The sequence below is a fragment of the Drosophila elegans genome, unplaced genomic scaffold (genome assembly GCF_018152505.1).
Source record: "Drosophila elegans isolate 14027-0461.03 unplaced genomic scaffold, ASM1815250v1 contig_814, whole genome shotgun sequence".
NCBI lineage: Eukaryota > Metazoa > Arthropoda > Insecta > Diptera > Drosophilidae > Drosophila > Drosophila elegans.
In genome coordinates, this window is record NW_024546167.1 from 18,454,938 (window position 1) to 18,743,295 (window position 288,358).

General features: G+C 36.1%; 20 protein-coding genes across 36 annotated transcripts; 10 read left to right on the top strand and 10 right to left on the bottom strand.

Moving 5' to 3' along the window:
* The first annotated feature begins 5,822 nt into the window (after positions 1-5,822).
* Positions 5,823-7,107, top strand: LOC108147897. 2 transcript variants are annotated; one of them, XM_017274658.1, is made up of 3 exons: positions 5,823-5,988; positions 6,607-6,911; positions 6,965-7,107. In XM_017274658.1, the coding sequence occupies exons 1-2, from the start codon at positions 5,881-5,883 to the stop codon at positions 6,886-6,888; spliced, it is 390 nt and encodes a 129-aa protein (XP_017130147.1). In that variant the 5' UTR covers positions 5,823-5,880; the 3' UTR covers positions 6,889-6,911; positions 6,965-7,107. The 2 variants fall into 2 exon arrangements, with proteins under 2 accessions (XP_017130147.1, XP_017130148.1); XM_017274659.1 differs by having other exon boundaries at positions 6,968-7,107.
* A 7,420-nt stretch (positions 7,108-14,527) lies between these two features.
* LOC108147978 lies at positions 14,528-15,024 on the bottom strand. Its single transcript, XM_017274785.2, has one exon. The coding sequence runs from the start codon at positions 14,960-14,962 to the stop codon at positions 14,576-14,578; it is 387 nt and encodes a 128-aa protein (XP_017130274.1). The 5' UTR covers positions 14,963-15,024; the 3' UTR covers positions 14,528-14,575.
* Positions 15,025-15,417: 393 nt separating this feature from the next.
* LOC108147977 (glucose-fructose oxidoreductase domain-containing protein 1) lies at positions 15,418-16,873 on the top strand. The gene has a single exon (XM_017274784.2). It carries the CDS (start codon positions 15,524-15,526, stop codon positions 16,676-16,678), a length of 1,155 nt encoding a protein of 384 aa, XP_017130273.1. The 5' UTR covers positions 15,418-15,523; the 3' UTR covers positions 16,679-16,873.
* Positions 16,874-17,053: 180 nt separating this feature from the next.
* Positions 17,054-38,732, bottom strand: LOC108147975 (ATP-binding cassette sub-family G member 1). 3 transcript variants are annotated; one of them, XM_017274782.2, is made up of 12 exons: positions 38,670-38,732; positions 27,542-27,961; positions 27,360-27,477; positions 25,888-26,083; positions 25,427-25,572; positions 23,973-24,211; positions 23,774-23,914; positions 23,057-23,370; positions 20,304-20,472; positions 19,191-19,291; positions 18,028-18,186; positions 17,054-17,956 (listed from the first exon to the last, which is right to left on the bottom strand). In XM_017274782.2, the coding sequence occupies exons 2-12, from the start codon at positions 27,918-27,920 to the stop codon at positions 17,612-17,614; spliced, it is 2,307 nt and encodes a 768-aa protein (XP_017130271.1). In that variant the 5' UTR covers positions 27,921-27,961; positions 38,670-38,732; the 3' UTR covers positions 17,054-17,611. The 3 variants fall into 3 exon arrangements, with proteins under 3 accessions (XP_017130271.1, XP_017130272.1, XP_017130270.1); XM_017274783.2 differs by lacking the exon at positions 38,670-38,732 and adding an exon at positions 32,323-32,923 and having other exon boundaries at positions 23,057-23,367; XM_017274781.1 differs by lacking the exon at positions 38,670-38,732 and adding an exon at positions 32,323-32,923.
* A 184-nt stretch (positions 38,733-38,916) lies between these two features.
* Positions 38,917-39,905, top strand: LOC108147943 (rRNA-processing protein UTP23 homolog). The gene is made up of 3 exons (XM_017274728.2): positions 38,917-39,113; positions 39,171-39,371; positions 39,452-39,905. The coding sequence occupies exons 1-3, from the start codon at positions 38,994-38,996 to the stop codon at positions 39,863-39,865; spliced, it is 735 nt and encodes a 244-aa protein (XP_017130217.1). The 5' UTR covers positions 38,917-38,993; the 3' UTR covers positions 39,866-39,905.
* A 334-nt stretch (positions 39,906-40,239) lies between these two features.
* LOC108147942 (dehydrogenase/reductase SDR family member 7) lies at positions 40,240-41,427 on the bottom strand. The gene has a single exon (XM_017274727.2). The coding sequence runs from the start codon at positions 41,327-41,329 to the stop codon at positions 40,364-40,366; it is 966 nt and encodes a 321-aa protein (XP_017130216.1). The 5' UTR covers positions 41,330-41,427; the 3' UTR covers positions 40,240-40,363.
* Positions 41,428-41,802: 375 nt separating this feature from the next.
* On the bottom strand, positions 41,803-42,915 carry LOC108147945 (exosome complex component RRP40). Its single transcript, XM_017274729.2, has one exon. It carries the CDS (start codon positions 42,807-42,809, stop codon positions 42,111-42,113), a length of 699 nt encoding a protein of 232 aa, XP_017130218.1. The 5' UTR covers positions 42,810-42,915; the 3' UTR covers positions 41,803-42,110.
* A 1,404-nt stretch (positions 42,916-44,319) lies between these two features.
* On the top strand, positions 44,320-47,846 carry LOC108147941 (enolase). Its single transcript, XM_017274726.2, has 2 exons — positions 44,320-44,449; positions 45,893-47,846. The coding sequence occupies exon 2, from the start codon at positions 45,906-45,908 to the stop codon at positions 47,205-47,207; it is 1,302 nt and encodes a 433-aa protein (XP_017130215.1). The 5' UTR covers positions 44,320-44,449; positions 45,893-45,905; the 3' UTR covers positions 47,208-47,846.
* A 547-nt stretch (positions 47,847-48,393) lies between these two features.
* Positions 48,394-58,880, top strand: LOC108147986 (mitochondrial carrier protein Rim2). Of its 3 annotated transcripts, none has more exons than XM_017274796.2 (7): positions 48,394-49,138; positions 55,474-55,699; positions 55,918-55,988; positions 56,051-56,182; positions 56,513-56,786; positions 56,854-57,071; positions 57,780-58,880. In XM_017274796.2, exons 1-7 carry the CDS (start codon positions 49,092-49,094, stop codon positions 57,904-57,906), a joined length of 1,095 nt encoding a protein of 364 aa, XP_017130285.1. In that variant the 5' UTR covers positions 48,394-49,091; the 3' UTR covers positions 57,907-58,880. The 3 variants fall into 3 exon arrangements, with proteins under 3 accessions (XP_017130285.1, XP_017130286.1, XP_017130287.1); XM_017274797.2 differs by having other exon boundaries at positions 55,474-55,678; XM_017274798.2 differs by lacking the exon at positions 48,394-49,138 and having other exon boundaries at positions 55,479-55,634.
* Positions 58,881-59,887: 1,007 nt separating this feature from the next.
* Positions 59,888-65,311, top strand: LOC108147967 (WD repeat-containing and planar cell polarity effector protein fritz). Of its 2 annotated transcripts, none has more exons than XM_017274765.2 (7): positions 59,888-60,648; positions 61,774-62,074; positions 62,675-63,625; positions 63,685-64,193; positions 64,310-64,734; positions 64,793-64,952; positions 65,008-65,311. In XM_017274765.2, exons 1-7 carry the CDS (start codon positions 60,234-60,236, stop codon positions 65,112-65,114), a joined length of 2,868 nt encoding a protein of 955 aa, XP_017130254.1. In that variant the 5' UTR covers positions 59,888-60,233; the 3' UTR covers positions 65,115-65,311. The 2 variants fall into 2 exon arrangements, with proteins under 2 accessions (XP_017130254.1, XP_017130255.1); XM_017274766.2 differs by having other exon boundaries at positions 60,537-60,648; positions 61,842-62,074.
* Positions 65,214-66,360, bottom strand: LOC108147970 (39S ribosomal protein L48, mitochondrial). Its single transcript, XM_017274770.2, has 3 exons — positions 66,261-66,360; positions 66,100-66,198; positions 65,214-65,752 (listed from the first exon to the last, which is right to left on the bottom strand). The coding sequence occupies exons 1-3, from the start codon at positions 66,270-66,272 to the stop codon at positions 65,318-65,320; spliced, it is 546 nt and encodes a 181-aa protein (XP_017130259.1). The 5' UTR covers positions 66,273-66,360; the 3' UTR covers positions 65,214-65,317.
* Positions 66,361-66,389: 29 nt separating this feature from the next.
* Positions 66,390-70,138, top strand: LOC108147968 (transmembrane protein 87A). The gene is made up of 10 exons (XM_017274767.2): positions 66,390-66,615; positions 66,687-66,747; positions 66,846-66,931; positions 67,006-67,203; positions 67,647-67,805; positions 67,875-68,158; positions 68,499-68,714; positions 68,776-68,896; positions 68,962-69,115; positions 69,175-70,138. The coding sequence occupies exons 1-10, from the start codon at positions 66,508-66,510 to the stop codon at positions 69,399-69,401; spliced, it is 1,614 nt and encodes a 537-aa protein (XP_017130256.1). The 5' UTR covers positions 66,390-66,507; the 3' UTR covers positions 69,402-70,138.
* Positions 70,139-70,265: 127 nt separating this feature from the next.
* LOC108147969 (F-actin-capping protein subunit beta) lies at positions 70,266-72,364 on the bottom strand. The gene is made up of 2 exons (XM_017274768.2): positions 72,154-72,364; positions 70,266-71,863 (listed from the first exon to the last, which is right to left on the bottom strand). Exons 1-2 carry the CDS (start codon positions 72,154-72,156, stop codon positions 71,036-71,038), a joined length of 831 nt encoding a protein of 276 aa, XP_017130257.1. The 5' UTR covers positions 72,157-72,364; the 3' UTR covers positions 70,266-71,035.
* An 8,248-nt stretch (positions 72,365-80,612) lies between these two features.
* On the bottom strand, positions 80,613-88,693 carry LOC108147938 (zinc finger protein chinmo). The gene is given in 5 exon segments (XM_017274722.1): positions 80,613-82,461; positions 82,531-82,678; positions 83,184-84,040; positions 84,266-84,483; positions 88,462-88,693. Coding segments are annotated over 5 exon segments (2,592 nt in total). The 5' UTR covers positions 88,580-88,693; the 3' UTR covers positions 80,613-81,210.
* A 373-nt stretch (positions 88,694-89,066) lies between these two features.
* LOC108147939 lies at positions 89,067-178,780 on the bottom strand. Of its 8 annotated transcripts, XM_041710540.1 has the most exons (9): positions 178,368-178,780; positions 177,854-178,309; positions 161,452-161,637; positions 148,673-148,791; positions 124,041-125,154; positions 116,695-116,745; positions 104,556-104,601; positions 93,676-93,738; positions 89,067-89,129 (listed from the first exon to the last, which is right to left on the bottom strand). In XM_041710540.1, exons 1-2 carry the CDS (start codon positions 178,723-178,725, stop codon positions 177,891-177,893), a joined length of 777 nt encoding a protein of 258 aa, XP_041566474.1. In that variant the 5' UTR covers positions 178,726-178,780; the 3' UTR covers positions 89,067-89,129; positions 93,676-93,738; positions 104,556-104,601; positions 116,695-116,745; positions 124,041-125,154; positions 148,673-148,791; positions 161,452-161,637; positions 177,854-177,890. The 8 variants fall into 8 exon arrangements, 5 of the variants coding, with proteins under 5 accessions (XP_041566474.1, XP_041566475.1, XP_041566473.1 ...); XM_041710541.1 differs by lacking the exon at positions 116,695-116,745; XM_041710539.1 differs by lacking the exons at positions 104,556-104,601; positions 116,695-116,745.
* LOC108147940 (cytochrome b-c1 complex subunit Rieske, mitochondrial) lies at positions 174,817-177,243 on the top strand. The gene is made up of 3 exons (XM_017274725.2): positions 174,817-175,012; positions 175,808-176,187; positions 176,933-177,243. The coding sequence occupies exons 1-3, from the start codon at positions 174,919-174,921 to the stop codon at positions 177,149-177,151; spliced, it is 693 nt and encodes a 230-aa protein (XP_017130214.1). The 5' UTR covers positions 174,817-174,918; the 3' UTR covers positions 177,152-177,243.
* Positions 178,781-178,968: 188 nt separating the features above from the next.
* On the top strand, positions 178,969-198,863 carry LOC108147934 (rab3 GTPase-activating protein catalytic subunit). The gene is made up of 5 exons (XM_017274719.2): positions 178,969-180,364; positions 180,822-180,994; positions 196,954-197,498; positions 197,553-197,782; positions 197,844-198,863. The coding sequence occupies exons 1-5, from the start codon at positions 179,039-179,041 to the stop codon at positions 198,342-198,344; spliced, it is 2,775 nt and encodes a 924-aa protein (XP_017130208.1). The 5' UTR covers positions 178,969-179,038; the 3' UTR covers positions 198,345-198,863.
* LOC108147933 lies at positions 183,924-240,500 on the bottom strand. Of its 4 annotated transcripts, none has more exons than XM_041710392.1 (9): positions 239,698-240,500; positions 191,374-191,583; positions 189,977-190,927; positions 188,877-189,239; positions 187,605-188,311; positions 186,852-186,990; positions 186,102-186,226; positions 185,447-185,779; positions 183,924-184,056 (listed from the first exon to the last, which is right to left on the bottom strand). In XM_041710392.1, exons 2-9 carry the CDS (start codon positions 191,563-191,565, stop codon positions 183,927-183,929), a joined length of 2,940 nt encoding a protein of 979 aa, XP_041566326.1. In that variant the 5' UTR covers positions 191,566-191,583; positions 239,698-240,500; the 3' UTR covers positions 183,924-183,926. The 4 variants fall into 4 exon arrangements, with proteins under 4 accessions (XP_041566326.1, XP_017130206.1, XP_017130205.1 ...); XM_017274717.2 differs by having other exon boundaries at positions 185,447-185,845; XM_017274716.2 differs by having other exon boundaries at positions 185,447-185,848; positions 239,698-240,499.
* LOC108147935 (transcription activator BRG1) lies at positions 207,814-210,720 on the top strand. Its single transcript, XM_017274720.2, has 2 exons — positions 207,814-208,197; positions 208,637-210,720. Exons 1-2 carry the CDS (start codon positions 208,017-208,019, stop codon positions 210,403-210,405), a joined length of 1,950 nt encoding a protein of 649 aa, XP_017130209.1. The 5' UTR covers positions 207,814-208,016; the 3' UTR covers positions 210,406-210,720.
* Positions 240,501-285,753: 45,253 nt separating the features above from the next.
* LOC108147936 (odorant receptor 22a-like) lies at positions 285,754-287,604 on the bottom strand. Its single transcript, XM_017274721.1, has 4 exons — positions 287,477-287,604; positions 286,350-286,988; positions 285,879-286,236; positions 285,754-285,822 (listed from the first exon to the last, which is right to left on the bottom strand). Exons 1-4 carry the CDS (start codon positions 287,602-287,604, stop codon positions 285,754-285,756), a joined length of 1,194 nt encoding a protein of 397 aa, XP_017130210.1.
* Between the last annotated feature and the right edge of the window lie 754 nt (positions 287,605-288,358).

Genomic DNA, 288,358 nt, shown 5'->3' on the forward strand with positions numbered 1-288,358 from the left:
TTTCCTGGCTTGTTGCTTCTTTGTGCGGTTTTCTAATAACTGATGAAAATAATTGTCTACTACTATGTAAGCACTATCCACATGTGGTTGACACATCAAAAAGAACTATTTAATTTAGTTAAACGAGGCACAAAATTAGTAAGTTTAATATAAGCATGGTCGTAAATTTCCTGTTGGGCAACTTATTTAAACTTATCACTGATTTCCTTATCTTGTTTACTTTTGATAGACACAAATACAAATTATAGAAAGTCCATATTTTAATTTGAATGTGATTCATCTTGTTATCCTTACCTTAAATGGAGGGGGATGCTTAAATAAAAAAAAAAAAAAAAAAAAAACAATTTAAAAATAAAAATAAAGGTAGAAAGTCATGCCATTTTGGTTCCGCATTTTATTTTTCTTTTTAAATTTGTTGTGTTATTAAATAGAAAGTACCTTAACTTTAACTTGCAAATTTATTCATACATACATTTGTCCTTAATTTTTTTTATATACCTAAGTTTAAACTTGTACATTTATTCATACATAAAAATTAACAGGTCCCGTTTCTGAAACTGAAGGCCAGAAAAGCTAATTTCCCTGGAATGACATTTATTACTTTTTAATGAGTAATTTTCATCCTAGAAATTTGCCCCACGTGGCTGTCATTAAGTTGTCCCCAAAAAACCTGGCCCACGACTCAGTAAAACTTGCAACACTTGCACAAACTTTTCAGCAACTTCGAAATGAACTCGATAAAATGGCCAAATCATGGTGGAATTTGAGGACATCCTTGGCAGGATTACCGCAGCAGTCATAAAGGCAAATGATGGCTAAATAAAAATGCTAAACTACAGTTGCCAACTCATGCAAACGTCTTGTCCTCTGTCTGCGTTTAAATTACTCCTCCACTTCTGCCCGAGGTCAGAGGTCCTTTGGATCGCAGGACTTTCGCCGGATGAGCAAGTGCCACATGGCCACAGAGTGGGCTCTAAGTCTAGCTGTGGTCAGAATGGCCCCTTCAGCAACTTGAGCACCAGACCCAAGACAAACTTAAACTTCAGGAAAACTTCGGCTTGCGCTAACATGTTGCGGCTGGGAAAATGTCGCCACAAGGAAAACTTAGCGAAAATGTTGAACTTCATTTGGCCTAAATGCTGGACAAAATGACGGAATCTAACGAAGATTTAAATACCTTTCTCAAAGTTGTCAACATTAAGTTTTAAAAGTTAGTTTACATTACTTGGTATTTCTTTTATTAACAAATAATTTTCAGGCAAAAAATGGCATTTTAATGTAATTTAAATTATGAGTTCTTAAAGTAATCCAATTTATACTATAAAAACATATTTAATTTGGTTTAATTTGAGAAAATGTTTGCATTTAAATTTAAGTTACAAGTTACCAACCTATTTAAACAAATTTATTTTTTTTTAATATAAGAATTTAGTATTCATATTTTCTAAAATCTTTAAACCAAATCTCAAAGAACAATAAAAATCGATTTCAATAACTGAAATCCGTTTGGATAACAATTTTGCCATTCATTAAATCTCAATGCTTTTCGGATATGCAACCAAACCAAAAAACTTTTGCGAGCTGCCAATTGAAAAATATTTACCAATAAAAACACAAATTTTATGGTTCGTTTTTTTTTCACTTCAGCTGAAAATGGTTCCTAATCCTTTGTGCATACTCAAAGCAATCAAAACTAATTTCTTGTATGCTTTTAAAGCTTTTACTTGCGAGCAGGGATTTTACCGCTGCACAAGTTAAGTCGCTAAATAAATCAGTTTATGCAACTGCAAATGGAGTTTGTAATGCAAATCCTTTTGCTAAGTCAAAAAGATTTTCCTGCAGCATTTTTTAGCGTGTTTATCCTTCAGTTTCCTTTCGATTCAAACAGTTTGAAGCGCTAAGAAGACCGCGGGGAGAAATTAAGACAATTGTCGATCCGCTTCAACACTTAGAGCACTTGAGAAAGCTGCTTGTCGACGCAGCCGGAAAAATCTTTTCCCATTTTCCCAGCCAAGACCCTGTGACATCTTTACTTGCATGCGAAATGAAAATCCAGCTTTTAGCTAATTGGCGGATAGACAAATTTAAGTTTCAACAATGAGATTAGCCGGGATGGGAGTTTTAAGTTGCTTTTTAAGTTGCAGCAACTTTTAAGCCAACCTTTGAGCTTAATCTAGAAGTTTACATTTTTTATAAAGCATAAAAAGTTTAAAAAAAGTTATTACTTGTTCGAGAGGGTAGAAAACAAATTTTAGTTGCAAAAGTGTTCAAGTGGAAATTTTCGAAAACAAATAAATAACAAAAAAGGTATTCTTGAAAAAATTAACCTTTTCCAAAAATTCGTCAAAATTATTCAAAGTCTGCTTCATATTGTTCTCAACAATCTATACAATTATTTTTAACATTTTTTATTTAGTTTTAGAATATGCAAATTGCACCTTAAGAAATTTAATTTTAAAAATGCATTTTTTTTATTTAGTAAGCTAAAATAAAAAATATTACAATATTACATTTAAGACTTTACATTTGGACAATATTAGTTTTTTAATAACAAACCATTTCCAATGATGGACAAATACAAAGAGTATGTTAAACACTTTCGTTCTTGAGAAAAGCTTTATTATAATTTTATAAACTAACACCGATGGATAACTTTGAGGCCACATTTATGAATGCAATAGGACCTCCCAATCTAACAAGGCCGCATGTCTCCATTTTTTCCCCTTCTAGAGCTCAGTTTTTTGTTGCCTTTATAAATCTCCGGGGATATGCCATTAGTTCCCCAGCCATTTAAATGCACAGCGAATGGCATCCCGTGACAGCATCATCTTTCAGCCCCAAGGCAGTCTACTAATCCAATAAGTTCCACTAGCACTATCCTAATGAGCCATTCTAGTTGCTCTGCCCCCAGTTGGTTTTGAACCTCCAGATAGTTCCTCCAGCTCCACATCCTGTTGCTGGAGGATAAACTTTCCTACGCCGCCTCTTCCGACGGAGGCAAAAGTTACATTTAATAAACCATCAGGACTCACCACTCCGGGCATCCTGCTGATCCTGAAGGAAAAATAGGAGGGAAAAAAGGGGCAAGACAATCCCCAGAAGTTAACTTGCAATTTTGCATGTCGCGCAATTAGGCAAAAGTTAAATTGCTTGTCATAAATGTTAAATTTGCAACACAAAAATTGACTTAAGTGAGTGCAGGCAGGAGCTCGAGAGCTCGAAATAAATTTAAGCGGCTTTTGAATTTAAATTGCACTCATAAGCGTCGTAACTCCTTGAGCTGTAAAATGCGCTGAGCCACGCCCCCCTCCGGCAACCCTCGCCCATAAAGATTATGAAAAGTCGTAAAAGGCCAAAAATATGAATGCGATAGTCATAGTCTGAGCGGGCTTCCCGAAAATGCCTCAAATAAAATAAAACAGCAGACTCATGCAGAAAAGTCAGCGCCGCCAACATTTTGTGACATTTTCCGCTGTCAGCACGCGGAAAATTCTGGAGTGGCGAACGGGGTTTTTGATGGGTGTTACACTCGACGAATAAATGTGATTGCACTGAAAAAACAATAAGATTTATTTGAATTTTAAGACAAAAATTACAAAAGCTTGAGATCATTTATAAAAAAAAATATTTGTTTTAAAATTTTAAATAGATTAGCAACTGCAATGTTTTCAAAATATATTTATTATTATTTATAATTATGTTTGTTGTTGTTGTTTTTAAAAAGCATACATACCAATTTTATACTTTTAGTACGAAAATTTAGTTTTATATTATTTATACAAGTTTGTGGTTATCCTTTTTGTTTTTGGTCTGCGACTTTTTTAAGTGTCCTTGTGGAAGTTGCCAAGCTCTAGAGGAAGGCCTAAATATGCGCCGCTGGCTCAACATTTTGTCATAATTTCCAGCTTAGCCGCTACAAGAAGCTGGCTTCATTATAGAACAGCTTGAATCTCCCTACATAAAGTATGAAATTAAAATGCTAGCTAAAAAACCACAAAAAAATGTCAACAAGAAGTGACAGCAAAAGTTGGAAAGCGTCGACAAAAGCGGAAAATAGAAACCAGCAGTGAGCAACAATTTTTGTAGACTTGTTGGTGACTCTGGTTTGGTGTATGTTTTTTGGTGTGCATTAGGGTTTTTGGGGGTTGAGGGGGGTAATGGGTGCAGTGGGGGGAAAGCTTAGGTCACACCTGTGTCAGTGTCAGTGTGTTTGTGTTGTGTTAAAGTTGAAACTTAATGTGTACAGCTTGTCCGGGGCATTTTGCAGCCCCAAAGTCATGGTTAGTTGAACTTTTCATTGTTGGCAGGAACAGTGGCTTTGCTGTGGGAATTGTAGGTTCTAAACTTTTGGAACAGGTACAAAAGGCATACTTAATGAGTTAAAAATAATAGGATTTCAAGATGACAATGCTCTATCTAGTAAATCAACGCTGTATTCTATCAAATTTTAAATGGCAAAATATTTAGTGCTATTTAATTTTATATTTGTTGTATTGATTAAAATCTTTTAGAATATGAATTTATCCAAAAATATAAATATGACTAGATTTAAATGACTTGGAAACAAAAAAATGTCACTTGTTATAAAAATGTATCAAATAAAATAGCTGTGACTTGATGTTTACAATCAATCAGCCAAAATAAAGCATATTTAAATATATTTTGTATTTACATTAATAATTATTATTGTTAAACAAGAAATCAATAAATCAAGGTTAATAACAAACCATTATAATATTTTTTTGACTAAATTATATAGTTTTAAATATTGAACTTTTTATATGAGCCAACTTAATCTTTTCCCACCTCTCCAAACCAGTTTTATTTAAAAAATTTAAAAGTCCAACCATAAAAGTTTCCGTCCTCGGCGACCATAATAAAGTTTCTTGTTTTATACCTTCTTTTTGCTGACCGTTATTTAATTTGACATATCTGAACACCGAAACATTCCGGTGTTATTTCCTTAAGACAAATAAACTTACGCACGGAATATCCAAGAGACACAAACCAGAGGCGGCAATAAAATTCGAAAAGGTAAAAACACACGGAGAAACATCAACAAACTGGGTCGGCTCGAATATCAGATGGTTTACAGCCTTTTGTTTATTTATGATGGAACCAGGAGAACCTACCATTTCGGGGGCACCATTGCCACTCAAATTACAGGACCCACAGAAAAAATGAGATTTTCGTAACGAAATTCCCGGGCTCTGACAGGAAAAGCTTTCACCTGCAATTTACCTGGTTGCACTTGCCATAAAACGAAAATTTCATTAGGCCTACTACGCCCAAAAAAATAAGAGCATGGAAAATAATAGAGCAAAGAGTCTTTCACTACGATTAGGGCTTCCCGCCCATTTCACTTCTTTTTTTTTTTTAGTACTATACACTTGCTGTTGGCGAGTATTTGCCGTAAATTCCGAACCATTTCCATTTTGCACAAAACGTGACTGAGTTTTCCCCAAACTCGGCCCCTTTTGGCTTCCGTTTTTCCGGAACCTCCGGGCAGGGGAAACTGTAAATAAATTTTATTTTTCGGTCCGCCAGCAAAGTGCATGGAAAGGTCCGGAATCCGGATTCCCGGATACAAAAAGTGCGGGCCCGAAGCCTTAAAAACGAAACTTTATCTGCATTTAGTACATAAATAATCGAGGTCCTCGCTGCGAGGATGTTTTTTTTGGGGGGCTTTTAGCTGCACTCGGGATGAGTGGACCTTGCTAATTTGTTTTGGATTGATGGACATGCATTTTGCATAGAAGAGTTCGCCCCCCTATTAATCTAAATCTCTCAGCAGGCTTTTCATTTAAAATCCTGTGTTCTGACGTGCCTAGAATAGAATTCAATGAGAAAAAGTCTGTAAGAAATTTACTCGGGACAAAAATGAAGCGCTATGTGGATATCCATTTTAAAGAAGACTTAATGGTTATAAAGAAGAACTTTAAAATGCTTCTGGGGGCATCTGATCCTGGAAATTTAAAGAGCCTTCGGGTGTGTATACATATTTTTAACATTTTCACATGGAATTTGTGAATTTTTAGTTCTCAATTTCCATATTAATTATTATTATTTAATTTAAAGACCGTTAAATCCATAAGCCTTTGCTATACATTGTTTAATGCATATACATCATGTATTTAAGTATCTCAATCAAACAAAACAATACTCATAAAGCCTTTTTCCTACATCTTTTTTGTTTTTATAATAAATTTAATTAATATTCATGGGCTTGTATTTTCATGATTTTCATACAGACTTATTAAATACTTATAAATAATTAAATATGTAAATTGTACATGGTTTGAACAATGAATTTGTTTTTTATTAGACTTTGTTTCTGGTTAAGCAAAAACCTGCATACAAATTTCATTGAAAATTAGGAAGCTGAAAGCGGTTAATATGGCCTGAAAAGGTTTTTGTTAAGCAGAACAATTGAGAAAATATATGACTAATTTAATTTCAGAGTTGTTTTAAAAACGAACACAATTATAAAACACTTGCGGTATTTTGCATAATATTTTAAATATTGCCGGCTAATTTGTTTATGGTTTGTTTTTTTTTATCATTTTTTTTTAACACAAAACAAATCATTTGTTTATTATATTACAGGAACTAAATGACTCCGAAATGGAAGAAATAAAAGAGAACGGTAACAGAGATCCTACTTTGAACCCTTTAAACTTCAACGGCCTGTATGAAATATCTTCTGGCGCTGATTTTAATGGAAATTTTTTGGATTTTCCCGACCTGAGTCAACCGCTGCCAAATGTCTCCATTCGCGAGCAATTGCGTCTGGCGTCAGCGAACCGCGGAAAAGTCCTCGATTGGCAGCGCAATCATCAGAAACGTCTCGAGGAAATTTGGCACTCTCAATCTTGTTGGAATACATAACAAGTGAAAAACCAGGGAAAAACGTAAGTCTAGTCGAGATTAAGTGAGTTATTCTCCTGCAAATATATTTTCACAGCAGGAAGTTGCCATTTTCCCACATTGCAGACGTTGATTGATAACCTTGGATTAACCTCCTCCTCCGGTTTCAACTTATGACTAATATTGCCCTGTGTTGTGTGCCACATTGAATAAAACTTATACAACATTAGACAACTAAAAGAATTTTTTGTTTTTACTAACTTCATAAAAATTAAAGAAAACAATTTTATCTAGCTAAGTTAATCGCAGCAAATAAAATAAAAGCATACACTCTAAAATAAAATAATTTCTAAAAAGTAGGAATAAGGTTATTTAATGTTTCATTATTTTATATGATCACTTGGTCATTTTTCCAGAAATTACTCAATTTTAATATTTTGCTTAAAATAAAACAAAAATTTTAAATTTTGTATTCATAAAATGCATTTGAATCAAATATGAACTATTTTAGTCAGATAATTGTTTTAACTAATCCAGTTTCTAATCAGTAATCATTGAATTGAATTTATGGCAACCTTAATAAGTATTATAGACAAAATACAATGCCCAACTTAGTGTTATACCGAAGTTGGTTAATTGTTAACAGGTGAGTGCAAGGCGTAATTGCAATTTGTGCAGCGTCATTGGGATAATTAAGTGAGTTTTAACTTGTGCACACACAATATGCTCATGTCACATCGGCAATGGCAATGGCAATGATGTCAAATGAAAGGCAATGAAGCACTTTAAATGCAAAACTCACAATTTGCCAGACGGGCCTGCTGAAATCATTTAACGAGCTTACCAAATTGCCTTATGGAAAATGTTGGGAAAGTTGGAAAAGCGGCGGTGGGAAATGCATTTCCATTTCCACAGTCGAATGTCAGGATGTCCAGCTTGTGTCATTGATTTATGTCCAGCAGGAGTCGAGAAAGAGAGAGGATAACAACATGAATCTTCATTTGTGAATCACATTTTAAATGGCAGTCAGTTCTGTCCTGTGTGACATTCAGTCAAGTATTTGTGCGTGCAAACATAAGCACGGATTTACATATGAGGTCAAATTAATAGTTGTTCCAAAAACAGATATATAAATAAGTTAACCGAAAAGCTTTTTTATAATTATTAAATTGTATGTAAATTAATTTGACAAAATTAAGCACGGATTTATAGAAGCGGTAAAAAAAAAGTATTTCCAAAAACAAAAAAAATTTAGCATAACAGTATCCATAAAAAGTTTTTTTATTTTTTATGTACATTACCTATGTATGTACTGAAAATCCATGATAAAAATGTAATAAAATAATACATAAATTAATTTAAAGAATGTAATGTCAATAATTGGTTATTTTTCTAAATTTAATTTCATTAAAAATTTAAAGGTAGTTTTTTTTGGCTCTACTTCATTGTTCGTCCAATAATATAAATATATAAAAAATATATATATATATATATAGTTTTGATTTTTTTTTTAAATTTATCTTTACAAAATATTGCTGATTAGAATTATTATACCCTTGCAGAGGGTATTATAATTTCAGTCAGAAGTTTGCAACGCAGTGAAGGAGACGTTATCGACCCTATAAAGTATATATATTCTTGATCAGCATCACTAGTAGAGTCGATCTAGCCATGTCCGTCTGTCCGTCCGTCTGTCCGTCTGTCAGTCTGTCCGTCTGTCCGTCTGTCCGTCCGTTTATATGCAAACTAGTCTCTCAGTTTTAAAGCTATCTGCATGAAACTTTCCCAAAAGTTGTCTTTCTATTGCAGGTAGTATATAAGTCGGAACGAGCCGGATCGGACGACTATAGCATATAGCTCCCATAGGAACAATCGGAAAAATAATTGAAAAAAAATTATAACTTTGCTGTTTTTTAATTTTTTGTTTTGTTCTTCGACATAGAGCAATGGTTAAATATTTCAGAGTTATGGTTAAAATTTCATCAAAATCGGACGACTATAGCATATAGCTCCCATAGGAACAATCGGAAAAATAATTGAAAAAAATTGTAACTTTGCTGTTTTTTAATTTTTTGTTTAGTTCTTCGACATACTGCAATGGTTAAATATTTCAGAATTATGGTTAAAATTTCATCAAAATCGGACGACTATAGCATATAGCTCCCATAGGAACAATCGGAAAAATAATTGAAAAAAAATTATAACTTTGCTGTTTTTTAATTTTTTTTTAGTTCTTCGACATACAGCAATGGTTAAATATTTCAGAATTATGGTTTAAATTTCATCAAAATAGGACGACTATATCATATAGCTCCCATACAAATAATAAAAATATATAAAAGAACAATCAAATAATTAAGCTGCACATCGTCATAGCTTCAATGTTTTTAAACATATTCGCAAGTAAATCATAATTTTAATGTTTTCAAAAATATTTAATTCTTGCGATAGCTGCAAGGGTATATGAACTTCGGCTTGCCGAAGTTTGCCTTCTTTCTTGTTTTTTCTATTCTTTTGCCCATATTTGTAATTTTGCATCTCCCTTAAATTTGTTTCAATTAGTGCATTGAATCCTGACTCTTCATTCAGCTCCAGAAAAGCGAACTCCACCTTCAAGCTTAATTAAGGCAAGTGACCAGCTTTATGTGCAGCTTTATTTATATATATGTTATATAAATATATGCAAATGCAAATGCGTGTTTTTGTCTGCACTTGATGGTATTTGTGCAGGGCAACTTCATATGCAGGACGAGATCCCTGCTAATGGAATTTACCCCAGACAATCCGGAATTCATTCGACTGCGAAATTTCTTGTTTTGATATGTTTGTGAGCCTGTGTAAATGGAATTTTATAGTTGCCAGCAGAAGACACTGTATTTTGGCATAAACATTGGTTTCCGTACACTTCCTCCTTTAAACTCTCTTAATTATTTAATGGAGCTGCTGTCTTGAAGAAAATTGTTTTACAAAATGTAATCAAATTTGCCTAGTTGGAAGGCAAGTATTAAAAATTGGATTTTATTCTTACAGGGAAGGCATTTTTAAAAAAGACAAAACACATATATATACACAATTACTAAAATTTTAAGATATTTTGATATAATATTTAATTCATGAATAAGATATATTATATATAATAATAAAAGAAATTTGAATTATTTGCTTTATATTCCTTCCAAAGTAATAGTAATAGTATTAATTGAAGTTTGAATACTCAAATTCCTAGGACCTTCAAAAATTTTCATGCACCCAACTATTAAGGAAACGTCTTCATAACTGCGTGTTATTTGCTTAATAAAATTCCCCCGTCAGCAGAGTACATCCTGTGCTCCTTATACCTATCCTCATCCTTATCCAAGGCTGAGCTTTGGCTTATTGAAATGCTGAATATGGGGACCTCGACCCCCCAGATTTCACCTCCTTGAAGCCTTTCTAAACCAGCCAGCCAATCCACCCCAGGCCCACTTAAGTCATCCCCTCTTCCTGCTACAACAATGCAAATATTATTCCTTGACACCAGCTGCAGAGGAGGCGGCTTCCCAGCTGCTGTCACAGGATCCCCTTGGTTATATAAACTATATATATATATATATATTGCTGGGCACTTTTCACCCCACCCACGTGAAATATTTCCATTGCGTTGCTAATAACTTGTTGCATAACCAAAAATCCCCAATGCCTGCCATAAAGCACTTAATCAAGTTAATAAAAATTGACGGCTGGCACGCAAACAATTTGTACTTTGACTGCCAGCAGAATGATGGGGGAAATTCAGGAAATGCTTTAGATAGTCGGCACTTTTGCAATGTGCTGTTTATTTAAACTATGTGATGAATTCATTTAATTGAAGCGAGTACCATCTCATACTTCTGGCAAATCACATTGTTTATTTTTGAATTAAAATTACCTTTAAAGGAGGAAAAGCTTAGCCCGTTCTTAAAATAAAATTGTGCAGTCACAATAAATATTAATTTTTTGTCTTTGTATTTTTTTAATACTTGAATGACCCGCGACTAGAAACTAAACTTGTGATTTTCCTAAAAAGTCCATAAAAGTTTTTCAACTGCTTTAAAGTAGATCTTTAGCTACTTCATGAATGACTAGCATTATGATTTTTCTGCCAGAATCGTGACATCCGCGTGACTGCTACGACATATACTTTCCCCAACTCGTGAGTGATACGTGATTGGAAATAATTTAAGCTGCTGCGATAAACCAATTTGCGCAAATTTAAGATGAAAGAGGCGACAGACGGGCAACAGCCACGGAAACATACACATAAAATTGGAGCATTTTCACAACTGTCATTGAAATGTCAACATAAATCTACTGACATCCAGTGCCAGGTTCTCGGTCTCGTTCTTGCTCTCGTTCTCGTACTCTCTCTCACTATCTCGTCCTGCTGCTTTCGCCTTTTCCCCATTTCTCTGCCTGCCGCTTTCCCCAGCGACTTTTGCGCGCTGCGTGACGTAAATGCTGATGAATATTTCTCATCTGTTGGCTGCGGTTCTCTGGCTGAAGTAGGTGGAGAATGAGCTGCCCGCTTCCCCTGCAGTTTTGTTATGTGTCCTGGATATTCACAGATGGCTTCCAACTCATCTGCACACGGAAAAATAATAAATAATAAATAAATAATAATAAATTCTGATAGTTTTAAAATTGTTTATATAAAGATTTATTTGGTTTTATTTTAGAAAAAATTTTAAAACTTTCATTAAATATTTGCCAAGGCCAAACTAGTTTTAAAATTGTATATATAGAGAGTTCTTTTGTAGTATTTTAGAAATAATAATTTAAAATATAATAAAGTAATAATAATGCAGTCATTTAATAATTGCAAAGGAACAAAAATAATCATAAACTTAAAACAGCAGGCTGAAGTCATGTATAAATGGAATGTTTAAATAATAATACAAAATATAAATGTACGAGAAGTTTGTCTTAATTGTAACATTTTTTAAATACTATCTATAGTTTTATTTGGCAAGTGTAGAGCATAGCTAAGGAGAGAAGGCGGGCTGTGACTCCCAGCAGCGAAATGGGCTTGTCAGTTTTGATGAACTATCTTTGGCTACGCCGCTCGTCCTGTTTCGCTGCTAATGCTAATGCCTCTGACAGAGATCTATGTGCGGTCTGATTCATTCGAGTTCCATTCGCAGTCGCAGTCCCAGCTCCAGACTGACTCGTTCTTGGGGTTTCGGTTTCCAGACCTCAAGATGAGGTCACGTACAAACTACGTCGACGTTCGCTTGTTTGGCTTATTAAATGTTTAGTTGTCCTGCCTCCAATTGCAGACATTTTCGGTTTTCGCTGTCGTCCTGCCCCTGCATTTAGTATTAATCTGGCTTAAATGTGATTAATGTCCGGTTTTGCAGAGAAAGGTTACCCTCAAGAGTCATGCGGTCGGACAAAGTCTGAGATAAACTAAGCCGGGATCAGCCATGGTGATCAATATTGTCGTTAACATTCAGAATTCAATTAGGAATTTTGTGTCTGTGGGGTTTTGGCCACTTGGGTGATGTTCCTGATAAATTTTAATTGGTTTAGAGAAAGCTAGTTTGCGGCAGCTACTTAAGTCCATTAATTGTTTTCTTGCTGCTGTAGATGCTTGAATCTAGGGTGTCGAAATTGAAATTGAAAATCAATTTAATTAGGTTTAATTTGTTTTATGTACCCAGTTAGGAGATATTTAAGTTTGAATTTAGCTCTAAGGGAATTTGTAAAACATTTTAAAGAACATTTCACTTTAAATTGAGACAGTTTCAATTATAATCAAATGATTTCTACACAAATCAAAATGGAATATAAAACTAAATTTCTGGCTAATGAATCCAATCTTTTATAATTCATATTTTCATGAAATTTAAAATCATATTAAATTAAGTATTTAATGATTTAATAGTAAAATATTTGAATTAATGTGGAAAATATAACATTTTAAATTGGGTCCCTTTTGTATAGATTAAAATGTGTTCCGAAAATAGTCACATGAAATATAAATACAAATAAAATGAATTAACATCGAAGCGACGAATGTTTATAATGATTATAAAATTACAATATATTTTGTTTTTTTTTTTTTTAATGGCAACGATGGTTTAAACAAAGAATCCTCCCATTGAACCCATTCCATATTGTAACTAACACCATGGCTGTCTTAATAACTTTGCCTGGAGTAAGTTTTCCCCCGATCCGCGATTTCCCTTTTCAGGGAAACCCCCTCCGATTGCACCTTTGTTGGCGGCATAACTTAGTGGCAATATGCCCTGAGGTCACAGGGAGCAACATTCATTAGCTGTTTGCTTGAGCCGCTGGGTTTGCTTTAAAGTTGATTGTTTGCCATCAGTGCTGCTGTGCACTTTGTGGTTTAATTAAAGCCCAAGAATGGGGCTTACACACACACTATACTACTAGTTTATATGGGATGTGGGTAGTGCGGGGAGTGTGCAGAGTGCGGGGAGATGGCAGACAGGCGGCAGCTGCCTTAAACCAAATTACACTAATTGGGTTACCATATGACAGGGCAATGCGTCGACTGTGACATTTGTTTGCCATGGCTTGCCAATGCTTGCATTATGTCCGCCCACATCCTTCGCCCGGACAAACACAAACACACAACAACTCATACAAATGGCTGGTGTTGGCCTACACTCTGAATAAAACTAGAAAAAAATAACAAAATACTTATGATATTTAAAGGATTTGGCCAGCAGGCTTCACGTTTTCGCCAGTCACAACGCAAATTCTTTAGAACACTGGAATTTTCATGCCGCAATGGTGCTTTTTTTAACGGAAGTATATTGAAATCAGTTATATTAAATAATAAGTAATATAGTAAAAATTATTAAACATTCAAAAGAAACAACTTAAAAATAAAAGGAAAGTATATAAACTTAGATAAATTAAAATAATTTTTAAACAGTTTCCAAATCATAAGAATCATCGAAAATAAAAGCTTTTGGAAAATTTTTAAAAGGTCATATGTCTGTAACCAATGCAGTTTACATAAATTGAAAAATTTGAACTATGGATTGTTTCAAATTGAAATTTTTAAAATTAACTGGCTCTAGCAAATGATTTTTTCTTATAAAATTAAGTTATTTTCTAAGTGTACCATAAGCCTGGTCGTCAGTAAGTCCTTCACTCCACTGAGCGTTTGCATTCGCAGTTGCCAGCTTGTAATAAGCTGCAGAATCATTTTCCGCATGCCGGCTGCTTTGACAGCTGCAATACCACACATGGCTCAAAGGGTCGAAAAGGGGTGAAAGGGGGTGAAAGGGCATAGTGAGATGGTTTACTGGCGTAGACCACACTCGAAATGGAACCCAAACGGAATCCGACTTAGTTAATAGAGTGGACAGCAGTCTGGCCTTTAAAAGTCAGGTTAATTTAGAAAGATTACTTTATCAGTAATCCTACATTGAAAGTCAATATTACTGAATCCCACTTTTCCAGACACACATATATATACAATTGAATAAAATCCTTCTCCCAAACTATATAATCACAAACCATTGAGACCATCTCAGAAAAAAATGTAAAAACTAAGGTATATCTTTTAAATTTTTAAAGTTGTTAACTTGGTATCAGAGACATATGTGGTTTAAGACCAACTACAAATATTTAGGGATTCTTAAATCAGAACAAATTTATAATAAAATCAATTAGTCAACTTAAATTTATTAGCCGGAGAGGTAAATCTTAAACCTTATACTTCAACGGCAGGCTCCATGGCCAAGGACCTGCAGTTTCCATTTCCGATGGGGTCCATGATGTCCTCCAGCATTCTATTGAGGGATTCGGAACCCAATGTGTATTCCTGTTTGTGGACACTGCGGTTGTGCATTGCATCTATGTAAACGTGGCAGGACTTCCGCTCACTGCTGAAAATGTGCTGCAGGACACTGCTGATCTGTTCGGATCCCAGGATCTTCGGTTCCTCTGTGAACAATCCATCGATTGCCGCCGTTTCCTGCTGGCTAGAAATCCATGCAGGCGACTCCTCCTCGTTGACCGTCTTGAAAAAGCGAATCGCCTGCGCGGATGCTAAAAATCCAACTGAAAAAGAGGTCAGCCACTGGGCAATCGAATTCATCGGGTATGTGTTTGTCCTTTATTCTGATTCGAAACAGATTTTGGATAGGTTGAATTTCTTTTCGATTGCTACGATTTACATTTTTTATTAAACATTAGGGTTATGGTTTAGTGTTTCATTTGTTAAATTCAAATATTTGTAACGGCTATATTTTAAAATATTGCGCGTTAATATTGGGATTTATTCAACACTGCATTTTATTCCACCACATGGTAGACTTCGATCAATCTTGCCACCTAGTCCCAAAAGAGTATCTGTTCTCAAAATTATTGACAGTGAAGAATTCTGGATTCTTTGCAGTAAGACGAAACAAAATATCGCCGCAAAATATTCTTGTTAGTCAATAAAAAACAATTAAACTGAGCCAAAATGTTATTGCCAGATATAATAACAAATAATAATGTATATGCCCGTTCACGTTCCGATATATCGCTTACAAAGTTCCACCTCCAGCCAGCTGTTAACGCCCACAATTTGGTTGATGTGGCAACTCTGTTCGGCCACCAAATAAAAACATTACGATTTTCGCTTAAAATTTGGAGTTTTCAAACTATTTAAGCGATGCTACCGGGAGTTGGAGTCTTCGGGACCGGAGAGATAGCCAATGTCTTGGTTCCACTGCTGCGGGAGAAGGGATTCGAGGTGCGGGCCATTTGGGGCAGGACCCTGAAGGAGGCCAAAGAGACGGCGGCCACGCAGAATGTGCAATTCCATACGAACGTCATCGACGATGTCCTGCTGCGAAAGGATGTGGATCTGGTTTTCATCGTTTGCCAGCCATTTCTGCACGCGGAGATCTCGGTAAAGGCGCTGGGCATTGGCAAACATGTGGTGTGCGACAAGCCAGCGGGCTTGCACCAGCAGGATGCCCTCAAAATGGTGCGGGCCTCACAGTATTACCCCACTTTGATTTCCCTGGTCAATCATCCTCTGCGATTTCTGCCCGCCTTTACGCACATGCGAAGATGTCTACAGGAGGGGCTCATCGGGTCCATTGGCGATGTGGTTCTCATGGATGTGCGCGTCCAAATGGGCACCCTCTTCCCCGAGAAATACAATTGGATGTGTGATGCCCAAATGGGCGGTGGAGCCCTAAATCTTGTGGGTTCTGTGGTGGATTTGGTCACGTTTCTGCTGCAACAGCAGGCCATCCGAGTGCATGGAGTCCTGCGATCCTATACCAAAACCACGCCGGCCATCAATGGCATACGACAAATCACGGCTCCGGATTTCTGCAACTTTCAAATGGAACTGGCCACCGGAACGCTGGTCACTGTAGCCCTCCACAGTCACACAGTGCCTGCGAAAGCCTTCTCCCAGGAGGTGCTCATCTATGGCAGCAAGGGTCACCTTGTGGTGCGTGGCGGTGACCTCTTTGTCCTCAAGGAGGGCCAACCCAAAGAAGAGGCTGTCTACGTGGATGTTCAGGATTTGCACTTTGCCACTAACAACTCCTTGCTGCCACGTCCCTATATCAAAGGACTCTGCAAAATGGTTGGCGCTCTGAAAGAAGCCTTCGGCAGCAAGGAATCCTCGTGGGTAAAGGCACCCGTCTCCACAGCCGCCACCTTTGAGGATGGTCTCTATGTGCAGGCCGTGGTGGAGGCCATCCGGAAGTCCAACGAAACCAGACAATGGCAACGGGTCCAACTATCCACCGATAGCCCCCTGAATCACGATCAAATCATTCGATATGCACGCATGTCCACCATGTAAGGGAATCGTCGGTTTTAGGTGCAATATCTCCAGGATTCCAGTATATATTTTTATATATTTTTGTGTTTAGTCTTTAAGCGTTTCAATATGATCAAGGCTCTTAAGCCAGCATCACCTCCATCAATGTATTTAACTTATTTGTATGGCATCTGCATTTTGCAACTAATAAAATTGATTTAATTGTTAGACTGTAAATGGATTTAATTTATTAAACAAATATACATCATCTTTTGAAGCTTATATATATTTTTAATTCATATTTGTTTAGATTTCAGGAACTATTAGTACATTTTCGAGTAACCCTTATTTCAGGAAATTTGTTCTTAGATTCCAGCAACAAAAATGTCCACAAATCATAATAGAAAACATTAAAGATCAATTTTACCAAACAATTTATTACGAAATCAGAGTAAAATAAAACATTTGCTACACAAAAACTAAACATATTCTGCCATATACAAATAGTTCGAACATAAAACTAAAACTAAAACTATGCACCAAAGAGACAAAAGAAAATGTTGATCACAAATGTATCTTTGTTGCGGACCTTATGAGCGTAGATGAATTATCAAGATTTGGCATCGCTTGGATATCCCGTGGGAAAACCCAAACTCAGTTGATGAAGTTTACAGGGCAAGATGGAAACTGGGTTATAAAAATTGTGTTATGATTGATCTTCCTTCTGTTTTTTTTTTTTGGTATATCAGCACTTAAACTGGAATGAGCTACCCTAAAGCCTTCTTGTGTACAATATATCAAGAGTAATAAAATAAATACTTAAGCTAGTCGATCAATTTAAAACAAACACAAAGGTGAAAATCAATAAATTCAGTTATGAACTTAAGACAAGGAGAGATTTAAAGACACCCGACTATGTACAGTGGGATTAAAACTGGAGCTTATGTATAAGTTCGAAGATCGAAGAGTGATTCCCTATCGTCTGTTGAGCTTGTGCCAAAGGGTAATGAGGGTCAGCACGTGCATAACTAGAATCACGGTTCCCATCAGGATCAGACAATCGGACATGTGCACATCCGATATCATCATGTACTTGAGGAAAACCTTTGGACTACGGAAATGGCAGTACATCGCCGTCTCCGGACACTCCAGGAAGGGCCGATCCATGCCGTAGATGGCATTCAAGGCCCCATGGAATCCGGCTCGGAAATAACTCAAATGCCACATCCATCGGAAAAGGGGCGTGATGTCAATGTATCGTGTGCAGAATCCAAAAACGGAGAACATCACCGCCAGAATGGGTCCCAGAAATACGGCAAGCTAAGACAGGCGGGCGGATCAATCATTATTATGTTGTTTTTGGAATCCAAATATTAGAGTGTAAAACTCACCTTAGTTGGCAGCGTGGCTCCCACGAAAAAGCCCCAGGCCTGGGCACTCAATGAGGCCATTATGCCCAGCAGCATGAAGTAATAGATCCGGAATGAATCCACAGAATCGTTGCCAGTGAGATGGACGCTTATGATGATGTACATGGCGGTACAAAGACTCTATAATGCGAGGGGATACAAAGTAGAAAGTTAGCTTAGGAATTCAGGGAAAAATCAGGAGAATATATCAAATGAACTTGATAAATTGAATTTTTCAAGCATCTACGGACATGATAAATTGAATTTTCAAGGAATTTGAATTGCCTTAATAATTTATATTGATATAATTAATGACAGTATTCGTGTTTGTTATTAATTACTTAAAAGTACATTTGATATGTGAGACCTGTTCTCATTTCTGTAATTGGAATTTTAAATACTAGCATAAGATAATATTTATACTTCATGATCTCAACTGTAAATTTTGCTGTAAGAATATTTTTAAATGAAATTCATTGTTAAATGACCTTAACAGTAAAATTTGTTTTAAATCTATCTACGGATTTGTTAAATTACATTTTTAAATACATTTTTTAATATTAATACTATTAATGGTATTATTCATATTAGTAAGAATCGTTTCCGCATCTAGCATAAAAAAACTATTTTAAAATAATTTGATTGCTCAATGACCTCAACTGAACATTTTGTTCGTTCGAAAGTTTCGTAATACAGAAAAAAGTACACCAATGCCTTACCAATGCCTTTGGAATTTAGACTTTCATAATTCCAAAAAATATACAGAGAAATGATTCCCTTTCATAAGTCAATTTTCAAAGAGAAACAAAGGAATTTCTTTGTGTTTGGCACTCAGAATAATTTTTAAAATTTCTCTCTATATGGGAAATGAAAGCCAGAATATAAGAGCAATCAATGCAAAATTACAGGTAGTTCGCAGCCGTCAAGCTTACGCGATTTCTGACACGCAAATAAAACTCAAACTCGAACATCAGCGATTTCACGTCGTTAATTTGACTTAATGACCGAACAGCAATTCATTAAACCACAGCAGCCACCTATGACAACTTAGTTTTAAATGATGATTAATGATTCCGATTTCGATACTGATTCTGATCGGTTTATATACTATAATAGTTATTTGTGGGCTATGAAGTAAGGCCTACCTGGAAGGGTATTTCGAAGGAGATCAGTGAGAGGAAGTAGGGACCCAGTTTGTACCAGCGATTGAAGTGCTCCCGTGTCAGCATGTCAATTTCCAGCGGAACTGCAAATAAAATTAATTGATCAATATGCGATTTATATTAAACTCGATGCGATGCGAAGTGTGAGCACGAAGGTGAGTTCATTATATCTCGTATCGTACATTATATGTAGGTCAGGTCAGTAAACCGAAACCGGTAAAGATCGACTACCCCGGCTCCTCCAATATCTCCTGTCGACGGCAAATTATTGTAAAATTTATAAAAGAATCGCTGGCCAACCGGTTTTATTATACAATAATCGCAAGCTTGTGTCGCTTGTCCGAATTTCTTGTGTTTAATAATTATTTACTTAGTGCGTTTCGGGGTTTATTGGCGTGAGATATTAATTTTCAGTTAATTTACATGGAAATTATAACTGATAAAGTGGCTCGACTAAGATCTTTTATTGCATATTTAAAACCAGCCTTGTTGCTGAGGTTAATGTTCCCCATTATTTTGTTTTGTTTGATTAAGTAGATTAAAATGGAATGGAAGGGAATATAAATTTTAAAAAAATTTTCAAGTTGATAAAACATTTTAGCTGGAATTCGCGTTCTTGATTAAAAATTTTGGCTAACCGTTTTTGCTGCCAAAACGCAAGCTTTAAACTTTTGACTTATAACAACTAATGATCTACTATCTAAGCTCATAATCTTGTTTCCTTTTGGCCAATTAAGACCCACAAAAGTTTTGTGCAAATGCCAAAAAATTATTGGGCAATCTGCATTCCTACAAAAAAACAAATAAATAAATCGAAAAAAATAAAACCGTTGGCAGGTTAGAATGCGCAAGTCGAAGACAAAGTAAAGTTGCCAAAATAAACAGGCATTGCGCAAGAACAGCTGCAGTCTTTCCCACCAAATTTGGCGACAAATTTTTGCATAATTTTGTTCAGCCACGTAAACTATTGAATAGTTAGTAGGAGTGGCCTCACGAAAAGAACCCCTTGGAAAACCGCATTGGGAGGAGAAGTATCTTAGAGATATAATATATATATATATATAAGTAGGTAGAAGTATCCAAGCAGCTACTTACATGTCATGACCACAGCCATTTTGCCGGTGTAGACCAAGAGCAGAGTGGAACCGTATAGATACACGTAATTTCCCAGCACACTTTGTGCATTGTTGCCCACGTTCATGTACAGATAGCCAAACACGACTCCAATGAAAATGTGCGAGAATATGCGGGCTAGCAGCAGAAACTGAAAAAGATACGGAGTCATTAAGATATATCACAAACAGTTGTGGTAGTTTTAATAACTTATTTCTAATCTTTTTGAACGATAAATATACAATTTAGGTTTAGATATACCACAAACAGCTGCGGTATACATATGTCACTTCTTATTTATCGTTATTATACCTTGATTTTAAATAAATCTTACAAATTATTTAGTATACCGCCAGCTTGCATTTAAATAAACCTTTTGTTTAGACAATTTTAAAACTTTTTATTTGTCTAAGAAATGGTTCAGTGCTTTTAGTTATCAAACTTATATCTTGAATTTTAATTGGAATTTTGCCAAGTAGATTTAAAAGAAATCTTTATCCGTTTTAAGAATAATTCTGTTGCTTAAGCTTTTTTTATATGTCCCTTGTAAATACTGTAGCTTATAAAATTTATTTTTGTAGTTAAGCAAAGATGAATGTTTTCACTTAAACTTATATTTCAAGGGCCCGTTGCTCAAGGTAGTGCTAATAATTGTAAAGTCGATAAACTGACAAGTGTCACAGTAAATAGTAGGTTGTTATATTTTTCAAAGTAAACATTAGCCTGGCCTTAAATAGGCGTGGAGAAAGCAACCAAGATCTCAAGCTTAACTAGCAAATAAACTTAACCAAGCCAAAACATTTATATTGCCTTTTACTTCAACCTTATCTCTAGTGTAAATATCTACTATAATTGTACACTGTAACCAGAAAAAGGTGGCATAAGTACTAGTCTAACATATTTTGCAATAATAATTTTATTATACATATTTTAAGAACTTATAATAATAATTGTCTAAGATATTGTTTTGGGTGGCTAGCATCGAAGCAAATATCTTGTAGTATACTAGTAGCTAGTCAAAATAATAATTACGTAACATATTCATAAATCTCTAAGGCAACAAAACCTGACAATTTCAAGGTTTTAATTTTTATTGGCTATTATTTTGACCGCGGCTGTACCCTCGAGTGGGGCAATGGGCAAACAAACGGTCGTGCAGTCGTGGATGTTGGTCATTAGAACACTCTAAAACCAAAATCTATGTGAAGGCTGTGGGCTGGCAATACTTTTTGAGTTACGAGCCGCTCGAGTGGGTCTGAGATTTGAGATTCTCGATGTCGCTGATCGCCGTTGGCCAGTTTCTGTGACACTGGCAAGTAAATATGGACAAAAGGTGCTAAGAGATCTAGTACTCGAGTGCAGTCGCATATGCAGATCCACATTAATCGTGTGCAGTCACATAAAGAAGACCTAAGTTGCTAATTGGTCGTCACACAAACTGTTCAATTTCACATTTTAAACATATGCCAAGTGCTAATTGTGCACATTCAAATGATAAATGTCAGCCATTAATCTCAATGGTAAAGTAATTTATTTATGTGTTTATTAAATAATTAATATAAATATTTGAGCCTTTGCCCTGAGTCATTTGTTTTCTGGTAGTGCCAAGAGGTAAATAAATATTTGAAACGAGCTGAAAAAAGTGTCAATTATAAAGCAACACATTTAAAATAACATTTGTTAGGCTAGATTACATGGTAATTGCCTGGGGGAAATCTTACTCAGTTGTGAAAAATTCATTTGCACAATGGTTTTCGGCTTGTAATAGGACAAGTTCGGAGAAACCAGCACATGAATTACTTATAAAGCCTCAACTCACAATTAAAAACTTTACTTTGCACTACAAAAAAAAAATGGGTTTTACAATGATTATATGTTTAAGCATAAACCTTTAGTCAGTTCCATTTGAAAATTTAGTAAGACCACTATTACCTACCGCATGCATGATCTTATATCATCATTAAAAGCATGCATAAGTCCCATTTTCTTTTAATCTTTTTTTTTTTTTTGCAAAATCCGAAAGCGTGGCAAGTGGCCAACCTTCCCCTAAAAAAAGGTATAATACTTAATGTAGACTATGGCAACAAAATGTTAATGTTCAGCTCAAACGTAATTACCCACAAAAAAATTAAACAAAAAATAAAAAGCGGTTATTTAAGAGATTAGCCATTAAGAATTGCACAGAAAACGAGATCAGCAGTAACTGGATTCATTTTTTTCGAGGACGTCGCACCAATTACCAAATCAACTTGACAGCCCATCAACGTTTAACGCCACTGCCCTAAAACCGGCTTAAAAAAAACAAATTGTTACCCACTTAATGGATTTAAATAATTTCAGTTAAGCTTTTATAAGATGAGTTTTTAGTATTGCCAAAAATTGACTGCCATTTGCATTAAATTAATAACGTTCATCAAATGGGTTGGTAAATGCCTTATTTATTTTTAAAAGAGGTTACCATTTACTTATAAATATTTTATAAAAAAAAAAAAACAAAATAAAAGTAGCTAAGTAATTGGGCAATAATGCCTTTTTTTTAAATCAACTAAATATATAAATTAAAAATGTGTTGTTATTACTAAAAATAAACTCTGTATACTTGCTTTTTTAAACGACTGAAAAAAATGTACTTGTTTAAGTACTACTATAAATGAATAATGTTTTTGTTTAGTTTCTTTTATTTATGCCTGACTGTATTATTTACTTTTATTACTATATTTTTTTCATATACTTACGTAGCTGCGTTTGGCACAAATCAAGATGCGCTGCATCAGGAGTAGATATTGCATGAGGAACGAGGCCGATTTGATAGCTTTCGAGGGGTTGGCAAGCTCATTGGCATTGGCATTGGTAAATGGCTTCAGCTGAGGGGGTTTCTCCAGGCTATGATCTTGGTCCACGATTTCCGTGGAACTGGGACCACTGAGTGCCTTGATCTCCTCCAGCGCCAATTCCTGCGGCGAGGCTTTCACATAATCGAGGCTGGAGAATTGCGCCTGCGCAACTTTCGACAGCGCCTCACCCAGCGTCATACCGCCGATGTTGTCTGCTATATCGAGGAACAGCGGAAGCGGAGGTTAGAGAAAGTACACGATAGTAGTAAACAGGTCTACTAGAGAGAAATATCTGCACCATTTGGATGGCAACAATTGGCTTTTTGGCTAGTTGAAATTAAAATGTTTACTTATAAATAAGCCAAAACAGCTAAGCTTCAACAAGCAAAACTTTAGTAAAACTATGCAACTTAAAAAATTTGCATAAATAGCATTATATTTTTATTTTGACAGCCAAACTTTAATGGGCCTCTGCAAAAATGTGGCTTAATAAAGATGCTATCTGTATTTTGACCATAAAATTATACCCATAAAGTTTCATTCAAAATTAAAAAATTAAGAACCAGAAAACTATATAGCATGTGGCATGGCAACAGGGCAAAACGATCCAAAACTTACCTTTAATTGTTGCCACGAGGCGTGACATATCGGCACTGCTCATATAGCAATTGCGATCGACATCCTCGTAATACTTTTTATTGGCCGCATGGATAAGTTCATTCAGATCACGTTGATGTTCGCCCACGGCCACTTCCAGTACTTGAATTGTTCAGTTTAAATATATATATATCAGGTACAGGGGACAATCTTTACTTACAATAATCCGCAGGATTGTGATAACTAGGACAGACGAGCTGCTGATCGGCCAGAAAGGGAACCAATTCCCGCACAGGTCCCTGATACATACAGTGTCCATCCACCACCGTATATAGCTTATCGAACATCTCGAAGATCAGGGCACTTGGCTGATGGATCGTACAGACTATCGTATGCCCCTGGGAGGCCAGTTTCTTCAGCAAAGCCACACAAGAACTGCACGAGGAGCTGTCCAAACCCCTAAAATTCCCAGAAAAAAATAAATTAAACCTTTTAGGAATGATTCAACTTGGTTTAATTGCTGGCAACTTAACCTTTGGAAAGCTAACGAACCAAAAAACCCCATTAAGCAATGAGAAAAAAGAACATTAAGAAATTGGGCAATCTGAAACTTTAATGTTAGGTGAGATTACGGCTTGAACTTGAAATTAAAACCAAATGAAATGAAAGTAACAAACGAGTTTGTTCCCCAAAACCATTAAAACCGATGCAAGTCAAGCGGCTTTACAATGATTTGATCGACTTGCAGTATACGATTTATTAAACAGGCTTAACATTCGAGTTGAGTTAAGTGTTGTTCACCAGCCAAAGTAATTTTACGCTTGTCTTTTATCCAAAAATTTAACCTAACGGTTTGTTTACTTAATTTAAAATAAATGTATATTTGATACTGGCATTTTGGGGTTACTAAAGTTCATTCCAGTGATAGAAATAAAGCTCTAATTAAAAATATAAACATGTTATTAGTCTCATTTACCTAAAAAATATAATATATTTTCAAGATTCAAAATGATATCTAAGTGAGGTGCAAATAGAACTCAGTCATTCTCAGTTATTCTTGCTATACTTTTTGTATTGCAAATTTCCTTTGTTTGAAACATCAAGTCATGAGTTTCACTTGAGGTTTTGTGGTCTACTTCAAAAAGGCGACTTATTTAATAAGGCTTACAAAGATTTTACCTTGTCATTCCGCATGAAAAGGGATATTTAATCTCCGCTCAGACAATATGGGCTAAATATAGAAAGCCCTTAATTGCCGTAGAAAACCGATTAAACTCAATCTTCTCGTACTCACATCAATACCTATTAAAGGAATTTCCGACTAATGAACATGTCAATTAATTGCTGGATTATTTGCAAGATAAGTCGGTAATTAAAAGCATTGTAGATGCACAAAAAATTTAAATAAAAACCGCTTTCTGCTTATTGAACACCACCGATCAAAGCAAATGTAAACTATTATATACGGAATGGAATAAATATAGTAGGCAATATAGACAGTTGATAAGCCATAAAGACGTTGACAAACTTGACTTGTGGGTCATCGTCATCTGTAAGTTTGCTAGTACTTTTTGCTGAATTTCCGCTAGGCAAAGTTTCCTCATCATCACGATCATTATCATGGCTACTCTAATTACATAAGTGTGTGCGCATATATTCTGTAGTGTCACTCACGTCGTCGGCTCATCCAGATATAGTACGGGCGGATTACTTATCAGCTCCAGGGCAATCGCAAGTCGCTTCTTCTGTCCGCCCGAAAGCTTCCCCGTGGGCACATTGTGCCGATGGTCCAGACCCAAAAGCGATAAGATCTGTTTGATCTGCATAAGATAAAAAAATTATTTAGATAAGATTTGGGAAAGATTGTCACTAGATCTTAAAAGTAGATTTTAAAAACGAAAACAAAATAAGTATATATGAAATAAATAATTGGTACTTGTTATTTTTTATGTTAATTCACACTTTAATTTTAAATTTTACTTTATTTTTATCCTAGTTAGTTATAAAATCCAATTTACCAAAAATATTCTTTTTTTTTATAATTTTAATAATTTTTGTTGTCTGCCTTATCGACAATGTTTGTTGGTTAAAGTAATATACCCTTTTTATAATTTTAATTAAAAATGATATCTTACCAGATCCATTTTGTACGCCTTGGTGACCTTGAAGCCCAACTTTAGATGGGCTGCAAGTAGCATAATCTCCCCCACCATTAACTGTGGTCGCAGCAGATCATCCTGATGGATATAGCACAACATTTGGCGGAATCTCTCCGAACTGGGAGCCATTGTTTTTCGATTTACCCGTATGTTGCCCGAAACTCCAGTGGAACTAAAGAGAACGTGAAAAAAAAACAAAGGGAAATGAAAATGTGTCGAAGAAATCAGAAAACAGACAATCAGCAAACACACAGCTATTAAAATAATTATTATAATTCGTGGGTCAGCATTTACTTTGCTGACTGGGGAAAAAAAAAATAAAAACCTTATAAAAGTCTGAGTCGGAGAAGTGAACCGAACTACTATATATGTAAGTACCCGACGACTTTCAAGTTCATAGTTTACTGACCGATAACGTTTAGCAATGAAAACTTGTGTACCACTTGGGCCATATATTTGCCATTACCCTTTAATCATGACAATTACACAGAAGCAGCAATTTGCAAGTTGTGTTGTACAAACAAGATTGGAAAGATTTTACCCTTACACGTGCGTCGCACACAAAAACTGTGTGTACATAATATAACTAAATAGAAATGGAAATGCTGTAATAACTGTCAGTTGGCCATCAAAATAAATGATGCAACGAAACAGAGATTTTCTTTAAGATACGTCAATTTTGCGGCCAATGACTCAGAGATTAAATATATTGTACGATCCCAGACTGAAGTCCTAATTATGCAATGGGCGAGAACTTGAACTGCGGGAGGAAGTAATCAGATTATGTCCGGGATGGGAGGCCAATCAAACAAACACTTGCTTCTATTATATACGTCAATTAAATCATACGATTGTGATTCATAATTTTGAATTGCAGATAAAGAAATGAATAAAATAAAATGAATATATATTTTATTAATTCAAGCATAGGCATTTAAAAAGATAAAAAGTAATGCAATTAAGAAAAAATGTATTTTCAATAAGAAAAATTTATTTTTAAGGAAGAAGATTCTGCAGTCCATTCCAAATTAAATAAAATTCCTCTACTATTAACGTTTATAACGTATCTTTATTTAAAGGTTTAAAAGTACTAAGGCTTTCTTATTAACTTAAATAAATGTATTTATTTTTCAAGCAGGCAGTAAATTCAGTGTTAGGAAAACTTCCATAAATAACGGCCACTTAAAACCCTTTAATCTTTAACCCTCCGATAAACCAATCTAATTATATAGTAAACCAATGCAGTTGTTTTGCCGACACTTGAACAATGTGTTGATTGATTGAACAATTGCGACGTCTGCAGTTTATGTGCATACCCGATGTGTCCAATGTGTAATTAAATGGCAAAAAAAACCAGCTTGCATATTCAGCAATGTAACCATAAATTAAATGCCAAGCTGTCTAAGGAAAATTGATTTTTCAAGTTCAAGCGTGGGGTAGAGACTCACCAAAAACCGGACATGACATTTAAGAGCGTACTTTTTCCAGCTCCCGAAGGACCCATAATGGCAGTCAATTCGCCAGAGCGAAAACTGCCATTGAGACCATGAAGGATTTCCTTGGTCACTGTAGGGAAATAAAATATAAGTTAGTAAAACAGTTTATTGAATTAAATGTTTTTTAAATCTACCAAATTTTCTTTCTGGAAAGGAGAACTTTCTCACTGTGTACCGCACATCGGAGAACTCAATGTTCACTGGCTCACAGTGATCGAAATTGGCATGAGCCACTGCCTGATGATAATTTGGCTGTTGAAAGCCATTCAGATCATTGGTAACCTTGCTGGCCAAATCTCCGCCCGAACCTCGGGATGAGGTAGATGAGGTCTCATCGATGGACAACTCCGAACTGGCTGCTGTGGTGCAACAATTGATGCCCAGACAACCGCCGTCGTGTTGGTTGCCATGATGACCTTTGTGGCTGCCTCCGGAACTGCTGCTCGCATCACTACTTGCACCACCCACACAGCAGGCGGCATCCGAAGCCTTGATATCTGGCAAGAGTGTCATATTTTTAGGAAATTAACTATGATTTATAGTCAGGAATAAGTCTGAAATAGAAGACAGTGAAATACACATTATTAAATGCATTGCAAACAGAGCCAAAGTTCAAGAAACAAGGAAGATTAGACTTATCAAAGCCGACTTGTTTAAAAATAATCAAAAAGTCTGTTAGAGTCATCTAATTTTAAAAGGCAAATCATATTCAAATGTAATTTAGTGAATTTAATGCAAATAAAACTTTTTTAAGTCTTATACTTTCCACAATAATAAAAATTATTATTAAATATTATAAAATTTCATTGCCTTTTTCATATATGAAATATAAAATTGTATAAGATTCCAGCCAGATTATTTTTACTATTTCATTTTTCTAACAGAGTGTCTATTTATTTATTAATTACTGTATTTTTGTATTTATTTATTTATTGCTTTAATACACTTTAATTATATTATAATTGAAATATTTAAACATTTTCCCAGTAATTATTTCATACATATATCTGTAATCAGATATCGCATTCATAATTAAGGGCCTCTCATTAGTTTTCCCCACATGTTTAGAATTACATGGCAGCTCTAGAATTAACGACCTGTTTGCTTGCTGGGCGTTAACTTCGCTTATTGTTGATATATGGCTAACAAATTTGTTGCAAGCAAATTAACTTTTTTGGGGGCGTGTACAATTGGTTTGCACAGATCAGCAAGACTCTTTAATCTCATATTGCAAGTTGCCTATCACAAAACTTGACAGATGCGTCATTTAATATTCTCTATATTATATAGATACATATATATATCATATATATTTTCATTTTGTTCTCAGGGCTTTTGTTTAAGCCTGACTCGAACAAAGAAAGTTTTTGTAATGTAAAAATAAAAAGCATTTATAAAAGATGAGTGTGCTTTGTTAAGTAAATTCTGTCAGAGTGATGGATAGACAATTTTTCGTAGACTTATCTCCAAAGAATTTCTTTTAGAGACCATTAAACTTTAATTTTCAAGAATATTTATAAATAGGTTTCGAAGAATCAAGACATGTAACCAGATTTTGCTAGTCATCATTCTTTCAATTTCTCTTTTTTGATTCGATGACTTGACATTATGCAAAAATATCCAGGAATCAAAACTCAAAACTTGCTTCTAAAAAAGTTAAAAATAGAGGTTTAAAAAGAAAACATTGACGTCTCAGTTTAAAAGAAATTAGAATTAATTTATAGTTGATTATTCTCTGCTTAGTTAATGTTTGCTAATTTTATGTGCCCTTGACCTAGGTCAGTATTTTTCTGTCCGGTTAAATTTTGTCAATTACTTATACAAACAAATAAACCTGAACGAAGCGCTCAGAACTTTGTTTTGATTTTGCTAGAACTATAAATATTGTTAAGTGTTTTAGAGAATAATTTAAAATGTAATAACTATTCGAAACCTTCAACAAAAGAATGAGTATCTGGGCTATGGGGTTTCTCACATATTTGCAAGCATGCAAATTAGCTTTGCTAAGTTCATTCGTTTCGGACAGACTTTAAATACGTTTTTCCACTTACAATACAAAAAAAAACTTTGGGCGGTTCTTTTTGCTTTGCCAAGTTGCCTATACATAGATTTTTTATTTATTTTTGGCCAACAAGTGTCGAGTAGTTAACTGATATTGACTTTGATGTAAAGAGTTGGTGTCTGGCTTGTTGACTGAATGACAAACCAAACAAACCGTCGAAAGTCAAAAAACCAGTTTTACAAAAAGAACGGGGCTTAAAAGAACTGCAAAATCATTTTCACGAGTTTTTGCACACTTTAATTAGCCGAAAAAAAACTAAAGCAATCTGATCTTGGTGCGAAATAGAAGTTCAACTGGTTTTGTCTTGAGTGCGTTTCCAGTGCAGTTTCATTGAGTTGACAATTTTCATTGATTGAGAGCCGGTCCAACAGACAATTGAGTTCAAAGCATATGGCTGAGCAATTTATGATATTGGGCGAATGACATAATTATATATGTATACATTTTTAGACTGCGCATGTCTATGCATACTTAATTCAATCCGTTTTGGATAGTAGAAAAATTGTGTTGTATCATTCATAAATATAATATCTAGAAAAATGTATTGCTTTTAATTTAAATTTTATTGTTAGCATTAAGACCATTTATAAATTGATTTTTTTTGTATACAATTTTTTAGTAAAGTTAATTCTTTCCATAATTCTAATGCACATTATATACTGTATGCCGATTAAATTTTAAATTTATCTTTGAAGTTAACATTTATATAAAAATGTCCCATATTATAACACTTTCAATTCAACAACTTGAATTCAGCTTACTTTGATGACTAAAACCATAATTGTGTATGCACTTAAAGGCACAAAGATCGTGACACAGGTTTATAAGTGGTACAGAAAACACCGAAACGAAACTATGAGAATCAGGGTATTCATTTTATGCTGGAAAGCTGTCGTGGCAAAAGGTCGTTGGGACCTTTAGACTTTTCGGTCTGTTCATAAATCAGAAACTCGGAGACAATGCAAATTGTTCGGTTGCCGGCTCCACAAGCAAATACCTATAAAAAACTAGAACAAAATCGGAAAACGCTGGCCAATTTCAATTAAAGTCACGAAACTGAGAGATCATGAACAACTTCAGCAGCAGCAACAGCAGCAGCAAAAATAAAAGTATAAGAGAACTACAATAGAATGAGGCAATTGATCGTTTCGGTTTGGTTATACTGTGCAGTCCACGATAAAAAACAAAAAAAAAAAATAAAACCAAGCCGCACATTACGTATACGACCCCTGGGACCACTATTCGCCTTGCGATAAAGAAAAGTGACATCGCCAAGGCCAGCACAATAATGTTAATGGATCAGGGTTTATCTTAGCAAAGACATACATTATAATGCGATTCTGTTCTGTTCTGTTCTGTCAAACAAATATGCACAAGAAAACGTCGCAGTAGCCGGCATATAATAATAATAATAAGTTTGTTTTGATTTCCAATATTTGCTTTTGCCTTTTTTGAGCTCCTGTTTTTATACATTTCACAGTCAGCCAATGACCGCTATATTCGGTTTGTTTATAATTTACGAGTGCATTAGTTGGCCATTTGCTTTCATGCCTTGTTGTATATTGTTTTGCAAATTGAACAAAATTAAGATGTGAATGTGAAATGTAAATGTAAATGTAAGCTGAGACTTTCACGAGATATAAATCAGCCAACTGTTTCCCAAACAAATTAGAAACACATTGCAGACAGAGAATTGAATAAATTAGCAAAGCACAATTCCCGATTCTCTGACTACAACAACTTAAAATTCAATGCACAAGTCATGAATAAGTTAGCCGAGGCACGAATGATATAACTAGAAATGCTCTAAGTTGTGGGGATCGCATAATAAAGTGGGTGTGGGTAGCACGATAAAGAAAAACCAAACGATTAAAGTCGATTCCCATGCGATGGCCTACATTTTCCAGTTTCAAGTTCTGTGTGCTACGAATCGAATCGAGAAGATAAAGTTAGAGTCTGAACGGGAAAGCTTTTCTTCTACAAAAATTGTGCAGCTGCTATTGAATTACACTGAGAAAGTGTAAACAAATTCTGGAAAACTTTCTCATCAACATTTGGGGAAAATTATTATTGTAAACAACACATTTTTCAATTCACATTAATTTACCCAAAAGACGTAATTATCTGCTTTAAATTCCTGTTTTGACTTTACTTCTAGTCTGTTTTTCCTTAGGATGCATACTTGACCTCTAAATATGAATAATTATAATTGTAGTTCTACAATCGCAAAAATATATTATTTGGCATCTCACAGTAACCGTTGAGTCAGAACTGGAAAAGTTGTATTGTGTTAACTAACAATGCGGAACCAATTAGGTGAACTCTAAAAACTAATAAAATTTACACTCGTTAAAATTAACGAATTATAAGCATGGTTTATCATTTTAATGATTTAATGTTCTTATTACAAAAAACCCTTTTTTTGTATATTGCATTTTTCATTTATAGATAACATGCCAGAGCTATATGTTCCTTTTTGTTTTCTAGTACTTAACTTCTTTAATTTAAAAAAACTTTTAAGCTTATATACTTATTTAAAAGAAATATTTAATAAATTGGATGTTCGTTCAAATAGAATTGTATGCATATTTTTTTAAATAGGTATTTGAATAGATATTTTTTTTAAGAAAATAAGAATTTAACTATACTTGAAAATTTTTTCTTGATTCAAATTTTCATAACTGAGGATTTTAATTTCTAAAGCTTTTAAAATTTTTTTTCAGTGCTGAAGCCGCAATTAGTATTCTTCTTTTCTCTGTCTACACAATTCTCCTGCACTCCACTCTTCCAAAAGCTTTCTTTCTTCCCACTTTTAGTGGGTCAAAAGGTAATAACTTGACGGTGTTAACGAACCTTTTGGCTGCAAGTTCTTAAGCTGTTCTTTCTTCTGATTTTGGATTATTTAAAGCTCCGTTTACTTCTTTCTTCGCTTTATATGTATAGTACACAGATAATTTGGTTTTCTTTTGTACCGATGTACGTTAAAGTATACACAAAATGCAATTTATGAATGAAAACACATAATCACATAGGATAGTTTTTCGGCATAATCAATCCAACTGCAACACGTAATAAGTGCAGTCTTCTTTAATTAACCTTTGATTAACATACACGGACGAACACGCGATGATTGTTTTATTTGATTGTTGTTAGGCGCACTTTTTCGTTTGGTTTTCTTGATTTCTTAATTCGATTTTGTTGCACTTTCTTCACATTTTTCTTCTCGGCTTTGTTTGGTTTGATTTTGCTTTTGCTCCGGCTTTTGCATTTGCCTTTGCTTCCATTGAACTTATGCAGATGGGCAGCGACGCGTAAATTAATTTCAATTGCGTGTGCTATACATAATGTGCTTCGATTTTCTGTCCGCTCGTCTGTCTCGATTTTCCCCCGATTCTTTGAGTTTATATATATATAGTATTTTAGAATTTATTCCGCTGCGCGTTGGCAACGCTCGCTGGCGATCAACTAAGCAGCGCTGCGCTCAACACGAGGCCTTTATATGGCAGCCCCCCATTCCGAATCCGAATTCGATTCCGAACCCGACTCAACTGCTCCACCACCACACCAGCTGTTCATCGTTCCCGCCGATCTCTCTCTTTCTCCGGGAAACTCTTTTTCTCTCTCTTCTTACGTTTTTTCATTACGTTACGGAGTTACTCCGAATTACAGAGATCATGGGCATATATGTATGCTGAGCATCCCTCAATAAAAATGTTCGAGTTACTTGTGAACTTTGCAAACTCAAGTTGAGGGGTAATTAACTTGAAAGATTTTATATGATAGTACTTGGGAATACAAAATCGGCACAGATACACACATTTGTATAAAACACAAGTTATAATATTATTTATAATATTTTAACTAAAGTGTATATAAAGACAGGGTGTAAACTGGTCGAATAGTCGCATCACCCACATGTTGTTTGCATATGTTTAATGTTAATGTGTCTTAATATACCAGCCCTGACCTTTATTACGATTCCGTCGAGCACTACGTACTGGGTAAAAGACAACGCTCTCTTGGGTAAATCTCCCGATTTCTTTCTGGTTTTTTTTTCTAACGCCTAACGATCGTTGCGTGGTTTGCACCAGTCAAAGTCAAGTTTTCCCTGTGACGTTGTGCGCTATTGAAATTCGCACCATTTTTCTTTTACTATGAATCATTTTGCGGTTTGCATTGATTTATATGTGGGCATTAAACAAAAATGTGGAAAATTGCGGAGGAAAATTGCGGTTTCTTTGGGGCTTTTGTCTTATGACAATCGGTTTTATTTGGGTTTTACGGAGCGACATGAACGGGAACTAGCAACTATTAATAATAAATAATTTATTTATTGCCATAGTATAATAATCAATATGTAGTATTGACTCTATAATTGTGGGTTTGTGCAGGGCTTGCTTTGAACAAGGTTTGTGGAATTTACGGGAGAAGACTAAACTGGAAATACTTAATTGGACCAAGGTTATCCGAGATAATTGGCTTTTAAATGAGTTTTTTTTACAACTGTTCTAAATGTGTTTTGTTCCTAATCTACCAGATAAAGCATTGATTCAAGCACTTAAAATACCATTGGTTTAATTATTTGTATAAAAAACAGGCCCTAAAACATGCCATAATGAATTAAGATAAGGGTAATTATTCGCTAGTGTAGATATTTTGCTTTGATGCAATTAATTTAAGTAGCTTTATTTAAAGGAAAAAAATACTAAATATTAAAAAAACATAATTTTTAGAACTCACTGTAATAATAATTATATAAGGACTCTGATTTTAATCAGCTTTTGTACACACCCTAATACTTTGACCGGAATATTAAGCAGATTTGTTATACCCTAGCCTTTTTTAATTTTCTGATCACTCAAGCCTGAACAATCCCTTTAAATTGACTGCCGATCAACCTTTAAATTCAATGGGATTTATCCAAAGTTCAAACTACTAAGCCCTAAGCCCTACCCTCATATCTCTAATCACCCATCATTTTTGTAAATACATTGTTGTTCTACAGATCCCAAGTTGGCAATTAAGTAAAGGAAAAATTGTTAAATGGGTCATATGAACATGTTGAACGGCTATCGGTAATTAAGTGATCTGCAAGTGGAAAAATTATTTTTCTGACTTTAATTTGACTTGTTTTGCTTAAGTTTGTTAAATTGGCTAGAAATACCTGGCCATAAGTTGGATAAATGGCGCAGTGCTCATAGCTCACAGTGCTCACAGAGCGTAATTAATTTCGCAGAGATAAAGCAGAAAAGATAGCGATCTGATAATGCAGTTATTTGCCCAGTTTATCAGCAACTAATTATGTGGGTTTTTGTCACCGGCAATATCCGTTGATAAAGGCCGTTTATAGCATGTTGTTTGTGCATCCAGTGATTAGGCTACCAACTACGACCAAAACATTTGCTGCAATTCCCACGAACTTTGAGCCATTAAAAAACTGAAAGATTAGTTTTCATAAGTGTATCTTGAAAATAAACTAAAGAGAGTATTATAGTATATGAAATAATTCTAAAATAACATAGCCCCTTTTTAGTTTCATTTCTATATCGAAGTGTCTAAAACTGTAGTCTTAAGCCTTATTTTTAATAGACATACGTTTTATTTTGATACATTAAAATTCATCTTGAATTTTTTGGTGAATCAGTTGGGAACACAATGGGTTTTTCTAGAAATAGGCACTGTCTCCGCAAAATTTCAATTAATTTAAATATTTTATAGCTGATTACAAGGTTATCAGTTGAAAAGTTTTTTTCATAATGTTTTTTAAAGTCTTAAACCAATTAGACCAATTAGTTATTTATAATATTTACTAGTTATTAAGCTGCCTTATCAGCATAGACAAATTTGAGTCATTTAAAATAATTATTTAATATAAACATTGAATTTTATATATCCCAACAAAACTATTTACAAACATTTAATCAAAATTTGATATTCATGTGTGTACAAATATTGTTTACAAATAGTTTGTGAGCATATGTGTATGTTTTCGAGACAGTTGTTTATAAACAACTTTTCTAACAAAACTAAATTCGCAGACACATTTCAAATTTCATTTGGCACGTACACATATTATGTTAATTAGTTAAGTTCTACATATCTCTATTCTTAACCCATATATCTAATCTGGAATCTTGCTAATTTATATTTTTTAATAATAAAGTTATTCTAATATGAAAAACTGTGTTATCTTAAAAACAAATTACGGTTTGTTGACTGATTTGAAACTACGTAAGCAGGAGATCACGTTGAAGATGATGACAATGATGATAAAGATGAGTCGTGCTATATGTCTGGCCAACTGATTAGAGATCGCGTGTCCCATTTGCTTCGTAAACTTTTGGGTGTACTTAAAGAGCTTTATATATAATCTCAACTTTTACTAAATATTTATATAAATCATAACAACGCGACACGGTGCTTTCGCATGTGACAAGTGCACCGATTCCCTCATAAATCGGTAAAAAAAACGTTCTAAACAAGGGTTCAATCTAGGTTCAAGATCAGCTTTTTTTTTGCATACTAGGAAATACTCGATCGAGGCGACACTTTTTTCAGTTCGACAAAAAATATTCCAAGCTGATAGCAATATTAACAAATTAATCTGAAAAATTTGTGAAAGGCAAACAATAATAAACAAACGAACATGAGAAGTCTTTCTTTATGCCGGGCCAGAAATCGCAAGAAAATAAAATCGCATTATTAAAAGTCCACTTTGGACGCCAAATGTTTTGCTAATGAGAGGCACACACCCAAAGCCACCTTAAATATTTATATATATATATATATATATATATATATATATATATATATATATATAAATATATATGTATAAGTAAAGAGAGATATAGACAGAACCAAATCGGCTTACGTACCAAATGCACAGCAAACACCATTTGGCAGCTAATTAAGGCTCTTGAGGGGATCGAAAGGGGTAAGGAATCGGAGACAGAAGTCTGGATTTCGTTTCTCAGCCTGATTGACATGCATACACTGCAACAAAAGGGGCGGGACAGAAGGGATCCGGATTGGCGTGACGTTAGACAAATGTGAATGGATCAATGAATGAATAAGTTTATTAAGTGAGACGGCGGCTACTTGGCTACTTGGCAATTTGGTCTGCTCCCACTCCCAATTTGCTGGAATCGCGGATTCTACGGTAATCGTGACGATGGTAACGTAGACCACAATTGAATGAATTATCTGAGCTGATATGCTGATGTTATGTACATAGCTCACTGCTTGGAGATGGGTGCTTTGAAACGCATATGAGATCACAACTAAACGTACCCATGGATTGTTATGTAATGAAGACCAAAATTCATTCAACACATTCATTTTTAACTACCCTTTTAGGTATCGTACGCTTTAAAGCCTAAACTTAGGAAGACCTTTTTTATAACTTTCATTAAAAAGTTTTATGATATATGTATTACGTAATTCTATCAAAAGTTTGGTAACTAAAAATGTGCCCCTATGAGTTTAAACATTTTTTATGGGCTTCAACTTTTCTCTCTAGTTGTATCATTTTAATACAAAGCTTAAAACAAATCAAGAAATACTGAAATGAATTAATTAATTACTCTGTTTTATAATCTTATTTTATATAAATAAAAATGAAGGTTAAATTTAAATATAAGCGATATCTAAAGAGTGATAAACCTCACATAACCTTTATCACGACAAATCAATTTCTGTTTAGTGCTTCCCCCAAACCAAATTTCTCGGAACTATGTATTTTTTAGCTCAACACAATGCGAATTGTGGGTTCTTTCCACAACCACCTATTTCTACCTCCCCTAACCAACTCCCCTTTTTGGAGGTTTTTTATAATGCGTCACTTTCTTTCAACCCACGCAAAATAAAGCGAAAAAAAAACAAATAATATGATAAAGGCCGAAAAACCCACCGGAAACACAGCGAAAGAAGGAGAGAGGCCAAATCAAAATGCCAGACACGCGGGACATGACAGTACTTCATAATAAATCCAATTTTTCCTATAGCGAAAGGTGTGTTCCGAAAGGAATATGAGTACACGCAACTTCATTTGCATATGAATAATTCTATGCTTTTGGTCATTTCATTGTCTTGAAGGTTGAATAAACTGCAGCAGTAAACTGTAAAGTGAAGACGTGGAAAGATGGATGATGATCCATCCGCAGATCCCCAGAACCCAGATCCCCGAGGTGGTTGCACCCACGATTCACAACCTTCAGTCGACGACAGCTGTCAATACCCCAAGTCCGACCTTCGGAGATTAATATGCTGGAAAAGCAAGGAAAAACAATACTGGATCACACAGCTGCTGCAACTGGCGGCTTTATCGACATGGCATTATGGCATTAATAGGCAAACTTGACCAATATTCTTTATCGTGCATGGAAAAACGAAGCGGAGAAAATATGTGTGATTCACAACGATTTTAAACGGTATTTTAAATTATAAAATATATTCTTATTTTGTTATATATATTAAAATATTAAAAACTTTATTAGGCAATATTAAAAAAATTTATTTTTGGACCATATGAAAAAATTTAAAACTAAAGATATAAAATTTCCTTTTTTGCACTTTAATTAGTTTGTTTGATAAAATAAAATCAATCTTTGTACAACATATTTTTGCACTTTAAAATGTTTGTTTCAAATATTAAAATCAATCTTTTCACCACTATTTTATTTTTTTTGCCAAGTGTAAAAAAATACAAAAACTTAAACTCAAGACCCTCGAGTAAAACCAATCAGCATGATTAGCAAAAAAGTTCACGAATTGAATGCCAATTGAGCAGATTAAAGAAAAACAAGAAGAAAATGACCAAAGAGGAAAAACAAATGAGGGTTAGTGGGTAAAGTAAGTGATTGGGAAAAATAGAAAAACAAAAGAGGGTAAGAGGAAAACTTTTTTTGCGCCGTAAACAAAAACAAACAAAAGAAAACCGAAGTGTTGAAATTGTAAGTGGCACTATTGTCGTATTTACATCGTAAAATATTCCGGTATTTCTATAAATATGGCATTCTATATGGTACGTATCAGAAAAGTTCAAAAGTCCTCACAGAAATATATATTTATATATATTTTCCTAGTTAATTGCCTTAATCATTAAGGCTTTCCCCACTGACTTGTGGTAACTAATGACTTTCACGTTCACAAAACACTTTTAGTATAAAATAACACTATTGCGCATAAACTATAAGTTTTACCTTAGCGCTACTTGATGCGCGTGCAACTGCAGCGGAAACAACTAACTATATACGAGGAAATGAAAACAAAACGCTTAATAACTGGTAAAGAGAGAGGGGGGTGATTTTCTTTTAAGAGGGTTGAAAATGCATTCTCTGAAAGGGCGCCAAATGTTAAATTTGTTGTATTTTGAATTGGCATAACGGCACTCTGTTAGCTTAATAGTGCTGTTAGGCGCACTCGAGCTGTTAACTAAAAACAGCTGAGCTTTGACGCTATACAACACTGCCCTGGCACGCTGTTTTTGTTTTTATTCGGAAATCTAGTAAATATAACAAATTATCATGAAAATATCTCGATTTAAGAAGTCCCACAAAACGTTGGTGTTTTTTGCCACCAATTTTGACTACCGGGAACCCTATCAGGTGCTTATTGATGCCACCTTTTGCCAGGCAGCGCTACAGGTGGGTTTTTTACCACAACAAAACTAGTTGATTTCTAAAGAATTGTTTTATTTTTAGCAAAAAATTGGCATAGATGAGCAGATCAGGAAGTACTTTCAATGCGGCGTTAAGCTACTGACCACCCAGTGTGTTATCCTGGAGGCGGAATCCTTGGGAGGTCCTCTAACTGGAGCCACGTCCATTGTCAAGCGGTTCCATGTCCACAAATGCGGACACGAGGGAAAACCAGTGGCTGCCGCAGAATGCATTAAAACTATGGTAAATAATGGCTAAAATACGGAATTAGAATTGCAAATTCTGAAGCACCTTACTTAATACCTCAACCTATTTTTTTGCAGACCAAGGACAATCGCTATATAGTGGCCTCGCAGGATCGTCTGCTGCAGGAGAGTCTTCGCAAGATTCCCGGTCGTTGTCTACTGTACCTGCACAAAGCCACGCCCGTCTTGGAAGCCCCCTCGAAAGCATCCAAAAAGTGGGTACAAAGACGCGCCAAGAACTTAATGCTGGGCAAGCAGGTCGAGAGAATCGACTACATGAAGGAGAAACAGGGACTAAAGCCAGCTGAAACTACTGTCAAACCCAAGAAAGCCAAAGGACCCAAGAACCCCAATCCCTTGTCCTGCAAAAAGAGTAAAAAGGAGAAGGCTAAACCAACACTCAAGGGGGTGGAACAGACCGCCATAACCAAGGCGAAGCGGAAAAGGGTCAAGATACCCGCTCATGTCAAGGCAGCGTTAGGAAAAGATTAGGTTTACTTTGCTAGATAAATATACGATAAAGAAAAGTAAATTGCAGCAGTGTCGTTAAAAAGACATATATTGTTAATGGGTAGAACGTGTAAATAATTAAGTCGTTACCTTCAATTTACAAGAACATTAATATGTTAAAGCAGTTAAACTAGTTCTCATAACTATAAATTATTGGTTTATAATAACTTTTTAATGAGTTGAGCTGTTTAAATAGATTAGAAAATGATCAATATGATCATTCTAGAATTCAGCAGATTAAGCTTTAGATTTGTTTAACCCAAGATTAGCAGAACAAATATTTCATTATCAACTTACCACAATTTTCAATACCACTGTGCCCGCCCAGGTTATCGCAATCAAAACGCACACTCAACTTAATCTTGTGTACATATTTATACACTTTTTTACATAGTTAAACATTGTACAATAGTATAAAAGTTGACTGAGAACCACTTGGCGGAGTAAGAGGAGGGAGAGGGCTTAGAACGAGAGATCTTCTCATAGTTTACCCTCGCGAATCTTGTTCAGCGTCTTCTCGGTCATGAACTGACCCAGTATCTTGGTCAACGTGGGATTCCTGGCGCAGTAGGCCAATAGATTGACCGGAAATAGACCACACCAGGTGAGATCCATCTTATTGGCCAAGGCCACGGCGAATAGGTCGCCACATCTCTGGGCAGTCATGCGTTTCTGATTGGCCGTACTCATGCCCACTTTTCCGCCCTGTGATCCCGTGAAGGCCTCCTGCAGGAAGTCCGTGGCAATGGGTCCCGGGGCAAAGATGCTGATGTCCAGCTTGCGCATTTCCACCTTCAGGGAAAGCAGATAGGCGTTCAGAGCATGCTTGGCGGCACAATAGGTGGCCGAGAATGGCACCGGACTGAAGCCAGCTATGCTGGATGTGGCGGCGATGTGACCTCTGCCACCGTTCTGCTCCACGTAGTAGCGAACCACCAGGCGGCTGAGATGGACCACGGCGAAGACGTCCAGTTCGAAGAGCTCCCGATCCACCTCGATCTCGATTTCGGTCCAACTGGCTCGCTGCGATCTGCCGGCATTGTTCACGAGGACATCCAGTCGATGGAAGTGATTGAGCACCGTGTTCAAATGCGTTCCATGCTCATCTATATCCAGCATGTCCATGGGTACGACCAGGACATCCTTGGTGGCCAGTAGTCCCTTGGCCGCAGCCAGACACTCCTCTTGCACCTCCTCCAGCTGTTCCACCCTGCGTGCACTTAGCACCAGTTTCACGCCATGTTTGGCCAGACTGTGCGCCAATGCTCGGCCAATTCCACTCGAGGCACCTGTTATCCAAACCACCTGGCCGCGCATCGACGACAAGGAGACTCCGAAGCGGGACTTGTACCACAGGGCCACATTGCAGTCGAGCAGGATCCAGAGGAGCACATAGCCCACGTAGTAGACCACCAACAGGAGCAGCAGAAACTCCAGGAAGGACATCTCGATTCGGATTTGGACTAGGCTCTGGCTCGGTCGGAGAAATCTTTATCCTCTGCCGCAACGGAAGACACTGAAAGCGGGTTCTCGCCTATCAGAAAAATCTCCGAAAAGTGGGTTCCTCCGATCAGCTGTTGCTGAGCATCAGAGATGGCGCAGTGACTGTGGAGTAGGTAAGTAATCACCAACTACTAAACCACTGCCATCTGAAATTTATTTGAGATTTTTAAAGTACCTACATATTTTTAAATTTCAATATTTATGTACCCTATTTTTAGATTTAAACACATTTTTATTTCAAGCAGACTTTTTAACTGCAAACAATATCCTAGATTTAGTAATAATAGATTGTTTTATGCTAGACCCATTTCTCCCTTCTCTTAATTGGTACAGTTTAGAGTTTAAGATACTGCCTATTCCATATTACTAACCTGCTCAGTTAAAAACCTACAAATCTTAAAAGAAATCGTTTAAAATTCTTTTTACTTATACAATGTTTATTAACTTCCTTATTGCTTTCTTTACAAGAATCAATCATAAAACAATCTTTTGAATTGCATTAAAAAGTAATATGTTACATATAGAACATGGAGATATATATAGTCGCATTACGACTAAAAGCTGTTTTGTTTGCTCATCACTGATAGTTTTATTTACGTAAACGAATTGAGTCTACCCAACACTCCACCTTTGCGCCAACACTCGCATATAAAAATCAACCTAAACATTTTGGTAGCTTTAAGTTTCTTTTAATATACAATGTAAGTAAACTAAGAATTAAGTCCTAAGCCTGCAGGAAGTCGCCCAGATTGTCGCAGATCTTGTCGATTTCCGTGTAGCCCGCTTGCTCCAGGGCCACAATGGCATTGGCCAGGGCGATGGTTTCTCGCAGGGAATGGGCCTTCAGCCAGATTCTCCCGTTGACGCCGATGGCAATCTCGTAGGGCAATTCCCGGGTCAGAGCCGCCAGGACAGGGCAGTTTTCCCTGAGGAGCATCCTGCCCAGATTCAGGCTGCACTTGAAGAAGAATCCCTCGGCGAGGAGGCCCAGTTTGCCACGTTTGCCCACGGAATTGACGCAAATCAATTCCGGTTCTATGTCCGCACTGGCATTCAAAACTCTGGCGTAGATCAGATCGCCGGGATTCAAATCCGGACGATTCTTTTTGGTGGCCGCCTCGAAGGCTAGATAGGAGATGGATGCCGTGTCCGCTGCTCCGATGTCCACCCGGTACAGATCTCCCGCCTTGGAACGCACTATGCCAAGGACTAGATCTCCGCGAGCGGGAATATATCGCCTTTGGTAGTTGTCCACCCAAAAAGTAGAGGGTTCCTTGTGACGCAGCGGTCCCGCCTTGCTGGCCACCACTGTTTCGTCCTGTCGCCGCAGTCCTGGTCCCAAAATCACACGCTTGCTCTTGGCCAACTCCTCAATGGCCGCTATCCGATCTCCGGGCATCACTATTGTGCTGGTTGAAGTCATTTTCCGAGTTTTAAGAGAACTCCAATCCAAACAAAAAATCCGCGTGTGTTCGTTCAAAACATATGCGAAGTTGAGAAGTTAGCCAACACTGTCCTTTGGTAGCCCTGGCAGCTTGCAGTTAACAGCTTGATTTTACATATGTTGGCCAACAGTTGGTTTGCTTCTGTAAACCTTACACTTTAATAAGTTTTTAAACGTTAATAAATAACCAATTTAAAATTTTAAGTTTGCGACCTTTATCTTTGGATGTTTATTATTTAAAAAACTGTCTATAATTTATTTTAAAAGTAAAAGTGAAAACATATTTTTGGCATAAGATCAATTGTTAAATGTAAACTAGTCAAATCCTTTATTTATTTTAGGGCTTAACTAATTTTATTAATATCAGGTTTATTCAAAAATTAAACAAATATGTTATGGTTTTTGAATTTAATTTATCATTAACCGAGATTATTCGAATTTATAAGTTTCAACATTGAGTGGGAGGGATGGGATACCAACTAACATATGTACATATATACAATTGTATCCACATCAGATGTGCTGCTATAAACACAATCGTACGTTTTGTTAAAACCGCCTTTGCATTTGTTTCCTCTAATTTATGGCAGCTAAAAAAGCTTGAATAACACAAAGTATGTGACTTTGAATGACCGAGTGTCCAGAAACCTACATAGGATGTATTAACATGGACTTTCAGTATTTCTCCTTTCCCGTCATTTGATTGTTTATGCTTTAATTGACAATTAACTTTCTCATAATTTCTTGCTCTCTTTTAGTTAGACATGCAATCCACGGTTGTATGTGGATGCCAATGCCTCTAACCTTGTGCGAAGGTCACTTTTCCCCAAAAAAATATAGGAAATATTCCAATAAATACAACAACTAAGGGAAAACGCACCCCCACAATCACAATAAAAACCGGCGAGCACCTGGAAACGCATACATATTAAGGAGAGTAAAAGTAAGTAGCTCTCTCGCCCACTCTCACCATAGAGGTGGGTTATCTACTAAAGATATCGATGAAACTTTTATTTTTTGTAATTAAATAGTTTTAATGTCTTAAAAAATCCAAATTCAGGTTTAGATAGAAATTAAAATTTTCTGATTCTTAAACACCTAATTTTTTATCTTTAAATTTTGAAAGATCTTTGTTAACCTAAAATATTATGTCATTTCACCATTTGCAGATTCTTGAAAATATCCTTTTTTTTATATTTTTTCATTACATTTTGAAAGGACTTTAATTAATCTCACATAATAATGACATTTCACCATTTTCAGATTCTAGAATCCTTCTTTTATATTTGTTCATACCATTTAAAAAAAAGATTTATTAACTGAAAAACTTATTGTATTTCACCATATTAAGATTCTATTATTTATTAAAAAAAAATATATATATAAATATATTTTTGATTTAATCGATATTTTTTGCAGTTCTCGCAGCCGCTCCCCAAGTTCAACACAATGGCGCAGATTCGGACGCTCCGCGCTCTCCCCAAAATTCTATCATCGCGAACGGGCAGCGAAAAATCGGCGAGCGTTTTCTCAGCGATTTCAGTCGCTTTCAGAAGCAAATTAGCAGCCAGCCAGCTCTCATCTGGATTTAATTTTCAGCAGTTCAGTAAAAGTACTTGGTATGTATCAGTGTGAATTGAGTGTGTGTGCATGGCTCCAGCTTAGTAAAATATTTAATTTTTTTATCTGGAAAGTGCAGTTTGATTAACCCTAATTAAAACCTTTAAAATTGAACACTTTCTTACCTCTAATTTCTTTGCGATTATCTAACAAATTTTGTGCTGTGCAAATTTTCAAGTGGGGCCATTTCTGCGACATTTCCAATCAATGTAATTGCACAAAACAAATAATATCAGTCGACAACTAATTGTCATATCGAAAATAAAAATAAATACTTTCGTTTTTTCGCAACATTTGCACTTATTCCGGCTTTGCAGTTTGCCTCACTTTGGGTTTGACCTTTAAAAGCAGCTTAGAGGTCATTCGGTTGTTCGCCGAGAGAAAACTGAAAAAAAACTCTCCCACTGAGACGACGGAAAAGCGGTTTTATTTTCGTTTGCAGGAAATGCCGCGGGTGTCAGTGACTTTAAATAATTTTAGAAATAATTAATTGAAATCTGAAGACAAATTAAATATAGAAACAAGAGGTGAGACTTTGCCAGAAAATTCCATGGAGAAAGTCACTCAAAAGACGGCAGTAAATTTTGTTACACCACTCGTCATACATATTGCAAGCTATCTTAATTCAGATTATTTACAATAATACTTTGTATAACAAACAATTTAAAGCCTATTTTATGTAAAATTTAATTTTTTAATTTATTTATTGTTATTTTAATTTAACAGTTCACCAATTTACCTGTAATAGTATCCGAATATGGATGTTGTAATAGCTGTTTTGAACAAATATTAATTTTGTGTGAAAATAAATTGGTTATAAATAAAACATTTTTTATCAGTTTTATTATTTAGTTGCATCCTTTTAGGGTTGTTTACCTATCATTTGAAAATTATGCACATATACTTTACAAATTTCAAAATTAAACTTTGATTGTTACATCTCTTTATTTTACGAACAAATTCGTTTAAATATAATAAATATAGTTTACAAATACTATTTGAGTATGAAAAAAAAATATTTGTAAATGTAAAACAAACTTTTTGGGCAAAATAACATTTTAAAATAATAGTTTAGTCGAAATAAATAGGATTCGTATGAATTTGTAATTTCCTACTAACTTTTTACAATTATTTCAACATTTTTTGGATGTTTCATTATTATTTTAAATAAAAATTTTTAATTGAGATGAACCAAGTTCCCTTATTAAATTTCCTAACATAGTAGTCTTATTACGATTAATTAAGGAATATCGTAATAATTAAGTGGTTATTAAGATCAAAAATGGCTGGAATTTCGGGAATATTCTGGAGTACAACCAGTGCCAATTTTGAATGCCCTTATCTGCGGTTAGCTGTTTGTGTTTTTCTTGAAACCATGCCTAGATTAAAACAATAGATAATCGTTGCTAATTTACTTTATTTGTGAACTTTGGTTTTTGCAGTGCCAGCAACGAGATGACCATCAAAGCGATCAAGGCCCGTCAGATCTTCGACTCCCGTGGCAACCCCACCGTGGAGGTCGACCTGACCACCGACCTGGGACTGTTCCGTGCCGCCGTGCCCTCTGGTGCCTCCACCGGCGTCCACGAGGCTCTGGAGCTGCGCGACAACGACAAGGCCAACTACCACGGCAAGTCGGTGCTGAAGGCTGTGGGCCATGTCAACGACACGCTGGGACCCGAGCTGATCAAGGCCAATCTGGATGTGGTCGACCAGGCGGCGATCGACAACTTCATGCTGAAGCTGGACGGCACCGAGAACAAGAGCAAGTTCGGAGCCAATGCCATTCTGGGTGTTTCGCTGGCCGTGGCCAAGGCTGGAGCGGCCAAGAAGAGTGTGCCGCTGTACAAACACATTGCCGATCTGGCTGGCAACAAGGAGATCATCCTGCCGGTGCCCGCCTTCAATGTGATCAACGGCGGCAGCCATGCCGGCAACAAGCTGGCCATGCAGGAGTTCATGATCCTGCCCACCGGCGCCACCACCTTCACCGAGGCCATGAAGATGGGCTCCGAGGTGTACCACCACCTGAAGAACGTGATCAAGGCCAAGTTCGGTCTGGACGCCACCGCCGTGGGCGATGAGGGTGGCTTCGCCCCCAACATTCAGTCGAACAAGGAGGCCCTCTGCCTGATCACCGATGCCATTGCCAAGGCCGGCTACACCGGCAAGATCGAGATCGGCATGGATGTGGCTGCCTCCGAGTTCTACAAGGATGGCCAGTACGATCTGGACTTCAAGAACGAGAAGAGCGACAAGTCGCAGTGGCTGCCGGCCGACAAGTTGGCCAACATGTATCAGGAGTTCATCAAGGACTTCCCCATTGTCTCCATCGAGGATCCGTTCGATCAGGACCACTGGGAGGCCTGGACCAACCTGACCGGCTCCACCACCATCCAGATTGTGGGCGACGATCTGACGGTGACCAATCCCAAGCGCATTGCCACCGCCGTGGAGAAGAAGGCCTGCAACTGCCTGCTACTGAAGGTCAACCAGATCGGCACCGTCACCGAGTCGATTGCCGCCCATCTGCTGGCCAAGAAGAACGGCTGGGGCACCATGGTCTCTCACCGTTCCGGCGAGACCGAGGACTCGTTCATCGGCGACCTGGTCGTGGGTCTGTCCACTGGCCAGATCAAGACCGGTGCCCCGTGCCGCTCGGAGCGTCTGGCCAAGTACAACCAGATCCTGCGCATCGAGGAGGAGATCGGCGCCGGCGTCAAGTTCGCCGGCAAGTCCTTCCGGAAGCCGCAGTAAGCGCAGCAAGGACACTTCTTAATTCCAACCACACCACCAGCCAACCACCAACCCCCATCTGATTTGAGATCTGGATCTTGGAGAGGAGAGAGATTGGAGCTGGACGAGGGGGAAGATCCAAAATAAAAACAAAGGAGGCGGCGGTGCACGTGTTCGTCAACAACCCTTTACTTTCGGAATTTGTGTCTGGCGCACAAACGAATCAGATTTAAATTACCAAAAACCGTTTGCTGTCTCTATGCTTCGTAATTAGACATTATTATTAATGTTAAACCATGATCTAATCATTATTTATAAAACACAAAAAAAAAAAAAAACAAACTTCAACAGCTTGGAATATCTTTAATGTTGTCGCTGTAATTGTTTTAAATTTATATATTGATCTACACACAGCCAACACAACAAAAGACACAGTTACACACACAGTTATTCACTTCAGAAATGGTTACTAAATTATTGTTGAGACATAGAATTTAAGCAGAAAAAACCGTTGAAATTATTTACATCGAGTACACGGTGTTCAGTAGTCGAGATCCCACTGGAAAAACAGTAAACATAATACTACACACACGGAGAATGCGTACAAATATTCAATTTGTTAGTTGATGTGAAAAATACAAATAAAAATAATAAAACCCATTTCAATGGTTTTTTAAATTTTAATGCAGAATGTGGCGTTACCAGATGGATCGTACAAACCGTGTAAAATAGATCCATCTACATTAAAAATAAATACATTTTGTTGTGGTGAGTATAAATACCTCAAAAGCACGAAATAATTTTTGTACAAGATGTCTAATTAGAATTAAACAACATTGGTTATATTTTTTACATGAGTGATGTTAAATAACAGCAGGTATGCAAGAACTGGAGTGAGAAGTTAACAGTGGCAATCAAATATCGTTAGAGACGGATTGGCATTGATAATCTCTGTTAAACATCGATAAGACCGATATTGTGAAAACATCGATTGACAAATCGAATGTTTCTCCACCTCTAGGCGAGAAACTAACCACTAAATGTTAGCTAAACGTCAAACTAACAGCGAAATGTTAGCGAAACGTCGAACAAACAGAAAGAGAGAGATATTCTCCGTTTGGGATGGATAATCATCAATAGTCCCTGCCAAACATCGATAGGACCGATATTTTGAACAATCGATTTTGGCATCGAAGTTTCTCCACCTCTAGATAAAGTAAAGAAGAAGAAAGTAAAGAAGGAGAAAGAGAAAGAAAGGAGCAAGAAAATAACACATCAAGTCGCGCCGTCGAAAAAATCGAAAAAATTAAATCACGGAAGCATAATAAATAAATAGTTTGGTTCACAAGCAGTTGCGGTACCAAAACTATTTTTTCGCCGTTCGGACGTGTTTTCGCTGCGCCTCGCTAAAACTACAAAAGGCCGAATTCGAACTTAAGCTAAAGTTGATATTCAACAAAACGTTAAAGATCGGCGATTGACTATATCCAATCTGTGCCCGATGGACTAGGCGCCGTGCCCATAATACCTTTTATTTAAGATAACGCTTATCAGTGAATTTTCGACTGCAGTTGCATAACTCATTGCCAAAAAAAGTAGGGGACAAATCACAACACCAAAGTTCTCTTTGAGAAACTAAAAAAATAATTGTAAAGGACAAAAGAAAGTGGGAAGGATAAGGGTTAAGAGGAGAGTGTCGTTAGCGGGTTAAGAGCCCCTCCTCCTGGGGCCGCCATCCCCCCTCTTCCCCACGCCCACAACGTGCCTTAAAATAAATACATAACTCGTGTTTGCTTTTCAACCAAAATCGAAAAAATAAAATCAAGTGCGTGTTAATTACAACCAAGTTATTTAATTAAATCTAACAAATAGTAATAAGAGTGGAATTACGATTAACAGTTAAACATGGCCCAAAACACAGCAGACACTTTCATTCATTTAATTGCCGGCGGGTAAGTAAAAAACCTATTAAATTCTATACTTTTTCGCTATTGCGTCTTATCGCAGGTCATGCCATTAAAGCAAAACCAGTTTGCCAGCGATTTAGTAGTGAATTCGAGGCGAAAACGTCGCAATTGCGATTAGATTTTAGTTCACTTTAATGTGAATTGAACATTTTTGGCGCCATTGCCAAAAAAAAAAAAAAAACAGAAAAAAGAAAGGCCGAAAAGAGCCGTAAAAAACAACAACAACAACTTGCTCTTCAGGAAACACGCTCTGTTCACGTGTTTTTTTTGTTATAATTTATTATACGGGAACGACAGCTGGCGAAATCACAACGGAGATAAACGAAATAAGTAAAAATATAAATAAATAAAACGTCTTGCAACAAACAAACATAAATAAACAAAGCGAATCGGTGGTTTTGTCCCTTTCTTTCTTTATTTTTTTCTCCATTTTCTCGGTTCATTTCCCAGCCAATGTCCAATTGGCTTTTTCAATACGCTTGACAAGCTTCAATTATTTTGTTGTTGTTTCCTTTATTACTTTTATTGTTGCTTTTATGGGGGCTATTTTTAGACCCGTCGCATCTGAATTTATTTTTGTTTTACCTGCACCCTACACACACACTTGCCGGCACATTAGTTACTCTGACGAACCGGTTTTTGTGTGAGAGGAGGGGGAAATTCAGATAAAGAATCGGAAAGTCGAGCCCCTGGTATTTCGGGAAATGTAAATTTAAATGGGGTTACACTCAAATGGAGGGCCTGTTTTCCGGCGTTTTCAAAAGCTTAGCTTAGGTGTTGTTGTTGCTTAATTTTGTGCAATTTTTTTAAGCTCTATTCATACTACTTGATGTATTATTCGAAAAACATTACTTAGGGGACTTTAGAGTTTTTCCAATGCAGTTATAGGCTCCTATATATTTTTAAACTTGTAATTTTAATTTTCCAACTGTCCCCTGCCAAAGAAATCTTTAATAACTTGCGAATTTAAGCTAACGTCTTTGAATAATTAAAAATTTTCGTGAGATTTTTTAGAGGGGACTTATATAAAGTATATGTTAACCATAAACTATATTTCGAATAAAACTGGTTTGACTTTTTGATTTGAAGACCGAAATGTTAGAGCTTTTCTTTAATAATGATTTGTATTAAATCCCTACTATTTGATTAACTTTGATTAAATTTATCTTGGCAGAGGCCTTCTAAAAACCTTCTAAAAAAGCTCGCCCTCTAATATATGATATCTACAGAATGTCAATTCAACACCCCCTAAAACTTTCAGCAATCAAGTCACTGGGCAATTTGCCGGCCGGCAGCTTAAGCCCACTTATCAACAGCAAGAAAAGGGGGGGAAAAAAAGTCCGACAACAATGCAGTCTCAATGTGCACAAATTGTCGTAAGACTTCCCTCCACCCAAGTATATCCGTATCTATGTGAGTTGTTTACATATATGCGTACTATATACCTTTACTGTGGGGGAAAAGTGGGAGGAAAGAAGTGCACGTTGCAACTTGAGCTGTCTTAATACCCCAGTATGTCGTCGTAGAACGCCTTCTAGTTGTCGTTAGTTCTGGGGTATCTCGTGTTACTACACGTTGGAAATAATAATAAAAAAAACTAAAAAACAACCTTGCCTGCACACATTGTTATCGCTATAAATAAGTCGGCAAAGCAAACAATTAAGCCACATCCATCTAATCAAGCATCAAAAGCCTCCAAAAGGGGGGTCTTACATAAGCAGAAAATATCAGGAATGTAGAGAACACAGCAAATTAGTTCCCTTTGGAAATAATGCTATTTAAATTACATTTTTAAATTATGAGAAATTTTGTTCCTTTATATAATCTATTTTATTATGTTGTATTTAGATTAAAATAGTGCAATTTGTAGGGGTTCTCTTAAAAAAAAGTATTTCATTCATAATTTTTTTTTTATGTTCAAATCTTTTCTAACATTAGAAAATTATAATATATTTTATCTTACCTTTAAGATCGGCAATTAGTACCTATCTCAGTTGAACATATCTAAATATGGCTCTACTTTTCTGACATTTAAAAATTATAAGATATAATATATAAACGTTTACCCTGACAATCGGCAATTAGTACCAATTGCGAAATTGGTTCAGACAGCTGAGATCTATTCCCTATAACTTTTCGATTTGGCACACCGTATTGCACATTTCTCTAGCCAAGCTGTATACTGTATTTTGCATTGTGTTTTTTCCCACATATTTTGCTGTTATTTGTCTAGAAACAATTCTAAATTGAGCTTGGCAAGCGAATTCGAATTTGTTTTGGTTTTTCAACTACACAACAGACCGGGCAAATAAACTTTTTCTGGCACACTGACTCAGTTGAAGGCGAATAGATTGCAACAAACGGCAGCTACCAAGGTGTTTTTTGCAAAGGAGGGGATATTACAGGGGCTATATGGCTAAACAAACAATGTCACTCAAGTTGCAGGTTGGAAATAAACCCATTGCAATTCCTTGTCTGCCAGTTATTTATAGCTAAGTATTGTGTTTTCTCTTTGAGTTTAAACTTTAAGGCCAAAACTTTTCCATCAGCTGTGATTTGTTTACTTTTTCAATAGGTTGTTTTCTTGCTTGACCAGGCCAAAATATCGAAAATTTTGTCTCAGCTTTTGACTTTTTATTTGTATTATTCGTGTCTCTATGCACGTACGCATATTTTAACAATTTGTTATGCAAATAAGAAACTTATTTGAACCTCGCTAATGGCCACTAAAAAAGTCATAACTAAACGGAAGGTGTTTTCCGGTAAAAGAGGTACATTAAAATAGGGAAAATACTATTTTTTAAAAGTTTTATTTCTATATTTAAAAATTTATATGTTTTCATTTTTGAATCACTTGGCAAAGCTAAAATTGTGTCAAGGGCGCCAGTTTTATTATGCTCCTGATCTAGACACTAATTCATATTGGTAGATATAAACAAAATATATACTAAACTGTGAGATATAAGAAAAGGCAGAGAAAATATAGAAGGTCGCGTGCTAAGTTTTATTCGAAAATAATACGATTTTTAATAATCTGAAATGTTTAAAATCAAAATTAATTATAGTCCTCTTTTTTAACCTTCGATTCCTTTTGACCCATAAACAATAACATTGAAAACTTTCCATAGATTTCGTAATCTAAAAAAGAAGCTAAAAGAAACCGAAAAAAAACGTGAAAATAAAAAAACGGCATTGATAAGATGGGAACTTAAGTCTGCGAAACGCAAAAAGCCATTGAAATATGCGTGCTATACACTTTTGGTATTTTGATAACGAAAGTCTCCCCGCCAAGACTTTGTTATCAGCCATTTGAATTTGAGGTGTTCGGGGGAAGTTTTCTTCAAGCAGCTGGACAAAAGTCACCCCAGCAGAGGCTGACGCATTGCTCATGGAAATTATCACAGCAAAAACATGTGTTTTCATTTTTTTTTAATGCCCCATAGACGGTGTCTACGGAGTCCAAAATTTCCGCTCTTATCTGGGCAACGCGTGTGTTTTTTACGGGCAAGAAAGGAAACCGAGACAATGTCAAAGAACAGATAAATCGCACATTAACCGGTTGCAAATCGCACGAATTTCACACATGCGTCGCCAAAGGCCATCGATCGGGAATAGCTGTGTATATAGATATAGCTATGTGAATCTGTGCGGATCGGTCTGAATGTACTTACTTGGCTGCACATGCAAACGTTAATTGAGAATTTCACATGTTTCTCACATGAGCAGCAGAAATTGCTGCTGGCTTAAAAAGAAATACATTATGTTTGCTCGAATAATATTTACACAGAATGGATTTGTTTTAAATGAAATCTAGTTTGGATTGGTTTTAATCTTGGCTCAGGAGCATGACTTGCCTTTTGGGTTTTAATTTATTGCTGGGAAAAATTAAATGCAAAGTTGTTTGCTCTAAATGAATGGCATATCAAACAATGAGCTTTAAATATTTGAAGCTATAATTATTATTAGTTACAAAGTATTTTTATCAAATTAGGTTATCTGAAAATGCATTACACTTCAATTGTCTCACTTAATATATTTAAAATAGTAATATACGACAAATCTATTACCTGATAGATGATGATTTAATGATTACAACAACCTTAAGTTAAGAACGTCAAGCAGTATAAGTAACAAAAAAATTATATTTAATTATAAATTGTAATTATTTTAATGCTGATGCTTTCATTGCAACATTTGAGCTAACAATTAATTTGTAACTGTCATTTATCACACTTCAATCGTCAATATATCACCTCTAATCAGGCTGTGGAACCCATTAATCACCTCATTCCCAAGTCAGTCAACTGTTACACTGAGTTCCGACTTATCCTTGGATTGTTTGTCCAATTGTCTGTGTAAATAACTTTCTGTTCGTCTGGCGCGCAGTTTGCTTTATTTTCGCGTGATGTGCCACAGGCAGATGCTAATTGAAACTCAATAGTTGAGCTTCCCGTTAATGCATTCGATTAAATGTGATTAAGTTTGATTACCAAAAGAGAGCATATGGTGGCGTTAATTAAGCAAAGGTTCCGGGGCAATTATGTCATAGTTGCATACCAGATTCGATGCGGATCGCGCAACCATATAAGAGCTATATATATTCTAATGGACGTGGCCCACTGATAGGCGGACCTAATGTGAATGCGACTGATAAGCGGAGGCTGCTTTTGTCCGGTCATTGCAATTCATCCGCTGGCAGGCAGCATCAAAGGTTATCGCAAATAAAGCCGGGTCAATTCTCAACCAGTTTGGACCGGTTCTCCATAGCCTCACCATAGACTCACCAGATTTGCGAAATATATAGGAGAGCGTAGGCAAAAGCATTCCCAGTTGATTAAATTTTGTTATTTTCGTCTAGGATTAAGGGAGAGACATTCGTGACTGTCACTAGACTATTTGCAATCGATCAAACTTTTCCCCGACTTTTCTTTCCCATTTTCCGCTACTTTGTTCCCTTTGTTGCATAACCTTTCGTTTTCTTTACGTGAGTTTATTGCCATCGATTATAATAATTTAATTTTCTCGATTCCCTCGGTTGCCAACTGCCAATTTACAAGTTTGCGATCACGAGTTATGCTTTTGCAAACACACTCCTAGATAACAAAGTTCGCTTGTGCTGTTTGTATTGATAGAGGTAATCAGTGTGTTGGCTTTTGGGAAAGGTCGTGTATAATTAGTTTTTGGGGGCACTTTTTAGCGTAGGTGTAAATACATTTTTAATCTACTACAAACTTTAAGTTAAGGTTAAGTTGGCTGGGTTATGAACTTGAAATTAGGTATCTTAATGATATACCAAAATATAGGCGGTATTTTTTTCCCTCGTCATTTAGTTTTCTTGATATAACCGTCATAAAGTTTCCCGATGACTAACAGTGGCCAATTTTATTCTTCACACTTATTTTCAATTTGCATCTGCTTTAGCTATTTCACAATTCAGTAAACAATCATCTCTGACCTTGCCTTACATGCACTTGGAATTTGTAATGAAACGAAATAGAAAATGTTCTATAATTTGCTTTGGCTACTTGATGGACAACGCCTCTCATCCCTTGATTTTCTTAACCACAACCCTTGCGTTGCATTGGGAAAATGCTATTCATTTCCGATGCATTCACTCAAATATGCCCCACCACTTAAAATCAAAATTGAAATGGATTGGAACATGCTACTCAAGTAGTTAGCTATACTATAAGCACAGAATGGAAATACATTTTTAGCCAAGGAATTGCGCAAGTCGAAGAAATACGAGTTCACTCTGCTCAATTGCCAAATGGGATTTATTTCTGTGTTGCTCATAAGTTGGGTATTTTACATTAGACACAAATGTTTTTGTTCATTTTAAATGAAATTATTCAATAGTTGGATATGTATACCTATTAAATAAAAGGGTATTACACTTTATGTAAAATATAAATTTATTCAATTAATATTTAGACTGCTTTATTTAAATATTTCAGTGTTAGATTTTATTTAGTTATTAGAAAGCGAGGTATTCTACCTGTGTCACAAATACAATTTTTTTCACTGTATTTCTAATTGCTGCTACTATTTTTAGATACATTTTTAAAATATATTGCTCATCATGTTATTTCCCCTTTTTTTTTGCTCTGAAAATAATAAATTATTTCATTTAAAGATTTCTGCCATCGTTGCAGAATTTATTCACTTTAAGAAACCCTTTTTGGACATTTTTAAAATATGTTTAGCTTTAAATTAGTTAAAAGCGTTAATAAGAAATCGTGTATATTTTATATTTTTACCACTGTATAACCAATGGAATCCACTATTTATTAAATTTTACTTTATTTACTTCTATCCAGATCGGCTGGCACAGTGGGCGCCGTGGTCACATGTCCCCTGGAAGTGGTGAAGACGCGTCTGCAGAGCTCCACGGCTTTTATGACGCCATCGCGTCTGGCGGAGAATGCCGGCGGACCGGCGAACGGTGGCCAATCGGAGCTTTTGCGGCCGGAACAACGACGTAAGCTAAGCACAACGATATTACGTAACAGATCACAGCCACAGGTGATTGGGGGTGTGCGTAGGGTAGTACCAAATTCTTTTTACCTATTCTCTCATACCCATTTTACCCATTTCACCAATTTACCCATTGCCAATTGCATCCTAACTAGCTTGAGCTCAAGCCCCCTAAAAACCCAAATCCCAAACAAAAGAGCAGCGTTTAACATCTTCGATACCTTCATCTCCATTGCCTCGTCCTTAGTTAATATGGTTTAATAATCAAATGTCTTTTGAACTTGCAGATCATGGCCATTTCACATTGCGGCATCTCATCCACAACCCCCAAATCCATGAGCATCATGCAGTGCCTGCGGTAAGTAGAGACTTTCTTATTTACCAAGAGAAATTTATATGATAGGGGTACTTCATTTCTAGACATATTGTTCAGAACGAGGGTCCCCGCGCTCTGTTCAAGGGGCTGGGTCCGAATCTCGTGGGCGTGGCCCCATCCCGTGCCATTTACTTCTGCACCTACTCACAAACCAAGAACACGCTCAACAGTTTGGGGTAAGTTTCGCATTAAGTAGTTACTAAATTTCTTTGACTTTCCTCCAATCGAAAATCTTTTCCAATCGAAAATCAGCCCCTCTTTACTTTTCAAATAAAAAGCAACAGTGTATACTAAACAAAATTAAACTTATCATAAGAGATTATTATGTCGTCCCCATATTTTATAATTTAAGTTGAATTACTAAAAATTATAATTATAAATAGTAAAATCAAACTGATCAAACTTTTTATAAACTATACGCCAGGGAAATAGTCTAAATATTTTTGTTACTCCCCTGGCAAATCATTTTTCCAAGTGCCCCAATAACAATTGAATCTAATCCCCAGCTTTGTTGAACGTGACTCGCCATTGGTGCATATTATGAGTGCGGCAAGTGCTGGCTTCGTCTCCTCCACGGCCACGAATCCCATTTGGTTTGTGAAGACGCGGATGCAGCTGGACTACAACTCCAAGGTGCAGATGACCGTGAGGCAGTGCATCGAGAGGGTCTATGCCCAAGGTGGCGTCGCTGCCTTCTACAAGGGCATCACGGCCAGCTATTTTGGCATCTGCGAGACCATGGTTCACTTTGTCATCTACGAGTTTATCAAGTCTAAATTGGTAAGATTTTATTAAGAGTTTTATTTGTTATGTTTATCTTCTAATTTGGAATTTATTTGTCATACAGCTGGAGCAGCGAAATCAGCGACACACGGACACAAAGGGCTCTCGGGACTTCCTGGAGTTTATGATGGCGGGGGCTGTTTCCAAAACAATCGCCTCCTGCATCGCCTATCCCCACGAAGTGGCTCGCACTCGTCTGCGGGAGGAGGGCAACAAGTACAACTCCTTCTGGCAGACTTTGCACACGGTTTGGAAGGAGGAGGGCAGAGCAGGACTCTATAGGTGGGTGAAATGAATTAATTCTTCATTAAGTCCGCTGACAACAAAATCCATTTAAGCCAAGGGATTTCACTTCTATTGGCTATTTAAAAGAAATCCCCAGTAAAGCAATAGATAGAGATACTTCTATCTATTAATCAGTTGAATTAGTCGATTTAAGCCTCTTTTATAGGCTATTAAAAAGAAATCACAAGTATATAAACAGGAATCACATATCTTATCAAAATACTCATTCAAATTAAACAATAAGATTGTTTTTCCCTCATTTAATTGATTCGACAAAGTAAATCCCTGTTGATCCCAAAAACCCAACTTATAATAGTACTCTTGTCAATATAAACAATTCTATTTTATATAAAACCTATGTTTTTATGTTCTATAAATCTTTTAAAGTAAATCTCTCTACCTTTTCCAAACGTATATTTATAACACATCTATACACTTTATAAAAATATTCTATCCCATTTTAAATAAGAAACAAACATTTAACACGGATGCCGAGTTTTTTGCTTGCTCATTGCTAATGAATTATAATGCGCCACCCACGAATTCGTGTAGTCTATTTTAATTCTTTTGCGTCGCATATTTTTTGTTTGTTTACCTTAATTTGATTATCACTATAGCGAGCAGGCTGCTTTATTATATTACTGCTGTGTGGTCGAGTAATTACTCAACTAATTCAACCATCTGTTTTTATTGTTCGACCCACAGAGGCTTGGCCACGCAGCTGGTGCGACAGATTCCCAACACGGCGATCATGATGGCCACCTATGAGGCGGTCGTCTATGTCCTCACCCGACGGTTCAACAACAAATCCAACGAGTTCTACGACTTCTAGAGAGTCATCCTGTCCAGAGAATCCTAGTTAACAAACGAAAAGGAGGCGGAGGAGGAACCCAATCTGTGCATATGTAGACGCGACTGCTGCAACTTAATTGTAATACTGTACCCTTTTTAGACGATCCAAACCAACGAGCGCAAATTCTTTAGTTAACTAGCTTCTAAGTCACACCAAAACTGAGAAATGGAAACGAACTCGATAGACTTAAGACGTTAGACGTTGAACGTTGGCCAATAATGCAAAAAAAAAAAAAAAACAAACACGCACCAAGGATCGCAATGCACCATCCAAAACTGAAAAACCCACTTTGCTAAATGCTTTAAAAGGAGTTTAGATGTTTAGAAGGCCAAACAACGACTTGGGTTAAATGGATTCGCATAAAAAAAAAAATAACAGAAAAAAAACGTTATCAAAATTTGAAAAGGCTGCTATTTAGTTAAAAATACACTATATATATATATATTGAATGTATAAATGTGGTTGATATTTTGATATAGTGTGTAAATAGAATTTGATTCGCTCAGAGTGTATTGTAAATAGATCAAGTGAGTCGACTGGCGTTGCAATATGGCTCTCCTAGTTTTGTTAGTTTTAAGCACGAAAATATGTTGAATGCCGCTATATAAATACATATAGAAACGACCGATCCGATACGTAATTGTAATCGTAATTTGTAATCGTTTACGTTTCCGTTAAGTTTCCTCAAATGCGATATACATTTTAGTTACTCTACCATTATAATTATGAATATTAATATTATTATTATTATTATTACTATTATTATTGCTGTTTATTTAGTCCATTAGCTAGCTAGTTAGTGAGCTCCGCCGAGAGCCGTAGTGTGCCCCCTCCCAAAAACACGTATTTCATTGATAACGAGCAAAGAACGAAGAAAACTACTGTGAATAATAATTGATTGCAATCTGATTTGATGGTGAAATCAATAAATACAACACTTTTGTTTAAAAATACACCAAGTCGTTTATTGTTTAGTGTCCGGTCGTCGGCTCTGCCGATCGAATTGACTCTTTAATGCCGACCAAAATCCTAATCTTATCAACAACGCAGTCTGCAGACCCTCGAACATAGTTCAATATTGAGTAGCAGAATGCCCCGCTAATAAAAACTTCGATGAGATAACACGATTTTGCCAAGTTAATACTTTTCTGGGAAGAAGTGATTTGTTGGCTTATAGTAATATTTGATAGTCATTTTTTTAACTCAGCTGACTTAAAACAGATAAAAATGTGAGATAAGTCTTCAAGAATATAACTTAAATAAAAATTAAACATTTTTTAAAATTAAGTTTTAAGGTTTTGGGATTCAAAAAAGGTTAAACGTAGCTTTTTTTGGTGCCTAAAGCTTACTTTTTGAATTCCAATTACAGATATTACTTGGGGAGGATCAATGGTGCTTTGGTAAGTTGAAAATGTTTTTTGCTGTTTTACACTCCCATTTTGGATTTCATCGAGGGTTAAACATTGTCATTAGTTTTTCAGCCACATTTTTGTCATGATAAATCATCGCCACATTCTGCTTGATTTGCTTTTTGATCATTTGGAGTTTGAGAAATCTTTAAATATAAATGTTCTATATGGGTCTCCCTTTTTATAACCCTCTTCTTGCTTGTAATTATCGCAGATCCAAAAGCATCCCCAAGTCAAATATGATATGGAGGTGAGTTTAACCGCCAAATACTTTCGATCAAGAGGCTTAATTTTCTTTTCAGTTTTAATTGATTATTTGATTTGCCAGTGCTTTGCTTGTAACTATTCAAAAATGTATATTATTTTTGGTAAATATCCATAACACACTAAAGTTTTATATGTTTTCTTTTCTAGCTTCTTTCAAAGTGCGCAATTTAAATTTATATTTTTTGAGGTGACCATTTCTCAAAGTTCAAGTGACGACTCACTAGAGCAGGAAAAATATCGATATTAAACATCGATTACATCGCTGTAAATATTGATGTTTCTCCACCACTAATTGTGTGTGGCTACCCATCTCTGACGTTTTGAGCAACAAGTTGATTTTATTTTCATAAACAATGTTTTAAAAGGCTAAAAGCGAAGAATAAAGTTATGTTTCGTGGCGTATGTGTGTGCACCCAATCGATTGTGAGCTAGTGAGCAGCTAAAAAGCAGCGTAATTAACCCGGATCTAAAAAAATTAGTGCAATTGGTGCAGCCAATCGAGCAGCTAAACACGCCAACAAATCGAGATCGAGAATTGAGAATTGAGAATCGAGTTGACACCCATATTCCGCGGCCATGCAAATCGAAGTGGCGATCGAGTTGAGGTGATCTGTTTGATGACCTGGAATCATGCTGCTCAGCGAGACGCACTTTTGGACGACGTTGCGGGAGGAGGTGCGGATCAAGAGCCAGGATCTGGGTGCCTTTCGCTACCTTCGCCAGCGGGACAAGGAACAGGAGCAGCAGGACCTCACGTTTCTGGCCAAAAGGGACTACACGGAGCGTCGCAATGGATTGGCCGTTCTCAAGAATAGCAGTCGAAAGGCAGCCGGACGCTTGAAGGACAATCTCAAGAAACTGGAGGATCTGCTGCGCCAGCACAGGATCATCCACTCCGAGTGGCAGGATGCGGCGCAGGTCCTGCTCCTGTTTGCCCACGGATTGATAGCCCACATCTGCGTGGACATCTACACAGGGGACATCCTGCGAATGGTCTTCGAGAAGTATCTGGTGGGCAAACTCGCCTCGGAGATCATCACAGATGGTTAGTAGATCATCAAGATCTCACATGCTCACTATTTTCCCTTTTTCATGTCTACCCTACCCATAATTAAAGCTTGCCCCATTAATCATCATTTCAGCATGTAAATCTCACCTTCTTGTCTTGAAAAAATGCCTCGAAAACTGTTTGAATTCATTTAAATATGAACTGCTTTTATTGCAAAACCTTGTTAACACGCTACATTTAATCAGCTCTCCACGCATAGTTTAAAGTGGTTCTTTTTAACCATCATTAATAGCACTTTGTGTGTTAATCACGTAGAAACTGTAAAGTTCTCATGTAAAACTTTTTATTTTCAATTATTCAAAAATCTTTAAAAAATCTTTTTTTGTAATGACTACTTATTTTTTTAAATCCATTTATTTATACTTTTTTTTAATATTTTGACTATTTAAAATACTTAACGGCAGACAAGATGATTACATTTTAAGGTTTTAAAGACGTTTATTTAAAAGAAAAGTCTTTTATATATATATATATATACACTCTTTAAAAAAAATCAATTTACAAAATTCTTTAGTTTTCATTAATATGTTTTGTCTTAAAAAAAATCTTTCCAAGATTAAAATAGATAATGTTGAGATATGTATTTAAATGCACATATTCTCCACACAATTCTTTCGAAAACAATTCCAAAGACTATCTATCTATCACTAACTAATCAGCCCAATTTGTACTTCAGGGTATTTAGCTATTTATATGTATATAGTATATAGTAAGACACTGCATTTTGGCCTTGCACTTCAGAGCGCTGCTTGTGCAGTTATGGAGAAATTTGCATTGGCAACAAGTGCGACTTGATTTGCACTTTCCCACACCAACACAGCCGCACGCACACATGCAGGGGCATGCAATTATTGTAATTTTTAATTAATCTGCTTGCTTGTTTTGTTGCCTGTAAATATGCGAACCTCCGAACCTCCGCACCTCAGATCCCCCAAGATCCCCCAATCCCCATCGCCAATCCCCGCTAGCTTTCCATGTTTTGTTCGAGGCACTCATTCAGCTTTGTCGCTTGTGTCTCTTTTTTGTTCGTTGTTGGTCTTGTCTTGTGTTGTGTTGTCTTGTGCTCGTCGTCGTCGTTGTCGTTGTCGTCGTCGTCACTAGCTTTTTTCACCCGTTCCCACATCGTCTTGGCCTACAATACCAACCAGCTGACGGTGGTGCATCTGCAGCGGCCGAATGCGCGATCCCAGGGGCCGGAGAAGATCGCCAATATGGATCCGCGCATCTTCCACGTGATCATACCGGGCGCCACGGAACGCAAGCTATCCCGCCACCTCACAGTCAACGGCAGCTTCGATCTGTTCGTGGTCTGGACGCAGTCCTCGCAGAACGAAGTGTACCCCTGGAGGCCAACGATCAGGGATCAGGATCGAGCCAACATACATGTCTTCAAGATTAAGGGGTAAGCTTTGTACACACTGAAAAAAAGAAGAATGTACAATAATGTCAACATGAAAAATTATTATATAATATTATTATATTATCTGCAAAAATGTGGTGTATTTTGTTGTTTTATGTTTTTTGGGCCATTGCACAGTATTAAAACAATATCATTGTATAAATTAAAAGAAAGAAAATGTTGTATTATTTTAATTGACTTTTGAATAGTATTCTAAAAATTAAAATGGTAGAAATTTTATTTTATTTGACTTAATTGACTTTTGAATAGTATTTATATTTTTTTTTGTTAATTCCTTTAATGTATTTTGTTGTTTTAAAAAGTAATGTTCTATCTACAATTCAAGATTAACGATTTTTTTTGTATATTGACAACAACCGTTTAATTTTCAATATTTTGTAATGTATATTTTTAATTTTATTAAATAGATAAAAAAAGAATTTTTAGATATGCAAGAATAAAATATCTGAAAAACAATTATTTATTTTAATGTATTACTATTTTTCTGTCCTGATACATTTTGTATGTAATCTACTATTTTAACTATTTAATTGTAGAATTTAAATGTCTTTTTTAACCCCCCGTTTTAATCTCTTTGCTTAGTTTGCAGCTGGAATCGATTGCCTATTGCTGGTCGGAAAACGACCCACTGTGCGTGGACTTTTTGCGGAGCAGTGAAAGCCAGATCATCACATTGGAGCAGAAGGTGTCCCGCAAGGGCGACATAAGTGCCGAGATCTGCTCCTACGAACTGGCAGCTGGGAAAATGCAACGCACTGCCATTACCTCGATACCGATGGGGGCACAGATCTGCTCGTTTGCCTTCAGTCCCGACCAGGAGAAGCTCTTCTTGGGCAGCATAGATCGGAATATCTGCCTGCATGATCTGGTGCAGCAGTCGACGAAGTACGCCAACCAAATTGAGATTGTGCCCAATCAGTGTGCCTGGCACTGCGACTCCGCCATGCTGTGTGTGGCCAACGAGCGTTCGGTGCTGCAGTGCTTCGATCTGGCCCTGGCCACCATTGGCCATCAGCTGGTCAGCGAGAGTGTGACGCCCGGGAGTCTCCTGGACCTCTCCCACTACTTTGTGGCCCAGCCAACGCTGCTGAGTGTGGCCTTCAGCCGGAAGCCCGATTTGGCCACCTTTAAGCACACCTATGCGCAGACGGACTGCCTGCTTTTGCTGATCTACGAGCAGGGACCACTGGCCTGCATGCGCATCTTTGGCGGCACGGGAATGCGCGGCGATATACACAATTCCGGCCTCACAGCCGATGTAATTGCGGATAAGTATCTGCGATTGCAGCAGCCGGACAGGGCCGTGAATGTCCTGGCCGCCTTGAACTGGGAAACGTACGGAGCCATGTGTCTAATCACGCTGCACAAGATAGCCAACTATGTGTTCTTTGGCGGCGATCAGCGAAGACCTCGCATCGAACTGATGGCCAGAGCCTTGAAGACTTTTGCCCACACGCTTTCCGAGGAGACAAAGGATGAGTTCAGCGATCAGGTGTACGATCTGAAACGTCGCTTTTGTTTCTTTCTGCTGCGGTAAGCTAAGGTTACCTATATATCTCTAAATAAATACTAATTTATTTGTTTATCGCTAGCAAAAACCTTTTCGCCGAGGCCCTTGAAATTGCCCAGGATGTGGCCGACTATGACATTTTCATGGACCTGTACAATCTAACCAAGTGCATCTCTAGCCTGGGCGAATTTTCCCAGGTGGCCTTCAGTCAGGCAGCTGCCATAATTCATGAGGAAGACCGTGCCAATGGCAATCTTAGCCTGACCTGCGACCTCCGCTCCGAGTCGGCCTGTTCGCTGTCCACCTGCTCGGATTTATTGCGAGGTCAGGGAGCAGGATCAGGATCAGGATTAGCAACAGGATTGAAGCCAGTGCAGCCGCAGCAGGTCCTGAAGAACTATGTGCCACCGCTGCCCTCGTTCAAGTCGAAGGTTTTCAATGCAGAGATGATCAAGATCAACATACCCAAACCGGAGTTGAGGCCGCCTTTGCCAAAAGTTTCGATAGCACCACCAACTACTTCATTGGCGAATCTCTCCCTGAAAAGCAACCATCTACAGCAAGCGCCTGTAAAAAGCTCAAACTCAAATGGTAAGAAAACTAGACTATAATTAATTTTAATTGTATTTATTATTTACTGTCCTACTGTCTATTACTACAAGTAGCTGTCTAAGTTATTTATGTCTCTCAAATTTCTGTATCTACAGGTAACGTGTGGTCCCAGGATGTGCCCGATCAGACGGTGGGTCTCCCCATGCCCAGCAGTCCACTGCCTCGTCTCCAGCCCCCAAACAATTCGGATCAAGGCACCCACCAACTTGGTCAATTCAACGCAATGCCAACATCGCCTTTACCAGCAGCAGCAGCAGCAGCAGCAGCAGCGGCACAATATCAGCCCAAGTTCTACCAGCATCCGCTTGTCTCTGGCAACATACCCGCCATGCTGACCTCTGTGTCCAATGAGGACTTCCAGAAGCGCCTGCTGCTGAAGAAGCCAACGGCATCGATATTGTCCAATCCGGCCAATCCAGCTCCCACGAACGGAGAGGCAGCCACGCCGACTGCCAAGTCACAAACGGCAGAAAAGAACAAAGTCAAGTTCTCCGACACAATTCAAGTAGCTGTGGTGCCGGTAAGGCTACTTTAAAATTCAAAATGTCTATGTTTTTAAATGCTTATTTATCCAACAGGAGATTCCTCGCAAGGAGAAGCCTATGCCGCCGAAGAGAAATGGTTATTCGAGGCCAGCAGCGCGGCATTTGACCAATCCTAAAAAGGAACTGGCTGACAGTTTGCCGCTTTGTCATCCCAACGATGAGTATCTAAAGGATTTCAATCCCATCACCACAAGTAAGTTGAATGTTCAATTAAATGCTATATGTGTTATACAACTTATATATTGAAGATGTGAACAAACCACCAATTCGACGTCGCGAAGAGGAACAAAAGCAGAGCAGCAGTAAGGGCGCCAACTCCTCCTCCATCAAAGTGGTGCACTTCGGTGTGGTGTAACAATTGATAGAGCAATCCCCAAGATGAAACCATTTCTTGCTTAAGAGCCGCGTCTTCCACTCGTTTGTAACCATTGCCGTCCCACAGTTAGTGCAAAGCTTTAAATAGGAAAGTTTTTATTCATAGGTTCTCTCTTTCTCTACTCTCTACACTTTACACACACAGGTTACTTATTAAAAATATATAATGTTTGCCAAGTCGGCCTACTTCTTCTTGAAGGTGGTGGGTCCGCCCATGCGTTCCAGCTCGTCCTTGAGGTCCAGTAGCTCCTTGTCCGGCACATAGCGTCGCTCCTCGCAGTCATCGGTGTGCTCCTGGACCCTCAAGCTCACTCCTTCGGGCAGGGCTGCCTGGGCGAGTCGCAGGAATTGCGGATAAACCGGAGCATCCACGTTGTTTAGCTGCAAATTGCGCTCGTAGGTGGTCAGCTTGTACTCGGACTCGATGACCGTGGAGTTGGGCCGCAATCGCTGCACCTGCGTCTGCTGCGGCGGCAGGGCATAGCAGTCGGACACGTCCAGGTCCAGATACTCGGCCACTCCGTGCAGGAACCGCTGGTAGCTCTCCAACTGCGGATAGTCGTAGCCTTTGATTTGCACATTCAGGCTGTCGTACTGCGGGAATTTCGGTTTGAGGGACTGCAATTGAGAAAAGAATGGAGTTTATAAGGTAGTGATAGGGTTTGTGTATTCCTTCCAGGAATATGGATTGTAAGGGACTATCTGCCAAAGGTTAACCAAGAGAATTTACAAAAATATTAAATTAAATTTAATTTTCAATCTATTATCACGGGGTTTTGAGAACTGAAAGAATTCAGGGAAACATCTGAGATATCATGGTAAAACAACCTGGTAACTAAAACCAGATATGTTTACTCACAAACAAATGCTTGTAGAATCAAAGAGGATGTCTTACTTTAGGGAAACTATAAAACACCTTGCAATAAACCAAAAACAATTGACAAATAAATGAATTAAAATCACACCTCCAGATAATCCGGTTCATAAACACTGCCACTTGTGCTCCTCACAGCTGTTGTTGTGGCTTTCGGCACTTGCAGCGTTAAACGCACACTTGGAATCAACTAAAATTAACAAAATAATATAATTTTAATAAACAATTTAATACAATTTGATGTTTATTTACCCTGCGTAACATTTTTTTGGTGTTTCGTGTTTCCAATTGGCAACTAAAGTCAGGTTATATCACATCAGCTGTTGGCATGCAGCCACACTGAAGTGCGGTGTTTGTGGTTTTCACCCAAACACAGGTACGGTCACACTTGACATAGCCAGCCGAATAGAAGAGGAAAATATTTGTATTTGTATTTACTCTACGATCCATTGTACGCACATAAAACACGTAGTATTCGCTCGATTTCGAAGTCTACAAAATGCAGGGAACGGCAACGATATTGTTAGTTGCGTTGGCGCTACTTTTTGGCCCAGATACAACGGCCGGAAAATCAGATCCGGGCATTGTGGAAGTCCCGGTGACAACGGTAAGAACATGGGAATATATTGTAGCAACTGGAAAGTAATGTGGCATAATTGAGTTGTTTTATCCTTCCAGGACTTTCCCAGCATTCGGGAACAGCGTCCGCTTTTGGCCAATACGAAAATCTACGCTCAAAGTGAGTATTATTAGCATGGTAGGGGCCGAAAACGCGTGACGAATGCACCTTGGTTAATCACACCTTTCCACATCCACATCCACATCCAATGTTTCCAGTCAAGGGCTGCAAGTCCCATGTGGAGACCAATCTAACTGTAACCTTCCGGCTGACGGAGCACCCCTGCATCTACGATGATCGCCGTGTGGGTACCCTATTTCTATACCTCCAAATCTCAGCTTATAACCTTCTTTTTTCTGTTCTGTTGTTCTGAAACAGCTTCAGACAATCTCCAAAGATAGTGCTCTGCAGCATAACAGCAGCATCAATAATGTCATTACCGAGGTCACCAAAACATATCCCTGCAATGGACTCATTGTCCTGGCAATGGATAAGGATAAACCGGTTGAAGGAGGAGTGGCTACCGGAACGCCGGAACCCAAACATCCCATGCTGGAGAACAAACACCCACTTTCGGTAAATTCCAAATGAATCAGCGCGAAAACTGCTAGACATCAACTACCAATCCAAACAAGCCAAAACATTTCAGCTTTCTGCCTTATCAGTCACAGCTTATCGTTTCTCCAAAAACAGGGTACTCTAAACAGAAGTAGGGCATACCGGTTTTAAGGATATCTTGGTATACTTCCGATCACTTATGGTCATATAAAGAGGGTACTTTAAAAAGAAGTAAAGCATATTAAAAAGTCTTCCGTTAGGATTTCTGCAATAATAAAAAAGAGGCATTTGAACAAATGATGATTACTTTTAAATAACTATAAGCACATAATTTTAATATGTTGTTAGTAACTCTTAGGCGACTTATCGCTTTTTCGGGCACTTAAAGTAGTTTTATTTTATTTAGGGAAGCAAAAATGCTTGCCACGCGGTAATAAATAAACACTCCCATTTCCTTTCAGCCCACAACAAACCCGATTGCGAGCGTGAAGGAGGATGGCATCTACGAGATTGAGGTGATCATCGCAGTGGGGCCAGTCGCCCAGATCACTGCCGTAGTTCACCTCCAATTCCTGGGTCCACACGGCTATATCTCGGCCATAGATTGGCCATTTCTGCCGGTATGTGGATGAGTTGTTCCAAAGTGCTCACATTGTTTATACAAAATGTATTTTTGTTTGCCTCCCCAGTTCTATTTAATCATGTGCATTGTTTATGTGATATTTGGCATCATTTGGCTGTTTGTTTCCTTCGCCCAATGGCGGGATCTGCTGAGAATTCAGTTCTGGATTGGTGGCGTCATTCTGCTGGGCATGCTTGAAAAGGCCTTCTTCTATGCCGAGTATCAAACGCTGACGAACAAAGGAGTTGCCGTGCAGCATGCCGAACTAGTTGCCGAATTTGTGTCCTGTGCCAAGCGCACGCTGGCCAGGATGCTGGTCATCATCATGAGTCTCGGCTTTGGAATTGTCAAGTGAGTGGAGCAAGCAACAGATTTATCAACAAGAACTCGTTCCTAGTTAATTAATTCAAATAGTTGTAATAGTTGATAATGAACGACTAGCTAGTGTTTCTTAGAAATTCTGATTACACTGGCCTACAAAATGAAGTCTATAAAATATTTGTCCTGTTTTCATAACTATTTGATTTGTTATCTCCATTTGTACTTGATCGATTTCGGTCAGCGATAGATGTCGACTTAATTTTGTAAGCCAGTGTTATAGTAGTCATCACCTTTCCTAGAGCAAATAGCCTAAGTAAAAATAGGGAAACCACACAGTCATACAATTTGTAATCTATTCCATCTTTTTCAGACCCCGTTTGGGACCCATGTTGCATCGGGTGGTGGGCATTGGTACCCTCTACTTTGTGCTGGCCTGCGTGGAAAGTTATTTGCGTATTACCAATGTGAAGACCGATCGCAGTGAGCTGCTGGTGGCCAGCATTCCATTGGCTGTTCTAGACACAGGAATCTGCTGGTGGATCTTTACCTCGTTGGTGCAAACCACTCGCACACTCAGACTAAGGAGGTGACTAAATCAATAGTTTATACTCCATTCTCATTGCTCTAACATAATATACACATTTCAGGAACATGGTCAAGCTATCGCTGTATAGGCACTTTACCAACACGCTGATCTTTGCTGTTATCGCTTCCGTCATCTTCATGCTCTTTGCTTTGCGTTTGCGTAGGATCGAGAACTGTACGCCTGTGAGTTGACTATGGATGAAGATGGAGCTGCGAGCTCAGTTTTAACGATTTCACGCTTCATTTAGGGCTGGCGTGACATTTGGATCGATACTGGCTTCTGGCACATTCTGTTTTCGGTGCTGCTGCTGGTGATTATGATACTATGGCGACCCACGAATAACAATCAGCGCTATGCTTTCACGCCATTGCTGGATAATCCAGAGGATGAAGACGATGAGGGTATGGCTAGAGATGGAAAGTAACCTGTAAACATTAACTAATTGAGACCTATTTCACAGACGAAGAGGATCAGTTTGTGGCCGATGCGTATGGTGTGAAAATGCGCGGCCAAAATGGAACGCCAAAGACGTCGACCAACTCGCGAAATGCCACGAACAACGAGGAGGATGACCTGCGCTGGGTGGAGGAGAACATACCCTCCTCGATGGGGGATTCGGCTTTGCCTATCCTAGACTCGGACGAGGAAATCATCAACACCAAGTTTGAGGTTTCGAAAATGCAATAAGCTGTGACATTCGCTGGACCGAAGAGACTTTCTACGCATATTTTTGCACATTCACACATCTGCGTGTCACCATCGCCAGCAGCAAAGCTATGTATTTTTTTTTATTCTATTCGCCATCGAGGAGAGGGAAACTTTTACTGCTGCTGGACGGAAAAATTGCCGCGCTGCGCTGACATAGACACAGATCTTCCAAATTTTCGAGACACAGTTTTTGTCCGGCCACGCCTTCTGAGAACCCGTGTAAAATAATGTACGTACTTGTAGTTCCTTCTACGCGCACGTCCTCCCCCCTCTAAATAAACCTAACTTATTCATAACACCTAGCCTAAGTTGTAGATAAAACTACGCGACGAACCGTAAAGCTTAATTTATAAACTTCGACTTCGATTCTATTGTTGATCCCATAAGTACACTGGCTTATTTGTGTATGAGCGAGTAAACTGTTGTCGCCTCATTGTATATAGTTGGTAACACACACAAGAAAGAAAAAAAAACTGAAACTATCTATATAAATGTATGAGTATTATGTAATAACTATGATAAAAAGCGAAAAATCTTTAACTTCAACTACTTGCTGATAACTAAAATGATTAAAAAGTAATTGTCTAAGTAAGCACACAATCACTGGCGACACACACACACACACACCTCAACGTATTTAAATATATTTTTAATCAAAGCGGTTTAAGATTTTCATAAATAAATGCAATCGTATCTTAAAGGTAGCCATGAACCAATATCCATATCTTTTTGTTTGATTTGTCAAGACAAGTTTTTCCCATTAAACGAGATAAAAGAGTTCGTATCTTATCTTCTACAGAAAGCTAAATATGTGTAATTCCCCCCCAATTAAAACAGCAAAAGTAATAATTCAATATTTATTAGTTTTCTCTTTGTATAAAATTTCTCTTTTTCCAAATTTTTTATTTAAAAAAAAAGTATTAAGTAAAGAAGAGAAGGTAATGTGCATTTCCTCAGATAATACAATCACAAAGCGATTTCAGTTAATGTTTTGTTTGCTTCGAGCTCTTACTGGTTAGAGTACACAAACACACACACGCAATACACAAAGTCACAATTAAGAAACACAATATATTTTATTCGCGGAGAAATTAAGAATATGAAACTGAAATGCCTCGACTTCGGTTATTACAAATAAGATACAAATACTTATGGATACTGTCTTGCGGGGCGGCGAAGTTGGCATTTTAGGCTGAACTATGTATTTTTTGGATGCAGAGCGCGACTCTAGATTAGCAACAATATGTGTGTGTGTGTGGGGGGACAAATTTACATTAGTATTGTTTTTTGTTGTGGTGTAACAATTTTCATTTCGTTTCATGTAACAAATTTACTGCCTAGAAATGCGTATTTAATATTTTGTAGTCTGCGTTTTTTTCGTGGACCAGGCTAAGAGGTGTTTATACTCTATATACTCTATGAAAAAGAGTGTGAAATAGTAGGGAATTGTTTTGAATATTATGGAAATGATATATATTCCATTTAGATAATATTACAATTCACTTGGTATTTAACACTTTTAAGGAGACAGTCTTGCATAGAAGGACACCCCCGCAGCCTGGTGGTTTATGTGGTTTTATGTGGTTTATTCAGCCCTCAGCCGCTCCAGTTGCTCAGTTCGAATCGGGCTTGACATTGCGCCGCAGGATGGCCGCTGCCAGGTCCTGTTTCATGGCCGCCTGCTGGCGTTGATCTGCCAGCGACTGTGTGCTCCGCAGCCCGTTGACAATGTCCTTGGTCTTGCCAAAGTAGATCTCGTTCAGCGTGTTCCTGATCTTGTTCTCCATCTCCTCGACCATCTTGCCAATGTTGGCTATGTGCGGCGACGACTCACTCACATTTGCATCCTGTTCCTGCTGCCGCGTGAGGCTGCCGCCCAAGTTCATGGTCCCCGAACCCTGTTTGTGGGTCTGCAGCCACAACATGGCCGTCGACGTTAGCTTGTAGTGGGCCGTTCGGCCAGTGGTTTTCTCCTGCACCTCCACCACATGTATGGAATCCCAGCAGCCCCGGATCATCTTGCTGCCATCTCCCGCCTTCTTGATCAGTATAACAGCGGCAAATCCATGATCCAGATCCCATAGATACACGGAGGACACGCCACCCTCGTAGTACATGTCCCTGTACTGATCGAACGCATAGTTGGCCTCGATCTCCAGTTTTCTCAGCCGCTCCGAGGGCATTTGGCCATCCTCCAGCGGCGGATAGTAGGAGTTCGACCAGGGCGATCTGTACGAATCACCATCCCTATTGTAATCACACAGCAGATAGTCCTTGCCATGCTCCTTATCCTTGGCTATCTTAAGTGGTTGATCCACGGAGGAGAGCAAATCCTCGCAGAGATCGGGTGCCAAATCGATCAGATCAATCAGGTTCTTCTCGATTTGCTGGGGCGGCAGTCGTCGCATCAGATCCAGCGCACAATCCATTTGCATTTCAGACTGAAAAGAGTTAGTTGCAAATAGACGGCTTTAAAAATTGAGTCACTGAGCAGCGGCGATAAGGAATGTGACCAAAAAGTCCCTCAATTTCGGAATGCCACCCGGCAATATTGGACTACCATATATGGGCATTATTTTCAGGTCACCGCCCTTTGCAAATTCACTTCTTTGTCAAGTTCTAAACACAACAAAAACACTAATTCTTTGAGAAATGGGCGGTAGCCACTTAAATCCACCGTTTGTTGGCCCTGTTTTTTTTCTTCTTACCATTTAACACTAGTATTACTCACCATTTTGATACTTTTTTGCTTTCCCTTTGTTTTTGATCAAGTGTACACTTCTCTTAGCTCAACTTTAAGTTCGTGGGGACAGGCCGATCTTAAATTTAGCTAGAATAATACGTTTTTATTGCAAGTAATTGCACTAAATTGACACTTTTCTTTATTATTAAGATTGGATTTTTTATATTTCTGCTGTGGTGGTCGGGTGTGACCAGTTACGCGAAAATACTTAACAATAACTTGTATGTATTATTAAAAATACCGTCATCTATCCGATACTCAAACCAAAATACTTAATATTTATACCCTCGAAAATTTAGAAACGGGTTCCATCATGAAAATGGCAAAAAATCAAGCCGAAATCACAATCTAAGTTTTATATGCATAGTTTTAGAGACTGAAGCCCCAATACCTTAAAGATATGCCATTTTGAAATCGGAAACTTATGGAATTAATACTGCAGGTTCTTGGTTCCATTTTTACCATGACTTTTTTCGGAAATGAATTAACAAGTTATGTCAAAATATTACAAAATTAAAGTTTTAAAACAAAATTGAAATGCAACTTTTTAGAGGCTTAAGCCACAAGACTTTAAAGATATACAACTTTGAAATCGGATGCGTAAAAGAAAAGTTATGGATTTAGAACTGCAGGTTTTTGGTCACTTTTCTGCAAAGACGATGTTTTCGGAGATTTAGAAAGGGGTTACATCATAAAAATGGCAAAAAATCGACCCGAAATTACAAACCAATCTATTAATGCAGAATTGTAGAGACTGAAGCCCCAATACCTCAAAGATATGCCATTTTGAAATCGGATGTTTGCAAGAAAAGTTATGGAATTAAAAGTGCAGGCTTTTTGTACCTTTTTTACAGTGATTTTTTTCGGAAATTAATTAGAAGATATGTCAAAAAATAAAAAGTACAATATTTAACAACAAAATTTAAATGCAAATTTTTAAAGGCTTAAGCCACAAAAGTTTAAAGATATACATCAAGGAAATCGGATGCGTGAAAGAAAAGTTATGGATTTAGAACTGCAGGTTTTTTGTCACTTTTTTAGAAAAAGACAGTTTTTTTAAATTTAAAAAATTACAAAAAATCGACCCAAAGTTATAAACCATTTATTTAACCTACAAATGTTTTTTTTTTAGAAATGTTTCCTGTTATGTGCTGTTAAACTTTAAATTAAAAATGCCCTTTTTCCCCCAAATAAAACCAAGCGAAATTTTTGTTTTTATTATATTTTAGCAACAAGTTTATTGAATTTAGTTTCGTTCATATACTTTTTATGCTTAATTCCATTCTGGTTGCCCAACTTCCATTCCGTGTTTTGTGAGTTTCTGTTACAATGCGTTTGGTTTTTGTTTACGATTTCGTGTTCTGTGACTGTTGGTTTTAGCTTACTCGTAGTTTTTTTTAATATGTTACACAAAAATGTATGGCATAATCGTAAATTTTTTATCCGAGTTAATGTTTAAAATATATTTTAAGCTGCTTCGCTTGCGTATTCTTCAGATATACATACATACATATTTAAAAATCATATGGCTGCTCCGAAAGTGTGCTCGATCCTTGGACTTTTTTGAATTTTTACATTAACTTTAGCCAAATATGCGTGTGGGTTTTTTGCTTCGTTATTTAGTAAGTAGTTCAGTAAACTTAATTAATCGCTTTTGGTTTTAGATTTCCGCTTCGAATACGCGTGTAGGTGTGTATACTTCGACCATATACATAAATGTAAAATCTCAGACTTTAATTTTTAACTAAGGTTCACTACTACATACAGAAATCGTTCAGAGAAATGTGAACTAAATCGAAGGTTTTCCATTTTTGTCGCAGCTTTAGTTTCATTTAGCCTGGGTAAACGGTTACAGGTGTATTTGTAAAATAAGGGCAGGTTGTTTCACTAATCTCGAATAACTTAGATAATTATAATTTGTATTTCTTACTTGTTCTTTTGAAGTTTAATATTTCGGCTAATTAAATATTTATTTACTTATGCTCTGTCGCATTCTTAGACATTGTGCCAATTAATCGAAATCAAAAGCGGTTTCTCAGATAATAATAAATACATAACTCCATTTTTCAATCGTATTTCGTATTTTCATATTTCTCGTTTTTTTTTCGCTCAATAATTATGCAACATTCGCTTATCAACGCTTCGACAATCAAATGTAATCACAGTTTTATGTTTTCCTTCTTTATATAAACTCATTTTCATTTAGCTATTTATTTGACTATTTTTTTTCTTGTTGTAGTTGTTGCGTGTGTTTTTGTAAGTGTATGTCTGTATGTTTGTTTGTTGTAGTTGTTCTTGATTTTGTGTGGGTGGTAGAACTAAAAAATATTTAAAAGAGTGGTAAGGTAAGAACATGCTTAGTCCTCATGTGCTTCAAAAACTCACCTAACTTCTCAATCTTCCCCTCAATCTCAATCTCGATCTCAATCTAAATCCCATTCCATGCTTATGAACATCTCAACTCACTGATCCTTTCCATGATCGCATTATTAGATTATTAATACTATTACGTATTTAGAAAACTTTAAGAATATTGCACAACTTGTGAAAATGTTGACTTGACTGCCGTTCTCATTTAGTTATAAGTTTTTAAAAATATTTCATTTAATATTTAATACCTGAGTTGTTCATAATCGTTTCGCATGATTATAACATCCGTTTTCGAATGCCTTTTTTGTTTATTATTATTTTAATCGTAATACATATCGAAAAAAGTTTTTGTTTTTATGTTTGTATTAAATGCATGTATACATCGTCGTGAGTCTTGATAATGCCCTGAGTTTGCTCCAAACGGATTTGCGTTTTTTTAAAACTATTTTCTTTTTATGTTTAACCTCTTTTACATTTACATTTACATCATATTCACGTAAAGTACATTTCAATACACATTGGCATGCGTATCGAATTTGCTTCTCAAGTGGACCGTTGTCTTCTTTTGAATTTAAATGGTTAAAATTTCGTTTGGGTAATTCGAAAACTCTTCAGTTCAGAACAAAGTAAATCGAATGATAATATCATGTGTAATTCAAGTTCTGTTGCTGTTTAGATATTTAAAATAAACAAAAAATGTGGGTAAAATAAAGAGGATGAAACTGAATTTCAATCAATTCTTAAAAGTCACACCAACTGTCTCTTTTTTCAAACCGAGACAGTTATCCTTAAAATTTTAACTTTATACTTTATGCCGAAAAATTTGTACGATTTCTTCTTCATCGATACTTCGTCGCTATATATATTTAATTAATTTTAATTTATCTGCTAAATTTTGTTTGTTTTACCTGAAATTTTGTACTCGTCATTGTTCCAAAAGTTTTTTTTTTGTATGTCTTTAAGTGTGACTTTATACACAATAAAATGAAAAGTTTAAATTGAAAACAAAGCAAAGGGTGTAAGAAATATAACAAAAAAAAGTATACAAATACACACATACATTAAATATAATTTGTACTTGCTTCGATTTATCGTGATAGACAAACTTACAACAACTTGATTTACACATTGAGAGGAGATGGGAATATATAGTCGTACAACTAATTTCATTAAGCATTTGCATTTTCATATCTCCAAATTTCGTATTGAACTGAACTGTTAAGTTGCTTAGGCCTAAACACAATATTTTTCATTTTTAAATTACTTTCGATAGTCGTAAACTTTAGTATACATATTTTCGTTACATTTATTAGTTTTTTGGGGGACACTAAGTTCGTCGGGGGCAAAATCAAATCAATCGGGTCCAAAAACGTTGTCAGTACTGTAGGGGATAAGAATTTTGTTTAGTGTTCAATTTAGTGGTTAACCAATAAAAATTGCCAATTATGAGATGTTTTGTGTTTTTTTTTCTGGGGTTTAACATTTATTTAGTTGCATTTTGTTTTTTAGCATTTACGTGTGTATATATTATAAATTTAGATTTTATCATATAATTGTTACAAATTAGAAAAAATGTGCAAACAAGCCAATTTGTTGTGGTCGAACAGAACGAAAAATGATACAAAAATATATGTTACATTATTTTGCCTCTTAAACTTAAACTGGGGTTTGTGCTCCTTTTCTCCTTTTCTCCATTTGTTTTTATTTTATAGTTATTTGAAATAACTTAGGTAAAGTAAGCATATAAGGGGATTAAGGGGAATCGGTTCTATTGTCGCAAAATTATATTAAAAGAGAAAAGTAATCGTAAGTACAATTGGCTTGTTGAGGGGCATTGATTTTCATTTTCGTGTTATTTTGCTTCTTGACATTTCACGCTAAATATTAATAGAAAAACAATTACTAACAAAAATATATAACAAAAATTACATCGAGCTCTTACAAAATGTGTGTTTCGGTGCACTAAATTTCACATTAAATTGAACTTAAATTTTGTTTTGTACCTGTGCACACTATTATTTATATATCGTTACATTTATTATATATTTGTATTCTTGTTACAGCTTCAATTTTGTTTTATGGGTTTCTTTTCTTAATAATTAATTTATACAACTCAAGGAGGGGTAAAAGGTAACTAAAAATTACTGAAAAATTACGAATATACAATACACAATTCATTTTCGTTTAATTTATTTTATGTACATTAATTGTTTGATTTCGTGACTTTTCTTTAGTCGACGTTATTTTGTGTGCTTTACTGTACTGTACGCTCTAAATGCAAAATGGCGACATTTGTGTTTATTTTTTACGTTTAGATTAAGTTAATTACGCTCTCTGGGATTTTTCTTTCGATTTGTTTTGTTTGCAAACATATTTTACAAAGAAATTATTTTACGCCGCTTGTCGAAAAGTTTGGCCTAAAATCTGATTACAGATAAAAGTATTTTTGCTTTTTCATTTTTTTGTTTTTTTAAATAAAATTTTTATGTATAATTGATGCACATGCAAAGAGTTTTGCTCGTGCCTAATGTTTGTTATAATTTTAATTTTTTTTCTTTAGCCAAAAGTTTAAGCCTAAAATGTTTGTTTCGTAAAGTGTTTGCTTATTTACGCAAGTTTCTTTTAGAAAATGTTTCTCTTCGTTTAGCAAAATGTTTTCCATCTCGTGTTGATTTTTTTTGTTTTTAATTTTATAACCTTTTAGGGTTTGCTTTGAATTTAATTTAATTTAAATTTTTTTCTTTGCTTCAGAACTTGTTTTAGTTTGGCCATTGGACTTGGCTCAAGCAAAAGTATACCATTTACTGGGATCGTTTCTTTAATTTTTTTGTGGATTTTTCATTCCTTTTTGGGGTAAATTTTGTAGCCTTAAATAATTTCTTTGTATTTTTGTTTATAGTTAGATTATAAAGAGTTACGTTTGTTTATTTGTTTTGTTTTGTTTTTTTTTGTTGGTTTGCCTCATTTAGTTGCTTTGCCGAAATTGATGTATACAAATGATCTTAATCCTGGTCATAAATATCGCCTACATCTGCTCTCTACACATACATAGTAAAAGTTTTGGATATTTTCGTATAATTAGAGTTTAACCAAAAGTAGTTGTTTTTTCATTTACATTAAAAGTTTTTATTTTTCATCTGAATTTCGTGGGCTCTGGTTTTAGCGCATATTTACTATACATGAAGAAAGGTCTATGGTCTATAAAGAAATTGCAAGGTCTGTCTGGGTGTCACCATTTTACAAAAAAGAGGAAACTAAAGTGGGTAACTGGAAAACAAATAGGATTTTTATATCATGCTCATCTCGTTACTGCGCAGTCTATGGCTAATTGAGGTAGTTCAGTTTACTATTGCAGTTCGATCTGGTCTTGGTTTCGTTTATGTTTTTCCTATTTATTATTGCTATTGTGTGCTCATGTGTGATTGTGTCTTTTGCATCTAAACATAATTGCTAGCCACTATAGTAAACTAAGCGATAATCGATAATCGAACTAAGAACTAAAGCTTTCCTTGATAGCATCTCTTCGATTACAACAAAATATATATATGTTTTGTGTTTCATTTCGTTTCGTTTTGTTTGCTTGTTTGTTTGTCCCATGCAAACCAAAAATTATAATCGTAATAATAATAATAATAATAAAAATAGTAGTACAAATAGTTCAAACAAGTTTAAAAACACAAAGAGGTAGGTTCTTTTCCTGAGGTATATGAGTTCCTGAGTTTGATTAGACTCTAATAATAATAGTAAAGACAAAACGAAAAACTAAGGTAACATAAGCGCTAAAATATACTAGAAGTAAAATTATCAATTAAAAATTATGGTTAATCGTAAATAACCCCTGATTACTAAATAGTAGTATATTGTTTGATTGATTCACTGACTGACGGATTGAATTACTGACTGATGGCTTTTTTGTTTTGCCCTGAACCAAAGACCGCAGATTTGGCTGCCCCAACAACGTACTTAAAAATAAAATGTAATTCAGACTCCAGCGAACGTTGAGGGGGTGGTGCCCAAAAAGCGGACAACGGCGAACAGGGGTTAATCTGCATATGGGTGTGAAGAGGTAGTTTGGTTTTCGAATATTGCCAGACTTTAATGGTTAATATTGCTATTGTTTTGTTTGCTTGGTTGCCTTGCTATATTTTTTTGCCTTCTGTTCTCTCCTGCTCGACAAATTATTCATAAAACGAATCGAAAAAGAACTAAACGACGAATTCATTTGCAACTTCAAAACGATATCACAGAACAAACTGGGTTTCGGGGGTGACAATTGGTAGTCTGCATCTTCTATGGGTTAAAATACCTATTTTAACTTGTGTAGCGTGTGTGTGTGTGTGTGTGTGTGTTTCGGTGATTCAACAGTTAATAAAAGTAGTTTAATATTCAACATTTTGGCTATTTTACGGTTCTATGGATTCTGGTTCACCCTTATTTTGTGTTTTCTATTGCCTTGCTAACGGAAAACGTATTAAAATTAAGACAGTTTCTCTCGTTTGAAATTCAGTTAGCTTCTAATCAAATAAAACCTTTTCTGTTGGCGAGCCTAATGTGTTCCTACATATGCGCTTAGTAGTTTATGTTTACATTATACATATGTATATATGTATATATATATATATTAGATCTAGGCTTTATCATTATACAACTGAGGCCACACATATATAGTATATGCGTGAATAATAAATGTATTTACAATCCAAGGCTTTTTATCGCCTTGGCAGATTTTCTCAATATTTTCAATTGCAATTTCCTTAGATTTCCATTTCTTCTCTTTTCGCTTACAACAAATGTTTCTCTTCTGTTTTCAGTATTTTACAGCTGGTTTCTTTTTTCTAGGGATTTTAGCCCCTTGATGTAGCCTTCGAAATTATAATTGCCGAAAAAATGAATTTTGAATTTTTGTTGGTTGGATTTCGCTTTTTTGGTGAATTTCATTTTGTATGAAAAATGTTTTCCAAAGGTGTGCCAAAAATTTTGATTTTGAATTTCGTTTTTTATATGCTGTAATTATTGCGGTTTGCTGTTTGTTGTTGTTGTTGTTGCCGTCAAGTTTTTAAGAACGTTTTTGAGTGGTTTTTGCTTAATATTTTCACACTTGGCTAGAATTATTCAATTAAAAAATAATTATATTTACTTTACGTTTTCTTTGCTATTTGCTTTTCTCTCTCTCTCTCTCTTTTCTTTAAATATACTTTTTTCTTTGTTTATAAAATTTTACTAGTAGTCATTTAATTATATATTTCTTATAGGCACCCAATTTACCAATTGTTTTTTTTACTTCTTTAGAAACTTCTGAATACGGAATTGAATTTGTATTTAGTTTTTTAGATTTTGTGTAGCCGAAAAGCAGTTGAATGAAATTTTGAGGCCTAAATTTGAATAAATCATAAAAAATATTAAAAAATAAAAATGTTATTCGTTTAAAGCAAATCTTTTTTTTGTCTGTTTTCGAGCCAAGATCCTGAAATCCTTGCGATAACCCACAGAAAAGTGGCCTCATTACTTCACCCTACGCTTAAGCCAAATTTGCCTTTTCGTATTATTAATTTAATAAAATTATTTACAAAAAAACCGGACAAATGGGCAATTGGTTGGCGAAGTTTTCGACCCACTTAGCAAATAGGGTTCTCAAGGATTTGGGATTTGCAGCTCTTCATCATCATCACTAGTTACTCTTCTATTCTGTATTTTGTTTCTTTTTTCGTTTTTATACTATTTTATTATTGCAGGTACTTGTGGTTGCGGTTTTGTTGTTGCTATTGTTGCTTTGTAGTTTGTTTTTGTTGCAGCTATTTGTTTATTTTGCAGTGTTTTTACTCATAGTTTTCATTTTCACGTTTCAGTTAAATTCAGTTTATTTGTTTTTATCGTTTCGTTTGATTTGAGGCAACTTTTTGTGACGTTTTCTATAGGAAATCAAAAATATATATGCGACAATAATATCTAATCATTGATCTCCTCTCTCTTCTTTTTCTCAACAAACACACACGAATATAAACAAATTTTCGACGCTTGTTTTGTTGTAACACTTTCGTATTTTGTTTTAAGGCGGTACCAATCAAAAACGTTCAAACTTTTTGCATTTTACTATTTAATTTGTTTTTCATTGCGTGTTTTTTGTTTTTGTTTGATTTAATTAGCACCCTGAAAACTATTTTTCAGCCGGATTGCATTTATTTCTATGTTCTATGTTACTGTTTTGTTGTTCTCTGTTTCTTATTGTTTTTTGTTTAAATCTGTTTACTCTGTTTTAACATTTCTTTGTGATTGATTTGTTTTGGTGTTGATGGTGGCTTTGAACACAAATTTGTAGCAATTAAAAATTCTGCAAAAAGTTTTGGACATCAAAATACTGCCTTTTCGTTTAAGTGTGTTCGTCTGTCTCTGGTCTGTGGTGTTTTGCTTTGTTTTTTGTTTAAACCTTATTATAAGTAAATCTTTGTTTTAGTTTTGTGTTTTTAAATCAATGGTGGAGGGAACTCCGTTTTTTTTGTTTTCTCCGAGGGCAACAGCAGTTGCATTAGTAGTCATTCATCATCTTTTTTGCGCGCGTAAACCTTTTGTTTTGTAAATCACTCATGTTTTTTCTTCATCGTTACATATTCTTAAACTAAGCAGCTTCTTTGGGGGCTTCTTCTCATTCATCTGTTTCATCTTCTTCTTAGGCTCAGCCTACTCCGCATTGACCTTGGGCGTGGAGGTCAAATGGGGCGTGTCACTGGGCGGTGGTATCAAGTGTGTGTTTGGTGGGCTGGTGGGCGTCTGAGGCATATGATCATAGATGGCTTCCGCTTCGGACATGTGCAATCGATCCTCCTCATCATCATCCTCCGATTCCGAGAGTACTTCGATCTTGGGCTCCACCACTACCAATTCGGATCCCGGTTGCGGTTCTGGAGCCTGCTCCTGATCCTCTTCGTCCACTTCCATGGCACGATCACTGTCTGCCTCACTGCAACCATCACTGGTGGTGGTGGTGGTGGTCGTATTGGTTGTGGTATTTGTCGTGGTGGTGGTGGTGGTGTTATTCGTATGACCCGTGGTGTTCAGCGTGGAATCCATGGCCTCGGCAGCCTGCTCTGCGGCCATGGCTGCCCTAATCTGCAGGGTCAGCTCCTGGTGCATTCGCTGCTGCTGTTGTTCGTAGGTCATGGGTTCGGTTTCGCCCTCCACCAGCTCCCTTGATGTTGATACCTCTGCTCTAGACTTTTCTGCCCCATCTGATACTATTTCCGCCCCTTCTCCCGCCCCCGACCCTTCTCCCTCTACCTCTCCCTCTCCCGATCCAATGGCCTGATCCGCCGTGGCCATTGCATCCCTTCGCTGCATGCATTTCTCCAATGCCATTTTGAGTGATTTACGTTTGCGCTGCTTGGCCGCCTCCTTGTGGGCGTGGTTATTGATGACTACTGATGCCGCTGCTGTTGCGGCCGCTTCCTATGGTGAATGATTGGCGGCCGCCGCTGCCGCCGCCGCTGCCGCCACATGAGCCGGCGCTATAGTTGCACCCGCCGCCAATCCAATCTCCTGTTTGTGCTCCCTGGCAATGTGCCTTCGCACAGTGTTGTTCCTCGTGAAGGTCCTCTCGCAGAAGGGACATGGCACTCGGATGCCCTGATGTCGCTGCCTGATGTGTGCCCTCAAGTTCGTCTCATAGCCGTACAAACGATCGCAGTACAGACACTTCAGCTTCTTGCCATCCGCCGTATTCACACTGTTCTTGTTGTTCATCTTGGTGGCATTCCACACATTCAGCATATCCGCCGGCGCTATCGAGGCAGCCAGATTGCTGGACAGCGTGCCATCCGCCTTCAAGTTCTCCAGCAGGGCATTGGGCGTGGTCGACGAGGTGTTCGAGTTCGGAGGCGGCGGTGGCGAGTACTTCAAGTTCTCCAGCTTCACACGCAGATCCTCGGCTCCATTCTATGGATAATCCATTTGTAAATTTTTTTATTATATTTTATTTAAGAAATGTAAGTAATAGTAACTCACATCTGTGGACTCATCCATTAGCTCGCGGTCGTCGTCGTTAGCCTCGTTGGCACTGCCATTATTGCGCTCCGATTTCACTATGCGATCCAGGCCACTAGTGGCATTTCCATTGCCCGCCGTGGTACTGGGACTGTGGTTCTCGTAGCGACTGATGGAAAATGGGGAAAAGTTAGGTCAGGCATAGAGCAAAAATAAGGGAATATTGTTTCTATAATTTTTGATTCAATCAAAAGTTGTAAAATGTTAAATACAATTTTACGGTAAAAGTATTAAACAAACAATTTTATAGGAACTTTGAGAAATGTTTATATAGATATACTAAAAATTTCAAGTTTTGTACCTATTTATAAGCAGATGGATTTAATTTATATTTAATAACAAAATGTGCTGTTTTTCAGGGAGAATTCATTTTTCTCATATATTTTAATCTTCATAAATATTTATTTTGGAATAAATTTAGTGCTTGAAAAAAGCATTTGTATCTAAGTGACCAGAAGGGTAAAATTTTTACGGATGTATCCCTATTTATAAGGGAATCTTATATCAGAAAATGATGCAAAATATTAAAGTTTATTACTTACATACTTTTCAAAATTTTAATAATATTTTTTTAATTTTTCTATTTGTTAGAATTTGTTGTAAAGAAAACGCACCTGGACTGCGGTGAAGCGCGTTCGGAGTGCATGGTGTCCGCCTCGGTGGGCGCCGTTGAGGAGGCGCTGGAGGAGGGGCGGTGGTACGGCGGCTTGTTGATGGGGCTGGGGCACTCGGAGGACTTGGAGCCATCCCTGAGGACCGAGCCGCGCTGCTCCTGCTCGGGATACGGACTGCGGAGGGGTCGCTTGCGCAGTGGCTCGTAGGAGATGGGTCGGTAGATGGGCGGCACATAGCCCATGCCGGAGGAGGAACTGCTTCCGCCGGGATGCATCAGCGAGTCGCATTCCTGTTTCAAGCTGCCGGTGGAACCGCCTAGGTGATGAGCAGCGCCAGCGCCGCTTCCCAGGCTGATGGGTCCATTGTTGCCGCCGACGCCGCCGCCATTGCCACTGCCCACGCCATTGCCTCCAACTCCGCCACTCAATCCGCCCACGGATCCCGCTCCTCCGTTGCCGTTACCATGTGGACCGCCGATGCCAGTCGCTGTGCCACCGATGATGTTGCCACCGCCGGCACTGCCACAACGGTCCAGGGCATTCGCACTGGCCGCCAGAGCACTCAATCCACTGGCCGCCACACTGGCAGCCGCCGCCATTCCTCCGGCAGCCGCCATTCCGGCCAGGCTCAGTCCGTTGCCAATGCCCATGCCGCCGGGCATGGAGTTCACTCCCGTCCCCAGGCCAATTCCTGCTCCTCCGGGCACTATACTACTCCCTCCGCCGCCTCCGCCGCCGCTCAGGCTGTTCCGTATGCTCCGCCTGCCAGTGGGCGAGTCCAAGGGCGAGGTGTCGCCCATGTGCTGTTGCGCCTGCTGCGCCGCCAGACGTCCCGTCTCCGTGGACAGACCTTTGACCTGGCAATATGAAAAATAAGTGTTAAATATTGTAACAAAAATTATGTTGTATTTGTATTAACTATTTTGCATTCGCAAAAATTGGCGAAATTAATTTTTAAATTTTTGAATTGAATTTTTAAGTTAAAACAAGACGGAATGACGGAAAATAGCTGATGTTCATGAGATGAAATTCTTAGCATAAAAGTGTCAATATTTGTATTTTAGGTTTCATTAATCGCTTACCTGTAAGCTTTCGGCGGATTTGAGGAAACTGTTGAGTGCCTCCTGGGAGACGTGGACCTCGCCTTTGTACATGAACTCCAGGAGAGCGGCCATGTTGTCCGGCGTGGTCGCCTCCAGTATGATGACGCACTGGCCATTTGTGGGCGTGTTCTCGAACAGATCGGCGAACTTCTTCGAGCAGGCCGCCAATATAAGTTTGTGTGCTTTGAATACTGCGCCTGGAAGCGAAGACAAGGTAAATAAAGGTTAAAATGAGAAAATAAAAAATATACTAGGTTATTGAGCTCGATACAGAAAAATGTGCCTATAAGTATGCCACAAAATATTTTAATTCAGAGTGTCTGTGGGATTTATTTCGAAAGAAGACTTTCAGATTTCATTGCATACTTTTAGACACCTTTTTAAGTGATTTCCAAAACCAAGTGATTTAGTTTTAAAAAATTATTCCTAATTTCGTATTAAGCTAATGTGAGGTAATATTTTTAAGGGTATTTTTGCAAATATTTGCCGATTAAAGCATCTTTTTCTGGGGCACAATCCCCACCCACAAAAGGTTGCCAACAGGTGGCGCCGAATTGCCAACCGAGACCTTGAACTCATAAAAAATCATGTCAAATATATACGATGGGCACACTTGCACATAAACACGTAAACACGTACACGTACACGTACGCGGAGGACAATAAAAGCCGCAGCAAAAGGAAATGATTTCCTTGCTGTTGACTACACAGACACAAAGAGCTTTCCACCATTCGCAATTTTCATAGAGTATGTGTGTCTGGGTGGGTTATTATTCAACATCAATGTCGTCGTCGTCTTGGTTTTGGTTTTGCTGTGTCTTGGTGTCCTGGCAAGTCTTTTGTACAAAATACCTGACACACAAAAACCCACCCGGCGTATACGCAATGTTAGGGGAAAAAGCCACTCCGAAACTAAGTGTATTTTGATGTGCTCTCTGCTGGTTTGTATGTACATATGTATATATAATCTTTTTGGCTACAATTTTTCACGCTTTTCTTGTCTCTCTTTTCGAGTTTTCTTTGCTTTTTCCCTCTCCCTTTTTTTTCCTTAAGGGGTGGCACTGAAAGTTATGTCTTTTTTGTTTATGGGGCACTTGTTGTGTTAGCTGCGAGCATTACTTAAGCCAAATTGAAACGACACTCGCACAGCGGTGTTTTTTAAGATAAATACAAACAATGTATATACTATAGAGGAAAAGAGAGATGGCTGCTAATATTTACCGCCGACATTGTTCATAAATATATTTCAAGTTTGACACTTTGTGAAATTTCCGTAGCAGCTGAAGCGTAAATGCATTAAGACATTTCCTCAACTCAACTTAACATTTCATTCTTCTTTTTTTTTGGGCTGGCTTATCGCACAGTGCAGTGCTATTTCTATATGGAATTCAAGAGAATTGTGTCAATTCTTGCCTCAGCGTTTACCAGCTGATAAGGGCATTTGATAACACAAAAAAAAAATATTGAATTCGTGGGGCAAGTCAACTAACAAAACGACATCAAGGTCAAAATCAGACGCACTGCACGAGCCCCGAAAAATATAAAACACTCGGAAGTGATTCAAGCAACGCGGCGTATGCGCAATTTGCGTCGTCACTGATTAGCTGCTGCTCTCGTCGCCAAATGTATGTATTATATAATCGCTTGATTAATTTACCAGACCACTACGCAAATTGCATTTAACACACGCCACTCCACACACACGCACGCTTTCTTTTTATTTTTTGTTTACCCCTCAGAAACTTTTATATTCGGTTCTGGCGATTATGTTTCGGCTAACAGACGGTATTTTGTTGTGTTATTTCGCTGGCTGGATTTTCTAACACTTGATACAACAGAAATTGGGTCACAATCACCACAAAGGAAACGCAAAAAAAAAAAAGCGAAAAAAGAGAACACATATTGCTATACAAATTCAGTTCGATATGTCTGTATGGACTGGCCTTGATAAAGAAATGACATTATGTGTATATAATATATATTATTTTCTGCTGCCTTCGCTTGTTTACGTTCTGCGTTTGCGTTCGTTTTTTCATTTACTCCATAATTTGTTTTGATTTTCGGGGTTTTTTCAGTCTTGCTATTATGCAGTTTGGCAATAACATGGGCTCAAGTACTTATTTGTTTTTTATGGTCAATAATTGTTGATTATACTCTAATCAATTGAATCGTGTATTAACCAGCACGTGGTGTAGTACTAGAATAACTAAGCAAACAATTAACAATGGCCTTACTTTATATTGCTTTATGCTATATTATTACAAAAATGCATGTTTTTTTGCAAGTATTTAAGCAAATCAACCCCTTAAATGCACAATCTATCCCTTTTTGAAATCCCCCCATTAAAAACGTAGCCGAAGGCTAAGCAAATGTTCATTTGGCTAAAAATGCTCATTTCTCAAGTGCTAAATGTGCCCCCAACACCTAAACCAAAACTCCAGCAATGCATACACTTTTCAATCAGTAACAAAAAACATATATATCCACATGAATATTAAAAACAATAAAAAACATACGTTATTTGCTTTTGTTTTCGCAGACGGCCAAATATTTAATGCTTCATTTCGAAATGGACAAAAGAGCCGAGTGTAGAGCCAAATCAAACATAACAAATGCAGAATTTGGTTGGACTTCGTGTGCAAAAATCTCCCTAACCCCCAAAGAAATATTAAAAACCACAATTAAAAACAGTCAAAGCAAAGGGTTTAAAATGGGGGGGATTTTGTGTGTGTGTGTCTGTGTGCTGGGGTGTAACGGTTCAAAAATTTTAATCAAAAGTAGTACCACTTCGATTGATATGAATGAATGACAACAGGGAACTGAGGAACAGGAAGCCAAAAGGGTTTCGGGATTTGTCTACGTTTTTTTTTTTTTTTTTTTTTGAGGCGGATAGCTGTCTGCGTATGTCCCCCAACCTCTCCATTTTAACCAATACCCCCCTTAATAATCCCAGTCAGCAGAAAAAATCTATACTTACGCACACATGGCGTATGACCAATGTGCCTAAAACTCCCTCAAAATTCTTGTAAAATTTAAAGCATGATATTAAGCCAAGGTTAGGCTTCAAAGAAAAAATATATAAAAGAAAGAAGAGCATAAAACGGTATACATAATCTACATAATAATCATAAAAATAAGCCAAGATACTCAAGACACATAAACACCAAAAAAGCAAACCGGCGACGGAAAATATTTAAACCCAAATCAAAAGAGAAAGAAAATAAGGTTAACAAGGGTCCCAAAAAAGCATACGCCGCACATACATTTTATACACCCAAAGGAGCTGCCAAATAACTGACCTCAGTCAAAAAGGCTGAATAAATATATGTGTATATTTGTATATACAAATAAAAGTTATATACTTTGTATGTGAAGCTGTTATATAGGTTTGCCCGCATTTATACGCCATTTAATAAGCCAGCATAAAAACTGTAGTAAAAGGCCATAAATGAACTAGCAGACACAGACTAGAAATAAATGGGGGAATGGATGGATGGGATGGATGGGCTGGATGGGATGTGGCTGACAGACAAGGACGAGACAGGCCATAAAAGCCACCTCCACTTCGCGGCTATGCCATCAAACCAAACAAAACCGGCAAAGGCAAAAAGAAATCAATGTCTGCCGGCTTATTAGCGAAAAATAAAAATAAACATGGACAGCAGCAGTGGAGGGAAAATAAAAGTAAGCGAGTCGTAGGTAAATACGAATAACTCAATTTCATGACGATTTAACTACACACATTGTGGCCACTTTTGCACGTTTTATGTTTATGACTATTATATCAGTACATTTCCAGTTTGGGAATATCACAAAGTGTCCTAAAATCGATTGATTTAAATTAAATTTCATATTAAGTTTTATTTATAAAATTTGTGGACAAAATAAAAGCTATTCAATTGTGATTATGTAGCTCTGAAGGTAACCTACACTGCATATATATTAAATGTCTTATTTAATTTTGTTATTAAAATTAAAAAAAACGAGCCTTTAATTTATATGGTTAATAATATTCTCTCCATATTATTCACTGTTCTACAATCAAATGCTATTTAAATGGATTTTTGTAGCACTGAGTTAACTGTCAGTTTATTTAAAATTATTTAATACTTGCAGCGTCAGATTAAAAAAATCAAATAAAATAAATAAAATATATAATGATAGACAAACACTTACCATCGCAGGATAATGTGACATCGGCCAGCAGATCCGATTTGAACAGATTGGAGAATGTTATTGCCAAATTCGACGAATAACTGTTCCACTTGAGGCAGAACTGCTGCTGTGGATCCATTTTGCCAGCAGTAGTTGTGCGTCCTCCGTGGCTGCGCCTATATCACCGATATCTTCTACCCTAAATCTTTTGTCCCGATCCGTAGCCGTATTCGTATGCTTATCCTTATCCGTTTCCGTATCGGTGTGCCTAACTCTCAGGATCCAAGTTGTGGTTTGAACGGCGCCAGAACGGCGATGATTGTAATGATGATGGTGTCGCTTTTGTTTACGATTTATGCCAATAATATCTGGATATTTGTGCTGCTGCTGCTGCTGATGTTTTTCGGTAATTGATTTGTTTGTTTTCGTGTTGCCAAAATGGAATTTCGTGGAATTTTGTAGCTGCCAGCAGAGCATAAAAGCAATTCGGCCGCTGCAAATCCTTAGCCAAAGGGAATTTTGCAATTGTTTAGTTAATTTCTTGTGTGTCGTTCTCGCTAATTGTTCCGGTTTTCCAATCACTTCATCCGCTGCCACCACAATCGTTGCTGATGATACGTTTTTTGGCTTTGGCATAGAAAATTTACCGAATCTCAAAACTGAATATCCGAATCCGAACACGACAAATGCTGCAACGAGAATGACGAAAATGATATTATGCGATTAGTTTCAATTTCGATGCGTTTGACAGACAACCCGATGGCAAATTCATCGCCTGCTTTTTAGTGCCCTTAATTTTTTTTTTTTTTTGGGCATATGCAGGTTGCAAAAAGGCTTAAATGTACACTCCACTCCAAGTAGTTCCGAGAACTACAAGCATATGTTCCCGGACAAACTCAAATTTCCAAAAAAGCCAAAAGCCAAGTTTCTGAAACTGCATCGCATTTGTGTTGGTAACTCTATCTTTGGCCGCCTGCAGCATTTCCGACCAATTTATTAGAAATTAATCGAGCATTTAGAAAGAAGCGAAAACAGTCCAAGAAGGGGTAAATAAAAAAGAAAGAAAAAATCACAAGATATACGATTCAATTCTGGGAATTCTATGGGCTGGCCAACTCAAAAAATGCCGCCGCTTCGAAAGGTTTTTGATGCAACGCGCGAACACACAACTTTCTGATTTCTGATTTTCTGACTTTTTGGCCTCGTCTACAGTTTCTTTCAACCCCCTCCTTTATCATCCTTTTTCGATTCCTGGAAACTGCAGGTGAGGCTGCCTTTCGTTGCATGGGATGCGTTTGTTTTCTTCGAATTTGTTTAATCGTTAGAAAAATGCGGACCCGCAACTTTTGTGGAAGCTGCTGCTTCGCTTCTTTTATTCATTCTTTTTTCTTTTTTCTTGACCATCAAAATCAACGGTTTCGTTTCGTTTCGAGGCATGAAAAAAAAAGGGGGGGGGGGGATAAAAAAAAGATATCGGTAAAAAGCTATTAAGAAATTCCTGGGAAGTTTGCAGTTTTTTGAGTCCCGACAACTGGAATTTATTCGCAGGGGAACAAGAATGCCCTTGGGGGATAAGAATGATTTAAAGATTGGGTGAAATTGATCGAGTTGATTCACGGTATGTGGAGCAATTCAAAAAGAGTGTTGGCTGTTCGATAAAATGATGCAGAAGTTGCTCGTTTTGATTGAGTACATAATAGCTGGATTTTGCAAAGGAAATAAATACAAACTAATTTTTGGTACATTTTTATTTTTAGCGGTATTACTTTCAATATTGTTGAATATTTTCAAGAGGTCAATGTAGAACCTACCCATTTATTCCGTTTCGAAATAAATCATTCCAAAAACTTTTCCACTACTCCAAAGCAACCCCAACATACCTTTTACAAATCTTCATCGAAAAAACTTCTTTATTTCTGCACTTCGGGAGCTTCGAACTCAACTGTACTACAGAAACTTATTCATTTATCCTCATTCTGCCATTGTAGTTGTCTAAAAGGAATACGCAATGAAATTTACGCAGCTGCATTTGAAATGCTTTTTCAATTACATGCTAAGGAGAATAAAAGAAAAAAAGCTAAAGCTGAAAAATAGATCAAAAATAGTATATACCCGTCTCGTTTTTTTTTTTTGTCCAAAGGAACTTACGAGATACACATACACAAAACGCACCTGAATGGAAGTCTCAAGGCGAAATCATAGCTCAGGTATCTGGTAACCTATCTGCCAACCAAACAAACAACAACAAAGGCGAAGATATGTGCGAAATGTACAAGAAACCAAACTCACACACAAAACTAAACAAAAAAAAGACAAGGCGTAAATCCTTTTCACAAACACAAACACAGATGCAGATACAGATACATTAGGATATGCGTTCCAAGAACAACGCACAAACAAACACAAATGAAATAAAAGCAGCTTTTTTCAGTTCCTTCAAAAGTTGTCTTTGTGTTGGACAGGAAGGAAAAGTACATAAGGTATTGGGATCGGGAATATATAGTCCAAAGGGGAGTAAGAGGGTTGATCCTCAGGTTCAGTCGAAAATAGCAACGCACTTTCTGCTACAGAATAAAAGAAATATTGGAGAAATTGCGCAATATCAGTAATGCAACAGAAAAAAGAAAGATAGATTCACTGATAAGAAAAAATTATATTGGTATTAAATTATTTAAAATATTGTAAAAAAATTTGGTTTATTTAAGTTCAATATGGTTTAAAGTCAAATGGATTAAAACCGAAACGAAATATGTTTAAAACGAGTGCGAAGTTGTTGAATTAACTTCGTTTTTTATCACTCAGATATTATTTCAGTTAAAAGCTATTATCTTTTAATCAAAATAAACAATCTATTGAGGCAGATCAGTGGTTTTTTCAATTCCTAATACTGTTTATGCCTTTCTCATCTAAATAAAATAGCATTGAATTGCCTTCAAAGCTCTCTTGCATATTTAATTGTTATATTTTTTGTTGATGGCATTTCAACTAATTGACCTTGTGCACTATTTAGACAAAACGTCAATTCAATTCCGTGATTCACATTTTTTTTGTGTGTGCTCAGTTCGTTTGAGTGCAGTTGGGCAGCATATTTCAAGTGGTCAGCTATAGATACATAGATATATTCGTATGTGTGGATACAACTACGAGTCTATTTTCGACATTCTTGTTCGCTTTGAATGGCAATTAATTCCGACAAATGACGCAGATTATTATGAAATCTTTTTGTCTTCTTTTTTTCTCTCTGCCAGCAACATAATGCAATCATCAGAAATTTTATTTAGGGAAATGACAAAGATGTTTAGGAGTTAAACTGCACTCGGCTTGCTTTTATTTCTTCGCCTTGGAATCCGGAAAATTTCAAACTGCGTAAACAACAGAAACAAGAGACAAGCTAGTATTAAAATCCACAAAAGTGTCGACAATCGGCTTAGACGATCGGCTAAGGTCCTTAATTCTTGCCTTCTGTGGTCCTTTTCATCATCACATATGAATATGGGGCCGGAAAAGGTCATAACTATTTTTTTTATTTTGTTTGTTTGAAAAAAATAGAATAACCTACTATGCTTTAAATTCCATGTAGCGATAATTTATTTTATATTTATTCAAAATGATGCAAAAATATGTATCAATTTTTTCTGTACGTTAATTTAGTATTTAAATAATAAAACAATAATATTAAAATTAATATGTATTCATTATTAACTGTACCCTTTGTTATCTATTTTTATTTTGGTTTAATATTATATTTCTGTACTATTCAAAACCATAAACTGCAATAATTGAAAATTGATTAAATCTTTATTAACAATCTTTATTCCTCATTTTGGTGCTCCTACAAACTCTATTAGACCTAATTGCTGACTCTTTCCTTCTGATATAATAGCAAAGACAACCCCTGCCATTGAAAACCAGGCAAGAACTTCGATTTGATAACATTACCGCAACGTATTGCGAAAGTTGCCGATGACAGCTGGGATGCAGAGTTAAGAATACCCGCAGTCAGCACTTTTGCCACTCCCCGCATTTATTTTTTATCATTTTCAAGGGTCTGGCGATGACAGCTCCCACACTCAGTAGAACAGGATCTTGGATGGGAAATCCCTTCCATAATACAAGTATTACACATGTCCGCATAATAGCAAAATCGCCTGGCAGATGTGCAGCCGAGAGATCCAAGAATAAATGTCGCATAATTCACAGCGCCTGGCTGCTGAAATTGTGAAATACTTCGCCGCAGGAGGGCGGGATACATCAAAGTGAGCTCCGCCCTGGCATTGCATAAAAAAACGTGTGGAAAGGGGGCGTGGCAGGTCGAAGATATATACATATACAAATCTGAGTTATGACATATCTTTTGCAGCCCGCTGAGATAAGCACTCCCAGCGGGCGGCAATCAGGTGCATTTCGGAAGAAAAAACACACCGCAATTGAGTAACTTCTTTGGCATTTCGCTTTTCAGTCGCTTTTCCAGCGCTTATTACCGAACGTAATTGCAATGGGAATTCCAGGGGGGAAATCTCGTCTGATTTGTGGAAAAGTCTCATTAATCTTTACGGAAGAGTAAGCACTTCCAAGATCTTTGATTTGCATCAAAGTGCATTTTTTTATTATTCACACTTTCGATTGAGAAATTTATTTCTGGGTTAAACTAATAATTTTTATTAAATAAAATAAATATTTAAATTTGAGCAGAATTCGCATAAAATAATTCGTCTTTTTACAGTAGGTAAATTAGGCCCCTTTTTAGAGATGAACTAATCATATAAAACCAATTTTTATTTTCCACTAAATCGTGTACCATATTCCCTGCAATTACTTAGTTATTTTACCAAATTTCACCCAGTTACGACTAAGAAAAGTCAAGTGTGGCGAAGGTAATTAGCTATGCATGTAAATGCAACCAGCTTGAAATGCAACTCCATGAATTACAAATGAGTAACCATCAAAAAAAAAGGGGCAAGAAAAAGCAGTTAACACAAATACGGTTGACAGTTAGCTTAATACGCTTCGCTGAGCAGCAACCAAAAAAAGAAAAATGTTGTGTTAATGCACTGCAAGTACAGAAAATATATATCTTCAAGATACGCTTGCCTTGTTGCAATTACAAATTGTAATTTTTTTGTTTACATTTCCTTTTCTAGATTGAAAAAAAATACGAATACCATGTAAAATATTCATATAGGTCCCCAAATTAATTGTTGAAGATACATAATTAGTGTTCTTTTCTAAACTTACAATGACATGATAACTTTGACCCCAGTTGGTAAACGCTTGAGCGATCATAGAAAGCATAGTTACCTGCAAGTAAAAAGTGGAATTAAATTAAATTAGTTTATTATATTTACTTGTGATAAAATTAAATTTAAAAGTACATTTTAGATTTTTTAATGTTAACCTCTTATATAAAATTAGTTTTGGTATGAAATTTAAAAAGTAAAGAAAGGTCAATAAGTTTGTTAATAAATAAAAAAGTAATAAATCATTAGAAGTTTATTAGTCATTTATGTCATGTTAAATACCTAATGACTTATTCCGAATGGCTGGCCATTTGAAAAGTTTACCTTTAATAGAGGGCTATGTTACGTTTGAAATCGAACCCTCAGTTTTTGGCGGGCATTCAATCATGGGGAACAAGGCTCGACAGACAAGCGTAAAGTGGCAAAAACTGTCGGCTGCGTGGCACCAACGTTTTAACCCCTTGGTGCCGGCGGACTGCTCAGCTCAAACCCAATTAAAAATGTCAAAAAATGGGGAATACCTGTAGGTAGTTAGCAGTTAGCGCACGCAGTAAATATTCATCACGCCATGCCAACGCGAAAAGAGTTTTTAAGGTTTTTGGAAGGAGTATCCGTGGGGTTTTTGGTTTTCTCGGGCAATGTCGAATCAAACATCCTGCACTGTTCAAAAAAACGTGACAAGTCCAAGTATTTTTAGCTCTCTTCAAATATTTTCCCCTTTTGATAATCAACTTTGGCAATTTTAAAATATTTTTTTAATATGAATATATTATATATATATTTTTTTTCTTTTTAATTATTTTGAGTATTTTTGTAATAGATTTTAATATCAGAAAATTTCATTTAAATTGAGAGCATATAAAACTTTACTTTTTAAAAACAAAGAGCATTTTAAATCATTTATTTTTCACATTAATTCAAATATTTTAATATTAAATTGATCAACTAATTGTGTATTTTAAAAACAAAAAAAATTCATTTTTGGAAAGTAATTAATTTGACTATTTTCTTTACAGATTTTAATATCAACAGCGGCCATTTTAAATCTTAAATTTTTTAAATTTAATTTAAATATGAAACAAAATATTTTGTATTCAGTTAGCCAGATATTTATTTTTACTATTCCAGTTTTTATCAGTGTTACTAGAGCTCCATTTCTCCCACATTTTCAGCGCGTCACACAGTTTAACTTTTCATTTGGCGTTGCCTGTATTTCCAAGAGGGGATGTGGGGTGTATACACCCCCTTTTGAAAACCCCCCTTTTTCACTGGGAGCCACTGCTTATCAGCAGGAGACGCACACATGTCAGGCGAAGAGAAAAAGCAGGAGCAGCAGGAGCACAAACATCCACAGAGTTACTGGAATGCATTGTGGACGTTGGGAACAATTGCGTTTTGTATGTTTTCGTGCCTCGTCAGCAAAATTAAAAAATAGATACGCAAACGTTGGCCTCAAAAAAAAAGGGAGGGGGTGGAGTGCCACCAAAGTTATATGAAAGAAAATTGCTCATACTCCATTTTGCAGCTATTCTCTCTGCCGAATTCAAATGTCACACAAGGATCGAAAGGTACGCATGGCCAGCTCTACCAGACCATTCTCCTATAGCCTTGGTTTATTGCAAAAATACACAACAAGCTGATGGTAAAAGAGGAATGGAAAATGGGGGGTTATGCCCAGGTCCAAACAACAGCTGCTTGGGCAGTTTTCCTCCTCCTCCTGCCTTTTTTCAATTTTTTTTGGAGGGAAAATCTAATAGAAGTAACACACAGGAGCTGAATGCCTGGCTGGCCTGAAATGTCACTGGTGCAGGACGATAACTATGGCTCATACCCATTCCACTTACCTTTGCAGCCAAAAGCAGACACCAACAGAGAGCCACAGAATGAATGGCCACACGGCCTCCCTTCTTTTTTTCGGGTGGTTTTCAGTCTTAGTCTGGCCAGAAAAGCATCCCCCCATTGCGTGTGTATTTTTATTGTATATATCATTGATGAATTCGCCGATAACAAATCTCAATCAAATGTCAAAAAGGTAACTGGCAGATGGACAGAATGTGGACCCAACCTCCCTTAAATAGAAATGACCACCCCCATCCATTCTCTTACTACAATTTTCCTACACGTTGTAATGTTGCAATTTTCACGCAGGCCACGCGTCGTATGCGCAATTGTTTTAAGCAATTCCGCTGGATAGATCGAATCGAATGTTAACAAAGAGGGTGAGGGTTGGCTTCAGACTGACAGCTGCAGGTGGGTAATAGAAGAATTGACCTCTACCCCCGCACTTAAACTCAAACCATTTTCCTACCTTGTGCGTGTGACAGCTCAAATTGTCATCTTGAATTCGAAAACTGTCAAACTTGAATAGGAAACATTTCAATGGGGGTGAAAAACCAATGGGCAGAGACTGGCGATTTAAGAGGGATTGCATTCTCATAGTCTAAATATTTGATGACCAAATGGAATAACATAAAGCGAGTAATGCTTTTCTCAACTCCAGTCTTATCCAACATTTTATTAAACTTTAGTTATTTCGGAAACTGAATTTAAATATGAATTATGTTTAAGTATCTTAGTATGCTTTTTAAAAATCACTTACCCATCTAGAAACCAACAAACAAATTGACTTAATTTATCTTCATATAAAATAAAAAAAAAGTATAATACTTTTTCCAAATCCAGCAGACTACATCCTATTTTAACTACACTTTTGAAACTCAATTAAAATATTGAAATCTGTGTAAGTCCCTTAATAAGCCATCAAAATATTCCAGATATTTTTTTTTTGCAAATCATTAACCAATCTAGAATCGAACTTTTTTTATGTTGCCCCCTTTTCCATTTTTATTTATTCTTTTATTCGCATCATCACCAAATTAAATAAAGCTCAATGACAAACTTCATTAGCCAAAAGATCAACTGGCCAAATGGCGAAAAACAAAAATAACAATTTGCCTACCCCCCGGAGAAATAAATCCGTAAATACCTCTTGCCCTCCCCCTTCCTTAATTTTGTGGGCAGATAGAACCCCTTTTTTGGCCGGACTTTTGTCCGGCAGTCAGAAAAATGGCAAGCAAACGTTATGCCAGAAACTAAATTAAGATTGAAATGTAAAACTGAAAGCGTTTTACACAATTATTGAACGCTCGACGAGGATGGACGTCGAAAAATCGAAAAAAGTAGATCTAGGGGAAGGGGAGTGTTCGATGTAACAGGGAAAACCACTCTAGGAAAAAGAATCATGCGAATGGGAAAATTCCGCCTGTCGCGACATTTGACAGACAATTCACAGTGCGAGAATCATTCGAGTGCATAACTTACAATTCCGTAAATATAAATTTTCGATTCTCTGTGGCATGAAAAAAAGTAAAAAAAAAACAAAAAAAAACAAACAGGGAAAGAGAACGTGGACTAATGAAGGTTGTCCAAACTCAAACCTAAAGGCAAACTCCAGCATGCATTTTCTAAATGAAAATGGGCAGAGGACAAAAAGGAAAGCTTCAATGTATGGAAATTTCTGTTCAATCACAAATCCAATGATGTTCGCTTCGACGCATTTTGACATTTGGACAGAGAGGAGGTTGTTCGTTCGTTCACTTTCTGGTTTGAGTCGCTTTGATGAATTTCACTGGCCCCAACCGATTGTTGTTTGTTTGAAAGGCTTCGTTCTCGTTGTTTCTGCCACCCCTCTAGGATATAGCTAGATATCCTAGACCTCCCCATTTGGAAGCTATATCCCTCCTATACTTCATTTTTTTTAGGACGATCCTTTGTCCCTCGCAGTGCATTGATTAGAATGTTTGGACTTGAGTACGTAAATATTTTTGCTTGCTTGTCAATTAGTACGTTAAGCTGCTGTTGTTTTTTGTACTTTGGCAGCATCAGATTGGATTGGAATTAGAAGTAGAAGTAGGAAAGTAAAAGACTGTAGGCTTTTTTCGAAAGGGTTTTGGTTTGGGTTTTAGTAGAAGTGATAGAGTCTGGAAAATGCAGTGGAAACTGTATGTTCACGAATCAAAAGAAACTTGAAGAAATAATGTTGAACAAAAATTTAAAAGGCTGTGAAAAATCTAAGATTTACTTCAAATTAGATCTTTAAAGGATTTAGTTTTAACTCAATTCACATATCTGAAATTACAATTGTAAAGGAGGAACTTCTTAATAGAAAATCATCCTTTGCTTCGCCATAACGCAATTTAAAGTGATTACACTTATATCGAAAATCTTTGTTGTACTTGTACCTATGTGTATTTATAGCTTATTTTAGCAACCACATTAGCATACACTGATCAAAAATAAATTCATTATAATATATATAAATATATATAAATATCTAGTAATATCTAATAATTTATAAAATCATAATATTGAATAAAATTTATATTAAATTGTATGTAATATTGTATTTTTAATAGGTCTAACATTGAGTTTGAAATACTAAGATTCACAACTTCTTTTTTTATCATCGTCGTAATTTCCAAATGACTTTCAGAAATCAATAAATTGTCTATATACTATTTGTATCAGTGTGGTAATTTCAAAATGATTTCGGGAAAATCAATACCCATTTTCTTGGAAACTTTTTAGGCCTTCGTTTCATTATGCCAAACTCACGAAATTTCCTCTATCTCTGCCAACGCACCTGAGCTAAAACAGCGCCAACCCAGAGGCTACTCAAAAAGTCATTACTTTAATCGAATTCGCATTTCCCGAAATCGAAATGAGCGCCCGGCCGCAGGACTTCTACTGCAACGCCTCCTGTGAGCAAAAGGATAACAAACGAAATGCTCATAAACTTCAGATGGGAGGGTGCGAGTGAGAGTGCGAGTGCGAGGGTCAATGCAAAATGTCTGACAAACATGCAATTAAGTCGTTAATACTTCATCGATTTAATACATGCGGACAGGAGTAAGGATACAGGGCAAACAGGATACAGCGAACGCAGCCAGGATTAAAGCATTAGCAAAGCAAGGATGAGCTATCCTTACCAACAAATAAAAATAAAAATAAAAGAAAGGAATGGAATGGAAAAAACGGAAGCGGAAGTGAGCGATGGCAGACATTTGATTAGTTTGTTTGGCCTCCCAAATTTCTCTTTCTCTCCGCTTTTTGAGATATGCAATTACGATATAAAAAGTTAAACAAAGTAAGGATCCGATGCCAAGCGATATGCGTTCCAACATTTGAACATTTGATTAAAAACGCAAATAGATTTTGGAAGCCCCAACCTTCCGTAATCCACAATGTGCATAAAAAATTAACCAACAACAATGCTCAAAAATAGAAAATATGGAAAGGAAAAAGCGCGGAAATTTTTTAGGCAAATACGGACCACCAGCAATTCATCAGAGGAGCGACGTTTTTCTAATTTTTTTTTTTTTTATCATCCTTGGGCTCAACTCGTCTCCCACCTGTAATAAAAATCATAACCAGGAGGCGTGGCAGCAGCAGCAGCACCAGACACCGACGCACATATTGAACTAACGACTAGAAGGGGGCGTGCCACCGCCCGCATGTCTGTGTAAAAAGGTAAAAACCAATCAAGAGCATCAATAAAAGGCACGTCAATCAGCGTGTGGCATGGTAGGCTCTCTAGCCTAAGCTCTAGCTCTAACCATTTTCCTACACTGATAAAAAAAAGTAGTAAATCTAAATATTTTGTAGTCATTTTAAATGCTTTTTGCCTTGATTTTTATTAATTGAGGTTTTAGTTTTTTTAATATGAAATCACTAAAATTTTTGAAATTTTGTGTTGGAATATTTTCGGAATTGATTTTAATATCTCAAAATTTATAGGAACTATTTTATATATTATGTTTTTCACATGAATTAATATATTTAAATACTAAACATTGCAATATAAGTTGCTTTGTATTTAATATTTTGATATAATATTTATTTTTAAAATGAAATATAACGTTTTTATATATTTTTATTAAAACACTTTTTTTATTAGTGTACTACTCCCGCTGCTCGGAAAAAACTGATGCTCAACAAGCACGAAAAAATCATATTTCCTGGTGCGTGTGTTTCCCCTTTTGGTCCTTTTTTCGCCGATGTGTGTGTTTTGGCCTTTTGTCTAGGCACATTGGCAACGCGGTTTTAGTTCAGTCAAGCTGTCATATCGACGCTTTTGCATGCCAGACCAGACCAGAGACCAGTCCAGCCAGCCCCTCCAACTCCAATCCAAACTCAAAAACCAACTCAAACTTGGGACCAACTCTTTTTGACTGGCTATCAGCCACAATCCCTCCATGCAAAACCCCATCCTGCGGTTATGTGATGGTTACATATCATGATTTTTCAATAAATTCAACGTCCATGCGGCACTTTGCTCATTGAATTTTGAACAGCGATCTTTGGATAGGTATGGGCATAAATGCCGGAGAGTTTTAAGGGGAATGGTGAGGGTAAACCATGGACCACGAAAGCTAGGCCTAAAGTTGAAAACAAACAATGGTAATGGATGTTGAAGGAGTTGCAAAAAGGCCAAACAAATGGTTGAGATACCATATCTAAAGTGTGTTTAATAAACAATAGCATAAAGCTTAATTACTTAATTTTGCATTTCTACTTTAATTTTTATGACTTAAACATATAAATGTTTGACTTCTTCATGTTAAAGTGAATATTATTAAAATACAAACATTAACTAGAAAAGCATTAATTGCTAAATACTATTTTAAAACGTATTCTTTCATAAAAATAATTTTACTAAGAAACTTTTCGCATTTCGCAATAACAAATTTAAAAACTTCAAACAAAAAGCCTTTAGTATTTCAAAAGCATATTCATCGTTTCTTTAAAAAGTGTCTGCAGCATATGGATTAAACTTTTTATTTAACTTTTCTATAAAATTAAATTAAATTAAAGCCACTTCCAATCCCCAAACGAAAGCAATCTCACACCGAAAAATATGTTATGCCAACCCATTGCCGTGAAACAAAGCATTTCCGTTAATCAATCTCTTGAAATACCAGCCACGAAAAAAAAGGAGTAATAAATAATTTTCGTACTCTTTGTCGCATATCAAAGACTGGCAAATCCCAAGAAGGACTACCCCATATTTTGCCAACGTACATGGCATATAATCATAACCAAAAGTCTGGCCACCACACTTTCCCATTCCTCAACTAAGTTCTTTACTTACGCATTGCTGCATTAATGCGTATGGAAAACAATTTTTTATGTCTTTTAACGATTCTTTTTTTTTAATGAATTTCGTTTTGGGGTTGCTGCAATATAATTACAGTATGATGATGTGTGAGTTGGGTCTGGGCCATTTTGAAAAGAAGTTTTGGAAATGCGCGACTCGCGAATCGAGGAACCTTTCACTTTTCGGTAAGCCGCATCCTGCGTGTCTCACTTGACGCGAATAAAAAAAATAATACAGAAATGGCTGTAAAACAAAAAAATTTATGAAATTTAACAATGAAAAAAGGGTTCAAATGCTGGACCAAGTATCAGATGCATATATGTTCGCCCATTCAAACTCCACAAAACTCCAACTTTCCCCTTCCATTCGCGTCTGCTGCCAATTTTATTAATGAAAAGTCAAGTGATTTTCATTCAGCCAGTGGGCGTGGCAAACACACGCACAACTCGTTAGGGGTTGTCCGAACCCAAATAAAAAAAATTATTTATTTCAAATATTGAATACAAAAAGAGGTGGAAAAAAATATTCTCGTTTGTGGTACTTTTTTTTGACGAAAATGTTATGAATACTTGTGAAATTATATTTTTTTTGGTGGGATTTAAAAAAAAGGAGGTTGGGTTAAGAAACACCTTTTAAATCTTGATCAAATTTAAATATTTATTTGTTATTTGTTAAAAAATAAATCATTGAAAGAAGCAATCTACACAGGTTGTTTTTAAACTTATTTCTTGAGAACTCATTTGTCCATTTCGAAGTCCGTTTTTACGCCTGCAGATTTCAGCTGCAAATCACCTCGAGTAAAAGTGTCAAAACAATACGAAAAACGCACAGGCGCAGTGTCCTGCCCCCCAAAACTTCCTCCTCCTCATTTCTTCCTTTCTCCCCTTAAAAACACGCACATAATTTATGCCTATGTATATGTACAAGGACCCCAAGGAGATGGGCTGAACAGGATCCAAAGAGCCCGAAGAGCACTCGCAGGACTCGCAGGACTCCAAAAAGGAGCGCACATAAAACGCAGACTGCAGCCAGAAAACGGGAAAACTGCGGAAAAATCAATTTTCTTACGAGCCCAAAATTTCCAGCTAAGGGTGGGATGTGTACTATATATATATATATGTATTTTGTGCGTTTTTTGGGGGTTGCACACGCACAACACAAGCACACACTCATAAGCACACTCCTTGTCACGCACTTGTGCAGCAAATTGTCACCCAGTTTTAGCCAGAAAAAAAAGAAATAAAAATCCATCGAGAAAGAGAAAGTTGTTGGCCGAAAATGTAGCCCGTTGTCTTTGAAGTGCAAAAATGCAGCATAATTTTCGGGCTAACGCAATTAGGCAATTATTAGAAAGTAGGTGTGTGGGAGTGTGTTGTGCCTAGTGTGTTTATGTGTGTGTGTATATCCTGCAGAGTGTCCTGCGTCTGCTAATTACTCATGCCGCACGCATTTGCCGCGGGGCACTGAGGCGTATACACAATCATTTTCATTGGACGTGCATTGAATGAGGAGAGAAACACCAAAGGCGGGGAAACACAAAAAATAAAGGACGAGTGGGTGGCAGATCCTTGGGGAGATGGGTGTGCACTTACAAAAACATTTAGGTATTTTTAAATAAATTGTAAACCAATAAACAACTTAAAACAGTGCTTAAGAAATTGACAGTTAAAATAGGAATAAAAATTTGTTGGTGCTAAGAACATAGAATACTAAAATTACAATTACAGTTTTATAATGTTTAAATTTAAAAGATTTACTTGTGGTAAAGAACCCATTTTCTCACCCTATTTTTGTCCTGTTTTATTCTTACTTTTTTGTTACATGAGTCTACAACAAAATGTCATTAAAGTGACTTTTTCGGAGCCCCTTACCTTGCTGAAAAGCCCTCCACTAAAAAAGTCACGCACTTGCCAAAAAAGTAGCATTTCCAATGACGTAAGCAACAAAAGTTAAATTCTCTTTTTCTGTGTTATTAAAAAAGTCCAATCCCAATGTTGTTGTTGGACAATTGAGCACAGGCGGCAACGAAATGTTGCAACAAAGTTTTCCGCCCCCCCACTACCCAAAAAAAACCCCTCTTCAATCCACAAAGGCGTGACTCTTTCTTCTTCGGCTTTTCCTCTATATTTTCCTTTTCTTGTACATAGGCAGAGAAGGATAAATGTTTTTCTTTTTCCTTACATTTTCCCTTGCAGATTGATGGGGAAAGCTGCAACAAGATTGTGAGGAAAATCGTGGGAGGTAAGAATCCCAGAGGGTGACTATTGAAAATGTGTCAAATTGAGGCAGCAACATTTCGAGTCGATTCGACAGGATTGCTTTTGGTCATTTTTGGGTTCTAGGCAACAAAACACAACAACACTAAAAGGAAAACAAAAGGACTCTTTGGGCTTGACAACAAATTATTTACTGCTTCAAGAATTTTTGACAAGGTATCGAAAATAAAGAAAACTTTTGGGTGCTAACTTCAGAACTTGTAACGAATTGGATTTTGTGTTTTGTTATCAACAACTTTTAGATGCTTTAGATTTAGAGTTTACCTCGTTCAATTGAAGAAACTTTTAACTTTTTTTAAATCACCATTCCAATATTATTAAGAAGGGAAGTATGTTTTGGAAGAAGAAAAAGCTTTATTTATCTAAAATCTCTACCTATTTAAAATCTTTAAAAGGTTTTTATGTTGGGCTTTAAATTTAAAGTGTAAACAACAATTATTATCACATTTTTGTGGAAACATTAAACAAAATTCTTAAATTATTATTCTCTTTTCTCTGTTTAGTGATATGATTAAAACTGACTTCAATAAGATTATAAGATTTAAATCTTATATCAACAATCAATTACATTTTTAAATTTTGGAACCACTTTACTAAATTCTAGCACCCTTTACCCATTTACATAAACGCTCATGTCTTAGTTTGTACTTACAACCTCAAAGCAAATCCACAGCTCAAAGCAACTTTGTAGAGAGAAACCTGCACACAATGTAAGGGAAACCCCTTTCCATTATCCTTTTTTTTTTTTTGATTTCCTGTACAGGAACTGCAATTAGTTGTGAGGCGGCACACGCGCAGCGCCTGTCACATTGGCAATTTGGGCAGCTTACCGCTTCGGCGGGCATCCCTTAACAAAAAAAAAAAAGAAAAAAACTCGTGGCAAATGCAACAAAGACGCAACGCTTAATTAACCCAGGCCGAAAAATTGTTGCAGTTGCACTCGAGGTTTGGGCGCCGCGAATTGAAATTTCCAAAATCCTTTGATGCAGCTGCAGTCAGGGGATTAGGACCAAGGTCTAAGGGACTAAAGGACCAAAAGCTACCCCTAACACTCGAACTTTATCCGAGGGTGGTGTGCATGCACCCAAAGGTCGTGTTCATTATCATCAGCACGTGCCCTTAGAACGATTTTCCTCTTTTTCCGGCCGAGATTTTCGAAATTGCATTTTTGTTTTGGTTGCAGGCAAACTGGCATCCCAAAAACTGGGGGAAGTTTCTCTAAGTGGTGGTGGCTCAAAAGTTTCCACAGCCATGTGTTTTTGAAATGATGGATCTGGTTTTCATTGTTATGGGGCAGGGGTTGGTTTTGCGCAAATTGGTTAACGCACTTTGGGAACACGGAATTGTTTGGCCATGACGTGGCAGGTCCTGTGTGCAACTGACTGGCATGACTAGCAAAAGATACTCAAGATACTGTATCACATTGTTGCTTGGTATAGCACTTACTTAGGGTGGGTATTTCAAACTGGTCCAGGAGGAGCAAAATATTTACCTGCAAGGAAAGAGAAATCGAAATTAGTTTAAGGTTTAAAAGTTAATTTATTAAATACTAAGCAAAATTATTTATAAAATGTTATTTAAGTATTTTATTAAAAAATTCTTTAGTTATAATAAATTAAAGCTTAGAAGTTAATTATTTTTATGATAAAACATTTTTAAATGTATATATACATCACTTTATATAAATATCTTACCAAGTGCCATTTTCTTATTGGCTTGAATTTTTTTTTGCACACAACTGCATTCCTATTATTTCCTCCAATAAGAATAATGCACATACGAACAGTTACAAAAACACCGACTAAACGATCACGAAGTCACTTCGTGCAATGCAAGAAAAAAACTGCCGACGAATTAAAATTCAGAACACGAAGCCGAAAGCGCATGCGAATTGGAATTGCAATGACAAAAAACAAAAACAAAGTAAAGCCGAGCAATAAATTGCAATAAAAACAAAGCAGAGAAAGAGAGAAATGCAACGATCGTACCTCTATCTCTTTCACTCCAAGTGCATGCGCATTCTGATTGGATGCGCAGAAATGGCGAAACTGAGTTGGTTATATTTGCAAACTCTTATAAGAGATAATGACTGCTGACTTTTAAGAATTTTGTTTACCACTCGCAGTTAGTTAATTACTAAAAAAAAAAACATTTCAGCACCTGTTTGCATCTGATTCCATATCATTAGTCATCCGTTTTTGGACTATCTTACTTTGTCTCTTTGCTCATTTATTGCATAATCCACACACACACTGACAGAAATAAAATATAGAACATCAAGCACGTTATATTTGTTCTATAGTGTGTGTGCGCTATCTGAACACGTATCTGTTTTGCTTTGTTTTTGCTTTATAGCTATTTTATATTTTTATACCACAGATACACACAAACATATACATTTGTGTATATGTCTGCCCTCGACGCAATTTCCGTAAATTTAACCTACATTTGATTTCGCTTTTTGTTTTTTTGGCAAAACAACAAGAATTAGCAAAACAAAAAAAAGAGAGCGAGGGAAAATGTGAGATAGCTATGGGGAATGTTTCTAAAATTTCCCATTTTAGGGGAATTTCTGGTGGAAGTTTTTCCTTTTCCTTTCTTTTATTAAATGTCGCTGTCAGCTGCGCATCTGAATTAAATGCAAAAAATATACATATGTAAATGCGAACGCAAATTAAAGTTTTTAGCTATAACGAATTTTTGAATACTAGGGTACCACCCTATTTTTTATTATTTAAAATGTATTATTTAGTTAAAGTATTTTTTAATGCCATATAAAACACTTGTGCCCATTCTCTATTGTCGCTTTTTTTACGCTCTTCCTCTATCTGTTCCCCTTTTCGTGCGCAGCGAACTTTCAAAGCAAAGCAAACAAGCCGAAAAATTCGCAAATATGAATTCGTATGCACACAGCATGCTGTCGCCCTCTCGCTCTCTCACATGTCTATATACATACAGTGTATATACGTATGTTCCTAAATATCTTGTTTGTTCTAAGCTAACCCATACAAAAGCGGATCGAAACAAGGTCAAATGCAGTTATTTGCTCAACAACAAGACGAAAAAAAAAAAACGGATGAAACTGTTTATTGCTAGCTTTTTCGCTCTCTTTTTCAGTTCGTATCTTTAAAGTTTTTTTTTTTTTTATTTCGATTGCATTTGTGAGTGTGTTTGGCTACTTTTTGATTTATCTTTTCCGTTTTAAATGTTTTGTTCCTCTCTTTTTGTTGCAGCCTGCGACTGCGCCGGCAGCTTAAGTTGATTTTTTTTCCCTTTGTATTTTCCCATTGCCTTTTTCAAGGATATTCGGCGCCATTTCTTGTCTTTTGTATTCTGCGCGTGTGAGAACAACAACTTTTGGGTTAGTCAGTCAAAGGAATTCCAGGAATTAGTCGCGCATGCATGAAAGGTGAGAATAATACTCTTGAGATCTCTGCGTATTTGGATCTGGATATTTGAGGAAGAGTGTGTGTGTATGTGTGTGTGTGTTCAAGTGTTTGGCAGTGAATACGAAATTGAGTGAATTGAATAAAATGTGAATCAATTAAGCAATTAATGCACATGATGTATGCAAAACGATGGGAACTCGACGTTGCGGAACCACAATGATCACGATTATGTGAGAAACATTTGGCAAGGCAGTAGAAGAGGTTTAGAGAATTAAGGATTTATGGAATCATCTAGAAATTTAAAATTGATTTTGTGGTTTTAAAGACCATTTACAGTGGTTGCTATATAATTTAGTTTATTATATCATAGCTTATTTTAAATATATAAATAAAAGTCTAGTTTTTCCGATATTTAAAAAGGAGTTTTTGGAGATTAAAGAAATTTACCAATCGTTGGGCGGCATTAAAGTTCCCAAGTGTAACTTAAGAAAAGGCCCTTCGTTGGGCGCCAATAACAATTGGTTGCAACATAGGCCATCATAATGAAGAAGTAAATGTGATTAATATTTACAGCAGAACACATAAATTATAATTATTGTATAAGCACACCTGCACGATCCACAATTGCTGAAATGCAAAACTTTTTCACCACTTGACAAACTCAACGCGGATCTCAAACTCTTGTCGAATTCGCACTCACAGAACGACAATGCACAAATAAATTCAACTAAAATAAAATACAGAGAGTATGCAGTGTATATAAAGCGGATCTATGTGGTGGGACTGACGTCGAACACCCCCGAACACCATACCACCCGACTAAAAATTCCATGTCAAACAATTTATTTACTTTGTATGCCAAACCCCAAAAAAGTCAGCGAAGGAAAAATAAAGAACGCATTTCGGCTGCACCTCTCTCTGTCGCACATCCATCTCCTCATCTCCCTCCCACTCGCACTCAGTCTGCATGTGGAGATCTCCGGACTGGTAAAAAATATATGGAGAGAACAGCGCATTTTGCTGTTATTCATCATTGACCTTGGTTGCAATCTTTGTGTGTATTTGTTTGCTCACCAAATTCAGTTTTTTGTGCGATTTTTTTTTGGGTATTTTTGCTTGCGCATTTCAAGTTTCGGGTGTATATAGAAAAACAACTAAGATTTCTTGCTCTTTTTTGCATTTTAAGTTTTTCAAAGAAATCGTCGGCGATATAATGCAACTCGGGAAAAAAACGGAAGCGAATGAGTGATAAAAAAATATTAATCATCCGCCACATGGGATGAGTGGAAATTTACTGCAAAATCAAGTGCAACTTAGTCAAAATATTTACGCAAACAATTATGACAAAAACAAGTTAAAGATATGGGGAGAAAAAAAAGGAAAGAAATTGTTGTCCATTTGACATTGACGAGCATGAGCAAAAAAAATCAAACTAACAGAAGTTTTGGAAGACTTTTCGCGATGAAAGAAAGAAAGCCGAAAAAGGGGGAAGCAAGCGGCGAAAAGTCGCTAAAAAAAAATATTCGACAACAAATTTGCTCGCACTGCACACAAGTGTCCCAATTCCACGAATCTCTCATTCCACGCTGCTTCCACAAAAAATAAATACAAAAAAATAAACAGCCTTTCGGGTAAATAATAATGCTAATACATAATAATAAGAGGCGAGCAAAAGCTGCAAAAAAATAAACGACGACGGCAACTGCCAACAAACAGTTAGACCGCAGATACAGATACGAAGTGCGAGTGCGAGTGCGGATACAGATACAAATAGGGATAGGGATACAATGGATAAGATACACTAGCTAGCGAAGTAAAGTGTTTAACTTTGGTTATAACATTTACTGATATTCGCGGAACTAGTGTATATTTATGAAATAATATAGTTATATATTTCTTGGAGCACAAGACTATAATTGTTATCGTATTCTATTTTTTTAATTTAACATATTTTATTTTTCAATAAATGGAATTTTTGTGTACATCATTAAAATTAGTAAAAATATATATATGTAACAAGGAAATACATTTTTTTTTTTAATTATTGTTTTGAAATATTCAAATTAAATTAAATTTTTATTTTATTTAAATATTTTTTTTTCTTATTTAAATCTAAGATTTTATTTCTGATTGTAATATAAGTGCACTGTTTAAATATTACTCAGTTTCCCATTTAATTTTTTTCAATTGAGCTTAAGTTATTAATTGTCTTGCTTTTTTTGCACGTTTGTTTCATAAATGTCGACTTCTTTAATTTATGAACTTGCATTCGGCTTCATTAATCCCGTCAGAGAAAAAGTATTTTATCATTCACATACATGCAAGAACATATATATATTTTGTATTTTAGTATATACATTTATTTGCTCTATTATGTCATTTTATTCGACTCTTTATACGTACATTTATTTAAACACAATTCATTTGACTTTGGTTGATGACGTCGAATTTGTTGCTGGATTTTTGTTTATTTACGGAAGCGTTGTGATTTTGTTGTTGTCTTGATTGCCTCTACGATATTTGACATTTAATAATGAATGCATTAGTTGATTTTAATTGATACTGTTTAAAAACTTAGTGGAGAGCAAATTTAAATGGATATACTATGTACCCACTACTTACTACAGCTATAAACTATATTTGTGCAATAAATCAAGCGCGTGTTGTGCATTTTTTTAAATCTAAAACCTCATATATTATCTAATTAAACTTGGCCATGTTAAACTAATTAAAAGTCGCTAAATGACACGAGCTTCAATTCAAAATCGCGCTTAACTTTGTTCTCTCATTGCAACTCAACTTTTTGCACATGCATTATCCACTTATATTCTCCGATCCCCAGACATATATACTACGTGTGTACTCTTGGTTATTTTTAGCTAAATTCAGCTAAATTCATTTTCTGCGTCTGTGTCACGATTAACTTTTTTCCACCCATTTTTTGTTTTTTATTTAGCGATTATCTCATTAAAACACATTTTGTGTGCATTCAATGTTCTTTTGCGCAGTTAACCCCTTGACGATTCTCCCCCCCTTTGCAGAAATACAAGTTATTATTATCATTTGTTATTGCAGTTTGAGTCGTTTCAAAGTCACAAATACATTTGTGCTGACTTTGAGCCGGCTGACATTCACAAGCGGACGCAGAAAAAATAATAAAATAAAATGCAAATAATATAAATAAAAGCTTCAAATTAATTGCTAAATATCCTACCGCAAAATGTCAGCGCTTTAATAATTTGTATTGTTTTAGCTCTGCAGCTGCAATTGTTGATTTTATATATATTTTATGTATTATTAAATCTTTTGTTTTATAAAAATTAAAAATCGGATGTTGTTTTATATCAAGATATCATAAGATATTACACATTTTAAACGACTATAAGTATGTGCATAGAAATAAATGTTTAACAACGAATTCAACATTTACCCCAAAGCCACGGCCATAATAAAACGTTAAACATTGTCGATGTCTTCATTTTTATTTTTCAAGTTCAAGTTCAAGATAAATTTGATTTCATTTTACATTTTTTCTTTTTTTCTTTCTCCGTCTGCTTTTTCTTTTATTTTACTTTTTTTACATGACTCACAGACACAGTAACTGAGAGATTTCTCACTTTTTGGTGTGTGTGCGTATCTGGGTTTTGCATAAAATTATTTTCATTCATATAAAAGCGAGTTGAGCAAAAGAGAGGAAGAGTTTTCTTTAGATTTATGGCTTTTGTTAAAGATTAACTCTTTAAAGGGGGGAATATAAAAGCATAGCTACTAAAGCACGCAATTTATGTATAGATTTATATAAATAAGACTTAAATATAAAATAAGTTAAGTTAATTAAGTTAAGTTAAGTTGGTTAATAAAATTGAATGTAATATAACAAAAATATATTTAGATATGCATTGTATTAATTAATATGATTTCATTTTAGCTCTAATATAGAATGACTATCATAAAAAAAGTTCCCTGACATGTGGTTATTACACATTCCATGTTTAAAACTTATAGGCATTCATTAATCATAAGCCCAAAGTAATTATAGAAATATTCAAACAACTTTCATCGAAAACCAGCCCCCGCACATAAATCTCTTTATTTTTATCGTGACTATTACACTTCGCCCACCCAAAATATTGAAATAAGACAAAAAAAAAACCAACTTATTAATTTACCGACAAAATGTCAAATGATTATAAAAACAATTGAAATACAACAAATAATAAGCTGAAAACAGACGAGTGAGTGAAAGAGGCTTGAAGAAATTGAATTTCTTTTGCACTTCAAGACGCCCACAATCCACACAACAAAGAGTTTGACTATAGCTATAGTATACCATATATACACAAAAGTCACACTCAAATTGTTCCAGACAGTGTTTGTCACGACGTTGACATTTGTACAAAAGGCGCAAAATGATACAAAAAAAAGGGGAAATAAAAAGAAAAACAAATGAAACGTCGCATGCAATTTACTGCAAAAAATTTGTTTTGTCCCATGACTTTTACTTTTATTTCTCCCTGTTTTTTTTTTTTTTTGTTATTTACTACACTTTACTTGGCTGCCAGTCTACACATTTTATATATTTGTATATATATTATTCTTGCGTGCAACAACTTGGAAATGCGACAATGCGACGATGACGCCAAAACCCGCGACTCGAGGCTCAGACTGGGTCGGAATAGGACTAGGAATTGGAATTGAAATGGGAGTCTTTATGGGGTTAAGCTCGCGGCCCAAACGAAAGCGAAAGTTATGGCATTTTGGCAGCCAAATCGAAAGTGTTTAGTGTGGGTGTGTGGGTGGCTTACTGCCCCCGCCTCACCTTTCTATTGCCACCCTTTTTTTTACTGTCTCGAGTGTAATGCCTCGAGATTTGTATCTACAAATTGCAGGTGGCATAACCACAATTTAACACAACAAATGTGAATTGTGATTGGTTACACGAACAAGAAGATGACCTAATGTGTTTTGTTTTTTTGTTGTGATATTAAACAATATCATTAGAGAATATTTAATAGTTATATGCTTATGTTTCCTTAGGCCTCTTAAGATATAAATCAAATAACATTAAAATCACTTTTCTTTCCAAAATACCATCGATGAAAACTAACTTTAAAAAGTTCTTTTTTAAAAGACTAGAGTTTACTAAGGTAACCTTAGATTTTTCTTTATTATGAGTGTCTCACATGAATGCCGAAATGTGAATAACTTTTTTTGTAAAATATGTTTCCTTATATCTGTTACTACTATACATTTTTATCTATATTACAGAAGATTTAAAGGTATCTTAAACAGCAGTTTATTTATTTATTTAACTGAATAGACTTCCGATTAGAAACCTTCCCAGACTTAAGCAATTTCCAATTAATTCATGCAGTATACCGTATTTTCCATTCTGTTGATGATTTATCGCTTTTCTTTAGTATCCCAGACCCCTTTTTTCTCTTTCCCTTGGCCAATGCAGCAAATCACACAAATTAACTAGAGAAAACTGCCGCAGGACAGCATAGAAATTCAAATGAAAAATTGTTCGGAACAAAAAAGGAAACCAGTGGAGGGATAAGAAAATTCATTTGAGTTCAAGTTGTGCAAGCCGCAGAAAACAAAACAAAAAAAATAAAACACAGCAAAGTAAAGACAAATAAAAAAAAGCAAACCATTGACAAGGATGACGTTCCAGCAATAAATTGCTCAAATGGAGAAAATGTGGAGGGTTGGCTTGTGCAAAATGCAGGCAAATTATAGCCACAGCCCGGGATGTGAATGTGTCAAGCCAAGAAACTTTGGCCGTAGTAAAATGGTGAAAATAGAGGAAATACTATAAAATACTACACAGCAAAACGGTGGGCGAGGGGAAGGGGGTTGCAGGCCGAAATGAATTTTCACTCATTTCCTTATCGTCTGTGATTTCCTTCCCAGACTTTCTCGACCAGACGCAGACAAGCCAAATGAATTCTCTCTATGCAGGCAAAAATACAGCAGAAACCATCCAACCACCCACCCACCAAACACATTTTCCATTCCACCCCCTTGTTTTCCCCATTTTCTGTCTGTCGCATTGTCTGCAGGCGGCGCACAAAAAATGCATTTTGTTGCCGGGAAAAAAGTTTTTCCTGGATGGAAAAGAAAATGGAGGGTAGGGGGTAGGATGAAAAAAAGAAAATCAATGAACAACAACATTGCATGAGGGTTGTATGCTCTGCAAGGAACGTCATTATCATCCTTATCATCATCATCATCGTGATGATGGTGGGGCAGCATCAGGAGCCAGGGTTGTCATCATTATGAAACACACAACAACCCTCGACTGCAGCACACACTTGGCCCAAAAAAAGGGGGGTGTGTGCAACCCCCAAACAAAGTGCAGAGCACACAAAAATCCCCCTTTTTCACCCACTCTCTCTGGCTTTTTCTCTCTCGCCCTCCATCTCTCTCTCTCTCTCTCTCTCTCTTTTCTTTACAGGGAAATCCAAAAAAGGAGCAGCACAAACTTTCACTTTTTTGCATGAGAAAAGAGGAAATCCAAAAAGGGGGTGGTGTCCCAAAAAAAAAAAGAAGGAAATGGGCGAAGTTTGGGGGTCGCCGTCATGCGGCATTTCATTTATAGTCGGTTAGTGCAATGCGCCAAAAAGCAGACAACACATATGTACATATAAGCCATAAAGCAGAGACAGAGCGAACGAAAGAGTAGGAAAATCACTGGAAGAAAGTGAGGCAAATAGCCAGAGTGAGGGAGAGAGCAAGAGCAACTGCAGTTGCAACCCTTTTTCAACGCGATGCAGCAATAATTCTCAAACAACAAATAAAGTAAACCCGAAATGCAACTCTGCAAAAACAAAACTTTTGCCAAAGCAAGAGGGAAAATTGAATGAAGGGGGTGAGTAGGTGATGAAAAACTGCCGCAGAGGGTTGCAACTCCAAACTCCAAAGCTTGGGAAAAACTTTTGCAGCTGACTTTGGCAATTTCCATTGCAGGAGGCGACTACGTGCACGAGTGTAGATAAAAATATTTTAATTTATTTCACATTCGTCGACTGCAGTTGGGAGTGGGTGAGTGAGACAGAGTCAGGAAAGCGTGCGAAAGAGAGAGAGAGGGAGAAAGAGTTGTTTTAAGGGAGGCAGACTATCACCACCCCCCTTTTTTTGCATACACACTGCACATTGGCTTTTTCAGCGAGAGGCTTTCCTTTTTGCTCCTTTCCCTCCTTTTCAAACCTCACATATGCTGGGTTTTCCCATTTTCATTTCGCCCTTTTTTGCCTGCATTTGTCGCATGCAGCTTTTCCCAATACTCCACCCCCAAAACGGTTTTTCGTTTTATTTATCTTTGATAAAAGGTTTTAGTTTTCGGTCTGTGAGAGTTTGAGTATTCATCAATAGTTTAGACTAAAAGGCTTTTTTTGTTTTTTTGAGAGTTCTGACAAACGGATCTATTGCATTGTACATATGAAAAGAAATTTATAAGTTTAAAAAGGGCTTTGATTGGTTACATTTACAAGGGTTGACCACTCCGTTAAGTCAATTTCAATTGCAATAGACGTCGTAAAATGTATATAATTTGTAGGCATTTCATATCTAGAAAAATCTTTATGATCTTAAACCAACTTCTGTAAATATATAATTCAAAATAATTTAAATAGAGCACGGAATATATAAATATTTTATGAGAGTTCCACACTATAAATAAACATTTGAATAACCAAACTTTTTACCATACCAACCAATCTCCCATCAAAATTAATATGCAATTCCATTTCAAATTCCATTTGAAGAATAAATCCCCTTCAGCGAAAATAAAACTCTATTTTTTTAAGATAAAAATGCAGACTGACATGTGGATTTTCCATTTAGATTTTCATTTACGCTTGGCAGCATTTATTTTTTCGGAGCAGACCAAACTGCAATTCGATACCCGAAAGGCAAAATACGAAATTCCCCCAATGCATTGATGATTTATTTATGCAGCAGAGCACATACAAAGGGTAAAAATTGATTTCTGCATTCTGCCAATTTATCGCTAAAAAATTTATTTATCAACAAAACTTTGGCGCAACTGACAAAGCAAACAAAGTTCTCCCTTTTCCCCCGAAATTCCCCCGTTGGTCCGAACAGTATTAATGGAATATTGCCGAAAATTCTGCAGAAAAGCGCAAGCAAACAAAAACATCCTACACACACACACACACACAGAAACACACTCTAGAGCTGAGAAAAATCGGCAAACAAAAACTTTCAAAGAGGAAATACAACACCCAAAAAACGGGAATTAAATTTTTGCTCCTTTTATTATTTTATGCTGCTGCTGCAGTTTGCTGATTGTTTATCTAACGAGTGGTATGGAAAACGGGGCGTTGGGGAACTGCAGTATTTTCAGCCACGCCCCGAAAAACTAAAGGAAATGAAGTTTTGAGGCAACACATACGTGGACTCGATCGAAATTATATTAGAGCAGGAGCAAAAAAGAAAGGCGGAAATGGACAAAAACTGCACATAGGCAGAGGTGGAAACTATAGGGAGATGAGCCCAGGAGATAAAAAACAGGACGAGAAAGCAAGATTAATGAATGGGCAAATGCCCAATGGAACTGCTAAAACAAAAATAGGAAAGCCACGAAAAAACAATAATCCTACTGCAGAATGCAAATGAAAAATCATTTCGAACTAAAAGACAGCCACTGGACAATTGAAAAGCAGTGGGAAAATTGCAATATACCAAAAGAAATATTTATAAACAAGTATATGCATGTGAAAAATTAAAAATACTTTAAGCTTTTTATAAAAAACTAGTTAAGTTAAAAAATCCCTCAAAAATTCATATAATTGAATGATAAACTTAATTTAACTTGCATAACTTGCAGGCTTGTTTTTTAAAAGGAATTCAATGATATATAAATAAAGTTTTATTTTTTTAAAGTTAAAACTTCCCAATCTAAAAATAAATAAATTTTAAATCAAGAATGTGGTCACTTCCAGAAATAAATATATATTTTAAAACTCGTGAATTTGAGCCCCTAATTTAAGCTTAAAAGAGTGCAAACGAAATTCCTCAACAAAAACCAGCATTTAAAACATTCTCTATAAACAATTTGCGAAACTTTTCCTTGGCCAACTCTTTAGCACATGCACCAGGAGTTTTCCGACCTCAAAAGTGGGTGGTTATGAGTGGCTGCAGTGGCTCAAAAACAAGGAACTGGTGGGTGGGTGGCTTGCAAGCCACTGCTATGCGGGTGCTGCAGAAAAATAAAGAAAATCCCTACAAACTGAGGCTCGGACTAGGGTCGTTTCTAAATTAAACTTCATCATCGTCCTCACAACACAAAACAAAAGGAAAAGTGGGTTCGTGTTTGGATGGGAATTTTTGTAAAAATTGCATAGCTTTTTCCCTTCTCTTTTTCGCTTTTACGCTAGCCTGGACTGCAGAAATTGGCAGCAAAAATATAAAATGGGAACGGCAGAGAGAGAGAAAAAAAAGGAAAGAAATCAGAAATTATTGTAGATTGCAGAGGACCTGGAACTCTAGGACCTGGGTCCTGAAAAGTCTGACCAGCATGCAACCACCCAAAAAGTGGGTGTGGGTCAGGTCGGTGGTTGGCATGCAAAAAAGAGAGCAAGTGAAGTGCATAAATGGATTTTATAACGTTCCGAGAGCCTGGGCTAAAGTAAATTTATGCTTTTTAATGCAATTGCAGGACGAGCAGACCGTAAGTGGGTGGTGGGTGGTGCGATATTGGGTGGTGGGATGTTGGGTGTCAGGTTCACAGGCCATTCTATGCTCCGTTGGTCCGGGCTAAAAGCATTCAACCAATGCTCTTCGTTTCTGGCCACCCAGAAATATATACATATATATATATATATATATGCAAAAAAGAAAAAAGTATAAGCAAAAAAGAAAAAGAGTTGAGCCTCGAACCTCCCACTTCTTTCTGCAAAATGGTTGTTGCAACGGTCGTCGGATGTCGTCGACTACGTCGCCATCGGCCAGACAAAGTGACATTTGTCGTTAATTGCAAAATTTATGGTCAGGAATCCCAGAGAAAAGCGAAGAAGGGCGTTGGTGGCGGTGGGAAAGCCCTGGCAAATGGAAAATGCCTCAAGGGGCTGCTGGACTTAAATGCAAAACAAATACGACAGAGAGAAAAAAAATAAATGCCCCTTAGAAATGAGAAATTTTTATGCAATTATAGCGTGGAAGGAACTTACGTTAAGCCATAGTACGTCCCAATTAGTTCGAACAAAGACACAACTGCTTACCTGCAAAATAAATAGAGAGGAAATTAAATTATAGTACATTTTGTTTAGGTTATTATGTGCAAAAAATATGAAGAAATAACAAAATCATGTTAATAAACAGTATTTCTTACTAAAGATATATGTAAAATAAACTAAGCCTTTAATTGAAGATTAAACATGTTCCCTAAAATTGTAGTATTAATACAATAATAGTTATTTATATACAACAATAAGAATGCTTTAATTAATGTTTCTTAAATAAATTAAATAATCAAAAGATATTTTTTTCATATCTTCTTTTTATTCTTTTAATTGAATCGCTTTACCAAAAAATAATTATATTACTAATAATATGATATAATTATTTATTTATATTAGTTATTATTATTTATATCTTAGGCAACAACATGGAACTTCACAGTACTTTTACAAAACAAAAATAAACAAAATTCTTTCAATTAGTCTTGTTTTTGCTTGATTCACTTTGTATTTTCCTACTTCCAATCAATGATGTATCAAAAAAATGATAGCAAGTGTTTTTCATGTACACTTCTAATGAACTTGGTCCATCCAACGAGTCAAAAAAATCGGTAGAAAAAATATAGAATTCTCCACTTTGCACATGCGACGTTGCCGTGGCTGCATTTTGCCGTAATTAGTGTGGGTAACTAGGTGGCCCAGAGGTTGTGAAGGCCCCAACACCTCGGCCTTAACCCCCCACCGCTTTTCGGGGTCTGTCTATCAGCCGTGCAGCCATGTGTGCAGTTAACCCTTTTCGGGCCCATCCATCCACTGACATCGAGTGCACTTCAAAGTAGCAATTCAATTTCATGGTTGCGCCTCAACCTCCACGATGAAAAAAAATCTACTCTTTTTCGTGGTAGCTGGTTCCTGTGTAAATCACGTCCATAAAAATGTTGCACTCGAGTTGGTGCATTTTAATTAGACTAAGGAAAAACAACAAAAAGAAACACAGACTTCACTGCAGGCGGTCGGTTTTAAATGTGTTTTATCAGCGGTCATCGCAATGTAAATAAAACACCTTGCACAAGATTCGAGGTAGCGAGAATCACCCACGCATAACGCCAAATGAAGAGCCCAACCGAAAAAGAAGTCTGAGAAAATCCATAAATTAAGCTTGGTATACAACATCATCATCATTGGGCTACCAAGTGCAAGACTTGCGTAAATGCATTGTTACTTTGTTTGTGCGAGATTTGGGCGCGGGGAAAAACCTATATCCAAACAAAAAACTATACCCGAAAGTGTGACTTCCAAACATATGATGATTCAGCGAAGCGTATGGCAAAAGACAATGTAAGACTTCGTTTTTTGGGGGTGGAATTCCTGCTTGACTGCATTTTATAGAGCCAGCGAAATATTACAACGTTGCATCCTGAAGTTTAAATTAGAAAATGTAGTATTTTTACTTGTTATTTTATGTTGGCTTTAAAAAAATTGTTAAATATCAAATGACAAACCTTAATAAAAAAGCATGCTTATGAAAAAGCATGCTTATTATACAATTACTATAATTTTCGAATTGATTTTAGCATCATTTATCTCTCCAAAAACTGTTCCTTATAATCTTACAATTACCTCCCACTTGACAACAAATAAGCTGCTCCTTGGATGATTAGTTTCCCATTGAGCCAAGCCAAGTGCATCATCATACCATCCAAAGTTCTGAAGTTCTGCATACCAAACGAACCAGAAACGGCCAAAGAAGCAACAAAGAAGCACATACAAAAAATACACAAAAAACGACAACGAAAAAAACCACAAGAATGGGGCGGAAGAAAGAACGCCCTCGAAGGGCTCTAACGGTAAATGCTGCATATGTGTTCTCTCTTTCGTTTTTGGTAACCCTTTTTTTTGCTGCTTTCTTTGTTCCTTCTTCCACTTGAGTTCGCTTTGTTTTAACGGAAGCTGGCGCTGTGTGTTGTTGTTTTTATGCTTTTTAATTTCCTTAACCATTTTTCTTTTGTGCTTTTTGTTCCACTTCTCGCTTTTTTTTTCTACCGCCGAGTGCACTCATCAAGCGTCTTTGGAGGAAGAGAGATGGCTAGAGGATGGGGAAAAAGCCAGGAGGAAAACACAGAAGAGGAAGTGGCATCATCGAAGGTGGAAACGCATCAAAAACAAAGTAAGGGCTAACAAAAATCAAGTATAATAAAAAAAAAACATCTCGTGTGACAGAGACAGTAACAGATTTTTTACAGATTGCGGCAATTTAAGGGAATTATGTATGGGTTGCATGTGTCTTGAGTGTTCTTTTCTGGAGTGTTTGCGTGTATTATACTTGACATAATTAGCTGCTATTAAAAAGAAATTGGAGAGGCTGAAGGTTCTCCAATTAAATAATCATTTCGGTTCCGTTCCTTTCGTTAGAGGGAGATGGGAATTGTGTCACCATTGCATTTTAACTAAGATTGAAATTATAGGGTATTTTTTTTTTTAATCACTATTGTTAGTTTTTCTATAGATGAATAAGAGGAAGCATTTAGTTTTAGGTTAAGCTAAAATCTATTTGGAACGAAATATTGATTACAATTTCTGCAAGTTTTACATAAATGTATAGTTTATAGTTTATTTTGATTGATCCCCAATCAATCCACATATTGAAACTAATTATTTTAACAGGCTTCGATTGAAAAAAGCATACATTTCTCAATTAGAACTAACAATTTTTAAGATTCACAATCTATCTGTATCTCAAACTGATGATCTTCGCATTGAAAAGCTTTTTCCCCAATGAGCGTGGCGCCTAGAAAAGCTTCCAAAAAATGCTTGATGTAAAGCTCCCCAGATCTCCCCATCTCTCTTGCTCCCACTGCATTTAGATTAGGCCTACAAACTATAGGTTTTTGTTAGTGCTTCTGAGACCATTTTTAGACTTCCTTGTTTTGTTGTTGGTTTCATGATTTTTTTTTTTGGGTTGGCTAGTATAGCCTGATATTTATTGCGCGTGAATGTCATTTGTGAAGCGGGAAAAGCTCTACGCACTGCAAAAGTTTAGTTGTATTTGTAGTCAGAGTTTTTTTGGGGCCTATCAGTGTGCGCGTATACGCACATTTTTAATTATGTTGTGCCAGCTCAAGGTTTTTTCTATCGCTGCTGCCGTTTTATTTCTTTTTTTTCTGCGTTTTATTTTTGTTGCTGTGCAGGCTGCCCCTTACGCACTTTGAGCCAATTTAATTGTAGGCCACGCTATACAGTTTTTCGTTTTTTTTTTTTTTTTTTGGATGCAACTTGTGAATTTTTTTTGCCGAGAGCGAAAAAGAGATAGTTGGAATTGCGGAAGAGAGATGGCAATGTGACAAGTGTACATAGGCCTATGTATGTGCTTATTTCTTTGTTTGCTATTTTTGTACATAGCACAGACTTACATTTGCCTGTGTGTAATTTTGTATAAATTTTTTCTGTATTTTATTTATTTGTTGCGCCTTTCTGCATGTGTGTCTGTATTTCTGTGCGTATTTTGTGCGCGTTTATTCTGTATTTTGGAATTATCAGCATTTAGTTCTGGCGAACTGTGATGTAATAGGCTTTAAATTGACATATTTTTATTGCCTTTCGTCTGCCTGCAATTTTATTTAATTTTTATTGGTTTTGTTGTGCTTTTAAGATGTCTGACTTTTAAAGAATATTTTTATTTATACGGAATTTTGATTAGCATGGTTTTTATGTTTTAAAAAAAGAAAATGTTTTGACACATTTGAAAATATTCAAAATTTCATCAGCAATATTGCACTTCTACTGGTTCAAAGAAAAAAATTGAATCGAACAACTAACTTATATTTCACCTCCCTAGAAATATTGCATTTTTGATCAAAAAACCGCAAAAAACTATTGAAATATGAGTGATACAATTGTGCAGTGTGTTTTGGTTGAGATTCCACAATTTCCTCTGTTTCATCCACGTCATATATGCCATTTTAATGACTCCCACCACACATACACACTTGCAGAAATGGCAATGAAACTTTACACATTCCAACTGTTCAATGCAGATAAACCAAAGCCCCCCAAAAAAAAGAGGAACACAGAGAGAGAGGAGGGAATAGTGCGAAAGAGAGGTAGAGACAAAGGGCGAAAGATGTCCGCCCATGAAATGCGTTTTCTATTTGTGCAAAGTATTCATTCGGCCATATACACACATGGATACGCACACATATGCGAATACATTTACCACCCACACAAATACATCGCTCGCATGCAAAAGTTTCGTTTTTTTATTGCGTGTGTGAGTGTATGCGTGAGTGGCGAAGTGGAGCAAAAGGCAACTGGCAATTAGCAACTGGGGAATGGCCAGAAAAAACCCCACAAAACTAGCGAAAAACGGTACAAAAAACACGAATTGACTTTGCCAAACCCCAATAAACATTGCACATACAGCAGCGTTCAAAATAAGTATTCAAATGCGCCAGGTATAACATGCATTTCAGAGAAATATTAAAATCAAGTCTGTTTTGTAACATTTAAAATCATGTTATTTAGATATGTACATATATCTAATTCAAAAAGAATACGAATAAATCCGTTTCAAATAACAATTTTCTAGAATTAAAATAGAATCAAAAAAATTGTAATTTTTATTATTTAAAACGATGTCTTTAAAGATTAGTGATTTTGGTTAAAAGAGAATACGTTTTTGACCGCAGCTGTAAGTTCCCAAAAAATGTGTAAGCTCTCCCACTATCTCATTCACTCTTTAGTTAGGCCTATGGTTTCTCTCTCTCTCTTTAACTTTTGTTTAAGTGGCATGGAAACGCAGAAAAGAAAAAAAAATTTGTCACTTTGACTGACACTGACAGGTTTGCAGACCGCCACGCCCCCTTCGCCGCCTTAGCCAGTTTACAGCCCTACCTTCTACCATATTTTGCAGCCGAAAAAAACTTTGCTCACTCACATTTTTTTTGATAAGCCTAATTAGCAGTTCATAAAAGCGATTATTTCATATGAATTTTTATTATCAAGTCTCGTGTAAGTTTCATTTTGTTTTTTTCCTTATTTTTTAAGTCTTTGGCAGCCCTAGGCCAAGGTAAGTGCGTGTCTTGGCTTTAATGGTCTATAAAATTATGAAAAAAGATAGTTAAATTAAGCTTTATGATATTTAAGGGATTTCCATAGATAAATGAAGGTATGTTTTTGACTTTTGCATGGTTTTCAGAATTCAAAAAGTATGCTTATAAGGTCGAAAATCTGTAAACTTTCCAAAAATATCTTTAACTTCAAAATGTATATATTAACTATTTAAACGTTCTCACGCATGTATTTTTGTTTTTATAGACCTAGAATAAATGCATTTGGAACATCTCAATCGTCTATTTTTCGTCATCCCTAAAAAACTCGGCTATAACCACTGTAATTACAATCAGGCAACTGACAATTTCTTGCAACGCTGTTGCTCTGTTTCGCTTTCTTGGTAATCGGTCGCATTAAAATTCAAGCAACTGCAGTGGCAAGTCATAAAATTTAAACAATTTGAAGAAGAGAACCGAAATGCGTTCGGCTTTTGTAGGGAAAATGAATGGGGGTTCTTGCGGGGGGCTGACTGACTGTGGGCTAAGAGCATATCATAGACACTTTGCGCAAGTGCCGACAACAAAAACAGCAAATAAAAAAGAAAATAATGAAGTCGGTTGCATTGCGTCAGTTACAACATAGACAGAAAAAAAAACTGAAGACGACGAAGAGGGAGAAGCCGCGCAGTCTGCTCCAAAGACAATTTATTCTTAGAAAAAACACTAACGATTGTGCAAATGCACGTGAGAAGGCAGAGGAAAATGGAAAAGGGCGGCAGACAAAAACAACTCCACAGCACTTCCGACAAGGGAAAATGCAGCAGACGAAAAACTAAAACAAAAAGCTATGACAAAGGCTACACAGATAGAAATGATTTTTATTAATTTTGTATATTAGTAATGTTTTAAATTGAATTATACAATATATTATTTAGACAGTATTTTCCTTCAAACGTATAATAAGAATATTTAATAACTCCTTATATAATTAAAAAAAATTCATCTTGCAGATAATAATTCAAATATTTTCTAACACATTATATAATTGAAAAAAACTATTTCGCAGATACTTTTCACGATCAAAAGTGTTCAATAAAAGTATATTTTATAATTTAAATATTTATAACTTAACTCTCATTTATCTTTTAGATATCATGTAAAACATCTCAAAGATACTTTTGCCGTCAATAAGATATTAGGAAAAATACCTTGTAGATACAACTTGTGTTTTATATTTTTGTATCTTTTGTTTTGTACTGTTTTGAACTTTTTTTCTATTATATTCAAATAAATAAATTATATTTTAGATTTTGTTTTCAAATTATCTAAAATATAATTCAATCACAAATCAAAATTATTAGAAATCCCCCACTAATTTAAAGCTTACAATCTTTGCTCAATTATTTTCCGTGTAAAAACTTAAACCAAAAAAAGTAGAGAAAAAAATTGTTGTGCATTTAATTAAATGCGGAAGACCCCCAGCAACAAAAACAGAAACTACAATTTCAAGCGCACGCAATGGCGGGCCAACCCCAACGAGGGCGAGCGAGATGGGGCGATGGCCAGAGCGAGAGAGGGCGAGCGGTACAAAAAAGTACACAACGCACAAAATTTGGAACACGCTGCGTTTGCTAAAGTAGGTCAAAGTGGCAGCGGCGCCGGCAGCGCAGTCAGAAAATATTGCGTGCCAACTGCGACGCACTTTTTTCGGCTTCCTTTTTTTTGTGCAGCGTCAAGAAGCAGAAATAATATATTTTTAATTTATGCACAACCCTAAAAAGTATCTACACCCCTTTAAAGTTTGTGTGTGTGTGTTTGTGTGTGTATCTACACATGTAGAAATGTCAAGCAAGCAACTTTTGCTTTTTTTCGTTATTAATATGCAACTCCAAGTTTTGAGTGTCATAAATCATACGCAAAGTGCGTAGACAATTTTTTCTCTTGACCAAAAAATGTTTTTCTTCTTTTTTTTTTGCATAAATTATAATTGTAATTAGAGGCGGTTTTTTTTTTTTTTTTTTTTTGTTGAGCTGTTACCTGTAATTGTTTGCAAATGTTTGTGGACACTTTCTAAAACAACATTTTTCATTTTTACGCACTTTTTCGTGCGTGGGGAAACTTTAAGAGCCATTAAGAAATGCAGAAAGTTGTAAAAAAAAATATCTTTATATACATAGCAAAATTGGATTGATTACTTATAAAAAGTGAACTTGTTAATCAAGATTTGCTGGAGTTTATAACAAATATTATTATTAAGTTATTGTTTAAATTCAACTTTATAAAACTCACCTTAATATCCAATTGCAAATTTTCGTATTAATCCAAATCCAGAATCCTCAATTGTAAAACTTTTCACAAATGTTAATTTTGAATTTATAAGTTTTTTTGTTTAGTTTATTAAACTGCACTTCTTGCACTTCCTTTGCCAAACGTTTTTTGTTCTTATTATTTTTCAGTTTTGTTGCTAATTATTTAAGTATATATACTCGATTTGTTTATCAAAAATTGTTTACCAAATATTCTTCGATATAATTTGTAAGCATAGATATATGTATAGGTATATATATATATTTTATAAATACATGTATTACGATTGGTAATAATTTTTTGTTTTGCTTAATATTTTTGCTTTGCTTTTTATCGAAACGAAATTTTTATGCAAACTAACACACACGTTTTCTTTGCTGCTTTTTTACTGTAGGTTGCTTTTACTGTAGTGATCACTGTAGTAGTTGCTGTTGTTGTTGTTGTTCAGTTGCTATGGCTGCTGCTGTTGTTGTTGTGTTGCTGTGTTTAGTATTGCGTATGTCCGAACCAATAATTTTGAAGAGTTTACCAATTTGGTGGCTTAAATTTTTGCGGTTTTTTGCGTTTGTTCTAAAAAGATTTCCCTCCGGTGTTTAAACTGATTTTGGGCTGGTTTTCTTTGCTGACGGTTTTGTTTTATATATTCTTTTGTTGATTTAAAAAATTTACATTGATTTTATTTAGTTTTGCATCTTAATTGCAAAACATGTTCACGTGTGGACGTTTGAGATAATTTAAATTTGTTATTTTATTTGATGTTTTATGTTGCACGCAGCTTTGCCAAAAATCGTTTTTGTTGATTTACTATTTTGTTGAATTTGATTAAAGACCAAAAGTTATGTTGCCAATTTTAAAATTTTGCGTTGATTTTCGAAAATGTTTTTGTTTAGTTCAATTTTTAATTGAATTATTATAATTTCACGAAATTATTTTCAATTTAATTGTGTATTATTTAGAGGGTTAAATGTTCAAAATGTGTTGCTTGATTGGCATTTTGTAGCATTTGCCGGTTTTGTTGTCGTTTAATGTTTTTCTTGATGTTGCTCAAATTGGTGTTGTGATTGGCTCGTTGAGGCATTTTCACAGTGACATTAAGCTGTAAATATAAATAAACGGGTGAAAATCGTTATTAGAAAATGTATGTGGAATTTGAAAGAGTAACAAGCAAATATATATATATTTTTATAATAAATGCTCTCTTTTTAAAAATATATAGTAGTCTATAGTTGGTTCTTTAACTTGCAAAATATATATTTTTAAATTATAAAAATCCCATTTGTCACACTTTCCATGAAATCAATTAATTAAGTTTTTAAGTAATCATTATGTGCAAAGTGTTCCCAGAACATCTTGTTTCTGACACAATTTTCTTATCAGCAAACTTATCGCAGCATATATATTTTATATTGTCGTTTTCGGATTTTAATTCCCACTTGCCTTCTGGCAAATGTCTTTTATTCCACAGGCTACCCAAAAACACTTTATTTTGGCGTTGGGAATTGAATATTCTGGGACAGGGGGAACATGTGTGCACATACAAACTGAGAAATACAACGCCTGATTTCAGATTTTAAGTTTTTATGTTTAATCTTTCGGCTTTTCCGGTCTCGTGTTTAAAAATCTTTGGGATTTTAATTGGGGATTTTATTCATTTTGTTTAAGTCAAACAATCTTTAACATGTTTATAAGCTTTTTATAGTCAAATGTATTTCTTCAAAAGGTTTTCACATCTTTAAAAATTTATTCACAGTAATTCAACACTGGCATCTTGCTATTGAGCAAGTGTCCTGGCGATTAATTGCATTTCTCGTTCTTCCTTGCACTTCTTGCACTTTCCTTCATTCTCCCTTAATTGTTCTTTCTCCTTTACACACTGGCACACACACACACACTCGCTCAAACACCAAAACACAGTGCAAAAAAGGGGTTCAGTTCACTGGGATTTCGCCTTGTTTGATTCCAGGGGGAGGCGGAAAACGGGGAGGGTTGTTTATTGTTCCATGTTCCCCTTGTTGTTGTTGTTGTTGTTGTCGTTGCTATTGCTTTTGCTTATTTTTCTATTGTTGTTGCTTGATTAAAAATGCAGACGTTTTCGTTATGCATAAAAGTTTTTACTTCACTTTTTCCCAGTTTGTGTTTGCTTTTTCGCTTTTTATTTTTTGCCTACTCAATCGCATTTTGTGCTGCGTTTTTATGCCGCTTGAAATTCGAGTTGCTTACGCACACCCCAAAAATTGTGATGAGTTTGTTAGAAAATCAAGTACGCACTCACAATTGTAAAATTGCAATTGTACTTCGGTTTTTAACAAGTACTTTACTTTGCACTTTTTTCTAATGTGATTATTTAGTTTTACTCAAAATTACCTTCCAATCACTGGTCGAAAAACCGTTTTGCAACACTCACGACGCACATTCACTTAACATTTGACACTGGACAGTTATTTTGTGTATTTGCTCGTTGAAACACAAACAAAACGTAAATAATAATTAAAAAAGTTTTTCGCACTTTTCTGCTTTTTTTTTGCACTTTGACCGCTGCAGTTTTCCGAGTGAGAAAATATATATCTTTTAAGCGGTTTCGTTTGAATTTTGTCGGTTTCTGAATTTCGAAATTTGAGAGTTTTAGTTTTTAGTTTCCTGTGGCTGTAATTTCTGCTGCACGAGAGACGAGAGGCGAATATGCGAATGCGAAATGCACACAAAACGCTGCTGCTGCTGCTTCGAGCTGCGAGCACCACCGAAACCTAGAGCCGAATAGACGAGCGTTGTGTTCCAAAATTTCGTTTATGGCCTATCAGCCGGCGGGCAGCGACGTCGACTGCGGCAGCGGCAGCAGCGGCAGCCACCACCAATACCAAAAGCAAAAGCAAAAGCAAAGGCAACGGCAATGGCAGGGCAAAAGCAACAGTCGGCGGCTGGGAAAGAGAGCGAGCACAAAAACGCAGCAAAGCAAACACACAGCACTCTCTGCAAAGTGGTAGACAACCACCTTAAACTGTTATTTCAATTAAAATAGCAAAATAACATTTTAAACTTGTTAAAATGTGTTATTTTGTTGCTTGAATTGGCCACAACACAGGCTGATTGCAATTAATCTATCAACCATTTGCAACCATTTTAGTCTTTACTAAAATGCCCTTTAAACATATAAGACTTGCAACCAAAAATTAAATTTTTTTCAAAAATCTTTGTGCCACAACTCAGCCTAATTGGATTTGAACAAAAGACTTTTTCATAAACAATAAAACTTATTTCCTTTCAATTAAATTATATAATAAATAAGTATACTCATTCATTTTTTTTCAAACCTATATTTATTATTTGCCCCACTGTGCATTGAGTGGAGCTGTGCCGCAGTCGCAGTCGCAGTCGAAAAATCCAAACAAGTTTCGGCTGCGTGCTTTGCTTTTGCTTTTGCGAAGGAAGAAATGCGAGCAGAGACTTTTGTTGTTGTTTTTTTGTTCGCTGCCGCAGAGAGTGCGCCCATTTTGCATTGGTTCCAATTGGATCCCTCGCCCCCGCCGCATAAGAGTGCGTTGGTGTGGGTGAGAGGCATGCAACTGTGTATGTGCGTGTGGTTTTGTTTTTGCAAATGCAAAAGTTATTCTCACTTGTGTGGGAGAACGGAGCTCTTTTGCTCTCCGAGAGAGAGAGACAACCACTTGCGGTTCTTCTCGTTGGGCTATTAATCCAATTGGAATGCAGGCGAGTAACTTGCAATTGACAAATTGGAGGGTTCCAATTAGGATTAATGAATATGGATGAAAGGATAATGCACTAAAACCAAATATATATTTTTACCAATTTTTTTTTGTACAATATTTACTCGCGGCTTAAGAGATAACCCCGGTTGCAATCGCTTTTTTGCATGCCTTTTTCTGTGTGTATGCACTGCCGCCCCAGGATAAAAATTACATATATCCTTATAATCCGGGGGTGAGTTTTCGTCCTCTCTCCCTCTCTCTCTCGCGCGCGCTCTCCCTCTCTCTTTTGCAGGCGCAATTGCATAAGGATAAAGCAAAGGACATGAGGTAATTTAGGAGAACTCCGCTCAAGTGGAAAATGTTTAGGGAAATCTCGCCCAGAAATAGCAAAAGCAAACCTAAACTTGGTCTTAACCTATTCACGCAGCGGGATATTTCCATCCAGGTGGTCTCTAAATACTAGATGCAATAATAGGCAAACCACTTTAAGATGGGCATAAAGGAAAAGGGTTTCATAAATGCTAAAACAATTTTAATTGCATTTTTTTTGGGTTTGTTTAACGATGCACCGAAGGATTTAATTTCTTTTTTTTTACTATCTTTTTTGAAGGGTTCTTCGACAATAAATCGCCATCAGTTAAAAAGAATTCAAACAATGCATTTGTAAATTTGTAAGATAAGAAGTTCTCACCAAAATACTGGATAAATTTGCATAACCCTTGAGATCTTCCCGATCAAACCATTGAAATTCGAACAAAAACCCTCAAAATGCTTGACATTTTTCACCCAAAAACTTCCCTTATTCCCACAAGTGTCACTATCCCTTTTTTGAATGCATTTCCTTTACAGAAAAATATCAAATTCCTGTAGAATCGAAACAATTACATTTTAATTTCAATCAAAAAACTTGAAAAGTTATTCATTTATTTCGATTAATTAAAAGTTGATTCTTAACTGCCGGCAAACGCAGAAACAAAAACTTTAGAAGTAAGGGCAAAAATAGTAAAAACACAAAGAAACAAAAGCAAAACGAGTTTTAAGACATCAGATAAATATTTTTATTTTTAAATAAATCTCGAAGAATAATTGTTATAATTAAGGAGAAAAATTAAAGAGCAGAGGTGAAGAAACAATAAAAATCATATAATTGTTCGTTAAAGAGCATACATTTCCTTTCAGTGCAGCAATGCCAAAAACAATAACAATGCGCCTTGGTTTTGCAGTGAGAGAAAATGGGAGAGAGAAAGAGCAAGAGCGAAGCTTTTTTGCGGCGGCTCCCCATTCCTCTCCCCACCACCCCCCACAAAATATCAAAGAATGGAGAGCGCATGTCGCACTCACTCTCTTGAGAGAGCGGCTGCTGCCATTTTATGCACACACAATGACAATGAAAGCTTGCTGGACGCAAAGGGGTTGGGTCGGGGTGGTGAGGGGGGCAGCCGAAAATTTACGCAATTCAAGAAACACGTGGAGTGGCGACTGCGCTGCCAACGTCGCTGCTTTTATGCTGCTGCCCAAAAAAATCCAACTAGCAAAAGCTTTTTGCCTCTTCCGCACACCAATGCAACGCCTATGTGCATACAAGCATTTGTGTGTGGGTGTGTGAGAGAGTGCGTGTATTGCGTATTTTTGGCATTCAGCATTCAATGGCCGCTCTGCCGACGCCGACTGCGGCGCCTGCAGCGACGCCGGCAGCAGACGCATGTCGCAGGGACGGAATTTCAACTGCAGGGCAATTAATAACGAAATTGATTGAAATCCATTAAATTAATTGCCAACATTAAGTTTTTGGTCCTTTTTCATACAAAAAATGTAGGCTTGTTTTTTAGAGTCTTTAAAACTAAAGTGCAAAACCTTTCAAACTAACAAAATAAGACCGCAAGTACAAAACATTTCTTTCCTAAACATTATGAAAGGGAATTAATTTAATTAAGCAAAAAAAAAAAGGATTCTGGAAAATAACGACTTCAATATGTTATGTCACTATGCCAAAACCCTTTCGTTGGGGAAAGATTCACTGCATTCTTTTGGTTGGGCGCCCCCCTAATCTTAATTCCCACCCCCCAAATCCACCCCTGGTCACCCGCTTCTCTTTTGGCTCTCATTCTGCTTTTGCTTTTGCAGTACTGCACGCACTTTTTGGGCCTATCTCTTCCCCATCCCTTCATCACTCAACTTTTTGCTTAGCTACACAACTTTTGGCTTAACACAAAGAAAAAAAAAACTGAAACAACATGGCGGATGAGTAATAAAATAATTTTTTTATTTTTACTTTTAAGGTTAATAGTTAAACGTTTTTTGTTTTTAATTAAAAAAAAAGTAAATACAATGGTAAGAACTTAAGTGTGATTTGAACCCGGACCTATGGTATCTTTACTGTTATGTCTACGATATCATGATAAATTAATACTTATAGCTCTTGAAAATGTTATAGAACTAATTATGATTTTACTGTCTCTTAAAAAACATTAAAAAAATGTTTTAATTTTGTATACTTTTATTAGGTTTTCTTTATTTTCTGTGCATTTTTGTGGGTGGTTGGGAGTTGGGAGGGGGTTGGTTGAAGGGGGCGAAAGGGAGGGAGGGGTTGTGCGTTATATGCTCCACTTTTTGGGCTGCCGAACCACAGCCCAAAATTCTGTTTTTGAACGCACTTTTGCAGCTTGCGTTTGTATGCTTTTCCATATACACACAGATACTGTGTGTCTATGTATTTGTGTGGGGCGCGTGCGTTGCGCTTGTGTGTGTGTTTGCATTGGTGTGCGCGCATTTTTGGGTGTGCGTTTTTTGGTATTTCGTGAAATTTTAGCATTTATTTGTTATGTACTCAAACTGACGTCGCTGCAAAGTTGCTTTTGCTTTTGCTGCTGCTGCTGCTGCTGCGCTGCTTTTGCTGCCTTTTCTCCCTCTCTTTCTCTGTTTCTCCCTCTTTTACTCCCTCTTTCTCCATCCGTTTGTTTGTGTGCGTGAGTGCGTAGGCTCGCCTATGTACACTATTTGGCAATTACATTCGCCTTATATACCTATACACTTGCACGTCTATATTTATTTGTTTGTTTGTGTATTTTGTATATAAATATGTTTGCTTGTTTGTGCTTTTCGCTTTTGCTTTGGGGCCGCCAAAAAAAAATCCAAAAACAACAACAACACTCCCCAAAAACACACTGTTTTATGTGTGTATACTGCATTTTTATGCCCATGAAGGGTATTACTTTTTGGGGGTTATGCGATATGGTTGCATAGGGTATATAATTGTATTTATAAGATAGGCAGTAACTGATCAAAAAATTCATTTTATAACAAAAGAAATGCGTTTAAAATTGAATTGAAAACAGATTTGTTGTTATATATCGACTTTATGCATTTTATTCCTACCAAAAACGAGCCTAGATTTATTAATATTAAGAAATTTGATTTGCTTGGGATAATAATTAAAGCAATTCAAATTGTTTCACTGGATAACATTTCTTTGCACTTAAGAAATTGCTCTTTTCTATCAATGCATAAATTTTCCAGTCATTTAATTATGTTATTGAAAATTGGGACCTTAGGGACTTCCAAAAAATTGCACAAAAATAAATGTTATGCTTGACATTTGGTTTGGCATTTGTGTTTGTAATGCCTGTCAAACAAACAAATGCTCACACATTCGCCTTGCTTTTCATGGACATCCCACCCACTTGAAAACCCCATCCCCTTTTACACCCCCTACCCACCAATTATACCCCCTCTCCACCCCCTTTTCACATATCAATGTTGTTGCGATTTCAGATAAGATGATATCATTTGTTTTTGTAGCATTGCCAGCACATTGAATTTCGATTGTGTGAGTGTATGTAATTGTATGTGGCAGGGTGTTTATTTATTTTCGTTTTTATTTTTTTTTTTTTATGTTTGGGATTGGGCATTCTTAACTTTTTGCGACTGCATCGATTGTACCGCTCTATATTTTCTTATTTGATTTCAATTCTCTGGAACCAGTTTTATGAAGAAACTTAAGATTAAGAATGTATCTTTAAAAACAATAAGCAAATGGGGTTTCTTTCGTTTTCCTCGAACTCTTTTATACTGATTAAAGTTGTTTGTTGAAATTAATAATTTTGCAGAGTGTTTTTTACAAAAAACAATAATTTTTAAGCACTTGAAAATTATGAAAATGGGATTGAAAATATTTACTAGTTTTGTTTTTTTCTTTTGCTAAAAAATTTGTTTTTAAAGATTATTAACTAATTAATATTAAATGTTTCTTGAAATCAGCTAAATATACATTTTCATTCGAAAGGAAAAACTAAACAAAAATTTCCCTGCAAAAAGAAAAACTGTGTCGCAGTCCCAAAAATTATTGCGCATTTAAGCCTGTCCTCCCATTCAAAAGTCCACTTATTCATTCAAAAGTAAGGCGAAAATGAGCGAAGGAAAACAAACAATGCGGAGAAAAGGAAAGCAGACAACAAAAGATAAAAAAAGGGTTTCAAGGACATTTTACACATAATTTTTACTACCTTAAAAGACCAGGCCACCCACGGGGAAAACGGAAAAGTCCTGGCTAATGTAATAATTTTTGTGCTCGGCTTTTGTCAAGGGGAAAACTCCTGTTGCTCTCGTCCTGATTTCGGCACCAAGTTGAATGCTCTAATACCCGCAATCGGTAGTAAAATAAGGGGACGCAAAAAGGGGTGGAGGCACTGCAAAATATAGTATAAAAAGAAACCAGGATGTAAGCCAAAGTTCTAGCACGACGACATTGATTGCCTTTTCACCTTCGACCCATACCCATACCCAAACCCATACCCACATTTAAGAAGGTTTCTTTACCTATACCCATTCTTTTGCATACCTCATTTGTTTACCTTGCGCGACCCGGCGAATCGATTATTATGATTTGGGTGAATGAACTTGAGTGGGTTGACAACAATCATTTGCATATGAGCAATATTTTGTTTCCGTATTATAAGAAATTACAAGAAATGCTAAGGATCTTTAAAACTAAAACAAATTTCAAGTACTGAAGTAAACGATTCTGTTACAAATAAACTTTTATTCAAAGAATGTTTTTAGTTTTAACTCTCCAAATTTATAAATACAAAAAGAATGATTTTTATATTTCATTTTTGTCCCATATGAGCGATTTTATACTTCCTGGTATCAGAAGAAGCAATTAAAATAATTTAGTATGTTTCAAATAATTTCCTTTAAAGTGTAAGTGCTTTAGCAAAAATGTTTGTGGTACTAGTTTTCTAAATTCTTAAAAAATAAATTCTTTTTCACTTTTAGGTTTTTAATGCTTTAATTTTCTTTATTACTTTATTTTTCCAATAAATGTTCATTTAAACTAAACCTGCACTGATTTCGACTTTTCCAAGTTCGAATTTAGGCACTTTAAATTGTAACACAATAGTGAACCCCATTAACAATACATTCCAGCCATTGTGCCGAGGAGGAGAGAACACCCAATATGTTCGAAATTTGCTGAATGAAACACAGGGCTATGTGAATTAGAGCAAACAGCGGGTGGATGGATCCACAGGGCAGGGGTAATGTAATTTAATGATGAGCATCGGGGAAAAACTGGGTCACTCACGCATGTTTGTCGCTGCAGCAACAGCAACACTCCGACTAGATGTGGAGATAGGTTAGACGTTCAGATACACATCATCAGCAATGGCAAACTACCAAACTACTGAACTACCGAACTAAAGCCAACCCAAAAAGACCCCAGACAAAGCGACGCGATTGTGGAAAGCGGGGAAAGGTGGTGGTGCAGGGTGTTAGAGAGGTGAGCAGTTGGTCGGCTGGTGGTGCATGCAAAATAGAATTTAGGTACAGTGAAATATGTTTAAGTGAAAATCAGATAAAGCTTGTTGAGTAACAGTTTAATTCAAGCAACGTAGTAACAGTGCTTTAATTTTATATGCTAACTGTGCAACGTTAGAACCCTTTGGGAATTATAGTGTCACAGAAGTATAAACAACTTTTCCTTTTTTTATAAAAGCTGATCTTTCATTCTTAGGCCTGTTTTTTCAAGTTAAAATGCCTAGTTTTGTAAGACCTTTATTTTATTTTGTATATGATATCATAGTTTTTGTTGTGTTTTACCCACTGTAGCTCAAATTTGACCGCTTGTGACTGCTGCAGTTCACATTCGCTACCTTTCTCACTTCCTCCCCTTGTTCAAATGCAATTCTAACATACAAACTTGAACAACAATTTTTTAGTTCGCTTCTGGTTTTTTTTTTGTTGATGTCGTTTTTGGTGAGTGGAAAATTGGGTCACTGCATATAATCCAAATGCGAGTGCGTGTGTTTTTTTTTTGTTTTGGTGGATGTTGCAACGATGGCGCTGATGTTGCCGCTTTAGCTTCGTATATTGCTGATGTTGCTGCTGTTCTCCCTTTGATCTTCGGCCCGATTGTTGTTTTTCTTTCTGTGTTTGCCCTTGCCTCCCACTGGGCGGATTGGGAAATGTTCTGAATGCAATCTATCAATCGCTGGCGATCTTGCTGCTGTGCGTGTGCAACCACCGAGCAAGTTATGTAAGAGTGATATTTTGAGCGGGAAAAATAGCTATTCCATTAAACGTGTTAATGGTACTTGGCAGAAAAATCAACACAATTAAAATGATGTTTTTTTTTAAATATATTTACTCTATGGGAAATAATATATTTACGGTAACTATTTCTTGAAAGTTAAAAATGATTAAAACACATAAATATTGATTCCATTTTTTACAGTATTAATAAACTTTGAACTCATTGTAATAAAAATACTAAATTAAATTTGTAGAACTGCGAATTTCCTTTCAAGTTCACACTCCATATAATCTTATTTCGTACAACACCCTAAAAGCAAAAAGAAAATCCTCTCAGGCTTGTCACATCATAATAAAATCACATTTAGTGGCCAAAAACAAGGACCTTCAAACCAATTAACCATAAATTAAATTAACTAAAAACGCAAAGAGGACGAAAACAACAACAAAAAATGGTATAATACGGAAGACCAGCGTATAACCCCGAAAACAACTTAATAGCCACAATTGTCAAAGGTTTTCCAGTTTTCTTTTTGGCTTTATTTTTTGTTTTTCCGCTTTTTCCCTTCCCTTATATTTATATTTATTTTATGCAGACGAAAAGTTAAAAAGACTTGCACAATTTAATGGGCACAAAAGGCAGCGGCAGAGAAAAACAACTGAAATTCCGAATCAAAGACAGAGAGACACACAAAATGTTCATAGGCAATTCTCAACATTTTCTTTATTTGTTTATTATGCATGAATTGTAAATGTTGAGCCAAATTGCTGGGCCCAAAAACCTCATGGAGGGGGTGGATGACGTAAAGTTTTGTGCTTGCAACAGCAACCGGAAGAATTCAATTGTGTGTCAGATGTTTAAGATATTGGCGAGGGGTTGGGGCAAAAGTGGGTTGATTTGGGGCGGGGGCGGCAATCCACAGGCAAAAAGGCAATTGTGAATATTAAAATCTGTGCGGGAAATACTGCTGAGGAAGATATTATTTGCATGCCCTTACGCAAAAACGGAAGATGCTGCTGAAGCCAAGAGAACAATTATAGATTCGGAGTTGAGGAAATCAACCAAACAATATATTCATATTTTATATTAAATTTAAATCTTGTGCAGTTAAGCTTCACTTTAACAATTACGAAATATTTATACAAAATTGGTAAATTCTTTGAACATTTTTCAAAAATAAGTTTCTAAGCCCCGTAAATGTTAAAATTAAATAAAGTTAAAACTACAAATTAATATATTTTAACAAAAAGGAGACGAAAATATAATTAACGTATCTACAAAATGTACAGCTTTAAAAAGTAATCATAACCGTGTACCTATTTGTAAAAGCAAACGCTAAATGACTTCCATTTTAAGCCAAGTTAAACGCAACCTACTAAGCAAATTGCTTTATTAATTTTTCAAGCACCATCTGATTAACAAATTTCTAGTGAAGCTATGTGTTCATTTTAATATTTTCTGGGGTGGAGACCTCCGAAGATTCACTAAAAGTTTCGCCGCGACTGGGGAAAATCGCAGGCAATTTCGATTCCCACGCGTGCACAGTTTACGCCTGCGAACTAATTGCAAATTAATGACTTTTGGCGAGCGCGCAGAACTATGGGATATAGGTATATATACATATATTTGCGCATCTCAAAGATACAAGAGCCCTTGGGCTCAGGTTAATCAATCATTTTGTCTATTACATGCCTAGGAGTAAGACAGAAAAGACAAAGTATTTCTATCATATGTCTGTCAATTTGTACATAATTACTTTGGTTATTCTTTTCCGAGCGATCTAGAAGAGGTAGAAAAGGACGGCAATAGAACGTAAAAGCATTGCAATTTTTTTGCACACAGCTGCTATCTCTTTTTGACCCCCTTGTCTTTTTCAGAATTGCATTTGTATGCGCCAATTGATCGTGAGTGTATGGGTGAGCTACAGTATCTGTGTGAAAACGAGCTTTTTGCGCATTTTAACAACAACAAACGATTCTCATTGGATGCGCAAAAATGGCGATCGAACTGATGGCGAAAATATGTAAAAAATATACATTTAACAAGTGCAAAGGAAATTGATTATCACTAAAGTAAATTTTTGTTTTTGAAGAAAAATATTAATGGTATTCAATATCTTAAATATTCAATAAAATAACATTATCGGAGTTTAATTGTACAAAATATATTTATATATACAGAAACAAATTGAAATCCAGGCTTAGTATGATAAATAATAATTCGTAGTTAATAATTAGTTATAAATCATATTTACAATCTTTTCAAAATTAAAATCTCCTTTCGATGACCATTTACAAATACAATGATCCCCTGATCTTAGACCCACAGAAATTTACAACTTAATCGATTGAACAAATTAATGCCCTATTCGCAGGCCTATTAAAATTGTATTTAAAAATCATTTATCAAACACTTTATTACGATTTCAATCAAACAAGCAAAAACAAATAATATTTGCCATACAAAATTTAATATTTAACGAGGCGATCTCCAAAAACATAATCAGATGTGTGAACAGCTCCAAAAGCCAAATTTAAACAGAATTTCCCGCAATGCAAAAATAGTGTTGAGCCCCAAAAAAAAAAAAAACAAAATAAAACAAACACGTTTTCGACATTGTAGAAATATAAAATCTTGGAAATTTGTTGTAGTAGCCTTGTTGCTATTTTTGTAGTATTTTTTTTAGTTTTTGTTAATCTTTGTCGACGAGCCGCGTGGACATGAAATTTATGGGATGTCAAAGGGCCGTATAATCTGCTGGGGAGCGAGCGAGATGGGGCGGGGGGGGAAAAGAGAGGGTGCGTTGGATTTTTGGCGCGTGCAACGAGAGCCGCACTCTTTTCACGCACTCAAGCTCTCTCTCGCTCGCTCACACACTAACGCACACAAAACGCACACAAACGCACACGCACGCACTTTGCCGATTACCTCATCGCAGCGAATGTCAGCGCAAAAGCAAAAGCGCAAAGCAATGGCAGCACAAAGCACAGAGCGCAAAGCAGAATAGCAACAGCAGCAAAGCACAGGCTGGAATGCGTGCGCATTAAATTTTGAATGAGTGAGGGGGGTCCATGCTCAAAGGCCATGCCTACAGTGCTGCACATTAATTTAGTTGCAGTTAAAAATACAAAAAAAAAATATAAAACCAAGAACTTGTCTTTGAGAATTTCTGAGAACTCCATAAAATTATGAAAATAAAAAAAAATTGAATTGTAAATGCTAATAAATATTTTGATTTAAAATGCAAAACGAAATTAATTTAAATTTCTTAATTCTTTTATAAAAACAATGATTGAAAAACTTGAAACATAATTGATTTCAGTACATATAACTAAATCAACTTATTAAAAAGACAAAATTGTCTATAATATTTCAGTAGATGTACGTTTTTTTGTTTTCTTAATTAACTGACCCTTTAGTATATAGTGTGTTTATTTAAACTTCCTTATTTTTTTCCCCTCGTCTGTTGGTTCTGCCTGCTGCGATCTCCATGTTGATGGCTTCTGCGTTTCGCGTTTTGCCTTCTGGCTTTGTTGTAAGTTTTGGAGCCCAAGAACTGGTCCAGGCAGCATTTGAATTAATGATCCATTGTTGTTGCCGCTGCGGCTTCTTGTTCATCAGTATGCCAGTTCATGTTGTTTTTCGGTTGGTTTTCTTTTGGGTTATGGGGTAGGTCATTCTGCCTGCCTTGTAAATGCCGGAAATGTAGCTAGTTTTGTAATTTTCTGATTACAAGACGAAGTTCCACAATTACATTCGCCTGGGCTTGACCATTTTGCATTTTACTACTTTTGGTTTTTTGTTTATTTTTTTGTGCTTGAGTGGCAATTAATCAAAAACGCCTGAAGGCATAGAAATCTCATAAATCAAAAAACAAAAGGGTGTGTATGAGAGTTGGCTGCACTCCTGAGCCTCCTTTCATCAGGTCCTCTTTTTGGTTTTTTCACGCAACGCGGAAAGTATAACATAATTATACTAATTTGCATTTCTAGGATGGTGGATTATGAAATGTGGAAAATGTGCGTAAAAACTATTGTAATAATAAATCAAACAAGTGGGGACAAATCGTATGTGACTTTTGGAAAACGAATAAGTCCACTCTTCGAAATTGTTACATATCTGAAAAGTTAAAATACTAAGAGTATACATTTTAATTTTAATATTTAATAATAATGAATTAAATATTGAATAATTAGCTTTATAAATAATAAATTATAAGATATTTCTCTATTAACTTACTACTAACTTAATTTACAATGTATTTACAATATATCTTAAAGAATAATATACTCTTTCGCTTTAATATTATTTTAAAATTAATTGATAAAACGCAAAATTTTCATCAGTAAACAATAAGTTAGCAAATATACCCATAGAATGCACTACAATGCGTAAAAAAATCTCTTAACTAACAAAATCATATATCAAACATTCAGCAAAAGGTTTTTCTAGTACGTGCACATATGTAGCTGCGCCCACGAAAAATAAAAAAAAAACAGAAACTATAATCAAAGCCATAACAAAAGCAAAACCAAGGCGGCGTATGCGTAATATAATTCTTTGTTTGAGCACGCAGGTCACCTGCTGATGCAGGACATCCACTTTTGGCCCCATCCTCCACATTATTAGCTAATGGCCAAATGGCATTCAAAATCAAGGCACACATACGCCATGTGGTACGCCGGCCAGCCCACGAAAATTTCCCTTTTAATTTTATTATTTTCACATAAATTTGTGTGTGCCTGTTTCGACTGTAGTTAGTTTTTTGTCCTTTTACGCTACCCTCCTTTTTTTATTGCATTTTAATGGAAATTTTTGTGGGTAACATGCATGAAATATTTTGCTATTCTTATGCGCACAAGTGAAATAAAATTTCATTACAAAAATTAAATAATTTAATTATTTGCTGCGTTTTTCGGGGTTTGTCATGCGGCTCAATGGATCTTTTTATAGGAAAATTGCGTTTTCATTTATAATTTTTTGTTGTCGTGTCCCATCAATTTTGGTTAAAGGAGGTGTGGTCATAATGGTCATTTTGGCTGATTGTCGGTTGGTCAAAGAAAAATAGTTTCAATGCTAGAAGATAGTATTAAGTTTGGGCATTTCTAGACACTTTATCGCTAAAGGTAATCGAAATGAGATTTTAATCGGCTTATTGATAAGATAAGTGTTGAACTAAGTTGTAGTTAATGTTTGTTTATGTTTGGGTTCTTACTGAAATTGCATATAAACATGGAAATTTTCACATTTCTATTGTTCGAATGTATTATTGTTATTATAATATTATTTCGTATTTTTAAACCGTTATACGGCATATATACACAACATTAGGAATTAAATCACAAATAATTGTAAAATTTGTAGCTACTATTAGTTTTTATAGCTTCTCCTGTCATTATTTTATAGGTTTCCTCTTTGTTGTTTTCTGCTGCCATATTTGAACATTTAACTATTATAACAGTTTTCTTCCCTTACCAAATCTAGCCAAACAAAAATATGATAATAAAGTCAAGAAAATGAACGCTATATTTATGCCTATTGAAAGAAAAAAAAATTCATTCAAATTAGTTCCAAGAGGAGAAATGATGTGAAAAACAAGGCAGTTGAAAGGGAAAGGAAGTGCCAGGCAATCCAAGCCGAAAAAACGAAAACCGAACCAGAAAGCAATCCAATCAGACGGAATGAAATGTGCAAGTGAAATGTGAAGGCGGGAAAATCGCTGACTGGGGGAAAAGCCAGAGAAATAGGAGCAGAGGAACTACTATATTGAGCCTATGGAGCTAGGAAGCAGGAATCCTGGCGCCTACTGACGACCCATAAAAATAACACAGCACAAATCTCATCTATATAGTTTATATACATTTTTGTATGTGTGTATTTCTATTCCTTGTTTTTTTTTTTGCTTTTCTCATGCGCTTGTTTTTAATCTTTGACTTGTTTTTCGCCTACTTTTCTGTGGCCCCAGACAATGTTATTGCATTCTGGCGACGCTGACAACTTTTTTTTTTTGGGGATCTGGTGAGGCGTTTCGAGGGGTTTTAATGGTTAACTCACGGCCCGAATAATATGTATATATACACCCACATATCTGTGTCTGTGGTGCACTGTGTCCTTTGACATTGCCCTTAGAGTATTCTGTTTGTGACATTTGTGGGAGATTCCTTATTTTTGGCCTGCCCCCGCTGACGCCAGTTGGCCATTAAATTGATAAGCGAAAGGCCAAAACAAAAAAAATATAGAGCCAGCAAGAATTTCGCTTTGGCTTTCCCCAAACTGCATGGAGGGGTGGCCAAGAAAATAAGGGGAGACTTAACTCGATGCCAGTCGACTGATAGCTAGAATTTTGTGGAAAACGGGGGAAACTCTTCTTAAGAGGGGTGTAAATGGGCGTTAATAAGAAATGGTCATAAAGCTGACTAACAGTTGGGTGTAAATCTAAGTCACACTACCTTAAATGATATAATTTAAATGATAGAGAAAATACCAAAATAATGTATTTAAATATATAAAACATTAAATCAAATAGGTACACAACAAAGCCACATGCTTGTAAGTACATTATATTTCCTTAGAAATGCAAGTAAAATGTAATCAATAATTAGTAAGCTATTTCATCTTTAGCTTAATGAAAAGAAATAAGGTATTATATAAGAAATAAGGAAAAAAAGACAATTTATTTAACGAATTTAAAATGTGTTTAAGTAAGTTTTTGTATTTAAACATTTTAACATTTTAGCTTTAACTGCTTAACGTACTTACTTATTTTTTTTTAATTTTAAGTGTTTATTTAAGTTTTTATTATATATTTTTATAAATGTTTACCTTATTAACCACACGTAATTTGCTTGTTCTTCTTTTTTTTTCTGAAGTAAATTTTTCAAAAACATCAGTAATACAAAGTTTTTTTTTAATTAAATACAATACATTTTTTATATCATAGCCCAGGCGAAAACCAATAAAACAGTCAACTGAAATGGGAAAACAAAGCTCTCCACTTAGATGTTTTTTAAAAGTTTTGATCAAGAGAGGGGACACTTCAAAAAACAACTTGCCAATAAATGTCAAAAATATAAAATGGCAATAAAACAAGGCTGTCAAAGGCAAAAGTTGTACTGACAGTTCTCAAGGATCTGGGGTCCTTGCAGAAATCGCACAAAGACATTAACATGTGGCACACATTTCCCAGTAAACCAAAAGCCAAAGTCAAGGCAGGAAGCGAAAGTCAATGACAAAATAAACCAGAGGGATACAAAAGACTCAATTTCAATTGAGATTTTGTTTTTTTTTTTTTTGGGTGGAAGGGGCGCAGTTATGGTAGCCAATACATTAAGTACTTTCTGGACTAACTTAGCCCCAATTCTCGTGGCCAGCCCCTCACAAATTGTCGCCTTAATAATGCCAATGACAACTACAAACAACAAGGACAATTGACAGAAACTTATCCCCCAAACAACATAAAGAAAAAAAAATGTCGGCTGATCAATAAGGATAATGAGTTTTTGGCTTTATATTGTGGGGGTTTTAAAGCGAGAGGGATGGAATTAAAGTGGCTAAAGATTTTGCTTTTAATTACTTTCAAAATTACTTTCCGCCATGCATAAAATCTTTATCTTACTTAGTTTATTGATATTTTATAATAACAATACAAAGTTAAGTTATTTCATTCTTAAAAAATTTAAAGTAATTATTTATTTATTTTTTTTAATTTATTTGGATTTATAATGAAAATATTACGCTTGAATTAAAAAATGAATTTATCAACTGCCAAAATCTCTTATTTTTGCCAATTAAAAGAGAAGAGAGCAAAAGTACCTAAGAGTGCATCGGGTTTCGTCAAGTTGAACGAAAACAAAAGTGTGCTGCGCATTCGTTCAGTTGGTTTGCAGCTCGAATAAGTTAAGTCGTTAGGAATTCAACAATTTTCGTAGGCAATAAATTGCATACAAAATTTAAAGTTTCAAATTAACATTGTAACATTTGCTAACCGATTGAAATGCGGAAATGTCTTGAGATTTATGTGCTGATGATGTGTCTTTCAGAGATTTTCTCAGGCCCAAGTTTGCAGTCATACGTAACTAAATAAATGCGCGTGTGTGTATATATTTTGCTATATAATTACCGGTTATTGTACGCTGAAGCTGCGTCGACCTTACGCACAAAATGCGTGTTGTGTTAACAAAAAAAAAAAAAATAAGTCTCAAGCCCACATAAAGCCAACCAATTTCAGGCCTCTCACATAGACAAACTCACTGACGCTTGGCAACACAAATGTTTGAACAAAAAATGTATTTCTGGTTTTTTTCGGGGCTCTAGTATTTTGGGCCTAAAAACTCAGAAACTCAAAGCCCAAAGCCCAGGTCGAAGAAACAGAAAACCGCACGCAGAATTTTATGCGCTCGGCAAAAGATTTTGATTTCGCTGTCCCCATGTCTTCTGTTTTCTGTCTTTTGTCCTCTGTCTTTTTTCGGCCCCTCGTCATTCGCCATTTGCTTTGGGATTCATTTTCGTAGATCTAGTCATAGGCTTCTATTCCTAAAATTCGGCTATGGTGATATGGCTGATGAGCTTCTTCGAAGACTTTTGAAAAATAACAGAAAAATGTATACTATATGTTCTAAAATTTAGGTTTAAGCTGTTAAAATCTTCCAAAGTATCAAGATCATAAAAAATTTCGAAATTCTTTAATAAATGATTTAATTTACAGCTTAAGTTGTACAATTGCTTTGAATTTAAAAAAAAAAAATAAAGTCCACTAAAAATTACAAAATTCATTAAGAAGTGCAGATTGTTCAAAAATCCATATGATTCCAAGCAAAAAGCTTCGTAGACGCATAATTTTTAGTTGTTTTATTGGTTGCCTTCGAGTGCCATGCGCCTATAGCTATGACTGTATATGTATGTGTGAATTGTATCTGTGACCGAATATACCGTATCTGTGTGATTCGCCTCTATCTCATAGCTTTGTTCATGTGCGTAACGCATTTTTACGCTCTCCATCCCGCTCCAACGCATTTCGTTCGACAAAAGCTCTAAAAATTTATGAAAAAAAATTAACGAATCTTTAAATAAAAAGAGCAACAACACCTACAAAATACAACTACAAAACAAGAAAGAAAGCAAACTTCGGCAAGCCGAAGTTCATATACCCTTGCCGCTATTGCAAGAATTTAACATTTTTGAAAACATTAAAATTATGATTTACTGCGTATATGTTTAAAAACATTGAAGCTATGATGATTAGCAACTCAATTATTTGATAGTTATTTTATATATTTTTATTATTTCTATGGGAGCTATATGATATAGACGTCCGATTTTGATAAAATCTAAACCATAATTCTGAAATATTTAACCATTGCTATATGTCGAAGAACTGAACAAAAAATTAAAAAACAAAAAAGTTATAATTTTTTTCATTTATTTTTCCGATTGTTCCTATGGGAGCTATATGCTATAGTCGTCCGATTTTGATATAATTTAAACCGTAAATCGGAAATATTTTACCATTACTAAATGTCGAAGGGCTAAACAAAAAATTAAAAAACAGAAAAGTTATAATTTTTTTCATTTATTTTTCCGATTGTTCCTATGGGAGCTATATGCTATAGTCGTCCGATTATGATGAAATTTAAACCGTAAATCAGAAATATTTAACCATTACTAAACGTCGAAGAACTAAACAAAAAATTAAAAAACAGCAAAGTTATAATTTTTTTTCATTTATTTTTCCGATTGTTCCTATGGGAGCTATATGCTATAGTCGTCCGATCCGGCTCGTTCCGACTTATATACTACCTGCAATAGAAAGACAACTTTTGGGAAAGTTTCATGCAGATAGCTTTAAAACTGAGAGACTAGTTTGCATATAAACGGACGGACAGACGGACAGACGGACATGGCTAGATCGACTCGCCTAGTGATGCTGATCAAGAATATATATACTTTATAGGGTCGGAGATGTCTCCTTCACTGCGTTGCAAACTTCTGACTGAAATTATAATACCCTCTGCAAGGGTATAAACATAAGTCAACCCAACTCAAGGTTATGTTCAGGGCTATACGCACCGCATCGACAAACGAATTTCAGTCGCTTTTTTTTCGTTGGCAGTCGGATTTTCGGTTAGTGCGTTTACGCATTTTTTCAGCGACTTTATATATATGTTTTTGCTGACATTTTTTTGTGTAGTTTTTGCAGCTGCTAATCAAAATGCTTGGCTGTAGTTTATAAATCCCCAACAAGCTTGCTTTTTTTTTTTTCTGTGGGGTTACGCATTATTTACGCAACTGATTTGTATTTGCAGTGCAAACTATATACAGTGCCTGGCACTAACTATGTAATTATGTACTTATATCGTATGCTATATGTCTATAGCAAGCCCCATTCAATTAGCTTTACAATTAATATGTTCGTTTATAAAGGCAACAGTTAGAATTTCATATGGAGGGGTTAATTACATTTTGAATTCAGACTTTTAATTGGAATGACACAGGGAAAATATGAGAATTCAGGTCTGGCATTCAATTAAAATTCTAATTAACAACATAATACATTTTTTTCAATGGTGCAGTAAGATAAATTCTATCTATATTGATTTTGTACACAAGATATTAAATTTTGTTATAATTTATCTATCGGAAGCTTACAAATTAAGTATACGTATATTTTTAAAAACTGCATAACATCTTCAAGCCCTTAATTTTCTTCAGCCAAAATTGTATTGGTTATATTACTATTTAAATTTACCTATAATTTTGAATTTCCTGGAATTAAACCACAAATTACTAATCCAATTTCAATTTTAACTATCCAAACGCCCAACTAAAAATCATATCTAATGTATTTCCTGTAACTTAACTTCCCAAACACGAACTTTCAACATTTTTTCGATGCTCCAAATATCAATTAAAGTTTACACGCTTAATTACAGTAATTTAAATCTTGTTTACCTGACCCCGCCATTTATTGAATTTTATTAAGCGCCTCCAAAGTCGTGCATAAACCAAGATTGGCTTCCCTTTTCCTCGGTCATAAATCGGGTTCCGAATCATCATGTAATGAAATGCATGAGATCATAAAACTTGGCCAAACAAAAGCTTCAGTTAATCGAATGGCGCATTAAGTAAAATTTTGATATTGATACCAGATACACAAGAAAAAACCAAAAACGACTCACGTGCATTGGACATTCAAACGGTTTTTAAATGGCCCTGCACTGCCAGAGGTCACAAACCGAAACCAAAAACCAAAAAAAATCCATCAAGAGGCCAATCGAATGCCAACCTTGAAAACAGCCGACAGGTTACAAGTTTACGGCTCAATTTAAATATTTTAACAGCTCAGGAAATGGAGGGACGCAGTGCTTGAAAAATCATTGCACGCTACAAATTTTGGTAACAACCAAATATTTTTAAGGCGTACACCAGTCAGGTGTTCAGACTCCCAGATAAATTATGTTAAATATTGTACATTCCTAATTGAAGCTGTCCATTTATAATGTGTTGCAAGTTAAAGGGGAAAAAACGGAATTTAAACGTTCATTCAAATTCATATTTTTGTTGTTAATCTATTAGATTCTTTTTAGCTGTTAGAGATAGTTTAAATAAAAATTATAACTTTGATATAGAACTTAAGAAAATCTAATAAGACGAAAAAAAATGCATATTTGACCTAACAATTTCATCTTCAACAAAATAAATACTTAAGATATTTGATTGGATAAACTATCACTGACTGTTTTTTTTCTATGAACACCAAATCAATAAAACCATTAAAAAATGCTTAGATCGGTATCAGAATTGAGTCTATATCAGTTTCACCTAAAGTTCAATTTGATTATCGTAGCTGTTAGACTATTTTAGCCTTCACCGATACCTTTGTTACACATTTTCTCAACGAAAAGCCATCGAAAATTATAAGATATTGTGTTGATCATTTTTCAACAGCTCTAATCGCGCACAACCAAAAAGATCGTATTTGAAAACGTGTTCGATGCTGAGTGCGGAAATGAGTAGGTCCGAAAAAAAAACACACACACATTTTATTGAAGGGCCTAAGGTCTCCAGCAAATACAACAATAAAATTAATTGATATACGCATTGATAGCAAAGAAACAACAACAACAACACCAAGATGTCGATTGTTTCTCTTGATTTTACTTCGTTGTTGAGGTTCCGATGTGAAGGGCATTTTTATGGGGCTTTTTGGAGAGCGAGAACGAGACAGCGCGATATGGGGGCCCTTAAGAAAAAATAATGCTCGTGTCTGTAATTTTTGAGTGTGTGTGCTGGTGTTCAAGGTCACTCATTTCTAGCTGCGTTTCCAACTGATCTGCGAACAAACAAAAAGGCAACAAGCAAAACTAAGAAAAACTTGCAGTCCAAACATCGATGAAGTCATTTTACAAATATTTTTCATTGCAAGGTCAGTTTCTTAAGAGGGTTTTTGAAGCTCGTTTTTTATAGTCATAGAATTGTTATGGGATAATTAGGTTAAATGGTAATCTTGTTAATGTTCTTAATCGTCTTAAAATCATGGCTTTCAAAATCCTTTAAAAACTAAATTTATTATGTGATTTTAGCTTTAAGAATGTGTAGTTTACCAAATAAAAACAGTGATAACAAATGTTTTAAAAATTTTATATCTTCATTTCTACAAAAAAATGAAACAATTTGTTTCAATAATTATTTATTTATTTATTATATTGTATATTTTTTATATTGAGTGTATAAAAAGTATTAATCGTTTGTTGTCTTACTTTCCAAATATTTTATAGCTACCCTATTTAAGGACTTACAAATGTTCAAGAAACTGTGAATTGTGCCTATATATATAATAAATATTTATATCAAAATAAATACAAATGACAGTGGTTAATTTTGATTTCTTTACAAGGGTTCTAATCTCATCGTTTAACTTTGTATATATTTTTTTTGATTTATATGATTACTACCGCTTGACTGCTGAAAGCTAATCTACAGTGTGTAATTCAGAACCCACCCATTTTGCGACTACATCACGACTGTCAACTGTAAATCAAAATCACATAACTCATGGAGACACTCGGCCCGTAATTAGTGGGTTTGTAATTAAGCTGTAGACAAGAGGGCCAAAAAACAATGCACTTGTTTAGGCCAAGACACGAAGGTCCCGAGCGCTAAAGAAATCCGCCCACGCACATGAAAATAAATATGAGCATATATATATATATATGCGTTCATTTGTCACCATTAAATGTCGTTGTCCAAAGCGGAGCTCAACAAATCAAAGTCAGATATGAAGTAGCCGCAAAAACAGAAGCTCAAAAGTGGGACTCAAAAGAGGGGATAAAATATACGCGGAGACAAAAGGGGAAAAGAAAATCGCGTGCTTGTCACACCTACAAAAATATGCAAAACAAAAGGCAAAAGTGTGAATGTGTAATTAAATTTTATGAAACATTTGTCTGTATGTGTCTAATTCCACCCACATCTTTCCCCCTTACAAAATTTCATGGGTTCCCCTCTTACGCCCCCCGAAAAAAACCTTTTTCAATTCATTCCGCGACTTTTGGCACGCCCGCCCAATGTCTCCTATTACCAGGGAGATATACGATTGCGGGCTGAATAAGAGTGTTTTAATGAGTATCTGTATCTGTATCTGTATCTGAAGGTACGCAAATAAGAGCGTGTTTTCCCCATATGGACGTGCTGCAATTACAGCGCCATTAGTAAATATTTTATTGAGTTATAGAGACAAAATATTCAATATATCTTACTACACTTAGTTTATTAATTAATATTTTATTGAACTATGATATTTTATTGAAATTTTTAACGTTCCATAGAAAATCAATTCAAGTTAATAAATTATTTAGTATATATAATAATAAGCTTAGAAGAATTTATAACAAATTTGTTATTTGATAGGTTTTTAAACTTTATTAAATCAAATTACTAGGGACAAATATATGAGAAAGTAAAAATATCTGACATAATTTTCTTTAAAGTTTATAAAACATGCAAAAGTACGCATACCAACCTAAAATATATAAAAAAAACTCAACTTATACTTTAAACATAGAACATAATCTAAAGTAAAGACAATTCCTTTTCCTTTTTAAACAAAATTATAAGCAATTTTTCTTTGTGACAAATTTTGTGGATATAATCTCACGCACATTTCAAAATAAAAAACTGCCATGCCAAGATCAGACCACCCCATAGACAAATACTATTCACCTTCCACCTCAATTCTGCTCTTACCGCAATATTTTGTCACTTGTGTCTGACTCTTAAGCAGTTCACTAAAAATAAACATTTAAAAATATATACAAAAATATATTGCAAAATTTATAGGCAGGCAAAAAATAACCGAAAAAGCATTAATCAAAAACCAAACTTACCGAAACATTTGACAGCTGTCATTCGAGAGGCGCATTTATGTCTTCTATTTCCTTTTCCAATTTAAAGTGCGTATCTTTTTGTCATGCACCTGACGCACTTTGCACACTGAAGTGGAAACCTAAAAAAATTCCAAACCCGTTGTTAATTAGCTTAAGCGGAAGTGATAAAATATAAGGAAAAAATAAAGAGAACCAGTAGTTGTTTATGTTTTTAAAATATGTACTTAAAATACTTTGTATACTTTCACAACCAAAATTATGTACATTTTTAAGAGTTCAATATATATTTTAAATATATCTTAAAAATTAATCGTTTGTCAAGCATTTAATAAACTCATTTCGTTTATAGATATTTCATTGCATTCTAATTTTCAAAAACTACTGGCTGATAATTCTTATCCGACTATTGACTCATTTCCGGTGCAATATTCGGCAAATCCAGATCCATCGAAATATGCTTCTACACCACATATAACATATGTTGAGATAAACCACTCAGATGTGTATATATATTTATCTTGACTATAGCTTTTGGAGCACCCCGCTGCGTTCCATTATCAAAAAAAAAAAATACAGCAAAAACGAAGCAGACGCGGATCATGGATCACACGCACTATGGCCTCGGGTTCCTCATAGAACAACATTCAAGGTTAGCGGGTTACTGACTTTGAAAATGCGATAGAGGCAATTTCATTCTCTTTTTTATACGTTTTTATACGTTTTTATTTGAATTTTTGTTTTTTGTTGCTGCCTTATGTCAGCAGCAGCCGAAATAACAACAATTTAATTGAGTCTTTTCGCATTTTCGATTCTTCAGCCGCAGTGCGTGTAGAACTGGCAAAAGAAATAAAAGCAACGAAATGTCATAGAGCAGAAAGATATGGTGACTGAGAGAGAATCGAGCAAAATGAAGGGAAACTACCAACAAGAGTATGTTCTTCAGAGTGTAGTGCTCGAATTTTAAGTACCATAGATATAATTTCCTTCAAAGAAAACTATATGATGTACATATCTATATATTATAAATTAATTTTTAAAGATATGAAATATTTTAAGTACAAATGGTAGGTAAAAATGGATGCAATATAAATAAGAAATTGATTTGTAAGGATATGAAATATTTTAAGTACAAATAGTAGGTAAAAATGGAAGCAATATGAATAAGAAATATGCCCTATATGTTCAGTAAGTACAGGGTACTCAAACTGAGGCACAAATAATAATGACAGGTAGTTTGCCTATGAGTTTCTGTAAAAGTGTGTGGGTTTGGGACGCTGCAGGTAGCGGCAGTTGTTGTTTACTGGAATAATTCTCATTGCTCTGCCTTCACACGCACTTTCGTAAACAACTTTTGGAGCCAGATTTTAGGTATTGCCTTTTTTGTTTAGTGCAAAATGGTTGCCGAGTTCTAAACTCTATGTATATGTGCAAGGGAATGAATTAAGAAGGGGGAACTATTATTTCTTTTTTTGTTGCTGGGCATCATGTGACGGTGATGAATGCGTGCCGACCAAAATGAATCGGAGTGAGCTCATTTTTAAAACAAATTGCGATGCTCTATGCGTTTAATGCCAACAGATGAAATTTATAAGGCAATTGTTCTAGGAAATATGGTGTGAATTTAAAAAAAAACTACTTGAAATAAATTATATTAAAAAGCAATAAAAGAAAACTACTTGAAATAAATTATATTAAAAAGCAATAAAAGAAAATGTTTTATTAACCAGCTACTTAGCTTAAGCATTAATAAAAGAAAACTATTGTTATACATGTCGTATGAGTGATTACACAGATTGAATAGCAGGAAAATCACGCATACGTCCTAAGTGTATGGATATAAATAATTCAAATATATAAAGTGGATATATAAAACATTAAATTAATCTAAGAATAAAAATAAAATATTCTTACTTGTTTTAGTTATATCTGTTCTTCAAGAGTTGAAACACTAACATTATTTGTACAAGTGCGTGCAAATCGATACAAAATAAAGGGCTTCCTGGAAAATTACTCATACGCCGCGTTGGCTGCACACACAAATTAGCGAAATAAAATAGAAAATAACAAACCACTTGTCCAAATGTCAAGCGTTGACTGCTTCGAAAGCCACCGAAATTCTCGCCACGAGGTTATTGCACTTTCTAATGCTCGAAAGAAACACAACAACTATAAAGCATAGAACAATCAGGAAAAAAATGGCAAAAAAAGAGGAGAAAAGTCAGTAGGCGACGTAGCGCAATTAAGCGCGGCAAAAGAGCTGCCCCTGTATTGGTGCAAAATGTATGAAAAAAATTCCACCCATGATCAGCATAAATACGCAACACGCGCACGCACACACATACGCACGCGTTTGGAAAAACACAAAATAAATAAGTAAAAGCAGCAAAAGCGCAACGAGAAACGCACAAAAGTCGAACCGAAGTTCTGTTCTTTTTTTTACGAACGCCTTCGGCTATTTTCTGGATTTTGTGTGTGTGAGTGAGTAGTTTGTTTTTATAAATTTGATGATGCAATACACGCATTTCGACGACGCCACGAAGCCAGCAACAAAGTTCGCAGTACAGTGGAGCTCAGTTAAGAAGGGCAACATTTTTTCTAACAACTTATTATTATCATTTAATGTACAGAAACTTGTTAGTTTTTAATTAAAGTCATATGGATATATATCTTTAAATGTTTGGTCTATTTATTTGATTTGTCTTTTAATTAAAATGTTTTAATTTATTATGACTGAGACATAAAATAATAAATCATTACCAAAGAAAATATGAAAAAAACTGATTTCACATATCTATTAATATATTGGTAAAGTAAAATATACAATTTTAGTTTTGAATCATTTGGTTTGGTAATCTACTAGTTAATCTTACACATTCTTTACTATGTCTAACTTCTTTTTCAGCTTTGTCCGTTCTTCATTTTTTTTATTGCTTATATATTTCTTTTGTTTTTCCTGCCTTCTTAACACGCACTCTGCACTTTGGTTTCAGAGACTTTTGTTTTTTTGTTTTCGAAATTCTAATTCGCAGCGAAATATGTGGGATTGGGTTTACCATTTGTGGGAGCGATGTGAAAAATTAGGGGTGTGGGGGGTGTAAAAAAACATTTCAGGGGACTGGTTAGCATGAATAATAGCCGCGATGGGCCACAAACGCACTAGAAACGATGGCGATTCATCAAAGTCCGAGTCGAACAAGTTTTTTGCATTTGAAAGATTGACAATAAAATTAAGAAACTATAAAGGGAAGGAGATGAATTTGGTTAGAAGATAGATAACTGCCGAGAAACTCAGGAAAAAACAAGAAAGAAAGCAAACTTCGGCAAGCCGAAGTTCATATACCCTTGCAGCTATCGCAAGAATTAAATATTTTTGAAAACATTAAAATTATGATTTACTTGCGTATATGTTTAAAAACATTGAAGCTATGACGATTTGCAGCTTAATTATTTGATTGTTCTTTTATATATTTTTATTATTTGTATGGGAGCTATATGCTATAGTCGTCCGATTTTGATGAAATTTAAACCATAATTCTGAAATATTTAACCATTACTATATGTCGAAGAACTAAAAAAAAATTAAAAAACAGCAAAGTTATAATTTTTTTCAATTATTTTTCCGATTGTTCCTATGGGAGCTATATGCTATAGTCGTCCGATTTTGATGAAATTTTAACCATAATTCTGAAATATTTAACCATTGCTATATGTCGAAGAACTAAACAAAAAATTAAAAAACAGCAAAGTTATAATTTTTTTTCAATTATTTTTCCGATTGTTCCTATGGGAGCTATATGCTATAGTCGTCCGATTTTGATGAAATTTTAACCATAATTCTGAAATATTTAACCATTGCTTTATGTCGAAGAACAAAGCAAAAAATTAAAAAACAGCAAAGTTATAATTTTTTTTCAATTATTTTTCCGATTGTTCCTATGGGAGCTATATGCTATAGTCGTCCGATCCGGCTCGTTCCGACTTATATACTACCTGCAATAGAAAGACAACTTTTGGGAAAGTTTCATGCAGATAGCTTTAAAACTGAGAGACTAGTTTGCATATAAACGGACGGACAGACGGACAGACGGACAGACGGACAGACGGACGGACAGACGGACGGACAGACGGACATGGCTAGATCGACTCTACTAGTGATGCTGATCAAGAATATATATACTTTATAGGGTCGGAAACGTCTCCTTCACTGCGTTGCAAACTTCTGACTGAAATTATAATACCCTCTGCAAGGGTATAAAAAACAATGAATATAAAATATATATGGCATATAGAATATATAATCCACATATCAGAACGTTTTATCATATTAATAAGAAATAATTCCATTCATATTTTTAAATTCAATAATCTGTTTGAATTCAAATGTTCTCCAGTTTCTCTCCAAAGTATTCCCAAAACATAGAACTTTTTTATTAAGCTTGTGGATCGAAAAATGATTTAATGCCTGACAAGATCCCCCCATGACCTTGAATAACCATAGAGTCCCCCCCAAAAATGTTATGTTGAGGTAGCAAATAGAAAGAAAGAGTGTGATAAAAAGGGGGAAAAAGGGGGAGGGGGAGAAAGAGAATGTATAAGAAATAGAAAACAACTTTTACTCGGGTTCTTTGTTATGATTAGCCATTCGCGGCGTACGCACATAAATTCTAATTTTACTTTTCGCACGCACACAAAAAACATCGAAAGTATAAAAAAGATCTATAGGTAAGTATGTTTATTTCCAGGCTAAACGTGTATTTAATTTGATTTTTTATGACCTCTTTTCTGGCCTATGAAAAATGAAAACTAAAACAATACTATCACTTTTCATTGATTTATGCCTACATTTATTTTACATTTATTAACAGATTTATAAGCAACTAATTTTAATTGTAGTTTTTTATATGTGTTCTATAATTGTATCTCTTTTCCCCCTATTAGTTTAAATTTATTGTCTCCCACGCTTGTGTCAAAATATTAATTTATGTTGATCATTGTTAATGCTGTGTCAGCAGTCATTGCACTCTGCTCAAAAGCAACGCCAAAAAAGGCAATAATAAATCGGCGCTGAAAAAAAAGATAATACTCAAAGCGAAATTTCGCGAAAGCAGAGGCAAAAAATTACCGCATCGTGCATAGAAAAGTTCATTGACTTCAAAGAAATCCAGCACATGTGTTTGCACAAGTCTGTGTGCCATATCTCTATATATTTATATGTACTACTATAGTATTGTATCTTGTACATTATTATTTTTTTTTTTTTGCCATGGGTTCGCTAAAGTTGTTGCTGGCCTGCACCAATCAGCATTAGAGCATTTCCTTTCCCAAATGCGAATCTCTATTCTTCAATTCTCTTTGCTTGTCCTCATTTTGTAGATCTCACACGATCTGCAGAAAGGTTGAGCATTTAAAAACAAAGATTCTTTTACAAATAAATGAAGAAAAAATAAATTAAATAATGTACAATATCTTTATCTTTAAATCTAAATACTAATTAACAGTTTTGAATTAAATAATAATGATACTAATACAAATAAATAAAGAAAATTAAATTTAATAATATATATATTTATTTGTCTATATATCGTTAGTTTTCATTTAGACAAAATCTCTGCTTATAATATTTACCTTAAATATGTGCTTAATTTTTAACAGTTTTAAATTATATGTTTGGTATATATTGTTTCATAATGATATTTTATAACCAACCCCTGAAGTTATTGATAGTAAAATGTTTTTTTTTCTTTATTTTTAAAATATTCTTATATTAATTCAAAAAGTTCTTGCAACACTTCCTCTATTTTGATGTCACTTTCTCAACGTTCAACAGGCATTCAATTAATGCCACTCATTATGCAGATAAATTCATTCGGGAGCTATTAGCAAAGCATAAATTTCAATTTATGTGCGCCGCCCACAGAAACAATAAGAAAGCAACAAAGTTGTGGCCGGAGATGACTTCACGCACAATTATGCAAAGTGCTTTTTTATATTTTTTTGCAAATATTTGAAAAAATCAAGCTTGAAAATAAATGAAATTTAAATTCTAACAAAAATAAAACATTTATAACTTTTACTTTTCTTATAAAGAAATCACAAATATATTTAAATCTTTTCAAGACCCACCCATTTTTTCCCTAGGAAGTGGACAGGCCCATTAATATTTCTCCATATACTGCATATAAATCCCACTAATTTGCATATAGATAAATGGTTTTCTGGCAAACTGTAGGCCTAGAAGACGAGCTCGTCTCAAATGCGATAACCTTGAAAAACTGTACAAGCGATCATTCCACTCTATGCATACTAATTACAATCGAGCTTTACGATATTCGAAACTGCGTGAAGTTTGAATAAATTTTGTTGCTGCGTTTCGTTCATTCGGCAGTTAAGCAATTAATTAACCAAAATTTTTTTTCTAACGCTGGCAAATTGATTGGCAAAACGAAAGAAAAGGTGGGGGTTTTAGGAAGTCTCAGATGCGTGGGCCCCAGCCATTCACTCTGTTTTTTTTGTTTTCAAGAAGCAAAGCACAAAAACTCATTGAACGCAATTTCAACTTAATGAATATTTTTAGAAGTGAAGGAAATTAATGTTGGGCTAGATCAATAAAACTGGATCATTAGCAATTCAACGCAATCTTGAGATTGTGTAGATGTTTAAGCATCTAATAAATTTATTGGCTCTAAAATTCAATTAGTTGCAATGCTTAAAATTTAACCCTAGCTATTTTTAAATTCAATATAACAGTTCCTAATGCCTGTATGAAAATATACAACTTGTTTCAAAATCAGTGCAAGATGAAATTTTCCAGAACAAAAAATAATACAAATTGTTTGTGGGTGGTAGTGTTGCATTTTAGGTAAAAACATCAAGCATTTAATATTATGATAATATCTGTAATATATAAAATGTTTCTAAACTTTTATTAAACCGTTAAATTTATATCTCAACTTCGAAGTGAATGATTTCCTAAATTACAAAACAGAATCTTTGGATGCTGTAGAAAAAAAGGGCATCGGCAACCAGTCGAAAATCAGTGGTTTAGAATCAGGGGATACTGGGGCGAAAAGTATGAGGCAGTTCAGGTCCAAGAATAAACGCAGAAACAACAGAGCCCACAAAAATGACTTTTCAACCAAAAGCATAACAAGCTTGAGCCAAAGAGAAAAAGTCAAACAAAGCGAGCCCAAAGCCAAAGTCAAAGTTTTTCTAGCAGTTCTTAGCTGGTTTCTTCTTTGCTCCTCAGTTTCTATTCGATATTCTCTATTTTTGCTGCTCTGTGCGTGGTCTCCACCAACTTCCATCCTCTAAAAGTCGACTTGCAAGCGATGACTCTTTCCAAATCAAATTTTGATGCACTGAAAAAATTATCATACGCACTGTGGTCTTTTGGTAGAAAAATAAATCATACGCAGTGTGTTGGCAGTTTTGTAAATAAAAGCCGGAAGCTTCAAATAATGCAAAGAATTTTGATTAAATATCTGGAATTTATTATAAATATTTAACGATAACTTGAAAAAATTCAAAGAAATTTTATTGAAAATAAATTATGTTTCCCGATTTATGTCTTGCACAAAACAGGTGTTTGATTTAATATTTTTTTCTGTGCATTAAAAAAAACCCGTCGCATGCGTGAATGGATTGTTGTTGTTGATTCAATCCCAATCACACGCTACCAAGCACACACACACCAATGCTGAAACACACACACCACACACACACTCATCTCAGCAATTCCTGTTCTCTTTTTTGCAAGTTGCCTCTGCCTCTGCAGACGTTCTCTCTATTTTCACTTTAACTATTCTTTCTAGTTTCACCTTGAAAAGTTCATTCACGCCAAACGCAACGTCCCAAGTCCGAAAAACAAACTTGCACAAAAATAACATAATTTATTTGGACGCAGAATTCTCGCCGGACTTTTCGGGGCCCCTAAAAATTTTGGGCTGCACGCAAAAAAAATGAAAAAAAAACTAGAATCGCTCACACACGCATATCAGAATGGAGTAAAAGAGATGGATAGTTGGGGGAAAAGAGAGGGAATGGTCAACATTTTCAATGCAAATATATACGCATTTTTTGTGCCGCCATTCCTTTTTTTTGGTTTGACTATTTATGGCCGCTTTTTATTTTTTTTGCCTTTCGGCAAACTAAGAGGAATCGGGGGTAGTAAGAACACTTTCGGTTCTTGGAATTAGCTGAGCTTCATTTTAATATTCTTTGTTGTGACCAACTAGTCGCGACTCTCAAGATTTATAGCCGCCAACTTTAAGACAAACAGAAATTAGTTGTAAGATCTACGATAGTTAGAATTTGATATTAAATATGGGAACTTAAGGTGACTTAATATTTCGATAACTTTGGTTTATTATTATTTTCTTTTATTTCCTTCTCTTATTACACCCCAATCACACTTTTATTAATATACAAATAAATGCAATAAGCAAACACAGTGAACATTTTATGTTATATGTTAATTCCCCCAAATAGTACCTAAAAATAAGTTTTAGCAAAAAGTAATTAAAATAGATCCATCCTCTTAAATGAAATGTATTATGACTCACGGCAATCAAATTTTCGAGTTCCCCCTTTCTAAAAACGGCAACCACCCCACATAAATCATCAAAAACTATTTTTCACCAGCCACGAAATTGATTACGATCCAGACTAAAGAAAATAATAATAAAAAAAAATTCGCACACCCCCACGCATGAAGAGCCAAACAATAACAAACTATCAGCATTCGCGAAATAGAAATGCGAAAAAAACACAAATTAACAGCAACAACAAAATGTGCGAGTGTTCAAAACAAATGGCAAAAATTCGGTGAAGTTCAAGGTATGAGCCATTAAATACAAAACAACCAAAAAGGCAAGCCACAAAATTAGCTTTAACTATTGTTGGCAGGGAGAACTATTCATGTGTATGTTTTACAGATAAGAACACGTATATATATATATATATATATATTTAGGGGAGTGTGAAAAAGAGGGGGTGATAAAGATAGGAGCAAGATAGAGAGAGAGAGAGAGACCTTTTGAAAGGAAGGTGCGTGCGATTAAGTGCGAATTTCAATGGTAAAAAAATCATCTATAAAAAAATATAGAAACAAATATGTTCATTAAACAAATAAAAGTTTTGAAAAGTATTTATATGTGATAAATTAATTTAAGTCCTTAAATTACATGTTTTAAAATTCATTGTGATTAATGAAAAATTAATAATAAAATTTACTTATATCCTTAATAATATTTTTAAAGTTAAAAAAGTTAAGTGAACTGTAAATCTATAACTAAATACTTTTAAAGTATTTTTATCCTATAATTTAATTTGTATAACTTCGAAGTTTCCCCTTAACTTTTTCAAGTGTAGCCTAGACTTTTGAGTAACTTTAAAATAGAGAGAAAATGTGCGTGGTTCGATCGTAGCTTTGAGACTATGTCTCTTTTCATGATTATGTATGTGTGTTTCTTTATAAAAACCTATGGTCTGACAAAGCAAAAAGCCCACACTAAGCGACCGAATCTTATCTGGCCGATCGTGCGTTCTATTTCGCCGACAACAACAACGATTTTTTTTCTCGGGCAAACGCATGTGTCTATATGTATATAAATGTGTGTATTTCTTTTTGATAGTATGTTTAGTTTTTAGTTTTTTGTTTTTTGTTTTCAGGTCTAGCTGGCAAAGCTCGTGGTAGATTCTATATAATCTATGATGATTATTATGTTAGTCTAGGTCTAACCGCCTACCAACTATGCGTATGCTCGCTGCCGAATGTCATCTACTGGTTGTTTTTATCTAGTTTTTTGCTGTTTTTTCTGTTTTGGTTTGACATATATTAACCATTTTTATAGCTTGAGTTGGCAGAGACAGACGGCAGACAGAAGGCCAGATAACGATAAATTGGGGGTAATTGTATGCAATTAACAATGGGTTGTAACGTATTCTTTAGTTTTATGTGGTATTATTAATGTATAAATTTTATAAGACTTAAAGATACATATTTGCCTTAATAAGTCTAAGTTATAATATATATTTAATGAGAGATTTTAGTTCATAAAGATAAACAATTTGAATTAGATTATATAAGTTATAAGTTTTATTTAACAAGAGACCTATTTTAATATTTATTAATGGTTAACAACAACAAAATATAAGGCTTCTTAATTTTTTAATAAGTTGAATTTTTATATTTATCAAAGTATTTTAAAAAAGCTAGATGTCTTTAAAATATTTATTAATGGTTAGTTGATTTTTTAAAATGTATGTTTATTACTTAATGTATGTATACACACTATTTGTATATTTTTAAAACGCAAAAGGCTACATTTCATGATTTTTGCAAATTAAGTTCTTCGTTCAGTTTTGTGCAACCTAAAAGTATGTACCAGTTTTTTTTAATGAATGAATTCTTTAAGCACAGCCGGCAATCAAAACTATTTTTAAATACAGAAAACCCAAAAACCGAAACAAACTTAATGTGGTAACATAATAAAACTTTTAAATTAAGGAGATTACAAAAATACACATCAAATAGCAAGTAATTATCCTTTCGTTTTGCCAAAATGTATGCAAAAAGCAAACTTTGTGCTGACCGAAATAAAAACAAATTATAAACAGACCTGGACCATTATTATTCACCTACTTTGGGCCACACACACAGAGCGAAAGGGGGGAAAAACTGGGAATGGGGCCCAGGAAGGCTTGACCTGAATTTGCTTATCAGCCAACAGCATCCGAATGACTTAAATATCTCATTTAACGCCAGACCAAGTACGGTTGGGTTTTCTGGGGGGCTTACACGCACGGGCATATTTACAACTAAATATAATAAATTTCAACATGTTTATCCCCTTTTATTTTGAACGCTTTTTTCATCGTAACACACACGCACACACGTGTTTGGTCCTTTATCCCACTTTCTTCCATCGTCCTTTTCTTTTTCTCTGTGTTTGTGTGTCAGAAAGTTTTTTTTTTTTGCTATTACTTTCACTACTTTTGGAGTTGGAGTTCTGTTGTGGGTGTAACAAACTGAAACTACGCTATGGAATTCCTTTTATTTAGTTATTTTTTCTCTTTAAGGGTTGGTCTTTTCCACTTCTCCATCATCAGTTGTTGTTGTAGCTGTCGTGCTTGTAATGCCACAAATTAACGATGTATGTAATTAATATCCGAAATTGGCTTACAATTTGCTAAAAATTTGTCATACTTGTCTCACGACAGTTTTATGTGTTTTTAGAAGAGGTTAATGAGTAGTTAAGGAAGTGATTTAAGCAAGAGATTTGGGGCGTGTTGTGAACTTTTAGGATAGTTGGTATACGATTATCACGTTTATGAAATCGTTTATTAATTTATTGGGGATAATACAAAAACTGTGGTGGAAGACATAATGCATTTTGTAAGTGATAGTGATATTTATTAATTGGTTGACTTTCATTTAAAACTTAAATGACTTTCACTTAAAACTTTAACTTATTTATTAGAATCCAACATATCTTAGGGTTTTAGTTGTTTTGTAAATGCTCAAATTCTAGCAAAAATGTCCATTTTAAACTGTGCTAAATGCTTTCCCTATTATAAACCCATCTAGTTAATTAATGAATATTTAAATATATCATTTTGATTCCGGATTTCCACACTCACATGCCACTTGTCGTCCCCTGTCAAATTCAGGGAAATTCTGCTTTGGTTTGAGGTAGCTGAAGGAAACGACGTAAAAGTCGAAGTCGAAGTGAGCCACTAAAAACTTATCGCGCATATATAAATATATAAATTTTAATTAGAGCTCGCGCACACACACAGACGCAGTTTGAAAAGTTAGAAAGAGACGCAGAAAGATACTTTCCCTTTTGCGACCTTAATTAATTTTTGGCCCAGTGACATTGTTGGAGTGCAAAGGGGTGGTGGGTGGGTAGGGAATTGATTTTCCTTACTATATACAATACCAAGAAGACGGAAAATGAAAGTGAAAGTGCAAAAGCGCAGCGCGCAAAAGTATCTCACGGATACCGAAAGTTCGAGGGATGAAGGCGGAGTGGTTTTTGCTTCTCAAGTGGCATGGGTTGTTGTTGTCAAAGTAACGAGTGGGCTGTCAGACTGTCAGGACTCAGGACTCAGGACTCTGGCTCCTTTCTGCCGAGATCCTTTCTCTTGCCTTTGCAACCCCCCTCAACTTTCGGTGAACGCCTACCATTCACTACGCAGCCCCTCCTGTCAGAAGTAAGTAAACTAAAAAGACAAAGGCCTCGCCTAAAAGTGTGCTACACATAAAGAAAATAGGGGGTGGCTATAAGAGGGGGCTGGGGCTATTATGGCCAAGTATATAAAGAAGCTGCCAGTGGCATGTCTTCGCTTGCTGCTGCCACTTTTCCGGCTTTTTTGCGGCTGTGTTGTTGCTGCTGCTGCTGCTGCGACTTTATCTGTTCTTCATGTTGCTGGTGCTGCCGTTGTTGTTATTGTTGCTGTTGCACGTTGCTGGGGCAACATGGACTTTCGGCCAAGAATGCAAAAACAACAGCAACTCGGGCAGCAATAACAGCGACAGACGTAGCAGCAACATGAGCCGACACAGCAGCAACATGAGCCGACAGAGCAGCAATATGAGTTGAAATATCAACAATTTTCGGCATTTTCGGTTTGCTACTTGCCACACGCAACTTTTGCTACTCCACCCCCTTGCCATTTTAACCCCGCCCCCGTTTGCCATCCAAAAGTTGGTTGGAAAATTCGAATGTCAGTTGTAATAGCTTCGGCATATAAATCAATAAAATGATTGTACGCACCTTTGGAGCCCCTTTCCTTCTGCTTTCACCCGACTCCCGTCCACGCCTTCTTTCTCTTTCTCTCTGACTCCCACAATTTTCCCTTTATCGAATCCTCGTCCTTTGGTTTCCTTGCAGCTTCTGCTGCTCCTGGCATTTTCTGCTTTGTTGGTGTGCGTGTTGATGCTGCTGTTGCTGCTGCTGCCACTGTTGTTATTGCAACGTTGTTGCCGAAAATGTTCACAAAAAGGGGTGGTATTGCGAAAGTGGATTGAGAATATCAAAGAATAATTTTCAGGAATATAACTTAGTTAAATGTGTAAAACTTACATATAAAATAAATATTCAGGGTTTAAATTAATTAGTTTTAAATTAAATTTTAAATAACAATTTTTAGAAAATACATTTTAATTCCATATTTTAATTAATAATTATTTAGGATTATATTTAAAATTTTTAATTATACAGTACAAGTTTGCATATTACTATTTTTGATTTTAATCGTTAAAAAATTTGTATTTTTTTTTAAATAAATATTTTTAATGTTACCTGTAAACAGCTTTAGTTTTATATACTTTTTCTAATTTAATATACAACTTCTAACAACTTTAGTGTCAACCCTCGCTCACCAAACTGGCCCTAGCCCGCACTGCCTGCTGTGAGCTTCAGGTGCGCCTGCTTGTTGCTATTTCGACTGCTCCTGACCCTCCCCCTCAAAAAAAAAGGAAAGCCCCCTTCTTCTGGGCCATTTTGCTGACTGTTGATGATGATAATGGGCCTTCCCCTATATATACGGTTTTTTCCTGGGACCTCAGGAAGTGGGGACGGGGGGCTGTGGGCGTGCCCCATCCTGTCCGTTGCGTACGAAGTAAAAATTTTACGCATTTTTGATTTATGGCCCCAGCACAAATAAATTGTCGACATTGTCAACTGTATATTGAAAATGCATTGGGCTCTGAAAAAAAGAAGAGAAAGTAACAAAGAGGAAAAGCAAAGAAAAGGAAGACGAAAAAAAATGAAGCTTTAAGCCAACGATTCGCCTCAGCAATCTGAGCAATAATGTTAATGATTATGGTTGGGAATTGAGGTAACAGCTGTAAAGTTGTTTCCAAAAATATTAAAAGGGAAAATGGAGAAGGAGACTTTTTGGACTCAAGCACCTGTGGTCCACATATGCAGCAGCAAAGGGTCCCAAAAAAAAGGAGCCTGCTTTGGCCATTAAAAGTTTTCACAATGCAGACACACGCACTTCGCAGGGGCTCCAGAAAAAAAAAACTTGCTTTTAGGAGAGGAGAAATGCTTTTGGGGCCAAGTAACGTGGCATTTTTCACAACACAAGGGCTACTTTTTCCCTTACACTCACACACTTTTTGCTCTTTTTTCGTAGGTTTTTGGTTTGGTCGGCAGGGCCAACAGTGCGCATACTTGATGGGCCTTCCTTTGCTTCTTTTTTTAGGACTCCCCCCATCTTTCTTCATGACGAAAGACCGCAACACATGCGAACTAAAGTTTCTTCTGGCCAGGGGTTTGCTTTTTTGTCCCTTTCCCTTGGCTTCTTCGCTTGGTAACAAAGTAGGACAAGTCAAGAGGCTCTTCAGCTTGGATTCTCTGCATTGATACAAGTTTAAATTGCGCCGAGAACCTGGCTTAAAGTGGCTGTGGTTGGGGGTCATGGAGTTATGGAAGATAAGCTACTTAAATTTGCCTGCCAATGGGCCAGGTTTAAAGGAAATGGCCAATAACGATTTAAGGGATTGGGATTTAATGGACATATTTGTAGCTTGTGAAAGCGAAATTTTACTAGAAATTTCAGGTCATTTTAGAAGTTATAGAATAACTGAATATTTTATATAATAAAACATACTGCAAACAGCAGTTATTTAAAAAAATAATCAGTTGGGTGTTAAAAAAGGTCTTTAAAAAAGGAAAATATTATGTTATGTTTATTCGCTTTCTACAAATTTCGAAATCATTTTATTTTGGCTTAAAATTGGCATTAAGAAAATAAAAATAAAATTACTGGAATCTAATTTTAGGATAACAAAGAATTTAAGATAAAACTTGTAGATATTTCGCCCTAATCCTGGCAGCACTTCATTAAAGTTACATGGAAGCCATCTCATCTCATCTAAGTAACGAGGCGTCCACTTCAGCCTGCATATAGAACCCAGCTACAACTCCCGCTTTTTTCACCCCCTCACACACACACACGCAGCCCCATGAGGGTGTCACACACACAGGCACACAGAGAAAAAAAAATGGAAGATGGACGGACATCGCCTGACGTTGCTGTGACAGCAAAGATAACGCAATAACAACAGCAGCAATGTCAATGCATGTGGCAAGCAAATGACCAGCAAAAGGACCTCCCTCACACACACACACACACTCAAGCAATCACGCACACACACACACTCACCTACACACGCACGCAGGAAGACCCGCTGAGCATGTGATCTATGCCTATCTGATGTATTTTAATGGTGCTCACATATATTTTTCATTATTGCTCTGGCTGCCTGTTGACCAGCAGACAAAAATATCATGTAGAAAATAGATGGAAGAAATAAAACAATACCCTTTAAAATATCAAATATTAAAAAAAAAATGGTAATTTTTATTAAGAAGGCTTCAATTTTAAAAAATCTGTTGTTTAAAATGTTGTGTTAGTTGAGAGATCAAAAAAAAAAAAAATTCAGTATAAAACGTTTTACTTTTTAAATAGATTTGATTCAATTTTGGCAATTAAAATAAATAAACGTATCAAAATAAAAAAAAAGTCCCAAAAAGAAAATCAGTAATTTAAAGCACATTAAATCAAGCATACTCCAAACATACCCTACATTTATCCACAAAGTAATACTCTCGTTAGCCCCTCAGTACCCACATTTCAGATTTTTTACCCCTCGCATACCACACCACGCACATTACGTATACGCAGTGTCTGATTCTTTCGCCCTTTTGCAGCATGGACCAACAATTTATTTCTATACACCAGAGGCCGCGACTTTTTTTTCTATCCACCATGTGAATGTGGATGCAACGCATTGAGGCCGCGGGCAAAAAGCCACCCGCACCCAGATTCTGACCCAGTCCCAGTTTGAATCCTGGCTTCCTAACCACTCGTCCTTTTTCTTTTCCCCAACCTCGCAAACTTCCCTTTTTTTTAGGTCCCTTATCTGGTCGTGCTGCGGCATTTTTCGTGATGATATGCAATGGAGTTTGAGTTCGAGGCGGACCGTGTTTTTTGGGGCTGATATTTTTTATGGCCCGTTGAGATTGCAATTTGAAAATCGATAAATTGCAATTAATTTAATGGTCGCAACGACAAGCTAACGAAAAAGACAACAAATGACATGGCTTGTGAATAAATCATAGATGGCTGCAGTTATAAAAGGTTGGTATATGAAAAAAATACATTAAAAAAAGTATTAAACTATAATCAACTATAAATTTATTACACAATTTATAATCATTAAATTCATGATTAACCTTAAAGAATTCAACTACAAATAGATCTGTTGAAATATAACCAAAAAGACAAGAAAGACTAAAGCAAATTAAAAGGAAATTGTCATTTTTGAAGAAGCTCCAGAAGAGCCACTTAATTATCCACAAACATGGGATCCCCAAAGACTGTCATAGAAACCACTTGAAAAATTGAGAAAAGAAGGAAGTCAGCAAAAGTTCTTATTACTATTTTAGGGGGTTGGAGAAAACATAGTTATAAAATGTAATCCAAACATTATAAATTTCAAACTTAATCTGTAATGCAACTCAAGTCCTCAACTCACCAAGTTTTAATTAAAATTTTGACTGTGACCGGGAACATATTTCCCAAATGCAGCAATGAAAAAACAATTTCCAAATTCCTTATTATAGAAAATTTACGCCGTCGCTGGGTATTTGCATAATTCCCACCACCACCCAACACCCAACACCCACTGAAAGGCGAACTGGGATTGCTGATTAGCAGTGCCCAACCAACACCGCCCGCCCCCTTTCCATTTTCCAACCCCCTTTTTTCCACCTTGGTAACTGCGGTCCAGTCGGCCAGCATTTAATTACCTTGGAGAAAAAACGTGGATGGCGAAGCACACAGAGCACACAGGTGAGCGGAAAAGTGAGGGAAAAGCGAGGAAAATCGAGGAAAACGACAGCGGCAACAAAGGCATAACCTAATTTTCTCAAATTTCCCAAGCAACGCAATGTGGGCAGCCAAAGGGAAAAAGGAAAGTGGTTAGAAATTCCAGATTCAGAGTTTTGGTTTCTCGCAAAATCTCCGAAAAACAGTGTGTTCAGGGTGATAAAAATGCAAATGCACAAAATGAATATTCAACAGGAAGACGACTATGTGTTCCAATAAAGAAACAAACAAAAAATTCTTGAATGGCGATTGCGATTGAAAGGAAACAAAAGGAAGGATTAACAGAAAGATCATTGGAAAAATTAAGTTTGTTGTTAAGGTAAAGAATATAAATAAAAACAAAAATACTCTAGAATTTAAAAGCTTTTTGAAAAATGCTTTAAAAATTATTAAAGGTTTTAAGTAATCGTGTTAGCAAATGTGTAATATGTTAAATAAAAAATAAATAGATTTATCCATTTAATTACTTGTAAATTATTGTTCCAATCTTGTGTTTGGCATGCTAATTTAAAAATATACTTACTAAACTAGTTGGTAGTTTGATAGATTTTACTAAAAGACTTTTAAGGATAAGAAATTATTAAATATTATAAATGCTAATTAGTATTGAATATAGTATTAACACGACTCACCCTTGACCTTCTTTTCCACATCTTTCCCTTACCTCCCACACTTTCAAAAAACAGACGCACACATTGAATTTTGCATTATGCTCATGTACACTACGCATAACAACAAAACAACAAAGAACAACGGAGAACAACAAAATAGAAGCAAAAGCAACAAACAATGATTTTCATGGTACGTAAAATTAATTAGGGCACTGAGACAAAAATCCTCAAATTTCAATTGAGCCGTCGCACCGCCTTGTCCATATGGCCGGTGGGTGCGAAAGAGATGGCAGCTGGGGGTTGGAGAAAGTCGAGAAAGAGAGAGGGATATTCGAAGGAGATATGCACTGAAAACAAGTCGGCGAAGAAGAGCAAGAAGCACCCGAACTAAAAATACCAAGGACCTTAAATGAGGGGGTGGCACTGGGTGGTGATGGGTGATGGGAGCTTCTGGGGAAACATAATTACTCTGCAGCTGTATTAGGCAGCCCGTGTAGGTGTGGATGTGATTGTCTTTGTGCGTGGGCCGAGCTGAGGCTTTACTGTACCGTAAGAAAATGGGTGTTAACAAAAATTTATTAGTTAAAAATAGATAAAGAAGAATTCTCATTGTAAGAACTAAAGAAAAAAAACATTTAATTTTTCATTTATTATTAATGTTTTTTGTTAAGCTTTACCAAAGATAAAAGCTTTTACCTTTGAAAAAAGGAAAACTACTTTTTCTTTATTTATTTTTTAGTTTCATTTGATAATTTCCCATAATAATCCCTGAAAATATATTAAAAAACAAAAAAATGTATGTTTGTTTAAGCAATTATTATTTTTACCAATACAAATATTAAATATATAAATATTTTTTAATTACAGTAATAATTTAAAATTAATAATATTACACTCTTACTAAAAATATGTTATTAATGGATATATAAATTTATATTTTTGTGATTTCCAAACAAATTCTAAAGTGTACATTTTTTTAATCTGGTTTTGAATGGGTCCTTAAAGTAAGGCTTTATCAACGTCTGCATTTTCGATTATTTAGAAAAGAGTTCGAAGCCATATACATAAAATACATTTTTCTAAGTGTACTGTCTTGTCAATGCAAGCCGGCTCCAAAGGCGATGCTTATGTTGCTGCTGCTTGTGTTTCCTGCCTGCCTCCTTTCCCCCGTCTCGTTTATATATGCCTTGAAATACATTTTACATAACAGTGGGATTTTCTATGTGTTGTAGAACTCTGACATTGTATTTGTGTGTCTGCATCTGTGATGGTGTTTGTTATCAGCTCAAGAGCAATTACAGCAGCAGCGGCATCAAAGCTCAAAGGAAATGGAAAAAGAAAAGCAAACGCAAAGACAGCGGAAAACTCGCAGAGCATTTTCAGCTAATACATAATTACAAATACATTTAATCCTGACGGTTTTTTAATTGTCCTCGGTTTTGCAGATGGAAGGGTTGATACTAAAAGCGAGGATGGCAATGTTGTGATTGACATTTTATGTGAAACTGAAAGCGAACAGGGAAAGTTAGGATGGACTGAGATATTGGACTGTCAGGCTTTATAAAGGGTGTGACGGGATGGTGAAGGTAAAATGCAACATTTGTACAAGTGGAAGCAAGTTCTGGCTTCATTTAATTAATTACAAACGTTTTGACAGAAGTTTTACCAAAGCAGTAGTTGATTTACAAAATGGTGATCCGACCATATACAAATAAATTTAAAAAAAATGAAAGCTTAAAATATTTTTTAACTATTTAATTTTGTCAATTTGTATTTAAGCAAAGCCTTAAAATATGTATTTCAAGCTAAGTATTTGCCAAAAGAAAATTACTCTACCAAATACAATACCCCTAATGTATTTAAATGTATTTTATTGAAAGTAAAAAGATTATTTACTAGGTACTTCAGACATCAACCTATTTCATTTTAAACTTCATTTTCTTTAACTTTCCTTTTCCCTAGTCGCCACTAAAGCTTTAAATTTGCAATTAATTTTCGAGTTAACCAAGCCTACAACTCATTCCACTTGGCCGCAGGAAAGGCACTTTATTAGAAAACCGTAGAAACTGTTTGGAAAAAAGCAAAGATGATGAAGAGGAAACGGAAGTAGAAGAGGGAAAACTGACAACATAAAACCTCAAACCTCAAAGGGAGTTTTCGGCGCTAGTCGAAAACCAAAAAAAACTAGCCGCAGCTTGGAAAATTCCACCACCCAACCGTCGCCCCATTTACCAAAAAAAAAATAAGGAAAACTTTAAACTAAACACATACAAACACACTCATCACTATGCACTGCAGGAAATCGGTGAGAAGATGAGGAAAATACAGAGAAGAAGCAGCAGACGACCCACTTTGATAAAGGCGAAAAACAGCCAAAGGCGCCAAAAGCCAACAAAGAAAACCTAAGGGCCGGGGAAAATGTTTTCGCTTTTCTTGCATTTCCAGCAGAGGAAACAACAAAGACGGCCGAACTACGCAATTTGGTGAAAAGCAGGCCTGCAACACGAACAAGAAAAAGTGGAAGTAGGGCTACTACTTCTACTACAGCCCAAGTCGAAGAAACCCAAACTTCTATGTACCACAACTCACTGCGCTATATGGTATATGGCACATAGAAACCCCAACCAAGAACAACCGCAGTGGAGGCAACGTCACTCACATAACACTGAAGAAAATGTGCCTGCTACACTTGAAGAAAAGTAGGCAACAGTACGATAATTATTTAAACATATGCAAAATATATACATTTTTGGCATAATATAATATATTATTGTAAGACATATCTTTAGACAACAAAAATAGTTTAAAAGTGACTTCACAAATAAATAAATCGCTTGCGGAAACATCAAATGGAATTGAAAATTATTATTATTTAATCCTAAAGTTTTTTTATACTTTTAAAAGTAGAGTAAATATAGTCAAAAATATTCTTAATTAACCATCAAATTTTCTTATTTTTATTTTATTGCAATTAACATCCACAAAACATGGCGATTTCCACTCACTTTATTAACTATCGATTCAGCCTTAAGTAATCTGACATTTTTTGACTATATCCCGGACCATTACGCATCGGAAATGCCTACACAAAAATATATCAAATTACATTCTGTCACTGTACAATCCCCTGGCAGCCAGGATACCCCCTTTTTCCTCGTTTTCCCCATTTTCCAACCAGCCTATACCATCCTTACTTTTGCCCTATTCCTCAATCCCCAATTCAACCGCTGCACACGCACAAAGGCGCCAAAATTACAAACGCAGCGAGTGGTCGGCTGCTAATGGGTGTGAGTTTTCCTCACTTTTCCACATTTCCTTGCCCTCTTCTTCTTTTTGCCCATAAAGGACTGCAGTAAATTCCATGCCCCCCCCGAAAAATCGCCCCCCAAAAAAAAACCCCATTCCTGAAAAGAAAGTTTTATATAGGCGTCGGCGCACGCACATCTGGCCAAAATATATACTATATATATGTGGTATGGGTAAAGTATATAAAAGCTGCAGCCGAAAAAAACATTTTCATGGGAAAATGGGAAAAGGGGGCGTAACTCCCCGCTCAAGCCCAGAAAACCCGTGTCAAAGTCATCCATCCCATCTCCCCAGAAAACTCCCTGCATTTTTTTTCTATTTACTTTACTTTGGCTTTGCTTTTTTGCTTTTTTTGGGTTTGTTTTTGTTTTCGTTCTTGGCCGTGGATTTTCTTGAACGTCCTTGATCCTTGCAACGCACAGCCATAATAAAAGCGGCAAGGAAGAAGCAGAGAATGGCGCCTGCTGGTCGCCTTGGAAAAACAGAGAAAAAGAGAGCAAAAGCATAGCATACTTTTTGGGGGAGGTGCGGTGCGGGCTCGAAGGACCAAAAGCGCCTTATCAGTTGTAAAAACAAAACCGGAAGCCCACACAGGATGTTCTTCTCAGCGCGAAAGAGATGGGCGACAACAGAGAGAAAGAGTGAGAGATAGAGCCATGTCGGCGAACTTTCAGGGTGAAAGTGAAAGTTGAAGGCAAAGGACAAGGCAGCCGACGAGGAAAGTGAAAGTTCGAAAAGAGAGCCAACGCAGGCGCATTTTCCATCAAAAATAGTTATAAACAATGCAGAAAATATCCTTCAGAGAGAGAGTGAGTAAGAGAAAGAGTGAGAGAAAAGTTGCAGTTGTCTCAAGAAAAGTTGAAAGCTTTTCGCTGCTACATTTTTAATGGCCGCAATGTCCTTGGCTACTTGCAGGGGGTGGTGAAATGGGGCTTCGTGCATTTACTTTCACTTTTAGCCGACACCCCAGGCAAAAAGTTAAGACCCCCCCCGAACCCATTTATAATGCCACCCCCTACTTTACTGCTTGCATATAATGTACTTCCTTTTTTTGTGTGAAAAACTTTTGCCCCAGAGCTTTTGCATTTTTTTTTTTGTGTTCGGTGTTTTGCGCTTTCTTGAAAGTTTATTTTTGACAGAGTTTTATGTGCCTGGCGGGCACAGGACTAAACAGGACCAAAACAGGACACTGCAGCACGAGAAAAAACACCAAGGGAGGTGCCCCAAAAAAAAAAAGAAGGAAAATGACAAAATAATGTAATTTGGACCGTAGATTTATGCGTGCTGCGCCTCCGCAAAAAAGGAAGAGAATTTTCCCCCAAATCTACATCGGTTGGGGAAAACGCAACGTTGTCGTTTCCTTTATATTCCCGCTTTGCCGCTTTTCCTTCAGGATGCTTTCCTGCTGCGCGTGCCACATGATTTTTATTTTTTCCCCCAGCTTTTGCTTTTTATTTAAGCCGCTTGGCCGAATTTAGGGCAGGTTTCATTCGCGCTTAAACCCAAAATACGAAATGTATCCTGCCAGAAGGAACTTTGGTCTTTTTACTTAGCCAAAGGCAAGACGAGAGTTGTTGACAAACTTTCAAGCCGAGAAGAAGATAAAAAAGGACATCGGTTTGGGTTTGGGGATCGGAAATTGATATATGGACATTGGCAGGCGAATGTTTAGCTTACGATTAATGCTAGGAAATTGGGTAGAAATATCCCAAGAACGCAATTTTAAAGGTCAAAAAATACATATATCTAAAACAGAAGTATACAAATTCATTCAACATCTATACTTTTAATAAGCATGAAAAGACAGAGATATACAAATAAAATATAAGTGGTCATGAAAAAAAGGAATCAAATTATAGACTTACTAATATTAATATGTAATATATTTAAAGTACACTCTTAACATTTAATTAGTTCAGTTCTTTAAAAGGAAATAATTGACCTAAAATATAACATATATTAATAAAAATGTTTCTAATTTAATTACAAGTGGCGGAGTAACTAAATCTAATGTACCATATATATTAATACTTATTTCAATGAACGTCTACTAAATTTTTGTGCCCACAATCATCAATAAGTCACAAAATACCAGAAGACCATACGATGAAAGATCATTACTCACACGCCTCAAAGCCACGTTCCTTAGGCCATGCCATAATAAAATATGAAAACAAAACAGGAACCCATTGTCATGGTCACCTAATAATCCGACTGCCCCAAAATGGCCCAGAAACTTAAGTCCATTTCGGCCAGAAAAACGGTGGCTGGCGAGGCTGGGAAATAATCATTTCAAATGCAAAACCCAACCGGAGGAGATGAAGATAAAGAAGTCGAAAGGAAAAGCACATAAATGACCGCCAGCTGTGCCAAATTCCTGGATTCTGGATCCTGAATCCTGAATCTAAGCACCGCTGCACATGCCACAACTCCCTTTTAAAATTTTCCCTTCTCGACTTCCTTGCGGCTTTTCCACCGCGCTGATGCTGCACAGATGATTCTGATTCTGATTCATTTAATTTTCGTTTTTGTAAATGGGTAAAGTCAGTGCGGAGAAGGGGTATAGAAGGGCATAGTGGGCGTGGCAGCGCCTCCGCATCTGTTAAGGACTGTCAGTCAGAGGTGCCTCAGAAAACTTTTGCCTGCCACGCACAATTTTCCACTTTCAACTTTTCCAAAGGGGGTGCCGAATTTTCTGTGAGCTGAGCTTTATGCTTGGCTGATGTTGCGATAAGCTGGCTATGTCGTCGCTGCTACACAGTTAGAAATTACATAATTTTTCAAACATTTACAAAGTTGATTGGTTTGATACAAAAAAAGTGATATTTTCAATAATTTTCTAATTTTCAAAGAAATAGAGATTTAAATTAAACTGTTTTTCGGAATTAAAAAATAGGTTTATAAAAGTCTTTAAACATAGTTATAAACATAGTTAGTTTAAATATAGTTATAAAGGTGCGTAAAATTATGCAACTATATATTTAAAGATTTTTCTTTATAAGTGAGCTTAGGGCAATTATACCCCTGACTATTAACAAATTTAGTAAATATTTTTCGACGGTGTATCTTGGTTCTTGTTGCTTCTGTTGCTGTTGTTGTTGCTGCCGCAGCCGCAACGCTGCACACGCCGCACAGAAATGGGTGAAAAGGGGGTGGGGTGGCAAAAAGGGGCAGGGGCAGGGGGAGGGGTTGCCCTGGGGCAGGGATGAAAAGTAGAAGATTGTTGTTGCTGCTGCCGCTGCTGCTGCTGCTGTTGTAGTTGGCGCCAGTTTTCCATGTAAAAGTTGCTGAAAAGTGTAACGCAGTCGAAGCTTGACAGAGTTAAATTTGGAGTGGGGGATGCGGTTGGGTTTTCGGTGGTTGGGGTGCTTGGTGGTTGCGAAGTTCGGGAGTGGGTGGAAAATACAAGGAAAGGGCAGATGCCATTGCCATGTCGCCTACGCGGCATAGTTTCAACTTTCCCGGCCTACGCACTGCCAAATAAGAAGACTGTCTGGACTTTAAGATATGATTGGTAAGGTGATAAAAACAGACATAACTTTGTGTAAATTGAGAATATAATGATTGGTCAATTCTTGGCAATTATCTATATAACTTAAATCTATTAATTTTATTAATTCTCCATATTTTTAAATATTTACTTTTAATTATTGAAGTGCACTAAACATCTTTATGTACATAACATATAGATATATGTGTTTCCGTGTTTTTATTTAATTTAATTTATTTTTTTTCTAATTTATTACATTTGTAAATGGTTAAGCCAAACTTATATGTATTTTTTTTTGTAATTCTAGAACTTCAAAATTATCATTATATAAAAATTGCTTTTTTAAGAACTCGTAAGCTATTTTTTTAAAATTTTTATAGTTAGAGTATTTTCTTGTCGATTTATTTACTTTATGTTCGAGTTTGTTTTTGTTTTTGGCCAAAATTCACGCACTTTCCGTAGTGCCCCCCTTTTTATGCCTGTGTGCGTGTTTTTTTGGGGCAAGTACATAGAGGCGCCTTTATGTGCGCAGATTTTCCTCCTCCGGCTGGAAAATAGACGATGGGCATACTTTCGCCTCCACTTTCACTTTCACTTGGAAAAGCAAGAGGAAGGGGGGATGGTGGCAGCAAACTTTCGACATCAAAAAGAACTACTTTCGATAATCACAGGACTGGCGCCAGAGGAATTACATTTCAGCAGGCTGCGGGAGAGTTTTTCATGCTTTTTACTGCCTCTTTGGTTTTAAAGTTTGGCCAAATTTCGGGCCTCCTACTTTTATGCGCATAACAAATTCCCATACTTACTGCCAGCTATTTTTTATGCAGTTTTTTATTACTATTTTATGCGTTGGATGAGATCAGCCGAAGAAAAACAATAGCTCAAGAGGTTCTTATTAATTAGGACAGGCTAAACCACCCTTAAAAAGATTAGATTGGCAACATCAAAGGGACCAATGAATCAATGACATCACGATGCTGCTGGGGAAATGGAAAAGTGCAGTGGAAAAACTGGGTGGCTAATGTCCGGTGGTTGGACTTTATCTTGGACAAAAAGTTGGTGGTGCGTGGTCCAACCGGTTTGCCATGGAAACCCCTTTTCATCCGGAGAAAATTCAGGCAGTTGCAGTGGCTAATTTAAAAAGTAGTTTTCACTTACACAAGGGTGGAAGCTGAGATTCAGCTTTGGGGGTAAACAAAAGGGGGATGAATGAAAAGGATTGATTGGCAAGGTGAAACAAATGCATTTAATTTGGGTACTGGATTTCATATCGAAAAGCAAAGGCAAAGAAATAAAAAATTATTTTAAAGTAACACGAAGAGCTGAACAAAATATTTTGAAAAGGAATACATTTTTTTTAATGAATAAATAATATATAACAGTCTGAAATTACTTTAAAATGTTTTTAACATTATTTATATATTGTACGCTAAATAATAATCAAAACAAACTGGAATTACAATATAACGATCATTGTTGTTCAGAAGCTACAGAAATCAGAGAATTTTATGATCAAGAAATAAAATGATTATTTCATGTAAACAAAATAAACTAAACATAAAATAAACAAAAATAAAAAATCGTAAAATATCGTTCTGAGTTAAACACATATTCCTTATTTTTGTGTTGCTATTGAATTCGTTTTAATTCTGGTAAATTTGTTTGTCTGATTGTTCTGTTCACTTTTCAAACATTAAATTAAATTCCAATCAGAACCGTTACAAAAAAGGTTGCCCATCCGGCACTAGCCGCATAGCTTTCATCTTTTGTCAGTGAGCAATAAAATGGTATTTTTTAGGGAATTTATGTTTGGCCAAAGGCATTTGGCGGGATTTTACGATCCGGTCACACTGGCAGAGACGAAGGCGACGAACGTCGAAATTTTCGACAGGAAACTATACGTGATCATTTAAATTTAAAGGAAAACATACAAAATGATGAACGCCGTGTCGCGTGCTTACGTCCGGGGCGGAGCCCAGGTCCTTTCCACAGGACTCAAGGCGACTGGAGGGGCCGTGAATTCCATGGGTAAGATTCAGCGAGGTGGATTCTGTTGCTGGAGTTGCCAGCGAAAAACACAACCATTACATAACGATTGGACCGGGAAAAACAGCAATTAACTTGGCTAAAAGCTGTAAAATACAGCCAGGATACGAATGGCAGGCAGCGTCAAGGAGATTTGGCAAATTTCCTTACGTAATTTCAACATAACCTCGCACAATAACAACAATCAGCAGGAGTTTCAAGCATACCCAACATTCTCATCAAAACTATGGGATATAGACAACCGATTTTGATCAATCTTGGTATACAGTATCTCCTGGACTAATAACACTCCCCTGTAAAGTTTCGTAAACATATCTTAAGAAACCACAAAGTTATGCTAATTTCAAGGTACTAATCCTGTGGCATCTTTAAGATATAGTATTCTTATTTTGGTAACATAAACTTAAACCACACTAGACCATCTTTTGTTGAACTATCATGTGAAAACAAACAAAAATACTGTTGAATTTTAAGAACTAAAACTAGTTCTATTAACAATTAAAAAATAAGTAGTAAACATAAATAGCTTTTACCACTGACTAATGGATAGTTTAAAAACGATGGTTAATGAAAGCGTTTCTATATATAAATTATTTTAAACTAAGCAAAGCTGACTTTCCAGGAATCTTTAAAATAGGGAAACAAATTTAGGTTTTTAAAGACTAATAATTAGAGATACAATTTTTGGCAACGTTTCTAGATGTGCAGATGGAATATCAGTGAAACCCCCTCATAAACCTTTAAAACATGTCTAACAATTTGCTCTGTTTTTTCCAGCTAACCGCCAGGCACACACCGATCTGCAGGTGCCGGACTTCTCGCCCTACCGCCGGGAGTCCGTGAAGGACAGCCGCCGTCGCAACGAGACCGCCGAGGAGCGCAAGGCCTTCTCCTACATGCTCGTCGGAGCTGGAGCCGTGGGCGGTGCCTATGCGGCCAAGGGTCTGGTCAACACCTTCATTGGATCGATGAGCGCCTCCGCCGAGGTCTTGGCCATGGCCAAGATCGAGATCAAGCTGGCCGACATCCCGGAGGGCAAGTCGGTGACATTCAAGTGGCGCGGCAAGCCGCTCTTCATCCGCCATCGTACTGCCGCGGAAATCGAAACCGAGCGAGGAGTGGCCACATCCACGCTTCGTGATCCCGAATCTGATGATGTAGGTACCATAGAATGGGTCGATTTGTATGCAAGCATAGGAGTAAATACTGTTTTCATTTACTGATAGGATAGTAATACAACTAGGTCTATCAACAAAGCTAGATCCACTGTTAAGCATTAGAAAACCCAATTTTGTAGGGATTATTGAGTGGAAAAGTTAGTTTACACTACTTTTTTTTTTAACTATTTAGGTAAAACTTTGTTCAACAAAGTCAAAGATTCAATTTCATTTTATTTATTTTAATAAACTTAAGCTAGTATACAAAACTAAACCAAATGATTGATGGCGGATTGCGCTTAATTCTTTTTGTATGATTACCAAGCAGAAAAATAATTTTAGAAAATACTCAGTTCAAACTTTGCCCAAAATTTAGGTAATTCAAAGTATTTATTTATATTTTAACAAACTTAATGAATTGGCATTCCATTTGAGAAGTTATTCAGTTAAATCTTTGCTTAAAAAAGTCATAAATATTTAATTAACAACTTCAGTTGATTTAATTCAATGTATTACTACATCTTGTATACAAAACTAAATCTTATAATTGCTTTATATTTTTTTAGGACAGTACGTTTTAGAAATTATTCAGTTCAAACTGTGCATAATTTATGCGCACATAAATACTCAACTAATAATTGAAAACAATGAAATTACTTATGTGCGGCTGTACAAATCCACCTTTTCTATTTCCCTATCGAAAACTAAGACAATTCACTAAAATGCTCCTCTAAATCCCATTTAGCAACGTGTGGTTAAGCCCGAATGGCTGGTGGTCATCGGTGTGTGCACGCATCTGGGCTGTGTGCCCATCGCGAATGCCGGTGACTGGGGTGGCTACTATTGCCCCTGCCACGGCTCCCACTACGACGCCTCTGGAAGGATCCGCAAGGGACCGGCGCCACTTAATCTGGAAGTGCCCACCCACGAGTTCCCCAACGAGGGTCTCCTCATTGTCGGCTAGAGAAGCAAACACCCGTAGCGCTGTTATCGTTTAAGCCCCAGAACTACATAGTGAATGGATCGATGTAAATTAATAAAAACTACCAAACAAAACGGCTGAGCATAAACGAAAAATTCATTCGAATTGAGGAGGGATAAATCTTAAGAAAGGACAAAAGGAGATGTGTAGCAGCTTAACTATATAAAAAATGAAAACAAATTTCAAAATTCACTAAATTCCATCATAATAAACTCTTAAAATGTTAAATTTGAAGTATTAAATTTTATAGTTTTGATTATAAATCAATGAACATATATTCAAGATTTTTATTTGAGTCCTTTACTTATGAATTGAAGCTCTTTCTTACTAATAATGTATCATAAAGCTAAATTTAATTTCAAGGAGGGATAAATCTTAAAGCAAAAAGCAAATAAGCAACAGCTTAAATTCAGCTTAATTTAATAAGTGGAAGTAGATTTTGAGATTCTGAAAAACTTTAAATATTTCAGTCATAATAAAGCTTTTAAATTATACATTTTAAAGTAATAGTCATAATTGTTTTGATTTCATATCGAAGAAGCCATATTCAAGATATTGATTTGAGTTGTTAAAATATGAAATTAAACATTTAATTGCAAATCTTGAAGTATAATCCTAATAGTATTGATTTTGTTAAATTCTAAACGGAAACTTTTCCTTAATACGTTTACTTGTGTGTCTTACCTCATTATAAATTATATATGAAGAGCAGAATTAGTTCCTAAGTAGTATCTTTGTTATCCTTGATGTTGCCCTGTTTCTCCAGGATTTCCATTTCGAGTAGTTTGTTTTTCAGGCGCTTTCCCTGCAGTTCCACCTGAAACTTTTCTAAATCCAGTTTGTACTGCTCAAGCTCTACTTTCCGCTGTTCTAGTTCGATTTTCTGCTTTTCCATCTCGACTTTGTGCTTTTCGGCTGCCCTGGAGTTTTCATTTCGATAGTAATCTTGTTGGACTTTCAGCAGATTTAGTTTTTCATCTGCAAGGATGTTTGTGGCCTCCTCTTTTCTCAAATCATTGACTGATTTTACTTTGACTTTTGAAGTCGAAAAGTTTGAGTTGTCCTGCTCGAACGGAGGTTCACTGGAGGTGCTTCTAATAGTGTTTTTGGGATCATATTCTGGATCAAAGTCGGAGCTACCTGGGGGTAGAAATATATATGTTAAATCTTGATTTAAAAATGTATATGCCTTACTTACTTTCTTCATCTTTAACAGCTCCACTGATTGTAGAGACTGCTGAATTGGACAAATCTCGCTGGAAGTCCGTATCATTGAATGTAGTTTTATTGCCCATTTCATTGAGACCCTTTACTCGCTTTAATCGCGTGGAATTTATGTGTTTATCGCGCAATGCTTGCCACGGACGTTCAATTCCGGATTGAATTGCAAAATCTGCGGCGATTTGTTTCCAGGTGTCTTTTTTCTTGCGCCATACATCCGCACCGCTCTTCTGACTGCAAACCACATCCTTGTGCTGCAGGACCAGGTACTCCAGAATTAATTCCTCACCCATTGTGAAGTTTTTCGCACGAGTTCTTTTTCCATTTGCAATCATTGTTAATCCAAAATATTAAATTCGTTAATAAACAAAAATCAGCTGCTTGTGGACGGCGTTGCCACCTTTTGTGGTTTTCGGAGAGCTGGTATATTGGTATATTTCAATCCGGCAATAAAAAATAAAATAAATTCCATTTCAGGTTCTGAGCCTGGCTTTAAAAATACCAAATTCGTATTGCACACTTTCCAACACTAAACCTAAGGCAACAGCTGATAAGTTAAATTCCAGCGGTCTGGCAGCCCCGCTCCATTGTTGTCTGCGATTTTAGTTTGTTGTGATTTGTTGATATTCACATTAAAATCCTTTAGAAATGGCCGAGGAAATCGACGATAATGAATTTTACCGCGAAAACTTCAGTGCCGATTCCGATTGGGAGGTATTCAATGCCCAACTGGGTGAGATACTCCAGAAATGGGACGTATCCGCAGAATCTGACGTGGGCAGGAGTCTCAAGACGGAGGAAATCTTTATGTGCAAATGGAGAGTGGAGCGGGAAACGTTGGATATGCTAAGAAATGGCATCGAAGTGGAGTACCATCAGGCTGTGCTGGAAGATGAGGAGCTACTGAACAAGGAGGAAATCAAGGAGAATCCCTGCCTGCAACGCACCAACTGCCATCATGACCTCATGTCGAGTGGGAATAGCTTTGGTCCTCCGATTAGGAGCTCCCAGGATCTGCATATACTGGCCAGGATCTATGGCCTTCGACGCTTTATAGTCCTGCATCCAGTGCAACCCAATCTCCACTACATGAAGTCCACCTCGGAGTTCAATTTCTTCCTCAGCTCGGTGGCCGTCGTATCCGCTGAGGTGCAGAGCGTTGTGCCCATCTTCGTGCAGATCTACGATCCCAAATGGAACTTCTACACGGGCGTGGCCTTAGCTCCCGCCCTGAGGACCAATTTCCGGCTCATTGGACTGGAGAAGGCCCCGCCCGAGTGTCGTTTTCTGATGGGTCTGCTGACCCTGTTCCGCGAGAAGCTGCCCACTTCGTATTCCCAGGCGGCGGCCATGATCTCTGTGTGCACCACCTATGCATTGGATACGATGCGCATCCGCATGCCCTTGTATGTGCCCTTTGATCGTGGCCTCAGCTCTGAGGACATTGTGGTGGATGGCGAAGTCTCGCCCCTGGAACTGCAGCAGTTTTATGCCCTACCACATGGTTATACACCCGAATCCTGTACGGAAATCTATTTGGTTTACACCTGGCCGGAGTTATCCGAACATGTGGCCTTCGATAGCGAACAAAGAACCGATTTTGTGCCCTCCAAGGCTCCGCTTGGCAAGATCTACCTCTCCGTTGAAGCCTCATCGTATTTATCCTGCTGCCTGAGGGATTACCAATCTGTGGAGGGAGTCACTAGATCCCTGGAGTCCTTTGTGGGCAGAAATTTCTCGGGCACTAGCAGTGGAGCTGAGGCGGGTTCCAATCCATTGGATCGCATCACGGAGCACAACTTGACCAAGAGGCGGGATAGGAGCTACGAGTTGCCTTCACAAGCGGCTTTGACCAAGCGATTGCCAGGTCCCATGACCGAAAGCGAGTTGAGCGAACTTCTGGCCTACCTTTTCCCCGATATGCATCCCGATATGGCGCTGTTTCCTTACGAAAAAAAGAGCTTCAAGGATAAGGTGAGTGGCGGTAAAATGATTGAATACCTTAAAATCAAAAAATATGAATAATTTTATAGTCTAGTAATACATATGATAAACTGGTTTACTAACTTTAATTTAATTTTGTATGGCTTCTGTAGTTTTTCTGGGAGTAAAACTATAATTTTCTGAACCTATGTTCTTAACCTTTTTAATTGGAAACTTTTAAATAAAATTCTATAAATTCATTAAACATTATTATTATAATAAAGCCATTTGATTTAGCTTAATTTTGTTTTTGACCAGCCAGTACTTATTAAACGTTTTTATAATTTGTTTATGCTATGTATTCAATATCTAATACATTTAAATTATTAATTTAATTCATTAAAATGAATGCTTTAAATTAAACCGATTTATTTCATTTAAATACCATTAAAATTAAAATCGACTTTAAATTGGCCCGTATTTACCATAAATTTGTAAACCTTTCCAGATCGATCCCATGCGAATAAAGAGCGCTGTTCCCGACTCCTTGGTTTCACGCCTCAGTTGTCTTTTGGCCACCTGCCACGCCCACTTGGGCAGCGTTGAGGGCATGGCCCAAGTGTGGGCGGCCTTTACCCGCCAACTTCGATTGATGTGGGACAACTGCCTAACAGTTCCAGGGTAAGTAAAACACAATGTCACACCCCACAAATAGTAACAAAAATATGCTTTATTTGGAACTTGATGCGTACGAACTAAAAACTAAAAATACGAGACGTTTTCGTAAATTTTCTAGTAAATTTAGTTTGCTAATCTGTGAAGCCGCAAAGTTAACATTTGAATTTGATGTTTATTTAACAATATAACGCACATTTATTATGGGATCGTGTACTATAAGTCTAGATGTTTTGGGTTGGTGGTGTTTATCTTCATCAAAATCGGTTGGTGTCTTCGTTTTCAGTGTGAGAGATGAGCATTTTTAATGGATTTTCTCAACTATTCCTTTCGGTCAGTTAAGTTTATTATACTTGTTTTGTAGGCTGGCAGTTTGTGGTGTCACCGAATTTAATAAAATTTGACTCATCTCTTGTTTTTGTTTGTTTTTCAAGTGCAGCTAAACCAATTTTAAGCACGTGCTTTCATTTGTTTTCCATCAACGTTCTCCATGTGCTAAGGCAGTTTAATTAAGTTATTTAACACTAAATTTGATTTAAAGTTTCTTATCGTTAATTTGGGATATTTGTTCCTCTACTTTCCCTTTTGCTTGCTTTACAAGTGAAACATTAAACGGAATTTCCTTGAATTTATTGCCTACTTTTGTATTGGAATATTTGTTTAGTTTGTTTGTTCTAAATAATTGCTCCCGTTTTCCACCTAAAATTGTGCTTACTGTACTAATGCTCAAAGCCTTTTTTCTATAACTGATTTACTTAGGGATATAGAGTGTAGATTAAATACAGATAGATAGATATTAGCTTACTTCACTAAGTATCTAGTGCCAGACATGGGCGTGTTGTGGATTCCGAAGGAAATCCGGCCCACGGGCACTAAATATTGTTAACTGTCAACTGTGTTTCGCCACAGACTTGTCCGGACTGTTTATCCGGATTTGTCCCCTTCAACGATAATGATAATCATAATGATAATGATAGGGCTAAAACTGAAATCGTTTCAAACGCTTAAGCCTACGAATTTCTATATACAAACATGTACAGGCGCTCGACCAACAAGCATACAGAATAAAAATAAAAACGAAAACAAATAAAATAGTTTTAAAATTTTCTTTTTATTAAAATCTCACTAAAAGCTAGAAATCATAAACATAAGAAAGAACTTAGCACGCAAATGTTTCAATTGAAGCTTCTCTGTACAAAACGAACTGAAATTGGACTTCAATATGAGTTAAACTAAAACTAATTAGGCAGTAAAATGGTTTGGTTGGTTCAAAAACTACTGGAATGTGGGTAATCAGCTTAAGGCTGGGATAGACAAACATAGAATGAAGTACAAAATGAGTTGAGAAAAATATATGATAAAAGGTCTAGACTAGAGAATGTTTCAAAAGTGTGTGAAAAATACATTTGGTTTTTTTGGTCTCTAATTATCTTGAAACTCTTTAAACTTTAAAAGTAAGGTTTTTGTTTGCTCTTTCTAAATTATTTACATATTGCTTTTCTTGTGCTCTCTCAGCGACTTTTCCGTGCCTGTCTATCCCAGCATTAAAAGGACTTTGCCTTCTTACACTCTAAACATTAGTTAATCAGTTGTTTAATAGCTATTAAGTATAGTTAGTACCATATATTGACTTAAGTTTGTAGTTCTTTGATTGCTCAACATTATAAACTGTTCAACTAATTGCAGAAAAGAACTAGGGAAAGTTGTATTTATTGCACACACTCTAAACGGCATATAAAAATATTTTATTTCTATTTTTGTGTACCACACATTCTGTGTGCAATTGTTATGCATTATGCAGATTCTAAGGGGCCGCAGCAGTGACAACCGTAGTAGCAACATCAGGCTACACGAGCTGCACTCAAGACATGGCCCTGGCCCTGTCTGCAGATGTGTCTGCGTCTGCTGATTTTGTATTTCCTGCAGTTTCCTCTGTGTCAGCCAATGTCAAGTTCAGAGACAAGGACATTTCCCCCTCCTGTTGCACTTGTTCAATGCTTGACACCGAGGTGCTGCCCGCCAAGGATGAGTCCTCCTCCTTCTCCTCCTCCTCTAATGTTGCTGATGTTGCTGCTGCTGTTGCCACTTCTTGCTGCTGCTCCTCGTCACTTAGACTACAATTACATGTACAATTACAGCTATCACTAAACGTATGCGCCTTATAATTGCCAATGTTGCCGGTTGCAACATGATTATTACTGATATTATATAAAATGTTGTTAGTCGTTGTTGCCGTTCTTGTTGTTGCCATTGCCATTGCGGGTAACTGTAAACGGAAGGCATTGCTGCGGGGTAGTTGGCGTGTTGCTGCCGTGCTGTTGCTACTACTGTTGCTGCTGCTGCTTGTGGGATGATGATAAATGATTTCCTGACGTTCATATTCGTTAAAATAGTTCTCAACAACAATGCCACTAGCTGGTGTTGCTGCTGTTGCCTCTGCTGCTGCTGCATCTTCCAGTGTTGCTGTCAACGCGGCCAGCGGCAATTGTTGCTGGTTGCTATTGCTGTTGCTGTTGCAGTCTGTAGTTGTGGCATGGCTATTGCTATTATGGAAATTGGCTGCACGGGGCACCACATCGGGGGGTGAGGTGCAACGTTGTTGCGTCTGCGGCATATAGTAGTGTAATCGTTGATGTTGCTGCTGTGCTGGCTGATATGGCTGCTCCAATTGCTGATTGTTTCTATGTCGTTGTTGATGTCGCTCATTCCTCAAATGCTGTGCAGCCTGATGTTGCAGTTGCTGTTGCTGCTGTAGCTGATGTTGCTGCTGCTGCTGTTGCTGTTGCTGCTGTTGTTGCTCTTGCTGTTGCTGTTGCTGCTGCTGACGCCGACCATGCCCCCTGCTTGCGTGCCCCCCAATGGCCGGCGTCAGATATTGTCAGAAGATGCCGTCCCAGTTTAATACAACATTGAAATATCAGGACAACGTGAGTCGCCCTCATAATGGCACTAATCCATTTCGCGTCGTCGGATTCCGGGCCATATATATGTCCATGTCGTGATCGGTCCAATTGTCCGATGTATCGCAGTAGTTATTCAGCGTGTGCGTCGATCCCGCCTGCGAGTATCTGCAATTGCAATTGCACCAAGTATCGATTATGCCAGAGGATTCACCAGTGCAACACTAACGCATTGCTCAATGGATTTACAGTGCAGCTAAAAATGCTCGAAACCAAGCGAAACGCAATTAAAATTAATGGAATCAGTGGAAATTTATACAGTGCGGGAAGGGGAGGGTAAAGAAGGGGGGGTCTTTTGTTTAGTGGTGAAAGGAATGCATGTATACAATGTAGTTACAGAATTTTGTACATGGATGAAAGTTTGATTTGATTGCGGCCGATGGATAGTTGAAAAGTTGGTTAGTTGCCAATTAAGACTGAAAATAAAGCTTCAGTTTGAGGTACGAAGAGTTAGCTAATCAATGGGGTCATTTATTGGATCGAGAAATTAAATCGGAATGGTAATAACTGTTAATTGCACAATATAAAGCGTTAATTAAAAGGTTTTTTTCTACAATATACATTGATTGATATATAATTTTATTTTATTTATATAAAAGTTCTCAAAAGTAATTAAATTAAATAAAAAACTAAACGTTAAGTTCGGTTATTAGAATTGGTAAATAGGGTTTTTAATTGCATATTTAAAAAAAGAGTTTTATGCAAATTAAAAAACACCTATTTTTCCCACGAAATCCCCATTAGTGATTAAATTGGACTTAGAGAATTTTGAAACGGTCTCTAATAAATCAAAGTCCCCGCCCCATGCATAAAAAAACGAATTAAATTAATGACCGACGGAAAGCCATAAACCAATGAACTAAGAAACTTTCAACGCAAATGTTGAAAACGAGAAACATAAAGAAAGAATTGAAAGTGTAATTTTGGATGTGTGATTTGTGATGCGTGATAAGCACCTTACGAATTAAGATATCACAGAAGTGTGAGATTTTGAGTGGGTGCGTGGTCGCTTTAATTAGTTTGTCCTTGGCTTAAAATGTTTTTTTTTTTTAATTGGATTTTTATTCCCCTGCAGGGGGTTTTTTTATTTCATTCGAAAGTTTGTTTGTCTGTCAGTTTTAACCAAACTAGTCTTTCAGTTTTAAAGCTTTCTAAATAACACTTTCTTAAAAGTCTTCTACTTCTTGCAGCTCCCTTATAGCTCCCTAAAAAATTATACTTAGCTGTTTCTGAATTTATACAAAGATACTTCAAAATATAGAGCTGGTTAACTATTTTAGAATTATAATTTAATTTTATGTTAATCGGACAACGAACGATCAATAAGTTTAGCAGAAAATTCATGTAACAATAGTTCAATTTCTATGCCAAATTTATTTGGGGTGTAGTTTTTTTAAAGAATATTTGATTTTAGTAATATCTGCAAGGGCATATAAACCTTGGCTACCTTACTTGTTTTAATTTTGGTTTTTTCTTCACTATGAGTTACACTACTTACCGACTTCCTGGTCGATGGTTATGTATGTGGGTTGCGTTCAGTTGTTCGCGTGACCTGGAACGCGGTCGCGATCTTCGGGCGCTGGAGGCAATGCTCGCGGGTCCGCCGCCGCCGACCATGCCGCTCATGGCCATCAGGCTGCTCACGGGGAGGCCACCGCCTCCCACTCCTCCGTTTCCGCCGCCGAGGCCACCGCCTCCTCCTCCGTTTCCACCGCCCCCGTGAATCGATCCCGCATATGAGGCACGGGACATTCGCTCCGAGGCGGCGGCCAGGGATTGCCGGGATTGTCGCAATTCCGGCCGGGAATTCACCAAGTTCGAGGGGAAGGCACTGCCCAAATAACCGCGATGCGAATTATTCGAAAAACTGTGCTGCGACTGTCCATCCGCCAGGGATCTACTGTAGTCACGTGTGTGTGTGTGTGTGGGGGTGGGTGTGTGTGTTATATGTTGTTTGCGTGCGTTTGCGTTTGTGTGTGATGCAAAATTAAACAATGAAACAATCGAGAACGAACGCAATAAATAAATAATAAAGAAAAACAAAACGGCAAGGCTTTTTGTAAAAAATGCAGCAAGCTCGAAATGTAGGCCAAGCAAATGTTCGATTGCTGAAGGTTATAAAAACCCAAAAAAAAAAAGGGGATTGGACTCACCTTGATTTGCCCACTTTGCCGGGCATTCCGGAGAAGTGACTTCGCATGTCGTCCGGTTGTTCCACTGGATAAATCCTGGGCCTCGGTATCGAGCGACCACTGTAGGCTGACACCTGATCCCATTCCTGCAAAAAAAAACGGATATGAAAGTCATTAGAAAAGAGTTTTTAACTTAAAAAATGTATTTTTTGCTTCAGTAATAATTTGTAATTGGTATTTACTATTCACTATATTTACTTTATAGTACCAAACAAATTTAGGAAGTTAAACAAAGCATTTCCTAAATGTTCTTAAATAATTTTTAGTCAAAGAAACTTTTAAATCCCAGACATTATTAAGAATTTACCCCACCATTATCCACTTAAAAGCTTATTTTATACTTAAAAATTTGTTACAACAGCAGTCTTTGCCAAAAATGTAATGAGTAGATTGCAAATCTGAAATACTTTTTGCACTCTGCCGTATTTATCTATGCCGCGCTCCATTTAATTTGCCGTCGTCCCCCATAAATACAATCAACAGTCATCAAAATCGCTTCGCTGCCAATTTCCCGTAGTCATGGTGCACAGGCACCCATCTCAAGATCCATTTCCAACTATCTGACAATCCGGACAGCCAACTCAGGCAGTTATATAGTTAGCCAGCCAGCCGGGAGCCAGAAGTGGCAACAATTTCTTGGCAAGCTCCTCCACGAGTTAAGCCAACTTGAGGGGGATTTGTGGGGTGTTTTGGGGGGAAAGTCGAACTCACCTTGTGATTGTTAAATGCCGATAGCGTTGCAATGGAGCCAAGTGGTCCCGGTGAACCGGTCGGACCGCAGCAATTAACGGGCAGACCTCCAATTGGCAGCGGACTCTTCTGCTGGCTGTTCTGCAGTTTGCGGGAACGTCTGCAAAAAAAATGTAGGGAAAAGGATGAGATTGACTTAAATACCCTTGCCAAACAAATAATTGTATCATTTATCTTCTTACAATTAGAGAAAATGGTTTTTCTAATCCTTCGCCCAAATTAAATGTGGTTTGATTTTAAGAGATAAAATATAATATTGAGGAAAAAAAGAAAATCTATGTTTATTTATTTACCCGAATTCACAGATTTACCGACTTCAAGAATCTATTTATTATTTATTTATTTATTTTGCTAAAATGGGTTTTAAATCATTTTCAATGGTTATTAAACACATTTGTCTTGTTTGCTTTCCAAATCAGGGGCAACTCTTAATAAACTTGTAATAAGAATTACAACATCCTTTAAAAGAGTATAATGTGGGGCTAGGCCTTGAAGATGATGAAGTGTGTTGATACTGTGCAGAGCATAAAGCGTAACAAATTCTACGCAGTTGCTGCGATAGGGCAAAAATAGACTGTATAGAAATAGAAAAGCGGCAATGACTTAAGGACCTGCGATAAATCAGGCAGGCACTTTGCACAGCGATTGGCTTTATTGTTGCTAGGCCATAACTCTTGGCTAAGGAAATGGGGAAAATTTAGAGAGAAAACCCACCTGCTGGCAGCGATGAACACAATCACGGCCACAATGATGGTGCCACAAATGGCTGCACTGGCCGCAATGGTAATCTTATCCATATTGGAGGCCTGCGAGGCCACAGTCCTCACTTCGCGACACTGCTGATAGGGAACTGTTTCGGGGGTGACATGCAGCTCCTCCAGCGAGATGACGCACACAATAATGCACTCCTGGGCGGGAACGTTCTTGATCTTGAACTCCCTTTCACTGGACTCCAGGGGTGGACCCTGTTTGAAGGCCTTCTCGCCGAACAGGCGATACACCACCCGGAATCCCAGTATATTGGCCGTGTCCGAATCCCACTGGATGATCACGGAACTGTCCTGCCGGAATGCGTGCTTCACCTGCACTTCGTTGGCATCGTCGATGCGAGTTCCCCTCTGCGGTGGATAGCCCAAGACAAGTGGTGGCCGCTGCGGCTTGTGAAGACCTCCAGCTCCTACTCCTCCATTATTTCCCCCATTGCCAGTGGTCACTCCTTGGCGCCATCCTGGTGCCTGTTTGCCATTCCCATTGCCATTTCCATGACCACTGGATGAAGACGACGAGGAGGAGGAGGAGGAGCTACTGCTGGTGGTAATGGAGGTGGCCTGCACGGTGCCCGTTCCATTCACCGAGAGATTCGTTGCTGGCGAAGCTGTGGTGGCTGAGGTACCAGCCGTTGACTTGGTAGGTGGTCGAGTCTGTTGGACAAATTAGTATATATATAAGCATTAAATATTATTATAAAATTAAGGCATTTGATTTATTTGGCAAAGTGTCGCCGAAGAACCGCCACTGAAAATATCGAGTTTTTATTTTTCAAAAATGATTTTAAACTTCATTTTACTTTACTTTTCTTGTGATAAAAAATTTCCAATTAATATATTTTTTTAATAGATTTTATTTTTAAAAGTTGCTAAAACCGTATACTTAAATTTTGATAATATCTTTTAAGATTTTCTTTAAACTGGTCAGCTTATTTCTCAGTTTTGTCCGATTTTAAAGAAACGTTAAACCATTCGCCTTAAATTTATTTCCTGTTAAAAACCGAATGAGTTACATGTCACTTTTAAGGTTTCTTGATTTATTTGACAAAGTGTAGCTGAGGAACCGCCAATATACAGACACTTTATGCCACCATGATGATACCAGTTCTCTCCTTTCCTTTCCTTTCCTTTCCTTTCCTTTTTTTATTTTATTTTCCCCCAATTTTAAACTTAACGATGCCATCATGTTGTATACTTGTTTTATCACCTGCCCACTCACCGTGCTGCGTTTGGTTGTTGGTTCTGCTGTGGTTGTCGTTGTCGTTGTTGTGGCCGTCGTTGTGGAAGTGGAGCTGCTCACAATGCTCGACACAGGTGCAGAGGCTGCTGTGCCAGTGCCCACTGTGCCAGTGCCCACTGTACCAGTTCCCGTACCAGTACCCGTACCCGTCTCATATTCCACGGAATCGGGGGATGCGGACTGAGTGGGCTTCAGGTTATCGGCCAGGCCAACAGGTCCTCGCAGGGCGGCATCGGCAATGTCCGGACAACTCAGCTCCTCCGGCTGAATCGAGTAGAAGCCCCGGTCCCGGAAACGTGGTGGGGTGCCACAAAACTGCGGATTCCGTTCTCGAGATGTTACCTGCGGGTGTGAAGGGGGAAAAAAACACACACACAAAACACAGTTGCCAAAGTTAATGAAACGAACGATGGCGAGTTTGAAAAAGATCCAATCGGAAGTGAACCATTTGACACAGGTTTTTATCGGGGCAACATAAAAAGGGGGGTTTTAGAGTCCTCCGCCAAATGGGGGTTCAAATTTGTCAATTATGTTTAACAAATGTTTTTTTTTATTTAAATAGGGTACTGCTCTAACTATATTTCTCTATTAACTTTTTGTTATTCCTAACCAAAAGTGCTTGTTTAAATGTTTGCAATAAATTATTTATGAGAACAACCAAAACAGAAATGAATATATTTTGATTACTTTACTTTTTGTTTAATTAGTTATTAAATCTTCAAATTAAAACTTCTTTATATTTTTATAAGATTAATTAATGGGAATATATTTTGTTAACTTTTAATATTTCAATTTTGTCTAAACATTATAATATTTGTAAGATATTTCCGTGTTTGAAAAGGCTTTCAGTATTTTAATTTAAAAAAAAATTAATTTCTTGTCTTGAAATTTTCACACTGAAAACATTTCATTAAAATCTAAATGAAATTAGTTTTTTTAAGTAATGAAACACACTTAGAAACCTACTTGGCTTTAAAGTGCCATTGAAAATCTAGATAGTTAAGAGTTTAAAAGGGCTTTAAGTGCCACTCCAGTTGTAAAGAAATCCACCCCAAAATTCCCCCATTGCAGTCACTCACCTGCAAGTCACCATTGCGAATCCACTCGGCCACCCAGCGCAACTTGCAATCGCAGTGCAGGAATCTGCCTCCGAGCGAAAGTCCTCGCAATGTGGCATTCAGGTGGGCGAATGCTCCCTCGGGCACACTGCTCAATGGATTTCCATCCAAGGCCAGCAGCGTGATGCCGGGATTTCCCCGGAAGGCAGCCTCCGGCAGAGTGGTCAGCAGATTGAAGCCGATGTCCAGGACACGCAGCTCCTTGAGCGAGTGAACGGCGCCAATGGGAAACTCGGCCAGCAGATTGTTGAGCAAACTCAGCGAGCTCAATGTTTTGCGCACACCCGCAAATGCCGTTTCGCCAATGCTCTGGATGAGATTCCTCTCCAAGTTGAGGGCTGTCAGGGCATCCAGACCATCGAACACTCGAATGCCACCGGCACCGGGCAGCTCTTTGATGCCATTTTGCGATAGATCGAGAAAAGCCAGGCTCCTCAGACCCCTAATACTTTCGGGCACCTTGCGCTGTTTGGTTCCCTTCAGATTTAGGTTCTTCAAGCTCTGTTCCAATCCCCTAAATGCATTGCCGGCCAAGGTAACATTGTTATCGTTCAGTTTCAGCGTGGAGAGCTTTGTTAAACCCACAAAGGCATCGTCGTTTATTTGGCTAAGCTGATTTTTGGACAGATCCAGCAGGTTTAGTTTGCCCAGCACCTTCAGCGCCTCAACTGGCACATCAGCCAGCAGATTATCCTGCAGATTGAGATTCCGCAGCACCGACTCCTGACCCTTGAACGCACCCCTCGCTATCCTCTGGATGCCGCAACTCGAGAGCTGCACATTGTGCAGGCTCAAATTGCTGAAAATGGCCTCGGGCAGCTCCACAATCGTGGAGTTGTTTACGTACAGCAAATCCACCGGTTTCAGCCGTGCATGGGTGTTCATCGCATCCAGGAGTTGCGGGAAATCCACCTGGGAAATGGATCAAATTGTGTAGTATTAATCTCTGTAAATATTGTTATATATTATGGAGTAACTCCCATGTTTTGCTAGTACTTTTAAAAAATTATATAGTCTATATTTTAAGCTTTAGGCACAGTGCTTTTGCTTGAAGCCTTAAAATTCAGTTCAAGAGTTACAACTTTTATTTTTTTAAATTTGATTTTATTTTAGGCTTAAAAACCAAAATTTCTAAGTAATAAACTTAGCTGCCTTTTTGAGCATATTGAATAACTAGTGTTTAAACCAAGGTCTTTAATCAAACCCCTCTGGGTAGAAATTACATTTATTTCTGAGTGTTGTCATTAAATCTTCTACTTTACAATGTAAATTAAATAAATTTAAAGCTAAACATACTAAATTGTTCAAAAAATATATACATATCGAATAGAGCTCAATGTATATGACATAAATCTCACCTGATCACATTGCACGGATAGCTCCCTGCCCAAGTTGTAGGCGCAGATGCAGCTCGTCTGCAGGTCGGGCACATCCCTCTGCCAAGGACACTGGGCGTGGGCCAAGTGCACACCTCCCAGGATTAGTGGGAGTAGCAGGAGCAGGGGCGTGGTCGCTGCTGTTGTTGCTTTTGTCGTTCGGCCTGGTCTCATCTTGGTGCCGGCATAGAGCTGTTGAGCAAATAAATGGAGAAAGACAGCTATTTTAGTTGGAGAGCGAGTGAATCTCGGGGCTCAATGAAAAAGTGAAGGTTGTCTGGGCCCAGTCGGGCCATAAATTACCCAATTAATACTGTCGCCTGGCAGGCAAATCTCCTACCCCATTTTCTAGTATCTTTTATTGGTCAGTTGGTCAACACTTGGGATTGGCGTAACTGTATAAGACATAAAGTGCACAGAGAGAAATACTAAAGATTTTTGGAAATTCGTTATCCACATTAACAGTAAAAATAGCAGATATAATGTAATTAATATGCCATGATGTATATTTATTATAATATTTTATTTGGTTGTGAAATAGTTTTTAGGTAATATTCAAATATGAAAATATCAATTTAAACTATATGATTTCCAGGTAATAGATTTAGCAAAATACATAAGTTAAAATATTCAAATAGGAATGAGCATAGTGTTTTTTCTCTGCATGTGAAATGCAAGTGGGAAAGCTTTATCAATCAGTTTTGGCAGGCTACTTTCAATTTCATTTTCATGCTCGTTAGCCAACAAACAGTGCGTGAAAGGAAATCTCCCTTCTTTCCCCATTCCCGGGATCCTTGGGGCAGTTTAGTTTTGATTAATTTGCCCGTCTGCCTGGTTGCGCCTGCCAAACGAGGTGCTTCAGTTCCCAGTTCAGTCCTCCTTTTGGCCATAAAATAGGCATAAAAACGGGGATGGATGGCCAGGATGAAAAGCAAGACGTAGCGAATGTAAATCCTTTGCATCCCTTTGGGGTATTTTTTTTTTTTCAAAGGACGAAACCGCCAAACGCAGAATATATATACAAAAAAGTGTTACGCGGCGCAGCTTTTTGTTAGCCATTTAATTTAATTTGGTCGGCTCATAAAAAAGCCAAGCTCGTGATATTTACCCCTTTTTCACTGCTTAACCCAGAGTACCCTTTTGACCGCCCTTTTAACCACTTTTTACCCCCCTCTCCACAACCACGCAAACAATAGCTGGTGACTCAAGGGTCAGCAAAGAAGCTGTTGACCTTTTTGCATAATCATGAGTTATGATGACACACAGTATTCGCCGCCTTTCTCCCTTTTTTTCGGCTGTTATTGTTTGAGACAATTTTTTATTCTCGCTGATCATTGTTATATTATGTGATTTCAAGCAGAAATTTTGAAGGAGTTAAAAGAACAGGTGAATGGACTTTCTTGTTTTTTTTCTTTATAAGCAAATTAAGCTAGGTGGAAATACAAGATTGGATTGTTTTGATTTAAATTAATGATTAAGCTAACTTTGTTGTGTAGAAGAGCACTTATTGTCATAATAATTTATTAAGAAACATTTCACAAAATCAACTTAATTAATTAATTTAATTATCTAACAAACATGGAAAAATAACAAAATATTTTCTATGATGTATTTAAATTATATATGATTACTCATTAGAGTTTAATTAATCTTTAGTCAAAATAGTTAAACAAAATATGTTTTTTAAGTGTATTTAAATGGTTCGAATATAAAATATGATTACTCATTGGAGTTGAATAATCCTAACCGTAAACTAATGCTATAAAATAATCAGCATTTAAAGTTTTCGTGCCCTCATCCATCAAATAATCAAATTTACTTGTACAGATTTCCTGTATAATTTCAAATCAAAGCAAGAGCTTATGGATATTTTACTGGATTGCAATTTAAAGTAGCCCCATCTGCGAGATAAACCGCAGAATAATAATTAAACTGCACGCTTCGCTGCATCCCAAATAATAATAAACATTTTGTGTCTTTTGATTGATAGTTTTTTCTCGTTCATCTCGGCAGCTGTGTCACGCCTCCCTGAATCCGAAAGATACTTATAAGTACTTCACCCCCCTTTTTGAGGTTGATGTTTCAATTGTCCGTTGCGCCTGACTTCATTTTTCATGGCATTTTGGGTTTTTGTGAGCGGTATTGTCTCCTCTCTTCCTTAATTCAACTTATAAATTGCATTACGTGGCTAAATCCGCGGGGAGGAGGCAGAAAAATATTTCAAGCTCCACTGTGCAATCCTCATTTTCCAGCTCTTTTCTTTTTTTTTTTTGATGCCCTATGCTTGCTTCACATTTCTCATTTCTCACTCAACTGTCTGGCCACAAATTTAATTAAAAAATTCTTGCACCATTTTATTCCCTTTCTTTTATTCGCACCAAGTCGCCTTTTGTTGTTTTTCTTCTGCGTATTAATTGCATCACTAAATTTTTTAATGCGCGAAAAGTGCGAAAATTGCAGCGGGAAAACAAAGGAAGAACTGCAGCTCTGAATGAGTGAATAAATGAAAACCGAATCGGGTACCGTTGGGCAGCGAAAATGGGACTAAAAAAAATATATTTGTTTAATTAAGGTCTATTTAAATACCCTTGAAAATATTGAAATGATTTAAATGCAGATTATTGAAAAATTGATGCACAAGACATATATATTTTAATATACATATATTATATTTAAAGGCATGCCTCACTCATTATATTTTTATATATTTTGCGTTTATTAAAATACATTTTATAGAAGAAAAAAATATAATAATAATTTCATATATTTAACTATTTTTTAACAAGCGAAAAATCTGATCATAAAAAAAATCTGACATTTTTAAATAAGGAAGTTAAAATAAAAAAAAAATTAATTTGGCTTAAAAACTTTTTTTAAAACATTTTGAATTTTCCTTAATATATATCCGTTTTAAAAACAGCTTAATTAAAAAAAAATACCCTAAATCATAAAATAATTTAAGTCTCAAGTTTAGCCAACAACAAAATTGCTTTTGGTTCCCTAACATTTTACTCTGACATTTTTAAACTCTTCCCCAGGGTATTTACCGAAAATTGCAACTTTTTTGTTCTCACACCCCGAAAACTTGAAAGGTGCAAATGATTTTTCTATCCCACTCACTCAGTTGTTGTTTCTTTTGTTGTGGCCCCATAATTATTCACTCTTTTTTTTTGCTTTTTGGTTTTTTGGTGGTCGTTGGCTTGGCAAATTTGCATTTTTAGACAATGGTCCAGCGGTTAATTTTTTCTTTCTGTTTTTGTTGTACTAGACTTATTTTTGTTTTCAACCACCTGCCTTTCGGGCCAAGTTAGGCAATCTTCTGGCTCTCACCATCATCGCACACCTCTAGGCACAAAAATGTTTTAATTGAAGTTTTATTTAACAAAAGCCGGGCATACTTCTTGTGGGCGTGGATTTTGGGGCGGGCGGGGGGTGCGACCATGGGCGTCTGGGCTTAAGGTCACATAATGCTGTTAAGCATTTAAGTGGATTAGAATTTCTGAGGTTGAAAAAAAAGTGAATTTGCTTGTGGAAAAAGTTGTCAATTGAAAAGTTTTTATATAGATGGGATTATATATAGAACTAGTTGGTGTGCGTTGGTTGATAATCTTTTAGGTCAGCTTAGCCACAGGAATTAAAACGTGACCGACAGAACAAAAAAATTTGGGTTGCTGTTTGAGCTTGCAGCGATAAAGTTTGAAGCCTTTTTTGGGGCATATTAATTTTGTATTTTCAGGAGAGAATTATCTTTTGATTTGGTGTTGAACAGGGGCTATAAAGATAATACAAAATGCTTATTAAATATTTGGGCACATTAAATCTTATCATTTTGTTTGTCTTATCACAATAAATTCCCAGAAAATCCTATAAAATCCACCTTAAACATTCCATTTTTTGTGAAGGCCAAAAAACCCATTTTCATTTTACCGCAGCTTTTCCTTTTGGCCACTCAAGCCGACCGAAATGCTTAGTTCTGCCACCCCCCAGAAAAATAAACATAAGTCGGACTATTTTATGGTGATGGGTGGTAGAGAACCCAGAAAACATAGACATAGACTTAATGACTTGAAGAACATTTGATGTTTTTATTGCATTGCAACTAAAACGAAAGTGTCGAGGGGAGAGTGGCTGGCATTAGGTCAATAAAAGAGTCAAGAGCCATTTGTCTCCTGCTGCCTTGTTGAGTGTTGAGTGCAATTTTGGCCACTTTAAAAACCTTTTAAGCAGCTGCTCCTTCCCTACAGCTGTCCACACGCAGCCACTAATAAGGCAACTTTTATGCAAATGCCAAGTGCAGCAGCTTCAGCTCCAGGGGCTCCCTTTTTTGGGTTGGCCAACATCCGCTGTCGTGGTCCAAATAACTCACTTCCACCGGCTAAATGCAGCCCACACTGGTAAAAAAAAATCGTAGTAAATCCAAGTAATTTTCCTAAATTGGGCTTTGATTTTTAACCTTTGCGGCTTTTAGTTATTTTAATTTTCTATCTACATTTTATTTCTGAAAATATTAAATTTTGTATAATGTTTAATTTGACTAAAGGTAAACAATTTTACCTAATTAACTTAAATATTAATAATATTTTTCTTGCAATCAAAAAATTTATTAAAATATAACTTAAATATAATCTTTTTGATTCAATTCATTTAAAATTATTTATGCATTGTTATTAATATAATATCATTGCATTTAAATTTAAATATTAAATATAATGTGTTGGATTCAATAGCCCAATATTTATTTTCACTATTCCGATTTTGATCAGTGCATGTAGTCTACTCGGAAAGTTCAGCGAACTCTTTTGGCTGAGTCACCTCCACTTTGGGACAGGACTCATTGGCTATGCAAGACCAGAGGGCCACGCACGCGTTGACAGCCATGATGAGCGTGAATATCAATTGGTTTAGCAGGCGGGGGCATGGCATACACTCCCATAGTTTTACCCTGCTATATGCATAGCTAGTTGGCAGTGAGCTCGCTTATAGCCAGCCACATTTGTCGTCTTTGTCGGGTTTATTGTCAAGAAACTGACTGAGATTGCCCCAAAGAATGTGACTGATATGCCCAAGAGGTGGAGGCCGATTCGACCCAGGTGAGGGAATGGTGGGACAGCCATGAAAAGGTTGAAAAGATAAAAACACAGATGAAATCTCAAACGCATAATGCTCAAGTTGAAGACTGTGATTCGCAGAAGTGAACTCTGAGGCTCAGAAATAATAACATAAATTAAGTGATGTTATGATATGACAGCATATGGTTAAAAGTTTAAGAAGTTAAGACTGCGGCTCAGAATTAATATAATAAACAATATGATGCTGTGATATGACAGAGTATGGTAAAGGGCTTACATAGTTTAGACTACAATCTGCTTTATATGAAGTTTTTTGTTGCATGAAATACTGAGCCTTCAAAAATAACATAAAAAAGCCAAACCAAGTCTTTAATCAAATAAAGCGTATAAATAACAAAACAGCTTAAGCCTAATTAATTAAGTGTATCTATCAACACCTCTGCTGGTGCTCTCCACATGCTAACACTTCTAATTCATATGGATTTCCCCCCAGAATTTCCGCTGGCTTTCCCGACACGCGCACCTGTCTGCTCCACCAAAAGCTTCAGATGCTCAACGTTTGCGTGGAACGTCGCGTGCAACGGGAGGCGAATAGCAAAAGAAAATCTCTTCTGAAAGCCAGTTCCGAGGAGGAGGAGAAAAATGCGGATGATGATGAGGAGGAGGATGAGGATGACGAGGGCGAATTCTTCGACTGCGATGATCTGACTGCCGGCGCTGGTTCTCCCACAAAAGCAGTGCTTAGCCTAAGACCCGAGGGTCGCCTAAGACGTTTGAATGACGAGCGATTGCTGGAGGAGCCCGATGAGTATCTGTATATACCAGAAACCCAGGATCCTGTGCCCAAAACCGAGGATCAGCTGCAGGACGATGCCGAAGTTATGCTGAAATTGGGACCTGGTTCGGGCTTAACTACCCAAATGATGTGTACTTCCTTGCTCTCCGATATGGAGGCCTTTAAGGCTGCCAATCCCAGGGGCATAATGGAGGATTTTATACGCTGGTACAGTCCCAAAGATTGGGAGGAGGTCACTAATGGTAAGGAACTTTAACCTTTAAGATTAACTCTTATTTTAATTTAATATCTTTTAGAATTAGGTCAAGTGAAAAATCAGTTAAGTGTAAGGATGACCACTGAGGGCAATACCTGGCAGAAAGTCTGGGAACAGGCCCAAGCCATTCCTATTAACAGGCAAAAAAGACTTTTCGATGACACCAATGAAGCTTTGAAAGTCCTACACTATTTGGAGACACGTAAGATGCATGAGATTTATAAGCTGACCATAGTTCCCTTGCTACATTCAGCCATACTTAAACTTATAGTAAGTATTTAATAGTATAAAATTTAAAGAAAATCATTAATTACAAACTTTTCTCTTCTAGGACATTCTTAGCAATGCCAAAGTGGAGGACTTATTCAGCCCACAAATCGAACAACTTCTCACCGATCTTTGTCGACTCTCACGCTCTCATTCGGATGAACTTCCCCCCATAAAGCCTTTACTAGATGATTTGGCCGAATTAGAACGCCGCTTCTACCAATTTAAGTGCTTTGAACGTCTTTCGGGATATCCAAAAAGAAGCTCTCTTCGCCAAGTGAAACTTCAGTTTGAGGAAATACTTCGCAATGAGAATTGTTGCACAATTGTAAATCGAAGACTGACGGCAGCTGGAGATGGCACTTTATACGATATACTGATACCCAAGTTGGAGCAGGATATGGCTGATCGGTTGATTAGCAAGGACTATGTCATCAGACTGGATGGGGATACGAAGAGCACCGAGAAGGGTTTGTATTTGGGTCCACAGTTTATGCGGGCCATTGTCACGGGCGAGAAACTGAGACTTTGTGGAGCTTTTACAGAAAGTACGGCTTTTGTTTAAGAATGGAAAATAGAAGTTTGACTAGAGTAGAGAACAGGAATTACTTCCTAAAAGACTTAATCATAAAAGAGCAGATCAGGACAGGAAATATGCTTCGTAGAAGGTTTAAGTAAAGAGACTAAAGTTTTTTAAACTAAAATATAAATCAAAAAAGAAACAACTAATATTTTGGAAAAATAGCTGATTAAGACAGGCATTTGTTCCACACTGAACATAAAAAATAAATTTAAATCAATCAAAATGTAGAATCACCTCTCTCTTTATTCTTTTTTTAATCTCTAAAAGGCACATACAAATATTTAACAGTATATTATTATGAATCATTTATTATGCTTCTTAAATTGTATTTAATTTTTTAATAAGAAACTACTAGAAAAATGTTCATTAAAATTTGTATTAACTTTAAAATGGACTTAAAATATTATATAATAATATAAGTATAAATAATTTATTATACTACTCAAATTGGTGTTATTGGTGCTATAAAAATAAAATATAAATAACAATTTTAATCAACAATATTTTAGAACAACCTTTTTCTCAAATCATTTTTGGAGTAGACCCCTGAGATCTTGGGCCACAAATAATCACATAATCACTTTGCCAGCCGTAAGTCTCAGGGCCAAAAGAAATCCGCATGAAAACCCACTTGAATGACAGGCAAGGAGAAAAGCGAGAAAAGCTCTCTGCTGGCACTTTTCTCAAACTAGCAAACTTTCTGGCCAGGCAATTGCCGAAATGCGAGGAGGCGGTGCCCAATTCCAGTCTGGGCCATAAGCAAATTGTGGGCCATGTTTAACTGGAATTATTTTAAGCTCACACTTTGGGCCAAAATATCAGGAGAAAGGGGAGAAATTGGGGGGCTGGTAACTGGTAACTGGGAAACTGGGAGCCAACCAGACATAAAACATTTCTCTACTGGGCTCACACTCCTCGGTTTTGCTGGTAATGTTTTCTCCACTAAATTACCTACGGGCAATAATTGTTTTGTGTACATGCCTGTTGTTGGCTCATAAAGCCTGCCACATTGTTGCACCACTATTCTCCACCAATTCTCGCCCCCTTTTGCTTACCAAAACTGTAAGAGTGCAAAATAAATTTGTATTTACTGCATTTGAGGGCAGGAGTTATGTGAGTGCATACATGCAGGAGGTGCTTAAATGCAGGAGGTTTCGGCATCGGGATCTGCTGTTTGTTATGGCCCAAACTAACCGGCTTCCACATTCCATTCACATCCATTTTAAGGCTTAAACTTGGTGGTAATAGCGTATATGTAGATTAACTTTTCCACCTTATCGCTTACTAAATTTTGTGTGAGTTTTATGGCAAATAGTTTCAAGTTGGGTAGCCAGGAATGGTTATTTCTGAAAATTACGCAAAACTTGTTTAAGTGTTTGATATATTTTAACGTTTGCTGAACATATATACAAATTATTTAATTAATAAGGATGTAAAACCCCAATGGAAATATTTTCAGGATTGCTGAACATTGATAGATACTATGTAGGTAATTACAATACATATTTATGTATATATTCAGCAATCCTTGAAAATTTTTCATTCAATTATAATTGAATAAATGTGAATAATAATAAGCCGCTGTACAAAATGATTACTATTTTGTATAGGAAGGGTATACTTGGTTATTGGCTTTTTAAGTGATGCAAATATTTTAATGGTTGCTGAAGCAAAATTCAAAATTATGTAAATAACTATACAGTACATCTTAAATATAATTAATTTTTTTATTTACATTAAGTCAACTTTTAAAAATATAATGCATATGTAAAAATGATTACTGTAGTGGTTATAAGATTACAATAGTGCAAAAAGAGTTTAGAAAACATAAAATACTTGAAAAGAAATAAGTTTTAATAATAGCAAAAATAATCTTCAATCTCCTTATATTTTTATGCTATTTATTTATATAACTATATTTATTTAGAAATTGTAAGTCACGTACAAAATTGTTAGTTATTTTCTCTTTGCCTTTGTGGATTTAACTGCAAATTAGTCTGGGAATAAGCTTTATCATTTCTCTTCTACTACTCTTTCCTTACATTCCTTTGATGCATTTCCCTTTCTGGCAATGACACCTAGCGAATGATTTTATGACGCCATCAATCGCATGCCAATCCCACCGAGGACCGCACTCAATGAATTTATTGTACCTATATGCGAATTGATAGCTAGTGGCCATTCAATAAATCAAAGAATAAATTGTGCATACAAAAGTAAGCCAAACATATTTGAAATCATATTCATACATGCAGTCAGATATAAAATATATATATATATCATCCTACCTACCTATATTCAATAACATAATATGGCAAAAAAAGAGAAGAGAAGCTTAATTAAATTCTTGCATTCAATTTGGCATGAAATGGTTTGATTTGGCAGTGGGGTCGAGTGAAAAGTGAAGTTCGCTTCCAATTGATTTGCTGGCGGTTTTGTGGTCCACCTATGTTTGTCAGTGTGTGTTTTTGTGTATGGATGTTACAATCTTGCTGATTCAGTTGAATTTTAATGAAACTTTTTCCTATTTTTTTTGCAGAGAAAATTGAATCATAGCGAACTCACACACTCACACACTCACACACACACACATCTCGTTGAGATTTTCAATTTTCTATTGAACTGACTGGGGGCAAGTCGGAATAAAATGAAAGAAATCTGGAGTATAAAAATATCATAAAGTAAAGTAAAACTCTTCAAGTCCTTTTTCGAGAAACCGGAGGCGATTGCATTTCTCTGCGGGCCATGAATTATTCATCCAACAAACTGCAATGATAAGCACCCTTCTAAAGGCACCACCCACAGACCATAATTTAGCTCGAATTCACTCTCTCTCAAATTCACAATAAAATATGCAAAAGCCTCGCCAAGTGCCAGAGACCTTAAATAATAATAGGGCATAGTGAGCTATCTATGGGAGTAAGTAAGGCCCAAACCCATCTACCATCCACCATCTACTATCGCTGTTAAGCTGCACAAATTTGCATATTCATTGCTGAAAGCGAACTGAAAAAAACTGAGCTTAACTGCGGCAGATTATAAGTTTCACAACTCAATAATTAAAAGTAAGCAATAAAACGAAAATCGCGTTGAAAAATTGGGAAGGCTGAAAAAAGTTGATACATTTTTAATACACTTGAATTTTAAAAAGAAATTTTAATTAAAAGCAAAAGAAAATTGTTCAAAAACATATTTTTAATTTTAATAGTACATACAAAATTTAATTGCAAATATTTTAAAATTAATTATAGATTTTAATATTTAAAATGGATTTCCAGGTTGTAAAACTGGATAAAATAAAGTATGTTTTAATAATTTAAATCTTAAATTTAATGGAAAATAAAGCTTAAATCGTGGCAGAGCATCATCAGCAATGAAAACAAATTCAGGTGAAGGCAGGTGGGATTACTCGATGTCTTCTTTCATATTCCCCTGTCAACTGCACCTTAATACCATATACTCCTCCGTACTCCGTACTCCGTACAGTATGTAAATTCCTATATTTGTAACTGCAATCTGGGATAGCACGCGTCTTAAGCGGCTTATTACAAATTTTCAGTTGCTGTATTGTTGTATGCAAAAGCAAGGAGATGAGTTTAAATTATGAATGCTCGTAGGCAGATTCCGACTCAAGTGGTTCACCTGCCCTCGAGTTTTACCCATTCCCTCTTAGATTATTGGCACTTGAGCTCTTCTGCAAAGTGATGGTAAATAATTGTAATTGAAGATGGCAATTGTTTGCCAGCAATTAGCCCCCTTCTTTTGGATATATGTACAGAATGATGCATGCTTGTATAATGAATTTTTGTGGGGGCTGCTGATTGACGCCTTCATCGCTTTTTGTTTTCGTACATTTTTTTGTGGCTACGATGAAATCATCTCTTTATATGGCTATATGTATGTTAAACAGGGTTTGGCCATTTAAACAAAAATATATTAGTTACTAATATTTTGAAAGCAATATCCGCTTGAGTAAGTGACCTTAACTAATATGCTAATTGTGGATGGACTAATCGTTTTATTTTTTATAAAATCATTTGTTGGTTATTTACCAATCTGGGGGACTATCAAATAATTAATAAACATTAATTAACAATTATTTTTGTTTTTTTTTTTATCTTGTCATACATTATTTACTAGATATATTTTTTAGTGATATTTCATCTTAATTAAATACGTTTCTATAAACATTAAATTAGTTTCGAATTTTTTGTAGCTTTTAAATATATTATCCCCAAATTTAAGCGTGATTAAGATTTTCCGCTCAATTATTTTTCTGTCATCCCCGCACAAGTGCAAAACAAATTTAATTTGGTTTGACTGCCGGGAAAATATTACTTTTCTTAACCGATTTTCCAGTTGCTCAAGTGAAAACCAGAAAATCTGCCAAAATGGGATTATTGATATGAGTCTTGTAAACCTTGTTCGCTTGTTTGTTTGTTTTGGTTGTTTTTTTTTTTTCATTGCCCCGCCCACCCCTGAAGCAAATATTTGCAATTCGGAGGGGAATTGTTCGCTCGGCTTAAAGCTTTAAAAAGTTTGTAATATCGCTGCAGACGAAGTTAGGGCTGCGCAGATCAACTCATCTGTCAGTGGGTTGCCGAGAAAATGCTATGGGGAAGATGCGTGGCTGGTGGCTAAAGTCTAAAGTCTGAAGTCTGGGGGCTCAGGGGCAGACATTTATTAACATGGCTTGGGTGTGGCACAAGACGGGCAGAAGAGGGCAGATGCTGCCAGAAAGGTGTTAAGTGGCAGATTCAGACGACGAGGGGCGAAATGATGATGAAGCGAATCTCACATATCAGCATAAATAAATTTAAGTGTCGAGCGCGGAGGCACAAAGAAATCTCCGTAAATTTCGCTACCATCCGACCGATGTGGCATAAATATAAATTACCCGCGAAGACGGGTATTCCGTTTTTTTTTTTGTTTTTTTAATGATAAAAAATATGGTAAATGTGTGCCAGCGGAACAGACAAAATATTTATGGAAAATATTCGACGCGTGTCCGTTGATTTTTCTGTGCGCTTCAACGCGCGGCTTTTTCATTTTTAATGGCTAATTAAATTGGCAAGCAAAAGGCAGAAGTTAAAGCTGAATTTGTTTGGCCCTAGAATTCAATGGAAAAAGTGGTGGATGGTCAACGATATTTGAACTTTAATTGGAAGAGCTAAGGGCAACAACCGGAGTAGACAAACACAGACTCGGTTATAAAGAAACACACAAATGCAGTGTTGGCCGGGAAACCATTTGGTCCCAGAAACATTTGGTCAAGTTTAATGCGGTCGTTTTTTTGGCAACTTAGTTGGCATGCTCTTTGCTCTTAAATAGCGTTGTGTGAAAAATATAAATTTCAAACCAAAATCGATCTATTTTAGAAGCCTTTATTTAACAAAATTGGTATAAAATTAATTCCAAAAATACACATTTTCCCAATAAATAAAATAAAATAAATATTATGTTGTAAAGTCAATATATGTTCATCCATTCATCAAAGCCTATAATAGTTGGCTGTCCCACTTCCACCAAACCACCGCATCATAACTCGTTCCATCACTGACCCATTTTCAGTTTTTGCCATTTAAGTTTTTGCGTAACGACGAACGCACCTTACTGCGAATTTACCAGAGGCACTTGGCCATCTCTAATAGGAAATGCATTTGGCGATGTTCAAGTAAATTACGTCAGCGGCTTGCCGCACAAACAGTTTTCGAGGGAATGAGTGCCAGCATGGGCTGCTTAAAACACACAACACTACACAGAGAGAAAAACTTGATCAAACATTATAAATATTGGTTTCAAAGTTAAAACTTGGCTTGTGATACTTCGACTAAAATATTGCTTTTTATATCATATTAAAAATATTGTATCAATACAATTATCAAGAAAAATAATAGTAGTTTAAGTTCTATTTGCTTCAGATGTGAGTTATATAATTAGGAAAAATAAGCAAATTGGTAATGAATTTTTCTGTTTCTAATAATTCCTAGTATGTTTTTCTCAGTGTACTGTCTCCCCGGCATTCTGTGCGTTTCACTGTGTGCTCCAAATATGGGAGCAGAGACAAAATGGAATTGCCGTTGTTGTTGCTTCGGCGATTCAATCCGAATCCGATGCGTTGAAAGAGTTGAGTTGAGTTGGCTGGGAACGCGATTCCATACGAATTGGGTCAACTGCCGCGTTTTTGGCTCAAAGAAGAAGAAGAAGAGAGGAAGCAGAATGGGGGGTGGGAAAAAGGGGGAGAGCCTGCCTAACGGTTAATGTTATTGCCGACTTTGCCATTTATCGCCGGCCATTGTTCGCCACAAGCTGAGATTTCCAGCCAACTTTGAGTTTGCGCTTGGTTTTGGCTACTTGCTGTGAACAGAAAGTCAAGCGTTTGACTTGACTTTGCGACCCATTGAAACGAAAGATGGAAAAGAAGAAATCACAAAGCCAGCTCAGAGGAATTAACTTCTTCATTGTGCGTTTGACCCAAGTGCCAAATGCAAATGCAAGCAAATCATCTCTAATTGTGCATCTCTTTGCGAAGAAGTCATCGTTGCACAATAATTGACAAGATATGGTGTTCAATTTATTTATTGCACACAATGCTTGAATGGCCAAATACAACTCAGCTGACAAAAGCAGAAAATCATAAACCCTATGAAAATGCAGTTGACAAATTAAATTAATTTGCTCAAGTGGAAGGGCAAACAATTGAGTGTGATTCACAAAAAGACTGTCCATACAATTCCGGATAAATTAAAGTGAAAGGAAAGCCATTATTTTGGTAGCTTGAATAAATATTTAATTTGTTTAAAATATACCCAGAACTAAAATTATAAAAGGCAATAAAATTTCAAATCGAATTCTGTGATTTACATAAAACTGTCCTTATAATTTACGTTTAAAAGAAAACAACTATTTTGGTAACTTAAATAAATTTTTAAATCATTTTAAATATTTTTAGAACTACAATTTTAAAATTAAATTAAAATTTAAGATTCTAATCAGAAAATAAATATCTTGTTAAAAATTTCTATAATTAAAACTTAAAAAAAAATTAATACTTTAAACCCAATTCAGAGACTAAAAAGAAGTTTCCGTTTAAAGCTTAAAAAATCAACCTAAAAAAGGTTAAATAAATATATAAATCTTGCTAAATCTTTCTTTAATTACAACTTTAAAATAATATTAAAATTGGTTCTTCCCAATTAGTTTCCCAACTCATTTAAAAAGGTATAAAGGAACTCTGCCAAACAATCCAGGCTCAAAAACCGCATAATCAAGTTTTAATTATGCAAAAATTGTTCGCACACACTTCCAGCTTTGGTTTTATCAGACACTTGCATAATTATATAAAGTTTCTCTATGACTTACTTTCCATTTGCCAAATCCTGTTTGATATTAAAAATTCGCTCAAGACAAAGAAACATTTTGAGGCAAACTCAAACAGTGAGGGGAAACTTCAGCAGTTTCTGTTGAAAGTTGAAGAAATGAAAATGACAAGCAGAAGTTCCTGTTCGAGCTCTTTTTGTTTTAGCTGCCAGACATTGTCTTGTTGAGAAATTGCGCATATTTCCGTTTCCGTTTCCTGCAAAAATGCTTATGTGTTTGTGTCTGTCTGGACTTTTTTGCCAACTATTTTTTTTTTTGCGACCTGAGCTGCAGTTTTGGCTGCCCTTCTGTCGCCTGAATAAATTAAAGGTATACATACTGCTATTTTAAACATACGATCCTGGGCATGGCATATAAATGAAACTTTACGAATTTCAATTTGTAATGAAATATTTGCAGTAACCACGAGCTATTCTACCAAAAAATGTATTTATAACTTCTCAACTTTAAACCGGTTGTCGGACAGCATGAAGCTTATAATCTGATGCCAGCAAAAACCAGACACTTTTTAATATTTTTCAATATTTGGCTCAGCATTTGATATTGATGAAATTTAGCTTGCCATTGGTAAAAAATGTGTTATTTTTGATGGCCACACAAATGGGTAAATATATATACATATGTGTGTTGATGGGGCGTTTTTCGATGGGGGGTGTACAGCTTTCAGGCAGTTCAATCAACATAGTTGACATTTGATGTAAAAACCTTTCAAACGCATCTCGCAGATAACCAGGGATTTTCGTTTTTTTTAAGATACTCTACTGGCACAACGGGTGCATTGAATAAATATTAAATTAATAAGACGCATCTTAAAATATATTGTATATATATATAAGGTTTTATGCAAAATAAAAATGAATGGTTCCGTCAGTTGTATCGAACGTATATTTATTTTTACATTTATTAAAGAGTATTCCTTATTGGCGTCTCTTTACCAGTTTATATTTCTTACTTTCTTCTTTATTTGTTTGTAGACTTTGCTATCCGTGTGAAGTTTTACCAATATGTGCCATCCTGTTGACTGACTGCCGACTGATTGCGTATACGCGATGTGACAGTTTGCTGAAAATATGTTGCGTATACGCCCTGTCTACCGCTAGCTACTGTTACTACACTCCCTCCCGAGGAATAGTTAAACTGGATGCTGGAATGTGTGGGCTGTCTGACTGAATCAAACCGTATGTGATTTTTAATTCCACAATTTTTGACATTTGCGTTTGCATTTAAATTAGATTTTACGAGGCCACAAACATTCGAGTACCTACCCATTTGAGGGCTGTCGATTGGATTGCGTTGCAGACATGACAAATGGGATATTCAGTAGTAGTTTTGGGTGCTCTCGAAAAGCCAACCGAAATGTTCTGGCTTTGGGACCATAAATCTGGCAGTTTTCTTACCACCAATTGAAACAATAATTTTGGCCAAATGTCTCAATCGAATTAAGAAGACATTGTCGTGCTGATTGCCCAAGGCTAACCCACTTCTCGTCGATTCGTCTTAATTGCATCATCTTCACCCACAAAAACCCAGTCATTTTGCATCTCAGTTGTTTCACAACAAAAAAGAAAAAAAACGGAAAAAATATAAAAGCAAGCAAAAAAGAAAAACAACAGCAAGCAGCTTCATAAAATTAAACTTAACCGTGTTGATGATGTTCATTAAACGAACGCAATCATAATAACTGCCAGGGCAACCAATATTAAACACAAAATGGTGTAAAAATTAATTAAGCCCTAATAGCTGTGAAGCATTTTTTCGCAGCCACGGAATCTGAGCTTGAGTAAAACGCAATTCGTATTTACCCACACCGACCTGAAAATGCATAACTTTAATCGTTTCTGCAGATTTAATGCGAGTTTGAGTAACCCAATTTAAGCGACCATAATTAATAACATTTTCTTTTATATTCAAGTGATTTTGGCTCACCCTAATAGGTTCCATAACATTTTATATTTTAAATTGGCGATGACAAAGCAAATTGAATTCCTGTTATTTTAAAATAATTTTAAAAGTAGATTTTAGTGTCATATATTTAAAAAAGCAATATAGTTTCATATTTCTCAGTATGTTATACTCCTTAGTCAAGCACTTCAAAAACCAAAGGCTCTGACTATTCCATCAACTCTTTATATACTTTTTTATTCAATTTGACAACCTCGTTCGGTTCGGTTCACATTTTGTTTACTAACAATTTTTCGGTATTGGTCCACATTTGTCAGGTGAAACTGCCACTAAATTCGAGCACTTTTAAACAACTGACATCCTTTCAATAAAATGACGTTTACGTACAAGGAACTAATTGACGTGGCCATTGGCTCCCCGGAATCGGGACATGTCAACTTTTACGCTTTGCATGTGCTGCTCACGTGTTTTGCCCAGCGATTGGAGGTCCTAGATGAGGTCGTCGAACAAGAGGACTACATGGTTGCCAATGTCCGCATGCAAAGCAGTTTATGTGAGTAGAAAGTAGAATTTGCATATTACAAGGTTTCAGGGTTGCACTTTTTAAAGTAATTTTCTAAGCATCGTTTGAAAATAATATGTCCGGATTACTTTTACTAGCTTGTTAAGTATTTATTATGTTAGCACTCCAAATCAAAATAAGAATTAATTCAATATTAAAGTTTATAGCCCCAATACTTTATAATTTCATTTCTATACCGAAGATTCAAAAAAAGTAGTTTAAGGCCATATTTATTTTTGATACTTTCGTCGAATTAATTTAATATTAGTTTAATATTCATGTAACCATAGTTTAGTTTCTATGACCATTTATTTTTTAGCTGTTCATCTAAATAATATTATTGATTGTCTAAATAAAATAAGATGTCTTTTTTAAGATCTTTATGGACTTCACTTCTTATAACCAATTTTTTTTTTATTTTTGTTTTTAGTGACTTTGGGAAACACCTCCAAGTTCCGCCTGTTTGCTGGTGCGGATGCTGAGGAAGGAGCAGCCGCTGAGCCGGCAAGTGAGGCTGCAGCCGAGGAGGCAGCTCCCCCATCAACTCCGCCCGCGGAAGAGGCTCCTGTTCCGGCGACTCCTGCGGCAGAGGAAGCTGCGGCTCCGGAGGAAGCTGCGGCTCCAGAGGAACCAGCTCCCGAGGAACCTGCTCCCGTAGAAACTGTCGCAGCCACGCCAGAAGTAGTGCCCACGCATGAACCAACTCCAGCGCCAACACCTGCCCCCGAGGAACCGGTGGCACCCTCAGCCGGTGCAGAAACCCCAAAGGTACCTACAGAGACGCCACCGGAGCCCAAGATCGAGGAGCTCGGTCCGCCAGCATCAAGGGTGTCCTCGCGATCCTCCACTCGCGACAAGGCACGACAAGATGGTTCGCTGACCAACAATCTCACGCGTCTCGAAAGACGTTTGTCCAAAATGGAATTGCACAGGGAACAGACCACCATAGAGATGAATCAGTTCGTAAGCAATCTCACTGGACAACTAAAAATCACCATGGAGCAGGTGAACAATGTGACCCACATGCTGATCGATCGGAAACCGAATCCGCATAGGGTAAAAGTACTGCGTGACATAGCCAAACAGATGAGGGTGCTGATGGGAACCACAGGCGATGAGGTTTCAGTTAGTTGGTCCAGTGGCGAAATCGTTGAAGCCGAAGGGGAGGAGCTTTCCCTGGAGGAGGTGGCCGAGGAGTCCTCCGCACCCACAGAAGTGGAGAAACCCGAGGAGGAAGAGGAATTGGGTCTAGAACAGCAACTTTGTTATACACCCGAAAAAATGCTAAATGAGTTACTGGATCTTAAGTCCCAATTCTGTGGTTTGACCAACAAAGTCAATGAATTGGCAGCAGCACTCATGAAGCAGGACTCCCAAAGACTCATGGATATGATGAGGGATCTGTCCGAAACAGTGCGCGAAATAAAGCTCTATATGGCCAGTAATAAGGAGGCAACTAGCAGTATGATGACACGTCTTAATGAATGCGTAAATCAAATACAAGTGTTGAAAAAGTCTGCTGCCCACTTGGATGAGGTGAAGATGGACAAGACAGAGGTGGAACTTTTACTGGCCGAAAAGGTGGACTTCCAGCAGCTGGCCACCAAAGTGTCGCTGGAGCAACTCGAGGAATATAAGGCCAGATTGGAGCAGATGTTCTGCGAAGTGCGTCATATTGTAAGCTTAAATGAGAAGAATGTCCTGCAGATAATCGACAATCTGCGTATGACCTTGGGCATTGATGCCTTGGAGCTGAGTCTCAAGGACTTTAGGGAAATGATCGAGAGGAGAGTGCAAATGATAGCCGAGGCATTGCAAAGGTATATGGAGATGACCAATGATGATTGTGCTGCGGCCGCTGGAAGGGTTAAGGTCATGCAGGACTTGGCCTGTCTGGCCTGCGACACCACCTGTGTGATGCGCACAGTGGAACGATCAAAGGTGCCATCCTTGCCGAATGCCAAGGGTTCCGCTGGCCTTGGTCCCATTGTCACCTACGAACTGGGCCAGATCCGCAAGTCCGGCATCATGGGATACTATCGCAAGGACGAGTTCCCGCATTCGACAAGTGCCTGGACCAAAGGCGTTCCCATGGTCAAGTGCACTCCGCGGCATGCTGGCGGAAGTCACACCACCCACACCGCCGATGAACACATGCAGAAGGTCGTGCTCTCCAAGAAAAACACTGGGTGGATATAATTTCATATATCCAAAAATTAAAGACAGTATTTATTTCATTGTTACACATAATAATTTGACAAAATTTAAGACGATGGAGTGTTATGCAAAAAAAAAAGTATAATCAATGCAGAAAAATTTAACTTATGCTTTTGACGGATAAAAATATATAACTGGGTGCTAAAGTGGTTAAGAATTCCATTTATGCTATCAGCATGGTTTATATCTTTAATTAGTGAAACAATTATTAACCAAGTCGCAAAGTCAAAGCAATCAATATTGAAAAATTATTTTCTAAAGCTGATTTTATTTTAATAAATCCACTTTAATTATAAATTACAAGTGGTCCTGTCAATAACACTTTACGAACCTCTTACATATTTAAAACATTAATCCCTTGCCCAAGTAAAAACAATTAATATTCACAGTATGCAATATTCACAATATGCAATATCCACATATCTCATATCCACATATTTTAATCTCAGAACACACAAGTTACACTTCACTTCAATATTCATTGCATCACCGTATAATACTACAAGCGAATTAAATAAAATATGTTGACTGTAAGCGATTTATGTTAATGGACTTTTTGGCCAAGAGCATTAATTTTCAAGTTTCGATGGCTGTGTGCGACACTTTGAAATTACCATTGATTGCACTTTTTAACTGGGAGATTTTAATTGACGCAGTTACCTACAGCTATAGCGTGTAGTGCAAATTCATGGAAATATATTTTAACATATTTATTTTCGTTTTGTGGCTCATTTAAATTTGGCATCGCATTGCAGCATTCGAAGCGTGCTTGTGGCAGCAATTGATAAACAATTTTTATTGTCCTCTGCTTGGGGTGTGAGCCTATTTCTGCTCCTGATTGTGGGCTTACAATGAATGACTTGAATGTACTGTCAGGGCTCGTTTTAATAGGCTAACGATTAAATGCATAAATTTGCCATAAATTGAAACAAGCAAAAAGCTGCAAAACATGACAGGAATAAATATACATATAAATTCCGAAGGCCATCAGCCGGAATATGGAAAAAAGGCAACCGTAAATATGGCAAAAATGTCAGTTACCATTGTTCAAATGTTAACTACAATGGAGAACTTCCTTCGACATAAATTTTAAATTATTCAGCATATTAGTCAGATGCCATTTACATATTTAACATGAATTATTGAATTGAGAATATTTAAACATTATTACTATGATTAAAATGATGAATTTCAAGGTATATAAACACATTTGCAAACTTAATGTATATATATTTTATTAACCATACAAATGTGTAAACAAAGAAGTCAGCATTTAATATTAATTTAAAAAGTAGTACACATTAGCATACGTTTTTAGAATTTTTTGTTAAACTAAATAAACTGCAGCAAACAACTTTCAATTGATGTTTTTTAGTTACTAATATGGTAAAAACAAGTGCTCGGCATTAAAGCCACATAAGTGAACGCTCAAATTAATTAGAGCCGGCAATGTGAAAGAGAGACAACAGCAGCGAAAATGTAATGGAAACAGGTCAGTGCATAAATTGCAAGTAAAACGGGCGAAGCCGGAAGGCGAAAAAAGGCCGAAAGTAAACAGAAACGGACTAAGTTGGCAAAACGTCAGCGATAAAAGCTATTGAAATAACTAAGTGTGACAAAAACATTGCACAGAAAAAAAGAAATATCTTTAAAGATATAAGTGTAAGCTATTGGTGTAGTGTGACCTTATACAGAGACGCAAAGCATGATGCAAGGTCATACTGCGCTTTTATTTCCTTTCAAAGCAAGTTTAACCCTTTTTATAAAAAAAAATCATTGAAAATGGTTATGAAAATTATCATAAACTTTTCTTTGTGCATCGATGACAGGCGACTTAGGCAAAAGCGGCAATAACGTCAACTGCAACTCCATGAATTGTGCAATGGACACCGCAGATGGCCAGAAAAAGGAAAGAAGCAAACAGAGAGGAAAACAAAGACATCGGGCAAATAAATTAAAATGCAAATTTAAACGAAAACGAGTGTAAACAGTAAACACTTCAAATTGGGGTCTGAGTGCAAGGCTAAGACGGAAGTCTCTCGATCTCGACATCTCGTGGAAAGCAAGAGCAAAAGCCAAAAAGCAAGTCGCGGAAATGACCCAAAAAAAAAACCAAGTAGAGACCCAGACACATGATGGGAAGAAGATGCGCCATTGTTGTCGCTCTTCGAAGGTCACACTTGGAGTGGGCGGGAAATCGGGTGGTTTGCCGAGGAAAGTGTTGAGCTTGAGCCAAATTGTTGAGCCAATTTCCACGTCTCACTTACCCCATAACCAACTTCGATTGCGGCACTCTGTTATCTCTGCGCAAATATTCCCAAGGCTTTAAAACTTTGCAGACTCACCTAAAAAGAAAAGAATATATATATGCCGTGATTAATATTAATAGTGGGTAATGGTAACTTTTTGATTTGCCATGGCGAAAAAAGGGCGAAAAACTTTACTTGTGCATGGAAATTATTTATTGCATGTGCGGCTGAGAAACCCGCATTTCCATTCTGCGGTTTTTCGCCCTTTTCCCTCAAAATCAAAAAATAAAAAAGGAGGAACAAGTTTTGCGACAAAATTCCGGCATTTCTAAACAAAGCTCGATAGAAAAGTTTTGTGTAGCTAAATGGTGATAAACAAATAAAAAAGTCAAAGACAAATAATTTGTGCAAAGTGCTTGAAGTCCACAACAGTAAAAAAAAATGTCAAATATTTGTAATGAAGAAGTTTGTTGCAAAGTGGTCACGGAAGTATACAAAATATGTTTTATGAAGGGATGTAAAAAGATATCATTAATGGATTATTGCGATATAACATTGAATGTTGATGAAAAATAAGGGAAAATGATCGCTTTGACTAAATTGTACCATTAGCCGTTATTTAATATATATTTTCATGAATATTTCCTGGCTCAATATTTTTTTTTCTTCATAGTTTTTACAAAAGGTAACGGTTGAGGTAAACATGGACATTTTTAAATTATTTTCAATGCTAAGCGTTTTACGCATTAAATGTTGAAAAAACAAACAACAGTTGAATAAAAGCAAAAACCCAAGGATAAATCAAACCAATCTAATGAACAAAAATTCAATGTTGGGTTGTAAAAAATGTAATCAATATCGCAGCTCAGCAGGGCAGCTTACATAAGCAAACACAAACACTCACAAACTCACATATGCGAAATCGTTTCCATTTCAAAATAGCCAAATGATGTTTAAGTTGGAATTCAATTTGGAGGCGATAGAACGAGGAGAAAGGTTTTCCATCAGAGTCAGACGAGAATGGAAGTCAAAATGAATTATTGCTCTTGGGCCAAACTCATTTTGGTTTTTCTATGTGCGTGTGTATGCCAGTGTGTTAAACAAACATAAGAGGACCAAGAAAAAAAAATAGCTGACATACAAGTCGTAGTTGAAAAGAAAGGCATTTTTGGCATTATCTTGCCAGCTATTTTCAACTTTTTCTGGCCCAAAGCAAAATGACTTGGAGCGAAGATGAAATAGCCTTGAACTGCACAGTTTGACGCAGCTGAGCAACATATAGGTTTTTCTTGTTTTGTTTTTTGGCCTATACATATATATATATATATATAAATTCTTACCTAAACAAAGGATTGTTAGACGATTTATGATGAGTATTCTGATATAATCTTCAATTAAATGCATAAGAATGGAACTTACATTTTATTAGTTTTAGGAAATGACCTCTTGTTTTATGTAACTTTGTAATTTACTTTTGGTGCCGTTGCACTTCTACTCAGAGACACATTAAATCTTTATTTATTTTTGTACTTTCAACACAAAGACATACAAACGAGAGGAATCTTTGTGGCTGTTGCTTTGGCTGTTATGACTTGTTTGGGTATTTTTCTGGTCTGAGAGACATTTGCATAAACCGCAAAATCTGCTTGTTTTGAATTAGCATTTTTTGTTGTTGATGCTGATGTTTTTTTATATTCTTCTTTTTTCGGTTGTTCAGGTCTGGCCAATAATTTCTTGGGCCTCTGGCTCCTCATCTCTGGTGTTTTATCTGGCCTTTGGGCGGTTTTATAAAGAAAAAACGAGCTAACTTGAATGTTTGTTATTTTATATTTTTATGTGAAGTAATATATTCGTGGACCTAAATCTTGGTCTGTGTTATTTTGTTTTTATTTAATATTTTTCAGACTGAAAAACATGCTGCTGGGCAAGTGCAGATAAAGAGGAAAGAAATTTTGGGGGAAGTCTTCCAGCTGGCAACTTGTATATTTATCTATATTAGCCATTCACTCATGCGTGACTCAAAATAGAATAAAAAGCACACACACACACAAAACTTTTGCCAGCATGCAAAAATTAGATAGGGGCGGGCCACGCCCATACGGATAGACAGACAGTGGGCAACTTAATAAGTTATCAATCAAATTTCGTCAATCGTTTCGGGTCAAAGCAATCAATTTGCGTGATAAAGTCAAATGCTTGGACAGGATTCGGTGAAGGATATCTTTCAACTCAACTACCACGCCCCCTTTGGCCCGTTTTGTCCCTTTTCAACCTTCGCATGGCCATCAGTTTTTGGCATTGTTTGTCTGACAGTTGTAAAGTGATTTGCTACGTGAATTGGGCGATGCCATTGGGATCGAGGGAAATGGTTTATTTTTGGTTGGAGAGATGGAGACCGAAGGTTACACCAGAATTGGAAAATATGATTTGTATACATTAAGAGATTTGTTTGTCAGTCCATGGACAGCCGAAGATGATTTATATTGATATAATGCATGTGACAGAAGATGTATTATTTTCGTAGTGTGGCATTGTCCGAAATGGAATACATGCATATATTTATGCTGTATTTTGCTCTAATTAAGTCCCTTGGGGAATTATGCCTTAGGTCTGTAAACTTTGCGTAAGTCGAAATGCATGAATATGGAAGTTGTTAAAATAATAAGCACAATCTACGAAGTTAGACACAATGAAAGTTATGCATTTACAAAATATAATATTTATTTTTAAATATTTAATTAGGTTTGCAATCATATCCTATATTTCTGTAAAGCCAAACAAAAGTAGTTAAAACATCCCCAAGTAATTTAAGACCCATTTAAAACATGACCCAAATAATCTAGCCCATGTAAAAGTAAAAGTATATGCAAATAAAACCTTTCCTGAATGAATCTAATAAATAACAGCAAAGTAAACAACCAGCAGTAACCATAAAAACCTAATGTTCTCCGACAATACAGTTCAAATTTCATATCTCAGTCTATATATAGTTCAACCATTTCGATGGCCTTAGACATTGAGACCCAATCACTGTTTGATGTCCGATTTCCGTCATTTAACCAGTTTCTTGCCGAATTATGCATATCACAATCATAATCATCTGTCTATAAATAAACAGAGCATCTAACCGAGCGGTTCCCAAAGACCCGCAGCAAAACATTACAATACAAATCAGGCAATGATAAATAATCATAACAGACTGTTTATGTTTACCAGCATTCGAATCGACATTCCGGCATTCGATTTCCTGTTTGTGCAACACAACCGACAAAGTTTTCTTTCCCAATCGGAACTCATCGAGTTCTAATATAGAAAAAAAGAAGGGAGGAAAAACTTGCCAAGCAATCGCAGAAACTTTTAATGTCGAAGAGTTGAGCAAGTTGCAAACAAACAAAAAATATATGCTAATGGCAATAACATCTACAATGAAGCGTAAAACGTATCCCAAACTGACAGAAAAAAAACACATATTTAATTAAGCCGCAAAAACCGATTAAAAAGTTGACCAAATGCCAGAGGGCCAAAGAAAAAAAATACAGAAGACATCAGCTTGAATATGGCAAGTAATCCGGTATGCGATGTTAATGCTTATAAATAAGATGCTTATTCGGATGGCTGTGATGCTGGTCAGTTTCGATGACGAACCGAAATTATGTGGGTAGATCAAGAAATAGGTACAAACAGTTCGTTTCGCATTTTTAAGGCTCATTCCCAAGTTTTGTAAATTTTCTACAATATTCAAAATAATATTTAATTTTTATGTAAAAAAAATGTATAATGGCCTATCGAAAAAATCCTACCATGTGCAAAAGTTTATCGAATCATCTTGACATTTAGGTTTTAAGCTTAAATTAAGTAAAATATCTATTGAACTTAAAGTTTCGTTACACACTGTACCCAAAATAGTTTCGAGGAAGTGCTTAAAACGTGAGTTTCAAATATTTTATCGATTGGCTCAGCAGACGATTCCAAGGTCAGCATCAAGCATGAAGCATCAATGACAACTAATCAATATAAAACTGTAGAGGAGGCATCAACGAATATAGCAAATAAATAATGCTGCCCGTTGAGTGAAATCTCTTGAGAGGGGCAACTCAAACTGAAGCGACTCTCGTGTATCTTCAAGTGTCACTGGGATCGAAAAAGATGTATGGTAGATGGATATGGCATTTTGGGTTAGAGAAGGTGGCCTGCTGGGTCAAGTGTGACCAGCCAAGTGAGTTGTAAACAAATGCGCATACTTTTCCCCTCAAGATGAGTAGCATTGTTAAATTGATGTTGCCCAATGGGTTATGTCCCTATTTGTGCTATTTTTGGGCTCCTTATTTTATATATATCCCTCCATCATCCCAACTCTTTTATTTCATTTCGGTTGCCATCCTGTCCCCAAGCAAATAAACTTAAGTGCATTGGCTCGTAAGCTTCAGCTCGACTTGAGTGCTTGTGAAATGTAAAGCATACATGTACGTAGATATTTTAGAGTTTGGAATGTGTTCGGGTTCATTTGTTGGGGGAGTTGTTGGATGTTTCGGTCTGTCTAGCTGTTTCCAAATTGGTTCTGAAGTGCGTAAGAGTGTAAATCGATGTAAGTTGAAATTGAACGAAGTGAGCAAGTGAACAAATTGATTGAAAGACAAGGAAATTGAATTAATGATTGTGATTCATTTAATAAGCTTCGCTGTATTGCTACTTTTGAGAAAATAAATATATTTATTACTTACTAATTGACTAATCTTGATTTATCTTTCAATTCTTTAGGTTTTTCATGTAAAACTAATGATCATTCACACCTATTTACATTTAGATAAGAGTAAAAAGCTACTGCAATTTGTTTCTGCATGTCCCAAATCACTTTCTTCAACCTGCGAAACTCTCCCATCATTTGCCGCACTTATGTCTGATCATTAGTGCAAAGTATTTCTTTTATCTGGCGATCAAAGAAATTAACTAATTTGCTGGCATTTGTGTGGCCGAGCAATGTGAGATTGCCATTGCCAATGACATTGAAAGTCGTGCCAAATGTTAATTAAGTTCATCAGTAACGTAAAAATAACCCAATAAAAAAAAGGCGAGCTCGCTCGCACAATGAAGACATCAAAAAGATTACAAAAATGTAACAGCGAAATAATAAAAAGAAGATGCGAAGGCAGTGAAAATAGCAGAAAAATACAAAGCGGAGCAAATGGACAGACTCGCACTTCACTTTTTCTCTTTTTTATTTTTTTTTTTTTGCTTCACTTTTGTTTTTACCATTGCCGCTGGAAGATGAAAGCAAAATTTCTCTGAATGACATTGAAATGAACTGGGGTGAACTGAAAATGAACTGCGCTGATCCAGCGATGAACTGTCGTGAACCGAAAATGAACCAAAGTAAGCCGCAATTACGCTGAATAACAGTATTTTCATGTTTATGGTACCATTTTGCTTCATTTTTTTTCCTTGCTGCTGTAATGACAGTGCAATTTATGATAATTTCTGGCCAAGGCCGGCGTGCAATAAACATAAAATCGATGCTAAGAGGCAACATTTAAAACATAAAAAACGTACAGAAAATGGGCAGAAAAACAAAACCAAGTCCAGAAGAGGTCAAAATCGTTGATAAATGTGCATGCCTTTGTGGCCAAACTAGGTACAGATTTTCCCGTTGTCAAACTATATTGAAACTAATAAATTTGACAGGCCATAACGAGCTTCAAGTTGGGCGGAGACCCATACAAAAATTGACTTGTCAATGGTTCATTTTTGGCTTTTTTTATTTTCCTTGTTTCGTTTCTGTCTTGTTGTGGTTTCCAGTTTATTGTGCGAAACAAGTGAAAGTGTCAACGCTGTGGAAAATGATAAATGACTGAAGGAATATGCCGGGAAATGGGAGAACAGCGGGCGGATGAAAAGGGAGATAGTGACGTCGGTGGAGAAAGAGAGAGGGAAATATGAGGTTGCTGTCCAATGCGGCGTATACGTTATTTATGTCCTGGACCAAAAACTGCAGATTTAAATTCCGTTGCGCAAGAGCTTTCGCAAACTAACAAGTACATTGCGTATTGACGCAGTGAAATTGGTGAAAATCAGAAATCTAAAATGTATTTCAGCTTTTATTTGTGTAATGTTATTGTATGCAATATTCGTTCTTAATTAAAAACTGTAAGATGAAATTGTATTTTAAAAAAGTCTATATTTATATATTTACGATAAATATTTACAAAATAAATATTTATTAAGTTTTAAAGCTTATTTCAGCTTTTAATTTATTAATTTTTTAGCCACTGTAAATAATTTTAAACAAACAGTATGCTTACTAAATAATTATAAAATAAATGTTCACTTCAAGTAAATATTTACTTAGTAAATAAATATTGCAGCACTTTTAAGGATTTATTTTATTTAATTAATATAGGGCATATAATTTAATTAAAGTTTTTGCTTTTTCCCTAAATCTCGTAGTTTTTTAAATCCAACGCTTGCCTTAATAGTTATGAATAGCCTACTGGCGACCCATAAACGAATCCTGTCGCGTTTTCACTGGGGTCACACATTGTAATAAAGTAAATACGCCAAAAGGGACTGTGGGCCTGAAAGAGGGTCCTTATCTAGGACTAGAGCACGACGCCCAGATAACCGAGCCACAAACTCATGTTGAATTCGTGCCCAGAATAATGAATAGAGTTTCAAGGGGGTGGTTTTGTGGGTTAATGGGGTTACGGTGGGTTAAATGCAGAGGGAAATTATTTGCCAACAGTTGTCAGTTGTCTGAAGAGGAACACACACTCGCATGCAAAAGGTAACTTAAATGCAAAATAAAATCCTTATAATACCCACATTTAACCTTGCAAAATCCGTTGCTGGTTATATACAATTTATAATTATGTTACGCACTTTACCATTGAGTGGATGGAATGCGAATGCGACTTGCTCTTGCTAATTTGTAGATCTTCTTTGTACTTTGTCGACATCTTCAAGTGCTAATTTATTTTTGTGGCCAACTCTTTGGCCATTCACAATTCTTTGAGAAAGTTTCACAAATATCTCGCAAAAGCAAATCGTTGTGAAGGTGCTAAAGCATCGCCTTGAAATGTTTACTCAGTAGATTCGCGAGGTGAAACGAAATGAAATCTATTCAGCGTAGAAAAATGTCTCATTAATGAGCATCGCAGTAAAAGATCTTTGAAAAGATCTTCGTTTGTCAACAGACAGTCAACATTTCTTCAAAGTGATTTCACTAATTTGATTGGCAAATAGAAGGGTTTGTTTTTTTTGCTTAAGGAAAGTGTTTAGAAAGGGTTGGGAGTGGTTAGTGATATAAATGATAATGATTTGATTATCTTAAGAAAAATCATACTTTTAGATTTAATATTGACAACATAAAATGCTGTTTCCTAATAACATTGAATGAATGAATGAAGTCAAAATTAATTAATTCACCCAACAAAATCTATTTCAAATATTTATTTTTAATCTGAACAATTATCTTAAGAAAATCATAATTTTTTGAAATAAATTTAAAAACACAATAAATGCTGTTTTTTCAAAAGGTCTGTTTTAATTGACACATTTAAATACGAGTTAAACAAAAGATAAAAAGGTTACACTATTGTAATTAAATCTCCAAAGCTCCAAAGTAAACAGCACCTTTTTATCTCCAGCAACTTATTTCTCACCTGAATAATGCGAAGATAAAAAAAGTCATAACAAATATGGGAACATAAAATTCAGAGCAATGCGTTGGCCCCCAACAAAAAGCTCCAACTTAGGCCTAAAGTCAAGTCTTTGACCCGATCTCTGCTGGCGTTAACAAACACCACCTCCTCCTCCCCCTTTTTAGGGTCCACCCTTCGTTGGCAATCAAAAGCATCGTTTGTTTTGGACTCATAGGCTCTTCAACTAAGCGAGATGGTACAATGAACTTTGCTAGACCGAGCTGAGTGGGAGATTTCAAAGGGGGTGTTGGGAGGAGGATTTTAGTTGGAGGAGCGGTAAGGCTTGTCGACTTGTGTAATGCAAGGCAAGCAGAAACATCACAGAGGGAAAAAGGGGGGGTACAGAGTCGAGAATCGCGAGCAGAGGCTTCACTGAGAAAAAATAATAATGATAAAAATTGGTTTTTAAAGTTTCCTCTATAAAATAAGTGCAGAATTTTCTTTTTCTATTATTCTATTAAAGACAGCAATGGGAAGTTGTTTAAATAAAAATTTAAAATTAAACAAGTATTTTTTTATATTAGATTTATATATATATTTTTTTTTTCAAAACCATATATAATTTAATTTATTAAAAATTAAGGGTGTCCAGACACACATTTGAGTACACTTAGATTTTATTCAAATAAAGTACTTTATTGAATGTTTTCGAATATAAGACCTATAATTTACTCCCATTTTTCGCAAAGTGCCACGGCTGTTTCTTCTTTTTGCTGCGTCGACTGCGGCTGTTTGCATTTAAATTTTTCACATTCAATTCATTTGAGGCTCGGCAGCGCACAAAAAAAAATAAAAATTGCAGTAGCAGTAGCAGCAGCAGCAGCAGTAGACGAAGAAAACAGCAAACAAAGTTGCAAAGGCAAAAGGGTAGCCGAGTGGGAAAGAGCGGGACGAAGCCAAGTTAAAAGCTGCAAAAATGAAGCTAATACTTATGTTGCAACTAGGGCTACTCCGCCCCCCTTTCGTACACACATATCCTATCCCTCACCTGCAATGACTTGCGGGCTTCACATCATCATCAGCCACATCATACTTTTTTCATTTGGCTGTTACCTATTGTTTACGCCCTCCGGCGTATTGTGTGGGCGTGGCAAACACATGAGAATTCAACATCACAGCAAACTGTGTGTGTGTGTGTGTGTGTTTTGTTTGTGCGTGTTCCCGTTTTATTCATTTCGCCAACTTGCTCTTTTGTGAAAGATGCAGCAGCTTCATCCGCCTCCCCTTGCGGTCGTTTGAAGGCTCCAAACGGTCTAGTATCATCAATTCGAGGAACAAACAAAAATTTTTTACATGAACTAATGGCCAAAGGTGAGTCTCTGGTGAAATTAGTGAGTAGTTTGAGTGCGCAGAGGCAATATATACGCAAAGTTTGGAAACGCAGAGTATTGTGATTGAATTGTGACTATTGACTTAATTTTAATTAAATTTTAAATATTATGTAGTCACAAAAAGTATGGAATCAGTGCGACCAAAAGATTAATTTAAAGAAAGAGTGTGACTAAACCATTAAGGAAAAATTACACTGTATCTTTACAAAGAAAAAGTGTACAAAAAGAACGCTTTAAAAACAGGTCATCTCAAATAAAATTTAAAGACCTGTTAACATTTTCCGTAAGTTAAGCCATTACAACATGAACTCTTTATTCTGGCTGGAAATTGATACATTTCTCCACTTGCCTTTGCAAAGAGTTTGGGTTTTCCTCGCAGATCCATGCATATGTATGTTTTTTTTTCGCCAGATATCTTATTTCTGCACCTGAGCGAGAGCAGAGTACCGTACACTCAGCAACTGGCTAACAAGCCAACTATGTGTAGCTAACGTTCAAATGGGCACACACAGCCAACAAGAACAACAAAAGCAACAAGAACAGTAGTAACAGCAATGTCAGCAGAGTGGGATTTAGGATGAGGATGAGGAGGATAGTCGTAGTCAGCAAGCAGCCTTCTACTTTTGGCCAAAACCCCTCGCAGTTTGGCACTGTTTCAGCGGCAGAATGGACATGTGTGTATGTGTATCTGTGTGTAGACGACGAGGCCACAACGGTAAATCATCACAGACACTCGCAAACACACACAGAGATACACCCAGCTCACACACACACACTTCGCGGTTTGATGACGACAAAACTCGCCAGTTGCCACCGTCAAATATCCCTGTCTCCTTCACATGCTCTTCGGCACAGTTCAATGTTTATTTATAACAGCAATGAACGGATTAAGTAGAGGTCATTATGAATCAGAAATACTCTTTAGTAATTCCAAAAAATTCAAAGTAAAGCCAGAACTACAGTTAAAAGAACTCATTTTAAATAAATACCTTTGGAAAATAAAATGTTTTATATACTGCATGCTCTTAAAATAATTAGAAACATTAAAATTTGAAAATAAAAAAAAACTGATGTCTAGAAAGATTTTGTTCGAACACTTAAATTGCATCTTAAAATATCAGAAAAATTTGTTTCTGCCAACACTTTATGTTGTTTTAGTACTTCGCATTATTTTCAATTCAATAAGTTTAAGAAAAAAATAATTTTTATACAATATTTTTAACATCCTTATAAATTTTAAACAAATGAAATATTCGGCAACTTGCCAAAGTAAGTATACAAATTTCGTTAAATATTTTCTCAAGAAACTTTAAATTCCCAGCATATAAAGTTATCATTTTAGTGGCTTAGCTTCCCCTCGAAGTGCTCCTTTGGACCCACTTGAGCCCGGCTCTCCATCAAAATCATAATACTCTGGCCACTCAAGGCCATCAAAAGAAAGAGATGGCAGCAGTGTGTGCGAACGGGAAAGGGAGTGGTGGAGTTTTGGGGGCAAGAGGGGCAAAAGTGGAGAGAGGGAGGGAGAAAAAGAAAACAGTTCGATTGAATGTCTTTTGTATGTGGGTCAGCAATGCAGTCGACGTCGACTGAGGCAGCGACTGCGGCCGAGAACGGTTAAGCAAACAAGTGGACAAGTGTGCCCATGGTCCCGAAAAGGGGGCGGCGGTCGGGCGGAGGGCGTGGCCGGTGGGGGAAACTTGTTTTTAATCGTTGTCAATGGCCAAAACGTTGAGTGTCCCGTTCGCCGTCGACGGCTGTGGAAGTTCAGGAAGAAAACACCTGGAGAAAACAGGGTGTAAGTCTAACTGATAATAAAAATATCAATACATATTGCTTTCCCAACAAAATACTTTCACAATAAGATATAAAATCATTTAAAAATGTCCATTTTGCATCTTCAATTATAAAATGAATAAATTCTAGAATGAGATTTCCTCGGCAAACAGTTTATAATTGTCAATTTGTTTTTACAACAACAATTTTTTTTATATTTATCAAAAATATATATAAATACTTAAAATACTTATAATCAAAATAAAAATAACTAAATTCTGGAACAAGACTTCTAAGCTAAGGATATTCGATGTAGCAAACTTTCTAATTCTCGATTGGAATTTCAAGAGATTAAAAAAATTGAATTTTTATTTTTATGTGTAACTGGAGATAAAATAAAAAGTTTCTGAGAGGGACGAGAGGAATTGGCGGGAATTCCGTGGCTATTTGCAGGCCAATTTTCAGGCTGCTGCAGTTGGGGACTTGTTTTCTGTGGCTCTGGCTCAAACAGGTTGCACTGTTAGTTGCACTGATTTCGATTGCTGGCTGGCTGGCTGATCGCCGTAAATCAAAGAGTGTGTCCCCCTCCAAATGAATCATGTCAAATGGAATAATTACACAAGTGGCACAATTTTTTTGTACCCCCTTTTCGCGAGTGAAAGATATCCGTCGATGGCGATAAATGTGTCGGCTCTAATATAGCTGTATTTAGTAACATGAATCACTAACTGAAGCCGTTTACGTTTAGTTATCCACATGCATACACATAAACATTTAATCGTGACTGCACACACTAGTTTGTTTTGGGATTTTTAAGCTTTTTTCTTCATTTTTTAGTGCCTTGCTTTTATATTTCCAAATGATTGCCTGCAATTTAGTTCGTGCTCGTCGATTTCGGTCTTGTTTTTTTGTTGTTGTCGTGCTCCCCTTGCATTTGATTTTGGTTGATTTTTTGTTTTTTTTTTTTTTCGTTTTCCATGGTATTTAATACGCATGACTTCAGCTTGAATTTTCGTTGGCTTTGGCTTTGCTTTATATTTACGAGTATGTTGTAACTTTTGTCGCCTCTGTATAAAGTGTTGGAAGCCCTCTTGCTGTGGTGTGGATTGGATGTTGTAAAAATACTGGTTGGGGTACATATTAAATTTAAATCGGTATAATTTAAAAGAAATGATTAAATTTGGCTGTGAAAAGGCAAGTAAATCTATGCAGTTTGTGAGAAAATAATGATAATATATTTTTGCAATAACGTTTTTTAAATAAATCTTTTTCATCACATTTTTTTATCTTCTACTAAAGTATTTCTGTATTTTTGTAACTATAAATAATTGTGTTTGTATATCAACATTTAATTGGTAGCTTCACTTGTTAGGTTTTTATCTGTTTACATGTTAAAGAGGTTTAATGAGAAATTTAAATTAATGTTCATTATATAATTATGGTGAACGACGTTAATTTAACGTAACCTAAAGTTTCAAAACAATTATTTAAAGGTAATTCTTGAACATTTATAGTGTGCAACTTTATGTATCTTGCCATTAGTCCACGTTTCACTAATACCTAACATTGTTTATTTCTCGACTGTTGGCCATATCAATTGCTTCTTAATGAGTGCCATATAAATTGCATTCCCCGAGCTCATTTCGTTCCGGAATATAGTATGTTTGCCCCTGGGGTCCCCGTTGTCCCAAATACACAGAAATAAGTGCAGTCTTGTTGGCTGGCAGGTTTCAAATGCCCAACTATGTTTATACATTCGACTCGCATTTCCAATGGCAAACTGTACGAAGTTGAAGGCGATTGAAATTGGAATCGGAATCGGAGGAGAATGAAGCCGAGTTGAAAAACGGCTTCAAATAGGCATATAAACATCGGCAAATTGCCAGTGGAGTAAACGGCGGCAAGGCATCCACAGAGCCTCATCTCAGTTACCGCATCATCAAACATCATTATTATGTCTTGGCCAACTCACAGAGAGCGAAGAAAACCCGAAAAAAACGAGTCAATCGAGTTGGGAGAATGGCGATTGAAGATTGGATATCTTCGACCAACTGACCAACAAACAAGTTGAAAATAAACGTAGCTGGGAAGCGTAACTAAATGCCGAAAAATACCGAAAATCAAAAAGCGTGGCAGCTACAACATCTGAATACATCGGTGGCATCCACAACACTCTGGGCCATTAACGGTTAATCTGGGCTCTTCACCAATTTACGCACCATACGCCGCTCCAAACTGCCAATCCGTGTCACATACCAAACTATATTACTTATGTGCCTGCCAAATTACACTTCACAAAACGAATCGAATCGAAACGAGGCGAAAATTGGGGAGAAAATCGAAAGCATTTCGAATGCATTTTTTAAAGCAAATTGTGGTAAATGCCTGTACATAATAATAGTATATATATATATTCATGTAAAAAATATATCATATAATCAAAAGTATCAAAAATTATATTTATTAATTGGTATATTTTATTATCTGACCTCAGTAGGGATATACTGATGCAAGTCTAAGAACTAGGTTATAAAATTTTGAAGAATATTTTTTCAATAATTTATTATTCTGTTCGATTATTTTTCGAGTGTAATTTGGCAGCCTGTATTCGATTCAGAATCCCCCAAGTGCCATTCCGCAGTGACATGGCCTGACCTTCTGGCGGCATTCCTATGGCAATTAGCCGCGTTTATGGTTCTGTTTTGTTGCCAGTTTGACGCAGCTTCTGCCCATGTTGTTCTGCAGTTAAATGTTGCATGCCACATTTGGCACACATCATGACAAGCGACATGTGTTTCTGATATGCCAATAGCCAATGGACATATTTCCGTAGCCCCCTCCCCCTGTTACGCCCCACCCCCCTAAGGGCCACGCCCCCCCTGCGGCGAAGCGACCATTATGGCTAATTAATGAATTTCGCACTGGATTTTCCGGGGGAATTTTTCTCCGACATCCCGTCGTCGCCGCCTTAATTGGTTATTTATTTTGTGTTATGCGCAATTTTAGTGTTTCATTTGCTTGTGGCTCAAATATTTCTAATTTTAATTTGCTGTCTCTCTCGCGGGTTTCTCGCTTTTTCCGCCATCTTAGCCGGGGTCATTGGGCTAAAAATTAATGGCCAAGCTTAATGGGTCATTTGAGAACAGTTCGTAAAAGTGACCAACACACACACACGCGCGTAATTAGTTGAAATCTCTATGGATTGGCAGTGGGTCAAAGTTTGTGTCCAAATTTTGGTTTAAATTTAATGGATTTGCTTGGTAGGTTTACCTTAACATGTTTTGTAGTTTGTCGGCTTAAGAAAATTTACCTGAAAAGAAAAAGAAATGAAAGCAAAATTAGTTTATAAGGCAAAATTATTAAGAATACATTGTTACAGAAGAGCTTTTCCTATTCATTGAAATAAAAACAATTACAATAGTCACATATTCTGCCAAAATAACCAAAATTGTTCTACACATTTTAAAATAGCCCCAAAATTTACATCAAAATTGCTTCTTCAGTCATTCAAGCATTTTGCACTTGAAAATGTTGCCATCAAAAATCCAAATTGAAATTTCCATCTCAGGCTCAGAATGACAACAACAATAAAAACAATTTGATGTTGCATAACACTTAATGACAAAAGGGTAAGAGTCTGTGCTTCGTCAGAAGAAAGCTACCGGCATATGGCACAAAAAAAAAAAAATTGCATAAATTTTTCCTGCAATATGCATATTAAATTCAATAAATTTCCTACACAAAAAGCGGCCAGGGGAAAAACAGAAAGTGGAGGGACCATTGAGAAGGGGGCAGACAAGCTGCCGACAGTGAGCTATGGCTAAAGGATATGCACAAGGATAGCAGCTCAAATTGATAGACATCTATATGTAGCGAAGGAGCAAAAGCGATAGATGTTTCAAGTGGGCTGCGACTTACCACTGAGCTGCTCGGCACAGGGAATAAAAATCAAGTACGAGGTACTTAAAATATCCATTTCGGAAGTTGATTGTCAGAATGATTGGGTTATATAATGGAAATAAAAAATTTAGTTCTATTTAAATTTTCAGAAATTGATTGTAAATTTGATTGTGTAAAGTTAAACTTTTTTAGCGCTGAACAACTTTTAGCACAGTTATATAATATATAATAGCAAAAGATTACAGATTTACAATTTTTCCATTTTGACAGTAGGAATTATTTCAATGAAATAGCTTTAAACATGAAAATTAAAAAAATGCAGAGTAAATACTAGAAATATAATTATAAATGGGCATGCTTAGTATATTTTTATTGATTTTTATACTTTTCTTATTTTTTTCGAGTGTCCGATTGTCAAACACTTTTGCTCTTTTGCCCGGGCGACAAAGTTTATTTAGCCCTTGACTTGGGAATTTTTTTGAATTTTGCTAGCCTTGAAAAGATGCCAAGTAAAAGGTGAAGCAAAGGAAATATGATGATGGGCACTAAAAATAGTTGAAGAAAATGACTGATTTCTGCATTTCCATGGAACCAATAATCAATTACAATTCTTGATGGCTAATAATAGAGCTGCCAAAGCCTCTGCCACGCCCATTTCTCTGACCCCTCCCTTCTGGATAACAAAACACTACTCTACTACCGCACTCCTTTTGCAAAAATTCGCGAAACATTTAATTAAATAACAGACAGAGAAGCGAAAAATCTGGATGCTGGATGCATTTTGCCCCTTTGTGCCCCGTTTCCGATTGCTTTTGGGTTTGGGTGCACAAAAATAGTTTGAACTCGAAAATTGCAAAATTCAAAATAACAAATTGCATTCAGCCAGTGAATGTCCTTCAATACCGCTCCCCTCCCTCCCTATTTTGTGTTCTTTTTTTATTGCCTTTCAATTGGTGCACTGCTGCGGTCGTCAACTTTTGCCGATTGGCGGGCGGCAACCGCAATTGCTTCTGCTGTTGCTGCTGTAGCTGCGATATTGCTGCTGTCGCTGCGATGTTGCTGCCGTTTTCGTACCATTTCTGCTGTCCAAAGCTGTGACTGGACAAATAAAAGTGGTAGGAGTGAAGAAGGGGAATCAATGGAGAAAATAGCCAGTGAAACAAAGCAACTCCTTTTAGTGCCAGGGGCGTCGTTAGCGGAAATTTATAACACAGAAAAGGCAAGCAAGCGATAGCATTTCTGCGGCTGACTGTAAAGGGTTCGATTGGGCGGCCAAATTCCAATCAATGGCGAATGTGAGGTGCTGAGAATGGGTTCATTGCCTGATCTTCTGCCGGGGATTCAACATAGCACTCCGATTTGTAAGGCCATTCAATTTGGCAGAAAAAAATTATAGTTTTCCTGGGTTTACCATTTCGTCTACATTTTGCTTGATATATTTAAATATTAAAAAAAAAATGTATTTTAAAAATGTTATTAGCGGATTTTGTCAATAAAAAAGCTGACTTCCGGCAAAAAACTTATTATAAGAACTACATTTTTTGGAAAGTTATGGTAGAATTTTTGGAATTCAATAAATTACTTATTTTATAAATTCTGAAAATGACTTTGCATTTATATATTAAATAATATTTAATATATCTATATAATATATCAATGCATAACTATATTTATATGTTTAGGTTATAATTTTTAATTTTTGATATTTATTTAATGTCAACGATTTTGTTGAGTAATTTGTGGTATTACTTAGATTTAAAACTAAATTATAAGCCAAGGGACGTTTGCAAATTTAATGAGCTTTTCACTTTTGAAATAATTTTTAGTTTATATCTAAACATCAACCATTGTTTATTGCGTTGTATATTGTTGTAGTATTACTTAGATTTAATCTGTGTAATTCATTGGCCCCTTAAGGCTTCTTTTGATCAAACTTCCACTAGAATACTCCCTTGGATTGCACTCCATGCAGAGCCTAACTAAACACACTTGAATATATGTACTACTACATGTGTGTAAGCCGCACTGTCTTTCTATTGTGCAATCATAAATCAAAGCGCCCAGTGCCACGCCCACTTTTGATGTCCGTTGTAATCCGGGGCTTAACATTCTCTCCATTGTGCTGGGAGTTTTCCAATTCCCTGTACCACATGTGAAGGCGGAACCCGGAATCCCAGAGTTTTCGCAGCCCCGAAAACGAAGGCACTGACAACGGCTTAGAGTTCTGGGTTCTCTGGTCGACTTTGGTCTGCACCGCGAATGCAATTAAATAGAATATATCGCCATCGCCGCCGCCTTTCACAAGGTCGCCTTTTGCTCCCTGTCGTCCAGGGTTCCTGTGGTTTTGGGCCTCCCAACCTGACCAAAACTGCAACCCAACGGACTGGCAATAACTCAGCCAGTTCCTGCTGCCACACTACATTTTTTTAGCATTTTTTTTTCGGCCGCTTGTTAAGTAATTTTGTTAATAGCTGCACCACCAACAGCAACGGCTTCAATAAATCTTTTTGTGCGGCTGCCACAATTCGTTGCACATTTCATGCTCTCTTTGGCCAGTGGCTCTTGAGCTATAACTATTAAATGGAAACTAGTTCACTCCACTCTAGAAGGCTCAATCGAGTGCCAGCACCTCCCACAAGGCATAGACCGAATAAAAAAAAAACAAAACCAAACAAAAAACCGAAATAAAACATACAGAAAATATCTCAAAAAAAAATATAACTTAAATCGCTGCACGCATATGAGTGCGACTGCGAAAAAGTGCAAAATTACTCGACTGACTTTCACCAATTTTTAGCCAGCTTCGATTGCAACAATACTACTGGCAGTCTCCAGACGGCAAATAAAAATACTACAAATTATAACTTTGTGTTTGCCAACTCAGAATAAACAAAACGCAGGCAAAAATAACAAGTGCAGCGAGCTGCCTAATTGCACTACTCTATTTGGAGAGAGCAGTTTGATTTTAATAAAAACTTTAGGTTACCCAAAAAAAGAGTGAGAGTAGAGCAATGGCTTATATTTATTTATTTATTTCTATTTTAGTTTTAATTTTTAATTTATTATATTATTATTATTATATCACGTTCGTCTTTGATCCCTCACTTGAAAACGTGGTCAGGCAAACTGTATTTTAATTTTGCATATATATATTTTGCTCATATCGTGGAATACTATTCGCACGATTGAATTAATTTAGAAAGCAAAGTTGTGAACTGTGCTGAAATTTGGCATGATAAAAGTCATAAAGATTGTAAAAATATTAAATACATATTTTAAATTTAAAAACATAAATTAATTGAAAGAATTTGGGTTTTAGGAAATAATAATTAAATTGGTTTAGGTAAAAAAAACATTATAAGGCAAATAAAATCTTGGATCCTTAAGAACATATATTGCATTTCACAACATTGGTATTGCTGTTGTCTTTACTTTGTAGCTCTTTGTTATTTTTAGTTAGTTACTGACTGAGTTGGCCAAAAGGCATTTTGTTGACCCATTGCCGCTGACAAAATTTACTAATTTTCAGTGGCGGAAACGGATTTGCTTTTTTCGCTGCTGTTTTTCGAGTTGATTGCTGCGATTACAGCTGTCACCCTTTTTTTTTTTGCTTTTGTTTTGCTCCGCTGTCGTAATTTACACCTGTTGCACCTGCTGCAAACACCAAATGCACACAAAGCTTACACAAATTTGCAGGCCAACATAGGCCAACTGTCGTGGACCCGCAGACATGAGTCTTGGCTAAATGGAATTTAATTATAAAATAATTACACGCTCATTTGTTGCCTTTGCTTTAATTGTTTGACGTTTGCTTAATTTGCCTCATTAGAAACTATGTTTTGTGGCTTGTTTTAAGCTGCTTGGTTTTCCTTTCAGGTCAGCTTGGATTCGCATAATATTTTTTTTTTGCTTTTGAAAAACCCAACTCAACTAATTTAAATTGGTCCAGATCTGAGACTCTAAACTAACGGATTTCACCTGCCAAATAGTTTGTTTTATTTGCCAACTTTTCGGTATTTGTACTTCATTAAAATGGGTTTGATTTTTTGCTCGACTTTAGTGTGTGGCAAGGTGAGCCAGGAAATAAATTAAATGCGAAAAAGCCATGCGAGAATTGCCGACTTAATTGTTGCGCATACGCAGCGTTGCACAATGCACTTCAGGTTGGGGTTCAAACCAAAGCCGCTTAGCCTTTGTTTTATTTTGTTTGTTGGTTTGCAGGTTTGTGAATCGCAATCGGTTTTAGTCGATTCGGTTTGGATTGCTATTTGTATTGGTTCGATTTGCGTTTGGACATTGTTGTTGTGCTTTGTTCTGGATCTCGATTAAATGTCGTTGGTTCAATTTATGAATACTGCATGCAGTTTCGGATCGTTATGTACTCTACCGACTAGTCTGCAATTTGCTTTGCAATTTTGCACATAATAAGTGCAAATAATTATGTGCTTTGGCTGATTAGTTTGCTACTTGTATGGTAGTTTACGCACGCGCTAGCGATTATTTTTCAGAGTTTTGTTGAAAAATGGGCTTCCTATTTTTTTAATCGTTTTCATTAGGAGGAACAGAATTTATATTTTTCATTAAAATTAACATATACAAAAACAATGCTTAATTTTTCCGTACTTTTTATATATTTTTTATATTTCGTCATACTTATTATAATTATTAATATTAGTTTTTGCTGTTTTTCATGTATGCCTGATTTAGTCTTAAATCTTATTATGTTTCTTGCCTAATTTTTTTAAAGATATTTTTTTATATATTCTGCTACTATACTATACTGTTTTGTATTGTATTGTATTTGCTTTTTTGTATCCAATGTAGCCAATAGTTAGAGCATTAGTTGTGAGCAGTTTATTAGAATAGATTTTTTCCCATCGCCTTATTTATTTGGAATTCTTATCACTCGTCAGCCCTATTTCACTTAGCTGCTAATTAACTAATTGGCCCAGCCAATCCAATTGCAATTCGGCGAATCCAAGAACAGAATTTCGTGGTTGGCCAGCCCAGCTAATTGTGGTCTTCAAGTGGATGGATGTATGGATATGGAAATGTAATCGGATTCGGATTCGGAGGCGTATCGGGAAGTGGGATCGTAACGGGAATAGGCCCGAGTTCAATACGCTGATTGATTGTGAATAATCAATGTGAAGTCGGTTATGAAGCGGGCGGTCGAAATATTAGTAGTATGCCTTTTGGATGCATAACTAAATTAGACAAAAGCCACGGACGTGAGGGGCATTTTGAGATGGCAAATGTTCCTGCTTCTGGCCAAATCTAATCCGAGTTATGTAATAAAAGAGTCGGCCAAGTCCGGTGAAATATTAAGCAGTCAGCAGTAGCAGTAGCAGTCGCCAATTCTGTCTGGGTGCAATCATCCAGCCATGGAGAAATGGCACACCATGAAGTGAAATATGGCAACGGGGATTTCCCCGTTAGTTGACCAAGCGAATTGTCAGCGAAAAATGTTTTTGAAGATGAAATTGGGGGGGAAAAATCGGAAGGAAGCTGAAATGGCCACCTTAATGATAAAACACCCGGCAGCACAGTGCTGGCCAAAAGTTCGCATTCACATTCGCAACAATACTGGAAAGTGTAGTAACTGGCCATAAACTTATTTCACTGACTGTATGCGGGCAGACAAAGCGATGAACATGGATAAGTAAGCATAACAAAGGCAGTTAGTTCTGCTCATGTGACATGCTCAATTTATTCAGACGATTTTAATATTAAGATTGTCTACATACTATTCACAAAGAATTAATATTGTTTATTAAAGTAATGAGTGTTAGTAATAGTTAATAACTGAAACATTCTGGTAGTTTTTTAGTCGTAGTAAACTAGTTCTTTTCTGCTTTGCAATAAAAAAATTTTAATTAAAATTCGATTTAGGTTATATAGAGTTTACGAAGAGGATTTTTGTAATGCGGCTAATGGAAAGTGCAATTAGCCGAAACATTTTTAACTCCATCGACTTTGTCCTTCTCCACTCTCCACTCTACCCTCTTTTCTATTAGGCCCTGTGTGTGGCCATCTAATTAACACGCTTTTTTAATTATTAATTGCTGCACTTAATTTATAGGCAACAGAGGAGAACCCCGGCGAACATCCTCCCACAAAACCAAAGGGGAAAACCATTTAACCCCCAGCTTCGAAGGCAAAGTCACAAATTGCAATTTGTTTCAAGTGTCCTGGCGGCAGGACAAAGTTTCGTCTTATGCTTTTGTGTCCTTGAAGGAAGGGGGAAATAGTGAGTGGAAGGGTAAAACTATCTGCTAACTGTGATTTTTGTGCCTCGAAAAGTTGCAATTTGTCTTTTACCTTTACTCTATCGTCGCCTTTGTTGCCTTTTTCTTTATTTTACTTCACTGCTGACAAAATAAATTGAATTGCAGGTTGAAAGTTTTGCCATACGGATTGCATGGTTTTTTTCTTTTTCATTTTATTGGGAAATTAATTAAGTGTATGCAGTCAGCATAACGGTTTGTGTCTTTCCAAGAACCGTTACAATTTTCACTTCAGCATTTTCATTTTTGCTTTGATTTATTGATACAGAACATCAATTTAAAGCTCATCGTTTTGTCCGTTTTCTTTTTTTGGGAATCACCCAAATGAAATGAATTAAAATAATGCAAATGAGAAACAATATAAACTGTGGAAGGGAGATAACAAAGCTTCAATGTAATTCATTTGGCTTTTCTTCTACCATTTTTCTTTTTCACCTCACCTCGATGACGGAAAATGCCCTGCAGCACAGTATAGATGGATAGTTGGATAAATGCAGCTGCTTTTTTTTCGGGAAGAGTGACTTTTGAAGTAGCCCCTGGCAACAGACTTTTATTTTAATGGGTGAAGGAGCAGTTTAAAATATGCACAACGGCCTCGAATTAATTTGGAATCACAGAGAAACTGAACCATATCGTTTTCTAAAGAAAAGAAAATTTGAAACATTTTTGTCTTGGACAAACAAACAGTCTGAAACTATAATTATCGATATTTTTGGACATAAACAAATTATTTATTTACTTATTTTGTATCTAATGTATGTAAGGTTAAAGCAAAATTATTAAAATATTTATATTGTTATTTTTAAAGACTGTAGTAAAGTTAAAAAACCAGCTCACGTTCATGGTACTTAAATTTTATTAAATTTAATAATGGATTCTTCTTGTTTGTTGTTATAATTATAATAAAGTTTTATTCGACTTTACAGAATTTAAATAGATTGGGCATTAAAATAGTTCCCATTAAAATGCATGGTTAATTCGGCTTAAACTATTTTAAGTAAGCCACTCACATGCATAAAAAACTTAGCACAGAAAAAACCGTTTAGTTCAGCTTTATGGTTGCCATGAAAATTTCAATTTCGCTTTGAAAATAAAAATTTAGTTAAATCTTTCGTTTATTTTGGCTTTTTAGGTGAAGCATAAAAACGTAATTTTCTGCAGCACTCACTGTTCACATATAAAAGATATGTTTCTCCGCTGGATTTAACCGGAATGGAAATAAACTCTAAAGCAACCCCAAGCATAGATCGCTTCAAAAAAAAAAGGCCGGACTGCAGAAAATAAAACAAAAACATTTAGAGAACGAGAAGCAGATGCGAAACTGCCAACAGTTTTTCCTGAATTCCATGCCAACTGAAAATGCATTTTTCTGTCGCATTTCCTGCCCCAGCGTGGAGCATAAAATGAAATAAAATAAAATAGCAAAGGCAACATAAACACGTGCCAGCCCAGTCTAATGTCTGCTATTTCCTGTTGGCCAAAAACGGTAGGCCAAAAAAAAGGAGGCAAGAACAGGCATGCATTAAAGCAAGCGTCACTAAAAGAAGCGTGGAACGACAGTGAGAACTTTGGTCAGGGGAGAATCTGGACCCAAGTTGGGTTTCCTTTCTCGACAGTTTCCTCCTCTCGTGCCACTTTTTTTATTTTCCCAACCACCTTGAATGGGAAGCGCGGCGAAGGAAATGAGGACACAAAAATCCCGCAGAATAAAGGAGTAAAAATTCAAGAAAAATCCAAAGGAATCGCCCTGGGATTACCCTTAAAAAACGTGAAACTCATTACAAAAATGGCCAAGAAACTAAAGAACTAAAAAAATTAAATAGAAAACTAGGCTGATACATTTTGTATCCTTTCTATAGTCAATAAAATTTCCCTTCCTATGAAAAATAGCAATAAGCTGAAATGTTGTTCTTTCAAATACATAGTATCTTTGGAAAATACGTTCAATACTTTCTAGAATTCCAGAAAATGAGTATAAAAATAATGTTTTTAATTAAACCCTCTAATCAAACACATCTGTGTTATCCTAACTAAGCTAAGTACTTAAAATAATTGCCTAAAATCTGAGGAAAATATCGCTAGACAGTCTCAAAAACGAAAAGTAAATATGAAGAGAACTAACAACAAAAAGTAGAATAACACAGAGATCAACAACAACTAAGGCCATAGCCACACTTAGCAACACCATGAGTAGCAACTCAAAATAGCTGGTAGTTAGAAAGGGAAAGAGAAATATGTTAATAAACTCGAGGGGGAGGGGGTTAGGCATAGCATAACGTGATAAACGCTGGATGAATGACCTCTCTCTCTTCATAAACGAACTCTTCTTTTTTCCACTGCCAACTACATTTTAGTCAAATACAGATGACGCAGACGGATCTTAAAGATGCACTGAAGCAAAATTAAGATTTAAATTATGAGTTTTTATTTATATACTTTCTTAGCTGAGTTTGACAATATATTGGCTAAAATAATTGTTATTAACTGCATTGATTGCTGATGATGTAAAATTTGATCTTTTTCAAAGCACTAATTAATTTAAAATACATAATTTTGAAATTGAATACAGTATGTGTATCTTTTTTAAAACATCTGAATATTTTTCTGCTTATTTTATTCTTTCTACGTAATATTGAAAACATTTTTTGCTCAGTGCACTGCCAGTATCATTTTCCGCTGCAGCGATGAAAAGTTTTTTTTTGCCACTGGCCATCCTTCTAATAGGCCAACAAAAATCTCAGCTGGATAATGATGCACTGACAACTGAAACTGCATGCTGCGTGCCCTGCATCTCTTTCGTCCACCCTGCTGCCATCTCTTTCTCACCCCTTGGTGCTGTCTCTTTCTCTTTTTGTGGCAGTTACTTAGTTATGCATGCTTCTTCTACCACTTATTTTTGTTTGTTTGTCTGCATTTCTGCTTTCGAGTTCATTGCCGCGACTTATTTATTTTTTTTTTTTGTTCTCCTGTGTCTCAAACATTTTCCACTCGCTTTTGAGTGGCAGCATTATCATCATTATCATAATGAACACTAAAATCATTATCGCCTCACAGTGCTGGCCCTATCTTCTTGGCCCACTCTTCTGCCCTTCAGTTTGTGTGTTCATTAGCTTTGTAAGTAAGCCCTAAGCCCCCTCTCTTGACACACTCGCCCCGATCATAATTCAATTATCCAAGAAAGGGAACCCCTCTTTGGACAGTGGATCGAATCCGCGGTGGCCAAATTTAGGTGGCTAAAGGAAATGGTTTACGACTCGTGAAGGAAACAGCTTGACTTCCCACTTTCAGCTAGATGGATTGTTAACTTCTGGGAATGCAGAGGAAGAATATGATGGATTGCTGGGAATTATTGTGGTTACAGGTGAGGAACTAATGCAGAATATAGAGGTAATCTTAAAGTTTTGCTTTAATTTTATTTAAATTATATCTGTTAATTATTCTTGATTGAAAAGGTAAAAACATTACATGCTTTTTTAGAACATAATTTAATATAAAATGAATTATTTGAAAGGTGAGTTTATATTCAAAATAAGTTTTCATAGCAATTAATAAAAATATTTATTTAGTTGGTAAGGGTGTTAATAGTATAGCTCTGCTTTAATTTTACTTCAATTATATCTATAAATACCTTTTAAATAATAATGTGAATAGCTAAAGGTGGGCTTATCTTTCAAATAAATAATTTTGCAATAATTGAAATTCTAAATGAAATTGACTGCCAACCTAAAGATTAACTTTCATAAAATAGTTTGCAATTGTATTTTCAACGGATAATTATGTGCATATAAATGGTTTTGCCCCTTCAATTACAAGCTAAGCAAAAAGAAAGAAGTGTAGACTTTAAGAATACGTTTTGCAATTACACAGCAATCAAAATTGAATCCCATAATTGCTATATCAACCACTGTACCAGCGGACTATGATGGAACAGGTGGTAGGCAGTGTTCATCAGTCAGGCACCCAGTTTCCTAGAAACCATAATTTGCACGCTTTCTTCTCAAAACCCAGACACGAGTCTCGATTAGACAGACTCTCCATTATTTGCCGCTCAAATTCTTGGCTTTAACACATTTTCTAAATATTTTCGAGTTCACGATCAAGATCAACGAAAGAGAATAGTATGTGCTGCTAATGAAACCGGCGAAGATGCTGTGAGAAATAAGGCGGAAATGGGGGGTCTTCTTTCATATATGCTCGCACACACTATATATATATATATAAACACACATTTTGACTTTCATTTCTTCATACAGTTAGACACTTTTATTGTGTTTCACATTACTTTTGTGTGTGCGAGTTGGTTGGCTTTTCTTTTTCTCCCCATCTAGACATGCGTTTTGTTTGCGATACATTTTGTTACTGTTACTGTTTGTGTTTTAGTTTTTGTTTTTGTTTATTCGGACTTTTCCTGAATTTCTATTTTCAGCATAGATAACCAAAACCAAGAGCATTTCTATAAGCAAAGTGCGATATTTCACAAGGGTCTCGCCGGAATCGAGTTGACTACAACAATACGGACCGCATTATATCTGTTCTTTCATGGCATTGTTTTTCTTTTGCGAAATTCGTTTTTCTTTCGCCGGCGTTCCATCCTTTGTTTTGCGTATTTTTGGCATTCCCACAGACGCTTTTTGCAACTTTTCCTGGTTAACTTTAGTTGCTACTTTTCAGAGGAGTTTTCCATCCAGAACAGAGGCTTACAAACCAAAGGGGTTATATTTTATAACAAAAATTTAGAGATTTAGTAACGTTTTGCTGTGTATATTTTAATTTATTTAATATTTACCCCTTTCTGATATCCTTGACTACGCCCATGTTCGCAATAATAGTTCTGTGTGTGTTTTCAGGGTGAATTTGCTTAGTACCAACAAAAGCAAATATAAATTGCCATAGATTAAAGTTGCAATCGTGACTGGGGTAAAAGCAATGAAGCAATGGAGAAAAAGCTGGGGAAAATGGAAGTCACCGGCGAGAGGAGAATCAAATTTGGTATCAAATTACTCAAAGCAAAATTTCAATTGAGATAATAGAGCCTGATTTGCGTTCAAATAAATGGCACATGGAATTTCTCAATTCGCGGAAAGAATGTTCCTTTAATTGAAGTAAAAAGGTTCTTTAATTTCATAAAGTCATGGTGAAAATGAAAATTGATATAAATATTTAATTATCTTGAAAGTCAATTCATTTACATTCTTTTCTGCGTCTGTAATTTCTTTTCAAGTTGAAAAACCTATACGGAATTAAATTAAGCTCTTAACACTGTGTGAAAAAGCGAAACAATGAGTTACGCCGTGCTCGGTTTTTCTTCTTTTTGTTTTCCCAATTTTCACACAGACAAAACTCGCGCTCAATTCCACTCAGAGATTTCAGTAGGAACACTTGCGCATATTAATTGCTTATTGAGCAGGCTTCTCTGCTTTCGACGAGGGGAAGTCAAATGGAACAAAAAAAAGCCGCGGCGGTCAAGAATTTTTTGGGAAAATCCTCGTGCACGAGGGGGAAAACCTTTTTTATTATTCTTTATCAGTTTCAATCACTTCATCGCTCCCAACACTAGAAAACCAGTGGGCACTCGCAAAAAGTCTCTAGACTTCATTGTTTTTTTTAAAGCGGTTTCACTAGGAACTTTATTAAATAAGCTTTGTTATTTTTTAGATTTTATCCTTACTTTTGTTCTAAAATCGAAATCTGAGTTTTGATTACCTATAACATATTGGTAAAATGCACATATTCTCCTTCAAGAAAGCGATGAGTAGTTGATGCTAGTAATAATTTAATATTATTTTAAAAAGACCTTTTTTCTGTTCGCTTTTGGTTTTTCTTTTTCACAATTTTAATTAATTTGGCTTGGTTTTTTGTAATTGCTTTTGGCGTTTTTGTGATAGACACCTAGAATTCATTATTACAGGGGTATCACTGTATTTCTGAGTTGTGGCTTTCATTCATTTACTCCGACACTTGCACCCACCCTCAATCCCTCATTCCCTCAACCCCGACATTCATTCACTCATTCATTCATTCGTGCAAGTCTCCTTCTCACCTGTTTGTTTTGTTGTTGCTGCCGCTGTTGTTTCTTGCCCCTATCTCCCTCTCTTTCCCTTGCTCTCGTCCCGTCTTCTTCGCTCGCGTGCTGAAACAAGCGTTTTCCGGCCGAAGGTAGATTTTTTATTTTATTTTTTTGGGGTGTCAGAGGTTGCAGGTTCGGTGGTTCTGGGGGAAACCTTTGTTGCAGCCACTTGTGCGCCTCTCCCTCGTTTTTTTTCTTTTTTTTTTCTTCGTCACTTGGCCCTTTACTGGTTGACAAAATGCCAAACGCTTGAAATTCTTTTATATCCGTTTTTTATTTTCCGCCGTTTTATATTCGAATTTTTCCTTTTTTTCAGTTAGCGCGCGGTTTTAAAATTTGGTTTATTTCTCTGTGTTTGTTCAAAATAAAAAAAAGGAAGAACGTAGTGCTGTTACCGCTGCTGTTTGGCTGTTTTTTTCTTATTTTTATTTTAGCTGGCGTTGGTTGTTGTGTTGTTAACCTTTTCCTTTCTGTGCACGTGTTTGGTTTTCCCTTAACGGTGTGGTTGTTGTTGTTGCTGCTCTCGGCTTTATGGCAACCTGTTTGCCACTGGAATGTTTTCGTGTGGTTTTCCGAAAGAATGAAAACTCGGCTGGAATGCTACGAGTTATAATTATGATTGCATTCGATAATCTTTGTAATTTCCGTTCTCATTTTTGGTATTTTTTTTAAATCAAATAATTTTGGTGCGCATTTTCAAAGGGAATTGTTTTGTTAACTTTGGAATTCGGGTTTCAAAGTTGTGGTTTTTTTTTATTGTGATAATTATTCACGAATTAAAAAATTGCCAATGGTAAATTAAAAGTGTTTGCTGCTCTAAACTCTTTAATTTTTATTAAACTTGTGTAGCTTTTATTGTAAAAATGTAGTTAAACAAAATTGATGGCTATTCACAACAAATTTTAAATTAAATATGTTAAGTTAAAAGTTTTTTGATGTGTGATTTTTTTTGTATTCAAATTTAAAAATTTAGTTCAACAAAATTGAAGTCTTTAAATTATAAATGTTAAATATATCCTCTGATTTGTTTTATAGTCTTCTGATTTGTTTTCTTTAGACTCAACGGACATATTAGTCCTACCTAGCAATTCACAGTTTTTAATTGATTTCTTTTGTTTACAAAATGTATAAATAAAACTTATCAAGAACAAATATAAATAAATAGAAAAGGGGCTGACATTTTATCATTTCAAAAGTGTTAATGTATATTCAATTTCGCGTAAATAAAATTCTTTTGTGCAACATAATTGTGTGCAAACAAGCCGCCAAAGCTTTTTCATTTTATTTACATTTCCGACTGAAGTATTTATCCAATTTAACGCAACAATTTAAACAGCAAATAAACAAATCAATTAACGGTTTTAATACAATTCAGTTGGTTTCGCTACAAGAAGTCGGTCAATCTGTGAAGTTTGCCCATATAAGTCTGAGCTTTAAATTTAATTAAGCCTTTTGCTGCTGTTACTGGTTTTGGTGCGCTGTTTTTTTTTTTTTTTTTTGTTCTTCTATTCTATTTTTCTCAGTTCTCATTTCTCAATTCTCAATTTTCTTGATTTATTTAGTGGCCAAAGATGGAGAGAGATTCTCTGGCTTTCTAAGCCCCAGATGATGCACGCTCCGCTGGCGCTGCCCACTCGAAAGCAGCAACAACAAGCTGCCCAGACTTGGCTAACTGTAAACCAAATGAAAAACTTCTATTGATAGAGTCGAGCCGAGTCGAAGTCTCTTGGCCAAATTCACCATAAAACACGGCGACGTCACGGCGCGCATTCAAGAATTCTGGACCAGCAGCTGGAAAACCGTTGTCCGCCGTCAAAGCCAAATAATACAAAAAACTGGTTTTCAAACAGGATTGGTATTTTCTGTTTTTGTTGCTGTTGTTATTGTTGTAGCATAGAATGCATATTTGCAAGTGCAAATGATAAGCGGGAAAAGCATGCAGAAATGAACTACACAAAAGTATACACCAATGCAAAAACACAAACGCAGAACCGTACGCACTCTCGTGATTTTTCCCCAATCGCGTTTTCCGGCAAACTCCGTCGACGTGTGCACCGTTTGGGCCAAAAATTGTGACTGAAAGCCAAGAATCGGGCGCTCCAAAGTCGGGCTCCATGCCATGTTAACACCGTTAACAGCGGCGTTTCACGAAGCAAAAGCAGCGACGCAACAGCGAAACTTCGGGTATTCAAGTGTTAACCGGCTTTTAACCCTCTGCTAAATGGCATTTCTTCTTGCGTGTCAAGTTAATATTTTTTTTGGGGGTGCATTAAACCCTCCGCTTTTCGCCTTGCTTGAGTTGGCCAGACATGCAGGCCGAACTATTGGCATTCAATTGACTAACAAAATTAGTAAAGTATGGGTAACAACTTGGTTGGAGGAAGCTGCCTGCAATTTCAAAATTATGCAAAATTAATACAAATACTGGTATTAATAACTGAATGGGATGTTAATAAGCCAGTTGTTGAGTTTAGGAAGTAATCAACAGTAGCCTTTGGAAAACTAATATCTTAAAGTCTACCAACTAGCAATAAATGTAAATGGCAAACTAAATAGCAACTATCTAAAACCAAAACAATTGCTTAATAAATTTGTACCTTTCCATAAGTTCCACTTGCAATTTTGTAGAACATATAAATATTAAAAATATTCAATTCTTAACGCAAGGAAATAAATATTTAACTTCATTTATTTAAGTCAATTCTAAATATACTTTATTTTATTTGATATCAAAAAATTATCAAATACTTAAATACTTCTAGCTAGCAATATATGTTTAACTATTTAGTTATAAATAGTTATTTTAATGTTGGCCAGTTTTAAAAACATTACCTGTTCGTGTGTAATATCGTATGTTAGTTGTTGCACTTCATCAGTCCACCACTGTTTACTAACAGAGACCTCCAATATCGTAAATGTAACAGTCAGCTGTAACAGCCGGCTTAAGTTTACAGAGCTGACAAGGTCCGCACTTTACAGAGACCACGCACCGCAAATACAAAATCGAAAAAAAAACACAAACTACAACACACAAAACCAAACTTACCCCATGACCTACATGCCAAACATCCTCTCGAGGAATCAGGACCCACACCCACTAAAAGGCCAACAAAAAGAGGAACAACGAACATTAAACTTTAAGCGCAACTAATTATGTGGGGGCAATAAACGAGCATTTTTGCAGCTTTAAATAGTTGGTTGTTAATACAAAAGTCCCTGAAATACCTGAAATACTCCCGAGTTCCTTTTTACGTTCGAGTCGGACTTCAAAGATTCAGAAAGTTGAAGGTAGAATGTGCCAGTTATGCGAATGCGTTTTTCCATAAGCTCAAACAAAACACCTTACCTCCACTTTACTTGCGAACTTTTCAAATATGCCACTGCCACTCATAAGTTACACTTTAAATGCATGGCACTTGCTGCCGAGGTTTTGAGATAAATAAATTAAGGTGTTTTTTAAAAAACAAACGTACTTTACAGATACTCTTAAAATTGTAAAATTTTGATCGCTATAATGTATGGTTAGCTAATTGTTATATATTAAACAAAAGATGTCACAAAAAACAATGGAAAAAAATGTGTAAAAAATTAAACCATCTACAATTTTTTGACGAACTTAGTTATTATTTAAAAGCAAATATTAAAAAGCATATTTTTGATTTAATGTTGAACATAAAAATATTCCTAAAATTTATGTTATTTATTTAAAGATAAAATTTCAAAAATCCAACTGAAATGTAAAACATGTAAAACCAGTGAAACTAAAAATTTGGTCTATAAATTTTGTTATTCAATTACAGCAACTGCTTTAAAGATAATATTTTATAAGCAAAGTGGAAAGTAAATCATATTTTATTGAGTAACCATATAATCACGTGTTAAATTTATTTAAAATAAATATATTGTTAAAAGCAAAAGTAATATAATCAAAATGAAAGGATTCTCAATTTAAAAAGTAATTTTTTAAGCATGCATTGTTTGTTTGTAAACACTGAATTTTTTTTGTAGCATTTTTTCTTTTTCTGCCTGCTGTTGTTGTCTGGTTATCTCCTTTTGGGCTGAGTGAGTTGTGGCTGCTGTTGAGTTGGTGGCCTCAAGGCTGCACTTTCTTTTTTATTGTCTTTTCTTTTTGGCCTTTTTGCCGGCTGGCTTTTTGGCCTCATCGTTGCTTTCCGCTTTTCCGCTTTTCGCAGGTGACGTGGCCTATTAGCAGCGATAAAAGTCGAAGGCGCTCGACAACAAAAGGATATCCGCCTGAAGGAGCAGTGCCGGCAGGAAAATGCCAACGGCAGCACGTGGGGCATGCAACTTAATATGCTTCTCCTTTCTGCCCCGCCAGATTACGCACGCTGGAAATTATGGCTGAAAAATTAGCACATTAAATATGAATATGTATACGACTGGGGCGATATCTTAATACGGCAAACGTGACGCTTCGTTCGCCCCGAAAAATGTAAATAATTTCCCTAATCTGCCGACATAAAGCTGATTTCATATTTACATTTCGTATTTAATTGCGCAAATTGTTTGCTTGAAATTTAAAGCCAGTCCTATTCTCTGTCATTAAAAGCTTGAACCTTGCAATTATCAGGGGCATTTTCCACATGTTAATTAGCCGGTGGATTATTTATTTACCATCTAATCTAAAACACAGGAGACAGGTTGATTTGATTTAAGCGCAAACACTACTATTTGTTTAGTTTTCATTCTCTCGTTTTAAATGTGAATAATTTCGATAATTGATAATCGGATATTCGTGTTGGCTGGAAACTTTAAATATTTACATCATTATTTAGGTTTTCCATTTTGTGGGTTTGATAATTTATTATTTTGTTGAAATTGGTTGCCATGCATGGGCATTAAATCGACAAAATCCCCAAAAAGTATGCTATAATATGTCACATTATTTAATCAAGGATTCGGTTTTTATTTTCATTTATCTAATTAAGATCCTTGCTCGTTGTAATTTTCTTGCTATGCTTACCTTAATTGTTGACTTATTTATGCACCAGCATGTATTACTTTAATACGGAAAAAATCCCTTTTCTTAAGATTTTTTTTGTAATTTGATTACAAACGTGTTTCCCCATTTTTTTTGTTTGTAAAGGCCCTTAGCTTTTTCCTATTTTTTCACTTTTTTTTTTTTATTTTTTCATTTTTGTGTTTCCTTTGGCTTTCTGACTTTTACCATTGTCTATTTTAGCTCACTTTCATGATTTTCTCCTTTTCGTTTTTTATTCTTTTCTCTACTTTTGACTTATGGATGTCGTCGGTGGTATTTTTTCCCCATTCCTAATTGGCATTTAACAAGCCTTTCTTTGTCCTTACTCCTTTTCCAGACTTTTCCTCTCTTTAACAATTTTAAATTCTTTTGCACTTATATTTTTTCTGTACTTCTGGGGATAAATTCGAGTGCCAAACCTATTAATGTCAACTCATTAGGCACCGCTAGCCATAATCCCAACCTCTTGTTTCTAGAAAGGCTAACCCAACCGACAAATAAAATAGATGGAGCAAAGAAAACCAAAAAACCAAAAACTCATTCCAAGTCTTTGGACACGTAGCATCGCATAATTACAACTTAATCGCTTGACAAACAAAGCAAAAAGCAGGCGCCCCCACATAAACAGCAATAAAAACAATAGGGGAGTTTCGGGGGAAAGGGACGATAATGCCTGTCCTAAGTTTTAAATGGCGACCCAAAGTCACTTTAAAGACTCCTCGGCTATGCCGCCCCTTTATTGTCACGCCTTAAATAGTTAATAGGGAGTAATGGCGACCCGAGGGTGGGTTCAAAAGTTTTGAGGTTTCTGGCCTTTGATCTTGTGTTTTAAGTGCATTTGTAAGTTGTTAACTACACTTAAAAACTTAAATATTAATTAGAGCATTATCAAGTACGAGGAAAACATGTTTTCTCAAAATGCAATTGAATTTGCCATTAGCAGAAGTAGGCAAAAGCAATTAGAAAATTATTAAAGAGATTAACCTCAGCGACTGGCTGAACACAGAAAATTATAATAACACAAAATATGAAATATATGAAAAAAAAATAATAATTTACACAATTCAACCTTAAATAAATGTAATTTTTATTACACTCTTACCAAAACGTGGTAAGAAAATCCTATAATTCCTTAGAATATTTTTTTAGGTTTACATTTAAAAAAAGTTTTTTTAGTCACCACTTTTTTAAGACACTTTTTTTAGTCATCACTTTTTCAAGGCATACGTTATATTTTATAATTTAGGAAATACAAAGAAACCAACCCACTTTTCGGCAAGGGTTGACATTTCTTGCAAAAACTATTTCCATGTTAGGAGACCATCCGCAACTCCCGCAAATGAATATTTCATGACAATTAAAATGTTAACTCTGTCAAGCGGCACGCAATGGACCCGAACTCAAGCTCAAACTCAAACCCAACCTGCATTACATGACTCGAATTCCACCTGCCACGCCCCCATTTCTCACACACACGCACACGCATGCAGAACCCACAATAAGCTTACACTTACACCTGCTGAAATCCCCCATACGATTTTACCCCTTGCCACCGGCCACCTGCCACTTGCAACACTGGCCGAATAATGTTGCGGTCAATTTCATTATCTTTGCCCATGTCCACATGTACACTGGGAAAAAGAAAATTTTATTAGATAAAAGATTTAGCTTGAAAATATTCTATGCATTTAATTTATATTTTTGGCTAATATATTTTCTTACGTGGGTGCATTAAGTAAAAACATTTAAATACTTTATAGAACATTTTAATTACAATTTTAAACGTGCCAAATATTATGAAAATCAACTAAAAATAGTTTCTGCAAGTGAACAATGAGCCTGGTGTTGAGAATGTGCGAATCATGATTAAATTTAGGTTAAATTTATACGTCAAAATGTTTAATTAACATTTAGGTTCATAATACAATTGCTATATTTTTATTCTATATAGTAAAAAATTGAAATATGTATTATTTATATAAAACAAATGTTATTTTTTGTAAAAAAGGTAATACCATTTAAATTATTAAATTAAGGTATATCATTTAAATTATTTTTTAAAAATGGTCCACAGCTTAGTAAAATAAATTTAAAATGGCTTCGTCTTAGCCTTATTATTTTCTAAATAGCCATAATATTTAAATCAATTGCTGGTTCTAAAACTTTGCTCAACATTGAAACAAATTTATACAAAAACAGTTATTTTAACAGAAACGTTAATTAGAGCAGGTATTATTAGTAACTATTATCATGTATATATTTGCTTTTTGACCAGTGCTGCGTTAGTCCAATGGAGTTTGGATTATTGGAATTACGCAAGGATTTCGCGGGGCTTCAGGGCAGCGCAAACAAAGGATTGGAGCGACCCTAGATGGAGTTTTGCTCTAGCGACTCCCGAGCAGCATTATTACCGAAAACTACAGAATCCAATAAAGCCATGTAAGGACGTGCATGCATCACTTCATTAGGCATATCAATGTCACTCGCCCCACCAGAATACTGAGTGGCACACATCAATATCCAGATGCTGAGTTGCAGGACTCAGGAACAGAACCATTGCCTCATTTGTCAATGGACATAAGAGAAAGACAGTGGAAGTCGAAGGTCCTTCAGCTCATCCTGATCCCAAAATGAAGTGATGTTTGTCAAAATAGAGGAGCTATATTTCGGTTTAATTGTAAAAAACCAAATAAAGCACCCTTTACATTATAAATTCACATATATTCACATCTATAATTAAGCGACACGAAATGCAATACAAATTTAAAATAAAATTTTTAGGTCATAAACAATACTTGAACAGAAAACTTTTAAGCGACGTTTCCGCAGATTAACTTTGTGTCCTGTACAGTTTCGCATCCCACAAATTGTTTGACATGGCCATAGATGATGGCAAAAATGTTGCGCTGAAATGCAAATATAATTAAACGAACCGCAAAAATATTCACACAGCCTTTGGCCATTAAAAATTACACATTTTGCCAATTATATTTAGAAAGTGGATGGTAGATGGCTTACAAAAAAATTACAACAAATGCTGTGCAATTATTTAGTTAAATGTATGTTTATTTAATGTGCCAGCACACGTGCCTGTTTGTGTACATCGTGTATATATCAATTATTTGGCCAATTGAAGTGACTTATTTATTAAGTTTTGAAAGCGAAACAGGACGAACGTTAACATTTGATTTCAATTAGCTGCTTGTCATATGAACAAAACATGTTTAACGAATTTAAATAATTTGCTTTATCTTTATGACAGGCACTGCACAAAACATATAAAATGTAATTGATTTAAATGTTAAACACAGCTTTTATGTGATTTCGATTTGCCTGATGTCAATTGAAATGAAAGTGAAACGCCCGACACAGGTAATGTATTTTATTTGTGCATAATTTATTGCCACGTTTCTTTTTCGTTCTTCGATTTTCCTCGTCACATTTAATGTGCAGAAATTATGAGTAAACTGCGGGCCAACATGGCGTATACATAATTGAGCAATTGCAATGCAATATCAATGAATTATGCAAAGCAACTGTCCAACTAAGTGGAGTGCTCGTCAATTTGAATTTCAAACTAAATTGAAATTTAATTAAGAAATATTTTCGAAATTAATGAAGAGTGGAGAGAGTTAAACCATTGTGAAACTAGTTTGTGCAGACACTTACTTAAGTCAATATATAAATAAACAAAGTATTTGCAGAAAATCTGAGTTAAGTCTAATTTATCTACAGACTTGCTCTCTTTTTGGGTACTATTACCTGAAAGCCCATCTGTAGACCTCAAAATAACTCAAACTGGCTAATGGCCGGCGCACAATTGGCCGAACCAGAAACCCTAAATTTTTGGGTCATGAAAAGTGTAGGCTGTTCCCCATAAATTAGGGGGCCAAGTGCCAGGAAAACCCTTTAGCAAATCTCCCGAACAAAAGGATGAACTAGAAATAGAAGCTAGCCTGAACAAAGCATAAGGAGGCCAAACAATAGGCATGCAAAGGAAACCTCATCAATACAGGCATATGTGGGAGAATATTGAACGGCACAGGGCATTCGCTTAAAGTTAAATATTAAAATTGTTAAGACAAGGGACTGTTTTGTATACTTAATATGAAATATGTGAATCAACCAATAGCAAACATTTTATACAATGATTCCTATTATACTGAAATGTGCTGTATTTTTGACAGTTTCCGTATCACAGGGAACAATGAGTGACAGAATTTATCAGACATTTTGTGGCTGCCATTGTTCTACGAGTATTCAAACTGACACCCCTGCAATAAAATTTCGGCATATTCATGGCGGATTCCATTCAGTGCTATCTTTATAGCCCCCTAATGCAGCCCATCACTGCGAATATCTATAATTGTCAACGAATGTTACCCAATTCCGGAATTTGCATAGATTTTTAGACCAGTCATTATGGTATGATGAGCGGAACGATGATTATTGTGTATGCTGAGCTTGAGCTCCTTTCGATGATGATTTCCATGTGTCATGGCAAGCTGACAGCTTCGGCTTAGTCCCGCTTTTCGCTCAGCTTTTGCTAATCGATTATGCAAAAATAAAATGGCATAGAATAAAACGCTTGCCAAAGCAGAAAGTAAGAGCAAAAATAAAAAAAAAAATCATGTCAAAGTTTGAACAGCAAAATGTGGAGACTCATCGATAGGTACTCGGTAAAGAAATTCTGTTGCCACTCATCTTCACCCTCTCAAAAATTCTGGGAACAAAACCCCAAAGTCAATTAAAGGATTTCCAACCCACTGCTCTAAACTTTATTGTCACACATCGGAAAATTTCAGTGAGGACATTGGTTTTGGGCTTCCGCCCCCAAAGCAATTGGGTGAAACAATAGATGGGCGAAACCACAAAACTGTATTGTAACCTGGAAAATTGAAATGAAAAGAGGAAAAGCTGGCCTTTTATATATTTCATGAATTTCGTGAGGGTCTTCGTAATCCGATTCCGATTTTATTCGGAGATTAAAAGATAGTTGGAAAGGAATATCTAATGAGCTATTAATCTTTGGTCAAATTAATACCACTTTTCTTTGGTTTTAAAATTTTAAAATCGGTAACAAACATAAATATAAGTTATCAAACGTATATAGTTTCAAGGTTTGTATCATCGGAAATATCTCTTTGTTTTACAATTTATAAAATACCAACTTTAATCAAGGACAAGTAATAAGTTTATTGATTTGTTTTGAATTATTTATTGGATTATATTGTACGCAATACAAGAAATATTTTTGTAATTAATGTAATATTTTATTAGAGATGAGTTATAAAGGAGTATCGAACAAAATGGAAGTCTTTGGTCAAAGTTCGTACATTTTACTTTGATTTTAAATTAATATCTTCTCTTGTAATTGAAAAATCAGAATACTGATTGTACAGTTAAACTATTTATATATTTTGGGGATATATCGTCAGGATTATCTGTTCGTTAAACAAACCACTTTTTATTATTTACTACTATGTATTTGTAATAAAGAACAAGTTATAATATAAATGATTTTAGCTAATACTGCAATTAAGTAGAAGACCTATAAAAAATCCTTCTCTAACTTGAAAATAAATCTTTTTCCGTTTTAAATATCTTCAAAATCGTTTTATCCCTGCCACAGTGGACACTTGAAAAGCACAACAAAGCCAACAATTTTAAAGCAGACAAATGAAGAAGCGGAAATAGGAGGATGTCTACAAGTGCACACATTGGTAGTAAAATGTTTTTTGTGTTTGTGGTTAGCAGGGAAAACGTACGAATGACTTCTTATGAATGACTGACTGACTGAGTGAGTGAGTGAGTGAGTGAGTGAATGACTGCAATTGAATGACTAACTGACAATCAGACAACTTTAAATTTGGTGCGGGGTGCAGATGAAGAGAAGGTGCAAATGCAAAGCTATTGTTGCGGAGTGAAATGTTTACCAGATTTCAAGTCGTAAATTGATTTGATTTTGGTCATTTCTGCACTCTTGTTTGCTTGCAAAACTTTTGCTCTAGGCAAGTGGCAAAAATTTCAATCGAAACGACCAATTTGTATGTGTATTTACCAGTCTTGTTTCCCCGCAAAAGTGTGTGGGCGTGATTGATAGGGGGCGTGGTCAGTGGATGTTAGCCAGAGGGCCCATTTCAGCCGATAAGTTACGCCCAATTGAGCTCTATTTGAACTGCTGATGTGTGCAATGCGTCTTGGATTTCCGTTCTTTTGTTTACGTCGATCTCTTTGCGGTTTCTTCTTGGCTGACAATTTGTTTTGCTTGCTCTTGTTTTTCCCAATGAACACTGAACACTGGACACTTTGACATTTGACATGGCAGTGGAAGTTTTAAGCACCAGCGCAGCACAAAAAACGAAATAGTTGTCAATTAAGCAAAAAGAACCCCCACACGAATAATGAATGATGTGGTTGCTGTGGCCAAAGTTCAGGGCTTACAACCGATGATAGATGGGAGATATATATATTATATACCATATAATAGGGGAATGGGTGCAAAAAGGGACTTTGAAATGTTGTTTGTGGCCAACGGGCATCGAAGAACTATGACAAACTAATCAGAGTGAGTGGATGCTTCAAATTTGAGCTGGGATAAGGATTAGGATTACATTTCAATTTTTCAATTTGACATGCGTAAATTAAAAGATTGTTTAAACTAATTGAAAGCTTTCAAATTGTAACTTTCTTAGCTTGATTACATAATGGGCAAAAAGATTTAGCGGCATTGACAAGGAAAATAGCAAACACACTTGTGTAAACTTAAAGAAAATACATATTATGATTTCTTAAAATAATCTTTTATTGATAAATAGTAATTAAGCTAATCTCAATACCTGAAAGAAAGCAATTTATATATTAATATATAAACTAATGTTTAACAATATCTGTTTTCTTTAATAAGTAGACAGACCTTAGAAGAATAAAAGGATAAGGTTCTTAAGTTTTTTGTTATTAATAGTTAGATGTTAAATCTTTTATAAATGATTAAGAATTTTTATCTTTTTATATAAGATCAAGAAAAATTAATAATTTATTCCAATAGATAGAAATATTAAATATTTGAGAATTAGTGAGAAACAGTACTGCTAAAAAGATTTTACAAGAATTTTATAGCCCAAAATAAATATATTTCTTAGTTCATTTCCCTGAAATTTTCTTTACCACTAATATTATCCCTATCTAGAAGTCTTTGTTTACAGAACCTGTCTTCTCGTGTTTGCTTCACCGTCTCCCGTGCAACGTCCTTAACTTTTATCTATTTTAAACAGCTGGCGGTAGTGGAAGCCATAACTTGTATGTTAATAACCCCAATTATGTATGCGCAGGAATATACCATTTTGGCTGCCACCTAGCTCTACTCATGAATTTTTATCTCCAGTCAAGGAAGCTCACCTATTTTGAGTTTGTTTTGGTTTTTGTTTTGGCTTTGCTATGGCTTTCATCTCGTTTCTCGTTATGGCCACTTTCGGTTTGGTGCGTTGCATTATCACGTTCTAGTTTTATGTGCTATTAAGTGCAATATAAGCTTGCGGGCCCTTTAAAGTGTGCTATAATCTTGGCCACCAGCGCCAAGTAATGGCCAGTACTTCGGGGCAGCATTGTGCAGTGGATTTAGCCCCATAAACTGACTTCTGGTCTCAGTTTATTTCTAGCCAGACACACATGGACAGCAAAGCCATTAATACTAAAATATGACCACAATTTTTCAAAAAGCCACACGCACTATAAACTGGTTCAAAAACTGTTAAAGTTGTTACACTTTAAATTGCTACAATATGTAGATGCAAATTCAGTTAAACACATTTCCTCTCCTCTGTGATTTTCCTTATTGAAAAACCGGAAGCACTGAGCTAAAAACCAATTTCATTTGTCAGTTTGTTGACTTTGAAGTTTTATTGTCTAACAAGCTACAACCAATTCGATTTGCATATTAAATGACACTGTCATTGTTCGTTATACTGAATAATTCACTTAACAATACATTTAATTTGATTTTTACTTGTGTGCAGCACATATTAAACAATTATGTTCGGTTGTGTGATATGAAAAAGCAAATTATTTGTAATGGAGAAAACCAATTTTTATAGAGAGAAAAAATAAACTGGTTAAATGAAAGATTATAAGATTAGGCCTCGTTAATCGTTTTAATTTATTAAAATGGCTTAAGAGAATTTAATTTAATTTTAAATCAAGGTGTTAAATGTTAAACACATTGGAAATGTTATCTGAAAATTATTCTCTTAAATTTAAATTGCCAGAGCTAAGAGTTATTCGATTAAGTTATTTGTGAAGTTATCCGTTTTATGAACTTTTAATGCTAGTTCCGTTTTAGCTTCGAGCTGGAGGAAAGATATGTGTACGCATAGATTACTATACGTTGTACCAGTCGAGTTTGTGGCACCTTTCAATTCATTAGCAACTTTATATGGCAGAACTTGTACTGGCTAACAAAATTTACGCACTCTTGCCAAACTAGAGACAGTATGGGCAGGCAAGAAAAACAAGTAAGAAAAATATGTGTTGCATCGAATAAAATAAACTAAAGTTAACTTGACTTTTTGGACTTGGAACGGAGGAGACAGAATGGAGTCGAAAGTAAAAAGCGAGTCAATGTATGCTTCTGTTTTTCTTACCAATATAAAACTTGGCATTAAACGCGAGCGAGGGCCATGGGAAGTACTATAGTCTCTGAACTTGAGAAGTGAAAAACTCCCAAGAAGGACTTATGCGAAACGGAGAAACGAGCAGGAATCCTTGCTTGTTTTGAGCGCAAACTTTGGCGCTGTATCTCCTTCTGCCGCCTCCAGGATTTCCCTCCGTGTCCTTTCGCCTTGATAAAGTTTAACTAGCGCCAAACACAAACACAATACACACTCACGCATAAAGTGCGAGGAAGCTGATGGAATGCAATAAGCCACGAGACCAGGGATGCCAATTTGGCAGGCTTCTGGCTAAGTAATATTGCCCATTAATTCTGGATTTTTGTATATCGTTCTTTGTAAAAAACTTCATTTACAATACAAATTACGAAATAGAACATAAAAAGTAGAATTTCATTGTCTTGCTAAAAAGTTAACGACCATTTTATATGAAGTTTTAATGCAAAGTGTACTTCAACTTTTTTTGCTTACTTAGGGTGAACATGAAAAATCGAAATCACTAAATTTGTTGTATAATATATGTAAATGAACAAAATAAAAAAGGTTATTTTATAAATTTCACAGAATTCGAAAGTTCCTATACCCCTATTTAAAAAGTTATTTAGATAAATTAGGTTAAATCAAATTAACGTTTTATTGTATAATCATAGTCGTTAAATATTTAACAAATTAAAATAGAAATCATAGATAGCTGAATAAACTTAAAACAAAAATTGTAAAAGAAAAACAAATTTAATTTATTTTCTCAAAGAACGTATTTATTTTCTTATATATTTTTACCTATTTATAGTCTTGAACTCAAAGGACGTCCCGCTTTTGGCCAACACTATAAATTGGTAGTGAGAAACGGGTGCATAGAAACGGTATGTGAAAAGTTTCTCCTTTGCCTGTTGTTTGTGTATTTACTTGGAAGCCGTTAAGTTTCATTTCCGTTTCATTTCATTTCGTTTTATTACTTTGGTCAGTTTGATGATTTTTTCCGCCCCCGCCCCTAATTGTTCTGGGTTTTCCCCTTTTTTATGCTACTTGTTAGTTTTGAGTTCGAATCGCTTACGTCTTCTGCACTTTTCTCTTCACTTTTTCTTCCACTGCACTCGAGTTAATTGAAAGCTTAACCTTTACATGCACTTACACTGCTGTTAAAAAGGGCTGGGTGCCACGCCCCCTTGTAATACCTTATGTCAGCGCAATCAGTGCCACGCCCACTGGCAAATGATTCGAGTCATTCAGCCTTCTTCGTCTTTGGATTTCTGTCGCCTTCGTCATCGTCATCGTTTTCAGTTTCGTTTTCAGTTTCGTTTTGCGCGTCTTCTAATTGCCGCTGACTTCTTCATCTTCTTGGCCCGTTCCTCTTCTTCTTTTTTGGGCCTCATTACTTAAGCACGCGCTGTGAGCGACTGCCACACCCCCAGATACCAGCCGCCCCCTCAAATAAGGTCAGTAAAGAAGCTTTTTTGGCGGCAGCAGCAACAGCAGCCGTTTTTGGGCCCATTTTGGGTGTGTGTAACTTAACTAGTATACTGAGAAAAATTGGAAGAAGCTCCCTTAACAGAAAATAACAATTTTGTGTTTTTTAACAAAAAAACCAAACAGAAAAGGTGAAATCTAGCAATAGAAAAAACGTTTTGAAGTTCAATATTTTATAAATAATCTATCAAATAAATCATATATGATTCAAAAATTTATGAAACTTTCTTGCATTCATTTTGCTTCTGAAATTAACCAAATAAGATAAGTGAAGATTTAAATTCACTAGATCTTCAAAACTTAACATAATCTAAAAATCACATATGCAAAGTAAATGGTTGTTGCGTTGTTATAGAATTATGTAACTAAAGTTTTGTAGGGCATTGTGGCTTTGAAGCGACGTAAACCATTTAGGTAATTTTAAATATAGAGTTGATAATATTTTTTTCTCTGTGAAACTACGTCACCATCGACTACTTTGACTGGCTCTTTGTTTTCTTAGCCAGGCGTCATCATTACCGTCAAGAGTCAGCCAGCAAACGTCTTGGCCCAGACCGCAATTTGCCTGCTAACTGCCAACTGCCAACTGGCAGTTTAAGCCATGGATGGAATGTCGCCCACAAGAGGAAAAAAAGGAACCGAAAATAAAATTTAGTTGGTTTCTTGATGCTGCACAGTGGGTGTGAGATTTCAAGATTAAAGGGAAGTTGGTATTTCAAGGGAACATGGTTGATTGCAGAACAGAAAGGGTACTAAAAGAATTCCATTGAAATTTTTATTAAATTCCAAAAAAAAACACTAGTCTGTCTTGTCATTGAAATTTTAAAATTGGAATTTATAAAGAGAATTTCATAAGCATTTATTCAACACCTTATAAAAATATGTCATATATAATAATAAGTAATTATTAAATTAATCTTAGCTAAGATGCGTTTTACATAACAATTTACTAAATACAACTTTAACCAGCATTGTGTTGTTTATGTTTTCACTTTTTTGCTCGTCATTTTAGTGACGCAAAAAGGGCGCTTTAATTTATATAATATCTGTAATTTCTGTGTGGATTGCCCAAAGCAGAAATACAGCTGAAAGTTTATTTCGTGTCAGAGATCAGAGCAATTAGTGCGAGCTATTAGCTGTCAAAGACATTAAACTCGAAACGGTCTTTGGGGTGACTTTAACTTTGACAAATCGCAGACCAGAGCAGAGCAAAACAGGCGTAGCAAAGAACTCGAAGTGAATTTCTAAGTTAAATAAACACACCTTGAACCAGAAAGCTGAGGCTCTTTAGTATGCAAAATTCTTCAAGGTTGAAGCTTTAATTAATTCACACGCCAAAAGAGGAGCAGCCGTCTTTTCTGCGCGGCAATTGTATAATTAGTTTTGGCCCATCTTTGAATATCTTACTTTTGGAACCCACACACTTTCTTGGACACTCCTCCAATTCGCCAAGGTGTTCAATTACACAAATGAATGCAAAGAAAACGTCAGCGGCAACAGAGATATTTTCCACGCACAGTCTCAATAAATTAAAGTATGCCATGGCAAAAGGGGCGTGGCTGACCAAATGCCCCGCCCTCGAAGAGCCCACTAAATTATTTCATTGATGAGTTGGCGCTGGGTGGGCACATGAATTCCCTTTTTCGGTGCTCATTGTTTTCTTCCAAATAAATCTTTCACTGGGTTGGGCAGCTGCCTCAAGTCGACATCTTCAACAAGAAGAAGTCTACATAAATAAATAAATATATAATTCCTCAGTGAAATCCATTTGAAATGCAAAGCTCGTAGAGAATAATATGGTATCTCATGGGGCAGGAATTTCTCAAATTAAATTCGATTATTATTCAAAAGTGTTGTTCAAATTTATCAATTGTCGAAGTAATATCATGCCTGTTGTTATTTAGATGTATCTTTAATTTCACAATATTTTCATTTATAAAACATGTTTTTTAACTATATTTATTTCCCAGTATATTATAGTTGAAAACATGTCTGTTTACGATACAGGTAATGAGAAATGCGTACAACAATTATATTCAATCATTCTGGTGATTCTCCCGCTTCCAATTGCATAATTTAGCTCACACGCATCTTGATTGCAAAATCAGGCATTCAGCTGAAATTGCAACATAAACGAATGAAAAATGGTAATATTTTCGTTTGTCTTTTTTTTTACAGACATCGCCCTCGAAAATTACAAGAGGAAAAAAGAGATGTTAGTGCAATTGTTACGGCCGGTGGTATAACAACTTATCACACAGCTTGCCGCAGCTTCTTGCAACACCGAAAGGAATTTGCAACACCGGGGATATACTTTGCTATATAAACTGAAGCTGAGACGCCGCTAAAATCTTAAAAATTACTCCTTACTCCCTTTCTTTAATATAATATAACAAAAAATTATCATTAAATAAAATTAATAAGAAAGTTATGTAATTAAGTAAATTTATATTACATTAATTAATAATGAAGTACAAAATATTGCCAATTACCCTTCTTCCAATAAAATAAATATAAAAATAATGAAACAATTAAAAACAAAGCATAAGAATAAAAATAAAACGCATATTGTTATTTAATAAGCTATTAAATCTATTGTGTTGTTATTATTATTTAAACAATTAAGTGCTTAACGCAAAATGTAAATATCAAAAGGATATTAAATAATATTATATAAAATGGTATTTATTAAATTCCCAAAAAAAAAACGGTGTTACAGGGTGATAAATTCGCCATTCCCTTTTTTGTAGCACTCCACAGGCACGAGTCACACAAATAATAATAATAATAGAGGTAAAAAGTAAATAAAAAAGCCGTACAAATAAATTTCAAGCACTCGCGCGCCACTTGTACATCTCACCTTTATACTTTTATGATTTAATATGGGAAAAATGCTTGTAAAATGACCAAAAAAGCAGCAGGGCGGCCAAAATGAAAACAAAATGCAGAGACACAAAGTAAGGGGACGCTTTTTTTTTGAGTTGGTGGCAGCAGGGGGGAGAATTTGGCAACACGTGAACAATATAATCGCCAAATTGTTTTTTCACCTTTCTTTTTGTTGGTGTTGACTCTGCCACTTACCTGTGTCCCGAGCCTCGTTAAATTTCTGTGAGTTTGTGTGTTTGTGGCATCGTTGATGGGGCAACAAGTGTTGCCTTTGTAGCAACTTGTTTATTATTTTTGTTTTTGTTAGCCAACAGGCGTAATGGACAGCTTTACTGATGGCCAGCAAAACCAGGAAACTTTTGGAGTGGCTGCATAAAAACTATTTTTGGGTGGGTGATGATAGCATTACCAATTTATGGTTAGCTAATTGTCTGTCAGGGATTTAATTTAGAAGATGTCTATGTATAAAATGGGCAAAATAAATTACTTTATAGACAAAAAAAAATAGCTTACTTTTAGTAAAGTGGCACAAATTTGGTAACACAAGCTAGCTAAAATTAAATATTTCTGAATTTTATAGGAAACAAAATGCGGAAAAAAATTGTTTATGATTAAAATAAATTGCTTAAGAAATTGCCTAAGTTCAAACAATTTAGTAATATACTTTTGGTTATATTGAAAACAATTAGTTCTACTCCCAATAATGTCTTTTAATAAATCTTATTTGAAAAACCACAACTATTGATACTCAATCTTCCTATCTGTTGGCCATCAAAAAAAGCATTCATCCTCTCAAATTCCTGAAAAAAGTACTTCCACCAAAATCCGCAGAAATTGAGTCTGGTTTTGAGTTTCCAAATCCACAAAAAGCGATGTCGTTCCACTCGCCAAACCATTTGAAAGATAAAGCGGGAAAAACAAAAGACCTTCCCAAAAGTTCGCGTCACTTTCAGTCTTTAAACGCTGCCACTTGTGCTGGCAGACAAACTAAGCCCGAAAAACGAAGAAAAACTAATCGAGCCCCGCGGCTTTTGGCCACAACTCCTCCATTAAGTTGGCCAAAATCAGGGCCCACATAAAAATTTGTTGGAGGCGGGTCACGTGCTTGCAAAATCTCATCAATCAAAATCCTAGTGTGATAATAACGAGCGGGAGAAATCACAAAGCATTTCTTTCAACTAGCGAGAGCTCTAGTAACCCACAATTCGGTTGAGGATAATGATAGCGCAATAGGATTCCCTTTTTGGGATGAAATTTTCGGGGTGGGGAAGTCTTTGCTGACGTAATGACCCAGTTGAGGGGCTTTTTTCTGGCATTTATCCTTCTCGACAGACGAAGACAATTTCCCAAAGGCCTCAGGGCAGCCGCAGACAACAAATCGAAACTTCCGCCTCATGTCTGCCGGGCCTTAATTTGAAAGTTAAGCGTTATAAACACGTTCATTTAAACGCCAGTTCATCCGCCCCCCTGCGGCCAAATATCCGGGCTCCAAAGCTAATGTTGCGCGATTTCGAAACACAAATTGCTGTCATTAAAATCATTTCAATGCGAATAAAAGTTGTGCCAAAAAAAGGAACGGCAAATAAAAGAACCAAGTAAATAAGAAGGAAAATCAAATGGAAATTTTCGGGGAGTGAAAAGTGGAGTGGGCCAGAGAGACTTTTGTCCAGTAAATTGAAATCTTAATGAAATGGAAAGCAGAGGAAAGCTGGGCCATGCAATTAGACTTGCGTTTGAGAGCCAAGTGAATTTAAATAATAATAATGCAGAAAAGTTCATAAATATCTCATGAAAGTGAAATTTACATTAGCCACTTGATGGAACATATTTTATGAGCTCTCTGTTCTGTGCTTTTGGTTATTAATTGTATTTTCGGTTAGCTGATTTTGTTCCCTTGTATGCTAATTTAATGTTAAAATTATTTATTTGGGTCAAAAATATTAGAATCAATGAATCCTTCAATGAATGTCATTTAAAGTCGGCTTAAACTCATTAAACTATTTTTAAAGTAAGTTTCTTTATTGTTTTTTTTTGTTTGTATTAAAAACAAAAATAAAAATGTATGTAATGAGTAAAAACCTCTCAATATTTTACAGAACATAAGTTACTTCGTGTAAACTTTAAGTTAATCATCACATTATAAAATAAAACTAAAGAAAGATGTGGGACTAGAACCTATAAATATAAAATAGATTTACTATATTATTGTATTACTTTTTCATCATCATCATTCATCATCACACAATTTAATTTAAGGAGCAAGTTAAATACTTTTTCACTTAAAACTGTTATTGTCTTGCTATCTTCCCGAGATGATCCCGAAAGCCCCTTCAACCCACACAACCCATCGGCAAGATGATTGTGTTGACCAGAGTAATGGCTCAGTTTAAATTGCATTTGTTGGCAACTTCAGCTGCAGCCGGCAGCGTGTCATAAATGTCGACAGACAAACGAAATGAACTGGGACACGTCCCACATCCTTATCCCTTATCCCGTATCCCTCGACTTTAAGTCCGATCCTAATCCGTCCTGGGTTCTCTGGCCAGCGACTTTGGCTGGAAAATTGGAAAACGCCAGGCGCACACGAACAACGAACAGCGAACAACGAACAACGAACATAGGAAAACCCACAGACACACTTGACATCATCGTTGCGTTTGACAAGAAAACTGATTTGTCATTGCTGTAATGAGCTCGGGGCTTTGGCTCTTTGGCCACATAGATACTCTCGAATAGCATCTCCTTACCTCAGTGAGCCAGCAAAAGTGAAGCACAAAATGCCACAACCATTTGCCATTAAAACAAGTGTGGGAGAAACATTCCATTCCATGAAAGTGGAGGTTAAGTTGCGGAGATTGTCTGATCAGTGATGCAAGAACAGGAAAAGTATTTCAAGTGGCAAAATAAAAATTATCTACAACTAAATTATATCATGTCGATAAACATTTCTATTTTAAAATTAAATATATTTTTCAAACTTTATATATAGTTTGAATACAAAATAGACATAGGGATAATATTAGCATAAAGGTAGGGAAAAAAATAAAAATCGAAATATAAATCTTTTATCTAAACTTTATTTTCAATATAAATATTTTTGAAATAAAAATATTATATTTACTAAAACTTAATATTTACCACTTATCTATAGACTATGTCTTTTTTTAATGTATTCTCTTTAAGAAATGTATATTTTTTTGTTGATGGAATAAAACATATTATAAAATATACATAAATATTCTTTAAATATAGGTGTTCAACCTCCAGCCAAATTAAAAAACAATAATTTTTAAATCTATAACTTATAAGTAAACTATCAATAAATTGAATAAGTTCTAGAATAAAATTGTTTTTGACTTCTGAGGTTTTTGCCTGCCTTTCATCACTGTGATATAACCTGTAAAACATTGTGTGGTTCATGTAACTCTCAAGTCTGTGGCTGTTTTCTCATTAGCTGCCAAATCCAGGCATAAACTTGCCGCAGTGAGTTGGCAGCAAATATCTATGGAACTTTTACCAACATATGAGCATTTGTGGCAAACACATTTAGCAGTTACAATAGATAAAGTTTATTTTAGCTTGTTGGTTGCTGTTATGCCAAATAATAGTTAATAAAAGAAAACATGAAACCCTGCTTTTAGGCAAACATAAAAAATATAACAAGGGAATAAGACATGTGATTAAATGCAAAACTGAAGTAATTCCAAAACGATTTCGCTCAGCCAATGAATGTATTTACAAAAACCCATTATTAAATAAAGCTTTATTTGTATGACTTAACCATTAACGTGAGTAAGAAAATAAATACCTTTTTGATGTGATACAGCTATAATAATTAAATTGCAAAATAATGAATTGCAATTTGACAACCCCCTAGAGCGCAAATAACTGAATCTATTTTAAACGATATAAGTTAGGTCTTTTATTTCGCCTTTTGATTAGTTTGTAAATTAATTTAGCCGAAATTGGTTTTCAGTTATCGTGCTATCATCGCGATGTGAAATGGAATTGTTATTGAATTCCCTTTTGGCATTTGCAGCTCACCTCGGGTGGCGACATGATTACCTGTTAGTGTAACTAACTTTATCCCCTTTTCAGCCCGGAGATGATGGCAAACGGAATCGAGTTGGTTGGATGCTGTTGAACCAGCATGAGTACTACACACTATACTTTGGTATATATATACAACCCATCCACCCACACTCATTCAATTGAGGCAAGGTCAACAGGGTCACAGTGCATTTAAGCGGTTTGCCTGCATGTGTGTGTTTGCTTTTGCTTTTGCGGTAGCTAACTAACTAACTAAAAGTGGAGAAGGGCACATGGTATACAAATAGAACGAGTGGTTCTAATAAATTCAGCTCATGAATTGCAGCCCACATACAGAATACACAGTAAAAGCGCAGCCCACTTTCAATTACCAAGTGGTAAGTGGTAAGTGGTAAATGGTAAGTACTCCTAACCTTTCCCTGCACTCTGTTCGCGAATTAAAATTAAAACGTTCCAGCTAAAATCAAATTCTACTTCATTCGTTGACACAGTTCTTGTTTGGATTAAATTGCTCCCATTTTAGAAGAAGCAAACTCGAAACACGTTCCATATATTGCAATGTGGTTGGGTGACAATAATTCCACACAACCAGCATCCGGTTTTGATCGAATCGGATCGAATCGGCTTGGGTCCCGTTCTCGACTTTTAATTCTGCTCCTCCATCACAATAATGATGGTACGAGTGTGAACTGGGTTCTGGCATCGGCATCTCGATTCTGGTCTGGTTTCTGGTCAGGTTTCTGTTCTGCTCTGGTCTGCTCTGCTCTGGTCTGGCCCATTCGCTGTCGTCTGGCCATGTCAGCAATTAGATTACACCGAGTGTGTGTTGGCGACCGTCTGGGCGTGCTGGTGTGCGATTGTGCGTGATTTGTGGAGACCAGGGATGCGAAGGCCACTCAATATGGGTTAGGAGTGCGAAAAGGTAAAGCAATTTTCACGATTTAAAATCAGAGCAAACACTAAACCTTTAAAAAATAATTAATGTATGGTCCCATTTTATTTGTTGCAAACAAAATCATGAAATCATTAACGAACTATAACAAGGAATGTAGTTCGTTTGTTTTAAAATCTGTTAAAATAATGTTAGCGCAATTTTAAGGTCTTGAACTATAAAAATATATCAAACATTTCACAAATTTTATTTAAAGTTTATTTTAAGTCTTAGGACATAATTTGACATATACAAATGTATATTCTTTTTAAGCCTGATTAATTTATTGCCCATAAATAATAATAATAAATAAATAGTAATAATCAAATAAAAAGAATATTCCTTTTTTTACTTTTTGTGACTTCTACATGTTGGTATACGCTTCTGCAGCCCTGTTCAATTTGGTCAGCACACAAATACCATTTGCCCGCTGACCGGGTCTTGTTTAGTTAACTGCAACGGTGCTGAATTTTGCTGTTGCTTTTCGACCAGTTCGAGTGGCAACTGTCGCATCTGCGGAGTAAAGTCTGCTTTTTGCCGTTACACATACGCCGCGTTGCACACGTCGCTCATACGCCCCCCCAGCCAAACACCAAACAACCACCACCCGATCAAACCCACACTTGTTTGCGCACACGGCAACGTGTTGAATGCAAATGAATTTCTTCGGCAGCGGTTGTCATTGTTGTCTGCTACCATCCCATCCCGTTTCAGCTTTCAGTGCTTTTGGCCGTGATTTATGTGGCCAGGCGGTTGCGATTGTCGCCGCCTTCTGGTCACGCATGATTTCAGCGAATTTTATGCATTGAACCCAGTTCCGGACAGAGATTGAAATTTTGTTTACCCGAAATATGTGTGTAAACAACTGCCAATTAAGCTGCGCGAAGGCTTAAATTAATTCATAAAGAAGATTTAATTTAATAAGTTATTATTGTTAAATTTTTGCTGCAAATTCTTTATTTAATAGCCTTTGCTGCCCAAACCACAATATAAATGTGTTGGAATACAAAATTTTAAATTAGTGTAATCAATACAGACAAAAGCATATTTTGCTAAAATACAAATAATTTCTCCATACCATATATAAACAATAAAAACACCATTATTGAATATGATAAATCATTGAACAACATCATTAAAAGTCTTACTCTAATTAGCAAATGTAAAATGTTTTTCACTTATAGGAATTAGCTATCAACGTTAATAAAATCATTAGAATAAATATTTACAAATTCGTTGGATTTAAAATAATTGCACATACACAGGAAAAAATGTAGCTTTTCAGCCAAATATTTTATTAAAATATGGCTAATTTTAATGTTATTCTAATACGAATTTTATATTTAAGGTCACCCAATTAAAAATGTTAACATAATTTTTTTATCTTAACATAAATATTTTTCTTTTCTTTTTCTTTGTCGACAAGTAAAAATGCTTGATTAAATACCCATTTGTCTTAGAATTATATCTTTCATTTAACACATTCAAAACCAAGAATTGCTAACAAAAGAGTCATCTTAGTCTAGAAACCAATTAAAGTCAATTGACTCGTTAAGAGCTTATCAGATATTCACATCCATTCTCTATTTCAGAAATAATCGAATGACTTTTATGTGGCATACTGTTTGGCTTTTTGCAAATGCAATTTAAATGGTTTGTAATTAAGATTGGCATTTAGTTGGCCAGCAACTTTGAGTTATGCCATTCGGTGGCCATTCAGAGTGCTAGGAAAATAAATAAATAAATATTTAACAAATTACACCGCACACATTGGACTTTTTAAATTTAATTAAAAATTTAAATGCGCAAAACTGAGTAAACTCTCAACTGACTCCCAAACCGCGTACACATGGAAAAATATATGGATTCGCAAAACCGAAGGAGTGGAAATGGGGCCAAAGCGGCGGGAGAATTTAAATAAAGCGTATAAAACACAAGAAGCGTGCACTTTATGACTCCCCCCAGGACCTTTCCCTCCCCTCCTCTCTACGCCCCCTCCCTTCATCCTTTTTCGTCCTGCCAACTTGTATATGGCCATCAAAATGCGCTCCGGAGCGAGTAGAGCTCACAGCGCCAATTACACGGGGCCCAGTCATAAAAATAAAGCGCAAATAAATACACTTAAAGCGGGGGGAAAACGCCGACCCGCCACGCCCCCCTTTTGCACACGGAATGGACAAAGTTCGGGGGCAAAAGCCGAAAATGAGGAACTGCTACTGGGTCAGGACACACACACAGAACAGTGGGCAAAAAAGGAATATGGTAGGGGTTCTTAAATAAAAATCTGATAAATATTGAAAAACAAATTATTAAATTTATTTTATTAATTTATTCAATGTTTTCTTAAAAATGAATTTTATAGGTTGGAAATTTATTGATATTTTAACAATAATTGATAATACTAAGAATTAGTAAAGGAAAACGATAAAAAAAAAATGTAAAAGGTTGTAAGAAAATAGATTAACCAACTATTTTGAGTTTTGAGACAAGCTCAAAAAGAATCATAACAAATAAATAAATAAACAATAAAACAGAGCTAAGTCTTTTATTTCTCTAAGGCTAAGCTTGGTTTGCTAAATAAATTGATATTTTAATAACATATTTCTTATACGAACAAATTAAAGACTCAATTTGTAATATTTATCATAAAGTATTTGCTATTTTGAGCAGTTAAAGTGCAATATCAACCACTGTACTGTGGTTGCTATACCGTTTTGCAGCTCGACGATAGCATAAATCAAGCTATTTAAATGGACATTTCTCGCAATGAAAAGCGAGGTCCAAGTCACTTTGCCGCTGCCTGTTGGTTGTTGTTTGTTGTTTTTTGGTTGGATTCCTGGACGGTTGGTGCGTGGAGTAATTACAATTACACCTGCACCACAGAGGGCGTAAAAGATGAGGTTGGAGTGGGGGTAGAATAAGGACCACGAGTCAGCGTGTGCCATTGCAGTAAATTATAATTACGCCGAGTCAAAAGTTGACTTTTATTAAATTTTATTTATAATGCTTTAAGTGTCATTAGCCAACTGGAGCCAGGTTAATTGCAAGTGACTTAATGGAAGGTCATGGTAAAAGCCTATTGCTGTCCTAGAAGAAAATAAACCCATTTGGTGCAGACAACTATCAGCAAAAACAAAAGATTTGTAAGCAATTTGGTTGGTTTTTTACTGTCATTGCTTTGATTTGAAATAAATGTTTGTTCCGAAAAAAAACAAAAATCCAAGGAAAAAATCAGCCAAAGACAGTGACTGACGTTTATCACGACACTGGGCATTGGGCACGATTTGTCAGAGATCCCAGTCGGAAAACAAAACTTTTTATGTGGCTACGTGAATGGTGGCAGACAAAAAATCAGATTCGATTCTGTAAGCTCGCTGCGTACATGGGTTAAGGCATTCCGCATTTCCACACACAAACACAAAACACACACAAAGTGCCCATAAATAATCAATCAGCGGAAGAGTCAACCAAAATACTCACATTTTCCGAGGCTGATGATAATGGTGATGGTAATGTTGGGAGTTGTTTTTCAGCTGAGCAAGTTTAGCGGAATTTGGCGGCATCTGCAAGAGCATTATATTTTCATTTACCAATTCTTGGGAAACACTAAGCTAAAACACTGGTTAAAAACAAATTTTCAGTTAATATGTTATGAAATGTTTTCAATTATAAGACAATTTTACAAACAAATTTGCTTCAACTTAAATCAAACTACCGAATTTCAATATAGCTTTAAATGTAAATATTAATTCATGCTAGTATTTTATTTAGCGCATATCACATTTATAACTTTTCCATTTTCTTAAAAATTTTTGGTTAATATATGTGACACGCATAGCACTGTGTAAGTGAAAATGATGTTAAAAGTCACTGTGTCAAACTATTGACCCAGTCGTAAACTGGCGGCAGATGCAAAACTTGTTATTTGCATAAGCCTGTAGGTGATGGTCAAACAAGTTTTTGCTTGAATATGCCACAGTAGCATCTTAAAAATGGTAATAAAAAATAATATATGATAAAACTAATTAAAAGACTTTTAAATGAACATTTTACATATCTAGCATTAGTAAGCACTATCACTTTTATTACGATAATGTATTACGGCTATGAACAAATGGAATTCTAAACAGTCAAAAAAATTTATGAGGGACTTAGTGGCCAAACAGACTTGCCAGCGGCAATAAAACCAAATAATAAAAATTATTATTAACAAACAGAGTAAAGAAATAACCAACGACGAACTTGTTCTCTTAACTTAAAGTCTGTTAAATTTATCCCATCATCTGCCACAACATTTTCTCTGCAAATATAAGCAACTGACAAATTTCAGACTCTGTTAACAATAACAATAAAAATGGCACAAATACACAAAAACAAAAAAAAAAAAGAAAAGCAAATCCCTTGAGGGAGAACTGAGAACATTCAGTTCTCGAATATTGTGAGTTCCACTGATTTTCAGCTGTGACTTCAGCCCGAGCTAAATGTTTCGGAAGGAGCAATGCAATGTAGTTCCGGATACCCGGATGCATTTTGTGTGCAACACATACAGAAACGCGAGCATCGAGGAGGAAGCATTACACATACGCCGTGTGGTACGCAGCTGGCTTGGCTGGCAGTTCGCACTCATCTCATCAGCAGCCAATGCCTTCCCCTGCAATTTGGCATTTGAGACTGCGAGAGAAAGAGAGAGGGGCGTATGCTTGGAGGGAGATGGCACGAGAGTCAGGGAAATAGAGTGCACAGTTCACTGCACTTCATATTGCCTCGGGCATCGTGTTTTTACTGTGTATTACTGTATTAATACCCTGCACTATTATGGCTTACAAAGTCCATATTAGAAAACAACAAAAAATTAAGCTACGAGTTTAGGCTTTGCAGAAAAGTGACTTAAATCCATCACATTTAATTCCATAACTTTTCTTATAGACATCGGATTTGGAAAAGACTTAATTCTTTAGGCTTTTGGATTAGTTTCCAATAAATCTGCGTTTAAATGTTGGCTTGTAATTTAAGGTCGATTTTTTTGAAGTTTTGATGATGGTACCCCTTTCAATTTTTCCCAAAAATGGATGTTTGTCAAAAAAATTACCTCAACCCAATTCCTTTAATTGCATAACTTTTCTCTCAGATATCCGATTTTAAAAAGGCATACCTCCTAAGGTTCGTGGTTTAGTAATCTACGATTCTGCACTTAAACTTCACTCTTGGATTTTCTGTAGATTTTTTAAGCGATTAAATGAAATTTTAATTTAAAAAAAAAGTTTGCAGAAAAGTGAACCAAAACCCGCACATTTAATTCTATAACTTTACATACATATATCCGAATTGGAAAAGACTTAATTCTTTAGGTTTTTGGATTAGTTTCCCATAAATCTGCGTTTAAATGTTGGCTTGTAATTTCGGGTCGATTTTTTTGAAATTTTGATGATGGTACCCCTTTCAATTTTTCCCAAAAATGGATGTTTGTCAAAAAAATTACCTCAACCCAATTCCTTTAATTGCATAACTTTTCTCTCAGATATCCGATTTTAAAAAGGCATACCTCCTAAGGTTCGTGGTTTAGTAATCTACGGTTCTGCACTTAAACTTCACTCCTGGATTTTCTGTAGATTTTTTAATCGATTAAATGAAATTTTAATTTAAAAAAAAAGTTTGCAGAGAAGTGAACCAAAACCCGCACATTTAATTTCATAACTTTTCATACAGATATCCGAATTGAAAAAGACTTAATTCTTTAGGTTTTTGGATTAGTTTCCCATAAATCTGCGTTTAAATGTTGGCTTGTAATTTCGGGTCGATTTTTTTGAAATTTTGATGATGGTACCCCTTTCAATTTTTCCCAAAAATGGATGTTTGTCAAAAAAATTACCTCAACCCAATTCCTTTAATTGCATAACTTTTCTCTCAGATATCCGATTTTAAAAAGGCATACCTCCTAAGGTTCTTGGTTTAGTAATCTACGATTCTGCACTTAAACTTCACTCTTGGATTTTCTGTAGATTTTTTAAGCGATTAAATGAAATTTTAATTTAAAAAAAAAGTTTGCAGAAAAGTGAACCAAAACCCGCACATTTAATTTCATAACTTTACATACATATATCCGAATTGGAAAAGACTTAATTCTTTAGGGTTTTGGATTAGTTTCCCATAAATCTGCGTTTAAATGTTGGCTTGTAATTTCGGGTCGATTTTTTTGAAATTTTGATGATGGTACCCCTTTCAATTTTTCCCAAAAATGGATGTTTGTCAAAAAAATTACCTCAACCCAATTCCTTTAATTGCATAACTTTTCTCTCAGATATCCGATTTTAAAAAGGCATACCTCCTAAGGTTCATGGTTTAGTAATCTACGATTCTGCACTTAAACTTCACTCTTGGATTTTCTGTAGATTTTTTAAGCGATTAAATGAAATTTTAATTTAAAAAAAAAGTTTGCAGAAAAGTGAACCAAAACCCGCACATTTAATTCTATAACTTTACATACATATATCCGAATTGGAAAAGACTTAATTCTTTAGGTTTTTGGATTAGTTTCCCATAAATCTGCGTTTAAATGTTGGCTTGTAATTTCGGGTCGATATTTTTGAAATTTTGATGATGGTACCCCTTTCAATTTTTCCCAAAAATGGATGTTTGTCAAAAAAATTACCTCAACCCAATTCCTTTAATTGCATAACTTTTCTCTCAGATATCCGATTTTAAAAAGGCATACCTCCTAAGGTTCGTGGTTTAGTAATCTACGATTCTGCACTTAAACTTCACTCTTGGATTTTCTGTAGATTTTTTAAGCGATTAAATGAAATTTTAATTTAAAAAAAAGTTTGCAGAAAAGTGAACCAAAACCCGCACATTTAATTCTATAACTTTTCATACATATATCCGAATTAGAAAAGACTTAATTCTTTAGGTTTTTGGATTAGTTTCCCATAAATCTGCGTTTAAATGTTGGCTTGTAATTTCGGGTCGATTTTTTTGAAATTTTGATGATGGTACCCCTTTCAATTTTTCCCAAAAATGGATGTTTGTCAAAAAAATTACCTCAACCCAATTCCTTTAATTGCATAACTTTTCTCTCAGATATCCGATTTTAAAAAGGCATACCTCCTAAGGTTCGTGGTTTAGTAATCTACGATTCTGCACTTAAACTTCACTCCTGGATTTTCTGTAGATTTTTTAATCGATTAAATGAAATTTTAATTTAAAAAAAAAGTTTGCAGAAAAGTGAACCAAAACCCGCACATTTAATTTCATAACTTTTCATACAGATATCCGAATTGAAAAAGACTTAATTCTTTAGGTTTTTGGATTAGTTTCCCATAAATCTGCGTTTAAATGTTGGCTTGTAATTTCGGGTCGATTTTTTTGAAATTTTGATGATGGTACCCCTTTCAATTTTTCCCAAAAATGGATGTTTGTCAAAAAAATTACCTTAACCCAATTCCTTTAATTGCATAACTTTTCTCTCAGATATCCGATTTTAAAAAGGCATACCTCCTAAGGTTCGTGGTTTAGTAATCTACGATTCTGCACCTAAACTTCACTCTTGGATTTTCTGTAGATTTTTTAAGCGATTAAATGAAATTTTAATTTTAAAAAAAAAGTTTGCAGAAAAGTGAACCAAAACCCGCACATTTAATTCTATAACTTTTCATACATATATCCGAATTGGAAAAGACTTAATTCTTTAGGTTTTTGGATTAGTTTCCCATAAATCTGCGTTTAAATGTTGGCTTGTAATTTCGGTTCGATTTTTTTTAAATTTTGATGATGGTACCCCTTTCAATTTTTCCCAAAAATGGATGTTTGTCAAAAAAATTACCTCAACCCAATTCCTTTAATTGCATAACTTTTCTCTCAGATATCCGATTTTAAAAAGGCATACCTCCTAAGGTTCGTGGTTTAGTAATCTACGATTCTGCACTTAAACTTCACTCTTGGATTTTCTGTAGATTTTTTAAGCGATTAAATGAAATTTTAATTTAAAAAAAAAAGTTTGCAGAAAAGTGAACCAAAACCCGCACATTTAATTCTATAACTTTTCATACATATATCCGAATTAGAAAAGACTTAATTCTTTAGGTTTTTGGATTAGTTTCCCATAAATCTGCGTTTAAATGTTGGCTTGTAATTTCGGGTCGATTTTTTTGAAATTTTGATGATGGTACCCCTTTCAATTTTTCCCAAAAATGGATGTTTGTCAAAAAAATTACCTCAACCCAATTCCTTTAATTGCATAACTTTTCTCTCAGATATCCGATTTTAAAAAGGCATACCTCCTAAGGTTCGTGGTTTAGTAATCTACGATTCTGCACTTAAACTTCACTCCTGGATTTTCTGTAGATTTTTTAATCGATTAAATGAAATTTTAATTTAAAAAAAAAGTTTGCAGAAAAGTGAACCAAAACCCGCACATTTAATTTCATAACTTTTCATACAGATATCCGAATTGAAAAAGACTTAATTCTTTAGGTTTTTGGATTAGTTTCCCATAAATCTGCGTTTAAATGTTGGCTTGTAATTTCGGGTCGATTTTTTTGAAATTTTGATGATGGTACCCCTTTCAATTTTTCCCAAAAATGGATGTTTGTCAAAAAAATTACCTTAACCCAATTCCTTTAATTGCATAACTTTTCTCTCAGATATCCGATTTTAAAAGGCATACCTCCTAAGGTTCGTGGTTTAGTAATCTACGATTCTGCACTTAAACTTCACTCTTGGATTTTCTGTAGATTTTTTAAGCGATTAAATGAAATTTTAATTTAAAAAAAAAGTTTGCAGAAAAGTGAACCAAAACCCGCACATTTAATTCTATAACTTTTCATACATATATCCGAATTGGAAAAGACTTAATTCTTTAGGTTTTTGGATTAGTTTCCCATAAATCTGCGTTTAAATGTTGGCTTGTAATTTCGGTTCGATTTTTTTGAAATTTTGATGATGGTACCCCTTTCAATTTTTCCCAAAAATGGATGTTTGTCAAAAAAATTACCTCAACCCAATTCCTTTAATTGCATAACTTTTCTCTCAGATATCCGATTTTAAAAAGGCATACCTCCTAAGGTTCGTGGTTTAGTAATCTACGATTCTGCACTTAAACTTCACTCCTAGATTTTCTGTAGATTTTTTAATCGATTAAATGAAATTTTAATTTAAAAAAAAAGTTTGCAGAAAAGTGAACCAAAAACCGCACATTTAATTTCATAACTTTTCATACAGATATCCGAATTGAAAAAGACTTAATTCTTTAGGTTTTTGGATTAGTTTCCCATAAATCTGCGTTTAAATGTTGGCTTGTAATTTCGGTTCGATTTTTTTGAAATTTTGATGATGGTACCCCTTTCAATTTTTCCCAAAAACGGATGTTTGTCAAATAATGACCTAAACCCAGTTCCTTTAATTGCATAACTTTTCTCTCAGATATCCGATTTTGAAAAGGTTTGCTTCCTAAGGTTAGTGGTTTAGTGTTCTAAGATTCTGCATTAAAATTTCACTCTTGTATTTTGTGTTGATTTTTTAAACGATTTAATAAAAATTAAGTTTAAAAAATAGGCTTTGCAGAATGACCTAAGCCAAGCACTCTTAATTGCATAACTTTACTCTCAGATCTCCGATTTTAAAAAAACATATCTCCTAAGGTTTTTGGTTTAATTTCCTAAGATTCTGTGTTCAAATTATGGTCTAGTATTTAGTGTTGATTTTCTAAGCGAATTAATGAAGTTTTAATTTTTTAAAAAAAGGCGTTGCAGAAATCCAGCACACTTAATTTCATAATTTTTCTTACAGATATCCGATTTGAAAAAGTGTAATATCTGAAGGTTTTTGGATTAGTTTCCCATAAATATGCGTTAAAAAAATGGCTTCCAATTTTTGATCGTTTTTTTTTTTTTGGAAATTTTTATGATATGATTTAATATACCATGATTTTTATACCCAAGCAGAAGGTATTATGATCACCTAGCCATGTCCTTCTGTCTGTCCGTGCGTCCGTCTGTCCGTCTCTTTCTTCGCAAACAAGTCCCTCAGTTTTAAAGATATCTTCATGAAACTGTCCGAAAAGTTGTCTTCCTATTGCAGGTAGTACATGGATACATAGGAACAATCGAAAAAATAAATGAAATGAAAAAATTATAGAATAGCTGTTTTTAATTCTTTTTTTCTTCGAGATAAGGTATGTGTTCAATGTTTTAGAATTACGAATTATTTCATTAACATCGGCAAACATTAGGATATCGCTTTCATGGAGATCGGAATATTAAAAAAATAAAGAATTTTATTTGATTTTCTTCTTAGTAACTTTTGGATTCTTAATACTTCAATACATTGTTATTGCCTTAAACAAATGTTAACATTAAACATCGTAAACCAAAAATAATGAACCAAAACATAAATAAAATTATTAAACGATTTCACATCTTATTTGATTTCATTGAAATTGCTATTCGCAAAACAATAAAATTTACTACACAACAAGTATGCTGGGCAAGTCGACACGTTTCTATAGTTTCTTCCCATTTACCCCACATTCTGCCAACTTATTCTCTTGTGCCACGAAATTGGCTTTTATTACGCATACGCAGCGTTGACTGCACTTGAAAACTTCTTTAGCTTTTCGTGCTTGGGAATATTTATGCGATTCGAGTGCACAGGAAAGGAAGAAGAGAGCGAAGAAAAAAAAGCAGGAAAACTGTCAAAATGCAAGACACAAATAAATAAATGCCAAAATATATTTTGCAGCAAGTTGTCAGCACAAAACCTAAGCAGGAAGGAAATTATGAAACCCAGTCGAAACAGCAACAAAAACAGAAAACCAAGAGACAGCAGCAAAAACTTTTATAAAATGTGAGCTCCACTGCCTTCCTTTCATCGTCCCCATTTTTTTCCTCTACTTTTTCGGTGGCCATGAGTGTGCAAATTCCTCTCGGCTTTTGTCTAGCTCTACTCACATTTTATAATGTGCATATTTTATAACATGTTTATGTATTTCCCCTAAAACCCAAAAACAAGAACAACAGACAGGAAAAAATGTGTGGCAACGACAACTGCACAAAAAACATGCAACAAGTCAGGTCGAGAAACATATTTTCGGTTGCCCTTAGATATATGAAGTGGTATAAAAAAGAAGCAGTTTGTATTATTTAATTAGATTTTAGGCTTACACTTAAATATTAATTTTTATTATTGTTAACATTGTTTGGCTTACATACTTTTAAACTTAATTGTGTGTGAGCAAATTATATTAGAATTTAATAAAAAACTTTCTTCTCAAATATGCTTCTATGCTTCAAATATTATTTTTGTTTTATTTTATACTCTAAAATTGAACAATTGAGTATAAGGTAGAATTTGTCATTCAATCCCTAATATTTATTCTTTTATTTTATTACAATGACACCAATAGAGTGCAGAAAAACATGCAGATAATAAAAAAGGAAGTCAAACGGCAAAAGTAATAAAAAACTTCGCTGACTGCGCTGAAATAAAAAATGCAACACAATAATAAATACAATAAAAACAGCGGGCAAAGGAGCGAAAAAAGCTGCTGTAACACTCGCTGGCGTGTCTGAGGAAATTTGCATATTTTATTAGCATGACGGATGACAAATTTAGACGGGCTTTGGCTTTGGCTTGCATATTTGCCTTTCGTCTTTCCCACTTCCTGTCTAAGTCATTTGCGGGCGGAAAAAAGATTTTATTAACTAATCTGTCATTTGCTGTGGAGCTCAGGACGATTGCGATTGACGTCAGCAGGTCTGCACTCGGGTTTGCCCAGATCCTTCGAAGAATCCTTGCGACGCTGCCATGCCGCACGCAAAGTGCAATTTCCGGCGGAAATGTGAGAGGGATTCCGTAATTTAATTTTAATGATTTCGCCTGCCATCCGCTTTTTTAGTGAGGCCAAGGATTTGCCAGGATTGGATTTGTCCTGCCCTTCTTCTCACCCCGGAAAATTTAAGAATTAACCCAATTTCGAAATCGTTTTTGTTGCCGGGGCCCTGAAAAATATTCAATTATCCGAATTTTCTATGTCTGGATGTGACAAAATGCCACACAACACACAGTTTGGAAAAGTTTTTCCCTATTCCCTATTCCCGCCCCTGCACCTCGATTTTCATCTTCTATATTTAGCCTGTCGTGATGGTAATGACGTCAGTGGCCTGTTTTCATCCAACTTTGCTCTCAAAGCAAATTAGCCGAAAAGGGGGCGGTGGTGCTCCCCAAAGGGCGGGGGCGTGGCAAAGTGCCATTCAAGCTGGCATCTGTGTTAAAAGTTAAAAATTAAGCGAGTAACGCAAGACGTTTTTCGAAAAGGGCGGCGTTGATGGCAAAAAGAATGTTTGTAGCAGTCAAAGAAAATGAAAGCTGATTAATGATTAAGCGAGCTGAGGGCGGCTCGATGGGCGTGGCCAGTGTGTGTGTGTTTGTATGTGTGTGTTTGCGCCGACGACTAATTAAACTAATTAAATGTGTGAAACTCACGGCATTATTTGCCAAATGCTCGCCAGATGCGGGCAAATGAGATTTGCTCTCCTTTTCTCAGCTTTTGTTTTTGTTTCGCCCGGGGATTGTCTTCAATCCGAAGGCTGAAGATGCAAACTTACATTTAAAACTTTAAATGGAACCTCAAATTGGGTTTTTCTTTATTAGGGCATAGCCGAAAAAAAGGTAAACTAATTGGAAACTTAAAATAAGATATTAAGGTAATTGAAAACCAAAGTGACTTGCATTTTTAAAGAAAAAAGATTTATTTTTTCAGAAGAAGGGAATCTTTTTTCTATGTGGTTTTCAATAATCAACTTTAGTTGTTTCTAAGAATATTATTTAAATTTATATTTATTTTAAAACTTTTTAAACACAATGTTATGATAAGTCTTGCTGTACCACATAATTTACAAGTTTGATTACGATTTATAAAGAAATTCATTTGTGGCACAATAGTATTAAATTTAAAAATATTAATCTAGGCGAGAATTACATTTGGAGAACCAAATATTTACGTTCATAATTTTCCCAAAATCCCCAAAAACTATAGTACTTTATAGCACAAAATCGAAGTGAAACAGATTCAATTTAATTTCTTGTCTGATTTTCCTTTGCTCATTGGCAGGATTTCAGCTGCATGATGACTTATGCCATGTCAATAAATTTGCGCATTTTCCATTCAACCTAATGTTGCATGTAAATTACGAACAAATTCACAACGAGCAAATGGCGTTTTAGCCATGACGGATCAAATTTTATGCACTGACCTTAAACAATCGGCACAAAGTTCTAGTCCCCTGGAACTAATTAACAATAATATGTTTGGTTTTAACGTGGGTCGGCTGAAATAGAAACATACAGAAATTTTTGAATTTTAATCGAACAGCCACACAATGCTTGTCCTTTGGAGCAAATTCGCAATTGCAGCTGCCGTTGGCACTAATGAGTTTTACCCTGTTCAACGAATTGTTTGCTTGTTGGCCCAGACCACCTACCTCATTGCATTGCAAATTTTAGGGCGGAAAATTCGGAAAATGTTTTTTTGCTAATTACAAAATATCATAGAGCAGCCGCAGACGAGGCCAAAACGGCAGTTGATGTTGATTAGGGCCTGAAAACTGGGCTGCGGTTGTCGGCGGCTGTGTAATATGTAGCTTTCACACGTGTCCTGATCCTGACAATTCCCCTTTCATCCTTTCACCCATCAACCTGCAGCCCCAATGGCCACATTTTCAATTGTCTGCCACTGTTGGCTGCAGCTCTTATTTCTCCAATTTTTTTTTCCTCGTTCTTTTCCCATATGATGTGCTTGATTTGATTTATTCGCTTTGGCAACGAAATGAAAATGTTTTGTATTGGGAAGAAAAACTTTTGAAGTTTTCTATAGGAGTTGGATCTATACACTTTCCTTAACCAGAAAAATGTATTAAACTAAAATTGGTAATATTACAGATTGATAGCTTTGTTATTAACTGACTACGCGTCTACATCTGTTATTTCAGGAATTAACAATTTCTTTCTTTGAAATGTAACCTTAATATTTATTTGATTTCCAATCAATTTTCATCAATTCAATTTACAAACTTCGATATTTTTCCTTTTTATTTATTGCTCGCTGCATAAAATTATAAATCATAAATTCATAAATTATATTAAAAAGGTTTTTCTTTTATCTAAATATTATCGATTCCATCATACCCTTGTGAAAAAGGGAAATAAACGAGATAAAAAGTGTAAGAAGTAGCTAAAAACTTCAATTTCGATTTGCTGCTTTGTGACGCCATTCACTCGATCAAATTCGCAAAGTGCAATGGGGAGAGCCAATTGAATAGGCTATGTGGCAGCCACTTTCCTCCTTTTCCTCACATACTGGTCTACAACTGGGCCAGCATTTCATCTATTTACAGAGTCTATCAGTGTTTTTCAATCACGACTTCACCTGGTCTTGGACCAGGACCTCTTACTTCCTCTATTTCTTCCGCAAAATGCAACAGAGAAAAAAATGCGATATAAAAGCAAAACAAATATAAAAGAAACGAACGATTTTTGTAATAAAGAAATTGAACGAAGGATGCCGCGCAATATTTCTAATGGACCGAGGCAAGAAGAGAGTCCTTCGATTGGAAAATGTTCAAAGGATATGAGGTGTCAACTGATGAGCTTTCCCTCTGTCTCTCTCTTTTTCTTTGGTCGGACAGTTGTCTCTTTCACTTTTCCCCGTTTGCTCTTTGCTGTCAGTGTTGCAAGGTGAAAATTAGAGAAAGCCGGCAAAGATTCTTGGGGGAAATGGATACTCAGGGGTGTATTTTGAAAGGGCCAAAGTTATTTGTAGCAGTTCATTTGCGATATTTCCTTTGCAATCGAATCGGAATTTCTTGGTTTTGGTTTATTGATTACATTTTTATTTATTTTTTTGATAAAATATTTAAGGAACAACAGAATAGTTTAAATATTTTGACAACTAAGAGATATTTGGAATATGATTAGTTAAACTCTGTGTTACATAATGAGTCTATAATCTACACAATATGTCAAACTGCCTGTTACTTGTGTGCTTTTCGGAGGTAATTCCAACACAATTGCTTTCATTATTAGTCCCTTTATCTTGACCATTATGTGGACTGACCCTTGAGGTAAATTGCTTACACCTGCACTTATCACAAGCACATTTCCATGATCGTGAATCCTTATTTTTATAATCAGCATAAAGAACCCCAACAAATGAAAGGAAAGTATGTCCTCATTTGTAGCAATAAGCAAGACAATAAAACATTACGTAGCCGATAAGAAAAGCTGGGCAATGGAACAAAGCGGAACAAAACGAAACGGAAGTTGGGGAAGCGGGAATTCCCTCCGTTTTGCGGTTTCTCTTCTGTTCCCTTTCGTTGCGCCCTGTCATCGAGCTGCTTAGCACCCTAATGCGATTATTAAGTGCCAAGTGCGCTGGTATCGTGTAAAATTCATTATATTAGCCCCACTGCCACTTGCCGCTTGCCCCTCCCCCCATTTCCTGATGCCGCCCCCCGCTGTTCCCATTCCACACTTAGCATTTCCCATTTTCCGGTACCCAATTCCCACGTTCCGGCATTCACTCGCTCATGCATTACGCGTACTCAATATCCTGTCCTTTGCCAGGACGAAACTGCGGCGGCCGGTGACTGTGGCGCAATAAATTAGGGGCGCAAATAAATCATCCATTTTAATGTGACAGTTCCGACAAACGTAGCCCCGAAAGCAGCTCTCTGGATGCGGCTCTTCCAAGCTGTGGTCTCAATTGGTTTGCTCTGCTGGCCCTCCACTTTTAGTGGCGCCAGTTTTGAGATGGCCACGTGATTCGGCTCGGAATTTCCACAATAATAATAATAGGAGGCTACTCTTATATTTACCGTTGAGTTTAATATTTTCGGTAATTATTTATAAAGCTCGAAACATTTTTTGTGAGCCCTTTTTTGGTTATATTTATTTAGTTTTATTTTTATAGCATTTTAAGATTTATTTACATAATTTTAGAATGTAAAAAAATAAAGAAAAATCAATAGTATATTTTCGATAACAATTAAGCCTTAATATGGCTTTATTTTTAATATAGGTTTTACGAATCATTTTACTTGTTAAAGTACATTTCAAGCATAGACAATTTTAGTTGTTCTATAATTTTAATATTTTAGAAGCATTTAAATATGTTTATAGTTAAATTAGTGTGTTTTACATATAAGTTTAATCTTTAAAAAATAAATCAAACATCTGGATTAATTGCCGTAGGTCATCATTTTCGTTTTTAACTTTTTCTCACGCGCTCATCTTCGTTGTATCATCTGAAGACTTTAGCATCCTCAACCCCCGCATTATTCATCCCCTCTGCCACCAGATGAGTCCCCTATTTGTGAGCCATATTTTGCGGGTTCATTTTCAGGCGTGCCTTCAGCTTTTCCTTCGGCTGGGTTTCCATTGTTTGCACATTGTTTGACTGGCATTTAGCCGCCATCTCGCTCTCCTTCTGTTCTGTTCTGTTGTTGGCCACTAAGTACTTGCCTAACTGCGGCACTTAATATTTTTGAATTGCTGCGCGTATGCGAGATGTTTGTGTGTTCGACAATGAGGCTGCTGGGTCGTGGGGAAATGCCAGCATTAACTGACACTGTGAGAAATTCCAGGGGCAGGGGCAATTTCTTCGACAAAATGTGACCAACTGTGCGTATGATTAATGGGCAGTGATAAGGTTTTAGGTGATGTGGGAAAAGACCAGTGCTTGAGCGGAAATCCTTTTTTGTTTTATTATTTCACTGCCTAAAATTAAACAACAATTTATTGCACAACATTTCCTGGACGAATGCAGCTTGGGAAAAGGGGAAATTGCGCACACAACGCCATACAAAATCCATCCCAATTCGGAACCCCAATAAGCACACACATAATGAACATTTACGAGGCAATTTCCTTGACTGCAAACGCACACAAAACAGCCAAAGGGAGTACAAAATAAAAGGAAGGACTCGGGGACAGTTGACAGGCCCACTGGAAAATACCGCCCTCGCTGTCTTCTTGGCGAGCAGAACAACTTTTTCTGCCCCACTTATGCCCAAACTAATTAAGTGCAGGAAAATGTTGCCATTGCCTTCCCCTTTTGCAACTGCCGAGCTGCACTGTCGTTTCCACTGCCTTCTCAGTTGGGATATTGCGCTTTGTCTGCTCCGATATTGCTAAATTCAGTAAACCCAGTGATGCGCCAGTGAAAGCAGTTCACAATACTAATAATTAATACTTTACAAAATACGAGATGTGTGAAGAGAAGTGCAAATATAAAAATGATTAAAACAGTAAATTTTTTTTGTTTTCAATTTTTTAAGATCCAAGCAACAACTAACCTCTTAAAAAATTTATAATAAATAATATTGTTAAATAAAATTTGGTATTCAAAATCTATACTTATTTTTAATATGTTTAAAAGAAAATACCTTACAAGATCCCTTTAAAATTTAACAGAAGGGGCCATGCCATTTTGAAATTTTTCAAAATTTTCAACAATGTTTGACACATACTATAAGATTCTTTCATAAACTTGAAAGAATAAGTTGTTATTTAAATTATATGTGTAAAATTGTTTATATATATAAAAATCACTTTTCACTTACGATTCAATAGTTTCGCATCGCTGGAAATTCACAGTCCGCTGGCCCAGCACGTTTGACAACTTGTAACATTTTTAGACACTATGCATTAGGAGAAAGGAATAAAAGTGGCGGAATCGCGACTGCATTAAGGACATTCCTCTTATTCTTATCCCCTTCGTCTTTTGCCATAGCCCCTATGCATTTCCGTCGCCTGGCCAAATATTTAGCAGCCGCTCCAGTTTTGCGCTGATAGCCCATTTGAGCGTCATAATAACGAAGATAAATGTTGCAAAAGTTTGCTTACAACACGCCCCAGGACAAAAAAAGAAGGACCCATCTACTGTTTCATCCTGCAGCTGCGATTTCTAGTTGCACTTTTCGGCTGCCTTCTCTCTGGTGAATATTTTGCGAGAAACGACAACGAATTGTGCGTAAAGCAAAAGTTGGACCGATTTTGCCCAGCAAGAACTATACTTTACGGATGTGGCTCATTGTAGGGCATTGGACCAGTGGGAATTCTTCGGCTAAAAGGAGCAAGTTTACGTCAGTTGAATGTTTAGGTCTCCAGAGGCCAGCGCAAAGGGATATCGCTTTCTTTTAAATGAGCCAGAGATATTACTAACATGAAAACTAAACGGGAAAGACACTGGGAAAAATATTATGTGAACTAAATTCTTGGCAAAATTCATTTTAACATAACATAATATGTGAACCTAACTCCTAAGAAATTTTAAATTAAATGAATATCCTATTAAAAGTATACACAAAAAATATCAAAGAGATCTGATAGATATAAAGATTTTGTGAAACTCATTCTAAAAATTGATTGTTATTTAATCATACTGCTCAATTGATTAGCTCAGCTATGCATAGTTTTTGACATGGCTTTGAACTCACTGACTAATGCAGGCCTTCTATAAACTTTCTATGCAATTTTTGAAGTTTAATGAGAAACTAGAGGAGCAACTGCCGCTGCGACAACAACAACAACCATCAACGACGACAGCAGCGACGACAGTTTACACTGATGCTCGTTAGTTCTACGCCAAAAACTTTGCCTTTGCCGTTGCCTTTGCCCATCGCTTGAAAATGCTCACCCTACTTTGCCTCCGGATTTTCCCCTTTTTCTCGATTTCTGGGCAACTGCAATTCACAAATTTCTGTATGGCCATGGGAAATGGGAAAAGGACTATCAAAGCTGGTCTGCAGCAGCTTTGTTGGATTTGTTGTCCTGCCATGTCCATGTCGGAGCCGTTCTCGTTCACTTGATTTATGTCCAATGCGTCTGGCAAATGTTTTGGGACATCCCGATCCCGATCCCGATCCAGATCCACTCCCACAAATCCCTCGACTGCAGCCCCTCGCTCTTGGCTTTAATTAAAAAACTAAAATGGATGAGTGGCCGGGTAATTTGTCTAGATTGAAGCTCTCAAAAGCAATTTGATTACTACTGGTAGTAACAAGCTATAAATTATGGCTCTAAAATAAATTAGAGAAAAAAATAAACGAAGTAGTTGAAAAATTACACGATTTACTTTCTTACTTTTCCAGCAATTCAAAGAAAAAACTAAAAAGTGGTACATTTATTGTAAGGAATATAATTATTCGGTACTAGAATGGTACCCGAAATTAATGAAAATTTAATGCTTCAGCATACATCTCATTGTATTCCATTTCCATTTCCATTTTTTTTGGCTAGGGTCTAAATTTTTGTTTTTAACATTTTTCTAAGCTTGCCATTAATACAATTTTAAATTATAAGGTCTAAGGCACAGCTACAAGTTGTAGGAAAATAAAGTATAAATAAAATGAATATATTTAATCCCAGAAATTATATTTATATTTAAGTTTATTTTAATGTCAATTTAGATGCTTCTCAGTCAATTAATTTCAATCAATCATCTCCGGCTTATTCTTAAAATAACTTTTACCCCTGAAAAGAGAACTTGTAGTGTTTTCTCAATAGCCAATAATGCGGAAGCTTCTTTGAATATGTAGGTTATTGATGCTTATAAATAAAAGCAACCAGACAAGTTAAAGGCACATTTTTGTGTCTCGAATGTTCACCCATAAAGTAGCCTTATAAAAATAACTCACGGATGCTTTCAATAGGACAGGAGAACAGAACAAGGGGACACATTGCAAGCTATGCATGCCAGACATGGCACACATTCTTTCACCCAGACAGGACGAACAAAAGAAAGCCGAAAGGTTGAGGGAAGCAACTGGAGCTGGCTTAAGAAAATAGCTCATACGCAGCGTGTGCCGCATGCCACAAATGCCACAAATACTGCTTGAATAAAAGAGCAGGGCAGTAACAGAAAATATGTGCAAAGTCAGGGAAAAGTCCACCAGAGTCATGACTTCCTTTGGCAGCTGCCATGACTTGGCCATTTTCTGCCTATGCACTTGCTTATTTTCCAATTTACTATATACATTAAACATAGCTTTTCGAGAAAACAAAAAATATCAGGTTCAGCTAATTTCTATGGGAAATAATATTCGATAACCACATGCAGATCCCATATTTAATAATTCAAAACAAAGACTTCATTTAGTTCAGACAAAATGAAAGTCATTTGTGAAAAATCACTGATGTGTTGATGGCCAGGGATTTAATATTTATTTAGCTGGCGGGAATAGCACTTAAATTAAATATTCATCAGTCCTTGGCCAAATTTAATTCAAAAACATTTGGTTTCGGCAAAAAAAATATACACAACTGATATATTTATACAAATATATAAAGTATAAAAGTAATATATTCAACAATGAAAAAATGTAGAGATTATATTACCGTCAAAATATATAAACTAATTAGCCAAGCTAAACTGATCAAAAAATGAACAAATTTAAATAAATATCTGGTTATTGACTTCAAAATTTTATATTAAAATATAAAGCTTTAATATTAAATATAATTTACTTTAAATTTTATATGATATTGATATAAAATATTTGAATTAATGTGGAAAATATTGTATTTAAAATGGGTCCTATATATTTTGTATGCATTGGATTATGTTTAATTTGATTTTAATTTTAACTTAATATTATGGATCGTAAAATATAATTAAATTGAAGCTTTAAATATTGGAATTTAGTATGAAATACTTGAACTAACTACGATTTTTGTAAGTGTAATAATAAATAATTTTCGCGGTATTTATTTTCATGCGTACCTTCATATTGAATTTCAAGTCTTTAGCCTTGAATCTAATATATTGCCTTACATGATATCAGTCAATAATTTTCTCTAAATTTAATTGCACGCGTACCTACATATATAATTTCATTTCCTTAACCTTGAATCAAATATATTGCCTTACATATTGCATATTAGAGGTCTGCAGCTTCCTATTACCTGTTCGATTCATAACAATATTCAGATGAAGTATTAAATGAATATTTAATGTGAGTTCCTCGAAACGCATTTGAAGGCCGCAGATCAAAGAAAACACACATGAGGCAGGCAAAATCCTTAAGCAGGCGGCCGCATTGCGACCCTGGGGCAAATGCTGAGCAGTGAGCACTTAATTTGAATATGCGCACCTGATGTCAGCTACCTACCTTCAATTCTGCCTTCTGTTGATTGAGTTTACCTGGTTGGGAGCCAGTTTCAGTCCCGTCCCGTCAAACTTCCTTCAATCGAATGTTGGCTGGAAGGGAGCGTCGAAGATGACGATGATGTCGGTGCGGTTTTTCGGCTTCGCGGCACTACAGCCTGCTAAATCCATTCGTCGATTGCTCCTCGAATGCAAACGATATTTGAAGGCAAATGAAGTGGGAAGTGTGAGCACAACGTGGTGCTCCTCCTGCAGTACTGGCTGAAACCACAAATTGCAATTAGCGTCAGCATTTCACCCCATTGACCTCGACTGGAGCTGCTGGCCCAGCATTTGATTGATGATGAACGCTAATTTTCGACCCTTTTTTGCGGGCTCGATCTCGAAATTTAGCAACCAAATATGCATTTGCAAGGGGTCTCATGCTACGTGGCATTAGTCAAATGATCGATGAGGGCCAAAAGAGAAAGTTATCAAAATTATAGTTTTCCAATACAAAATGGGTCAATGGACAGCCTTTAAAAAAAAATATCTTTAAAATTCTTTTAAAGCCCGTTGCTTTTTTGAAATTAACGTCGCTTAAGTTCTTATATTAATTAATTGTAAATTGGTTTTTATTCATCGTTATCAAGCCATATTAAAGTCATTAAATTATTACGGTTGTGGTTTTTGAAATAAAAAATAAAATATTTAATAATATAAGCATTTTCCGATAATTTATGTTTTTGTTAACTAATAAAAGAATTGTTTGAAATCAATGCAATGTATTTTAAAGATAATACTCTTAAAATGTAAGAATTAAGATTAACATAAGGAAAACTTGCAGCATAAAAATGAAAGTAAAATCTGCGTGTGTGAGTGTGAAAAAGGGGTCTGAATGTCCTGCCCATACTGTGTTTGTTTGGATATGTGCGTGACCATATTCGCGGTTGTTTGTCTGTGTGTGTGAGTGCAATAAAGCAGCTCGTAAATTTCTCCTGCAGTTGACCCATCTCTCTGTCTTGCTCTTGTGTCCTTTTGCCATCTCTTTCCCTCATACTATTGTATACACTTTCTTAGTAACATTTTTTTTTTATTCGCTCTTTTTTTCGCGCTTCTCGTTTTTGCTATTGTATTTTTTTGCTGCTTTTATATGTGTTTCGGGTGTTCTGCTTCGCTTCTTTGGTAATAACGCAAATCCCTTTGTTGGCCCACGCCCCCAAACTACGCCCCTGGTTCGTCCTGCCCGCATCCTTTTTCGAACAATAGCTGTGAAATAATCACTTGCCTGTTTGCACTTTATTAAGTGGACAGCGGCGCGAAAGAGACAGCTCGCTCCGGGCGAAAGAGATGGCTGCACTAGATTTACTGACCACCCAACTTTAAGTCGCGCTTTATTGTCGGGCTTACGGAACGAAGTGAATTAATGCGGGAAGCGATAGTGCTTTTATTTTTAACCCTTTGCTTAACACATTTATTGCTGGGATGCAGTTAAAGAACAGTAGTTATCTTTATGAATTGGAGTAAAAGTGCCGCGAGTCAGAGAAATTGTGTAATACAGTACCATAAATTTAATTTTTTTGTTTTAAAATTGCTTTTTTGATTTCCCAACCGAAATTTACCATCCACAAATAGTCTTATTATTGGAAATAAATTTTCTTTTTTCTTTTCAGTGCAGTGCATAACAGTTTTTATTATTTATTAACAACAAAGTTTGCATAGTTCTACATTATTTCATGCGCGCTACTTAATTGGTTTTATTTTTCTACTACTGACAATTATGCTTGAGAGCTTAATATTTGCATAGTTCTATTAAAAACATTCCGATTGTCGAATCGAAATATTAACACCAAGTGTGTTTGACAATTAACTTTCTTTTTTTTTCCAAATCTTATTGAAACTTCTCGGCCAGATTGAATTGCTTTATAAGGGTAACCACAGAAAAAGCCAACTTCATCATCTTTAAAAAATCAATAAATCACATTACGTACTTCAGTGAATGTACATCAAACTCACAGCTAAATTTGTATTCATACAAATAGGAAACACTCCGCCAGCCGTCAAAGTAATGGGGTTCTGAAGGTTTTGAAGAAAGTATACCAAAGTGGTCTTATAGCGACGGTCGGCGGACACCCAATTCGAATGGAATAGACAGTCGGCCAGGTCCTGGCAATCATCGATGATCACATTGCACAAATAGCAAAAGGGAAAGGTCTCCATAGACACATCAAACATAAAGAGACACGTGGCCAGTCCCGTCCAAAAGGTTGAGAAAAACATTAGGTTGATCATCGAGAGGCCCAAAACAGTACCGATTAGTAGGAACTGCACAAAAATTGTGCCCGAAAATACGGGTCGCAATGCGTTGACATAGCTAAGGGATTGGCAACTCTTATAATTTATTAAGGACAATTATGATATATTTTTTACAATTTCAAAGTGCTGAAATTATTTATTTTTGGAGACTCAATTTTACTTTCGACTTACTCCAATATCAAACGATGATCCTGGATGCATTTAGTCAGCTCCTCCAAGTACTCATCCTCAGTTTTTCCTGGCTCTGAGCGCAGATTTCTCAGCCGATCCTTAAGCAGGGTTATGTGACATCGAGCCATTAGCATCGAGATTAGGGGACACACATCCGTGCACAGATTCATGAAGATGCACTCCGCCATAAGGATACACTCCGCGATGCTGGAGAGCAGAAAATGCTGATCGGTGTTGATCAGGGGAAAGTACATACGCCAGGCGTGTCGTCCTTTCAGTAGAAAATACGGAAAGTTCATCAGCACAAAGCTGTAGTAGAAAATGTGATACACAACATAGACACGATTTCCCCAGGCCACACAGCGATGAGCAGTGGCCCTTTCCGCAGCTTGAACACATCTCTCGTCCAGCCGATTCAGTAGTCGCTTGGCCTCCTCCATTTTCCTGTAGCCAATCATGGTGAAAGCACACTTGAAGGAGTTGCCGAAGACGTCCACCCCAATCTCGAGCGAACTCAAGAACTCGCCCGCCGAGAAGCTCTTGAATCGCTGAACGTACTCGAAACCCATTGATAGCGGCAGAAAGATTAATATCAAACCTACCATAAAAGCGGCCCACAGATTGTACACAAGGCTCCACCTTTAAAAGTAGTAAAAAGTTATATATAAACTAGGGGGAGCCACAGATTTCACTGGGATTTTGTTGTTAGTTATAAAAGTATCTAAAAGTATGCAACCATATATTTGTTGTCTTGAAGTCTGTTTGGTCTACATCAAAAATCACCTTTATAGATTATATCAAACCCCCTTGTGGGTTATGTGGCACCCTGAATATGTTGTTTCAATTTAATTGTTTGTTTTTAAAATCAAATATAACTGATAAAATAATTTATATAAGGGGCTAAAATTATGCAACATACAATATGCAATATTTTGTCAGTGCGGAAGTCCAATAGATTTATTATGTTCTATATTTCCACTGCATACTTCTAGACAAACTATTTTTCTTTGAAACTTTCCTATTTGTCAACTTATACATATTTTTATCGCTTAATTTTCTTTTAATCGATAGATTTATTAAATTTTAAGAAACATTTTAAATAGATTTATCTATTAATGACAATTTACCTTTTATCAGCAGGCTTTGTCCAGCCGAAGGACCACACAGCCCAATCCAAGTAAATGAAGGCATCTCGAGATTGAGCCCGTTCACTCAATGGCTTTTCCTTAATGAAGGGAAATAGTTTACTTAACATCTTGTCCGTGGTTGCTTCTTGAATGTGAATTGAGTCCGGCGACAATCGCTTTTTATATGGCAAAAACTGTGTCATGGTAGTAGTTCATGACTTGACGGTTTTTGTTTTAGCTAAAACAGGTGCTTTTTATTTGTTAAAACTTTTCAAGGCTTGCAAAACTCACCATAAATAAATAAATGTCTTGCTAAATTCTGTTAAACTTTGTGTTTGCAAAATCTATGCTTAAGCCTTAAAAGTCAATTTTGTTTCACTCATAATTTTCAATACTTTAATTTTTTGCACAACTCAGTTGTCAATTAAATCCACCGCAATTTACTTTTCACCCGAATGCAATTATGAAATGCAGCATTCCAGAGCAACCATAATCCCTTTTCAATCGTTCAACGAGCACGACCTTAACACGTCATTAACCGAGTAAAACATTACCAAAATCGACATTAATTCACATGTATAGCTTCATTGTGCGATGCCGAACCAAAGTCGCCTGTTTCCCGCCCACTATCATTGCCTTTTCGCCTGTCACTGCGTTTTACTGCGTTGCCCATTGGCGGTGTTAATCAGCGTCACCGCGATGTCATGCAACCGAAAAATGATTGCCGCCAAACACATTATCTGTGTTATTAATGAGTTGCATGCCGCAGACAGCACTGCCCAAAAAGATAGTGTTTCAATTTTAAATTGTACTTTTTGTGGAATTTTTAGCACACTTTAAATTCTTCTTTAACCTACTGTGAGAAATATTTGTGGATAATAT

Coding starts and splice junctions, on each gene's coding strand:
- LOC108147940 (XM_017274725.2), top strand. CDS start 174,919: ATGATGAACGCCGTGTCGCGTGCTTACGTCCGGGGCGGAGCCCAGGTC. Junction 175,013..175,807: donor AGGGGCCGTGAATTCCATGG/GTAAGATTCAGC, acceptor TGTTTTTTCCAG/CTAACCGCCAGGCACACACC. Junction 176,188..176,932: donor GTGATCCCGAATCTGATGAT/GTAGGTACCATA, acceptor AATCCCATTTAG/CAACGTGTGGTTAAGCCCGA.
- LOC108147939 (XM_017274723.1), bottom strand. CDS start 178,725: ATGATTGCAAATGGAAAAAGAACTCGTGCGAAAAACTTCACAATGGGT. Junction 178,310..178,367: donor AGCTGTTAAAGATGAAGAAA/GTAAGTAAGGCA, acceptor TTCTACCCCCAG/GTAGCTCCGACTTTGATCCA.
- LOC108147936 (XM_017274721.1), bottom strand. CDS start 287,604: ATGTTAAGTAAACTATTTCCCTTCATTAAGGAAAAGCCATTGAGTGAA. Junction 286,989..287,476: donor ACAAAGCCTGCTGATAAAAG/GTAAATTGTCAT, acceptor CTACTTTTAAAG/GTGGAGCCTTGTGTACAATC. Junction 285,823..285,878: donor GTATGAATACAAATTTAGCT/GTGAGTTTGATG, acceptor GATTTTTTAAAG/ATGATGAAGTTGGCTTTTTC.
- LOC108147970 (XM_017274770.2), bottom strand. Junction 65,753..66,099: donor ATGAACCGGATTATCTGGAG/GTGTGATTTTAA, acceptor TCTCAATTGCAG/TCCCTCAAACCGAAATTCCC.
- LOC108147941 (XM_017274726.2), top strand. CDS start 45,906: ATGACCATCAAAGCGATCAAGGCCCGTCAGATCTTCGACTCCCGTGGC.
- LOC108147977 (XM_017274784.2), top strand. CDS start 15,524: ATGCTACCGGGAGTTGGAGTCTTCGGGACCGGAGAGATAGCCAATGTC.
- LOC108147934 (XM_017274719.2), top strand. CDS start 179,039: ATGGCCGAGGAAATCGACGATAATGAATTTTACCGCGAAAACTTCAGT. Junction 180,365..180,821: donor AAAAGAGCTTCAAGGATAAG/GTGAGTGGCGGT, acceptor AAACCTTTCCAG/ATCGATCCCATGCGAATAAA. Junction 197,499..197,552: donor TTGGGAGGAGGTCACTAATG/GTAAGGAACTTT, acceptor AATATCTTTTAG/AATTAGGTCAAGTGAAAAAT.
- LOC108147978 (XM_017274785.2), bottom strand. CDS start 14,962: ATGAATTCGATTGCCCAGTGGCTGACCTCTTTTTCAGTTGGATTTTTA.
- LOC108147897 (XM_017274658.1), top strand. CDS start 5,881: ATGAAGCGCTATGTGGATATCCATTTTAAAGAAGACTTAATGGTTATA. Junction 5,989..6,606: donor GAAATTTAAAGAGCCTTCGG/GTGTGTATACAT, acceptor ATTATATTACAG/GAACTAAATGACTCCGAAAT.
- LOC108147933 (XM_017274716.2), bottom strand. CDS start 191,565: ATGAGACCAGGCCGAACGACAAAAGCAACAACAGCAGCGACCACGCCC. Junction 188,312..188,876: donor CAACAACCAAACGCAGCACG/GTGAGTGGGCAG, acceptor TTTGTCCAACAG/ACTCGACCACCTACCAAGTC. Junction 184,057..185,446: donor AACCATCGACCAGGAAGTCG/GTAAGTAGTGTA, acceptor TTGCAATTGCAG/ATACTCGCAGGCGGGATCGA.
- LOC108147935 (XM_017274720.2), top strand. CDS start 208,017: ATGACGTTTACGTACAAGGAACTAATTGACGTGGCCATTGGCTCCCCG. Junction 208,198..208,636: donor CCGCATGCAAAGCAGTTTAT/GTGAGTAGAAAG, acceptor TTTTGTTTTTAG/TGACTTTGGGAAACACCTCC.
- LOC108147945 (XM_017274729.2), bottom strand. CDS start 42,809: ATGACTTCAACCAGCACAATAGTGATGCCCGGAGATCGGATAGCGGCC.
- LOC108147968 (XM_017274767.2), top strand. CDS start 66,508: ATGCAGGGAACGGCAACGATATTGTTAGTTGCGTTGGCGCTACTTTTT. Junction 66,748..66,845: donor TACGAAAATCTACGCTCAAA/GTGAGTATTATT, acceptor CAATGTTTCCAG/TCAAGGGCTGCAAGTCCCAT. Junction 67,204..67,646: donor AGAACAAACACCCACTTTCG/GTAAATTCCAAA, acceptor ATTTCCTTTCAG/CCCACAACAAACCCGATTGC.
- LOC108147967 (XM_017274765.2), top strand. CDS start 60,234: ATGCTGCTCAGCGAGACGCACTTTTGGACGACGTTGCGGGAGGAGGTG. Junction 62,075..62,674: donor CATGTCTTCAAGATTAAGGG/GTAAGCTTTGTA, acceptor CTCTTTGCTTAG/TTTGCAGCTGGAATCGATTG. Junction 64,194..64,309: donor AAAAAGCTCAAACTCAAATG/GTAAGAAAACTA, acceptor CTGTATCTACAG/GTAACGTGTGGTCCCAGGAT.
- LOC108147942 (XM_017274727.2), bottom strand. CDS start 41,329: ATGTCCTTCCTGGAGTTTCTGCTGCTCCTGTTGGTGGTCTACTACGTG.
- LOC108147975 (XM_017274782.2), bottom strand. CDS start 27,920: ATGACACTCTTGCCAGATATCAAGGCTTCGGATGCCGCCTGCTGTGTG. Junction 23,371..23,773: donor CCTCGTGGCAACAATTAAAG/GTAAGTTTTGGA, acceptor TCCTCGATATAG/CAGACAACATCGGCGGTATG. Junction 19,292..20,303: donor AATGGCTGTGGTCATGACAT/GTAAGTAGCTGC, acceptor TTTTATTTGCAG/TTCCGCTGGAAATTGACATG.
- LOC108147943 (XM_017274728.2), top strand. CDS start 38,994: ATGAAAATATCTCGATTTAAGAAGTCCCACAAAACGTTGGTGTTTTTT. Junction 39,114..39,170: donor TTTGCCAGGCAGCGCTACAG/GTGGGTTTTTTA, acceptor TTTTATTTTTAG/CAAAAAATTGGCATAGATGA. Junction 39,372..39,451: donor CAGAATGCATTAAAACTATG/GTAAATAATGGC, acceptor ATTTTTTTGCAG/ACCAAGGACAATCGCTATAT.
- LOC108147986 (XM_017274796.2), top strand. CDS start 49,092: ATGGCCCAAAACACAGCAGACACTTTCATTCATTTAATTGCCGGCGG. Junction 55,700..55,917: donor TGATTGGGGGTGTGCGTAGG/GTAGTACCAAAT, acceptor TTGAACTTGCAG/ATCATGGCCATTTCACATTG. Junction 57,072..57,779: donor GGCAGAGCAGGACTCTATAG/GTGGGTGAAATG, acceptor TTCGACCCACAG/AGGCTTGGCCACGCAGCTGG.